The sequence below is a fragment of the Pelodiscus sinensis genome, chromosome 1 (genome assembly GCF_049634645.1).
Source record: "Pelodiscus sinensis isolate JC-2024 chromosome 1, ASM4963464v1, whole genome shotgun sequence".
Classification (NCBI taxonomy): domain Eukaryota; kingdom Metazoa; phylum Chordata; order Testudines; family Trionychidae; genus Pelodiscus; species Pelodiscus sinensis.
The window spans coordinates 81470849-81718672 of NC_134711.1; the positions used below are offsets into that span (position 1 = coordinate 81470849).

General features: G+C 45.3%; 5 protein-coding genes, 1 non-coding gene and 1 pseudogene across 10 annotated transcripts; 3 read left to right on the forward strand and 4 right to left on the reverse strand.

The window, feature by feature from the left end:
* The first annotated feature begins 26972 nt into the window (after positions 1-26972).
* Positions 26973-30381, forward strand: SNRPF (small nuclear ribonucleoprotein polypeptide F). Its single transcript, XM_006118289.4, has 4 exons — positions 26973-27106; positions 27239-27364; positions 28155-28219; positions 30275-30381. The coding sequence occupies exons 1-4, from the start codon at positions 27104-27106 to the stop codon at positions 30339-30341; spliced, it is 261 nt and encodes an 86-aa protein (XP_006118351.1). The 5' UTR covers positions 26973-27103; the 3' UTR covers positions 30342-30381.
* Positions 30382-30821: 440 nt separating this feature from the next.
* Positions 30822-91176, reverse strand: CCDC38 (coiled-coil domain containing 38). Its single transcript, XM_075933675.1, has 18 exons — positions 90908-91176; positions 87500-87572; positions 82231-82327; positions 81820-81914; positions 77771-77945; positions 76823-76890; positions 74712-74875; positions 74532-74612; positions 73456-73718; positions 72359-72442; positions 60127-60333; positions 59743-59851; positions 58173-58236; positions 57634-57785; positions 54536-54671; positions 43000-43205; positions 34530-34623; positions 30822-31214 (listed from the first exon to the last, which is right to left on the reverse strand). The coding sequence occupies exons 3-18, from the start codon at positions 82295-82297 to the stop codon at positions 31107-31109; spliced, it is 2073 nt and encodes a 690-aa protein (XP_075789790.1). The 5' UTR covers positions 82298-82327; positions 87500-87572; positions 90908-91176; the 3' UTR covers positions 30822-31106.
* A 144-nt stretch (positions 91177-91320) lies between these two features.
* AMDHD1 (amidohydrolase domain containing 1) lies at positions 91321-108220 on the forward strand. Its single transcript, XM_075933688.1, has 9 exons — positions 91321-91553; positions 95353-95459; positions 96105-96169; positions 99728-100005; positions 102835-103060; positions 104026-104150; positions 106886-106979; positions 107387-107547; positions 107944-108220. The coding sequence occupies exons 1-9, from the start codon at positions 91417-91419 to the stop codon at positions 108047-108049; spliced, it is 1299 nt and encodes a 432-aa protein (XP_075789803.1). The 5' UTR covers positions 91321-91416; the 3' UTR covers positions 108050-108220.
* Positions 108221-117598: 9378 nt separating this feature from the next.
* HAL (histidine ammonia-lyase) lies at positions 117599-135089 on the reverse strand. 5 transcript variants are annotated; one of them, XM_006118285.3, is made up of 20 exons: positions 134798-135088; positions 134335-134395; positions 134137-134164; positions 133507-133581; positions 133346-133418; positions 133186-133252; positions 132942-132979; positions 132741-132866; positions 131320-131459; positions 130847-130894; positions 128047-128194; positions 127865-127960; positions 127688-127746; positions 126945-127025; positions 126070-126135; positions 125806-125971; positions 120855-120989; positions 119253-119361; positions 119081-119150; positions 117602-118549 (listed from the first exon to the last, which is right to left on the reverse strand). In XM_006118285.3, exons 1-20 carry the CDS (start codon positions 135042-135044, stop codon positions 118406-118408), a joined length of 1977 nt encoding a protein of 658 aa, XP_006118347.1. In that variant the 5' UTR covers positions 135045-135088; the 3' UTR covers positions 117602-118405. The 5 variants fall into 5 exon arrangements, with proteins under 5 accessions (XP_014426574.1, XP_075789828.1, XP_006118347.1 ...); XM_014571088.3 differs by lacking the exon at positions 134335-134395 and having other exon boundaries at positions 117599-118549; positions 134137-134237; XM_014571089.3 differs by lacking the exons at positions 134137-134164; positions 134335-134395 and having other exon boundaries at positions 117603-118549; positions 134798-134962.
* A 1638-nt stretch (positions 135090-136727) lies between these two features.
* Positions 136728-150266, reverse strand: LOC142829072 (leukotriene A-4 hydrolase-like; annotated as a pseudogene).
* A 2674-nt stretch (positions 150267-152940) lies between these two features.
* On the reverse strand, positions 152941-183703 carry LOC102462584 (leukotriene A-4 hydrolase). The gene is made up of 19 exons (XM_075933721.1): positions 183493-183703; positions 177861-177991; positions 174916-175036; positions 172690-172758; positions 169616-169720; positions 166783-166835; positions 165843-165915; positions 164800-164940; positions 164551-164574; positions 163422-163492; positions 163202-163313; positions 161475-161619; positions 161282-161385; positions 160820-160890; positions 159625-159679; positions 156690-156785; positions 155626-155708; positions 154427-154531; positions 152941-153555 (listed from the first exon to the last, which is right to left on the reverse strand). Exons 1-19 carry the CDS (start codon positions 183643-183645, stop codon positions 153432-153434), a joined length of 1836 nt encoding a protein of 611 aa, XP_075789836.1. The 5' UTR covers positions 183646-183703; the 3' UTR covers positions 152941-153431.
* A 241-nt stretch (positions 183704-183944) lies between these two features.
* Positions 183945-184016, forward strand: TRNAD-GUC (transfer RNA aspartic acid (anticodon GUC)). Its single transcript has one exon. It is a non-coding gene; the product is annotated as a tRNA-Asp (tRNA).
* The last annotated feature ends 63808 nt before the right edge of the window (positions 184017-247824 follow it).

Genomic DNA, 247824 nt, shown 5'->3' on the forward strand with positions numbered 1-247824 from the left:
ACGGCCTGGTGGGCCGTTCACGCATGCGCAGCAGTGTTGTGGTGTGCTGCGGCGCTGGGCGCCAAGTGCTGTGGCCGGCACTGGGAGGGGGCGTGGTGAGGACGCCCCATGACACTGTGTTACAATAGACAGCAACTTCTGTAGCTCCTGATGATGCAGAGGTGCCCAGGTAAATTTGAATGAATGATGCTGTGGCCTGGTGAATGGGGTTGCCGCAGCATCACTCACTCAGATTTGGCCTGGGCACCTCTTCTACCATCATGACGGAGCAACAGCCAAGCCAAACCTGAGCAGTCTGTGACCCTGTGTGCCAGGTTGCAATGCTCAGTGCAGGGAGCTGGGCCTGGCCTGGCGGGACAGAAGCTATAGAAGCTGCTGCTGTGGGATGAGGTTTTAGTTTTTCAATTTATTTCATGTTATTTCACATTTGCAGAAAACACACTGAATTCTAGCAATGATCCATTGTTTGCCAAGGCCCCTTCTAACCTCATACATCGGATACAAGGTGAATGGTCCATCCTCATGGTCATATGGTTCAAAATTAAAGATTCAGTCTAAAGTGTTGCACCGCTGCTATGTTTTATGTTTCACCCCAGACTTGCTCTACATTCCCCCAGGACCTTCCTACCTCAGACCCCCAAGGTCTCCCACACCCTTTGGGTGAAAGACCTGACTATACAATGAAATACCAAGATACCCTCCTTCCCCAAAAAAACAAAGTAAAAATATAAACAATAAAAAGAATTTCAGGGGCTGTAGTCATTGGCAGGATTTTTCACACCCCTGATTGATGCAGCTCTGTTGCCCTTAAATATTAAGCATAGGTGAGGCCTGTGACTTGGACTCCATGACTGCATGTTGTCACATAAAAAGTCATAGATGGGGCCTGCATCTCAGCAGGCTAGGATGGAAGTTTCCGTCGTACCTCTACACAGCCTAGTAACCTTTACTCTGCAAGCACAAACAGCAGCTGGGCTTTATCAGCTTTAACTCATGCCTTGAGCTGGGAAACTACAAGTTTGACCTCGGTCTCAGCTCATAAGAGTGATGAGAATGGTATTGGGCCAGTATGCTCACACCCGTGAACAACTGTAGTATAACTAGTGTAGGGAGTCCCATGTCCAGTGAGTCTCACCAGGGACCTAGACCTCGGAGGGTGCCCTGGATTCCTCCAGCTGGAGCCACATCCATTGCAGCCTGGTGCAAAGTGACAGGAATGGGACTCCCCACAGACTGAAGGGGTGTAAGCATTTCTAAGTGCCTGTTACTCTTTTATACATTGCTCTGCCTATGCTTATTGATGTGTCACTTTGCAGTAGCTGTGTAACCATTTGGCAGTATTAACTCTGTAATAGTAGTGACATAGTGAGATTAATAAAAGCAACTATCCCTAATCAATTCTGTTATGAAGCAAATCCATAATCCTGTTTGTGAATTGACACGTGTGAGCATAAGACCCCTCCCTACATGAGTGGAGATTGGGGAGATATAGAAAGGTGTTGCCCGCAAAGTGGATAAATCACAGAGGCAATGCATGGGGGGAGGCAACCAAATTTCTCCCTCTATTTGGCCCTGCTTCTTCCCCATGAAGGAATGTTTGGTGGGGAGAACAGTGACTCAGCATGCTCTGTGTCTCCAGAGCATGGGCTGTGGAAGGGGAGGGCAAAAGAGCAGCTCCTAACATCTCATGGCCCAGACCAAGTGGAGAAGCTGACCAGGACACAAGGGGCATCTAGTGTTGCTGCTCCCAGCCCCTTAGAGGAGCACAAGGGAATATGCGGGGGTAGGAGACGAGCAGCAACTCCAGATGTTCTGTGCCTCCTGGTCAGGTTCCCCACCTGGGCTGCCTACAGGACTGGCAGGAAAGCAGCTCTGAGCCTCCCAGCAGAGCTTCAGCTTGGAGCTGTGTCAGTTTTACTGGCTTATAAAATAAGAGACTTGCCCCCGAGATACTGGCATCCAGACACAGGGGCACATTCTATCAGCACCAATAACACTGTAAGAAGCTCTGAGCAGCTTCCAAAGTGCCTGCGCAGTTACTGCAAGGACAGGCTCAGTGAGTGACAGTCACCAGGGAAGGATTAATGTGAGCGGAAAGTGCTTAGGCAGACGGGCAAAGGGGACAGGTCTTAGCGATGGATTTGATTGATGTGAACATTGTAGGTTTCTGTATCTCTACAGCCAGGGCGACGTGATTCAGAGCTACTGGGAAGTGCTAGGTTCTGTTTGTGCAAGAATTTGCTTTTATGCTAATGTTGATTTTTAAGTGGTAGCTGGTAAACATGACAAATAATTAAATTAGAACAAAAAAAATTTAAGGATGATTAATGAACGTAAACTGTATTTGTGATTTCAAGTACACTGTAATTTAAGTAACACAAACAATGGATAAATGGAGAAGGTAGACTTCTAACTATGATCAATTATCCCCCCCAATATAGAAGTCAAACTACATCTATGCCTGCACACCTTTCTGTGAGCCACCTAAACCTTCCATCTGGGAGCAAAGAATTGAGCACATGTTGGGTGCGTCTAGACTGGCAAGATTTTGCGCAAAAGCAGGTGCTTTTGCACAAAAACGTGCCAGCTGTCTACACTGGCCGCTTGAATTTGCGCAAGAGCACTGACGTTCTAACGTAAGAATTCAGTGCTTCTTGCGCAAATACTTCTTGCGCAAATACTCAGAGATAAGCCCTCTCGTGCAAGAATATTTGCTCAAGAGGTCCAGTGTAGACAGGCACCTTAATTTTTTACACAAGAAAGCCCGATGGCTAAAATGGCCATCGGAGCTTTCTTGCGCAAAAGCGCATCTATACTGGGCATGGAAGCTTTTGTACGAAAGCACTTTTTGTGCAAAAGCATCCGTGCCAATCTAGACACTCTTTTGCGGAAATACTTTTAACGGAAAAACTTCTCCGTTAGAAGTATTTCTGCAAAATCATGCCAGTCTAGACACAGCCATTGTGTTCCTAGTTAGACACAGAAGAGGTGGTGGAGAGTGCATGAGGAGAGCAAAAAATGAGAGAAGCCCTGACTCCACATTCCCTAGTTGCTTGCCAGTGCAGCCATAAATGGCAGTTGCTATAGGCCAGCTGAAAATTATTACCTCAGCGCTTGGAGACAAGGAGGGAAGCAGAGAAAAGGCTGGGACTCAGAGGAGGCTAGTCTGGTGCCTGGCATCATTCCCAAAGAGGTGGGCTTAAAAGCCTCCTCACCCACTGCTCTGGGCTGGCCTGAAATCACAATCTGGCCCATTGCAATATTTATTTTAAAAGATAAAACATGGCCTGTAAGACTAGGCAAATGCCTCTATTATCATCCCTGGGATACCAGCTGAGGCCTTGTTTTTATTTCTTTTACAAACTAAAGTTCTGACCTTGTTTTTCTGATCAAGCAACAAAAAGCGGGAGAGAGTGAGAGAGAAAAAACACAATAAAAGTTGACCCAGAACCTTATATGTGTGTGTGTGTGTGTGTGTGTGTGTGTGTGTGTAAGCACACACTGTCCTTACATCCTATTGAATAACTATGATTTCATTACAATATCATACAACCCAGAACTGGCCTCATTTTTTTCTCTGGTGCATTTCTTAGAATGGGAGTATCTATCCATATCAAACTCAATATGCTTTGCTGGGGCATTGTGTTCAATAGCACTCCAAGGGAAAAGGAGAGTTTCATTACCCAGCACTGGTTCTCTGTACTGTTCTGCCATTCATCCCACCGCAGCATCAAATCCTGTTGTCCTATATTATTTTAAGTCACATTAAAATCACAATGGTGACATTTATCAGGAATTGACTATATGCCAGTCTAATGAGTTGTCAGAATTTCTGCAATGTCATTCGCCTTCCAGGCAGGTTATTATTATGAAGGCTGTCAGAGGATGGGGTGAATAGTACATTCTCCAGTCAGCGGGGAGCTGAGACTCTGTTCACATGGGAGCAGCAGGGAGCTGTGGGAACATACCTACCATGCAAGCATCCACCAGAACTACCATTTAAGAGAGCTTTGTGGGTTCATGGAAAGCTCAGGGAGGTTTCCTCGAATGTATGCCCTAATGAGCCTTAGGAGGGTGTTCTGCCTGCCTGTATGCCTTAGTGTGGTAAAGCAGAGTGGACATTCTCATACAATAGTAGGCTTAAATTCAGCTTCTCACCAAGGCCTAATTCATGGGTGGAACAGCTTTTCTAATACCTATAGAACTGATGTACAGTAGATCATTTCTATAACTAATTGGAGTTGACAGTTGTATATCTATCCATCTCTCAAACCAACTGACACATTTTGACTCATGGGGGCCTCTGTGTGCCCCACTTACACTCAGCCACTTATGGAAGAAGATTTTGAATTTACATGGGCTTAGATCCTCAAAGGATTGTGGGAGTTGGGAGCCAGAATACCTTTGTGGATCTGGGCCAGGGTGTTTCACCTGTTCAAAGAGTTTTATAGGCATATAAGCAAATTAATCTTCACCACAGCCCTGGAAGGCAGGTAAATCAGTGAGTATTGTTATCCCTCTGTGTGGCCGTTTCCCATCTGTAAAATGGGGATTATAATGCTCTCTTTCTCCCACCTTTTGTTTTATAGTCTCTTCAGGGTAGACACTGTCTCTTGCTATGTGTTTGAACAGAGCTTACCACAATGGAGCCCTAAGCTGATTTGAGGTCCTTAGACACAACAAACAACAACAACAATAATAATAAATGCTATTTTACAGATAAAGTTGCTAAAACTGGAGATTATCAGATTTGCCAGAAGCCACCTACCAAGCCAGTGCACCAATGAAACTAGAAACCAAGCCTCTCAATTCCCAATCCCATGTTTAATATACTAGATTATAGTGTAAACAATTATGGGTTCTTATTCTGCATTGATTGATTCTATGTTGGGTAACAGTTCAGCCATCCTTTATCATAAAACAGCTTTTCTGCCTGCTAGCTCAGACACAGATAGTGCTGCTGGAGCATGCATAAACTCAGTGTTGTTGACTTATATTTGAAAACAGGCATGTATTGCCCAGATAAAATAGTTAACATCCAGAATTCCTCAGTGAAGAACCTCATAACTACTTTGGAATGCAATTCTAATTACACATTGAGCTGTCAGTCTTCATTGTCAATATGACGACATCAACAATATTAACAACAAAATCAAGCTCAATCACTTTACAAGTGGAATGAAACAATCATCCCTCCAGGATTGGTTTGTGCTACCTATGGGGACTTTTCACTTTGGGTTTACTTAGGTCTACTTTTCATGCTATTGCCCTTGAAGCTCTTTCAATAAATTGCTCATTTCAAAGAGCTGATATCATAAAATCATTTCGTTACATTTTACGCTTCTTCAAAGCCTTCTTCATCTCCCATTAGGTTAATTCCACACCAGATAAGAAATGTAGAGTATGCCAGGTTGGGCTGGCTAGCACTTTGTTCTGGGACCAAAGGCAATCATATGAAATATAATGCTGCTTGCCTTCATGCAGCAAAACAGTGGCATGTCCTTTTCTTATCCACAAAGGAGTATTTTAATTGCTTTTGATTTTACATAGAATGCCCTCAGATATTACAATGATAGGCAGCGATATGAGAGCCTAAAACAGATAAAACAGGGACCAGGTAAGATGATCTATGATTTCTCCAAAATATTTTGAATACAAAAATATGCCAGATTAATTATTTTAAAAAGTCCCCATCGATAGTGTGGGAAATACATTTTAAAAAACGAAGTGAATGCACCACACATTGGTAAAGAGCACTCGATTTTTTCATGGCGGTGTGATCACAGAAGCTTTTGCTACCATGCAACTTTTAATTAGTCCTTCAAAAAATTATTCTGCTTCACTTATGCAGAGTACAGTAAACAGTGACATAAATGCAAGAGGAATTAAATAAACAGACTTTCTTCATCTGTGTTGCTCATTAGAAGACAAAGATGATAAGAAAATGGCATTTCTGTTTCCCCTTTATTTATCATGTAGCAAGTCAGTGTTCCCTCGTGAAATATACAGTGATTATGATAAATAAACTCAAGTGAAATTCTTCGCTTCACACTTCAACAATCTTCCAGCCGTACAAATGCATTCATGCATGTATAGCTGTCATTTCCAATCCAGACAATTTTTAATAGCTTTAGTTATTCTGAGGTGCTGCCAGTTTGAGTGACAACCCTGATACCTGTAACTAAATGGTTAATCTGTTCACCATTGTGAATGTAATCAGTGGTCTGAGACAATAGAATTCCAGATTTGTTGGTATCTGAAATGAAATGGTTTTAGTAACATACACACATTACGAAAGTATGTTTTAAGAGAGAAAAAGAAAATATATTTTAAAGAGGACCATACATTGATTTTCTTTTTTGCCACAAGAGAAATCAATAACTGGTGCTTTTCATGTGGCAACAAAACGATATGTTATATGTAAGATTTAAGGCTTTGGTCTGATGTCACTGTTTCATTATAGATTTTTTAGTATAAATTGTCACATTGCAGCTCCTTTATTCCAACCGCGGTGCATGAATTTAGTGGTATTCTTGCCTTGAAAATGCTGTGACCCTTCCAGGAATCTTACCAAGTGTAACAAGACATGACGTGCTTTCCCAAAAGGGAGAGAAGAAAAAACAGTAACCATGGAGGTACATTTGGTGCATACGCTACAGCTCTGCTTGGGCATCTTTAATTTGCTGAGCTGGCACCTCTGAAGGACATCATTTGAGGTCTTATGCAATTTGGCTCCTTACAAAGGTTACATTTTTCACTTGGATGAGTTATTTTATTCAAGGACATTCTTCTGCCACATCAAGCATTCAGGTCTTCCCTATTTTCCACTCAAATATACTAATTTTGACCATTATAAGAACCCCCCAATCTCAGTCAATAATTGAATTTTCCATTTTTCTGACAGTACAGGTTGGACCTCTCTGGTCTGGCACCACTGGGGCCTGAGCGGTTCCGAACCAGGGAGTTTGCCTGACCAGGGGAAGTCAGTGCTTCCCTGCCAGCTGTCCCACTCCCAGGCTTCCAAGGCTGGGCTCCTGCTCGCTGCTGCTGGGGGTTCCTTGGGGTCCCCTGCCAGGGCTACCCAGATGCCACCAGCCCTGCTCGGACACTGACGACCTGTTGCTGCTAGGTATTCCCTGGGGCTCCCCAGACAAGACTCACCTACTGCTACCTGGCCCTGCTGCCACCAGGGGTTCTCTGGCCAGGCCACCTGGTCCCCTGAGCCCCACTGCCACCAGGGATTCCATGGGATCCCCAGCCAGTGCTGTCTGGCCACCCAGCCAAATGCTGCTGGGGATTTTCCGGGGGTTCCTTGCCTTGGGCCACCCAGCCAGCATGAGCCCCATTGCCGGGACCAGTCCTGCTCCTGCCAGGGCTTCCCTGGGGCTGCCTGGCCACCGCCTGGCCCTGCTGCTACAAGGGGTTCCCCAGGCAGGGGAGGGATGCCCATTTGCAGCTGGTTCTCCCTGCTGGCTCCTGCTCTCCCCTTCCGGGGCTCTTTGGTCCAGCAACATCTGTGGCCCTGACAGACCACGATGTTACTAGACCAGAGAGTCCTGGATCTGGGAGGTTCAACCTGTATTTCGTAACCATAAGAATATCAGAATAGCAATACTGGGTCAGATTAATGCTCTATCTAGCCCAGTATCCTGTTTTCCAATGGTGGCTAGTTACAGATGCTTCAGGATGGAGCAGTGCAATTTATGGAGGCAGTCATGGACCAGAAATTCGTTGCAACTCTAGGGGAAAGAGTTACAACAGCTCCTACAAACACCAGATGATTAACTATTTAATAGCTGAACGTCTGAGCAGAGACATCCAGCTAATGTGCTTATCCCACAATCTCAGCCTGCTTCCCACACCTGTCCAGTTTCCAAAAGCCTTGGCTGTCTACCATCCCAATACCAAAACATCCTGCTCCCCTCCTGCAGGAACAACTTATGCGCTGTTGCTACCAAAATAAATACCAGTGGCATATTAAAACAGCGGCACTGTGAGACAGCATATAGCAAAATAAACAACACAGGGCTAATGGACCAAAGTATTACATGAAGCTGTCACAGAATTCCCAGTCTGTCATGCCAGATAGGGAGGGACCTGGTCACAGCCAGCTTGCTACAGAGAGTCTTGGGCTAAAGGACCTAAAGTGCCTACATTTGTGGTTTTATGCTCCAGAATTATGGGGTCTCTCAGAACGCATGCACAGTAAATGCTGACAGACTATAAGAACACTAGGGTATGTTTTCAACTAGATAAAATCTTCTGCGTTTGCAAAATGCAAACACATTGTGCTTTAGCTCAGCAGTGCACAAACTGTAGGGGTTGAGGCTGTGTTCCTGGGGGGTCGCAGCACTGGGCTAGCTGCCATTTTGTTTTCCCAGCTCGGTGCTCGATGTACACGTGGTGGGGGAGTGGCAGGGGAGCAGACCGGCGCTTTAAATGAAAGGGACCGCAAGGAAATGTTCCCAGTTTTGTTTTATTTTTATTTGTTTTGCTCAACAAAAAATTTCCCGGCTCTGGGAGTTGTGAATTAAAAAAGGTTGAGCACCACTGCGTTAGCTTAATCTCTAGCACTGCTCCTACATTGTAGCTTCTTGTTTCCCCTGGTACCTTATGTCCCCAGATGCCTGGTACTGAAAAGTTAAAATAGCTTAAATAGCCACTAGAGGGCACAATACTAAAAGCAAACAGATAGGAACAACAAAGAGTATGTGAAGAGGTTCTCTTTGATTTAGATTGAAGTAGGTCCTACATTTAAATAGTGATTAGTAATTTTGGGAAGCTACTTGACAAACTTGATAGACCTTTATTAGGACTTACTCAGCCACTTTAGGATGGCTATACAGGCAGTCCCCGGGTTATGTACAAGATAGGGACTGTAGGTTTGTTCTTAAGTTGAATCTGTATGTAAGTCGGAACTGGCGTCCAGATTCAGCCGCTGCAGAAACTGATCAGTTTCAACAGCGGCTGAATCTGGATGCCAGTTCTGACTTACATACAGATTCAACTTAAGAACCCCAGGCATCCCCAAGTCAGCTGCTGCTGAAACTGATCAGCGGCTGATTCCAGGAAGCCCGGGGCAGGGGCTTCCTGTAGTCAGCCACTGGTCAGTTTCAGCAGCGGCTGACTTGGGGACGCCTGGGGCAGAGCAGCTGGGGTGCTGCTGGGTTGGTCTAGTAGCGCCGCGCTCCTCGGCGCTACTGGACCAACCCAGCAGCACCCAAGCTGCTCTGCCTCAGGCGTCCTGATTCAGCCGCTGCTGAAACTGACCAGCAGTGGCTGAATCAGGACGCCTGGGGCAGAGCAGCTGGGGTGCTGCCCGGTTGGTCCAGTAGCACCCAGAGCGGCGCTACGGGACCAACGGGCAGTGCCCCAGCTGCTGTACCACAGGTGGCCGGAGCAAAGCCACGGAGCACGGGGGCAGCGGGACAGCCCAGACGCGCCGTGGCTGTCCTGCTGCCCTCGGGCTCCGTGGCTTTGCTCTGCTTTGCTCCCTGTCCCCCTGGTCTGCAGACCAGAGGGGGGGGGGGGGGGCAAAGCAGAGCAAAGCAGAGCCAAGCCGCGGAGCGCGTGGGCAGCGGACAGCCCTGTCCGCTGCCCACGTGTTCCGCCGCTTTGCTTCCTCTCCCTGGTCTGCTGGAGACCAGGGAGAGGAAGGGCTCCGTTCGTAACTGCGGATCCGACGTAAGTCGGATCCGCGTAACTCGGGGACTGCCTGTAGTTGATTTTATGAAAAGGGAATGACACATCATATCTTGGGTTATCACCTTATCCTGGATGGAGGCACCACAACTCACTGCTGTTCTTGTAAACGGGACTGACCTTTCCCTCTTTGTTATCTGCATCAGGTGCACTGAAAGATTAGGGTGTCTTAAATATAACAGAAACTGCTCTTGTTCCCAATGTGAGCTGATAAAACCATTTTTTGTCCTGTACTTATAGGGCCTATCACTATTGTAACTGTTATTTTATGGAAAGTTTCCAAACCTGAGAGAGGTACTCTGGGTTGTTTTGGTAGCTGCGGCTGTAGTAATTTTAATCTCGTTTTGGCTAGTTGCAAAAAATCAAGCATTCTCTGACAATGGGTAGGCTGGGACTCATTCTTCTCTGTCCCTCTCCAGCTTTCTAAAGCATCCCTTTGGGCACTGTCAGCTATTTTGTTTCTACGAATCATGGAGAGGAGAGCACCAATGTAACCAAAGTCAACTGACTGAGGATCACACACTTTGCTGCTTCTCTGGGCAGAGCTCTTTGCGCCGCTGGGGCAGCTCCTAATACCATTCCACTACCCCTACAAGCTCCCTGTGTGCCACACTCCTCTAACAATCTTGGGGTTCATTAAACAACAAACCAAAGGAAGGAGAAAGGAATAAAAACGTGTAATAAAGCAAACTGGAGAGTTTCTGTGGTGAACTGCTGAATGCAGCCATGTAGTATTCCCCACCCCTACTTGCAGGTCACAGTGCTAAATTCCTGTCTTCACAATAATGCCCTTTATGAGGGAGAATCTTAAAATTATAATTTTCTCTACACTTCCCATCTTTCTCTATTTAAGGGATTCCCTGTATCCCTCTCACCCCTTCTCTCATGACAGAGATTGTGCATCTCCCATTCTTCCTTCTCTCGTGCAAGGGGCTCTGCAGATCTCTGCCTTCTTCCCTCCATACCCTTGCCTCCGGTCCTCCCCCAACATGAGGGGCATCATATGTCCCCATGTCCATCATTCTCCCCCCACCTCCTTCCCTCATACCAGAGGCCCCCATTCACTGCCAGAGGTTCTGTGACCTCAAATTCTCCCTTCCCCATCATGGCAGAGGTTTTGTGTGCCCCCCTCATTTTTCCATCTCCCCACACTGGAGGGGTTCTCTGGGTTCATCTGTATCTCTTCCCTGCCCTCACAGTACCCATATGTCGTATAAATAGAAAAAGACACAACCACACCATATTGGTGGGGAGTACACGGTAGGGAATATAAAGCCACGTCACCTTACATATTACTTTGAGAGGCACAATCTCTTCCTCAGTTCCCTGGCATGCAAGGGAGGAAGCACCTTGTGCTGTCCTTTAGGATAGTGCACTCTACGGGTATGTCTACACTGCCACCCTAGTTTGAACTAGGGTGGCTAATGTAGGCATTCGAACTTGCAAATGAAGCCTGGGATTAAAATATCCCGGGCTTTATTTGCAAGTTCCCAGGCGCCGCCATTTTTAAATGCCCCGTAGTTCAAACTACCTGCCCGCGGCTACACGTGGCACGGACTAGGTAGTTCGAATTAAAGCTCCTAATTCAAACTACTGTTATTCCTCCTCCGGCATTTAAAAATGGCGACACCCTAGAACATGCAAATAAAGCCCGGGATATATAAATCCTGGGCTTCATTTGCAAGTTCAAATGCCTACATTAGCCACCCTAGTTCTAACTAGGGAGGCAGTGTAGACATACCCTACTTCTTTAAGCATTCTTTAAGCCAGCTCTGTGGGCCAGTTCAGAGAAGACCCAGACAATGACTCAGTGACATTCAGGAGTCAATGCTGTTCTGTTTGAGAGTTGCAAAATTAGACCTTAAAATGTGGCTAGATAAGTGACACGTACTAAGACATGGTGTTAGACATAGAGAGATTAACAATGACTTGTGCATATTTCTGGAACAGGAATAACTTGAGGAAGAAGGAGGAGGATGACTCAGTCTTGATGGATAAGAGAAGAACTCTGCTTTTTAAATGCATGTTAGCTAGTTAACATTGTAGTACAGATAAATGCAGGATTATTCTTTTGACACACCATTTTTTCAATGTTAACTACCATGCTGTTGACTTTATAATGAATTGTCTGTCAGGTTACTTAAAGTGAGATCATTTAGCCATTAAAATTCTTTGGATCTCCACACAATAATACTGATGATTAAAACAGGATTGTTTAGCCTTGGATTTGAAATCTATGATTACCTAAATCTTTAATTATATCACCTAACCATCTCTTCTTTCCCAGAGGAACAACTGATAAGGAGCTCTTCTTTGTACATTTACAGCAAGAATCCTTTCCCCACAAAACCACAACATGAGCTGAGGTGTTTTAAACCCGAGCCATCTATGCATGTAAATCCATAGAGCGTCTCAGGTATGAACTGGCTTTCCCCTCTTCTAATTACACTTCTTAAGCATTCTGTCAAAGCAAGTAGCCACTTGCTGCCTGCAAAGTGATCATATCAAAGTAATATCACAGCGGTTATTTTTATTTTCATTGTAATCCACATTGATCATAAACAACAAATAATACTGATTTCTAAAAGATATATTTTCCTAATATTACTCAGAATTGTGTAAAGATATTATAAATGGCTATTGATCATTTAGTAAATGTGATACAGTGACTAGGGTTGCCAAGTGTCTGGTTTTGAACTGGACAGTCCGGTATTTGAGCTTGCTGTCCGGGAAACAAATTGAGAAAATACTGGACATATAAATGTCCAGTATTTTCTAATTAAGTAAGTTTTATTATTATCATGAGTATCAATACATAGTTGTATACTGCCTGGTGGAAGACACGCTCACGTAGCTACCAGCCAGGCAATATGCAACTGCGCAGTAGAGAGGAGGTGGGTGGGGGCGGGGAGGGGCGGGATGGAATCCCCAGGGCCAGACTTGCCCATCCACCCCACTGGGACTGTGCGTGGAACGGGCAGCGCCCCAGGATCTGTGTGCGCCCAGGCCAATCCCCGCTCCACGGCAGCCGGTTCCCCCCCGGGCAGCCCCGCTCCCCCCAACCTCCTCCCGGCTAGCCCGGCTTCCCACCAGCTGGTTCCCCCTGGCCAACCCTGCTCCCCGCAACCTACTCCTGGCCAGCCCTGCTTCCCAGTGGCTGGTTCCCCCTCCCCCAATCTCCTCTTGCCAACCCTGCTGCCCCCGACCTCCTCCCGGCCAGCCCCGCTCCCCTCCCGGCTGGTCCTCCCCTCCCCCCCAGTCTGAGATCAAGTGAATCTGGTATGTTTTTTAAACCATCTGGTAACCCTAACGGTGACTTTATTCATGTTTATTTATTTATTTAAATATTTTTACCCTGTCTTTCTATTTAAAATATTCAAGGCGGCTTACAAGAACAAAAAAAAAAAAATACAAATATATATAAAAATTTAAAATATGCGAATTTAAAATATGAGACCTCAGAGGGACATAACCAGTTAAAAGCATATAGAGAGGAGGAACATACACATACAGACTCAAACTTTAATAAAAGCATGAGTAAAAAGGGTGGCTTTAGCCTGACGCCAAAACAATGCTAGGGTTGGCGCCATGCAAATATCCCAAGGAAGAAAATTCCACAGCCTGGGAGCAAAAGCTGAGAAGGCCCTGTTCCGCATAGATGTTAATCTTATCTCCCCAAGTGGGGGAACACAAAGCAAAGCCTCCCCAGCTGACCTCAATCCCCAGACAGGTTCATATGGGAGAAGACGGTCCTTCAGATACCCTGAACCCATGGACTTCAGATCCATGAAGATAGATGGATAGATAGAGAGAGCTGATAGCAATGTCTATTATTATGGTTTCCTTACACTTTGCATTTGTCAGAGCTTTAGCTGAGCTCTCTGCTGGACACTGACCAAACTGCTGTGTAACAAGCTGGGCCTGTGTATTTTTAATGTTCCCCATATCTGAGTAGGCCACAACACTGTCTCACATGGCACAGGGCAGGTAGAGTAAGAGCCTGATGTGTCAGGAGACTGGGACTAGGGACTGGCAAGATGTGGAGAAACTTCAGCTGCAAGTCAGGGTGGAGACTGGGACAAGGGACAGGGGTGGGGGGAAAACCCTGAGATTGGCCAAGGAGCCTTTGGAAACAGCAGTAAGAGTCAGTGGGAATGGGGAATATGGAGAGGCAGGGGAATGAAGCAACTGGAGGCCCCAGCAATTCTGCTGTTTCCTAACTTTTGACTGCTTGACTTTGCAACATCAAAGTTCCTTTGACATACTGTGTGTGTGTGTACTGTGGAAGATCCTCAGCGAATGTAAATGGGCATAACTCCACTTGCTTCAGTAGAGATACCATGCTTTAGAGGAGCAAAGGAGCTGGCCCTTTAATTATTTACTATCAGATCCTCCAATTCTGAATTTTTTTCATACAAAGTTACAAAGATCCTCAATTCTAATTGTACTTATATTTTTACAAGTTCTGCAGTTTTGTTCAGCTGCACAAATGTTGGAACCTTGAAAACAACTGATGAAATGATAGATTTGTAATAAATATAGTTAATATTTAAATCTATTAAGATGTGACCCAAATGTACTGTTAAATGTAATCCTGTTTGAACTGCAAACCAAAACACTAACATAAGGCCCCGTTCTGAATTTCTAATGCACTTGATTTACATTAGGAAGGCCTCTGGCTTTGTGAGGAATCTTAAAGGCTTTGTCTACACTTTCAAGTTTAAAGTGCAGCTGGGGCAGTGCTTTAGCCTGGTACTGTGATCATGGCAGGAGCACTGAGAGAGAACTCTTCCAGAGCTCTAGCTAAGCCAACGCTGTGAGGGGAGTAGCTAACTGTGCTGGGAGCTTGGCTCCCAGGGTATGTCTACACTACCCCGCTAGTTCGAACTAGCGGGGTAATGTATGCATACCACACTTGCTACTGAAGCCCGGGATTTGAATTTCCCGGGCTTCATTAGCATAAGCGGGGAGCCGCCATTTTTAAATCCCCGCTGCTTCGAACCCCGTGTAGCGCGGCTACACGGGGCTCGAACTAGGTAGTTCGGACTAGGGTGCCTATTCCGAACTACCGTTACTCCTCGTGAACCCTAGGCACCCTAGTCCGAACTACCTAGTTCGAGCCCCGTGTAGCCGCGCTACACGGGGTTCGAAGCAGCGGGGATTTAAAAATGGCGGCTCCCCGCTTATGCTAATGAAGCCCGGGAAATTCAAATCCCGGGCTTCATTAGCAAGTGCGGTATGCATACATTACCCTCCTAGTTCGAACTAGGAGGGTAGTGTAGACATACCCCCAGTGCTGTAGTACTGTCCACATTGCCACTTTACAGCACTGTACCTTGCTGTGCTCAGGGTGTCTGTGTGTGTTTTCATACCCCGAGTGAGAAAGTTACAGTGCAGTAACTTGTCAGTGTAGGCAAAGGCCTAAGTGTACCAGCAAATCCAGCGCTCCTGAAGATTGGCACTTCTGCACTGATGTAATGCTGGAAATGGCCCATATTTATACTGCTCTAGGGGCAATACATCAGATACAGCCCCCAAAGAAGCACTTGCTATGGAGAAACAGCCAAATCCTGTCCTCATTGATTTTTAGGAAGAGAAAATAACTTCTCTATCTTTTGTTTATCATTGGAATTCACCCCCTTAAACTGAAATAAAAAGTTAGCACTCATCATGGTTAAAAAAATCACAGAAGGCTAAAAATATACTCAAGAACAATTTAAATATTACTTTAGCTAGAAATTAGTAATTAACAGCTGCAGGTACCACACACTTGAATTGTACAATGATTGTCAGTCTTACCAGCAATTGTCTCTTATATTTTAATGGGTACTTTGCCAACCTCATTTCCAGTGATGCAAAAAAGAACAGTGTCTTTAAAAACTATTTAGCCTGCTTTTATAATCTAAACTATCACACCAGTAATGCTTGCAAGATTTGGAATTATCCTAACCTAGATTCCCTAAGAAATACATTTGAGAGCTATGCTAATAAAATCCCATTTGGTGTTCTCTTGGCATGAAGCCAGCTATGAGTTTCTAATGAGAAGGCATTTGTGTGAAAGTACAGCTTCTAAATTCTTTATATACAATGCTTAATTTCTCCCTCTTCTTTGATCGGCACAAGAATTCCATTTTACTTTTAATACAGATGATTTTGTTGTCCCCCTCCTATATAATAACAGGTCCAATTCTTTAATGTTAGAACTTAAAAGAAACAACATCATGTAACACAACAAAACTTTTCCAGAGGCAAAAGACAACAGATGATCATTAAAATAGTCCTATTATAACTTGGCACAGTATCAAGGGTTTTCAGAGGCATTTTAAAGGGCCTTCTTTTAGTGCAGCTGTAGCATTTGTGTGCAGACCATTTGCACATACAAGTGAAGGTTTTAAATATTAAATCAATATTTATGCATATTTAGTGTACAATACTCAGAATTCTGTTCCTTTCCTACTACATATACTCACATATGCTTCTTATGTAGAAACATTACTCCTGGAAGAATTCTGCACCATTGTGCGTGCACAGAATTCATGTCCCCCACAGATTTCTTTGCTTTCTGAAAAATGGCTTTCTGAATGGGGAGCAAAGGAAAGCTGTAAGAACAGCCACACACCATTCCCTTGCAGTGTAGGTACACTGTTTCAGACATCTGGGCTACGTCTAGACTGGCATGATTTTCTGGAAATGCTTTTAACGGAAAAGTTTTCTGTTAAAAGCATTTTCGGAAAAGAGCATCTAGATTGGCACGGACACTTTTCCGCAAAAGCACTTTTTGCGGAAAAGCGTCTGCGCCAATCTAGACGTGCTTTTCCACAAAAAAGCCCCGATCGCCATTTTCGCCATCGGGGCTTTTTTTGCGGAAAACAAATCTGAGCTGTCTACACTGGCCTGAACGGGAGCAGCATACTATTTCCGCAAGAAGCACTGATTTCGTACAGTAGGAAGTCAGTGCTTTTGCAGAAATTCAAGCGGCCAGTGTAGACAGCTGGCAAGTTTTTCCAGAAAAGCGGCTGATTTTCCGGAAAAACTGGCCAGTCTAGACACAGCCCTGGAGCAGCCAGCAGAGGGATAAATCACTGCACGGCTGGGGACACCTCAACCAGGGACTTATACCCTGAGCTGGGATCAGCTGCTAGTTTGTGTCAGACCCAGCCACAGAAACCCCCCTCAGCTGCATGTAGCTTATCATCCCCCTGCTTTCTGCCTCCATTGCTCCTTAGCTGTGAGGGGATAGGTCATTGGATGGGGACTGCTACACCATCCACCCTGCCCCTATGCATCTGGATTCCCATATCCAGACATCCCTGCCAAGCCTCACCTAGTACATCCAGAAATAACTCCACCCTCTGTACCTGAACCCCATACCACAGAACCTCAACCCTGCATCCAGAGCCCCCCTGAACTCAGACCTCCAGCCTCTCGACATCCCCCCCCATATGCTCAAACTACTCTCCAGAGTCTACTGTATACTTTTAGGCATGAGGGAGAACAGTGGGCGACCTTTTTCCCTGAAGTTTTCCAGAGTCTCTCCTGGGAGCTGTAGAGCTAGTGCGCTCTCTCCCAGAACTGCACAGCAACTGTCTGAACTTCCTGCTTTTAACACCTTAGTCCACCCTTGACATGATTGCCAGACCCAGAGGACAGCACCAACCTTGTCCTCAGCAGCTCTTTAACACTTTGTCATGCCTCCACAGCTAAAAATAGCCGTATAGACACAAGAGCATGTGCCCTGCATGGATTGAACAAGTCTGCCTGGAACCCTGTGTATGTACTCATGTTGCTAGCCCACAGGCAGGTCTAACTATGTCACTGCATCTTCACTGGTATTTGTAGCCATGCCGGCTAGATTAAAGCTTGCACAGGCATACATACACAAACTGCAGTCAAACCTTTGATTGCACTGTAGGGCCTACCCTAGGCCTAAAATTTGGTGATGTAGCTTACCTAATGGATGCACAACTTGAGAAACAATTACAAAACAGTACTTTTGCCAATTTAGCTTATATAGATTGAACCTCTCTAGTCCGGCACTTCTCTGGTCCATCAATATCCGTGATCCAGCATGATTCTAGTTAGTTAAATGTATACTAATTATGGGTGTGTCCAAGTTTCCTGCAGTCCCATAAAGTTTGTTTACAGTCACCAGTCTTGGCGCTCAGTGTTCTGTGCTGTTATTTGTCTCTAATTTACCCCCAAATGTCTTCTAAGAGCCCAGTAAGCAGTGGAAGTATAGGTAACACTGCTAGACAATATTGACCTCCCGTGGTCCAGCAAGTTATCTAGTTTGGCACCAGTCAGGTCCGGAGGGTGCTGGATTAGAGAGGTTCAACCCTGTATCAGTTTGGTGAGCAAAATAAGCCATAATGGCAAAAGCACGTATGGTGGCATAACCTTATCTGATGGCTGTTGCAGGTATAGAAATATTGCAAAGGAAAAAAAATCACACTCCTAACTTACACTGCTTGGGTTTTCCTTCATGGAAAGTTCCCTTGTCCAGTATTTTCAAGACCCAGGTTTTGAAACCTGTCAGACTTGCCGGAGGCAGTATTCCCAATTTGTGCCTCACTCTTGAGAAGTCAAAGTTACTTATTTACACTGATGCCCCATGTGAGAAAGGTGCAGGGTTGTTTGAACAATAAAGTTTCAGACCAAGAGTTGAAAAGGAAACTTGGGTGGCACTGAAGTGAGGCCATGGCTGGCAGAATGTGAGTGTTGTTCCTTTCTCAGCAAACACAGTTTCAACCAGGAAATAATACTGGACAGCTCAGCTTTCTCACAGCAGTGAGAGCTGAACAGGAACTAGCCCTCTCTGGCTGAGATTACAGGGTGATGGTGTGTGAGTGATGTCAGTCAGGGGCTTGCACTTGTAGAGATAACACAGTATAATGTATTTCTGCATTGAAGTGTCACTGCCATCGGATGTCCTGCTGCTTCATATGTTTCCTTAGGAACAAAATGTGGGCACTGTGTGTTAGTTTCCCATCCCTGCGCACAGAAATAAAATAGCATCCATCACATACGATTCAAGGGTTTGTATTAATCTAAAACAAAAGTGTGTTCCCAATCATTTCCTGTTGAGTGTTTGCCTAAAATACCATGACCTAAAGGCAGAAAAAAATGCAAGTTTTTACCAAACCAGGGAAAATGCAGGAAAATTCACCCCTTTGCAGAGGGGCTGAGAGAGGCCCACATAAACAAATTGTCCCCAGCTAACAATAATTTTATCCACACAGTAAACAGCAAATTGCTCACTGAGAAAAATGAGTCCAATTCCAGATCAACCAAGCTATCCAGTACTCAGAACAATACAAAGTATGGCATTCTATACAGTGATGCCTTCTATACTTTCGGCCAAACATCTCTTTCCGTCACCTAGGCTATGTCTACACTCGCGGCTTCTTGCGCAAGTACGGCTGTTCTTGCACAAGAATCTGCAGTGTCCACACTGCCCGCTCACTCTTGCGCAAGTAAATTGACAGTACGATGTGGTAAGAGAGGGCTCCTTGCGCAAGAGCTACGCTCTTTTTTAACAGGTGTAAGCCCTCTTGCATAGGAACTCTTGTGCAAGAGGGCAGTGTGGACGTGTGGCAGGGATTTCTTGTGCAAGAAAGCCCTATGGCTAAAATGACCATCAGAGCTTTCTTGTGCAAGAGAGCGTCCACACTGCCATGGGCGCTCTTGTGCAAAAGCACAACTCACACATGGCAGTGTGGACATTTTCTTGCACAGGACTTCTTGCACTAGAACACTTGTTCAAGATGTTCTTGCGCAAGAAGCCGCAAGTGTAGACATAGCCCTAGTGTTTCCATCAACAACACCATCCAAAAAGGCAATAGACTCAAAGTGCAATTAATGAGACTAATGAAATGTATTCTGATTATGAGACTGGGAGCCTACAGACACTGACTTCTATGGCTTGGGCAACTCACATAATTTTTTATCTTTGGTAAAATGGAGCTAACAATAGTTACCTATCTCTCAGAGGCAATGTGAGGCTCAAATGTGAATGTACTTGATCCCGAATTCCTTGCCCTCAAAACTCCTAATGAAATCAATGGGATACATGGGTGCTCAAATGCAGTAAAACCTCAGAGTTCGGCAAATGAGAAATGCTATGTAAGTGTTATTTATTATACTAGTATTAACAGATACATATTTATACTTAGCATTCATATCAGGAAAGAACTAAAGTAGCTTCCACAAAGACAATCTGTCTAAGCAACTGCTCCTGATCTTACAAGTGTTTTGCTACAATGTACTGTGTGGCAAATTCACTGATTTAAGGTAATCTGAAATGTTTGGTTATGTAATATTTTCCCCAATAATGGTCATGTTTACAGAGCTGGCCCAAGGGTTTTTGGTGCCCTGTGTGAACTATGACTTTGGTGCCCTTTCCCACATTCGATATAGAGAACAATTAGAAGTCTAGAATGAAATTTTACTTTTATTTACTTGGCATTAAAAATGAACAATGTAAAAATAAAAATAAATATTTTATTGCTTTTTCTACTTTTCATTAATCCCAACACAATTATACTGTATAGAGTAGACCGCCCAGCAGCTGACACTCATAGTTGTATTTGTTTTGAGTTGTACTTAGTGTTTCTGGTCAGCACTACAAACACGTGCATTTCTGGTTGTGACTGTCTTCCTTTCAAAGGAACTGATTTGTGGGAAGCTATGAAAATCTTTATTCCTTGATACTGAATGAAGCGTGGCGGGGAGAGGAGGGTTACCCTAGGCCCTGGGACAGTGCATGAGGTTGCCACACTCCCCTAGTGACAGCCCTGACTATTGATTACTGTAAACATTTTAAAATTTCCTATTCGTACTTTTGCTTTCACAATTTGGGCAATAAGTTGTTTGAGACAAAGTTTTGAAGCTATTTCATATTCTATCAGGATGGTGGCCAGTCCAACAAGTCTCTCTTTCAGCATGGAAGAATGAAGATATGTCAGTTCTTCATGGATGCAGCATCTTCAGGATCATGGCTCAGGACATGGCAGAACAGCTGTTGGAGGTCGTTGACTGACCTTCACTAAGGGTGTGTCTAGACTACATGGCTCCGTCGACGGAGCCGTGTAGATGAGTTTACTAAACATAGCAAAATGAAGCGGCGATTTAAATAACTGCTGCTTCATTTACATCAAAATGGCCACCGCACTGTGCCGATCAGCTGTTTGTCACCACAGCGCGGTAGTCTAGACAGGGATCAACCGACCCCAGATCCCTTTGTGAAATGAGGCTTACAGGATCTGACAACAAAGGGATCTGGGGTCGGTTGATCCCCATCTAGACTACTGCACTGTGCCGACAAACAGCTGATAGGCATAGTGCGGCGGCCATTTTGATGTAAATGAAGTGGCAATTATTTAAATCGCCGCTTCATTTTGCTATGTCTAGTAAACTCATCTACATGGCTCCGTCGACGGAGCCATGTAGTCTAGACACACCCTAAGTGACAAGCAACACTGACTCACTTGTATAACTGGCCAACACTGGGCTTCTGAGAATGACTGAACGGCCAAATCCCGACCCAGGCAATAAACACACGTGGTGCTCTTTTGAAGTTGTGCCATGAAACATTTTACATACACAGCCATGTTCCACAGCCATGTGAAATAAATATCACTCAACCTCTGAAATAGCAATGAAGCACAGATTTACAAGTACAATATTTGAAATTTTTGTGTTTGAGAGATAACATATTACAGTAGACTTCCGATAATCTGGAACCTATGGGACCGAGGTGGTGCCGGATTATCAGATATGCCGGACTATCAGGAGGTACTATAAGCTGGTTATATATATACTGTATACATTATATACTGTATATAAAGTGTTCCTAGCCCTTTTTATTGTACATACTGTATACAGTATACTGTAATGTTTTAGTTTTTTAAGCCTTTTTTACCCTTTTTGCTCAGTTCAGCTGCTGCTGCTGTTACCTTGTGACTCATTTTTTGCCGAAGCTCACTCACTAGGCTCTTGCCATTTTGATGCCGGACTATCAGGAGTGCCGGACTATTGGATGCCGGACTATTGGAGTTTTACTGTAATACATTTTAAAAAATTCATTTCCATCTAATCTGGAACCCCTTAAAGTCCAGCGACTGCCTATTTTACTTACATGGTTGGGTTGGCCCTCCATGTTCACGTTTTTACTATATAATATTTCTCCTTGTGTTTCCTGCTCTACAATTTATAATCCAATAAGAGTTGCTTTTTCAGTTGCCATGTGTTGAGACTTGTTAATAGAAATGTTAAAAGAATAAACTTGATTTGTCTGATTCTGATATTGCATCTGCTGTTCAATAGACATGGCCCAAGGGGCAATCACGTACATTTTGAGCAGTAACAAAAACAAAGAACTGAGTATGCTTTTGGTAATGCATAAATAAACATAATCAGAATCACACAAATCTTCCATCACCCAAATTCCCAGCAGCTGGGCTTGGCACAGGAGGCGTCCACAGGAGATGGTGGAAGAATACTCAGGGTAGCCATTCCTTGGTCACTACTACAGTCCTTTGAAATTCCAGCAGCCATAGTACACTCCTGTTGCCCCAGACTGTTGGAAGCAATATATAAGGGCATGTCTACACTTGGTAGTTATTTCAAAATAACTCTCTGTATTTCGAAATAACAAGGAGAATATCCACACTGCTGAGCTTGTTTTTTCGAAATAATGGGCTTGTTATTTCGAAATAGTAACTCCTGCTTGTGAAGAAGAATAAGCTTATTTTGAAATAGTTATTTTGGGAGTTATTATTTTGAAATAACTTAATATGAAATAACCTGATAGTGTGGACCTAGCTTCTAAGGCTAGGTCTACCCTACAGCTTTTTCCGATTTTTTTTTCGGAAGAGGCTTTTCTGAAGTTTGGCCCGTCTACACTGGGCCAAATTTTGGAAAATCCCCCTCTTTCGGAAGATCCCTTCTTCCTCATGGAATGAGGAGGACAGGGCTTCTGAAAGTGCGCGTTTGCACTTCAGCAAAAAAAAAAAGAGAAGAGCAAACGTGTTCCTGGACACAGCAGAGTTTTTCTGGGATAACTTCAGTCTCCTGGAAAACCCCCACAGTGTAGTGGGGTACTTAGAGACCCCTCTGTATTCCAGCCACAAACCATTCTATGCGGCATTCCAGAGGAACTGAGCATAGCTGTGCCAAAGGAGTAGAACTGTTGTACACACACTTCCAATCCCAACTGTTCACCTGTACAGTGATGAAGCTTCTGTCTCACTGTATGTAGAGATGTCTGTGGTCAAAGAGAAAGATATGTGATTTAGCTCAGTAATAATTAAATCAGGATTAGTTGTAGTATTTCTTTGAACAGTATGGAGACAGAATGAATTTGCCAATGATTTGAGGGGATATGATGCATAGGGGAATGGACGCTACTTGGAACTATAATTGTTTTCTGAATATACTCATTTTGCACACAAAAAGCTGAATATATTGAATATTAAGTGGAAGAAAATCATACTTACTGTGTACAGTAGCCTCAGTCTCAAAATAACTTATTTATATATTGGGGGAAGTACTTGTCTGATCAAATCCCGCTATGAGACTGCTGTGCTAACACATGGATTACTTAAATGTTACAAACTCAATATTCATTAGGGATGAAAGGAGTTAGGAGTTATAACTGCAGCAATACAGGCAGTCCCTGGGTTACGTACAAGATAGGGACTATAGGTTTGTTCTTAAGTTGAATTTGTATGTAAGTCGGAACTGGCTCCAGATTCAGCTGCTGCCACTGAAACTGACCAGGGGCTGACTACAGGAAGCCGGAGGCAGAGTTGCTCTGCCCCCAGCTTCCTGGAATCAGCCTGATCAGTTTCAACAGCTGCTGAATCTGGAGCCTGGAACAGAACAGCTGGGGCGCCGCCCGGTAGGTTCCCACAGGACCAACCCGGCAGCACCCCAGCTGCTCTACCCGAGGCGTCCCGCAACAAAAGCCTGGTCTGCTGGGGGGGGGGGGCACACTAGCTGCGCCCCCTCCCCCCCCAGCAGACCAGGGAGACCCGAGCAAAGCCGCACAGGCGGAGGGACCCAGGCGGCGGCTTTGCTCAGGTGTCCCTGGTCTGCTGGGGGGATCCAGCGGCTTTGCTGGACCCCCCCCAGCAGACCAGGGGGACAGAAGCAAAGCCGCCCAGGCAGCGGGGGTCCCGCCGCCTGGGCGGCTTTGCGCCCGGGCAAACAAGCAAAGCCGCCCAGGCAGCGGCTTTGCTTGGGTGTCCCTGGTCTGCTGGGGGGGTCCAGCGGCTTTGCTGGACCCCCCCCCAGCAGACCAGGGAGACCGGGAGAAGCTTTTCTCACCCCGGAGGACACGGGTGGCGACTCGCCGCCCGTGAGCTCCGGGGCGAGAAAAGCCCCATTCGTAAGTGCGGATCCGACATAAGTCGGATCCGCGTAAGTCGGGGACTGCCTGTATACCTAAAGTTCATTAAGTGTAACCAAGTTAGGAAAGGCATTCTATGAATTCTATTGCCAAGAGAAGTAGTAGTAGTTCTACTGTCTGAGAATTAAAACTTTACTGCAGCTTCTAATCATGCACCAGCACGGACACAGATTAGATGGCTTTTTCCCCAGTTTTAGTTTTTATAATGGTATGCTCATATTAATTAAAACATCCTGCCCTATCAATTACTCTGTTATACAGAAATCCAGGCCACTGTGCTTTGCTGGCTTTATATGAAGAATATAAAAGAGTTTTGTACCAGAAGGCTACCCCGTACATCTCCAGACAGTCCTTGTGCAAGATAAGCAATGCCACCTTGTGGATAAATATATACACTCACACTACATTCACTTCTAGGGGTATGTCTACACTGCAATGCTATTTGGGGGAAATAGCTATCCCCGGGTCTTTTGAATGTGTCCGCTATTGCGAAATATAGCAGACATACTATTTCAGCATCCCTGTAAACCTGTTTGCATGAGAGATAAGGAATGTCTTGAAATAGTGTTTTATTTAGAAATTTGGCACCTGTAGATGTGCCAAATTTTGAAATAGCCTATTTTGAAAAAAAGACTAAATAAGAATCTAAATACGATACGCAAATTGCGTAGCGCAAATTGCATTGCACAAATTGCACATCTTATTTTGAGCTAAGGGTGTAGACGCATCCTAGGATGAGGCTGAATCTGGTTTGCAGATTTGTAACCCTGTGAGTTCCCAGGTTATTACAGACAAGGAGAGTGGGGGGTGGAGGAATATCTTTTAATGTCTGGATCAGTTTCAGTGGACGAATTTCATGTCATCCAGAAATATAAAAAATGAAGTTCTAAGTTGGGGGCAATGACCACTTTACCCCCAATCCTGCAATGACCTTTCATTAAAAAAAATAATTTTTTTTTGCTCAAATGTAACAGGCTCATTCTCAGCTCAGTAATGAATTTATTATTTATTTGGAAATATTTGTAGGCAAAATAGTTCAGTAGTTTTCAAAACCAAAAAGAACAAAATAAATTTAGTACTGTTTGGGAGGCACTTGCCTGCTCTGGCCAGAACTGGAAAAATAATGGGGCATGAAAAAGTCTATGAATAAATCATCAAAGTCACAGGACTGCGTGGAGCAGCTCTGTGCACTGGGTCAGGATGACACTAGGGCTATGTCTACACTGGTGGGTTCTTGCGTAAGAAATATGCAAATGAGGCTAAGCATGGAATATCGCTGAGCCTCATTTGCATACCTAATGAGCCGCCTTTTTTGCGGAAGAGGCTCTTGCGCCAGAAGGAGCTGTCTACACTGCCCCTTCTTGCGCAAGAAAAACCCTCACTCCATCCCTAGCAGCATGGATGCAGCCAGGTGAATGCATTACAGAGGATGACTTCTGAGGTGTCATTAGGCTGCAGTAATGGGGGTCACTGTAAGTACATTAAAGCAGTGGTTCCCAACCACCAGTCCGTGGACCAGTGCCAGGCCATGAACCGTTGGCTGCCAGGCTGTGGCACACTGCCAGGCCATCCCCATGCCTTGACAGGCAGGGGCTACCTGGGGAGAAGAGAACAGGAGGCTGGCTTGCAATACCTCGCCTGCCCCACAGAGCATTAGCTGCCATGGCTCTGCCCCCGCAGCCGAGTGTTTACTTCAGCTCCTCTCCTCTAGTATGGAGCAGCGGCATGGCCAGGGTGGGACGGACCAAACTGTTGCTGGGGAAGCTGCGGAGGGATGGTCAGAGGGCCTTGGCTACTGACAGAGGCTCGCTGTGGGGATGTGAGACCTTCCCACCTGTCCCATGTGCGTCCCCTGGTCCTAGAGGCAGGTGGGAGCATCCTGGCTTCTCATGCTGCAGCAGCTTCTACCTTCTCCAGGGGTCCCAGGTAGGCTGCAGTTGCTCTGCCCAGTTCACATGTGGGACATGGAGACTGGGGGGGGGGGGCCTATGTGACTCCCTCTTTCTAGAGGTGGGGACTAGTTCAGTGTGGTGGGGATAGGAGAGAGTTTAGGGTGTCTAACTTCTTTCCCTCTGGGCAGCAGGCAAAACAAAAGGCCTACCTCATGACATTTGCATGTCCAAAAGTTTCAGAGGGGCAGCCAAGTTACACTGTAATAGAAAAAAACTTAAAAAACAACAAATAGTCCTGCAGCACTTTAGAGACTAACAAAAAGTGTAAGTGGTATCATGAGATTTCCTGGGCATAATTACATTTCAAAGAAAGTTTACATAGGTGTTAATCACTCAAGATAAGAAAGGATTCTTTTAGAGAATTTTTAGTGTTGTAGATAACTGCAAACTCTGATCTCTTCCAATGACGTGTATTGTGTGCATGCTTATGCGATGTAAAATAACACATGACCTCTTAAATTAATTAGCATAATAAATATGCAAATAGGCCAATAAAATATTACCAACCCACCAAAAGTTTGTGAACAGGTTTGTGGGTCCGCAGCATTAAAAAGATTGGGAACCACTACACCGGCCCCTGACTCTGCAATGGGCGCCACGTGCTTGGCTCCTCCCTGGGCCCTAGAAGACACTCTGGCTCCCTCCTCTGCTCCCCCATCATAAAGTCCCTAAAAAAGCGCAAATCGAACTCCAGCCCGCGCACACAGAGGATTACGGTAGGGAAAACCAGCTGCTACAAGAAGCCCCTATGCAAGGGAAGGGGCGTGGCCTTCTAGCTCCGCGAGGGTTGCGTCACTAGCCACGCCCCGTCGTTCGGTCTAGCCACTCAGCACCCGACTTTTCCGTTCGCGCGCTAGCCCCCGGGCCCAACGGGATTCAGGCTTTCGTGGGCGGGCAAAAGGCGGGAGGTCAGCGCGCACTCCCGGAAGCGAAGGAGCGGACGTCACTTCCTGGCTTTCTCTCGGACTCCGGCGGGCGCACGTGCGGCCCAGCGAGTAATTTTTGTTTTCAGCGCTGCCTTGTGCCAGGCCGCGTTGCCATGGTGAGGGGGGCCGCGCCGCGAGGCGGGTGGGATTGCCGGGGGGGGGGGCGCCCTGGGGTGGGTGAGGGGCGGCAGGTGCCGGGGGAGCCCTGGCCGCGCTCGCGCTGACCCCGCTGTTGTGGTGACTCGCAGAGCTTGCCCCTGAACCCCAAGCCCTTCCTGAACGGGCTGACGGGGAAGCCGGTGATGGTGAAGCTGAAGTGGGGGATGGAGTACAAGGGCTACCTGGTGTCCGTCGATGGCTACATGAACATGCAGGTCAGTTGGAGCCGGGACGCGCCCCCCCTCCCCCGTTGGCCCCAAGGGCTCCGGGAGACCCGCCCCCTCGCGCAGCCTGGGCTTGCGGAAGGAGTTCGGGGGGAGACGGGGGCGGCTCAAACGTGGGCGTGTGGGGTTGCCAGCTCTCCCGGACCGGATGCCATTGCCGCAAATGGTGTCCGGTCCTACCTTTCGGGAGAGTTGGCAACTCCGTTCCGTGGGGAGTCGGGGGGTGCCTATGACAAGGTTGTTCAAAAGGGGACACGGGGTCCCCTTTGCGGCGTGAGGGTTGTTCAGGGGCCTCATAGCGGGGTCGAGGGCATCAGAGGTGAGTGACTTGCCTGCTATCAAAGAAGACCTGGCAGAAGTAGACCCAGATCTTACTGCTTCTGCACTGCCTAGTTCTATGTGGAGCCACCTACACCCTTGCTCCTGCAGTGCTCTGTGCAGGGCAGCAGCATCTCCAACATGAAGGTATGATTGGCTTGAGAACTGATGAAAAGGATTTACACAAAGTTTGGTTTGTAGACTAGTTCTAAAGCAACAGACCATATTTTGCTATATATGGCACACTCTTCTGGTCAGATTCTTCAATGAAAAGTGAAATATAATGAGCTACATGCATAATAAAAACAAAGAGTTCTAATGAGGTACAAGTTACTATTAAACAGACCCAGTTTCCCAAAGGGCCCAGTAGTCCTTGTAGAATGTCTTTAGCCTGACAATAGTTTATTGATTGCTGGCTGAGAATTTTCTTCAAACAATTGTGCTAATGTTTTGTTCCTTAAAGCTTGCAAACACAGAAGAATACATAGATGGTGCATTGTCTGGACACCTTGGTGAAGTTTTGATAAGGTAATTATCAAAATAGATTATTTAGTAAGTTATGTAGTGGATGTATTACATTTGTAGATGGACAGAACTCTTCAATTCCTTAATAGTCAGCCTAAAACAGTCTGAAAATTTGCAATATTAAATACTTTAGTTGCAGTTTCTAATTCTGTGCTAAGCAATTTCTGGCAGATCATAATAAAAATCATACTGGTTGCACCTCCCAAAACTGGAATTCTCTGGTCCAGCCAGACCATGGAAGTTCCTTCATCAGAGAACTCTGGTAGCCTAGTGGCAGGAGGGTAATCCAGGAGGAGCAGGGCTGAAGCAATGGGATGGGGCAGAGGTTAGGGCTGGCAGCAGCCCACAGCAGTGGAGCTGGAGCCAGCAGTTTCTGATAGCCTGTGGCACTGGGATTGGTCAGGGTAGCACCTGGCAGCGCAAGACTGGGACAGCAGCAGGCAGTCTGGCCGGGGCAGCAGGGCCAGCAACCCAGCAGGCAGCCCTGTCGGGCTGGAGGTAGTCCTCCATACCCGTTCCCCCCCCCCCCCACCCCCCCCTAAATCCCCAGCTGGCAGAGTCGGCGGCTGGGGGCTATGGTAGGAAACTTTTCTAGTCTGGCAACCTCCCTAGTTCAGGATTGGTTAGGTCCCAAATGTGCTAGATAAGAGATGTTCAACCTGTATTATCAGGGGAGGGAAGAACCAACTACAATACCCATTTCATAATTTCTCCTTTTTGTAACTTCTTTCATATACATAAATAAGATCCCAGATAACCAATGAATCTTTTGTCAATAGTTGAGAAAAATCTTACCAATAATATCAAGAAGTTAATTAGGCACTGAATAGTTTCACAGAAATGATGGGTCTCTAAATGAGGAGAGGTAGCAGAGACTCCAGTGAGTGTATGTGTCTGAGGAGGTAGAGTGGATTTTCAAAAGAGTATCAACAAATTTTTGCATATATATTAAGGTCCAGCTCCTGCAACTTTATGTGCTTGAATAGGGATGTTAGTGAGTAATTTGAATAGTTGTATAACTACATCAAATTCCAGTGGTTGCATGACTATTTGATAGTCCCCAGGGACTATTAGAGGCAGCAGCACTTGGTGGCAGCAGTCAGTGTTCCCTCTAAGCACAGCTTCATAGGTGATTAATAAGCTCTACCCAGGCTCAGGGAGCTGACTGAATGGGTGGGGATGATTAATCACCTGTAAAGATATGCTGCAGAGCAGATTAGAGGGAACACTGACAGCAGCCCCTGTCTGCAGGGGGGCTGAGCTCTCTTTGTTCACAGAGAGCTTGGACCTCCCGCAGATAGGGGCCACTGCTGCAGAGCAGCCTCCATTTGCAGTGAGCCTAGGTCCACTGTGGAGAGGCTGCTTTGTGGTAGCTTCTTCTGTGACACCCGCTCCTCCAGGTGGCTGAGCAGGTGACTCCACAGAGCGCTGTAGGAGGCAGCAAGAGTGGGAAGAGGCAGATGGGTCTGTGGATAGCCAGCCTAACAGCCTGCTCCCCATGCATACTGGCTCCCCTCTGCCCCCTCACCCTCTGTGCAAGGCAGCAGTGTGGGGGTGGGAGGGAGGAGGCGGATCCAGTGCTCATGAGGTGCCTGCTTAAAGCCAGCTCCCGTTCTCCCCCCCCCCCCATATTCCACTGTCTCTAAAGTGGGGGGAATACATGTAGTCAAAAGGATTAACTAATAAGCCCAGGCTTATTACTTAATCATATAGTCATCTGCTCATCGACATCCCTATGCTTGAAGTTAAGCATGGGCATCTGTTTATAGAATATGGGTGTAAACAAATGGATGTAGAGTATAATGATTTGCCATTCTTCATTTCTGTGTTACAGTAGACAGTTGCAAACTGAACTACTTGGAAAGCCTTTGGAGTGTGGGATCACCAGTAATATATGTTAACTGGTTGGACTGATAAAATTGGTGTTTGGAGGGTTTAAGTAAATGGCCCAAGTTCAATTTAAAAAACACACCACTTAGTTTAAAGCTAGTGCTTATGTGGGGAAAGTCAGAACAAAATATACATTTAAAATTAAAAGAACTTCTGATTTATTTACAGATGTAATAATGTCCTGTACATCCGAGGAGTAGAAGAAGAAGAAGAAGATGGGGAAATGAGAGAATAAGTTTGTATATTTCTGGAAAATAAAGATAAATTTTTCACAACTTTTGTTAAGGCATCTTAAGAGTTTTATGGAAATTTGTACAGTAAAACTTAACTCGTTACTATTTAGTGTTTTCTCGCAGAGGGAAACTTAACTATATAAACCTATCTAATTTAAAGTCTAACTTTTTAAATGTTGTTGCAAGATTAATGCTAGAGAGGAAATCTTTTGCTCTGAAACTGAAATAAGATTACATAGATGATATTTTAAAATATTAATGTGTACTATATTCTATCCTTAAAGGTGAATTATTGCATCTAAGTGATTTCCTATGGTACATTTTATAGTTGTGCCACAATCCTGTTGATATGACATTGCTTCACTTTATGTAGCCTATTTCCCTAGTTGTACTGCAGTTATATTATATAGCAGTTCAAAAATGAATCAGGATTTTTTTGTGCACTTGTAAACTACTGTGTTTCTAAGCTGACTACACTGGAGTGTACTGCAGGAATTGCGGGAGTGGTATTTTTGTTAGCTGAATGTAGTAATAGGGTGTTACAGAACAAGCAGTGAAGACATTCTAGGGTTTTTTTTCCACATGTGATGTATTAAGTAGGCTTGCTACATATACTAAGGATCTCTGCATTTTAGTGATAACTCCTTTGTTACTAAGTTGTGTTAACTACAGTACAGAATATTAATCTTTGCTCTAGATGAATTGAATGGGAAGATATAGCTACAACTTGGTATTGCCACCTTTAAGGAAGTATTGCCAGGTTAAACTCAAGTGAAAAATAATATGTCGTCTTGATTTTTTGTGCTGGTCTCCTTCAGGCTTGTCTCCTTTTTGATCTCTGGAGGCTGTGAGCGAAATACCAGTTTTCTTCCCAACTGAAATATTGGAAAAGGGAAATGTTGAACACTGAAAAGTACACATCTATGCAGACTCATAGTTTTATAATAAAGTCTATTAGTAGACTATGAAGGCTGCATTTGAAATACTTCCATAGCTCCATGTTGGGTGTGAAGTTGCATTATTCCACAATAATTCCAGGAGTTGTTTTGCCTTTAATTAGGCAAAGCCTCCTGGATTATGTCTGCTGTGCTACCTATAGGGAAAATACAGTCTATAGATCCCAGTTGCTGAGAATAGTAACACAATAGAGATCATCCTCAGCTGTTGCACCTTTGCATTTTTCCGTGGAAGTCAACAGAGCTATGACACCTTACAGTAGGTGAGGATCTGTTTTAAGGTCTCCTCTTATCCTTAGGTCTGCCATAAGCAGAACTTTAGTTTGGTTTATAGCATCTAGATTGTTGCCTACAAGTAGAGCCTTGTAAATCTGCCAGTGTCTGCAGCTTTTTTTTTTTTTTTTTTTTTTGCTGATATGGATGAGGATACCCATATTTGCATATATTTGTGGCTCATTTTTGTGGATACAGATGTGGATACAAATTTTGCATTGACGTAGGGCTCTACCAGAAGTATAACTAGATCAGTGGTGGGCAATCTGTGGCCCATTGGGGTTCTCTGTGTGGTCCATAAGACATTTTGTTTACTATTGCCCACACAGGGTTGCCAGATTCCACTCGTTTCCATCCACTTTTTTTTTTAACTGGTATTGCTAAAGTGACACGCATGTAAAGCATGGGCATGTGAAGCATGATGATTGCACAAACATTGACTAAGAGCCATGTGCTCCCTCTGCATCAAAGTGCTGCTGTAGTTCAGTTAGCATACTCCACAAACTCTCTGTACACAAGTGCAGTTAGAAAAACTGCCCCTTCCCAGAATGCCATCTTGATTATGAAAATCTTGCGACCTATTGCGATGGCGGGCTACTCATGCATCTCACTCACTAGCCTAGGTTTCCTCTTGCTGAAGTATATTTTAAAATGCAAAATGAATAAAACTGATAGTTGAGGCAGCTTTTTTTAAATCTAATGTTGTCCTCAACCCTTGCCTTCACTTTTTGGCAGAAGTTCACAGCTGCAGAAGACAATGGCCCTTCTGAAACTGTCATGGCACACTACATCCAAGAGTTAACTACTAGAGGAGAAGGATGTGAGAGTGCTCACACTGCCAGAAAGTACAACACATAACAGGCTATAAGCACCAGCTACTTGCACAATTCCCATGGCAGTAACACGAGTATGTAGTACTTATTTCCCCCTTTGTTGTGGTAGCATACTGCCTTTTATTCTGCCATTTACAAATGCCTTAATGAGTAATTTCCTAGCATGGGTCCCAGCTTCAGGCTACAGAAAGGATCCCTTGCCCACTTTGGCAGAAACACCTCCCAATCCTAGTTTGTCAGCAGGCCTGACGATACAGCTATTACTAATATTAAAGGTACAGAACACCGAGAAACTGGGATCTATAGACTGTATTATTAAAGGCACCCAACTTTAACAATATCCTCTGTCTCTGAAAGTTTTACCTGTTTTTGTTATATGTGCCTTGAAACAATTCCTTGACACATTTAGAAACCGTCTGTTCTTCAGTTTACTCTAATAACTTGTACTGCTATTACAATCAGTTAAGACTGGAGCTTGCAAACACATGTACATCATTTTACTTGTAGATGTTACCCTTGTACACAAGCTTTTGCAGGGCCTTAGTTTGTCCCTGTGAAACTCATTTATCAAAATAAAAAAGTGCCTGTTAAATCCCAAAAAGCAGAAGCACTCACAGCTATTACACCTGTGTAATTAAAAAACAATACTTCAAATTATGTCCCTCTGAGGCTGAAATTTAAATCATGCAATTAGGAAACCACATATTTTTATATATTAACAAAGGGTCACAAAGTCTCTCTCAATTGTAGCAATGTGATACAATGTAACTGAAAATTAATTACTTGTATATCATCTTAGATATGTGATTAGTGTTACTGCATTTGCTTCATTATATAATTAAGATATACAGTGAGAGAAGACTAAGGTTGGGATGGTAATGTTCACTCAGTTTTCTGATTTTACACTGGCTTTTGGCAAATTATATACTGTAATTGAACCCTACATTTACAGACCTACTCAGTTTGTGTAGTCCCAGGATACAGAAAATTCTAACCAGATAATATCTATCTGTCCGTCTATTTAGTTTAGAAGTGTGCTTCTGTGAGTCTGTTTGTTCAAGAACTCCTAAACAGTAAGAACTAGGACCACCAAATTTGGCATGCAGCTTCCTCTTATCCTAACATAAAGCAAGGTCAGGACTTTGTTGTGCCAAGAAAACAGGAAGTGCTGGGATGGTACCGTTTTCCATAACATAGAAAAGGAGAGAGGAGAGATGTGAAAGAGAAAGGCATAGAGAGGAGGGCCATGATACTGAGAGTGGCAGCTGATGGCAGGGAGAGCTTTATGCAGTGGTCAGTGGGGACAGCCACATGACCAAGAGTGGCCGGTATGGCTGGGGCTCTGCCATCTTGCCTGCCACCAGACTGGTTAAGCAGCCCCTTCACCCCTCCAGCTTGGAGGAAGAGAGCCCTGCCAGATGGGTTCCCCTGCCTTGAGCTCCCTCCCTCCAATCCTCACTCTCACATACCTCCATGCCTCCTCTGCCCCCTTGCCCTAGCTCTGCTCTGATTCTTCACCTTACCCTGACTCCTGCACTGTCCATACTGCCAGCCCCCTGCCCTGAGGGACCCAGGCAACTCTGGGTTAGTCTTCTACTATAATTTATATTGCAGTTGTGTTTAAAGCCATGCAAACAGTTCAAGTATTAGCCTCTTGCCTTCTGTGCTGATTTCTGACTACTAATGATGTGACCTCTGGATTATATAGTGAATACCTTAAATTCCCCTCAAACACTTGTAAGTACTATTTTACTGAAATACTCAATTAGTTATTGCTCAAAATAAGGGCTAGATATTTTCACTTAATCCACTAATTGCCTTCTTGCATATTTTAGTGTTTAATATTGAGTTTTCTCCAAATAATAGCTCTTATTCAACAAGGTCTGTCATCAAAAAATGATAGTGAATTAACTATTTTTAGTGATTTACTATTACTGCAAATTTTGTAAATTAATGATAAATAGTGTTTTTTGTTTTAGTTGTAATGACATGCAACTTTCTCTTCTGCACAGGAAAAGTAAAGCTAATACCTATGGGTAACTTTAAATGTGCTATAAAGGAACAGGATTTTTTTTTTTAAATACACATGATCTCGGACTTCTCAGAAAAAAATAAACTAAATGCAAACCTTCTTTTTCGGGGCTGCAGTTGCTCTTTCCATAGAACACTTCAGTCGTTCTTCCTGAAGTTTAATTTCTTCTCTCTTTTTTTCTTCACGTAACCTGCAGTGGTGAAAAGTGAATTTTCTGGTGACTCCACAGGTGTTGATAGGAAGGAAAAGGCCTGAACCTTTAACACAAACTTTTTGCTTCCTTAAATTTAATTCCAGAGGCAACAAACAATAGTTTGAAACACTTGAAACTGAAAATTTGCGGAAAAACTTTGGGATGAGATGTAAAGTTTGTAAAAAATTTAAACTGCTCAATCTGAATATCTGTTTATACATCTGAGTCCATTAGTTCAAAAACTCCTAAAAGGTAAGTGCTAGGACAACCAAATTTGGTATGCAGCTTCCTGATAGTATAACAAGGTAAGGGTTTGGTTGTGCCAGGACATTGGGATGTGCCTGGAATTTGATAGTTTCTCTTAAAATGGAAAGGGAGGGGTCTGGTAGGAGGAACAGTTAGGCTATGTCTGCATTGCGCTCTCTTGCACAAGAACATATGCAAATATTGCACCTCATTTGCATACTTGAGCTGCCATTTTTGTGCAAGGGCCTTTCTTATTTTCAGGCAGAATGGCTCTTGCGCAAGACTGGATTTTTGTGCAAAAAGGAGCTGTATAGGTGGCTCCTTTTTGCGCAAAAGGCCCTTGTGCAAAATGGTGGCTCTAAGTATGCAAATGAGGCGTGGTGATAGTCACTGTTTTGCCTCATTTGCATATTTTCTTGCGCAAGAGAGTGCAGTATAGCCCTCATATTATAGAATGATCACAAGGAGGTGGTAAGGGGCCAGAAATGGGGACTAGGACAGCTATAACCTCATTGGGTCGGGAGGAAGCAGCTGTCCCTTTCTCCACCCCTGTCTACTATATATTTCAGAGTTTGTCTATTTGTGTATCTGTCCCCCAATTAGGGAACATGCATCCTTTCCCCAGCTGCTTGTCTTGGCTCCTGACTGGATCCTTGAAGCAGGGTGGCAGGTAGCTGTGCATGCTGCTGCCATCTGCAGACACTGCCCCCACAGCTCCCACTGGCTACAGTTCCCTGTTCCTGGCCAAGGGGAGCTCCGGGAGAGGAGGGGGGACGGTGCCTGCAGGCAAGAGCAACACACAGATTGCAGGCAAGAGCAACACACACAGATTCCCTGTCCTCTCCATTCCCAGGGGTCACAGAGACATTCCAGGAGCAGCATGGGGCCACAGCAGGCAAGGAGCCTGCCTTAGCCCTGCTGTGCTACCAGAATGGTAATCCCACAAACTGGATTAAAAGCTGTGATGGGCTGGATGTGAATCATAGTTTTCCCATTCCCTGCACAGGAGTACATGGGAAATAGGGATGATACAATCAGGAGAGAGGGCTGCATAATTTCATGTACACATGACTTAATTAGCATAATTAATTTCTGGAAGCTGTTAACTGAACTTGAGTGTCATGTCAGTACATGTGAAATAAATTAGCTTATGTTGGGAGCCATACAGCCCAGTAGGTGGCTGCTTTCTGGAGAGGTGGGCTGTGTGCCACAGTGGCCTGGGGATGGTCTAAGGCAGAGGGACTCCACGGCAGGCTAGGGTAGTAGAGGCTGTGCTGCCCGTCCCCGGGGATGGGGTGCTTGCTGCCCCCCTTCATTTGTGAGTATAAATGTCCCTGCTTCCACACCCCTTCCTTTCCACTTTATGCGAAAAATCACATTTCATGCACGTCCTATTGTCCTGGCACAGCCAAACCTTGATTTTGGTTTAATTTATGATACGAGGAAGCCGCATACCAAATGTTGTGGTCCTAATTCTTACCATTTAGGAGGAGTTCTTGAATAAACATACTCACAGATGCACAAACTCTCTAAAATATATAGCAGATGAGCTACGAACTGTATATAAAGGTGACAACTATCAGGCTAAAACCTTGCCTTAGCCAGGGACCTGAAGGAGAGGGAAATGCTGCAGGACACCTGGGAAGGTCCCGAAGCTGTGGCAACCACACCAGTGGAACTCCACTGGGTAAGAAAGCTAGCTACTGCCTAACAGTGGAAGCATAAGTAAGCTACCTATGATCACATGCTCACAATCATCAACAATGCTCACTGGTCTCAGATCTCCATCATTATTGGCCATCACAAGACAGGAAATGTTTTAACAGGATGACACACACCTCTCTCCATCTAAATTAAACTAATGCCACAGTATGGTAATAAGGGATATTTTGCTGCTGGAATTGCTACTTTTGAAGACATAATGCATGATCACAAGTGGTGAGGACCTTAAAGTTCTATTGCACTTTTTGCAAAACAGAAATGTAGTGAAACACTTACCTGTCCAAATCTGACTTTAGATAATTACACTAGGCTTGCCAGATGCTTTCACCAAAAATCCCAAACATGGCAAGAAAAAAACTTGGTTGAGAGCGGGAGGGAGAGACCAAACTTGTTGAGAAAAAAACACCACCACCCGGGAGAATAAAAAAGGTCGATGCACCTTTTGAATCCTCATGCTCTTCGCTTCCCCACACCAGACGCGGCAGGGAACAATGTCCCCACCAGCCTTCCATCCAAGAAAAACAGAAAATATTGAAGATTTTACATGTCTGGTATTTTCTTTTTTTTTTTTTACTGGACAGGGGCCAGAAATAATGGCCGGTCCAGGCAAAACCCAGACATCAGGCAACCCAAAATTACACTGATACTTCAAAAGGCATTTAAGATATGCAGTATTAGTAACCATGTTCCACTCCACAAATGGCTCATTCAGTCTGATTAATTGATAACTCATGTTTAGTTGCGTGTCCCCCTCCTCTTAAGGTGTTTTATCAGGTTTTATGTCAGCCCTTCAGAGTCCTGTATTTTACTTTTACACACACACACACACACAAACGTGTTTTAAAAAATTTCTGTAAATCACTTTGGATATTTTAAATAGAGAGGCAGGGTAAAAATATTGTAAATAAATAAATATACATGTGTATAGATAACAGGCCCAAAATATATTAAATATTTTTTCCACTTCTAGGGTGCAACAGAGTAGCAGTTTCTCAGTGTACAGTGACATTATTTAGATTAGGACAGAAAGCAAACACTAACATATCCTCTTGAAAGGTATATTGGGAGGGGATGAGAAGCAGTAGAAGACAGACAGAATGTAACTACTCAAATTGGGCTTTGATTAGAACAAGTTAAATTGAACTCATATTTTTTTTGAAAGGGCTATAAAATATATATCACATGCTCAGATGTGGGGGTAGTTGGCATATCCACCCAAAAGTACAACCTGTCTCTTCACATAATGCTGAAGTATTAATTAGTAATGACTCAGAATAAAAAATGGGCACCCATCTACATTACCATCCTTGATTTTTTAATGATATTGTTTTGATATGGGTTTTATTTATTCTTTTATGTGGTGGGTGTACAGTAGACTGCAAATTTTAACTTACCAAATGTACAATATTAAGAGAAAACAAAGAGGCTTATCAAAATTCTAGTCAAACTAATGTAGCTAATGAATGAAATGTTTTATATATTAATTAAGTAGCTGATATAATGAACAATTCCATAAGGGGGCAGTACAATACAGCTATTCAAAATATCAGCCATCACACCATAGTGTTAATGCAAAAGTGTCACTTAAACAAGATGGTACTTTGCAACAATGCAGTAGAATTCTTTATCATTGTTAAAAACAGTGAACTCAAGTTTACTCACTTTACAACAGGCTATCATGTAGAGAATCAAAGCTCAAGCTCCGCATTTAAGCACTGGGTTCCTAAACGGGGGGGGGGGGGGGGGCATGAAGAAATTCCAGGGGGTGCATGGGTGAGGCGACCCAACCCCCACTCCAAGTTATGCTGTTATTTTTTTTTCTACACGTTTTACTGCTATTGGGGGTGGGGGAGGGGCGTGAGGGTTTCTCAAAAATCAAAAAGGGAGTGTGATGCCGAAAAGCTTGGGAACCACTGCTTTAAACCCTTATGCATGTCTTATGAAGAAGTTTTTATGTTACCAGATATGAGAATGCAACATATGTGTTCAAAAGGGCAAATCAGCTTTTGAAAAAATGGAAACTGTTTGAAAAAATTACCAAAATAACAAAATGAGCTACTGGAGAAAAACTACTTGCATTACATCAGATATGTTTGTTCTTAACTTTCATACAAAACTCCTTAAATCAGTAATAAATTTTTGATGACTAGACATGATTGTCAAGGCAAGAACATAATATGCCTGCCAGGTCTTTTATCTGTTTTTGTGGGTAATTTAACACAGGGATAAAACATGCTGTAAGTGCTTTGATATTTATATAACTTTGGAATTCAGCTAACATTGATACCAGTTTCTCAGATAGCTATTTCCTTACGGCATCTTATGGTATCACACAATAGTAGTACCTTTATTAACGGATGTATTATCTATATGCCCACAGCCTAAGTCAATGCACTTGCACTGCTGTGGTCACTGCATGAATACTGTGTCTAGTTCTGTTATTCACATTTCAAGAAGGATGTTGAAAAATTGAAGAGGGCTCAGAGAAGAGCCCTGATAATGTTTTAAAGCATTAAAAATCATGCTTTACAGCAATAGACTCAAGGAGCTCAATCAATTTAGTTTAACAAAAAGAAGGTTAAAGCTGATTACAATCTATGTATATCAGAATGGAAAACAAATATTTAATAAATGGGCTCTTCAGTTTAGCAGAGAAAGATATAACATGATCCAATGGCTGGAAATTGAAACTAGACAAATGCAGACTAAAAATGTACATTTTTAACAATGAGAGTAATTTATCATTTGAACAACTTACCAAAGGTCATGGTACAGTATTACATTTTTAAAACCAAAATTCGATGTTTTTCTAAATGATCTGCTCTAAGAATTATTTTGGAGAAGTTTTTATGGCCTGTCACAATGGTCCCTTCTGGACTTGGAATCGATATGACTAGATTCTGAATAAAATGGTACCACTCATATGTGTTTTGGCAGGATCAGCAGGGCCTTAGTCCCTTGGCCCTGGTCTACACTAGGACTTCCATGTTGAAATCATCCCTGCGGAATTCAAAATCTGTACTACTGCTTTTCATCAGGAGTAATGCTAATTTTGAAATAGTTTTTTTGAAATAACAGTAGTGTGGATGCTCTGGTGCTGCTATTTCAAAATAATTACTCCCCAGAGTAATTCGAAGTAAGTACTTCCCAGTGCTTCCTGAGGCTCTATGTCTGTGGCAGCGTGTCCACATTAATGGAGCCTGCCTCATGCTAATTACAAGGCATCTCCTTAGTGTGGACATACCAGTTTGAGTTTGTTAAATCGGGAGTTATTAAGTCGAATCCTAGTGTAGACATGGCCTTGCTTCTGTGAAAGTAGTGCAGAAAAGTCAACATGCTCAGCCCCTCTCATTAGGAAAAGAATTTCTGCCTTATGGAGCCAGTTCCCCTGCTGATTCATAGCAAGGAGCATATCTCCCTCAAATCCCTTCCATCTGGGTAGAAAGTGCTTTAGAGGTCTGACACATGCTAAAGGTAAAAATTGCATTCTTCCTCTGCTAGAAGAAACTTTAGTGCACCAGGGAGCCTTTGGTGCACTAAAGTTTAGAACAAGTGGAAGCACTGGGATTTGAAGGACATTTCCAGCTGCAAAGAAAAATCTGCTGTTATTTTGAAAAGCCAAATTGTGATTTTGTGTGTGATGTTCTGAATGTAGTTGACACACCCTAAATTATATGGGCTGTTGGTGTTCCCAAATAGCCATCCGGCATGCAGCTGGGGAGTAGCCATAGCTCCACTTTGTTGTTTTTGTAATAGATCATCTAAAATCAACTCATCATCCTGAAACATTTAAATGTAACCTTGTTTCAACAGACACACCTGCTACGTCTACATTGGCACCCTTTTCCGGAAATGCTTAAAACGGAACAGTTTTCCGTTATAAGTATTTCCGGAAAAAGCGCATCTACATTGGCAGGATGCTTTTCCGGAAAAGCACTTTTTCCGGAAAAGCATCCGTGGCCAACGTAGATGCGCTTTTCTGCAAAAAAGCCCCGATCATCATTTTCGCGATCATGGCTTTTTTGTGGAAAAGACTACTGTGCTGTCTACACTGGCCCTTTTCTGGAACAGTTTTTCCGAAAAAGGGACTTTTGCCCGAACAGGAGCAGCATAGTTTTTCCGGAAAAACAATGACGATTTTACATTAGATCGTCATTGCTTTTCCGGAAAAGCAAGCGGCCAGTGTAGACAGCTGGCAAGTTATTCCGGAAAAGCAGCTGCTTTCCCGGAATAAATGGCCAGTGTACACACAGCCCTGGTGTATTAACAGAAAAAAAAACCATTTAGCTGTTTGTATTTTTATTGTAATAATAATATGAAAATGTCAACTATGACATGCCAATATATCATAGTTAAATATTTAACCCTTGACTGAACTTCCTTAACACATAAAATAAAGGAAATGCAACATTCCAGAAATGCTTAGAACATAATAATATAATTGGGGACTTTTATGCTATTGGTGTTTTTCTAAAATAAATATTTCTGAAGGGTTTAGTCTATTAACCAGTTTCTTTTACAGTTTTTGAAAAATATGTGTGTGTTCACATTAAATGAACTGTTTTTCTGACCTGTGGTATACTCAGCTTTGGAACATAGTGACATCTAAAAAAGAAGTGTTTGGCGAGATGTTTGCTCCCTTCTGAATTCCAACTCTGTATTATCTCACGGGCACTATTAGCATAAAACATGCTATCCCTAACACTATGGGCTCGTCTACACTGTCCCCTTTTCCGGAAGGGGCATGTTAATTTCAGCTATCGTAGTAGGGAAATCCGCGGGGGATTTAAATATCCCCCGCGGCATTTAAATAAAAATGTCCACCGCTTTTTTCCGGCTTTTAGAAAAGCCGGAAAAGAGCGTCTACACTGGCCCCGATCCTCTGGAAAAAGCGCCCTTTTCCGGAGGCTCTTATTCCTACTTCGAAGTAGGAATAAGAGCCTCCGGAAAAGGGCGCTTTTTCCGGAGGATCGGGGCCAGTGTAGACGCTTTTTTCCGGCTTTTCTAAAAGCCGGAAAAAAGCGGCAGACATTTTTATTTAAATGCCGCGGGGGATATTTAAATCCCCCGCGGATTTCCCTACTACGATAGCTGAAATTAACATGCCCCTTCCGGAAAAGGGGCCAGTGTAGACGTGGCCTATCTGTTTATAAAAAGGAAGTAACAAGAAAAAAATTGCTGCCAGCATAGACCTAACTTCTTCCCATTGAAGTCAATAGAAATTTTAAGACTGATTTCTACACGAACACAGCTATGCCAACACTGAATGTTTTTGAAAATCCCACCTGTGGTTATGAATGCTAGTCTTTTTCTTTATCATTGCTTTTCTGGGTGAAGTGAGAAATCAACCACTGCTAAAATGTATTGATTATAACCAAGCCTAGGGACAATATATTACATTGCAGACAGAAAAACACATTACAGTGCTTGGAGGCATCTCAAAGGCTTTGTTTTCACTGCAAAATAAAGGTGTGTTCTTAACTCCAGTTAAATGCTAGTGAAGACACAGCAGTTTATAGTATTCACATGAGTTAGCAGGTTGAGGTAAAGACAATTGGGAGTCTAATGTTTAAATCAACCTGCTAATGCATGTGAAAACTACCAACTGCTTTGTTTTCACTATGGTTTTACCTCAAGTTAAAAACTCGTTTATTGGGGGCGAAAGGAGTATTGAAAATAAGGCCTTAGGGCTGTGTCTACACTGCACCCCTTTTCCGGAAAAGGGATGCAGATGAGACAAGTCGGAATTGCAAATGAAGCGGGGGATTTAAATTTTCCCCGCTTCATTTGTATAAACATGGCTGCCGCTTTTTTCCGGCTCGGGGTTTGCTGGAAAAAAGCGCCAGTCTAGACGGGGATCTTTCAGAAAATAAAGCCTTTTCCGAAAGGTCCCTTATTCCTGATTTTAAGAGGAATAAGGGATCTTTCGGAAAAGGCTTTATTTTCCGAAAGATCCCCGTCTAGACTGGCGCTTTTTTCCGGCAAAGCCCCGAGCCGGAAAAAAGCGGCAGCCATGTTTATACAAATGAAGTGGGGAAAATTTAAATCCCCCGCTTCATTTGCAATTCCGACTTGTCTCATCTGCATCCCTTTTCCGGAAAAGGGATGCAGTGTAGACACAGCCTAGATGTCTGATGTTGAAAACACAAAAGGTGCACAAGGCATGACCAGTCATTTTACTACGTTAAAAGTACAAAACATGTTGCTCCTATTGTCATGCTATGTAGGTAAACATCTATTTTATGCACAACCAAAATATGTAGAAACATACGTTGTCAGAACTTCCACATTTTGCAGGATTAAGACCAATATTGCTAGTCAAATACTCTGTCTGTACAAAGATTGTTCAGAATACAAATCAGGAAAGACCTTATTCATTTTAAATATACTTGGCATTTACTTTACCTTTGCCTTCTGTCTTTCAACTTAATTTTCTCAATTGCATCAATATTGTCTTTTGGAACTGACTCCAACAATTCACAGAGTTCTTCAATTCGATTCTCTATTCTTCTCAACATCTGAATGGAGTTAATGCTTGATGCGTCTACTTTTCCAACACTAATTCTGTACACTTCTGCAACCTTTTTAGTAAGTGAATGCAGCAGTTTATCCTGAGGTTAAACACAAGCAATTATGTAAGCACCTAAAAAATATTGTATGAGTGAAATCTGAACATAATAGGATTTCTGAAAATTCCTTGAAAGCAACACACAATAAACATGCACATTTATTATCAATGTGGCACTCAAATGTGATCACATCAGTAAGAGGAAGATTATTGTGTGATGCAGAAGCATTTTAAACATATGAAAAACAACGAATATGTAGCCATGGATTTCAAGGAAATCTCACCATAGGATTTTTGTGATAAATACATCTGTCTATCCTTTCCTAAGTTATGGTTCCGATTCAGCAGAGTACAGGCAGTCCCCGAGTTACGCGGATCCGACTTATGTCGGATCCGCAGTTACGAACGGGGCCATTCCTCTCCCTGGTCTCCAGAAGACCAGGGAGAGGAAGCAAAGCAGCGGAACACGTGGGCAGCGGACAGGGTTGTCCGCTGCCCACGCGCTCCGAGGCTTGGCTCTGCTTTGCCCCCCCCCGTCCCCCTGGTCTGCAGACCAGGGGGACGGGGGGGGGCAAAGCAGAGCCAAGCCGCGGAGCGCCCGGCCAGCTGACAGCCCAGACGCGTCTGGGCTGTCAGCTGATCGCGCGCTCCGCGGCTTGGCTCTGTTTGGCTCTGCTTTGCCCCCCCCTTCCCCTGGTCTGCAGACCGGGGGGGGGGGGGGGGGGCAAAGCAGAGCCAAGCCGCGGAGCGCGCGATAAGCTGACAGCCCAGACGCGTCTGGGCTGTCAGCTGGCCGGGCGCTCCGCGGCTTGGCTCTGCTTTGCCCCCCCCCCCCCCATCTCCCTGGTCTGCAGACCAGGGGGACGGGGGGGGGGGGGCAAAGCAGAGCCAAGCCGCGGAGCACACGGGCAGCGGACAGCCCAGACGCGTCTGGGCTGTCCGCTGCCCGTGTGTTCCGCCGCTTCGCTCCCCGTCCCCCTGGTCTGCAGACGGCGCGTCTGGGCTGTCCCGCTGCCCCCGTGCTCCGTGGCTTTGCTCCGGACACCTGTGGTACAGCAGCTGGGGCGCTGCCAGTTGGTCCCGTAGCGCCTCTCTGGGCGCTACTGGACCAACCGGGCAGCACCCCAGCTGTTCTGCCCCAGGCGTCCTGATTCAGCCACTGCTGGTCAGATTCATCAGCGGCTGAATCAGGATGCCTGGGGCAGAGCAGCTTGGGTGCTGCTGGGTTGGTCCAGTAGCACCGAGGAGCAGTGGCGCTACTGGACCAACCCAGCAGCACCCCAGCTGCTCTGCCCCAGGCGTCCCCAAGTCAGCCGCTGCTGAAACTGACCAGTGGCTGACTACAGGAAGCCCCTACCTCGGGCTTCCTGGAATCAGCCGCTGATCAGTTTCAGCAGCAGCTGACTTGGGGATGCCTGGAGTTCTTAAGTTGAATCTGTATGTAAGTCAGAACTGGCGTCCAGATTCAGCCGCTGTTGAAACTGATCAGTTTCAGCAGCGGCTGAATCTGGACGCCAGTTCCGACTTACATACAGATTCAACTTAAGAACAAACCTACAGTCCCTATCTTGTACGTAACCCGGGGACTGCCTGTACTTACACCTATGCATAAGTATTAGGAATGTAAAAGTATAACCACTTAAACAGTCAACCAATACGTATGAGCTTATCAATTACTGTAAAGGTTTTACACAAGCTCCTGGCCCTGCTCCTGGGGAGCTGGCTGCCACCTGGTGCTGTGGGCTCTGCAGTATAAAGCTTGTACTGCAGTGCAGCCAGTTTCCCGTTAGTGGGGTTAGCAGCTGGGAGCTGGCTCCCAGTGTACACTGGCTGTGCTCTAGGAGAGCCAGCTATGTTGTGCGCTCTGCAGTAAAAGCTTTATACTGCAAAGCCCACAGTGTGTGACCACTGAAATTTTCAGTGGTTACACGGTTACCTATTTAACTGCTTTTTAACATCCCTAATATGTATGTATCAGTGGGACTTCTCACATGCTTAAAATTGGGCATGTGTTTAAGTCCCTTGCTGAACTATGGCCCCTAAGGGCAGCCCAGGGGTCACTTGCAGCAGCTACACTGAGGTAAAAACTGTAGTTTATCCCATTTGCATTAGGATTTTATAACGTGTTATCTATCTGTTGAAATCTGCCTCATTATAAATCTTTTTTCTGGTGTAGACATAGCCTGGGACCTAAAATGTGGGTTTCTCTCACAAGAGATCAGTAGCAACAACAGCGACAGCCTCATAGTGGAACACCCCATCTGTTTTCTGTTTAAAGGCGGACGGCAAATGCTCTAAAATGTACAGTTACACAAATTGCCTTGAAATATGATGTGCTTCGTGGGGCATGGGATAGTGATCCAAATTTAGGGTCACTGGATCAACTGATTCCTGAAAATGGAAAATACAGCTTTTCTTAAGGTCAGCATATTTTTACCATACTTTTTTTCACCCTCCAGACCTAGGGATCAAACCAGGGCTCTGAGCCGCACCAAAATGATCTCAATCATTGGACATTTATGTTAGCTGGTGCATGGCATCCATAATCTTTGACAGCAAAACTGAAAGCAGTAGTGTTGAGATAGCTAAGCTTTCAAGTTAGGCACATGCCTAATGCACAGGTGCTAAATGGATTACACAGACTATATATGGACATAGTAACCAACAGGGTTTCTAGCTTGCCTGTTTTTTCTGCATGTGGGGAGCTGAATGGAATATACTGTAGCCACTGAACCTGACTTACCCCCCAGCCAGCTTCAGTTTGAGTCCAAGCATGGGCAAAAATCTAAGCAAGATTTTAGCACTGTGCCATCAGACCTTGCTCTGTTGGTGATGCATGAGAATGCTTGCTAGGAGGGAAGCAGTGGTTGGCCTCTAGAATGGTCTGCCAATGATACTATTAAACGGTCCATCTTCCTAAAGTCCCGCATTCTGTCAATGTAGAATGCCAAGGCTTTTCTTACGTCCAGCGCATGCAGTGTCGCTTCTTGCATTGAGGTATGGGGTTTAGGAAAGAAGCATGGTAGAACCAACGGTTCATTGATGTGAAATTCAGAAGAGACCTTTGGAATAAACGCTGGGTGAGCTCTCAACGTCACTGAGATTTAAAAAAAAAAAAAAACTGTATAAGGAGACGAAGCCATGAAAGCTGCTATCTCACTGACCCTACGAGCTGAGGTAAGGGCTAGGAGAAACAAAAGCTTGATGGTAAGTATGTGTAATGGAACCGTGTCTAGAGGCTCAAAGGGAGGATGAGATAAAGTTTTGGGTATTAGAACCACTGGGGGAAAAGTATACAACAGCGACCTTCCCCAGTGAAGAAGGAAGGTGTCTCCTAGTGAATGATGTCCTATTCCAGCTCTTGAACAATAGGTGGGGCATTTTGTGTTGTTTCCCGTCGCAAACAAGTATATTGTCGGAAACCCCCACCGAGCAAATATACGGCTCAAAACCTCCGTGCAGATTTCCCACTTGTGGTCGTGAGGGAAACGCCTGCTAAGTGAGTCCACTATTAAGTTGTTGACACCCAGGAGATAGGATGCTACTAAAATGGTGTTGTTGTGACTACACCAATTCCATAACCGGACGCTCTCCACGCATAGAGAACGAGATCGGGCGCCTCCCTGCCTGTTGATATAAAACACGGTTGCCATGTTGTCCGTCATGATTCTGGTAGTTGTATCCCGTATGTGGGACTGAAAATGCTTGCAAGCATGTCGTACTGCCCGTAACTCAAGTACATTGATATGTAACATCATTTCTTGAGTTGACCAGCGACCTTGAATTGTCAGGTTGTCCATGTGCGCCCCTCAGCCCACAAGGGAGGCATCTGTGGTTATTTGCCTTGTAGGTTGTGGGCAATGAAATGGGATGCCCGTGAGAAGATTGCTCGGCGTGGCCCACCACTGAAGAGACTCTCATACATGTTGAGGTACCACCACTGATCTGTGAACGCTGTGTTTTGCTAGACTGTAAATCATGGCCAACCAATGCTGGAGGCAGTGAAAACGTAACCTTGCGTTCCGCACCATGATGGGGGAAGCTGCCATGTGGCCCATCAGTTGTAAACAGATGCGTGTAGGAATTGTCGGAGCATGCGTCACAGTATGTACAAGGTCTTGGATTGCCACAAAACGTTCCGTCGGTAAGTATGCCTGTGCCACGGTTGAGTCTAGCCATGCACCTATAAAAACCAGGTCTTGAGATAAAATCAATGATGACTTTTTTACATTTATGAGAAGGCCAAGGGATGCAAACTTGCTGGATACTGCCTGCACCATATGACATGCCTCCATATATGTTGTGCCCCTTACAAGACAATCGTTCCAATAAGGGAATATTGTCACTCCTGTCCTGCGTAAATGGGCCGCCACTACTGCTAGGGTTTTGGTGAAAACCCTGGGGGCACATGCCAGTCCGAACGGTAGAACCCTGTATTGAAAATGTTTGTTCCCCAATTGGAATCGAAGAAAACGCCTGTGAGCCACGTCAATAACGACGTGGAAATAAGCGTCCTGCAGGTTGAGGACTGCAAGCCAGTCTCCTTTGTTTAATGATGGAATGATAGTTGCTATGGTCACCATCTTGAATCGGTGTTTTCGAAGGTGGCACTTTAACTTTCGAAGGTCTTAAATGGGTTTCCAGCCTCCCGACTTCTTTGGTGTGAGAAAATATCGGGAGTAAAAACCTTTTCCCCAAAACTGCTTGGGTACTCTCTCTATTGCCCCGATTGCGTGCAAGCGACGAACTTCTTGTCTCAGCAGCTGCTCGTGAAAGGGGTCCCTGAAAAGGGACAGGGTGCGTGGGGTGGGAGGGGGAATGGAGAGAAAGGGAATAGAGAGGCCGGATTGTACCACCTCTAGTACCCATCTGTATGTGGTGATGTTGGACCACGGATGGTGATATGATTTCAGTCGATGGGGAAAGAGATGAAGAGTTTCGTTTTCCGCATTGACTATGGAAGGCAAGCTTGCATCCTCGACAGAGAAGTCAAATCTGCTGATTGGCTGAAGATTGATTGGCTGAACAATTTTGCTGGGGCTGTTTCCACTGAGGACGTTGTCTAGGGCGCTGATTGTCTGAAATACGTGTCTGTTGTCTGGGAAAATTAAAATCATATTTTCGCTGATAAGGGTAATAGCACCTACGCTTAAAGGAAGGCATGTACATCCCCAGTGTATGTAGGGTGGTGCAAGAATCTTTGCCTGAATAGAGGACTTCGTCGGTGTTTGCTGCGAAAAGCTTAAGCTTTTCAAAAGGCAGATCCTCAACTTTGCTTTGCAGCTCCTTTGGTGCTCCTGCAGACGAAAGCCATGACGATCTCCTCATTGAGATACCCGTAGCTGTTGCCCGTGCCGCTGTGTCAGCCACATCCATTGCAATCTGCAATGCAGTGCTACATGCTGAGTATCATTCCTGTACTATTGCTTTTAGGAGTGGTTTCTTAGTGTCTGGAAGATGATGTAATAATTCCACTAGCTTCGAATAATTATCAAAATTGTGGTTTGATAAATGGGCTGAGTAGTTTGCAATGCATAATAGGAGTGTGGCTGAAGAACAGACCTTCCTACCAAATGTATCTAATTTTTTATTGTATTTATCGGGGAGCACACTTTTGTACTGCGGTGCTTTAGCCCTTCATTGTGCAGCGTCAACCAGTAAAGAATTAGGCTGAGGGTGATTGAATAGAAAATCCAACCCTTTTGCCGGCACAAAGTATTTCCTATCGGCCTTTTTACTCGTAGGAGTAGCCGATGTTGACATCTGCCATATCTCATCCACCATTTCCATGATCACTTCGTCAATTGGTAAGGTGATCCTTGCATGCTGCTGCGGACGGAGATTCTTTAAGAGGCGGTGCTTTTTAACCGGAACATCTGCCAATTGTATTTCCTGCGTCCCTGCTACTCATTTAAACAGGTCTTGGAATTGTTTTAGGTCATCCGGTGGAGATAATTCACCTGGGCATATTGCCTCATCTGGTGATGAAGATGAGCAGTCCGCCAGAGAAGTTTCTGGCTTGGGGTCCTCTGCTTCAGACAGCTGCCCCTCTTCTAGCTCGGACTGGTCTTGTTGGATAGTTGGACTTATCGATGGAAGAGGTGAGTTTAACTGTTGCGGCTGTTAAGGTAAGTATTGCGCAGTTGGTGATCAGCAGTTGCAGGAAGATCCCCTATGCGATGACAATACATGTTCACGGTGGGGACAATTGTCGTACGAGCTATAGTAGTGCCCATAGTAGCGCTCAGAACGTGACGAGGAAGAATGACGTGATGAGCATGCACTACTGTGTTGAATGTAATAGACACATCGTGGAGAGCGTCTAGAGGACCCGTACCTAGATGACCGGACCTGTACCTAGATGACCGTCTGGGTAAGCGAGATCGTGAGCGGGACTGGCACGCTTCTAAATATACCGTGTCTCTGTAATTGTGCCGTCTGTATGTGACGTGGACCAGAGAGACACTATAGTCACGATACCGTGTACGCCTTGGTGGCGATGGAGATGGACCTGGCGAGAAAACTGGGGAGGCAGACCTCTCCCTTACATGAGTTTTTGAAAGTGCTTTCCTAGGCACTGAGGCACTGTCAGTTTCCATGGCAACTGGAGAGCTCTGCACCGAGTGAAAACAGAGCAATGCCTGGGAGATCAGCTGCAGCTGCTCTGCTGTCGGTGCCGGCAGAATGCCTGGTGCCAGCGTTGCTAAAACTGCTGATGGTGCCATGTCAAGGACCTGCACCCGAGTCCGGTGCCGCCAAAGATAGTGGTCCTGAAGCTGGTGCCGTCACAAGCGGTGCCGCTGGAGCCCGCACCGCTGAAGCCAGTGCCACTGAAACCGGCGTTGGCTGGCTTGTCAGTTGCAGTGTTAGCGCTGTACTGCAAGCCGGGGAAGCTGAAGCCGGTGCCGACTCGCTTGTCAGTTGCAGAGCCGGAGCCGATGCCGGCAACGAAGCAGCCCGAGCCCTCGGCATTTGCGATTCCCTGTCTCTGGGGCTAGTAGAGTGTCAGGACACCGCGGGGGTCACTTTGGAGGCTGCCGAAGCCCTGGAGGCTGCCGGGGGGAGGGAGCGTGTCGGGGACGGCTTCGCCCTCTTTGAAGTCGCCGGTCCCGAAGAAGCCGCTCCCCTTTTACAAACGGAGGTTTTTGCAGTAGCTGAAGAGGGCATCGGGTCAGGCTGCAGTGCCTTGCCAAAGGACATCATTCGGACCTTTATCTCCCGCTCTCTGCGGGCCCTGGATGTGAGCTTGCAACAGTGAATGCACTTTTGATGGACGTATGATTCGCCCAGGCACCTTATGCAAGCGTCATGGCCATCAGCTGCCGGCATAGCTTCCCAGCAAACTGAGCATTTTTTAAAACCGGGAGACCCCAGCATTGCTAGGAGCCGGTAAGGGTGGCTGGATGCCGACCATGCTTGATCTCTGTCTTTCACTCTTTGTCAGTTTCAGTTTTTTAGCGCTTAGCCGTAGCGTTTGAAGAAATTGATTTGAAGAGAAAAAAAATTTTTTTTTTAACCGAAGATCAATAGAAACTGTAGAACAGGAACACGACTAACACTAACTTTAACTATTTACAGTGGAAAAAAACTAAGATCGTTACTGAGAGAAGAGATATGAGAACACAGGGAGCTCCGACTGTGACCTGAGGTGGTTGAGAGGAACTGACGGTTGCCAGCCTGCGCGCGGCTGATCAAAGGCGCGAATGGCGCTTTGAAGGAGCCGCGCATGCGCGGGCTGGCAGAGCACGGCTATGAGAATTCTCCGAGCCGCGGCGCCAGGATGGGACCCAACACCTAGAGTGGAGTACCCACGGAGGCTCTCTAACAACAATCGTTACTTCACAGGGTGAGTAACTTATTTTTCCCGGTGCGCACTTTCACTTTCAGAACAGCTGTTCTGAAAGTGAAAGTGCGTTCCGGGAAGCATTAGTTCGAACCAAACCCCTTGGTTCGAACTAACGTTACTCCTCAAAAAATGAGTATGCCATTTGACAGACACCAGAAGAAGTGGACTAAAGGAGTCATGAGGGATGCAATGGGGGCAAGTAATCCAAAGGCACAGGAGGCACTTATTAGTCAGCAGACAACACCCAGAGAGAGCCTACAGAGATCGTTACACAGTGAAGAGACAAAGAACAACCTAGCAGCCAACCCCATGGGGAGGAAGGGGACCCCCCCCTCACCAACACACACAGAAAGATAGCTTACAAGACTCTGTCACAAATGACAGAGACACAGAGATGTTACCAGTTGAGGACACCAATCTATCTCAAAGACTATGTAATCAGCTGAGTCTGCGGTAAAAATGAGACTCTACGTAGGCTACATGCACACCACCTCTGGATAGCAGGGATCTAGGCACCAATTATTTGTTTTTAATGTTTCTATTAAAATATTTGTAAAATAAGAAAGATGCCTGACAATTGGTAGAACCAGAGTCAAAAGGCCCACATTCCCTGGAGGAGCTATTACTGGGGGAACGCAAGGGGAACGGGGAATGTGGGGAGTTAGGCTGGAAGCAACTCTCATGACAAAGAAGTAATCAGGGTTTAACAAAGTTCCAGTTGTTCGACTTAACCTGCATTCAGCTTCCCTCTTTGCTAATGAAACATATCTGGGCTGTGCTCAAACACTTTGCCTTCTCCAGAAAAAGAACACCTCAGCTGCTAAATAGCATAACCCCTTCAACTTCTTGTACAACCACATCACCTTTATGCAGATGATGCCCTCTAACACTACTTTCACTCACCCATGGTAAGGACTGGCAGCAGTAGGACAAGCAGAGCAACAGCCCCAGCTTGCTGCGCTCCTCTGGGCATGTTGCTCAGGGGAGGGATGGGACCAGCCCACACTCAATCACAGGTAGGGGAGCAATGTGGCTGGGGAAGCAAAGCAAGCTAGGGCCACATTGCTTCACTTGACCCACCCCTGCCGGTGAGTGTGTGTGTGGAGCAGCTCCTGCTGCCAGCTCTAGTCCCCTGGCCGCATCACTTAGGAAAGGTAAAGAGGTGGGATGGAGCAAAGCAAAGGTGGGGGAGAAGGCAGAGCGGGAGGCACAGAACAGAGGAATGAAGCAGGGGCAGAGAGGAGCTGGGCTTGAGGTGGAGGGGGGGTGTCCTGGCCCTTCCCTGGGCTGGGGGAGGGGGTGTCACATGACTGGTGGCACCTCTTGCCCTCCTTCACCAATAGCCTCTGTACTTATCCTTCATCAAACCACCTAATTTTTGACAAGCCCCATGGCAAGAAGATTCCTCTTGTGACACAACATACACAGCATTGGGCTGAAATGAGACATACTGATTTCCCAATGTACACATGCATCTCTTTCCTTTGATCACATACATGGGGGTCGCGGAGGAGGGATCCCCCTCACAGACTGGTTTCTTCCAAGCTTCTACACCATTCAATGCAGCTGGAGTGCAGGCAGTTAATTCCTAATGTCTAAGAGGGGCAGAGTAAAGGTTACATAGGCCTATAATTTAATACTTCATTCACTGGTTTTCAGAAGTTTAAATTTTGCTTGATGAACTTTCTGAAAGATTATGCTAGATCATTGGCAGGGCTATCGACAGAACTGCTGGGCCCTGGGCAAGGGGTGTGTGTGTGGGGGGGAGGGAGGGATGTTTTCTGAGTCCTCAGAAGGGGCGGGGCCTCATGCAGAAGTAGTAGGGTTAGGGCCAGCCTCCCACAGTTAGTCTTTCAGTGCTGCCTGGCCCGTGCCACTGAGGCTCCAGCAGCGATTTAAAGGGCCAGGAGCTCTAGTCGCTGCCACTCCTGTTATAGCGGCAGTGGCCAGAAGTCCTGGGTCCTTCTAAATCACTGAGCCCCAGAGCAGCTGTCCACTTTGCCCCCTGTTGGTGGCCCTGATTGCTGGACATCTTTAACTCCGCCTTAAAGTTTTAATTGTTTTTATCAGCCTCTTGTAACTTGAACAATTCACTATCTTTTCTTTCCTTTTTTATCCCCCTTTCCTTCCTCCTCTCCCCCCCTTTTCTTATTTATTCTTGGATCTGTACTTTCTATTCTCCAGTCATCTGAAGAAGTGGGTTGCACCCATGAAAACTCATGATACCATCTACATGTTTTGTTAGACTTTAAGGTGCTACTAGACTATTCGTTGTTTTTTAAGTTTTTTAAATTTTTTGTCAGTTAATTAGCATTATTATCCAAACGTGCATTTATTTACATATGTTCAATTCCTGAAAATAAGCTGTGACCAGAAAGGATTTTGAAAACCAGGTATCACAAATCAGGATTGCACTGAAAATAAAGCTGACATTTCTGTTACTGTGCCTTTTTAATCTCTATGTATATTTCACTACCTATATCATTTTTATTGTACACTCAGACCTCAGTCCAGTAAACATGTCTCATATTTATATGAAGTAATTGCATAATTATATATAATGTATGTTACATTTATCCACATTTGCACTCAAATACTTGAACTACATTGTTTGAATCCCTTTCTCCTGCACAATATCACCTAATCAGATTTACTGTACCACAGCTACAAAGAACTTGCTGACTTCTAAATCAGCAATTTGAATGGTTGCAGGTAGTATAATAAATAAATAAATAATAATTAATAAATGTATTAAACCAGTGGTCCCCAACCATTTGGGGTTGCCGGGCGCCAGGGGGCGTTGCCGTTCGCCCACCGGGCGCCCGGGGGGGGCGGCCCCCCCCCATAGCCGCATTCCGGGGGCCGGCGCTCTCTCCCCATCCCCTCCCCCAAGTGCCGCGCACCCGGGGCCGGCGCTCTCTCCTCAAGCGCCGCGCGCCCGGCGCTCTCTTCCTCCCTCCCTCCCCCAAGCGCCGCGCGCCCCGGCCGGCGCTAGCGCTCTCTCCCCAAGCGCCGCGCGCCCGGGGCCGGCGCTAGCGCTTCCTCCCTCCCTCCCCCAAGCGCCGCGCGCCCCGGCCGGCGCTAGCGCTCTCTCCCCAAGCGCCGCGCGCCCGGGGCCGGCGCTAGCGCTTCCTCCCTCCCGCCCCCAAGCGCCGCGTGCCCGGGGCCGGCGCTAGCGCTCTTCCCTCCCCCCCCATGCGCCGCGGGGGGTGAATCCGCGGCGCCCCCGGGGCCGGCGCTCACCGTGCGCCACGTGCCCGGGGCCGGCTCCGGCACCACGCGGGCACCGTGTTGGGGACCACGGTATTAAACACTCCACAACTGATGTTGTTATTTAACAGCAACAGGTTAGGAAAGAGAGGAGGAAAAATATGGAGCACTTTACAGTACTGTTTATTTCAAGGCATAAGAAAATCTGCATCCCAACAGCTTTTTTTTTCCCTCTGAGACAAGAATAAGCATTTTTTTAAAAGATGTAATTGTAAAATATGTCCTCTTAATATAAAACATATTTTAAAAAGAATTACCTGGATTTCTGGATTAAACTCGCCAAAACAAAACATTTTAGCTCTTAGTACCAGATCTGAGTGTTTTTCCTCTTCACTGATGCAGGCAGCTTTAAGGATTTCTTTATGTCCTACAATAACACTTATTTTTTCATGTCTGTGGGGGGAAAAGAAATATAGATCTTACTTGTTTATTCTGTGGATTTATTTTGTTGTGCATTAACCATCACTCAACAGTTTAATTTTTTTTAAGAGAGCTGCTACCATTTTACAAACTGGCTTTTCTAGGCAAAGGAAGAATTCAGAGCTCCAAAAATTAGAGAAAAAAATCAGTTTACCCTTGGATGGTGAAAGAAAATGCTAAGTATCTTTTATTATATGACTTTACAGTTTGAAAATATGCATAGTCCTGAGGCACCTAAGCCCTGGTTGACACTAGGGAGTTATTTCAAAATAACAAGCAAAGCGTCCATATTACAAGCCCATTATTTTGAAATAACGGGCTGATTGTTTTGGAATAATAACTCCTGCTTTCCATGAGGAATAATGCTTATTTCAAAATCATTATTTCAGAAGTTATTATTTCAAAATCATTTCCTAAAGTAGGCATGCCCTTAAAGACTAACAAAAGTGTATATAGTATCATGAGCTTTCTTGGGCAAAACCCCCTTCCTCAGATGAGCTTGAGTGGGAAAAAAAAGGACCCAAAATTTAAATTAAATTTAAATTTGGAGAGTCTCCCTTTTTTCTCCATTTGAGCTCATCTGAAGAAGTAGGTTTTGCCCACGAAAGCTCATGATACTACATATATTTTTGTAAATTTCTAAGGTGCCACAGGACTACTCATTTTTAAAGTTATAGACTAACATGACAATCCCTCTGAAACAGTTTGAAAATATTCTATGTAACAAGAACAAATTTAGACATTATTTATGACAGTGAGTATCAGCAGCCATCAATTGATACGATTGCAACCAGTCGGACACAGCACCTCCCCTTCCTCTTTACTGGACCAGTAAAGTTGACCAGACATATTCCTCTGCTTTTCCCTTCTTCCTTGACCTTGGCTTTCTTAGTTATAATTTGTTAAGCTTTTTATCATGCCTTTGGTATGTTATCTGTAGTACAATGCAAGATATTGTAGTTTCTTGTACCCAAGACCATGAGGCCTCATTTTGCTTAGAAATCATATTGCTTATGAGTATTTATGCAAACTGTGGAATGTGTGTGTGGTGTGAATAAGAAATATCCAACTAAGGATACTGATTGGATCTGTGACCTTTTAAGGAAGACAAAGACCCTACAAGCAGATAAATTAACTGAGAAGCGGCCAGGAACTTTCTCTTCTCCTTTTAGAAGAGATGTAACAGCATTGTGAAACCTGGGACTGAATCAAAGGCGGTAACCCTCCTGCAGATCCAATGGACTCCAGGGATAGCCATGAGGCTCCTGGTCGGTCTCCGGGAAGCTGATGCCTGGCTAGCTCAAGCTACCTGTGAAATTGGAAGTTTTCTATGCCACGTCTGCAGCCTATCTTCAACTGCCAGTATGAATGTGATGTATGTGTGTGAGTATCATCTTACCCTTAAGAGTCTGTATTAATAAACAAGCTTTAGTGCTGCTCCAGCTCACCCTTTGTCTGAGTTATTTCCTTGGCTGGTCCAGGGACCGGCAACAACTATAAGAGCACTACAGAAATTAGGCAATTAAAAAAATTGAAATTAATTTAAAAATAAAACACGAATAAGCTGTACATTTGTGAAAGGATATTAACAAGGCTCAAGTGTGCCATTTGACAGAAAGCCATAAAGCATCTCTGAAGTAATATCTGCAGGTCAGAGTGTGTCTTTCCTCCCACTTCACCTTGCTATGAGTTGGAACACAATAGCTTTTTAACAGCACTCAGAAATACTGCTCAACCTTGTGGGGCAGGAAGTGAAGAAGAATGTCTTATTCAGCTGAAAATGGGAACGTAAGTACATTAAATTATCCATGTTTAAATTTAGCAAGAATGCCATAATCACTACATTGCCTAAGGGGGATCCTGATTGCAAAATGGGGGCACAGCCCTGATTCCTCCTGCTCTCCTTTTAGGTTGAGATGTATCCCCAGAGACACTTGAATGTGTGTGGCAGGAAAAAAAGCACCTCCTTGTTCCCTTCTGTAAGAATATAGTCCCCTCATTAGATCCGAGCAAACTATAATTTTAAAGTGAGTTGGGATATTAGTATGTACAATAGGCCCAAAGCATGAGTCCAGAAAGAAAGAGATCCTGAAAAAGACTTGTCGTGTTAAACTTGAAGAGAAACATCAAAATATCTGTGTTGTTTTATTTAAGGTTCTGTGCTGAAGTAAGAGAAATAAAACACGGTTAATTGGGTATCAAATTCAAAAATAATTGCCTACATAAGAAACTGTTTCATTTGCCCTTGGCTAAACTCTGAGAATTGACAATGACATCACTTGTTTGTTAAGGGGTATAAAAAAGTAAAATTTGAAGGATTCCTTGCTAATACTTGCCTGACCATGTTGGAGCTGAGAAATGTGTGTCTAAGAACCCATGGGGTCAGCCCAATTATAAGTATCTTGATCAAACACTGGTAAGTGTTCTGATAGCACTTGGATGTAGTAAACTGCTTACTGTTTAGGCTTTTTAGGCATGTTCAGAACAGTTGTATAAATACCATTCTGCCTTTGTATTTCATAAAGGAATTTACGGTCAAATGAGCAATATCCTGGTAATACCCTCCATAAATAATCCCAACACCTTCTCTTCCACTCTACCACATTAGTGCCATGGACTATATAGTCCTTAGTAATTACAAATGGGACATACATATCATGGAGCATATTTTTCTCCTCAGTCTACCTATCAGCAACCCCAAAATGCTAGCATGTGTAGTGAAACTGCTATTTTCTGTTATATTATATATATATGCCTTTTTCAGAAATTGCACTCCTTCAAAATACTTTATGAACCACACTTACAGCATGACTATATTGAAAATGTCTCTATATTGCTGTTCAGGGAATAGGTCAGGTAATCAAAATATCCAGTGGTGAAGAGGTACCAAATGACTTCTGAACAACTTATTGCTTTCTCTAATTCAGTAACTTACAGTTTTGCCCTTATAATTTTTGCCATGTGTTCAATTTCATCCAAAGTTTCATCTAAGTCTTGGTTATTCTGGATCAATACAAGATTTTGTTCCTCTAGCTCTGTGAACATATGTAGTAACTGTTTTGGATCTGTGAAATATATTTCTGGTACCTATGACAGAGAAAAGAAAGATACACTGCATCCACTGGAAGATAAGCTACACATTTTAGGTAACTTCAGTCTTACTGAAAAGATGTCTTTTTAAAATTTAAAACAACAGAAAAATGGTAATGGCATGAAAGGGGAAACCTGAAGGAGCAGATTAAGAAAGATCTATGGCTGATTTGAGCTGTTATTATAGTGATGCAAAGCAGCTGGAGCAGAGCTGAGAACATGGCCAATGGGTTCAATACGTGCAATCAAGCACACACTATTTGGCCCAGAATTTCTGCAGCATTTGTATAAGAAAAATAAAGTCATTAAAGTAAAAAAATCCACCCCAGCAAACCCTCATTTTCCAGAAGACACATGTTCAATATAGATGTATAGTTTTATTACCATATCCATGTCCAAATCTTTCAAGGCATCTTCATGCATTGCACAGTCACTCTCGTTTCCCCACCTGATATAAAAAGGAGAGGAAAAAAGATTAAGCCAGTTCCTCATTCTAAGACTAAAATCAGAATCCTATAGGAACTTTTCAGCGGGTGGAAAGGGAACTCCCATCATTGCAATAGATGTTTTCAGCTCTCTGAAGACTTACACCAGTGGTCTCCAACCTTTTTAAGCAGAAGATCACTTTTCCAATTTAAGTCAAGCCAGAATCTACCTCAAACCCAAATACCCTTGCCCCACCTCTTCTCCAAGACCCTGCTTCACCCTATCACCAAGACCCCACCCTCCTCACTCTGTGAAGATGGGGTACAGGGGTGGGGCACAGAGTGGCATCAATGCCCCCCTACCTCTGTCTCCCTCACTCTGCAGAAGCAGGAGGCTCCCAGGGGGTGGCTATGGCCACAAGCAGCAGGGAAGTGGAGGGGAGGGGCAGGTGAAGTGCAGGCACTTGATAGCCTCCCAGTCAAACCAGTCAGGATCACCTGTCAGGAGCTTCAAGATCTATCAGTAAATTCCAATCTACTGGTTGGTGACCACTGACTTACACATTAGTCTTCTCCACATATGAAAAATAGTATTTTTTTTTTTTTGGTCCACAAGAAAGCATGCAAAGGAGAGAAGGGAGGAACTGAAGCTTTTAACTAACAGGATTAAATTGGATTTTACCCTGTAAGGAAACTATTTCAATGCACTGGCCTGTACTACAGAGTATTCAGGAGTCTATCATACCTTCAAGAATAGTTTCTGCCCTTTTCAATAATAGCTGCTGTGTAAGCAATCATTTTGAGCTCAATAGCTCGCACACTGCCTTGGATACATCTATTTTTTAAAATTGTGACAGCCCTTCAGCAGGCTCCAGCACATAATCAAGAGTAGAAACATGGCATAATGGATTGGCAAAACAGAGATGCTTGTCTGCAAAGAACAACATTAACTAAAAGAAGATGAAAAGGATGGTTAATTGTAAGATACTGAATTACAGTTCTCAATTCCCTCCTACACCACTCTTCTTTGTTTGTCCTCTTGTCTTTCCACTCAACCGCTTGGTGAACTCTTGTGGGAGCCCCAAAGTCAAGCCTAACAGAGAACCTTCAGATACAAGAGTGTTACTTTAGCTGTCCCATCACAGGCACTTTCACCTGATACTCATCTGGTTCCAGATATTCACAGATAAAAGTTTTATTCAGTCATCATACTGCTCCTGGTGTTAATTATCACGTCACAACAAACTCTTGGGCCTTCATCCACAAATCACAAAGTTGTTGGTTTATAGTTGCTCTCCCAATGGATTGTTAAATCTTTCTATCTACCAGATGTTAATGGCTTTGGCCATTTGTATCTCTACCAAATCACTACCATTATGGAAGTGGAAGAATTATTGATAAACTCCCTCACTTTGGTATGTAGGTATCTGTTATAATGGCATTTCTTATTTTAATTTGCTCTCTTACTTGATATATTTCCTAATGGCACATTGGCAGATGGAGAAAGCAGATTTTGTCTGATACTGTACCTTGGTGATGTCTTTTTTTTATCAGTCAAGATGGATTTGCACTCACTTAACCTTTTCACTTCACTCAAGTCTGCTTCTGTTAGCTTTCTAGAAAGTCTGCGTTCATTTTCTTCAACACGTGAAGAGATAAAAAGGATAAATTTGCAAGTAAATTTATAGGGAAATTACAATATTATCCAATTATATGAACATGAACTTACACATTATGGGGTATATTCTTATCCCGATCCTTTGAATGTTTTCAGCAATGGTCTCCAGACATTAAGGACATGTATTTTACCACTTTGTCTAGAACTATCATACAGTTTCTTTCTATATATATTTTAGATAAATACAAGGAAATCTTGTTTTCATAATTTAAAAATGAAAGAGGAACCTACTCACCTTGGTGCAGTAATGACGGTTCTTCAAGATGTGTGTCCCTGTGGATGCTCCACTGTTGGTGTTGGATTTGTCCTGGAGCAGCATATTGGAAATTTGCCAGCAGTAGTCTGCCGGACTGTGCATGTGCGTTATGCACCTCGTGCTGTTCGTGCCATTTCTTTAGGCACACAGTCCACCTCCTGCCAGTTCCTACTGATCGCTGAGTGTCTGAAAAACACAAGAGCAGAAACTCCAAACCGGGGAGGAGGGTGGGTAGTGGAGCACCCACAGGGACACACATCTTGAGGGACCGTCGTTACTGCACCAAAGTGAATAACTTCCTCTTCTTCTTTGAGTAGCGTCCCCGTGGGTGCTCCACTGTTGGTGACTTAGTAGCAGTGGCCAGATAAGATGGAAGGTGGGATTTGGAGTTCCCGTTTCACCGCTGTGGATAGTACTGCGAAGGCAACTGCTGACTCACTAATGAAATTGTTAGGAATAGCATAATGCTTAGTGAATGTGTGATTAGAGGACCATGTAGCAGCTTGGCAAATGTCACATTAGGGGTCCCCCTTGAGGAAGGCCGTAAAAGCTGCCACCTGGTAGAGTGGGCTTTTGGTTTCTGGAAGAGGCTTGTTCTGTATTGAGTAGCATCGGACTATACATGAAACAATGAGTTTTGAGATGCTTTGTACAGAGACAGATTCGCCTTTGGAATGGTCAGCCACAGAAAGCAACAGCTGTGATTTGCAGAAAGGCCAAGTTCTATTGATGTAGAAGTGCGCTGCATACATCCAAGGTGTGGAGCATAGCATCCTGTCAGGAAGAGTGTGGTTTCGGGTAGAAACATGTTGGTGGGTGCAGTCCACCAGACCAAGGACTTTACCACTTTTGGTGGCAGAGTTACATGTCTGTGAATGTAGCATGTGCCGGGAGTATAAACAGAGGCCATCCAGTGCTGGAGGCACCGCAGGTGCAGCCATGTGTGAGCCACTACGTATGTGGTAGCCACCATATGCCCCATGAACTGAAGGCAGGTAAGTATGGGAACCATGGGGCTCATAAAAAGGATCTCTATAAGCTCCTGAATGGTTTGGAATCTGTGTGAGGGTAAGTAGGCCTGGGCAGTAGTTGAGTCCAGATGTGCTCCTATGAATTCTAGGAATTGTTGCGGCGTCATAGAAGATTTTTGGAAATTAATTATAAGACCCAGGGCTTCGAAGACTGCTCTCGTTGTATTGATGGATTGGAGCGTGTCTGCAAAGGAATAGACCTTGATCAAGCAATCGTTGAAATAGGGAAATATGATGATCCTGGCTCAATGCAGATATGCTGTGATGACTGCAAGTGTCTTCGAAAACACCCTGGGTGCCGAAGACAGGCTGAAAGGCAAGACTCAGTTCTGTATGCTGGATGAATTGTGACATGAAAGTAAGCATCCTGCAGGTCAAGGGATGCAAACCAGTCCCCACTGTCATGAGCTGGGATAATAGATGCTAAAGTCACTATCTTAAATTTCTGTTTGCGAAGATGTCAGTTGTGTTGACAGATGTCTAGAATAGGCCTCCATCCCCCCGAACTCTTCCAGGTGAGAAAATAATGGGAATAAAAGCCCTTGCCCCTGAACTTTTTGGGTACTCTCTCTACCACTCCAATGTTGAGGAAATGCAGAACTCTTGTTTCAAAAAGGTCTCGTGAGAGGGGTTCCTGAAGAGAGACAGGGAGGGAAGAGGGAGAAAGGTGAAGGGAATCAAGCAGCCAGATGTTACTAGCTCTAGAACTCAGCTATCGGTCATGATGGCAGCCCACTATCGCTGGTATGGTCTTAGACAGTGATGAAATATATAGGTATCTTTTCAGCGGTGACCAGTAAGTGGGATGGCTTGCAGACCCTCGACCAGCATGTCACATTTGCTGCCGGTTATTCTGCTGATTAGATACTCGGGTGTTTTGGGGGCACCACTTTTGTGGACTCTGTCTGGGATGGTGCTGAGGTGCAGAATATGGGAAGGATACGGGACATAGCGTCCGCGCTAGTAAGGAGGCATGTACATGCCTAGTGTTCTTAACATAGTCCTTGAATCTTTACTGGTATGGAGAACCTCATCAGTTTTTTCAGAAAAAGTTTTTGTCTGTGAAATGGGAGGTCTTCCACCTTGGACTGTAGTTCTTTAGGCACCCTTGCTGACTGAAGCCATGAGGCTCTGCACATCACCACTGATGTTGAGGTAGATCGTGCGGCTGTATCCGCAATATCCAATGAAATCTGGAGGGCCGTATGAGAAGATGAGTAGCCCTCCTGAACCACCGATTTCAGTATTTGCCATTTGTTATCTCGGAGGTGTTCCATGAGCGTAGTTAACTTGGCATAATTGTCAAAGTTATGGTTAGCTAAGAGGGCAGCGTAGCTGGCCATCCTAAACGTCAATGTAGCGAAGCCAATGAGTAAACCTTTCTGCAGAAGAGATCAAGCCTTTTGCTGTTCTTATCATTGACATTGTTTTTGTATTGTGGTGCCTTGGCCCTTTGTTGTGCTGCATTGACTACTGGGGAGCTAGGTTGAGGATGGGTGCAAAGAAAATCCATCCCTCTGGCAGGGACAAAATATTTCTTATCTGCCCTCTTGTTGGTCGCAGGGATGGAGGCTGGAGTTTCCCATATTTTGTCCGCTACCTCCAAAATGACCTCGTTGAGGGGTAAGGTGACCCTAGATTTTTGAGAGGGCTGTACATTTTTTAGCAAGCAGTGCTGTTTCTCCTGCAGCTCTGTGAGCTGAATCTCCTGGCTAGCAGCAACTCATTTGAAGAGGTCCTGAAACTGCCTGAGATCGTCGGCTGGTGATGAATCTCCCGGAATTACTGCTTTGTCGGGTGAAGATGAAGATGGATCCGTCAGAGAAACTCCCTGTGGTTGTTCATGGTCGGACAGTTGGCCTTCTTCAGGGTGGGAGTGCTGTGGCGGCTGGGATGTGATTTGTTCGGGAGTAGGAGGGTGCATGTTGGCTGGGGTAGGAGAAGAAACTATTGTGGCATCGTCTAGACTCTGATTGATGACAGCAAGGCGACCAATGCTGAGAATGGCGTGATGAGATAGAGTGATGTGCTGGGCAATGATGTTCGTAGCAGGTGTGGCTGTGGTGGCAGCCACAATAGTATCTTGAAGGCAAGGAGTGCACGGAGGACAAGGTGCTCCTACAATCATCGTGATAGTAGCATACACTGACAGTATTGGGGATTTGAGTGATCTAGACCTGGGTCTTACTGAAAAAGGAGGAGAGGGTGAAGTGCGGGTGAAGTGCATCAGTACTGATAATAAGGATGAGGTGAGAGAGAACGCTGTGCTGTCGAACTATAGTAAGCAGTGCGGTGCCGCGGAGCGTCAGCAGGTAAGGCTGATCGGCACCAGTGAGGGAGAAGGAGATACCGGAGAGAAGGTGATACGTTCTGGGCTGGGGAAGGGGGTAGTGACTCTGTATGTTTTATGCTGGGATTTAGCCAGAGCCGACGTTGGTACTGGTGGTGCCTTGGTTGAACATTGGGCAGCGGGAACTCTGAACGGTGCTGACTAGTGATGCCAGTGCCAACTGTGGTGCCGGTGCAGAGTGGACTGCCGGTGCTGACAGCGGTGCCCGTGCCAATGGTGGTGCTGACGATGACATGGGTGCTGTTGGCGCCATCAGTGCCGCCCCATAGATCAATGGCGATTTCTGTGCCAGGCGATTTCTGTGCCAGGCTTGTTTCTGGTGCCGGCGTACTGCGGCGTGGCTTGGAAGCTTTGGTAGGTGGAAGCTGTGCCTGAAGTGCCTGGCTTGTCACCAATGCTTACACGACCCAGTGGCAGAGATCGTGCCAGGGAGGCCCTCCTCTTTGTTGAAGAGCGATGGCCTGACGATGCAGCCCGCTATGAATCGACTCTTATAGAGACCGAGAGGGGTGAAGAGGGCTCCGTCTGTGAGGGCTGGAGTGCTTTATCAAATAAAAGCATCTGGAGCCTCATCTCCCTGTCTCTTTCAGCTCGAGCTCTTAGCTTCGCGCAATGGGGGCACTTCTCGGGAATATGCCCTTCGCCCAGACACTGAATGCAATGGGAGCGACCATCTCAGGAGGGCATGGGCTCCCAGCAGGAGTCATATTTTTTAAACCCAGAGGATCCCAGCATGGTCGTCTCTGCTTTTTATCTTCCTGTTACTCTTCTCTCTCTTTCTTTTCTTCTTTTTCTTCTTTTTTTTCTAAATGTGAGGTGTGTCCGGCTCCAACGTCTTTTTTTTTTTTACAGTTAGGAACTATCGAACTACTGCTAAAACTAACTATCAACAACAAACAACTAACAAACAGCTAATTCTGTTCTGACAGGATCTGATGAGAGGGAGCTCACTCTGTCTGCGACGGAGGACGGTTAGGAGGAACTGGCAGGAGCCAGACCGCGTGCTGGCAAATCTCTGATTTGGAGCTCTGGGAGAAGCCCAACGCCAACAGTGGAGCACCATGGGGACACTATTCGAAGAAGAACTAATGTTATTTTAAGGCTTTTGAATAATAATGACTTCTTACCCACTTTATAACAGTAATTAGTGATACGTTTTCCTTGTGTTGGACTCAAGGCACCAAGAAATTGTTCCTTTGTACTGTGGTTCAGATTAGGGATGTAAAATCCTGTATAATTAGTTAACCAATTAAATAGGGGGGTGAGGTAGGGGGCTCGTTATACTTATTTTAAAGATGTCCACAGTGAGGAACAAAGTATTTAAGTGATTTGCCCATGACCACATGGCAAATATCCATAGATTTGTAGAGCTCTAACTATGTAAATATGGGTATCCACATCTATGCATGTGGATGCAGAGATCAGCAGCTCATTTTTACGGATGCAGTTACAAATTCTGTATCTAGAACCCTGGAAATATGCAGATATCCTCTTTATGTCCGCAGGTATCAGCATCCGTGGATGTTGCTGCAGATATCCACATCTCACTTTTGTGGCTACAGATACAGATACAAATTTTGTATCCACACTAGGGATGTTAAAAACTGTTTAATACAGTAACCGTGTAACTGCTAAAAAATCTTAGTTAAGCTTTATACGGCAGAGCCCTCAGCAAAGCCTCCTCCCTGGAAGTGGAGCCAGAAGCCCTTGCCCGCCTCCCCGGGACCCTGAGTTTAACCAATACCATTAACTGATAATCATCAGTTTATCAGTTAAACAGTTAATTGGCTAAACTCTAACATCCCTAATCCACACAGGGCTCTACCCATAGTGAATCAGTAGCAGAGCTATGTAACCTAGAGTTCAAAGTTTCTAAGGCCAGAAGAGACCAGAGGCCAGAGGTGGGCAATAATTTTTGCAGGGGGGCCACTTCATTAATTTTGGTGGTGATCGTGGGTTGGCTCCCTGCCCCCTGGAATAGGTGGAGCCTGAAGAGGTTAGTTCTCTCTAGTCAGAGCCTGGGGGCGGAGGAGTGCGTGAAGTCCTTTGCTGTTCAAAATGGCTGGTGGCTCCCTCTTGGTGCCACGCTCCCCTGGTGGGAGGAGGGAGCTGCCGACTGCTTTGAACAGCGAATGACTTCATGCACTCCCCTGCCCCCGGGTCTCAATTGACTGGGAGCAGAGGGAGCGGCAGGATGACCACGGGCTGGATCAAACGGCTTGGTGGGCCGGATCTGTCCCGCAGGATGTATCTTGCCCATCCCTGATCTAGCCTGACCTTCTGTATGTCACAGGTCATTGAATTACACTCATTTACCCCTGCATTGAGATCAATTACTTGTGTGGGACTAAACCCTATCTTACAAAAAGATGGCTTTATTCACCAGTTGGTTACTTTAGCCACTAGAGAGCATTATCAATGAACTCCTCCATTATAGTACTTTTAACTAACCAGTTCTAAATTTTCTTCATATTAACTTTGTTATACATTTTATAAAACATAAGACCCTTGAAAAACACATCAGAAAAGATATCTCATCCAAGGTTAATTTCATCATGAAACTTAAGCCGTGTCTGCATAACCTAAGGAAATGTTTTCATATTATTATTTTCCATGATGTTTTACATTATTCTTATTTTCTTTCCCAAGATATGGAAAGACACAAAACTAATTTTTCTGTTAACTTATGTCCGATGCCGAGAATGGCTACTCATGTGCCTAATTAACATTCAGCAGTAGTCCCATGTACATCGGATTACAGGCAGTCCCCGAGTTACGTCGGATCCGCAGTTACGAATGGGGCCCTTCCTCTCCCTGGTCTCCAGCAGACCAGGGAGAGGAAGCAAAGCGGCGGAACACGCGGGCAGTGGACAGCCCAGATGCGTCTGGGCTGTCAGCTGGCCGCGTGTTCCGCCGCTTTGCTCTGCTCTGCTCTGCAGACCAGGGGGACGGGGGAGCAGAGCAGAGCAAAGCCACGGAGCATGCGGCCAGCTGACAGCCCAGACGCGTCTGGGCTGTCAGCTGGCCGCGTGTTCCGCCGCTTTGCTCTGCTCTGCTCTGCTCCCCCTCCCCCTGGTCTGCAGACCAGGGGGAGGGGGAGGAGAGCAGAGCAAAGCCGCGGAGCCCGAGGGCAGCAGGACAGCCACGGCGCGTCTGGGCTGTCCCACTGCCCGCGTGTTCCGCCGCTTTGCTCCCCGTCCCCCTGGTCTGCAGACCAGGGGGACGGGGAGCAAAGCAGAGCAAAGCCACGGAGCCCGAGGGCAGCAGGATAGCCACGGCGCGTCTGGGCTGTCCCGCTGCCCCCGTGCTCCGCGGCTTTGCTCCGGACGCCTGTGGTACAGCAGCTGGGGCGCTGCCGGTTGGTCCCGTAGCGCCGCTCTGGGCGCCACTGGACCAACCCAGCAGCACCCCAGCTGCTCTGCCCCAGGTGTCCCCAAGTCAGCAGCTGCTGAAAATGACCAGTGGCTGACTACAGAAAGCCCCTGCCCCGGGCTTCCTGGAATCAGCCGCTGATCAGTTTCAGCAGCAGCTGACTTGGGGATGCCTGGGGTTCTTAAGTTGAATCTGTATGTAAGTCAGAACTGGCGTCCAGATTCAGCCACTGTTGAAACTGATCAGTTTCAGCAGCGGCTGAATCTGGACGCCAGTTCCGACTTACATACAGATTCAACTTAAGAACAAACCTACAGTCCCTATCTTGTACGTAACCCGGGGACTGCCTGTACTTGCAGATATAAAGTTAAGTACATATTCAAGACTTTACAGGTTTGAGGCCATAAGTTTCAAAACAAGGAGTAGAGGCCATAAGCTGCAAAACCAAAACATGGTCTAAAATACACTTATAGAGTTTCTGATTTCCTATTGTTTGTTTGTATAATTAAGCATCTGATACATATACCATCATGTGTTGTCAATGTAATTTAGGCCTATATTTTGTAAAAGTTAGCTCATAAAAGAAAAAGTCCACTGACATCTCGTTCTACTCTGGGAAAAAAACTTTAAAAACTATCCTGGATATAAGAACAGCCATACCTGGTCAAACCAAAGGTCCATCTAGCCCAATATCCTGCCTTCCAACAGTAGCTAATGCCAGATGCTCCAGAGGAAGTGAACAGAACAGGTAATCATCATGTGATCCCTCTCCTGTCATCCATTTCCAGCCTCTGACAAACGGAGGCTAGGGAAACCATTCCTACCCATCCTGGCTAATAGCCATTGATGGACCTAACCTCTATGATTTGTTTTTTAACTCGGCTACCCCCTAAAGCGTCTGAATTTATCTAGTTCTTTTTTGAACTCTCTTAAAGTCCTGGTCTTCACAACAGCCTCTGGCAAGGAGTTTCACAGGTTGACTGTGTGCTGCGTGAAGAAAAACTTTCTTTTGTTTGTTTAAACCTGCTACCTATTAATTCATTTTGTGACCCCTAGTTCTTTTAGAATGGGTCTACACTGCACCGTAACTCAAAATAAGATACCCAATTTGAGCTATGCAAATGGAATATGTTATTTAAATGCTATTTTGAAATAGCTTATTTCATCATTTGGCTCTGCCTACACAGTGCCAAATTTTGAAATAAAGCGCTATTCCAAAATGTCCCTTACTCCTCGTAGAATGAGGTTTACAGGGACATCGGAACAGCGAGCCCGAAATAATGGGCTTGTTGTGAAGATGCGGGATAGCTATTTCGGGATATGCTAGTATCCCAAAATAGCATTGCAGTGTAGACATATCCTTATTATGGGAACAAGTAAATCATTTTTCCTTATTCGGTTTTTCCACACCAGTCATGATTTTATAGACCTCTATCATATCCCCCTTAATCTCCTCTTTTCTAAGCTAAAAAGTCCCAGTCTTTTTAATCTCTCTTCATATTGAACCCACTGCAAACCCCTAATAATTTTTGTTGCCCTTTTCTGAACCTTTCCAATGCCAATATATCTTTTTTGAGATGAGGCGACCACACCTGTATACAGTATTCAAGATGTGGGCATACCATGGTTTTATAGAGGCAATAAGATATTCTCTGTCTTATTCTCTATCCCTTTTTAAATGATTCCTAATATTCCGTTTGCATTTTTGACTGCCACTGTACATTGAGTCGATGTTTTCAGAGAACTAGCCACAAAGACTCCAAGATCTTTTTCTTGAGTAGTTATAGCTAAATTAGTCCCCATCATATTATATGTATAATTGGGATTATTTTGGATATGCATCTTACTTCTTCCTTTCTAGTTTTTGCTAAAGTTTGGAGTAAAAATGTTTACATGTTTTTGGAGAGAATTCAAAGAAGAGCCACAAGAATGATTAAAAGATTGGAAAACATGTCTTATAGTGACAGACTTAGAGTTCAGTCTGTTTAACTTATGGAAAAGCGGTTATGCAGTGACTTGTTTCCAGTCTGTAAGTGTGATGGACTGACGATATCCTGAACAAACCTTACAAAACTTAGATAAAAGTTACTGAATTAAGTTAAACCTTGTTGAAATTAGAGTTAATACTTTTTGAGTTCACTGCATTACAAGTGCAAATGTGTATGTACTATAGTGAGATTGTATGGAACTTCTTTAATGGAAAGACGAGAGTAATGCAGTCCCTAGAAAGTATGAGGAATTTTAAAGATCTTTTTTAACAATACAACCGAAGTGGATTTCCTTAAGAAATAGCTTGAGGTGAAGGGAATTCAAATTCTCCTCCTTCAAAGCCAATCTTTTGAAGACATCCCCTACGGAGAGAGATTCTTTGTACACTATCTAGTTCTGAAAACTCTAGTTCAAAGACTCAAACCATATAAGAGAACTGAACATGTTATGAAGGTGCTTGTTCTGTGCTGAAGCTCTGATGAACCTGTAACCATAGGGATGTCTCTAGGATGAGTATTAAAAGACTACACTTGCCAGAAGCCATGTGAGTTGGGATGAACACTGGTAAGCTTATTAGCAAGCAAACAGATCTTTTGACTGTTTTTTATGTTTTCTCTGTTAGGTTTCTTACCTTATGGAAAAAAATGGGCTTGTATAGAGAACACAATGTGATAACTAATACGTGTAGCAATTACACTGTTATCTGTCTCTGAAAACAAAGCAAGCTAGTGCCTAGGGCATTAGTCTGTGCAGGGAATGACACAGTGAAGGCAGGGAACTGTTTAGTCTTGGAATGCCCTGGTCAGAAGGGAAAGACTTGTGTTTCCATTCAAGAGAGGCAACAAGTGGGGAGCTGAAAGCTGGGAGTGGTTGTCATTGCTGAATTACTGAGAGGAAATACAGGTGCAGCTGGCCTGAACTGTTGGCAGTATGAACTCACAAGGGGAACAGAAATTTGATAACAAGAGGGCTCTTTGACGTAGGGGACATAGTATTACAAGATGCAGTGGCAGAAAGCTGAAACTAAACATAGTCAAACTCAGAAAAAAGTACAAATTTTTAACTCTGAGGGTAATTCACCACTGAAATAACTTACCACGGCTTGCGATGGATTCTCCAACTCAGAAAATTTTAAAAGCAAGGTTGGATGTTTTTTCCAAAAGATGTGCTTTCATTCAAACAGGAATTAATTCAGGAAGTCCTATATTATGCAGGCAGCCAGACTACATGACAACTATGGTTCCTTCTGGCATAGGCACCAATCAAGTGAGTCCCTTAACTACCTTGCTCTTTTGAGTCAGGCTGTTTGAAACTAAGGCCTGGTCTACACTAGAGAGGTAGGTTGCCATAAAGCAGTTGTAAGAGGTAAAATACGCGTTGCTCCTGCTGATGTAAGTCACCCGCTACACCGACTTCATAAGTCCATCTCTGCAAGCAATATAGAACTTAGGGGAAGGTCATCAGGGCAAGGCAGGGCAGTTCTGGCGGAGAGGGGGGTTGCAGGGCCCAGGCCCCCCCTTCCACCTCAGGCCCCTCCCCCAATCCCATCTAACTCCTGCTCCACCCCTGCCAACCCCACTCCTTTTCCCAAGCCCTGCTTATGCTCTACCACAACCCTGCCTCTTCCTGCCCCCTGCTACGCTCCTACCACTCCCATTGCACCCCATCCTCAAAGACCCCTCCTTTGAGCTACGCAACCCTGGAGATTACTGGGGGGCCAGGTGTGGGGTGACAGCAGGAGTCAGGCCACCACACTTACCATGGCAGTAGAAATTACAGAAAGCGGAGGGAACCAACAGCCTGCATAGGCTGGGGCCGGGGCACTCTGCCATGGTGAAGCGGAGCGACCTGGCTGGGAGATGGGTGGCAGAGAGGAGTAGGCTGCTGGGTTGCTCTGCTTCCCATGGCTCCTGCCACTGCAGTGAGTGCATGAGGGAAGGGGGGAACCCCTGCTGCCACCCCACATCAGCACCCCCAGGTAATCCCTCAGGCTGCCCTGGGCTCTGCAGGCTAATCTCAGTATGCGAGACTGTCCCATCCATAGGACAGTTGGGGCAGCTGCCATAGGGCCTCCCAAACAACAAGACCTGGAGTGGCCGCCCCAAAACATCCATGGGTGGGATAGCTCCATATCAGAGTGACGCAGTATCTGTGTAGACACTGCGTTACTTTGCTTCTTTTCCAAAGCCGGCGCCACCTCCACCTCCACCTCCACCTCCATTCACCCTGGGGCTGACAGTCTGAGCTGTCACAGCGCATGAGGCTCACAGCTGCAGCCCCTACATCCACAGTTAAGTTGGTGAAAGCTCTCCTGGGGTGTGTCTAGACTACATGCCTCCTTCGACGGAGGCATGTAGATTAGCCAGATCGGAAGAGGGAAATGAAGCCGCGATTAAAATAATCGCGGCTTCATTTAAATTTAAATGGCTGCCCCGATCTGCCGATCAGCTGTTTGTCGGCAGATCGGGGGAGTCTGGACGCGATGCCCCGACAAAGAAGCCTTTCTTCATCGACACAGGTAAGCCTCGTGAAACCAGGCTTACCTGTGTCGATGAAGAAAGGCTTCTTTGTCGGGGCATCGCGTCCAGACTGCCCCGATCTGCCGACAAACAGCTGATCGGCAGATCGGGGCAGCCATTTAAATTTAAATGAAGCCGCGATTATTTTAATCGCGGCTTCATTTCCCTCTTCCGATCTGGCTAATCTACATGCCTCCGTCGAAGGAGGCATGTAGTCTAGACACACCCCTGGTGAAGACATGCACCACTGTCAGAGGGACTACTAGGCTACGTCTACACTGGCCCCTTTTCCGGAAGGGGCATGTTAATTTCAGAAGCCGTAATAGGGAAATCCGCGGGGGATTTAAATATCCCCCGCGGCATTTAAATAAAAGTGTCCGCCGCTTTTTTCCGGCTTTTAAAAAAGCCGGAAAAGAGCGTCTACACTGGCCCCGATCCTCCAGAAAAAAAGCCCTTTTTCGGAGGATCTTATTCCTACTTTGAATAAGATCCTCCGGAAAAGGGATTTTTTTCTGGAGGATCGGGGCCAGTGTAGACGCTCTTTTCCGGCTTTTTTAAAAGCTGGAAAAAAGCGGCGGACATTTTTATTTAAATGCCGCGGGGGATATTTAAATCCCCCGTGGATTTCCCTATTACGGCTTCTGAAATTAACATGCCCCTTCCGGAAAAGGGGCCAGTGTAGACGTAGCCCTACAGTAATTACTGCATACTGAATTCAACTTAGGTCGACTTGATTTTGTAGTATATACTCACATCTCTGACTGCTTCATCTGTGTACCCTCTGCCCCTGCTCCTCACAGACACAGCTCTACCAAGGAGAAGACTTCATACATATCTGCCAGGACTATGTGAATTTTACCATATGTGAAGAGGAATAGCTTCCCCATCCTATCGCACAGACCTCATGCCTTTGTTATTATGCACCGCTGTTCTCAGGTGAACACTCTCACCTGCAATTGATGTTTTCCTAGTGGATCCAGCACTTTTCTCACTGCTACTGAAGCGCCTGTCTGTATTTGATGCGTAGTTTCTGTCTAAAGATATAAGCAGAACTATAATAGAAGAGCCTTCCTAAAAGAAATGTACCTTGACAGCAGCAGCAAAGTTAACGCTCTGATTTGCTGTAAAAGTGGAGAACATAATGGGATCTAAATAAAGAACAAAGTAAAGGAGCTTTTTAATCTGAAGTACAGCTCAACCAAGAAAGTTATTCCAGTTGCTACACGGAAAAACAAACAGAGATACATAAAATGATCTTTAACAGTAAGGTCTTATCTGCAGAAAAAAACTTGCCCTAGTAAAGCTGAGTTTTCAATTTGATTTAGCTTATCTGGTACAAATCTCTGTGTAGATACCTCTTATACTGATTTAAACCTGATTTATCAGATTCCTTAACAAATTAAGCTACATCAGTGCAAGACAGGTTTAAACTGAGTGTCCACACAGAAGTTTGCACTGCTTTAACTAAATCAATTAATTAAATGTTGAATATAAACAAAGCCTTAGTGAGAGATCTAGAGAAAAATAAATAGTTACTTCAGAAAGCAAGCCTAAATATCAAGCTTCAAAAGACACATCTCACTAATGGGAGCTTATTTGAGCCACGGTAATAACCCTGAATTGCCAACCTTATATGTTCAAAAAATCATGTTAAGACCCCAAAATTATGCAACTGGCTTAAAAATCAAGAGTTCTCAAAAATGAATGTAGGGTACTTTCTATTTGTCTTCTGATTTATGAGTCTTTAAGGTGCATTTAGTTTCATTTGTGTCAAGCTCTTATCTATAACCATGGGGGTCTAGAAATTTAGTTTTAAAAAACTGAAAGCTGAGCTCTCATACAATCTCTGAATTCCGGTGGGGCTTTAAGAAAAATAACACTGATATTGTAAGACTTCTGGTAAAATTATGAGTGATGGCAACATTGTATTGGAGGAAATGAAATCAGCATCTGACCACTTCATTTTTTAAAGTCCTGACTGATGTGTTTAAATTTTCAGTCTTAATCACATTTATATAGATTGCACTTTACATTTCCAAACACATACTTTGCTTTACAAAAATAGAACCATGTCGTGATTGACGTCGAAATGAAGGACTTAGCCTTTCCTTGCGTGCACTTTCTTTTTCTTGTTGCGAAGTTAAAGCACGTGTAATCGTTTCTCTCTGCATGCTTTCTCTCTCTCTGTCTATTTTTGCTTTCAGTTTTTTTGTTCTCTGTTCTTCTTGCCATTCTTTGGGAGAAAGTTTCATCAAAAAATCTTCATAATATAAACTCTGCACAAGAAGGATTTCGGCATTTGCAATTTCACTACAAAAATACATTAAAGCATACAGTTAATATACTAGATATACAAATAAAATGTAAAGTTTAAATTACATCTACTTAAAATGACATTATCTTAGTCACATATTACAATGGCATTTTTCAAAAGGTAGCTTACTAAGAAATCTTCTCATATCTAGGTCAGGAAGTTCCTCCTCACCATATGGGCTCATACTTACTACAGACACTGCGGTGCAGAACTAAAAAAAGGACCAGTTACAATGATAGCCTTTCTATGAAACAATGAACGTAAGTTCTTTCTGTTGATCTCTAAGGAAAGTGAATGAGAAATTTCTTACCTGATAATTTGCTTTCTGCTAGCCAACTCTCTCTACATTTATCCCTAGCAGGAGGAATTTCTCTACATTTATCCCTTGCAGGAGGAATAACGGTAGTTCAAATTAGGAGCTTTAATTCGAACTACCTAGTCCGTGCTGTGTGTAGCTGCAGGCACGTAGTTCGAACTACGGGCATTTAAAAATGGCGCCCGCCCAGAAACATGCAAATGAAGCCCGGGATATTTAAATCCCGGGCTTCATTTGCAAATTCGAATGCCTACTTTAGCCACCCTAGTTTGAACTAGGGTGGCAGTGTAGACATACCCTGACATACTTAACTCACTTCATGGGGGTCAATGGATGTGGGGGACGGACCCAAACTAAGCACCTACACAACAGCTCAATGTGGCAGTGGGTGAACCTCAAAGATGAGTTCCCCCCAGAGTGTTCTTCAGAAGAGGAGAATCGGCACCACTGTTACCATAAAAAGAGGAGTTTATTTGTAACATAAAAGTCTCACCTTTTAATAGCGAAGAGTTCATTAATAGCAGATTTTACATCTGCCACCATTTCCATTTTAGATTTTGTTTCTTGGGCTGCACTAAAAAGTAACATAGAAATATTACAGAGATGTATGTATACAGTTTTTGGTAGAACAAAATATAAACAAACAAACATTAACTATAACAGAAATTCTAACATTTTAAGTGCATCTGTAGAACTCCGGTCATTTTCTTTCAGAAATTCCTCAAATGCAATTGTATCTTCTTCTAGCTTTGCTTCAGCAGAACTGGCCTCTTTCTCTTTTTGCGTTGCTAATTTCTCCAGCTTCTTTATAGTTTGTTTTTTTACTTTTACTGTGTACTAGGAAAACAACAGAGTGGGGAAAAGTTACATACAAAATGCTGTCTGAATTTATTTTGCATCTGTATTTCATTATTTCAGGGAGCAAAGTAAATGCCGTAAGATGTGCTCAGAGAAATAGGAATAGTCATCCAAATTCAGACAAGGAGACACAGCATGAATTCATGTCCAAACTACATTATTTCAATGCTAAGATTTAAACATAATGTTAAGAAATGCAAAATAAAAAATCCCATAATTATATTTTCCACCCCCACTGCATATACCAAGCCTGATTCTCCATTGTTCTAAGATCTTTTTATGCTGTTTTGGCACCAGAACAAGACCTTTGAGGCAGCAGAGCTTTCCCCAGGGACTATCCTCAATGTAAGGAAATTCCTCAGGAAATACAGAGCTGGCAGTGTGACTCTGTACTGGTCCCTAACCCAGGGGGCAGAGCTGAAGTGATACTGGAGGCATGCAGCTAAACATAAGTTAAAAGTGAATGGTATGGAAAAACTTGCACTGTCATAGAATTATAGGACTGGAAGGGACCTCGAGAGGTCATCGAGTCCAGCCCCCCGCCCTCAAGGCAGGACCAAGCTCCGTCTACACCATCCCTGACAGATGTCTATCTAACCTGTTCTTAAATATCTCCAGAGAGGGAGATTCCACCACCTCCCTTAGCAATTTATTCCAATATTTGACCACCCTGACAGTTAGGAATTTTTTCCCAATGTCCAATCTAAACCTCCCTTGCTGCACTTTAAGCCCATTACTCCTTGTCCTGTCCTCAGAAACCAAGAGGAACAAATTTTCTCCTTCCTCCTTGTGACACCCTTTTAGATATTTGAAAACCGCTATCATGTCCCCCCTTAATCTTCTTTTTTCCAAACTAAACAAGCCCAGTTCATGAAGCCTGGCTTCATAGGTCATATTCTCTAGACCTTTAATCATTCTTGTCGCTCTTCTCTGTACCCTTTCCAATTTCTCCACATCTTTCTTGAAATGTGGTGCCCAGAACTGGACACAGTACTCCAGCTGAGGCCTAACTAGTGCAGAGTAGAGCGGCAGAATGACTTCACGAGTTTTGCTTACAACACATCTGTTGATACAACCTAGAATCATATTTGCTTTTTTTGCAACAGCATCACACTGTTGACTCATATTCAACTTGTGGTCCACTATGACCCCTAGATCCTTTTCCGCCATGCTCCTTCCTAGACAGTCGCTTCCCATCTTGTATGTATGGAACTGATTGTTCCTTCCTAAATGAAGCACTTTGCATTTCTCTTTATTAAACTTCATCCTGTTTACCTCTGACCATTTCTCTAACTTGCTAAGGTCATTTTGAATTATGTCCCTATCCTCCAAAGAAGTTGCAACCCCACCCAGTTTGGTATCATCTGCAAACTTAATAAGCGTACTCTCTATCCCAATATCTACATCATTGATGAAGATATTGAACAGTACGGGTCCCAAAACAGACCCTTGCAGAACTCCACTTGTTATCCCTTTCCAGCAGGATTTAGCACCGTTAACAAGCTCTTATCAGCTCTTCAAATGTACTGAAGAATTTATGTCTCTTGTTGGTATCAGTTTGGCAAAATTTAAAAACAGCAACCCACCCAAACACTTTTATGAGGATGAATGTAAGTCTTATTCAACTTTTTCCCAAATTCAGGACCAAGTCCTTTAAATACTTACAAAGATGAGTAAAGTTTTACTCATATAAGTATTTCCAGTGACTGAGATGACACAGAATAATCTTACTGTGTTTGCAGGGTCAGACCTGCAGACTAGTGTGGAACTTCAGGCCCAGGTATAATTTTTAAATTATAAAAAGTCAGACTTAGAGATAAACAAACATTCTAGTCTAATTACGTGGACTATTTTTATTTCACTTTGTGCATTTTTATAACTACATTTTTTTTAAATGCCAGCCTTAAGAACAACATTTTAGGGTACCTGCAGCAGAAACAACTCCTTCTGTTCCTTGATATACTCTGTTAATGACTGTTTGTCACTTTGGCAACCTTTCAAGAAAATGTAAATGCTATTAAAATTAATGTTACTATTACTCCTATACATGTTTGTATCTTTTCAGTTTGATATGCAAAAAATGACACAATAAGTCTTACTGGGATTAGTTTAAAAAAATTAATGGATTGAATTTCCCAAAGTTATGATTTTGAAAACAGCACATCAAATAAAACAACAGTTCTTTGCAGCACAGTACTGTGGTCCCCAAACTGTAGGGCACAAGGAATACAGATGACCATTTCAGGGGGAGCACATGGTGGGGCTTAGGTCAGCCCCCAAAGGGGATAGGGAGGGAGTGCCACCCAGCTTCACCCTGTCCTCGCTCCATCCCAGCCCAGCTCTGCCCTCAATCCCTCTCTGCTCTCAGATCAGTTCCACTGTGAACCTCAGCTCCTGCCCCATGCCCAGTTCTGCCCCTTGCTCTGCCTTCAGCCTAAGCTCCTTTGCTGAGGAAGTAATGGGAAGGAGGCACAAACAGATTCCATTACTGGTAAGGGGGGCACAGTAGGAAAAGTTTGGTGACCAGTATATTAGTAACAGTCCATGGTGGTGGCAAGAAGAGGAGCAAAGCAAAGCGATGGTTTATCACAAACATTTGCACTTTCTTCAAAACATGGATGCAAGTCTAAATCCCTATCCAGAATCCTGAAAACTGCCCAGCAGTCAGATTCTGCGCCTAATCCTTTTCCCTATATGGAGCCCCATGGAAATTCATGTGGTTCTATGCAGGTGCCGGGGTCTAGCTACAGGGATCCAATTACAGAATCTGGTCCTAAATGACAGATTTTAGGGTACAATTAGATGAAAATCTGTGTCACGGTGAGCAACTCTGACACTGTTTAACAAAATGTTAAGCTAAAAAAGTGTACTCACATTTTGCAAAAGTAAGAGCCCAGTTGGGACTAGAAGTAATATACCCTTTATCTATTGTAGCCCTGGTCTCTCTTTCAATGACTGAGTCCATCTTTTTCATAGAGTCTCGAGACTTTGCTCGTGATGAAAATGTGCTTTTCTCATGGACCTTCAAATTCTGTTGAGCTATTTTATCCTGCATGTACAGATTTTCATGTAAGTGTGTTTATTAATGACACTAATTAGCTCTTTGAGTATAGGGACCTGTCTTTCTGTAAAATACCATACATCTATGGCACTGTATAAATAATAACTCAGACAGGGCTCTATTCTGCTAACAGTATTCCATTTATTACCAAGTGCCGTAAAGATCTCTGAGTGCATTAACTTTACAACCCTGAGTAGCTCCTTTGATTTAAATGGAGCCACTTATGGTGGAAATGTCTAGTACATGTGTAAGTCTGCAGGCCTGGGGCTTTAGTCTGCAAGTAATCCCTTTGGTCTTAATGGGACTTCAATATATGTAGAATAAGATATTCATTGTGATCAAGGGTAAAAGAATCTGGCCCTTAGCTTATACACAGTAATGATCATAAAATCAAATATTTGAAATAAGCACTTTGCTGAAGCAGTCCAGAAGAACAGAGTTTCTGTGAATATTCATGTACATTAGAGTTGTATTAGATATACATATTAAGAAACAATGTGAATTGGTCTTTGAAGTACATTGCATTAAAATCGCAAAAAGAATATGCTTTTATACATTTTTATTTATTATTAGAAACATAGACATTAGAGATGAAAAATTAGTAGCTCGTTTCATCAGTGCAAGATTATTCCCTACAATATATTATGTACTATATGCTCCTAACAAATAGGACCTTTGATTTAGAAAGTTATATAGTTAATATCCAGTAAAACATAAGAGTTGTATTTGTGTATTTCTTTGTTTTCTCCTGTTTTCCACCCCCCCCCCACTCCCCCCCGGCATCATTGACAATCTATAACCAATCCTGGAAAACGATTCCTCACTGTCACAGAAAACTGGCTAGTCCTCACCTATAATCAGCCCCCAACCTATATAAATACTTACCAGCAGCCACATCATCTCAGAAACACCTATTCAGGGACCTACCCCTGCAACAAACCCCATTGCCAACTCTGTCCACCTATCTATACAAACAACACCATTACAGGATCTAACCACATAAGCCACATTAGAGGCTCATCTCTCTGCACATCCACTAACATGATATTTGCTATCAAGTGCCAGCAATGCCCCTCTGCCATGTATATTGGCTAATTCAGTCAGCCTCTACACCAAAGGATAAATGGACACAAATCATATATCAGGAATGGTAACACATATAAATCTGGAGAGGTACCCTTTAACCACCCTGGACATTCAGTAATGGATGTGAAAGTATCCATCTGTCTACAAACGAATTTGAAAAACCGGTTATGGGGAAACAGCTGAACTGGAATTAATTTGTAAATTCAATGCTATTAACTCAGGTCCAAGTAAGGATCTCAACTGGTTAACGTATTACAAAGTCAATTTCACCCTCTCTAGATATTCACATCTCCACACCAAATGCTGCGAATGACCCACTTCTAACTTGTTTAGCTTCATTACCCTAACTTGTTTAGCTTCATTAACACAAGCAACTTCTTCCTTATACATACCCTGCTTCTGTAACTTCCACTCCAATTCGTCTGATGAAGTAGGATTTACCCACAAAATCATATGCCCTAATAAATCTATTAGGGTACGTCTACACTGCCACCCTAGTTTGAACTAGGGTGGCTAATGTAGGCATTCAAACTTGCAAATGAAACCCGGGATTTAAATATCCTGGGCTTCATTTGTATGTTCCCGGGTGCCGCCATTTTTTAAATGCCGCTTAGTTCAAACTACCTGCCCATGGCTACACGCGGCACGGACTAGGTAGTTCGAATTAAAGCTCCTAATTCGACCTACTGTTATTCCTCCTGCAAGGAGGTTTAACGGTAGTTCGAATTAGGAGCTTTAATTCGAACTACATTGTCCGTCCCGTGTGTAGCCACGGGCAGGTAGTTCGAACTACGGGGCATTTAAAAATGGCGGCGCCCAGGAACATGCAAATGAAACCCGGGATATTTAAATCCCAGGCTTCATTTGCAAGTTCGAATGCCTACATTAGCCACCCTTGTTCAAACTAGGATGGCAGTGTATACATACCCTTAGTCTCTAAGGTGCCACAGGACTTCCCATTGTTTTTGCAGATACAGACTAATATGGCTCCCCCTTTAAACTCATGTTACATCCCACAGTGTTTAGCAAATTTGCATTTGTTCTCTGGATTGGTTCCAGAAATTTAGAAATCAGTTTAGTTAAGTCAATGCAATTTCTGAATCAAGATCAGCCCAAAAGCTGTGGGCAGCCCTGATGGGTCAGTGACTTACAATACCTTTGCAATTAGGACACTAGATTAAATGTACCATTCGACATAACTCAAAAAAACCCAATTCTCAGTATTCCTATAGTCTCCTCCTCAATAAGCACATTTCAGATCATTTTGCAAATATTATTGCAGTAAGTCCATGGTGTCCATCATGCTAGCCACTGACCACATGTGGCTATTTGTCCAGTTGAGTGTAGCTAGTTGGTTTGAACAATGTGGCTATTTGGCTGGTCGAGTGTGGTTAGTTCACTATAGCAGTAGCCACTATAGAGCTTCAGAACTGGTTGGATATCATGGCAGAAAGCCAAAGAACAAACAGTACAGGAAGTACTATGAACCCCATTTTACAGATGAAGCAACTGAGGCACAAAGCTATTACATGACTTACTCAAAGTCACACAGGAAGCCTATGACACAGACTAATAACACTTGACCCCTTCTCCCCAGTTCTGTGTCTTTCACATTAGAACAGTGTTTCTCAATCTTTTTAAATAAAGTACCCCTTTAAAAAAATTAAAAGTACCCCCAGTACCTACAGTTTCAGACACACACTTTTTTCTCTATCATTCCAACACATTTGTTTAAACAACTTAATTGTAGCTGGGGGGGGGGGGGCAATGACATTTTTGGGTGTAAAAAGTACAAAAATAACAAAGCAAACAAAACAAAAATTCAGTTTTCTCCATATTTCAGTTGTGTTGACGTATCCCCCCCCCCCCCCCAGACATCTCTTGAGTACTCCTACTGGTACTCGTACCACTGGCTGAGAAACACAGCACTAGACCATACTTCACCTCCTAAGATGAACATTGTCTACTGGATGACTATGTCTGGGACAGCCTGATTTTTCCACTCTTTTGAAAGCATGTCCTCCTGAAACTATTGCAGAAATATTATATATACACACCCAGCATCAGCAAAGAAATTTAAAATGTGGCATTTACCATCACAAACGTTTTTAACACATTGTACTAAACTGATTTTCTCTCACATTATCCCTAATTTGGTGGGAAACTATTTATCTGCAGACTTTTCACACTTTCATTGTTTTGTTTGGTGAAATGAGTTCCTTTCCCCCATGGGCAGTGGGTATATTAGGTGGGGGAAGGCACTGCCCTCCCAAATCGCCAGCCTGGCCCCACCCATACCTCGCCTCCAGAACACCTACTGTAGGCATACTGAGGGCAGAGTGTTGCTGTCCCCAAGCACCCGCCCTCCCTGTGCTTCAGGGCCTGGGAGGCTGGGACCACACGTCACCCACCCTCCCCTGTGATTCAGGATCATACAGGCTCAGGCTGTGCGCCCTCCACCCTCCCTGTGCTCTGAGGCACATGCTGCCCACCCTTCCTGTGTTTCAGGACTTCATGTGCCACCTGCCCTACCCATGCTCCAGGACTGGGTAGGCGGGGGTCATGCACCCTCCTCCCTCCCCACGATGCTGGGGATAGCTTGGCCCATTGGGGGCGGGTCTGGGAGTTTGCCTCCCGCAGCCCTACCTTCACCTACCACCCATGCTTTCTTCCTAAACAGATGAACATGACAGTTATAGGTAAAGTACAGTAAATTAATAACATATGTAGACTTAGCATGGGGTCCTTGCTAATTAAACTCCACATAAACACATACCTTTTCTTTGGCCCTACACTCAATGTCTCTGTAAAGAAATGGTTTGCAGTCCACAATTGTAAAGGGAGTCCTCTTTTCATGATCAGGATCATAGACTATAAATATGAAAGGAAAAAAATTATATTCTGATACCTTTTAGAACACCACTGTGTAAAATTCAGTCCAAAAAAGCTGGTTTAGGGGAACAATAAGCTTGTAATTCAAACCCACCAAACTCTGGAAAGTAGAGTGTGCACTCCTTTGGCACCCTTCATGCTATATTCTCATGTATATATAATTCATAAGCGCTGTACAGCAAATATTACTATTAGAGCATAACAAACCCCCTCTCACAGTTGTTAAGCATTACACAAAACTCACAATGGTGTTTTTAAATTTATTTTTTAAATCTTAATCAAAACATTTTTTTACCAAAATTAATGCACTGAGATCTAGGAGTCTGGGACTGGGATGCTGAAAATAAGGCTGCTGATGCCATCCTTACTTTCTGAAATTCTTTCTGGAACTGCTGAAATAGACAAAATTAAAGGGAAAGCATTATTGTTAGACTAGAAAAACTGATAAAAGCTTGAGCCCAGCTTGTCATTTGGTCAATGCAGAGCCAGACTGAGTATATGTTGAACCTCTCTAGTCTGACAGCATCCGTGGATCAGAGAGTCCTGGAAGGGAGCAGCTGGCAGCAGAGCCCTGGGGCTGCAGAGTCCCAGGGCTGGCTGCAGAGCCCTGGTAGTCCCAGGGCTGGCCCCAGAGCCCAGTGGCTGCATAGCTGGATGCCTGGTGGCCAGGAGCAGGGGAGCCTGATGATCTGCTGGCAGACCCTAGAAGAGCTCAGAGTTCATCAGCAGAGGGGTCAACCTCCCCATATCTGGCAAACTCCCTCATTTGGACCAGTCAGGTCCCAAGGGCACAGAACCAGGGAGGTCCAACCTGTACTAAGGCACATAATTAAACACTAACATGCAGAATTACTGCTTTGGGTTTTATGCACATACATGGGTATACATGCAAGTTTTCTGTGAGCACACTATGGAGGCCTGTTTAATGCTGGACCCAAAATATCTGTGGACAAACTGAAGCAGCTTTTACAGTACATATGACTGTGGGGTCTCTCATCAATTTCTATTAGTGTCACTTGAGCCTGCTAGAACACCCAATGAGAAATCCTGGAACAGATCAGGCACATAGGGTGGCATTCACAAAGTTACTCAGCCCTGGTCTACACTGGGGCTTTATTTCAAAATAAACCCCCCTTCAAATTTTTAAGTGGAGCATCCACACTACCAAGCCCATTATTTCGAAATCTGTACTCCTGCTTTTCTCTGGGAATAACACTAATTTCAAAAGAGTTATTTCAAAACAGCAACAGTGTGGACATTCCGGTGCTGCTATTTCGAAATAACTACTCCCCAGAGTAATTTGAACCAATTACTCCCCAGGGCTTCCTAGAGCTCTAAATTGAAGTAGCGCATCCACATTAATGGAACCTGCCTTCGACTAATTTTGAGGCTCCCCTGTAGTGGGGACATGCTATTTTGATTTTGTAAAATCAGGAGTTATTAAGTCAAATTTAGTTATTTTGAATTGGTTTCCTAGTGTAGATATGGCCTCAAGTTCCTAACCCTCAGGTTAGGCTTTACTGTGATTCACAAAATTCAAACTCACCTAACCTCATATGACCCCAACATTCTTGCCTCTGAACATGAGCACTGCTACCTCACACTAAGGCTATGTCTACACAGCAACGTTATTTTGGAATAATTGACATTATTCTGAAATAACAGTGCACATCTACACTACAAGCCTTTATTTTGAAATAATGTCAAGATGGAGGACTTCTTACTCCAACTCCTGTAAGAGGAGTAAGGGAAGTTGAAGGAAGAGTGTTCTTCCTTTGACTTCCTGTTGTGTTGACAGCACCAAAAGCCGAATTAAGCTATTTCCACTGAAGCTACACAATTGACGTAGCTGAAGTTGTGTAGCTTAATTTGAGTTTTGCCCTGCTGTGCAGATGTGCCCTAAGTGCCCAGGTTCTTCTCCCACCAAAGCCCCAGAGTGATTCTAAAATGCATATCCCCACTTGTCTTGTGTGAAGGACCTAACCTGGTAGGTGTGCTTAGATGCTGCCTACTAGCTTGGGTCACATTCAAAATCCAGCCAGAGGAGAAGGTGATGGTCTTGCCACCCACTTTCTAATTTTTGGCTCAGTGGCTAGAGATTCAAGCAGGTTGGGGGAGACCCAGATTCAACTTTCTCCTCTGCCTGAGGGGAAGAAAGGATTTAAAGGGTGGGGACTCACATCTCAGGAAAGAGTTCTAACCACTGACCTATGGCATAATCCCCGATCTCTCCTGAAGAAGCAGTTTCCCTGTGGATAAACAGAGTCACTGGAGCACCGGGACCTTGGGTCTCCCATGGGGGTGCCCTAGCCACTAGGCTACAGAGTGAGTCTCACTCTCTCTTTTCCAATGACTCTTTAATTATTTAATCTACAGTGGATTGAACAGGGGAGATTTAGGGTACCCCCATCAGAATATCCCATACCTTGGTGGTTTGACCCCTCTCCTGAGAAGTTGGAGACCCCCTTTCAAATCCTTTCTCCTCATCAGACAAGGCAATTGAACCTGGGTCACCCTCATTGGAGGTGAGTGCTCTAACCACTGGGCTACAAGTTAGAAAGCAGCAGCAGTACTTCCTCCTCCTGCCATGCATGTGCAGCTAGGGTGTGTCTAGACTACAGAGTTTTGTCAACAAAAGTGGACTTTTGTCGACAAAACTATACCTGCATCTACACTACCGCTGAGTTCTGTCGACATAACGTTGACAGAACTCAGCAGTTTTGTCGACGCTGGTAAACCTCATTTTACGAGGCATAACGCCTTTTGTCGACAGAGTTCTGTCGACAGAAGGTGTTATTGCATGTAGGGTTGTGTCTATACTACAGGGTTTTGTCGACAAAGCAGCTTGCTTTGTCGAAAACTGAATGTGTCTAGACGCTCTTTGTCGATAGAAGTTTTGTTGACAGATAATGTCAACAAAACTTCTGTCGACAAAAGCCTGTAGTCTAGACGTACCCTTAGGTACCTATCTAACCCAGTCTCACAATGACAGCGGCTTAAAAAGCCTCCCGACTCAGGAGAGAGGTTTTGGTATGTGAATTGCTAGCAAAAATAAGTGCTCAAGTCCAGCTGCAGGGAGTTGCCTATCTTTGAGAGAGGGACAGGGCTTTGTCTTGTTGGCATCACTCATTGGCTGGCTTAGACAGCTTCCTCCTAAGTAAGCTGGCTTTTCTGGCTCACAGTCTAAAGCAGCTCTCTCTCCTTGGCTACGTCTACACTGGCATGATTTTCCGGAAATGCTTTTAACGGAAGAGTTTTCCGTTAAAAGCATTTTCGGAAAAGCGCGTCTAGATTGGCAGGATGCTTTTCCGCAAAAGCACTTTTTGCGGAAAAGCGTCCGGGGCCAATCTAGACGTGATTTTCCGCAAAAAAGTCCCGATCGCCATTTTCGCGATCGGGGCTTTTTTGCAGAAAATAAATCTCTGCTGTCTACACTGGCCCTTTTGCACAAAAGTTTTTCAGAAAAAGACTTTTGCCCGAACGGGAGCAGCATAGTATTTCCGCAAAAGCACTGAAAATCTTACATGAGATCATCAGTGCTTTTGCGGAAATTCAAGCGGCCAGTGTAGACAGCTGGCAAGTTTTTCAGGAAAAGCACCTGCTTTTCCAGAAAAAGTGGCCAGTCTAGACACAGCCCTCGTGTATTGATTAGGGAGACTCAGTGCCTCACTAGGCACCTAAAAAGTAGGCCTTATGACCCTGAGCATCATAATGCTAAAGACCCTTTGTGAATCTAATTCACACTTCTTTAATTCTCAACCAACCCAGCAGCTAATCCTCTTCCTGCTTCATGTGGGAAAGTGTTTACAAAATGTTTGCCCTCACCTCACAGCGTGTCTCATCAGAAGTGTGTTGATATTATAATATCTTAATGTTACAAGAAAAAATTGAGAAACTGGAGGAGTTTAGAGACCAGCAACATAAATACTCAGGATAATGGAAAGACCATTGTATAAAAAAAATTAAAAGAACCAAGCAATACCTAAACAGGAGAATGCAATTGTAGTCTACAAACATTTTATGGGCATGCATAAATGATGCAGTGTGATAAATAAGGGTCTCCCTAAAAGTGAAAGGTTGAAATGAAGAAATGGAATATTTAGGATGAATATCAGGAAAATCTTCCGTACAGCAAGATGTGTTGGGCTGTGAAATAGCATATTTGGGACAGTTGTGAAAGCCCAATTGTTCTGCACTTTTAAAAGACTGGACAAAGCACTAGTGTAGGGTTATATAGAACAATCATGCATTAACAGGGAGGTGGGATGGACTATCTAATAAGCCTTGTCCATCGTTTTGAGAATGTTGTAGAATCTTGGAAGATGATTGGCTTGCAAGAAAATATAGTAGACTTCTGATAATCCGGCACCTTTGGGACCTAGGTGGTGCCGGATTATCAGATATGCTGGAGTATCGGAAGGTACTCTGGCGGGGGGCTGTGACAGGTCTGCCGGGGCCCGCACTGCATCCGGGGGGTGGGTGGAGATGTTGCAGCGAGGGGCGAACCCTCCGCCATTTTGCAGGAAGGCGGAGGAAGCCCTGCGCCGCTGCCGAGAGTTTCCGGGAGGGGAGCAGGCTCCCCACGCCCCAGACTGCAGTAGTTATCGCCGAGCAGGGGGGTGAGGGGCGGCCCTGCAGGACCAACCCGGCACCACCCAAGCTGCTCTGCTCCGCCCCGCCGCTTCCCCAAGTCCGCCGCTCATCAGTTTCAGCAGCGGCAGCAGCGGACTTGGGGAAGCGGCGGGGTGGAGCAGAGCAGCTGGGGTGCTGCTGGGTGCCAAGCAGGGGGGTGAGGGGCGGTGCTGCGGGACCAACCCGACAGCACCTCAGCTGCTCTGCTCTTCAGTTTCAGCAGCGGCAGCGGTGCACTTGGGGAAGCAGCTGAAACTGACGAACGGTGGAGAAGCGGTGGAGCAGAGCAGCTGGGGTGCTGCTGGGTTGGTCCCGCAGTGCCGCTCCTCACCCCCCTGCTCAGCTATAACTACTGCAGTCTGGGGCGTGGGGAGCCCGCTCCTCTCCCGGAAACTCTCAGTGGCAGCACGGGGCTTCCCTTGTCTTCCTGCAAAACAACAGAGGGTTCGCTCCTCGCCACGCCGTTCTCCGCCAGCAGCTCCAATTGTCTGGCTGGCCGGAGCACTTCTGGGTTCCAGTTGGTGCTGGACTATCGGGAGTGCCGGACCACTGGATGCTGGACAATTGGAGTTTTACTGTACATTTTTATTGACCTTTTTGCGGATGGCCTTCTATTGTTTGCTGAGTTCCTTGCCATCCCATTCATGTTGCACTGAACAAGATATAATCATAGCTATATGTCACATGGTTGGAGGCAATCATTTAAGGTCTCTGACTACCAATAGTACCAGTAGAACATGTCCAAAGATTTCAAATTTAAGTACCTAAAGATAGGTTTATAAATCCATATTTTGGCACTTAAATAAAAATTGACAGATTTTCAAAGGTGATGAGCACATACAAAGATCAATGGGTGTTCTGTAGGTGCTTAACTCTTCTGGAAATAAGGCCATTTTCATCTAGGTATTTAAGTACGGAATTAGCAATCTAACCTTAGACACCAAGGTTAGAAGATTTTCACCACCACGTTATACTGTTCTCTTTTCTTTGAAGAGAGGAGAAAACCTAAAGTAATTGAGAGTAAAAATTCCTGTTAAAACTCTCCTGTCTCCGACTCTGTGAGGGCAGTACAAGGTAACATCATTTCTCTGACTTCCAGCAGGGCCGGCTCCAGGCACCAGCACACCAAGCAGGTGCTTGGGGCGGCACATTGGCAGGAGCGGCATTTTGGCCTGTAGGAGGAGCAGGGCGGCAGGGAGCCCCGCGGAGTCCACCCTGAGCTGGGAACCCCGTGCCTCGCAGCTCGAAGCCTGCACCTGGTCTCGGGACACGGCGCTGGGAGGGTGGGGTGGGGCACGGCGGGGTGGGGTGCTAGGAGGGCGGGGCGCCTAGCCCTGGTGCAGGGCAGCAGCAGCTGGTGACGCTGAGCCTGGCAGGGCAGGCCGCGGCCATGGTGGCTGCTCCCGGCTGTCAGCTCACTGAACCGTAGTTCAGGTGCTTGGCGGGGGTTGGGGCTCCGCTGCGGCAGGGCCCCATCCCCCAAGTGGGGAGCCCCGTGCCCGGCTGCTCGGACTCTGCGCCTGGCCTCGGAGTGCTGGGAGCGTTGCGTGGGCAGCCCTGGGTACTTCCTGGGAGGAGACTGATGAGGCTGAGCCCCGGGGGCCTCTTTTTCACCTTTCAGAGTGTGCCCCTCCCTCCGGCCGGCAATCCCCTTCGCGTGCGCCCTTACCGCAACTCTCCCTCCTCCCCGCCTGTGTTCTCTCTCCCGCAACTCTCCTGCCTGTGAACCCCCCTTGACAGGCTGTCCCTCTCCCCCTCCCCTCCGGACTGTGTGCCCCTGCCCGCTATCCTGCGACCCCTTCCTCCCCCCGCTACCGCCCTCCTCTCTTTTCCTCCTCCTCGGCTCGGCCTCTGCCCAGCAACCCCACCTCCTGGCCCACTGCAACCCTGCTGCCAGCGGCGGATATAGGGCAAGGCGAGCGAGGTGGCTGCATTGGGTCCCGTGCTTTAATAGGCCCCGCACCAGCACCGGTGTTTTAAACCTCTCATCCACCCTGCTTAGAGCAGGGTCGGCAGCCTGGGGCCCACGAGGGAGCCCGATGTGGCGCTTTGGAAGCTCCCTGCCCCCACCGCAGCAGGCAGCCCACGCAGGTGCTGCAGTGGCCGGAGCAAACCCCGCGCTGGTCGGGTCCGGCCACGAGGCAGCAACAGCCCCACCCCCACGCAGAATAGAGCAGCACGGCAGGGTCCTTTGTGGTGCAGGAGCTGCGAGCCGGCAGGGGAGGGTCCCTTATGGCTGCTTCCGCTCTCCTCTCCCCCGCAAGCCCATTGGCCAGACCTGGACAATGGCAGCCGTGGGAACCCACCAATCACCGCTCCCCTCAGGCTTTTAATACCCGAGCACACGGCCAGGCAGCTCTTGTGGGAGAAACGGGCGAGCAGTGCTTCTAGGTAAGTGTCCGGCCCCCCAGCTACTCCCACTCCGATATCTTCACCCACATAACCCTCCTCCCAGACCATGCACCCCAATCCCCTGCCTTGAGGCACAGTCCAAACCCCTGGCCAGACCCACTCCAGGCCTGCTGGTCCCCAGCCCGCTTGCATGGTCCCCAGCTGATTTTTCTGTAGGGTCAGTGTCCCCTAACCCAAGAGAGGTTTCCCACCCCTACCACAAATACAGGAGGCCCCTGCTTTATAACAGCCCGCTTTAAGACCCTCTTCTCCCCACCATTATGACCTTTTTCCAAAGTGGGTAAAGGGCCAAAATCCCCCGACTTACATCCTTGGCCTATTGTAAATGCAGGCTCGAGTTACGACTAGGGTTGCCAGGTGTCTGGTATTGGCCCTGACAGTCCAGTATTTGTGGCTTCTGTTAGGTAAAAAAAAAAAAAAACCAGAAAATACCAGACCAATAAAATGTCTGGTATTTTCAGTTTTTCTCAGCTGGAAAGCCACTTGGGACATTCTTGCCCTGCCATGAATGGGGATGGGGAGTGTGAGATTTAAAGGTGCCATGATTATTTTTTTTTTGGGGGGGGGGGAGGGAAGGGCACTTTTTCTGCTCAACATTTGGACATCCCTCCCCTTTTCATTACTGCAGAATTTTGTTTAAAAATGAATTACAATATAATTAGAATAAAAATTATCCAACTAAATTAAGTTTCTATCAATTTTACCCAATTCAGATTTAATATGAAAATAGCCTTCAATTTGTGCATTTGATGCCTTTTTTCTATTTTTTTCTTCAAAGGGGGACCCGGAGAAATTGTGCTGTCCTGGGCCCCACAAAACTCTCATCCACCCCTGCTTGCTGGGACTCCGTCTCCTCTTCTCCCCCCTCCTCCCACCTGGATCCCCATGTCTGGCTCTCTAAACAATCCCCCCTCCCCCTACTCTCTGGGCCCTGTACTGTTCCCCCCCCCCCCCACACACACATACCTTCCCAGGAACCCAGCCCCCTTGTGCTGTGTCCTGACATCACCCCTGCCTGGGACAAAGGTGATTCTCCCTCTCCCTTTGTCTAAGCAAGGGGAACTCTGGTGTTCGCAGTGCCCATGTCCCCAAATCCCTCCCTGGACAAAAAGGGGGGGGGGGGCAGCCAAAATATTTTTTGCTTGGGGCAGCAAAAAACCTAGAGCTGGCCCTGACTTCCACCAAGATTTAAAATAAACAATTCCCTAACCAAGTTTGGCAAGGGGCATCAGGGTGGGGATGGATTCCTCTGACCAGTGGGCAGGCCCAGAACTTTATGGATCAACATTCTGAATTAAGAAACAAAACATTCCAGGCACCTCAATCTAACTGTAACATGAAAATAAGCAGATGACATCTGCATTTCCACTCACAGCACCAAGCAGGAGTAACTGGCCACTTGGGAGATTTGCCTAGCAAAGAAAAATCTCCAGCTGGCACAGAGCCTGTTCAGGACTTGTGGTCAGAACTGCACCTGCACTCCAGTAAAACCCAAACATGCAGATTGCGCCCCCCGGGATATAACAAGGCAGCCGCATTTGTAGCAATCCTTCTGGGGGTGCTCTAAATTGCAGCAGGTGAGCCCATCCAAACCCAAGCTTGAGAGAGCACAAAAGGGACCAGACACCGTATGCATCCTGGGCAACACCATTAACAATCATCAAGCTCCCTAGGCCACCCCCATCCCCAGCTGGGCCCGGCCACTCCTGAGGACTGGACCCAAGCTTGTTGATGGCGCTGAGGGTGGATTTTCTCTTGCCCGTGTTTAAGAAGGGACGTGTAGCTACCCCACAGGCTGCTGGGCACCAGCGGCTAAGGCAAAACGGGAGAGTCAGAGGGGGACAGCAAGATCCGCCCATGCCTCCGCACAAGCCGTGTGGGCCCTTTACCCCCAGCCCGGGGACACACTCGCCCCGGCGCGCTCTCACCAGGGGGGAGGAGCCAGACCGGGCGCAGCTCCGGGGCAGCAGCACCACGAGCACTGGGCCGGCCGGGAGACTGTTAAGCTTGGAACAAGCAGCAAGCCCCGCCCCCGCCGCGCGTGCCTCAGCGGCCCTCTCCCCGCGCGCTCGGCCCACGCGCCCTCGCGAACCAGGCGGAGCCCGCGCGCCCTTTAGCCAGCGGCCGCCTTTGCACAACGACCGCGCGCGCGCGCGCGCAGCCCGGAGGCTTGGCACTGCCAGAGGCTGGCCCTCCTGGACGGTTGCCAACTCTCCCGACCCGGACGGACCGAACGCAACTCACGACAGTTGTACTCCGTCCCTCCGGTCCGGGAGAGTTGGCAACTCGTAATTCCGCCCCCTCCGCTCGCAGGATGGCAGCGCTGGGGCTGGGCGGCAAAAGCCCAGTGGACTTTGAGCTGATCTCTGGGCTGTTCCCGGCCTTGCTCGCCTCTGGCTGGGGCTGCAGCTGCAGCTGCCCCTGTCCCTGCTCAGGCATGGCTGGCGAGCACCGGCTCTTGCTGCGCAACGCCCAACAGCTGGTGCTGGTCTGCACCGAGGGCGAGAAGTACCTGCTGCAGGCGGGCATGCACAGCCTGGCCGTGCTCAGTAACGCCAGCCTGGTGATCGGCACGTAAGTGTGCGGCGTGTGCACCTGTCTGCCTGCGCGGCTACAAGTCTCAGAGGGGGGGGGGGGCAGTTAGAGAATTAACAAATCTAAACTAATCTGATCTAATCTTATCTGTCCATCCCCACACACCCCATCCAGCTCTCTCTCTCTCAAGATCAGCTCATCTGAAGAAGTGGGTTTTGCCCATTAAAGCTCATGGTACTATACAATAGATTCTATCTATGTATGTCTCTAAGGCTATGTCTAGACTACAGGGGTTTTCCCCGGGAACGGGAACGCGTCTGCTTTTCCGACTTTTTTTGTGGGAGAAGAGCAGACAAGCTCTTTTGGAAGCCCTGTCTTCCTTGTGCCACGAGGAAAAAGGGTTCTTCTGAAAGAGGAGTTTTTTTCCAAAATTTGACCCAGTATAGACAGGGCAAATTTCAGAAAAGCCTCTTCCAACAAAACTATCGGAAAAAGGTACGCAAATTGCAGAGTGCAATTTACGTACCTTTTTCCAATAAAAAGTGGCAGTGTAGACATAGCCTAAGGTGCCACTGGATTACAGTCTGTCTGCCCCGAGCAGGGCTAAACCCCATACCAGCTCTCTCCTAGCCATGGGGCATCTGCTCTCTTTTCTCCTCAGAGCTTAACAAAATAGAACCTGTTGCATACAGCTGTTCATTCTGTCTTTATAAAAGGCAAATTTTTCAGGTCTGCAGGCTCTCTTTTGGTGTTGTTGGATGCCACCTGTAATTCCTTTGAAAAGTTGTCCATTTTTATTTCAGTCCATAATAAGATATTCCCAAATGCTAATTTATTCATTGCTTGTGGCTAAAGATAAGAAAAAATACACGTGATTCTTCATGTTCCTGGATTAACTCGGGTGCCAAGAAAAGAAGCTGCAGACTGGAATCTATCATTTTTTAATCAGGGTTTCCAGTTGAGAAACAAAGTTACTTTTTTGTTTTAAAAATAGAGCTCTTGGCTTAAGTGTGCCAATAATACACATGCGACTTAGGCTATGTCTACACTACAAAGAAAAGTCAGAAAAAGAGACGCAAATCGCAATTTGCGTATCTTTTTCCACTTTTTTTTTCAGAAGAGGCTTTTCTGAGATTTGGCCCATCTTCACTGAGCCAAATTTTGGGAAAACCTCCTCTTTCAGAACATCCCTTATTCCTCATACAATGAGGAATACAGGGATGCTGGAAGAATGCGTCCACTTTTTCAGAAACTGTTCTGAAAAAGCAGATGTGTTCCTTGGACACAGCAAAGCTTTTCCAGGATACCTCTGGAATCCTGGAAAAGCTCTGCAGTGTAGGCATAACCTTAAGTTGCTGTGCCATAAAACTTCAGTGTCACAGTGCTAATGGTGAGACGTGACACACAAACTCTTTAAATGAGTATTCTGAAAAGTTATTCTGGAATCATTATATTCTTGGTAGTTACAAAATGATTTAGTCTTAGAATCTACAAAAACTTAAACAGGTAGTATCAAAGGCAGTAACGGGGGTGCGAAGAGTAGGCGGGACGCTGGCACAGCATCTGTCTGCAGCAAGGCCGGGCTCGCTGTGGACAGAGGCTGCTCCGTGGGATGCCGGAGCGGCCTCTGTCCGTAGGGAGCTCAGGATTTTTAAACTGGATTTCTTCGCAGACTGGTTCTCCTGCCACTCCATGCTGCTGCTTCTGGTACAGAGGCAGCAGCACACGGTTGCAGGGGGCTCCCAAGGAGTGGGGATGGGGAGCACACTAGCTGCCAGCCCTGCTCCCAGGGAGTATTTTAGTAACCGTGTAACTGCTAAAAATTGTTGCAGCTACACAATTACTAAAATACATGATATCTAACATCCCTATTGGAAACCATAATCCCAACTATAAATACAAAATGGTGGGGTCTTATTTAGCAGTTACCATTCACAAAACAGATTTTGGAGTCATCTTAGATAACTCTCTGAAAACATCAACAGAGTGTACAGCAGCAGTCAAAAACAAAACACAAAACAAAAACAACCACCCCCCAACCTAACAAAATGATAGGAACCATTAGAAAAAGGCTTGATAGTAAGACAGTAAAGTATCATAATGCCACTACATAAATCCATGGTACATTCACCCCTTGAGTACAGCATGCAGTTCTGATCTCCCCATCTTAAAAAAGATATACAGGTTGGACCTTCTTGATCCGGCACCCTTGAGACCCGACCTTTCCTAGATGAGGCATTTTGCTGGAGCAGAGACAGTCATTTCTGGCTCCTCTACCACCAATGCCCCCAGACCTGGCCTGGCTGCTGGCTGGAGTCTGCCACCAGCACTGCTGCCCTGTTGACCCAGACAAGCTTCCTGGCCCCACTCGGCAGCCCTGTTGGGACACACCAGTCTCCCAGCCCCACTGGGTAACCCAGCTGGGATACTCTGGTCTTCCAGTCCCGCTAGCAACTCACTGCCAGCAGCCCGCTGCTCTGCCAGCCCATAGGACTCCCAGCTGCCAGCCCTCCACCAGGACTCTCAGGTTCTGGAATATCACCACAGATGTTGCCAGACCAGAGAGTTCCGGTTTACAGAGGTTGGACCTGCAGTAGAAATGGAAAAGGTACAGAGAATGGCTACTTTTCAGCTTAGAAAGAGACAACTAAGGAGGAATATGATAGAGGTCTATAAAATCAAGAATGATATAGAAAAAAATAATAGAAAAGTGCTATTTATCCCTTCACATAACACAAGAATCAGGAATCACCCAATGAAATTAACAGGAGGCAGGTTTAAAACAAAACATGGAAGTATTTCTTCATACGACACACAGTAAAGCTGTGGAACTTACATGTGTGTCCGGTATGTTAGGCAGGGGAGGGTTTTGCCTTCCCAAACCACCAGACATAGTACTGCTCACACTGCCCCCAGAACTCCTGCTGTAGGTGTTCTGGGGGCAGAGTGTTGCTGCCTCCAGCGCCCACCCTCCCAGTGCTCTGGGTCTGGGGCCACGCCACATCCCCTCCACCCTTCTTGGGGCTGGGCCGAGCCACGCGGTGCGATGTGCCCTCGTCCCTCTCTCGGTGTGCCAGGGTTGGAGAAACTGGGTTGGGCTGGGCCACGTGGCAGGGCACGCCCTCCTATGGGGCTGAGGCCATGCCATGCGCCCTCCGTCCCCCTCAAGGATGAGGCAAGTGCCTGCCTACCCACTCCCCTCTCTGTGGTTGGGAGGGGGAGTACACATGCAACGTGCTGCCCCACCTCCCTGTGAGGAGTGAGGAAGGAGTGGGGCCTCAGCATAAGGGGTGAGGCTGGAGGTGGGGCTGAAGGCTTGCCTCCACCAGCCCTACCTTCACCAACTGCCCATGGGAACTCATTACCAGAGGAGGGTGTGAAGGCCAAGACTATAACAGGGTTAAAAAAAGAACTAGGTAAGTTTGTAGAGGATAGGTCCATCAATGGCTATTAGCCAGAGTGGGCAGGGACACAACCCCAAGATCTGGGTGTCCCTAAACACCTGACTGCTAGAAGCTGGACTAGACAACAGTTCAGTTATTGAGTGAGATTGGGTGGCTCTTATAATAGTTAAAAATAGCATGTTTGAAAATTTGAATAGAAAACAGAAGAAACTTGAATGAAAAGTAAGAAACTTGAAGAAAAATGTATTCCTATGAAAGAGCTATCACATCTCTGAAAAGGTGATAGAAAGAGCTATCACATCTCTGAAAAGGTGATAGAAAGAGCTATCACATCTCTGAAAAGGTGATGCCTCAAGAGCTCCTAAAACAACTTCCTGAGTTTGCTTTTTAAACAAACTCACTGAGGCCTGTTTGTCCATTGCTTATTTTTGCAGAGATGGCTGTGTAAAAGCGGTAGGCCATGCAGATGCTATTCACCAGCAATTTTCAGACGCATCATTTGAAAAAATAATTGACTGTTCTGGGAAATGTGTATTGCCAGGTAGGTGTAGTTTCTTAACGCTAATGGTGTAAAACAGAATGGTTGGACAAGTGTATAGAAAAAGAACAAGTTCCTCAATTACACACACTCCCCAAGTTTCTGTTCTCTTTATAGTGCAAGCCATGAAGAAATTAGGCCCTTGGTATTTAAGCAACTAACCTCCTCCCTTCACATCGTTCCCAATCAGTGGAGACCATTTACAATGTCATAAGACCCAAGATATGCAGCTTGCACTTTTAAAGAGACATCAATATGAAATCTAGTCAGTTGTCTCAAAGTGTGTTGAAAATTTTTCCCGGTACTGCACCTCTTGATAAGAGGCTCTGCCCAATTTCTTGTATTTGAGAAATGTTTTTCTCTCACCTGTTGCTGTGCAAAAGGCCCAGACAAACAACATGGGAGATTCTCTGACACATATTAAAACACCCTGAAAAATATTTTCTTGAATATCTTCATAATAATCATATGTATTTTTTGCAGTAATATAAGGTAAAACATTTTTCAATCAGAAATATCGAGGTCATGAGTTTTTTTCTTCAGTTGACACTGTCCCTTTAATTTGCTTGCACTTTCTCAAGCATTTCCTTTTCCCAAACAATGAAATCTTACAGTGTACATTTATTTTATTGTTGTTGGGTTTTTTAGGTTTGGTAGATGCACATACTCATCCAGTGTGGGCTGGTGACAGGGTTCATGAGTTTGCAATGAAGGTAATTTCACATAATTACAGTTGTTTTTTCTCATGATGTTTGCTTTCATATACAACCATCTCCACTTTCTCTGTACCCTTATTTCTCATCTCTGGAAAGTAATATCAGCTATTTCGTATATAAAATAGCATCAGAAAAGAAACAACAGCTTTTGGAGACTCAGGACAAAGCATGAGAGAGAGGGCTGGAGTCCAAGGAAAAGAGATGGGGAAACAAGGAGAGAGAGAAAGAAGGAAAGAGAGAGGAAGTGAATGGCAGAGAGAAAATGAAACAGGAAAGAGACAGAAGTAAGAGAACAATACTTATAAAAGGGAGGTAAAATGGCAGTGAGGAAAATGAGAATGAAATTGGGAGTTGGAAAAAAGAAAATGAAAGGATTAAAAAAATGAAAACATCACCACATAAAGATAAACATTATTTTATTTACTCATACACCTAGAACTTGTTTCTAATGTAACCCAAATGGGGGAAGGTTTGAAATAAGGGCCTCAGATGGAGAGCCAGAAGAAGGGGAAAGGGTAAGTGTATTGAAGAAAGGATTGAAGAGGATCTGAATTTGAACGATGAGGTTGGAAAGTCCAAATGGACATGGTCGAGCCTGTAAAGGATGGAGGGAAGAGGGAGATGCAAGCACCTGAATGGCTTTGGAATAAAAGGTTTTCACTTCTGCAGTGCTTGTTGTTTCTGTGGCATATTTTTTTTAATATCAGTGTGTGATATCAAGTTGGGTGAGGGAGGAATTAATTTATGACTATATATTGCTGAGATTGTAAGGTCTTCGGGACAGGGACTGTCTCTTATTCTACTTGTATAGCACAATGCAGCTCAAAGCTTTGTTGGCCACAGGCAACAGTGTAATAAACATGATGGCTGTGTCTAGACTGGCCAGTTTTTCTGGAAAATCAGCCGCTTTTCCGGAAAAACTTGCCAGCTGTCTACACTGGCCGCTTGAATTTCCGCAAAAGCACTGACTTCCTACTGTAAGAAATCAGTGCTTCTTGTGGAAATACTATTCTTCTCCCGTTCAGGCAAAAGTCCCTGTTTGCGCGAAAGGGCCAGTATAGACAGCCATTTTCGCGATCGGGGCTTTCTTGCGGAAAAGCGCGTCTAGATTGGCATGGACACTTTTCCGCAAAAAGTGCTTTTGCGGAAAAGCGTCCATGCCAATCTAGAGGCTCTGTTCCGAAAATGCTTTTAACGGAAAACTTTTCCGTTAAAAGCATTTCCGGAAAATCATGCCAATCTAGACGCAGCTGATTAGTAATAATAGGAGTGTTTGCTACGTGATGCTGTTAAAAGAGAGATGAGAATTGCTATGTAATTTATCTAGCGAGAGTGAATGAGAGGGATAATTTTATCAAGATATAGCCTTGCATCAGAACACAGTGAAGGGGCCCTCCTGTGATTTTAACCATATTTGTGTTTCCCTCCAAAATGCTAAAGCTGGTCCTGCTAAAAAATGATAATATTCAGGTAATGCAGCTCCTGCGTAAAACTGTGTCAGTGGTAAAACAGACAACAAAACCAAAAGTAATAACTGCTTTGTGTAAGCGGGGGAATGGTCCCGCTCTTGTGGGGAACTTTCCTGGCTTCTATACACCCCGGTGAAATGAACCAGCGAAAGGATCTGAGTCCCCGCTCCCACTTCCTTTACCCCACGGCTCCCTGATCCTGAGGGCTCCCCCTCCACTCTCCTGAGTAGCAGAGCCCTTGAAACCCCAACAAGGCTGGGCCCAGGTTTCCTGGGGCTTAATCCCTGACCTTGTAGTCACTAGGGGCAGGAGTTAGGGTGTCCCCACTCCGAGGTGCTCTCTTTACACTGCAGGCCTTCTTGGCCCAGTGACCACTTCATAAGGTTCAAAGCAAATACAATTTATTAAACATCAACTGATTAAAGAGAATAGAATAAGAAACAATGAGAATGGTTAAATGAGAACACACAGCCCTGCTCTGTAGCACAGGGACATCAACACAGCAGTCTGCAGAGTGTAAGGACAGTTCACAGTCTCTTCCTTAGAAGCCCTGGATGTGCTGCAAGGGGCTGCAGGCTGGACACGCTTGCACTGGCAGTGACCACACAGCCTCAGTCTCTAAGTGGCCAGACCCCTCTCCCAGTCCAGAGCCTTTCCCCACACTTTGCAGGTCCCAGTAGCTCACCACATCCAGCTGCAGGCTGTGCTGCTTGGCCAGTTCCAGCTCCTTGTGTTGTTTCTCTGTTCCTTTTGGCTTTCTGAGCACTGCCAGTCTGCTGCTCAACACAGGGTCTGCACTGCTTGGCCTGTCTGTGTCTGGTTCTGTTGCTGCAGGACTTCTTCTTGTACTCCTCTTTCAGCTCTCTGTCTTTGCAGGACCTCTTCTGCACACAGCTTGTTTGTTCAGAGACAGAGCCAGAACAATCCCCACTTACAACCTGTCAGTCAGGCTGAGCTGGAGTGTTGACTGCTTTCCATTGTCTCTGGGGTCTGTCGGTCTCATGAACCCTTCCCCTTCTGAAGCTGATAAACCAAAAAACTCCCACAGAGTTTTAGTAAGGGGTAACAGACCCCTTACATTTGGGTAGGACAAAGTCCAGTTCATTGTGTCTTGTTTCTTCCTCCTCCCCTTCCCCATGTCCCCTTTTTTAAATAACACAAGTTACCTGCAGATAGAAATTCCAGATTATGCCTTTAAATCTGTTTTAAGAAAGGGGATTTGATCTTCTAAAGAGGTGTTTCTCAACTTTGTTGATACCTGAGACCAGCTTACTTCCTTCCTAAACTGTATCAGGGAGATCTCAAAGACTGGCCATTGAGAAACACTGTTCTAAAGGACATCACTCCTTTCTGCAAATCTCCCACCTCTGAAGATGGTTCTGTCCAACCAAACCATCAGACACAATGCTGCCCTCCTCAGTAGACACTCTTATTCCATTTTTCTGGCTGGTGGCTTCTACTGGAACATGTTGTGTAAAATCCAACTGAATGCACTGCTGGGAGGAAATACTTCAGCACTAAAAGATTTTTTTGTGGCATGACAGCACTGCTAGAGCCTTTTGAGGGCCAGATTCAGCACTAGTACAGGGAACTTATCTCCCTGTTTAATCCCTTATATGATCTAAGGGAACTCTAGAGTGTCATGCCTCGTGCAATGGCTGTGAGGTAGAATTCCCAGGTCATCAAACCATCCCAGAACCCCAGCTGTTCCAGAGGGTGCAGTGGTTCATAGAGTAGTCTCTGAAGCTCCTACACACAGTCACCTGCCATGCAGGAATTCCTTTGCATTGGTTTGGCTTACATAAATGGGCCATGGCACAGGGATGAATTTTCCTGATACCTTTTCTCATCACCTTCAGCTCCCCTTCACTTTCTTTCATCCTATGGAAATGAATCTGTAAAAGCAGGCCAGATCTAGGGCTAGTGACCTCTTCCAAGGTCAGGAGAAGTTTCCCTTACATAGTTCCATCACTGGGATGGTTTTTTGTCTTCCCTCCCCACTGTGCATTAGGCCAGATACGCCTTGTAGAATCCCTTGAAGAAGATGGATAGTATTCTCTGGTTTAAGAGAGAAATTTGTTTTTAGCTGGCAGGTGATTCCTACATGGACATTCACCAAGCTGGAGGGGGAATACATTTTACTGTGGAACACACCCAAAGAGCCTCAGAAGAGGAGCTGTTCAGTACTTTCAAACACCGATTGCTGCGTATGCTCAGAGCAGGAACCACTTTGGTCGAATGCAAGAGTGGATATGGTTTAAACCTAGAAACCGAGCTTAAAATGCTCAAGGTGATTGAACGGGCTAGACGGTTACTGGATATCAACATTTCCTCTACATACTGCGGAGCTCATTCGGTGCCTAAGTAATGTTTATTTTTTCTTGTTCTTTTAAACAGTCTTACTCTCATATTATTTTGTGAAACATGAATGCAACTGCTATGTGAATAAACTATGAATTGATGACAGATTATTCAGAAATAAATGAAGAGCAGCAGCGCCTGGTGGGGAGCGAAGGAGGCTGGAACAAAATTTGGCTACCTCATCCAGTTTGTTTTGGGGCTCATTTTTTGTTTCCCCAAAATGGCAACAAAGAGTATAGCATTAGAAATTACAGCATACAACAAAGCAATGCTTTCCTATACGGAAAAGAGAAGTGAAGGAGCATAATGGTGCGGTGGCAGTCAGTTATGAAAATATCCAGGCTATTAGTTTTCATACAGAAATTGATTGGATTTAGCTAATGGGGATGTAATCATCATTTGCAATTACTGACTCCATGGAACTCCTTTTCAGAAAGTCTCTCTGCATTTGCTACTGCCATCGGACCGCACAATCTGCCTGTTTTTCATTTTAACTAGTTAACAGAAAACAGTATTATAATACTTAATCATCAGAAGTTTTAATAAAATAACAACTTGATATACTTCCTCTCAATCAGCTAATAACTGCATCCTATGTGTGTGATCCCAGGATTCAGGTACTATTGGCAATAGGAACCACACTCTTGTTATCTAAATAATTGGACTATTAGCGAGCATTCTGGTTGGTCAAGAGGGATCCAACTGTAGTACATTAACAAAACCACCCACGCCTTCTTCTTTCATATTTTTTTAATTTATTTTCATTTCCAATGCAGAAGATAACTGTTTAGGTTTATGAGACTACACTGTATTACAGAGTTCATGTCACAGAGGAGAGTGACAACAGGAGTCCTGGACAAAGGGTGTTGTACGATAAAAGTAGCACATGCTGACAAACTGAGAAATAGGCCTGGTCAAAAACAGGCATGTAACAGAGGAATGCATAACAATGTAGAAATATACAACAGTACCTTAAAATTATATACCTCCAAGTGTCCACTGCACCGCCCCATCTCCCATTACATTCATGCCAGTTTCTCCTGCTTTAATCAATTATTAACCTATTATTCTCCTAGAGCTATAGCTTTTAGATTTTTGTGGGGTTTTTTGACAAAAAAAATTCAGTTTCTTTTTTGTTTGTTTGTTTTTAAACCTGGAGAATTTTGATTAAAATGGTCAAAAAGCCATTTTTTATCAAAAACAATTTTTAAGCAAAAACATTTCAAGCCGTTTTAAAAACTAATCCATTGGCATTCCAGATAGCATTAGTTTACCTCAGAGTACACCAGGTGTTATGCAGATATAAATTCCCATTCTCAACAGGTGCAAAGTTCCAGCCTCAGGGTCTGATTCTGCTTTCTGATGATGTAAATCAGGTCTAACTTCAGAAAAGTCAGTGGAGATAGTCTATAGCAACCCACATTTGGCTTTTTTAAGAGTTTCCTCAGTTCTGTCTACAATTCAGTTGCCACCTCCTGTAGTCTGCAGGTCTTCTCAGGTCCAAATCTCAAAATCTTTACACCATCTATATGCACATAAAAGGATACTATGTGATTTTTAAACTCTTATCTTCTAATACCTCTGTCTCAGTACAAGTCCTGGGTTTTTTTCACTCTTACAGTCCATAAAAAATGGCGTAGTTAAATTACATATAAGTTACAAAAGCTTCACAATGGCTGAATTCACGGCAGAGATGTCATTGCAGATCTTTAGCCTCAGTTGTTTATTATTTTTATCTCTCAAAGATATAAAGAAATAAAAAATCTCTATTTAGCTTTCTTAAAATAGCACTTGCTGACCTCCTATAGGCAATCTTCATGTATCAATGACAGCTCAAAGTGGCTGAGACTATCAAAGCAGTATAGTATCTTGCTAGAATGCCTTGGTAAGACAAAACCAGCTCTCCATGGGTGCATTTACACAGCACCCTAAACTTGAAATAAGATACACAATTTGTGAAATGCAAATTGTGTATCTTATTTCAAATCTATTTTGAAATGGCTTCTTTTGAACTTTGGTGCATCTACACAGCATCACATTTTGAAATAACATGCTATTTTGAGCAATCCCTTAACCCTAGTGCAACAAGGTTTACCAGGATGGTGAAATAGCATGCACATTATTTTGAAAAATATTTAGAAAGAATGGGTGGCTTGTGTAGATGCGGGGTAGCTATTTCAAGATACCAATGGTATTCTGAAATAGCCGTACAGTGTAGATATAACCTGTGACTATGAAAGACTGGGGAAAAATGTGTATGTGAAAGAGAGAGGTAAATTTAAAGTCAATTTTGTGCTGAATGCCCCTATTAGCTTTGATAATTAGGTAGCTACCACCCAAGTTAATGTTTTGGTTTTTTTTTAAGTGTCTGAAAGTCAGTTTTGAGCATAAAATATAAGCAATTCAGAATGTATAAATAGAAAGGTAGAAGAATGCTTTTTAAAAGGCAAAAAATGGTTGACATCTAAAGAAATCTAGTTTACAAATAAGATAGAGATAGCATAATCCTTTTAAAATGACATAATTAAATCATGTTTGTTTTATATGAATTACAATATTGTCCCTTTTGTATTTTGTTTTTAAAATTTAAATAGATTGGGTTTTAAAAAAAGGCAGCAATTGAAGTAAAATCAGTGATTTACAAATGCTCAGAAACATCAACAAAGATAAAAATAATATGGTCAAGTGTGCTTTTGTCATATGCTAAATGTCTGGGAGGGTTGTATATCTACTTTTTAAACTAATACAGTGTATTATATGCATGAATTTAGAGTTCTCCAAGGTTCAAAAATGAAATCATTCTATGTCTTTGTAAAATTTTCTTTACTTTAGAGGGAAAACTGCTACTGAAGCCACAGATGACATTATCATTAACCATCTCCCTAAACTGAAGGAACTGGACCTAAATAAGGAAATACATGTTAATAATATAGATGTGTTCTGTGAGAAAGGTGTCTTTGATCTAAATTGTACCAGAAGAATTCTTCAGGCTGGAAAAAATATGGGGTTACAGATTAATTTCCATGGTGACGAACTCCATCCAATGAAATCTGCAGAGGTACCTCTACATTTCATATGTATTTAAGCCATTTTTGCTTTTGACTTGCCTTTGGGAGAACTGATGCTTTAAGAGACTTACAATATTCCAAATCAATGTATAAAAGAATAAGTAGGTTGTAAAATAAATCAGAAGTGCCACTCATGTGCAAAGTGCATGAGTTACAGTTGTGGAATCTTTGACCTTTATTGGTAACTTTTCTATTGGCTAGTCAATATTGACTTAGCTGATCCTATGAAGTAGCAAGGTAAATAGCAAAGATAAATATCTGTGACCCTCTCATTACTGGTACAAAGTATAGGTTTTGATACAATATTTTAAAAATATTTTGTCCTCAGTCATGCAGTTCATTTCTTTTCAACAGTACTGACATTCCCACTGGCAGCAGCAAATAACAATTCTGTAGGGGGAATCCGAGTCCATATTTCATCATTTGAGAAATGCCTGCTTTAATCCCACTTCATTAATCTGCCAATTTTTGTTGCAGTTGGAGAGGATCAGTCTTGACTAACATAGCATTTTGTACCATGTGTAACTCCAGCATTTCATAGTTTCTCTGTTTGCATAAGAATATCAGCTTCCATCATCTCTCTTCTGCACAAAACCTGTTTATAATTTTATCCTTAATTGTACAGTCATTTATATTCGAGTCATTAAAAAAAAATACTGTTTAAGGCATCAGTCAGCCCAAATTATTTTGATTAAATTTTAGAAACGGTTAATAGCTTTAACTTAATAATTTAATAACTTCATGAAAGTTTTACCTGCAGTAAATTAGCAGATAATTCGTCTTTAAATTACTTATTCTTTACAGATCGCTTTTTTAAAAGTGTTTTGCAAATAGGTCTTAGGTAACATCCTAAAGAGTCGTCTGTCCAGGCAAACTGATAATAAGAACAAAGCTTCAGGGATTCATTGGTATGGTAGTAATTTTTCTGTTAAATCTTTCATTATAATCTGTTTAGCTCGGAGCGGAACTAGGAGCCCAGGCGATAAGTCACTTGGAAGAAATAAGTGATGAAGGTATCTCTGCCATGGCAAGGGCCAAGTGTGCAGCTGTCCTTTTACCAACCACTGCCTACATGCTAAGGTAACGTCATGTTGATGGATTGGAAATTACAGCCCAAACTAACAGCAGGAACATTCTTTTGACTCAAGAATCTCATATTTAAGAAGATTCTTGTCTTCCTTAACTCAGTCTTGGGGACCATGGAAAATCCCCAATCATCTTACAGGCAGTCCCCGACTTACGTGGATCCGACTTACGTCGGATCCCTAGTTACGAACGGGGTGAGGCAACTCCCGCACATGCGCAGCAGCATTCCCAGGGCTCGCTCACCTGGGTCCTAGGATCCTCCTCCTCCTCCTCGGGCCGGCTCCGACTGGGGTCCCGCAGAGCTGCCGGGCAGAGGAAAAGTGCCTCCCCACGCCCGCTGCCCCCCTGCCAGCAACAGGCTGCCCCCTCCCCTGAGCAACAGGCTGCCGAACAGACAAAAGCAGCCTCTCCGCCCCTCCTCCCCTCTATACATGCCAGGCTCCCGGAGCGCAGCAGCGTCCCCGGGGCTCGCTCACCTGGGTCCTAGAATCCACCTCCTCCTCCTCTTCGGCCGGCTCCAACTGGCCTCTGCCTGCAGCAGCTGGCCACAGGGACAGGGATCCCGCAGAGCTGCCGGGCAGAGGAAAAGTGCCTCCCCACGCCCGCTGCCCCCCCCCCCCGCAGCCTCGCATCCTGCACGCTTCCCCCCTCCCCCCCTGCCAGCAACAGGCTGCCCCCTCCCCTGAGCAACAGGCTGCAGAACAGCAGACAAAAGCAGCCTCTCCGCCCCTCCTCCCCCTATACATGCTGGGCTCCCTGGGCAAACAAAGACTCCACCAAAACAAACAAAGTGCTGGCCTCATTGTGTTAGCAAAAAAAGGACCCTCCTCCTAGAACCCTGGGTGGTGTGTGGAAATAAAGCTATTAGCTCAAAGCATGGTGCAGAGCTGTTTGGTATTTGATGAGTTACTCCTTTAGTCCTGAGTTTGTCACAGGGACAGAAATAGATGTGAAATCTTCTGAACAGGGGAACAGACAGCAAAACAAACATTAGAGGGGAGTTAACCTTTCCCTATGCTATCCAAAACTAAAAAAAATGTTTGGCTAGAGTTTCCCCTACAATATGTACCAGTTCCGACTTACATACAAATTCAACTTAAGAACAAACCTACGGTCCCTATCTTGTACGTAACCCGGGGACTGCCTGTATTTCCTAGGGGATCCCATAAAAGTCTAGACAATGCCCTTTTCCTCAGATGCACTCAGATGGGTCCCCAGAAACCCAGTCTGCAATAGGTCTTAGCCTATCTAATGCATTAACTACTGTAAAGCAGCCAGACATTAACTCAAGATGTCACCCTTCAAACTAGATTTGTTTTCACTAACCCAGTTTATAAGTGCATTATGTACATTTGCTTACATGTGAAAGCTTCTCCTAGATCTGATTTTAAGGAAATGAACTGCTTGTTTGCCTAACAAGCTGAAAAAGTTAAATATCAAATGTTAGCAATTTTGTTTAATTTTTACCTAGGCAACATCATGTATTTTCTGAAAAGCTTGAGGTGCATTTGACAGCTAGATCACATACAGATTGATAAACAATTAAATGGGTAACCTCTTTGTGTCCACACTGCAATTGGGAGGTGTGACTGCAGCATGTGTAGGTAAGCACAAGTTAGCTTTTGACTGAGCTAATGCACTAAAAATAATAGCTCAGCATCTTATTGGAGGTACTCGCCACTTCTCAAACCCTTAGTCTAATACAGGGTTACTCAACTTTGGAAGCCCCAGAGGCCACAATGATACTCACAGCACATGCCGAGGGCCGCAACTTAAGTGAGGTTGCATATACATATACATACAAATATATATGCAAATACAGTAAAACTCCATTCGTTTTACTGGACTGTCATTGCTCATTAAAAGTGCTGACATATGGATGGAAATCAGGTATATATTGCATTTTATTAATATCAGCAGAACTGACTTAAATGGCCTGTGTGTTGTGTAGTCTTCCCTTAATTTTTGTATGTGTGCTCGTCAGTGTGAAAAAAGCTACAGTAAACTTCTGAAAATCTGGCACCTTTAGGACCCAGGGGGTGCCAGATTATCAGATATGCTGGACTATCAGAAGGGGGGGCTATGAGGGGTCTGGGGTGGGGTGGAGGGGATGCCACCCCAGGCCCCTCATAGCCCCCCCTTCTGATAGTCCAGCTCTGCCCCAGGTATCCCCAATTCAGCCGCTGCTGGTCAGTTTCAGCAGCGGCTGAATCGGGGACATCTGCGGCAGAGCAGCTGGGGTGCTGCCAGGTTGGTCCGGTAGTGCCACCCCTCGGCGCTGCGAGACCAACCTGGCAGCACCCCTGCTGCTCTTGTGGACGCCTGGGACAGAGGAAAAATCTCAGTATAATAATGGCCAAGGATGATAATGTGTGTAGAATAGGTACTGTTTTCTCATCAATTTACTTAGAAATACAGAGGTCCTATAGGCTGATGTAGAGCAACGAAACAGTGAGACAGCAGGTCTTCATTCTCACTACCCTAGTTTGAGTGGCTGCCACCAAAATTATAGCTGCTGCAAAAGTGCTAGATACTAGATCCCAGCTATAAAATCAATGGAGTTGGAGATGTGTAGCTGAGATCAGAATTTGGTCTCGTTTTCAAAATGGTTAGTGAATCTGATTACATTTGATATAAGTATGTAAGTACAGTAATACATGGACCTTTTCCTGGTGTAATTCAAAGCATAATAGCTAAATGTACCGTACTGACAAATCTATTTTTTCTAGACTGAAGCAACCTCAAGCTAGGAAAATGTTAAAAGAAGGGGTTATAGTTGCTCTTGGCAGTGATTTTAACCCTAATGCATACTGCTATTCAATGGTAAGTCATTTTTAATGTATATGACTGAACACAAGATGGTTAACTCTTCTTACTGTCACAACACAGGGGTAGTGCTTGCTCACTTACAGGAATTTTCTTCATAAGAAAAAGAATCAGACCCTTATTTCCACCAGCTGAATATATGGCTCAGAGTATTTTCTTCAGAAGTGCCTCCAAGGCATAGCGACTCACTTTTTTCACCTTTGCTTTGGGAGGTTTGGCTGGTTACATAGGAGGAGGGGGCTGTGTTCCCAGCTTTTGTTTTGGAATGGGCTAGCTGCAGGAGACCTGTTACCTGTGTCAACCTGCTTAGGGGCTTTTGGCCTGACCTCCCAGCATTACAGAACAGGCAGCTGGCCTGTTTGCATTATTGGTAACTTCAGTTTCCCCCTCTATTTTTGTATTAGCCCATGGTAATGCATTTGGCCTGTGTAAACATGAAAATGTCAATGAAAGAGGCTTTAGTAGCTGCCACCATTAATGCAGCATATGCTCTTGGAAGATCCAATACACATGGCTCCATAGAGATTGGTAAAGAAGGAGATATCATTATCATTAATTCATCAAGGTATGTACTTAAATTGTTGTTTAAACCCTAATTTAACATAAAGGGCCTGATTCTCCACTGCATTGCACCTTGTGGAGTCACGTGCACCTGTACATTAGTAGCATTTTACACTGACTTTGCATTTGTTTTTAGTAGATACAAATAACTCCAATGGAGAATTTGGACCAAGCTTATTAAGACTATATTCTCATAAACCTAGTACCACAACTGTTTGGAAAGCACATTAATGACTTATTACATGAAAACAGTACTAGGAATTCTATACTAATTTGTATATCTGCAGCTTTTACTGTCTTATAATACTGAAAGGATCAGTGCATAAAACTTGCTTCTTGTGATTCAGGCTCACCCATTTGAAAATATTGATATTTTATAAATGTTTTACTGTCTTTTTAGATGGGAGCACCTGATTTATCAGTTTGGGGGACATCAAGAATTGATTGAGTATGTTATTGTGAAAGGAAAAGTTATCTACAAAAATGAAAGGGTTATGGGCTACTAAGCACTTCTTGAAAGAGGATGATTATTTAGAATGATATTAACATCAAAATTATATTGAAATGTTTCAATTACCCAAGAGCAACAGACAACTTGGATTTATATTTACTGCTACATTATTTGTATGCTCAGTGTACTTGCTCTTATGTTGAAATAAACTTTACTAATCATTTCACTCTTGTTCGTATCAAATCCACACCTATTTATACTTCTAACATTAAGCATTCTTGAAACAGAGATGTGACTCAAACAAAACAAAAGAATCTACAAAGGCAATGAGCTAGTGTTCAGATTCTGGTCAGATATATAGACTAGAGTAGAAGCCTAAGGGTTAAAGTCAATGCTGCCAAAATCTTGCGTGCAGTAGTTAACCCCCAAAGGCAGGAGTCTTGTAAGCTCTGCTGAGGTCTGGATATTTGTCATGTTGAAAGTCAGAAAAAGATTTACACAGTATTGGGTCACACTTTCAGAAAAGAGCTGCTCTCTTGTGCTTTAGGCTGGATCTGAGCTGAAAGACACATTTGTGAATGCTGACCTGAGTTTATAAGCCTTTTATGATAGTGGGTTGATCAGGATCATGGGTTGATTCTCTAACTGAGACTAATTTTAGGTGGTTTCAAGATTTAGATTTCGTTTGTGGGGGCATTTTCCCCCTTCTTTGTATTTTTCTGTGGCTTGCATACTCACTTGCAGGTATTTACTAAATATTCTATCCTATCATACCTCCACAAAACCCTTCTGGCATCTCCATATAAAAAATACACATTTTCTATGTTCTGTCCTTCACATCGACGACGTTACAGTATGGAGAGGAAAGGGCAATACAGCTAGCAGTCTAAAGCCATCATATGCATAGCATGTGGTTTTCTTCCTTTCAACACTTGCTATCACTAAGGCGCTACAATTAATTTGACTGATCAAATATTCAGTATCTGCAGACTGAAAAGGTCTGACCTTTGTTAATAAGATAATGTATGAGAATAAGTGAATAGCTTACTAGTCTCTGTTGCTATAGTGCTATTTATAAAGGCAATCATAGCTGGATCAAGGACAGCCTTTCAGAGACTTAGCCCCGTTTTAATGAGGTCAGTCCTATTTGGGCAGCCTGTAAATATTTGAAATGCACAACAAACATGAATACAGTAAAACTCCATTGGTCCAGCATCCAATGCTCCGGCACTCCTGATGGTCTGGTACCATCAAGAACCCGGAAGTGCTCCGGTGTTCCCAAGAGCAGCTGGGGTGCTGCCGGGTTGGTCTTGCAGTGCTGAAGGGCTGCGCTACCGGACCAACCCGACAGCACCCCAGCTGCTCTGCCCCAGGTGTCCCCGATTCAGCCGCTGCTGAAACTGACCAGAAGCGGCTAAATCAGGAACACCTGGGGCAGAGCCGGACTATTGGAAGGGAGGACTATGAGGGGTCTGGGGTGACATCTCCTCCACCCCACCCCAGACCACTCATAGCCCCCCCTTCCAATAGTCCAGCATATTTGATAATCTGGCACCCCATGGGTCCTAAAGGTGCCAGATTATCGGAAGTTTACTGTAGTTAAACCTTATTATGAACCTCTGATCTGTCGGAGCCTTGAACTCATCTATTTACGTCAAAAAATTCATAAGCATGTGTCATATTTCTTTGTCCTAGTTTTAAGCAAGCCAGAAAAGCCAACCAAATGAGCTTGTGTAATAATTTAAAGATGTGCCTGTCACTAGACATTCTTCTTTGCAAGCAGATGTTATATCAGCTGCAGGTATGGATCTAAGTGTGCTTTCCCATAGTCAGTTCTTCCCTAAACATCACTCTGATTGCTCTGCTAATATTTATCCAGGCCGCTGGTGAATGTTGGAGATCCTAGTTCACTTTTTTTTTAAATGCAATTCTGCTCTGAGCGGTGATGCTACTCCAGTATGCTCCAGTCACAAGGTAAAATTGTTTTTCTACCTGTCGTCCCTGAAAAATCAAACTGGAATCTACAAGTCAAGCTGGTGTCTTTTCTCACCTATCACCACCTCCAATAAAGGTCCTAAGAAGCCAAGCTTATGCCCTCAATGGCACTGGTGTAACACTGTCACCTTCACAGGGGTAGTAAAGACATAACTAATTAGTACTTAATAAAAAGATTCTTCTGAAAATGCCGAGGAGGAACAAAATCTGGCTGTGTCAGCTGTTAGAGCCAAAGAAGCGAAGCCCAGTTTAAAAGAATCCCTATTACCACAAGCGGTATATCTGATGACAAACAGGGTGCAGAGCTGATGAGGAGGAGAGTATCATTTTTACACAGCCCCTGGCAGAATTACCATTTTGTTGAAGTTGACACAATAAGCCTGTCAAATATATTTGAATCAGGGCCTGGTACCCTGTGGGGCTGAAGCTCTATGCATCAGGAATGGGGATGAGTGGACAGAGAGGTCCACTCTGCAGCAACATCAGCTCCCCACTCAGGGGTGGAGTAAGAATATTACAGCAGAAGTTAATGTTTACCTTGTCCTATTTATGCGGCTGCCTGCATAGAAGGGTTGTGCTGTCATGGCCACAGGAAGCACTGAAAGCTGAATGTGTGGCAGCACTGAGGCCTGGGTCCACAAAGGGACTTGGGCTTCCCAAAGCCGAGCACAGAAAGCCTAGATGATTACAAGACCACCACTGTGCTGCACAAACCTCGCATTAGGTGCCTCAGCTTCATCCGCAATGAATGCAGGGAGAGAGAGAGAGAGACATCTAAAAATGTGATCCACTAACTAGGGAGGGCCTGCATTGGCCAATGGGAGATGCTGACCAGGGTGTGTGTGTTATAAGCTCTGCCTCCTCATGGAGCTAGGTGCCCCAGTGAGGCATCTTTCTCTGTTCAGTGAGCTCCCTAGTTATTTGTTGCAGGAAGGAGTTAGGTGTCGGCTTCGCTCCTCGCAAAGTGACTAGAGGAGGAGGAGGAGAAGTAGATGCCACCCACCCCTGCCTCACCTGATTAACTTTTAGCCTAAGGTGTAGAAGACTTGCCTTGGATGTGGGAGATTCAGGTTCAATTCCATCTTGACTGGGAGGAGGGAGACCTGCTGCCCCATTCAAATCCCAGAGAGTGATCCAGCAAATGTGCAATAGGACATTCTGACATGGGAATTCCTCACCTTCTCTTGCTGAAGTCAATGGAGCAGAGGGATTTGATCCCAGGTTTAACACCTCTGAGGGGATACCCTACCCACCAAGCTGCAGTCATGTTTACTCTCTCTTTCTCTCGCTTAACGACTATTTATACAGAGTGGTAGAATCAGTCTGGGACTTAAATGCCTAAAGACCTCAGTGGATCAGGGACTGAGTCTCCATGTGGATGTCTGATGAACCATGGAATTTCAGATCTTGGACTTGTAAAGCTATTGATGGCTCAAATCCCTTATTCACACCACCTTCCCTTCCAGATGGACAAACTGTGATCTCTCTCTCACACACACTTAAGAACACAAGAACGGCCATACTGGGTCAGACCAAAGGTCCATCCAGCCCAGTACCGTGTCTGCTGACAGTGGCCAATGTCAGGTGCCCCAGAGGGAGTGAATCGAACAGGTAATGATCAAGCGATCTCTCTCCTGCCATCCATCTCCACCCTCTGACAAACAGAAGCTAGGGACACCATTCCTTACCCATACTGGCTAAAAGCCATTGATGGACTTAACCTCCATGAATGTATCTAGTTCTCTTTTAAACCTGTTATAGTCCTAGCCTTCACAACCTCCTCAGGCAAGGAGTTCCATAGATTGACTATGCGCTGTGTGAAGAACTTCCTTTTATTTGTTTTAAACCTGCTGCCCATTAGTTTCATTTGGTGGCCCCTAGTTTTTATATTATGGGAACAAGTAAATAATTTTTCCTTATTCACTTTCTCCACACCACTCGTGATTTTATAGACCTCTATCATATCCCCCCTTAGTCTCCTCTTTTCCAAGCTAAAAAGTCCTAGTCTCTTTAATTTCTCCTCATATGGGACCCGTTCCAAACCCCTAGAATCATCGAATCATAGAATACTAGGACTGGAAGGGACCTCAAGAGGTCATCGAGTCCAGTCCCCTGCCCCCATGGCAGGACCAAATACTGTCTAGACCATCCCTGATAGACATTTATCTAACCTAATCTCAAATATCTCCACAGATGGAGATTCCACAACCTCCCTGGGCAATTTATTCCAATGTTTGACTACCCTGACCGTTAGGAACTTTTTCCTAATGTCCAACCTAAACCTCCCTTGCTGCAGTTTAAGCCCATTGCTGCAGTTTAAGCCCAACCTCCCCAGAGGCCAAGATGGACAAGTTTTCTCCCTCCTCCTTATGACACCCTTTTAGATATCTGAAAACTGCTATCATGTCCCCCTCAATCTTCTCTTTTCTAAACTAAACAAACCCAGTCCTTCAGCCTTCCCTCATAGGTCATGTTCTCTAGACCTTTAATCATTCTCGTTGCTCTTCTCTGGACCCTCTTCAATTTCTCCACATCTTTCTTGAAATGTGGTGCCCAGAACGTAACACAATACTCGAATTGAGGCCTAACCAGCACAGAGTAGAGCGGAAGAATGACTTCTCGTGTCTCGCACACAACACACCTGTTAATGCATCCCAGAATCATGTTTGCTTTCTTTGCAACAGCATCACACTGACGACTCATATTCAACTTGTGGTCCACTATAACCCTTAGATACCTTTCTGCCGTACTCCTTCCCAGACAGTCACTTCCCATTCTGTATGTATGAAACTGATTGTTCCTTCGTAAGTGGAGCACTTTGCATTTGTCTTTATTAAACTTCATCCTATTTACCTCAGACCATTTCTCCAACTTGTCCAGATCATTTTGAATTATGACCCTATCCTCCTGATTAGTCGCAACCCCTCCCAGCTTGGTATTATCTGCAAACTTAATAAGTACTTTCTACACCAATATCTAAATCGTTGATGAAGATATTGAACAGAGCGGGTCCCAAAACAGACCCCTGCGGAATCCCACTTGTTATGACTTTCCAGCAAGATTGTGAACCATTAATAACTACTCTCTAAGGGTATGTCTACACTACCCTCCTAGTTCGAACTAGGAGGGTAATGTATGCATACCGCACTTGCTAATGAAGCCCGGGATTTGAATTTCCCGGGCTTCATTAGCATAAGCGGGGAGCCGCCATTTTTAAATCCCCGCTGCTTCGAACCCCGTGTAGCGCGGCTACACGGGGCTCGAACTAGGTAGTTCGGACTAGGGTGCCTATTCCGAACTACCGGTACACCTCGTTTCACGAGGAGTAACGGTAGTTCGGAATAGGACCCTAGTCCGAACTACCTAGTTCGAGCCCCGTGTAGCCGCGCTACACGGGGTTCGAAGCAGCGGGGATTTAAAAATGGCGGCTCCCCGCTTATGCTAATGAAGCCCGGGAAATTCAAATCCCGGGCTTCATTAGCAAGTGCGGTATGCATACATTACCCCGCTAGTTCGAACTAGCGGGGTAGTGTAGACATACCCCCAGTACGGATATCCAGCCAGTTATGCACCCACCTTATAGTAGCCCCATCTAAGTTGTATTTACCTAGTTTATTGATAAGAATATCATGTGAGACCGTATCAAACGCCTTACTAAAGTCTAAGTATACCACATCCACCGCTTCTCCCTTATCCACAAGACTCATTATCCTATTAAAGAAAGCTATCAGATTGGTTTGACATGATTTGTTCTTTACAAATCCACGCTGGCTGTTCCCTATCACCTTGCCACTTTCCAAGTGTTTACAGATGATTTCCTTAATTACTTGCTCCATTATCTTCCCTGGTACAGAAGTTAAACTAACTGGTCTGTAGTTTCCTGGGTTGTTCTTATTTCCCTTTTTATAGATGGGCACTATATTTGCCCTTTTCCAGTCCTCTGGAATCTCTCCTGTCTCCCATGATTTTCCAAAGATGATAGCTAGAGGCTCAGATACCTTTGCCTTTCTAATCTTGCCCCTGAATTCCTGTGCTGTTTGCCTATATTCATCCTTTGTAATTTGTCCTACTTTCCATTTTTTATGACTCCTTTTTTTATTTTTAGATCATGCAAGATCTCGTGGTTAAGCCAATGTGGTCTTTTGCCATATTTTCTATCTTTCCAACACATCGGAATGGCTTGCTTTTGGGCCCTCAACAATGTCCCTTTAAAAAACTGCCAACTCTCCTCAGTTGTTTTTCCCCTCAGTCTCGATTCCCATGGGACCTTACTAATCAGCTCTCTGAGCTTACCAAAATCCGCCTTCCTGAAATCCATTGTCTCTATTTTGCTGTTCTCCCTTCTACCATTCCTTAGAATTGTGAACTCTATGATTTCATGATCACACTCACCCAAGCTGCTTTCCACTTTCAAATTTTCAACCATTTCCTCTCTATTTGTTAGGATCAAATCTAGAACAGCTTCCCTTCGGTAGCTTTTTCAACCTTCTGAAATAAAAAGTTGTCTCCAATGCAGTCCAAGAACTTATTGGATAGTCTGTGCCCCGCAGTGTTATTTTCCCTACATATATCTCGATAGTTGAAGTCCCCCATCACCACCAAATCTTGGGCTTTGGATGATTTTGTTAGTTGTTTAAAAAAAAGCCTTATCCACCTGGGTAGGTGGCCTGTAGTAGACTCCTAGCATGATATCTCCTTTGTTTTTAATTATTTTTAGCCTAACCCAGAGACTCTCATCACTTCTGTCTCCTATGTCCATCTTCACCTCACTCCAAGTGTGTTCATTTTTAATGTATAAGGCAACACCTCCTCCCTTTTTTCCCTGTCTGTCCTTCCTGAGCAAGCTGTACCCTTCCATACAAACATTCCAATCATGTAGTATCCCACCAAGTTTCTGTGATGCCAACAATGTCTTAATTGTACTTATTTATTAGCACTTGCAATTCTTCCTGCTTATTTCCCATACTTCTCGCATTTGTATATAGGCATCTAAGATCCTGATTTGACCTTGCCTCCCAGTTTTGCCCTGACCCTCCTTTTTCTCTGCCATTGTCTCCCACGCTCCCTCCCATTTCTGACCCATCTCCCAGGTCTCCATGTTCTCCACTTACCTGTGAGCTTTGCTCACCTGTCCCCGTCGAACCTAGTTTAAAGCCCTCCCCACGAGGTTAGCCAGTCTGTGTCCAAATAGGGTCTTTCCCCTCCTCAAAAGGTGAACGCCATCCCTGCTTAGCAGTCCTTCGTGGAATAGCATCCCGTGGTCGAGGAAGCCAAAGCCCTCCTGGCGACACCATCTTTGCAGCCAGGTATTCACCTCCAGGATGCACCTGTCTCTGCCTGGGCCCCTACCTTCTACAGGAAGGATCGAAGAGAATACCACCTGAGCTCCAAACTCCTTCACCCGTACTCCCAGAGCCCTGTAGTCACTCTTGATCCACTCAGTGTCACACCTTGCAGTATCATTAGTGCCCACATGGATGAGTAGCATGGGCTGGATAATCCTCGACAATGCCTCCATAACATCTCAGATACAGGCCCCGGGCAGACAGCATACCTCCCGAGATGAAATGTCAGGGCAACATATGGGCACCTTCATCCCCCTCAGAAGAGAGTCTCCTAATCATTTTAGTTGTCCTTCTCTGAACCTTTTCTAATGCCAGTATATCTTTTTCGAGATGAGGAGACCACATCTGTACGTAGTATTCAAGATGTGGGCGTACCATGGATTTATATAAGGGCAATAAGATATTCTCCGTCTTATTCTCTATCCCTTTTTTAATGATTCCTAACATCCTGTTTGCTTTTTTGACTGCCGCTGCTCATTGAGTGGACGTTTTCAGAGAACTATCCACGATGATTCCAAGATCTCTTTCCTGATTAGTTGCAGCTAAATTAGCCCCCATCATATTGTATGTATAGTTGGGGTTATTTTTTCCAATTTGCATTACTTTACATTTATCCACATTACATTTCATTTGCCATTGTTGCCCAGTCACTTAGTTTTGTGAGATCTTTTTGAAGTTCTTCACAGTCTGCATTAACCTGAACTACCTTGAGCAGTTTAGTATCGTCTGCAAACTTTGCCACCTCACTGTTTACCCCTTTCTCCAGATCATTTATGAATAAGTTGAATAGGATTGGTCCTAGGACGGATCCTGGGGGGACACCACTAGTTATCCCTCTCCATTCTGAAAATTTACCATTTATTCCTACCCTTTGTTTCCTGTCTTTTAACCAGTTCTCAGTCCATGTAAGGATCTTCCCTCTTATCCCATGACAACTTAATTTACACAGGAGCCTTTGGTGAGGGACCTTGTCAAAGGCTTTCTGGAAATCTAAGTATACTATACTGGATCCTCCTTGTGACCTCTTCAAAGAACTCTAAGGGTATGTCTACACTACCCTCCTAGTTCAAACTACCCTCCTATGTCTACACTAGCCCGCTAGTTCGAACTAGGAGGGTAATGTAGGCATACCGAACTTGCAAATGAAGCCCGGGATTTGAATTTCCCGGGCTTCATTTGCATAAGTGGGGCTCCGCCATTTTTAAAACCCCGCTCGTTTGAACCCTGTGCCGCGCGGCTACACGGAGCACGGACTAGGAGTAACGGTAGTTCAAACTAGGAAGCCTAGTTCGAACTACCTAGTTCGTGCCCCGTGTAGCCGCGTGGCACAGGGTTCGAATGAGCGGGGTTTTAAAAATGGCGGAGCCCCGCTTATACAAATGAAGCCCGGGAAATTCAAATCCCGGGCTTCATTTGCAAGTGCGATATGCCTACATTACCCCACTAGTTCGAACTAGCGGAGTAGTGTAGACATACCCTAATAGATTAGTAAGACATGATTTCCCTTAAGAGAAACTATGTTGACTTTTGCCCAACAAATTATGTTCTTCTATGTGTCTGACAATTTTATTCTTTATTATTGTTTCAACTAATTTGCCCAGTACTGATGTTAGACTTACCAGTCTGTAAGTGCCCTAGAGCCCTTTTAAAATATTGGCATTACATTACACTTCCTCCTCCCTCCGCAAGCTACATTTCTCTCACATACACCCCTGCCTTTCCTCCTCCTTTGCCCCAAGGTAATCTTTTGCTTCAAATTTTGAACAAAAATGTGCAAGGAAGTTGGTTCTGGGCTTGACTGTATTTTATCTTCTATCCCTAGGCCATATTCTCTGGAAAACTGAGTTAGAGATGTTCCATTGGTAATGACACTGCAGGTATGCTCTGGACTCAGAGCTACAATCCATGTACTGCACTGCAATGCAGGGGCATTGGAACAATTTTTATAGTAGAGGTGCTAAAGGCGGAAGCCATGTGTTTGGTTATTGCAGAGGGGTGCTGCCGCCCTCCTACTCCTAGCACCCCTGCTGCAGTGTGCATATAGTGTGCAGTAGCTTTTCTGGTTTCTAAAGAAGCTGTTATTAGAAACTCTCACCACACAGAACTTTTGAATTCACACTTGATGTGTAGAGTGTTTGAGGTGCATGATACACAGATTGAGATAAAACTATCAGACAGTCTAACTATCAAAGGTCTAACTCAAGGAAGACAGAAGGAGGAAATCTAGCTTGATATGTTCCAGCCCTCAATTATTTCAACAGTGACAAAGGGAGAGAGAAATAAATAGCCACCCTTCATATACAAAGGGTGGTACAAAATGAAAACAATGTGTAAATAGAACAGAATCAAATATGGAATCCAATAAATAGCGAGCAGTAAGTTCCCTCTTTAATTTTGGGGTGGGGGGAGGTGGAATTTAGCAGCACTGCCCCCTCCAATGGACATGAATGCAACATTAATCTCGCCAACTACAACATGAGAATGGATTATATATTTATAAACAGCTGGTTTAGTCACACAAACAATTTATATTTTATAGGCATGCCATTGTTTGTTTGCTTTTTAAAATCCAGAAGGAAAAGGTAATCCAGTAATATTCTACCATTGCACTATGGAAAGTGTCCATTCTACATACTTTTAGTAAATAAGAATATTAGGCTAAATCAGACAGTGCTTTGCCTAAACCTTCACTGGATTTAGTGGAAGTTTTGCCTCATTAAGGACTGTATGATTTGATACATTTCTAATGAAACTGGTTATTTCACATTTGATCTCAGTTGGCCAAATTCAGGGCAAGCATTAGCAAGTGCAAATCCACTGATGTCAACGGAGTTGCACCAATACAGGTGTATTTAGACCATTATTTTTAGCCTTTGGTGCGTCAGAAGTTGGTAAATTCAATCTAATCACTCAACAATTTGCCACCATATTTTTAATAGATGAGACAGCTACCCACACATGCTTCCTTTGTATCCCAGGAAGATACCATGTTGTATCATAATAGAACAATCTCCAATGAACACAGCATAGGAAAGAGTTTTCTCTGTACCAGATTTCATAGAACATTCAAGTTACTCCTGGTCACTGTGATCAGTCCCAACACATTTATTCATTCTCAGTGAATCCAGGGAAAAGGCTGTGGGCGAAACGGGCCTCGATTCAGGAATGTGCTCCCTTCTATACTTTTCAATGTAAGGTTCAGCTACTTCCCAAACCTACAAGACAAAAAGAGCAACAGCAGAGTCAGAAGTGAAACCTTCAGGTTTAACGGGTTAACTGGTGGGGCTGGAACAGTCCCTCGCCTGCCAGGCAGGGGGCTGCTCCAGTCCCACAGGGAGTCCGTCATGGACAGGAGCTGCTCCAGTGCAGCCCCTGCCTATGGCAGACATGGGCACCCAACATACAGGGGCTGTTCTGGTGTCCTGCTGAGCAGCCTCTGTTTGTGGTGGGCCCAGGCACCCCACAAGCTGGAGGCCCCTTCCACTTGTCCCCTTTTAATTGATTAACTAGTTAAACAGTATGTTAGCCAATTAAACAGGATTTTACAACCCTATTTTAAATTAAAAGTTTCCTTTCCAAAGACTACAACTAAAATCACCACATATTTTCTTTCCAAGAATTAAATCATGCATGTGAAGGAAGGAGCTGGTTTGCCCCTGAACCCAATAGTCAAGGACCATTTTAAAAGAACAGCAGAGCTCTCCTTAAGGAGTGCACTGCTGCTCCAATGCTAAACCAACACCTGCCTTCTGCTCCACAAGCAGCCTGTGAGCTGCCTCAATGTCTGGGGCCATGAAGCGATCCTTTAGCCAGGGCCTGAAAGGAGATAAATTGATAATGTTAGCCAAACATTAACCAGCATCGTAGTCAGCAGGTCTTCAAAGCTGCAACCTCTGGGACAACGTTATTTGATTTTACCTTACAACAGAGCGCACAAGGTCATAGACTTTCTCCAATGGGGTGGTTGTTCTCAAGGGGCGTAGAAACTCAATGCCCTGGCAAGCTGCAAGAAGTTCAATGGCCAGCACTGGGAAACCAAACAGTGAAAGACAGGCGAGTGGGTTTTAGGGTGTACAACTCATTGTAAGTTTACATCTGGAGAATCTCTGAAGGGAGCTAGTTACACTTAACAATAAAGTGCTATGCAATGCTTAACTGAGGCGGTTGAATAGAAGACCCATTTAATAGATGGGAGAAACAGAGAGAGATTCAGACAGATACTTAAAACCAGTCTCTAATCTTGGGTGCCAAGATGTGCTGAGCCTGACTTTTCAAAGTGCTAAGTTAGTGATGGGCAATGTAGGCTAGTGAATGGCCCTCCTTCATCTCAGTGGGTCGCACGATTGTTGTAACCAAGACAGTCTCCTGGGATAGATTATTTTGCTAACTGCGCATGTGTGAGTAGGATTTGCAGAGGGAGCCAATTGAACCGCAGAAGCACTTTGATTGGATGCAAAGGGAGCGCATGGCTGGCTGTCAATGTTGTATGCATTCAGCACACACCTCACTTCACGTGCCCTGGCTCTCTGTGCGTGCCACGTTAGTAATATTGGTGGGAAAAACCTAGGCAGACAGAAACCAATGGAATCTGGCAACTCTGTGCATGGGCAAGAGTAAACAAAAGGTCTCAGCCACACATAGAACCCCAATGGGCTGCATGCGGCCCACAAGACGCAGGTTGTCCACCACTGTGCTAAGTGCTTAAAGTGCCCATTGTCTTCAACTGGCATGCTGGCTGCTCAGCACCTATGAAAACACCTCTAAAACTATAGCCCAAAACAGAGACATCCTAAATCAAAGCCTTTTTCCAGAACTAAATTAGATGTAGCAATGGGCCTGAGCTGTAGATTTCAGATCCAGTTTTGCAACTCCCCGGTGAACTAGGGTGTATGTCCAGAGCTGGAGTAATTCAGGCCCACCTCTCGTTAGTATAACAACTCTAGCAGAACTAAAAGATCTTGACACATATGTATTGGAAAAGCTTGCACGGTATCTGCCTGATTAGCCAGTGGCATTTATCCCTCACACAAGGGCCAAATTCTCCTAAGGAAAATATTATCTAAGATGCATTGTTTTCTCCAATTATACCTTCACTTTGCAGAATGCACAAAATGATAACACTTAGTATTTTTATAGATCTCCACAGCTTCAGAGAATATATAAACCCAGGTAAGAGCGAATTGTACATATTGGTTTTCATGGTACGTATTCTGTTCTTCCAACAATAGCTGAAATTTGTTATTTTTAAAAGTTCAGCTTTCACCTTTCAAGACAATGAAGAATGGAAGAATTTAGGCTTTGATAAGGGGTTTTGTTTTGGTGGAACACACTAATCTATATTCATCTCAATCATATTTCTGCCAGAAAGAAATTTAAGTAACTACTTAAGACAATATCTTAAAAGACTTCCTTAAAATGACTGAAGGGCCCTTAAAAAAAAGACTTCTAGAAAGAAAGGCATGTCATTTTAATCTAGTTCCAATATTGCAGATTTGTCTAAAATCAATGTCTTAATTTTACCTTGTTCAACATGTTCAATAACTTTCAATGCTTTGCGTGAAGCCCATCCGCCCATGGACACATGGTCCTCTGTAGCAGCACTGGTTGAGAGAGAATCCACAGAAGAAGGGTGGCACAAGGCTTTATTCTCAGAAACTGCAAAAGTCCAGTGTGAATAAATGGCGCACTATATGGACAAACAGACGCTAGAAATATGAGTCACGTCTAAAACCCTGCGATGAAGGAACCCAAACCATCTACAGTGAGTGCATGCCCCTGGGATGTCTTGACTGAGCCATCTGCAGTATCTAACACTGAAGTCATTTTGCCTCTAAAGACAGTAATATACATTGGTCATCAGATGCTGATGATAACCCAACTATATAAAGTTAAACATTACAGTCAAAGAAAAGGATTCATTGAAAAATCAACCAAGGGTCAGATCTTCAGTCCAGCTGCTCTGGGAGTGCAAAGCAGCTGCAAACCCCCCCACTCCTCTGCTCTTGGCATCCTCCTGGGCACTCCCCCCAGTGTCAGAACATTCCCAAGAGAAACAAGGCATGGCCGGGCAACTCTAACACCCCTGAAATCCACAGCTGCTGGAATGGAGTCTTAGAGCAGCCAAGATGCCTTAATTTATGTCAGACCAGCCCCCAGCCTGTGACCAGGAAGTCAGGATGGAGGACAAGGAAGAGAAGCAGTCTCAGGGTATGTCTACACTACAGCGCTAATTCGAACTAAGTTAATTCGAATTAGCACAGCTAGACCTAAAAACTAGTTCGAATTAGCGTTTTGCTAATTCGAACTAGCATGTCCACGTTGAGTGGACCCTGAACAGCGGTTAAGGATGGCCGGAAGCAGTGCCGGCAGGGCATCAGAGTAGGACTTAGAGCGTGGAGCTGCTGTCTCAGGCTAGCCGAGGGCTGTGCTTAAAGGGACCTGACCCCCACCCAGGACAGACAGTTCTCAGGGGTGCCCCACTTGCAAAGCAGTCCTGGCTTGGATTGCCCGGAGTACCCACACTGGGCACATCACAGCACTCGGCCATCAGACCGGCTGCACTGCCGCAGGCTGCCATCTGGGGAGAGGGGGTAATTGGGGGGCTGCAGGAGAGGTTCCACCCCCAGAAGCCCACAAAGCCAGCCCAGTCCTCCCCATCGGGGGCTCGTACCCCATTCCTCCCTCACCTCCTTCCACTTACCCCTCCCTAGCCCCCCTTCCTGATGTACAAAATAAAGGACAATTGTGTTCTAAAATGGAATCTCTCTTTATTGAACAAAACTGAGGGAGACTGGGAAAAGGAGGTGGGAGAGAGGAAGAGAGAGGGTGTGAGGGGAGGGCAACTACAATGATGAGGGGTTTGGAACAGGTCCCATATGAAGAGAGGCTAAAGAGACTGGGACTTTTCAGCTTAGAAAAGAGGAGATGGAGGGGGGATATGATAGAGGTCTCTAAAAGCATGAGTGGGGTGGAGAGGGTGCATACAGAAAAGTTCTTCATTAGTTCCCATAAAGAAGGACTAGAGGACACCAAAGGAAAGGAATGGGTAGCAGGCTTCAAACTAATAACAGAAAGTTCTTCACAAAGCAAATAGTCAACCTGTGGAACTCCTTGCTGCAGGAGGCTGTGAAGGCTAGAACTAGAACAGAGTTTAAAGAGAAGTGAGATCAAGTCATGGAGGTTGGGTCCATGGAGTGGTATTAGCCAGGGGGTAGGAGTGGTGTCCCTGCCCGAAGTTTGTGGAAGGCTGGAGAGGGATGGCACGAGACAAATGGCTTGGTCACTGTCTTTGGTCCATCCCCTCCAGGGCCCCTAGGGTTGGCCGCTGTCGGCAGACAGGCTACTGGGCTAGATGGACCTTTGGTCTGACCCAGTACGGCCATTCTAAGCTCAGGGCTCAGGGTCAGGGGTCTCAGTGGACCACCTTGATTTTCATGCAAACCTGCTCCTGGGTGGCCAGGCTGGCAGCTCTCCTGCCCTAGACGGCTGCTTTCCTGTGCCTAGTGCGGAGGTCGTGGACGAGGTCCACGATGTCTGCACTGGACCAGGCGGGTGCCCGCCTCTTGCGGTCCTGGGCAAGCTCCCGGGAGTTGCCAGCCTGGTCCCGGGAAGAGGGAGAGGGCTGGGGGGCATCGGGTGGCTGGCTCGAGCCGTGCCAGGTGCAGGGTCTGCTGGCTGGGTGCTGGCAGGCTTGCACCTGGCACGGGCACCGTAGCCAGCCCGTGCCCCTTTAAGGGCTCCAGGGCCGGGAGGGGGGCATACGAGTTTCCCTGGTGGTGCCCAGAGTGGCCACCAGGGAAAGCTGGGGAGGGCTAGCCTCCCACTAGTTCGAATTAAGGGGCTACACACCCCTTAATTCGAACTTGTAAGTTCGAACTAGGCTTAGTCCTCGTAGAATGAGGATTACCTAGTTCTAACTAAGCGCTCCGGTAGTTTGAATTAAGTTCGAACTAGCGGAGCGCTAGTGTAGCGCCTATCAAAGTTAATTCGAACTAACGTCCGTTAGTTCGAATTAAATTTGTAGTGTAGACATACCCTCAGAGTTACTCTGTGCAGTAGAAGGGGCGATAACCATTTTGCCTCTCTCAGTCAGATGGCCGACCCAGTATCTCTAGCTCCAAACCAGAGAGTCTGAGGTCCAAGATGAGGCAGCACCATTGAGGACTGAAAGCCACCTGAGCCTGTTAAGGCCTCATCTCCAGCACTGTTAGGCATGCTAAAGTCTCACCAGAAACCAAGCTGTAATCAGCAGTCTCATCTGATACACGCCGCCAGTTGAAACACTAGCCGCTTGCCTAACCTTCTCAGATTTGATCAAGAAGTTCACCTGTCTTTGGGTCACTTTTTGTTTCTGCATTTCTGCAGATGGAATCCTATCTGAAACACGCCTTCAATATACTACCCAACTGAGAAAACTGTTCTAAACTGCACAGCACCAGCCCGCTACTGCTCCACAGAACTATCGGAATAACAAAGCATGCTGTGACCAAAGGGCCAGAGATCAGGAACTGCATGGTAGAAGTCAGAGTTTTCATCAGGACTCTGGGCATTCTTGGGACACACAATATTGAAGATGCGTAGAAGGCTGAGTCCTACCCATAGACAAAGTTTCACGTCTGTCATTCTGCTGATCCAAGCTAGTGAAAGAAGTGGGCTCCTGCCTCTGGGGACTTGCACAGGAATCACATCCTTTTAACAGGACTAGTGGTGAGGTCTGCGAGAACCACCTCACCTCCAGTATACACCATTTGACAGATAAGTGGTCAGCAACAGCCTTCTAGTATCACTCCTTTTCAAAACTTTATCTATTTCTGAGAGGTCAGAAGACCACAATTACCTTACACTGCAGCTCTTTTTGACTTAGGCCTTGTCTGCATTACTGCAGGCCATCAACCTAAGTTATGCAACTTCAGCCACATGAAGTCAATGTACTTGGGCCTGCTTGCCATGGTATCTTCATTGTGCTAAGTTGACAGCTGACGCTGTCCCATCAACTCTGCTTACTCTTCTCATTCTGGTGGAGTACTAGAGTCGATGGGAGAGTGCTTGGCAGTCAATTTATTGTGTCTATATCAGACATGATTAATCTAGCCCTTCTGGATTGATCAGTGCCCCCTGATCCAGCCTACAGTGAAGACATGCCCCCAAAGGGAGAGGGCAACATTGGGGATCTACACCAGCAATTTACTTTTAAAGTATCAAGTCCAAGCTCTCTGAACAGATTGGTTCACACTAGAGTGCAAACAACCAGATTCATATTCCAGACCAAGGTACAGTTGACCAGTTCATGACGCTATCCCTGGTCTACCCATTGGGTCACCCCACAGTTGAGAAGAGACTGTCCAAGCCATTCATGGCGAAGAAGAAATCAATGATTCTGGTTTAGAAGGTGGAGAACATGACACAATGGTCACACCCTCTTCAGAAGAATTATCAAAGCCTCGACAGGTGAAGCCTGCCATAAAGTTATCTTGAGCGTCCCTACAGATGTGGCACATAAATTGATATCACCCCAAAAGGGCTTTCTTATGACTTCTTGGACAGGGCATAAGGTGTGTGATACCTGGTATGCACCAGAAGCAGTCTCATGTATGCACCTCTGTATGAATCAGGGGTCATACAAGTCTGAGATAACAGTGCCCAGAAAAGCATTTACTGTATTTTGGATGTTTGCATCTGGTTTGTTTGCAGGGTATAGATCCCTTGGTAGGCTGGGGACATCAGAGAAACAGCTCCCAGCAGCTCCTACCTAGCAGAGCACAGACTCAGACTGGAACTCCAAAGGAGACTGCCTGTCCTTGGGGAAGGTGGGGGGAAGGACAGCCTGTGGAATCTGTCTGACATGTCTGGGATAGTAAGAGCAGACCGTGGGAAAGCTTGCACATGGGCTGGGCCACGTGAGCTGAGCCAGGCAGGTACCCATGACCAGGATGAGAGCTGGCTGCAGGGAGTCTCCTCCTACCTGAAACAGTCTCACATTTGCTCTGTGCAGCAGAAGGAGAGACAGGCAGCCATGTTGATGCTCCCCAGGAGAAAGACTGAGCCAGACCTGAGTCCTGAGATACTGCTGCCACCGTGAGCAATGAAAGCCAGCTAAGCCCATAGGCCTCTCCTGCACTGGGATCACTGCTGTTGTGGGATTGGTGAAGGCCTCATTCATTTAACATCCTTTATTCCTTTGCTTGCTCTTGACCGCTCTTAATTTACTCCCCTCTCTTCTGTGAGTAAATGGCTGTGTGATGTGTTTGACTTACTGCACCTGCCAATTGTAATAAGCTAGGACTCATAGGGCTTGTTATTGGTTTCTGTACTGAAGGGGAACTTATTTAATGTGGGACTGTGGTGCTTAACCCTTCCCAAACACAGACTCCAATCCTATGAAGATTTCAATAGGATTACTTAAGTGCTTAAATCAGAACATCCTTTGTAATAAGCTCTCTTGTTAGTATTGCTTAGGCCTTCATGTACTCACCCAGGGCCGCTGCTGTGCAGTGCGCAATCATGAAGCCAGAGTTCAGACCGCCCTCTGTTACTAGAAATGCAGGCAGCTCACTGAGAGATGGGTTGCAGAGTCTTTCAATCCTTCTTTCACTAATTGCAGCAAGTTCATGAACACCAATTGCCAGGTAGTCCAGAACCTATGAGAGAATCTCTTGATGGAATCAGCTGTTTGAGGGGGGAGGATGGCTTTTTAGTTTCAGAAAATAAGTTAATATTTCTCCAAATGCTTAGTTACCTTTGCTGGGTATTCACCATGAAAATTTCCTCCAGAAATGGTCTCACCCCTTTCAGCAAAAACCATCTTTAAAGACTTGTTAAGGTGTGAACATGAATGAAGAATTGCTGAAATACCACACGTCTCTGGGTAACCAGAATATCCTATTTGAAAGGAAGAATTGATGCACAACTGCATATGCACATAGATGCAGCTCGCACTTCTGCATGGTCAATTGTCAGAAAATATCGAACAGTGCCCAGCTCTTCCACCATACAGACACAGCTGAATGGTGTATTTTTAAAAAATAGACTGGCCAATCAGCAGGTGAAGCTTGTAATAAATGCAAAGTCCCTCTGAACACAGTTTCTAATATAATTTTCAATTGCTGGTGGAGTTCTCGCCAATGCAGGTGAAATTTTATATATAGTGAGCAAGATGACACTCGGTTATCAGCTAACACAAAGGAGCATCTGTTGCACATATCTTTATGATTAAAGAGTGGAATTCATTGTTGTTCAGAGCACCAATACAAGGTATATACACAGAGCTCCTGGTGCATAGCTCTTGTACTTACCCTTTATAGAATTCAAAATGCGTTCTAGAACACAAGTTTTACTACCCATGAGCCAATCTGGTGTCAACTGACAAGTCACTGTCAACCTTCAAATCCAGCTGCCTGCCAAAGTTTCAAGTTGTCCCTATAAACATGGAAGCCTTAATCCAGCAAAGCACTTAAAATGTGTGCTTAACTTTAAGGAAGAGTAGCCCACTGACTAAGTACAAAGGTAAGCGATTACATGGATCAGGCCCATACTTTCTGCTTTATGAGGTAATAGTTATTTAGGAGGGGGAAAGTGACCAAACAAAATTTTATTAAGAAATCAGAAAGATACAGGATTGTCTGTTGCACTGTTAATTTCAGTTGTGATTATGTCCTTCACAAAAGCTATTGTGTCATTTACCACGCCATGGACCTAAAAGAAACAATAGCAATTAGCCACAAGTCACACATATGCGTAGTTTGCTCTCAAGACACGTATCTAATTCTCCTTTCTGGAAGCATGCTTCTATCTTGTCCGCACTCTCAGACTTTGCACCCTCACAGGGATACAGACCTTGATTTGATGTGATAACCAGGGAAATTGCTGTTGTGGAATGTTGGGAGTACTGCATTCATTAAAGATTTGTCTTACTATGATGATGGCATTATACAAGAATGATGGCAATATAAATGTATATTTCTTTATGTGTTTGGGTTGTGTCCCCTCATGCTTCAGTCATGTGTACAACCTCTACCTGATCCAATTATTCAAAGTTCAGCTAATTGCTCAGTGTACAGTAGGTATTAAGGAATTGTAACTTAGCTTGGGAACCCTAATTCTTTAGTGTGTACACAGGCAAATCTCCCACCAATTTTGCCTGGTTTGCTTGAGTTGATATAAGATTGAATTCCTCAAAAGTTAAAATTACTGCTGTATACAAGATCTAGGAACTACTTATGTCTCTCTCAAGCCTTGTGGAAAAACATAATTGCATTATTTAAAAGGAGACAACTAACACTTAACTGACTGGGATTGGGATACATTTCACTGCTCCCAGTCTATCCCTATATCAGGGAGTGGGAAACTCATTTTACCTGAGGGCAACAGCGTAGCGTATAAGCATCCTGAACTCTGTCACAAAATCTGTGACTCTCTGCAAAAACAAAAGCAAGATTTCTTATAAGAAAAGGCCACATATCACTGGTGTAATTCCCTGTTGGCCTTGGAAATCAAACAGGTGACCTGCAAGGCAGGAAGCAAAGCTGTTTCACCTGCTATTTCTGATGGATGGTGGTCAGAGTCTAAAAGTGACCTAAATCGGAATGCCACTTCAATCTGTCCCCGATGTGCACGTACTTCATGGATATCTATTAAAACAAACCAAAGGGCATTACTCTTGCTTTCCCCTCTCCAAAAGCTAAGAGAAAGCGAACACAGAAAAATCAGCACCAACCCGTGTCAAAGGCTCTAGTTGTGCCCTTCAGGACTTCAAGTGTTAGCGCAGCAACTATGTCAGCCTGCCGAGCAATAGCACTGGCTCTTTCCACTGCTTCACATCCCAGAGAGGAGATCATCTGGGTTCCATTAATAAGAGCCAGACCCTTCAAAGAGACAGCATGTGTTTATTTTAAATGAACCGTCACATGCCATTGTACTTTTCATAATTACATGAGTCAGTTAAAGAAAAGCCTTTCCTAACATGCCTGGATTGCAATTAAATGAATCATTAAAAGGGTCGGAGATGCTTTGGTTTCTGCTATTTGGTTATTTTTCGATACAGTTAAGCCATCAGTTACTTTGAAGCTGTTATGTCCCCATGTCGCCTAACTAGGGGTTGTTTCCCAATAGGTAGTTTCACTAGCAAGCCAGTTACAATGGCTATGACTGTTGCTCACCTAAATGAGTTTCTGGCATAGGTTTGAAAACCTAGAAAAACTAGATATACAGCTAAGGTCTGAAGGACTTTTCTGGCCATCCCAACACGACTCTTTTGAAAGTCATCTGCATGTTGTGAGTAGTAGGACTACAGGAGAAATCACTGGCAATAATACACATTAAGGATTGTCATGTGAAAAAGGACATGGCAAACACTTTCATTTGTCCCCCATGTGGGTCCTAGGACAACTATATATAGGTTAATATAAACATTTACGTTACTGAAGTAAAAGTGGAGGTACTTTTCCTACAATAGAACAGCATGTGACATCATTGCTCTAAGGCAAACATTTACTTTTAACTGTTAGTCACTATATAAGATTCTACCATGTGTGAGGTTTATTTCATGTTAATTCCAACTTTTTTAAGGCTACAGGATAGCTTTCTTTTTTCTTTTTATTTGTCTTTGTAAGAGTAAGCCTTTAGCCTTCTACTGATTTTTGACCAAAGAATTAATTCAGCTCTAGACATGAAGCAGCTGAGGTCAGGAAAAAAACCCCACCAAAGCAAGGAAACTTTAAATAGAAGGTGGAGATTCTGTTTTAACTCCCCTTGTTCTAAAGCTCACTCAAGATATGGAAATCTCCATTGGCTTCAGTAGGCTTTGAATCAGGCATCTTGCTGCATGTACTGTAGATATTACAATTACTATGGTTCAATATTAGTGGTCTCAAGAGCACAGGAATACCTACATACCCACATAAACTCACATGTAGATTCTTAGTAAGATTTTATCAGTGTGGGTTCTTATTTAACAGATTAATACACCTAGGCTGTGTCTACACTGGCCACTTATTCCGGAAAAGCAACCGCTTTTCCGGAATAACTTGCCAGCTGTCTACACTGGCCACTTGCTTTTCCAGAAAATCAATGACGATCTAATGTAAAATCGTCATTGTTTTTCCAGAAAAACTATGCTGCTCCCGTTCGGGCAAAAGTCCTTTTCCAGAAAAACTGTTCCGGAAAAGGGCCAGTGTAGACAGCCCAGTAGTCTTTTCCGCAAAAAAGCCCTGATCGCGAAAATGACGATCGGGGCTTTTTTGCGGGAAAGCACGTCTACGTTAGCACGGACGCTTTTTCGGAAAAAGTGCTTTTCCAGAAAAGCATCCTGCCAATGTAGACGCGCTTTTTCCGGAAATACTTATAACGGAAAACTGTTCCGTTTTAAGCATTTCCGGAAAAGGGTGCCAATGTAGACGTAGCCCTACATAAATAAGCATTTGTACCAAATTGATGCTAGTTACTGCTTATTAAATATCACAAAATGTGTTTCTTTCTGACATCTACCAACACAAGAGCATTCTGATCCCTACAGTGCAGGATAAATCCATTTGAATTACAAAGATTTCACATTAATAAAAAACAACAAAATCCATCTTATGAAATAAGGACTTCTTCGAACACAGTATTTCTGATGACAGCGAGCTGAGATGAGCCTCAAGCAGTATAATGTCAGTTTAATGGAATAGAAAGCAGACAGGTCAGTTCTGTAGACTTTAGAGCAGTGTACTACAGCAGGAGGAGGATTATTTTCACTGGTTTAGTTGCCATGGAAATGGGATGTGTCCATACCGGTTCTACACCAATTTAGTTTCCACTGATGCAGACTTCCCTAATATGGGAATAGGGATAATTTCCATCAATGAATGTTCAGGAAGCCACTGATAGTATAAAGTATCTGAGGATGAATGGCAGTTTCCAGTGGAACTTTCATATATAAGCAAGAACTACATTTTACCCTGGGCTGAAACTTTGTACACAGCATTTCTATAAATTGGCACAGTTGAACTGAATCACATGTAAACAGGAATTGAAACGGAAACGTTAACATACCCTTAGAGACTACAGTAGAGGGTATGTCTACACTACCCCGCTAGTTCGAACTAGCGGGAGTAATGTAGTCTTCCGCAGTTGCAAATGAAGCCCGGGATTTGAATTTCCCGGGCTTCATTTGCATGAAGCCGGCCGGCGCCATTTTTAAATGCCGGCTAGTTCGGACTCCGTGCCGCGTGTAGCCGTGCGGCACGGAGTCTGAACTAGCCGGCATTTAAAAATGGCGCCGGCCGGCTTCATGCAAATGAAGCCCGGGAAATTCAAATTCCGGGCTTCATTTGCAACTGCGGATGACTACATTACCCCCGCTAGTTCGAACTAGCGGGGTAGTGTAGACATACCCTAATGGACTCCCTGTAACCAATCAAGAATTGGATAACCTTCTAGAATTGGAGTTAAAATAATCATTCATTCATCTCACTCTTAAAATACAGGCAACATATGCATTAAGCAACTACTGATTGGCTAGGCTTGGTTTTCATTACCTCCTTTGGTTTCAAGGTAATTGGTTTCAGGCCATGGGCTTGCAGCACCTGTAAAGCAGTTTATTCAACAGGGTGTTACTGAAAAATATCTTTCAATACATTGATTGGACAAGTTTGCTGACTGCATACAACCATCTGTTTGATTTTATGCTAATGAGCATTTTGGAATATTTCATAGTAAAGGGAGAGTGCTATGCACTGACATTTAGAACACTCTTTTGACTTGGCTGCCTGAACTAATGCTTGCTCTGTACTGTCATACAAGATACCCAGCCTTCAAAAGTCCAATGCTGCCAAATATTCGCATCACAAGAAAGAGGCATGCAAAATCCAAAAGGATAAAAAATGTTTTGAATCCATTGCACAGTTCTGATGAAAACATTTCCCTTTGCTCTCATAACACACTTAGCCTACCCAAAGCCAACTGAAAGAGATGGACAAAGAAGTCCAGTAGAGAGACACATTAATCTTACATATTTAGCATCAGCCCAGCCACTCTTTGGGGACCACATCTTTCCTTCTCCTATTAACCCCAAAGCAAGATGAGATAGAGGGGCTAAATCTCCACTGGCTCCAACCGTCCCTTTCTCAGGGATATAGGGCAGGCAGGATGCTGGGAAGAAATCAGATTCTGGTTAGAGCCTCTCCTTGAAACACCAAGACACAAGCATATGAATCTGCCCCACTTGTCTTGAAGTGACATAGTGGAATAGCAATGGGAAAGCATCACCTCCCTCCCCGTTGCAAATGGGCATTTGTCAATAGTTCCTAAATTAGCTGTAGTTTAAAAATAAACCGTTTGTTTCTGGCCAACCAATCAAAACGCAGTAAGCCTGCCATAGGATTAAATGTTTAGTTTGACTTAGTCCCCCAAAGGCTCACAGTTAAGGTTGAAATTCCAGCTTCACTATAGGAATGGGAGAATTTCAGCTGTGGCACTACATCTGACAGCCATTGGTGAGGTCACAAGAATGGCTCCCACTTAGCTCATCTTAGTTAAAATAGAAATGGAAGGCTGGAAGATATTTCAAGAAGTTTCCGGGACTCTCTTGCTATATCATTTCCAAGCCCCTCCCCAGATCTCTAAGAGCCCCTTCCTGTGCCCCCCCCATGTCCCAGAGCCCATCCATGTCCACCCACCTCCCAGGGAGTCCTCCAGCCTCCCAGATCCTCTCTCTTTTTCTTGATCGTCCGAAAGAGAGGTCTCAGTGCAGGGAGGGTTGGGATATTTCAGGGGTCAATTCTTCACTATCGCCACCCATCCTAGCTTCCTCCAGTTTATTGGAGCATTTGCATATTAACCTCCTGCATCCATAACCCACCTTGCCTGGGGCTGGGCAGGGGCACTTGAATATTGGAGATGCTCATTAGTGTGGGGAGAAAGCTACCCTTCTGGAACCCTCATGTCATTGTCTCATTGGTGTAAGGTTGCAGGGGGACAATCTGTATTACTCTAGTCCCCTCTTCTCCTTTCTGAGGCTTTCAGGTCACCATGCTCCCCTGCTACAAGTCCTCCGGTGCCCTCCTGTCACTGCTCCTCTCCCTGGGCTACTAAACCCTTGTGGAGAGCCCAGAGAGGCACTGGGGGCCAGGGAAACAAGCGGGGAGGCTGGGGAGGCTACAAAATGCCCAGGGGCACTAAAATGCAAGTTTGCCCAGGGAGCAATTTTCCCTAAGGCCAGTCATGGCTTTAGCGCCTATGCTACTACAGCTGATATTATTGAATATTTGGAGACTCAAGTATCTCAGATCACTTTAAAGCATGACAAACCATTCCCACCCCTCCAGCCCCAGCCCTTCTTGGCAAACTTTTTGGCTTGGCCACCAAACTGAAACTATTTGTTCAGCAAAGGATAAAGCAATAGCTGTATTAATTTCTAAAATATCCTTTTACCATTAAATGCTTCAATAACTTGCTGGAGAGTTTCCAGTGAAATTCCACTGTATCCTTTGGCTAAGACATTGATCCTGAGAGCTAAAAGCATGCGAGATCTCTCTGGGCTCAAAGGTTTCCCAACACCTGCAGTGACAACAGTTTCAAGGTTACAAATCCTAATTCTAAGAGTTGTGGAAGAGAAATCAGTTTTTTCATTACCTGCAGAATGTGACCGAACTAAATTCACTTGAAGTTCCCTACAAAGAAAGAAAAGTCATTTAAAAACTAAACAATTTGCAGTGTTCAAAAATGGAAAAAGTTTTTTACAAAATTGAGAAAAAACGTCAAAATATTCATCTCCTCTTAATAAGAAAAATGTACTAAAATGTACACTGTGCAAATAATAAAGATCTACGTTGTACACCCATTTTCTAAATTAAAGAAGGAAACAGATACAACATACTTGAGTTTGCTAGTTGGAATAACAGTTCGAGCAAACTTCCCAAAGCCAGTGGTTATTCCATAAACAACTGAAAAAAACAACAAAAAATATTTCAGATAAAGGGGCTAAATAAAGTAATCTAAAACTGACAAAAATGGAGTTAAAAAAGAAAAAAAAATACCAGTCTGTTCTTTTACAATTTTTTCAATCACCTCTCTTGATTGTCTAACTTTATCTTCAGCTTCAGGAGTAAGCTAGAAAAGCAACATTATTAATATTAATTCATTGTGAAAGCCAATTAAATAAAATGTGTTGAGGATTGGATTCTTCCAAAATCTTTACCTTGATTTTGTAGAGTCCCTTTCCTAAATTGACCAAGTCCTTTGTTGTTAAACTGCGCCCATCTAAATAAATATACTACGCAAAAGAACTGCATATTAGTGAATGACATCTATATGTAAGCCGTTTCCAACAATCACATCTAAATAAAAATATAGTGAAAGCTTAATAGTGAATTTTGTTAGAACAGAGTTCAGTCCTGTTCTCTTTCATACAAACAGAACTCTGTCAGAGAAGTATTAACAAAATATAGGTAACAACTAAAAACTAGAGGTAACTACTTAAGCAGTGATTATGGACGTTCCTGCAAACAGTGCAGAGCATAGTACTTATGCCGTAGTTCACTGAGGTTACTCACAGCAATAGGATTTACTACCAAATGTAGTACTTGTTTGCAGGAACTTACTGAATCCTACTGAAAACATAAATAGCATATGTCACAAACAACAATTCCATTTGAAAAGTTCTGTGGGGTCTCCCTCTGTGTGATGGGCAAATAAAAAAAAATAGGTTCTCTCTGGATACTGCCATTTTCCCTGCTCTGACAGGATTTCACTCTACTTGACCTTCTAACATGAAAAGCTACTGAAATTGGAGCACATTTTAATAAGATCATTATTATTGGAGCCATACCTTTTCTGGTTCTTGATATTTGCTATATCTGAAAGGAAAATCAAGGGCATTCAAACCACACACAAATAGCTGCCATTTGATTAGAGTTTGTGAAGGCAACCCTTTGAAGTAGGGGAAAGTTATGAAAGTGATATGTATTTTCAATTTTTGCAAACTTAATTACAAAAAGTAAACAAAATAATGCTTAATAAAGGATACAAATAAATTCCTTCTAGCTTAGATAGAATGAAATCTGGAGACGCTACATCTCCTTCTATAACTAGGAGAAATAATAGGAAAACAAACAGAATGAATTTTTTTCCCCATAGAAATTTCTTCATTAACCTCAAAAATCAGTGACCAGAATTCTAAATTGCTGCCAAATGTATGTAAATGTCTTAAACATACACTAAAATAGTTTGCATACATAAAAATCCTAAAACGTCTTTACAAAAATCCCAAACCTGTAGCCTAACACTTTGTATAATCTCACCCAACAGTATGACACATCATAAAACGTAGAACGCTTTCTTCTAGAATCTGAGTTTTGCAAGTTAGTATTTTTCTTAAGTCTTTTTGATCCATCACAGAAATATAAAATTTCAAGATAATAAACCCACACACTTTGGGTCTCCTGTACAAATGCAGTTACCATATCATTTCTCATTGCACGTTTGCTTACCAACTTCAACAAACTCATTGTCTTCTAATGTATCTTCCAAAGTATCATCATGATCCAGCAAGCCAAGGCCTTTGCACCTTCGAACACAGAATTTCACTTCTTCCACAGAGTTAAAGCCCCCATTATCAGGCTTGTTTTTCATGTAACGTCTCACAGCTTCTTTCCCCAGCCATCTCACTGTGTTAGTGCCTGTTTGGCAAGGCACAGCCAGCCATTCTCCTCGGACATGCACTGTGTACCTTGGCATGCTTCTGTCTACAGTTGTCTCTCCACTGAAGGCAACTATAGCTTGAAAAAGCTTTTTGTTTCTCACATTATAGCCTAAAGAACAGCACCTGACTGGATTCTAACGTCCCAATCAGAAAAAGGCAAAAATTCCCTCCCCCCACCAAAGGTCTGCACTTTTACAAATAAGTTAGTATATTTAACAAGTTTTATCTACTCAAAAGCCAAACCTGGCAGCAAACTTTTTCCTAGACAAGGGATGGAAAACTGCTGGCACAGGAGTTATCTTTCGAGATTATGCAAAGAAAGTAGGCCCGGCTCCTTCAAGGTATCATGGTACCTCTATACAGGCAGTCCCTGAGTTTCGCGGATCCGATTTATGTCGGATCCGCACTTATGAACGGGGCTTTCTCGCCCCGGAGCTCGAAGGCAGCAGGACCGCCCAGAGCGCAGTGGTCCCGCCACCTCGACCTCCAGGGCGAGAAAAGCTGCTCCGGGTGCCCCTGGTCTGCTGGGGACCGTCTCCAGCAGACCAGGGACACCTGGAGCAAAGCCGGGGAGGCGGAGGGGTCCCGCGCCTCTGAGGCTTTGCTCTGGCAAAGCCGGGGAGGCGCGGGACTCTGCCGCCGCTGCGGCTTTGCTCCTGGTGTCCCTGGTCTGCTGGAGACAGTCCCCAGCAGATCAGAGGCACCGGGAGCAAAGCGGCAGCGGCGGCGGAGTCCCGCGCCTCTGAGGCTCTGCCAGAGCAAAGTAGGAATAAGATCCTCCAGAAAAGGGCGCTTTTTCCGGAGGATCGGGGCCAGCGTAGACACTCTTTTCCGGCTTTTCTAAAAGCCGGAAAAAAGCGGCGGACATTTTTATTTAAATGCCACGGGGGATATTTAAATCCCCCGCGGATTTCCCTATTACGATCTCTGAAATTACCATGCCCCTTTCGGAAAAGGGGCCAGTGTAGACGAGCCCATAATGTTTATATGCCATGGTTTCAAGTTCCATGCACAATCAACTTTTCTTCCAGGATTATTCTAAAAACTGAACTATTTGAAGTCAGCAAGAAATAACTATTGTTATTTGTAACACTGTTATTTGTACTTTCTATAAAGAGTGAGTCTACACTGCACCCTTACCTTGAAATAAGCTATGCAATTTGTGAGTTACAGGAATGCCAGAAGAGTATATACAGGCAGTCCCCGGGTTACGTAGAAGATAGGGACTGTAGGTTTGTTCTTAAGTTGAATTTGTATGTAAGTTGGAACTGGTACATATTGTAGGGGAAACTCTAGCCAAACATTTCTCCAGAGCTCAGTTTTATTCTCCCACACCTCACTTCCCTCAGTCCTTTATTCTCAAGCTGAGGTGTCTGCTGAGAAAGGCCGCTCCACGTCTCCCTGGTCTGCTGGGGGGGAGCTAGCTTCGCGTCTCCCTGGTCTGCTGGGGGGAAGCAGCTAGTGCGGGATTGACTTGCCCCGTTTGTAAGTAGGGATCCGATGTAAGTCGGATCCATGTAACCCGGGGACTGCCTGTATTTCAAAATAACAGGCATGTTTAAAGACGCGGAATAGCTATTTTGGGATACTTCTAGTATCCCAAAATATCACCGCTGTCTAGATGTAGCCTAGTTGAGTGTGGAAACCTAGTTAAAAATTAGAACACAGACAAGTTTGTTGTTTTATAAAAAGATTTTATTTAAAAGCTTGTGCCAAAAATAGCTGACTTGATTTCATCCACAATTTCTAAACAAAACCACAAAATGGACAAACAAAATGCATCTCGGAAAAAACATCTTTTTCTTTAAATACTTTATCATTTGTTTGTACTAGAGAAGAAGGCGGTCCAAGCTATGACCGGGATCCACATCCAGCCCATGGGGACCACCTCTCCAGCCACTGAGCTCCTGCCAGGAGAGCCTCGCTGGGAGGAGCCACCCCTACTCCCAGACAGTGTGGTGAGCAGGATCTTGTAGTTGGTGATCTGGCCATCTGTGGAGGTTAGTCCCTGGCCCCTTCTCTTCTGCTCCACCTCCCCTTGCTGCATTAGCTCAGCTTCTCCAGTGCCTGGGTGGTGTGGTTGCCGTGACATCAGCCTGATACTCTGAGTGGCATGGTAAGAGGGTGGGGAGCTCTTCAGGGGCTTACCAGGTAAACCTTACGCTGATTTACCTTCACTGCTTTCCCCAGTATTAGCCTTATAGACTACCCTACCACCATGAATCCCTCTCCTCCACTTCAGTAACATCTGCATTCATGAACTTCCATGCAATATCTTTGCCCACCCTTGTACTAAAGCCATTCATCTCTCAAAGATTTACCAGTTTTCTGAAGTTTCATGCAAGGTACAAGACTGAAGTTTTTTAAGTTCATCTTGAAGATCCATTTAAGCCAAACTGTTGCCACGGTAGCAGAACATGAAGTGAGATAAGTCATGAAGCATGCACATTAGCACAATTTGGGTATGTTTACACTACCACCCTAGTTCGAACTAGCGGGGGTAATGTAGTCATCCGCAGTTGCAAATGAAGCCCGGGATTTGAATTTCCCGGGCTTCATTTGCATAAGCCGGCCGGCGCCATTTTTAAATGCCGGCTTGTTCGAACCCCGTGCCGCGCGGCTACACGCGGCACGGGCTAGATAGTTCGAACTAGCAAGCCATTCCGAACTATCTGTACACCTCGTTCCACCCTTTGAGAGTTATAATTCTGTTTCAGTAGTTTGCCATAGTTTTTTGAAGAGACTAAGCAGTGTGTTCTTGATCCATTTTCAAGTCTTTGGCCACCAGCATTGCAGCCACTGGGTGCATGCATGCTCTCTGCTGCATGAAGTGCTGGTAGCTTGATCATGAGATTTCTCAAAGCTGTAAAGATCCCTGCAAAAAAATTTCATAATATAAGTATGAATCAGAAACTTGTCTGAATATGGATTTTCACCTGAAAATATTTTTCTTGAACTGAAGACTTTATATTAAGATTATCCTTTATATCTGAGAGACAACTTGAAGTTCCTATATTGTATCTTTTTAAAAAAAACATACATGCCAAAAGGAACTTAGATTACAGCATGGAAAGCCATTATACAGAAATATATAGTAGCCCAATGTCCGTGACTCTGTAACACTGAAATGCTGGCTGTTCCCTATGGGCGGCATTGTTGCCTGAGTCATGTCCTTCACCTCCCACCGTGGCACTCGGCTGACTTCTGCGCCGCTCAGCTGGGCCGCCGCAGAGAAGCCCAAGTGGCCGCTTGCGCTGCTTGCTCCCCCACGGCGGCCTGGCTGAGCAGCGCAGAAGTCAGCCGAGCACCACGGCAGGAGGCAAAGAGGGGCAGGGCGGTGACGTACACGGCCAGGGGGCGGGGCCCAGTTGTGTACGTCACTGCCCCACTCCCCTTTGCCTCCCGCCGTGGCACTCGGCTGACTTCTGCACCGCTCAGCCAGGCTACCACAGGGGAGCCCAAATGTCCGCTTGCTCCTGTGCGGTGGCCCGGCTGAGCGGTGCAGAAGTCAGCCGAGCACCAGGGCGGGAGGCGAAGGGGACCGGGGTGGTGATGTGCGGCGTGACAGCGGCTCCAGACCCCACACCCTGGTCGTGAATGTCATCGCCCCACCCCCTTCGCCTCCCGCAGTGGGGCTTGGCTGACTTCTGTGCCACTCAGCTGGGCCGCCGCGTGGTAGCAAGTGGTGCAAGCGACTGTTTGGGCTCTGCGGTCCCCCGAGTGAGAGGCAGGAGGGGGAGGAGAAGAGAAAGAGAGACAGAGAGAGAGGCAGGAGGCAGAGGAGAGCTGAGGGGGGAGGGAGGCAGTAGGAGGGAGGGAGAGAGAGAGAGAGAGAGAGAGAGAGAGAGACACGGAGCGAGCGACTAGAGGCTCAGGAGAGAAGACTGACCTGGAGGAGAGACCTGAAAATCCCATCTTATGACGGGCTAATTGGCTAGTATAGAAATATTCATGTTCAGCATGCTCTGCAAACTCTATGTCACTTAGTTTAGAAGGATGCAGGTTGTATTTTTTTCTAACAGGTCTGCTCTAGTTGAAACAGAAATTAATTCAAAGGAGTCCTATGGGCTATGTTACATAGGAGTGACCACAATTTAAAAAAAAAAAAAACACTCTTTTATAAGTTCTGCAGGTGATTCTTACCTAAACAATGGACAAATAAACTTCAGCCTGCCTTGTTCTATAGCCATTTTTAGAGCCAGCAGAATAGCATCTTCCCACTTGGCTAGGATGCAGAGGCGTAACCATATAAAAAACATAAACATTAATTTCTCCTTCAAGTTGCCTGCCTGTTTCTGTTTGTAGCGATTTCAAATTTATGATCACCCACTACTAGTATCCTTCATGGTGTTTCCTAGCCACCTCATATGAATGACAGGATCATGCTACCATACATGCAACAAGACAGTAAAATACTAAATCCTTTAAATTCATAATGAAGTTCAACTGGGTCTCTGGGTTTCCCCATACTGACTTTTGGAATTATTGCTTTTGTAATGATGTATATATTTGTATTATGATAATAGGCAGAAGCACTGATCAGGGCCTCATTGTTACTCCTAGGAGGATTCTGCGCCACTGTGTGAATGCATATTTCATGTGCTGCACAATCTTAATTTTTTGCTTCTTCAGAAAATAACTTCTGCTGAAAAACTGCTGCAGTTCAGCCTTTTCCACACCACCAGAGGGGGCTGGGGCTCTAGGACAGAACAGAAGCTCCCAGGAGAAAATAACTTCTGCAGTTCCATGTTTTGCCTAGTAGAGTGTGTTGTAGCACTGGAAAACAGCAACCGCTCCTGGACATCCTTAGCTAGGATAGGGAAAAGAAAGAGCCTGCCTCCTTATTAAGATTATCCTTTATATTGAGGGATAAATCAAAGTTCCTACATTGTATTGTAGTGCCTGTCATGCCAGGTCAGGAGACAGACAGTGTGGGGCTGCTGCTGCTGCTGGTGGTGGTGATGGTGGGTGGGAGGGTGTGTGTGTGTGTGTGTCAGTCAAGAGAGGGGCTCAATACCTCTAGTGTGGGAGAATGGACTGGGGCAGGGAATGGGACTGAATGGAATGGAATGGGAATGGAGACACAGGGTCTCCTGGGCAGAGGGGGAAGGGGTGCAGAGCTACAGGGGGAAGATGGATGGCTGAGTGGGGGCACAGACACACAGGGACAGAAGCAGATGTGCCTGACTAAATGGGAAAGGCTGGTGTCAGCTAGGGTCTGCATGAGGACTCCTCCTCCTTCCTCGTTCACCCTGTTCCATCTTTTCCCCACCCATACCCAACAACCCTTCAAGTTCTACCTAGGCTCCTTCCCAGCAATTACTTCCCTTTTTCTCAGCATCTCTGTTACCCCTGACTCCCCCACGCCTTTGCACTGCTTCTGAGGGGGTCGGGAAATACAGTGCTGTACTGAAGTTTAAATGAATTATTACTCAGAATTCTGGATTAATATACCTAGTAAGGAATCTATCGGTATGTCTAGACTGCACCCCTCTGCCAGCAGAGGGATGCAGATTAGGCAGGTCGAAATTGCTAATGAAGCGGAGATTTAAATATCCCGTGCTTCATTAGCATAAAAATGGCCACCGCTTTTTTCAGCACGGAGCTTTGTCGGAGAAAAGCAGTAGTCTAGAGGCTGATCTTTCGCTAAAGAAAGCCTTTTACGATAGATCCTGTATACCTCGTATTTTCATGAAGCAATTTCCATTAAGTAATTTTCATGATGCTATTTCCATACTATTACTAATCTGAATCTTATTTCAGAATTATTTACAGCACTGACGTTATAAACTTCCTGCATTCACTTTACATGTGACACTGGAAGTGGTGCCTAGAAAGAGGTGCAAAGTTAGAAGAATAGTAAGATGTATACTTCAGTTCATGGTGTCTGAAAGGAGGCAAGACCTAGAAAAAAGATTTAGAGAGCAAGGGAGAAAAATGTTCACAAAAAAAATCTTAGTTGCTACTGAGCAACTTAACCCTGGAGCAGCCCAGCCAGTCACAGGCCAGTACTGTGACAGAGCACAATGCCAGGGAAGGCACCTTTGGTGAGTATGCAACTCCAAACAAACTGTAGGGCTTACATGCTCTTGTATATTATGTTCAATATGAAAAAAAACCCGAGACACAGTGAGTATCTGCTTCCCAGGGATCGCTCCTGCCGTGAAGAGGGAGCCCTTGGAAAAGATTGTTTACGTGCACAGCGATAGCCCAGGAACCTTGATGGAGATCTCCAGGAAACTTGGTGGTAAATGGTGAATTGCTGCCAATGGGGAGCCGCAAGCTCCGTGGTTGTGGAGCTGTTAAGTAAATAAACCAGAGTGGCCCATTAGCAGCTCTCTCAAAGTGGGCCCGTAGTCCTCCTTGAGAAACACTGGTATGAGGTTAAATTCCTTCCCTGGTCTTTCAGTTTCTTTATGTTTTTTCAATAAAAATAAAGATTTTTAAAATGAAATACTTGAAATTTACAGGAAAATTGATGCAGCGGGGGGGGGGGGGGGAGAGAGGGGGGAATGGTACAGGAAGACACAAAATACATTTATGCCTCTGCTTGCATTCTGAGGAGGTCACCCTAATCCTAGCCTGCACTTACCTCCAATAGCAACAGTGTCAGGAACTCAATCAACTGATGGGATGACAAATCCTTTAGATCTGCTGAACTGAATGAGCACAAATCGCTGTCTTTGGTCTAAACAAGTGAAGAAAAACAACAGTTTATAGTTGGCTTTATCAAAGACATCATCTGCCTGTTTTTGATTTTGGACACCTGCATTTAAATTCAAGTATCTTTTACACAAAAATATTACTTTTTAGGGTTTCAGTTATGAGGTTGAAGAAAACAAAGAATCCAGAAAGTAGAAAGCCATGGGGTTCGTTTAGTGTGTTTTTGTTTCCACCATTTCATTTCCTATTAAAGATGAGACAAAATGTAAGGTAAATTTAAGAGATTCTTATTAATAAAAACCAAACAGTTAAGTGCAACAATTGCAATGTTGACTTTTTTATAATATGAACCTTTGTCAAGAGGAGATTTAGGTTGTAGTAAATGCACAGTAGGGCCAACGCACGCACGCACGCACGCATGCGCACACACAAAAAAATGGCAAAAATAAGGATGTTACACAGGATACATTACTCATTTTGTGCACTTTCGTGGAAAACTAAAAAGCAAATTATTATAAATATTCTGATTTGTTGTAATTTGCTTTGTTTAGTTTTTACCGAGTGTATGCCGCCTGCTTTACAAAGGAAGGTCAGTATTAGTATGATGATATAATTAGTAATGGAGAATTATTTCCATATCCGTACCCATCAAAAACCCCTGACATTTTGAAATTGCAATCCTTAGGCATAAGGCAAAATATGCACAAGTATATTCTCATTTTGCACATTATCCATATGCACTAGACAGCTGTTTAAGTACTTAGTTTACACATACAATGCAGTTTCTCATTTCAACAAGTTGCAGCATAGTTAAAACATCTGTAAGACCTTTGCAGAGTTCTTTAACAACTCACATTGATCCATTTTTGGCTCAGTGCAACACAAGCATCTGAGAGTGTCGTATCATATCTGATAAAAATGAAAAACAAAAGGATTACGTTTGAGAAATGTGAATAAATCCACGTGTATGTGACAGGCATTGTAGCACAGATTATATAAAAATGGCAACATGGCCTATAATAATTAGGCATGGAAGGATCAGATTTTTATCAGTCAATCTTGGTAAACCATCAATTTCACTATACATGCACAAGTCAATGGAAGACAACAACTGAAATTTACAGATAAGCAACATTTTTCTTACTTTGCCTAAGAACTTAAGAGTCAAAACCTTGTGATTTATATCTTTGAATTAGGCTTGTTAAAAATGAACTAGCAAATTAAACCCAGTATTTGGTGATTTAAGGATATTTATTCTGTGTATTGATATGTGACATTGACAATTTGTGTTTAACATTTTGGAGGCTTGACCTTTTTTGAATCCCAATGTCTGCCACTAAACAACTGCCTCACCAACCACCCCATAATTTCAACCACTGCGGAATTATAGACCAATACAAACTGAACATGCTTAAAACTCAGTTTTTAGTAACTGTGAAAATGTAAAAGTCAGTAACAATCCAAAAACAAATCAATATTATCTGCTGAAGTTTTAAAAAATAAAAATTAAACTCTGTCAAGCCAATCTATAATGTGCGCATCTTGTTGCAATGTGGAGCACCTGCTACAATGAGAGTCAACACAGAAATGCATTTCTATGCTCTCCTTTTTCACAGCAACTCTACTCTTCGTTACATTTGTGACTTCTATTGTCAATATTGCCATTCTGTATTGACTGCAGGTGATCGATATCTTGTAGTCAAACTCAGAACACACATATACTTAGAAATCATACACACTCCACCTGTTTAGAAAGTGGGATTTTTTTTCTTGCAGAGGTTTCCAGTGGCAAAACGCTTTCAATTTTTTTCATTTTCTATGGCAATTTTTCAAACTTCTCTCATTTTGGAAAGTACTAGAATTCATATTTTCCACCACACAGAGAGAAGACATCTACAAAATCTTATTTTCTGAATTAAAAAGTTGGAAAGTTTCTGACCCGCTCTAATAAATGTTTTTTAAAATAGTTAATTGATGTTTGGGAATAAGCACAAACAGGTGAGAAAGACAAGAGAAGAGAGAAAAAATTACATCAGTTTTACTGGTGGCATACCAGGTCTGTGCATCCAGGCACTCCAGTCAACTTTGTTGATAACACCCCCCTACAAACAACACAAATCCTTATTCAGTTTATTAGCTAAGCTTTAGAGAAAAAAAAGTTTGCAATTTGCAACTCTAATCAGTTTAAATCTTGAGTTTTGGATTATATGAATAACTTGATCTAAAGTGATGATTCCTATGTGGTTTACATTTGAATAACTGTACTTTGAACATAGCCCATACCCATGTTTAGAAGATTTTATGCTACATCTTTACATATTCTCCATATAGAAAAGAGGGTGAAGATATATGTACACCAAAAAATTTTAAGAAAGGCAGTGATCTTTTATTTATCAAACCTATTGTACTCTGACCATATGGCACAGCTTCGGGTTCCTGAGATATGCTCAAGTAGAATACACTCTGCTAGTTTCACACAATTGTAGGATTTCAATTAGCCAGAAGCAACATCTAACCTTATCATTGAAGTAGGAATACAAGAACTTCTTCTAATCCTCAGTCACAGCACTCTTATAGGCAAACTACTGAATATAAGCCTTCAAGAAGCCAATGAAGACATCTACATTAAAAAAGTATCCATTAACAAAACCAGTGGTTGAAAGCAAAGCAAGAATCCTTTCTAAAATAGAACTATTAATACTCAACCTGGCCCTCCAAAAATCTGTTCAAGGTAGAAAAGCAAAGCAAAGCCTTTCTCATATGGAACGGAAGACTGTGCAAAATCAGGATCTACTTCATTCATGTTGAGGATCAGTTTAGTGAGAGAGTTTGTGTCTACCACTGTATTTATCCTGCATTCCAAGTAAACAGTGTGTCCCTCCTTTAGCCTAGAGAATTATCAGGAACATTAATTCAAGTGAGAAGGCAAAACATTTCCTCAGAACTTTTGTAAAGGAGAGAAAAGTCAATTTTTCTTAATGTACTCAGTATTACACCTACCAAGAATGCTCCCATGTTTTATTTGTTACCAAGTTTCCTGTCCAGCTGTGAGAGATTTCATGAGCAATAACCTAAAAATATAAAGCCACACCAGAAGTAGATATAAAATCCCAACTGGAGAGAAAGAGAGGAGGGTCTCACAAGTGGGCACAGTAGTTCAGTTGAGTCCTCATTCATGTCAAGCAGAAGAGAATAATTACCTCCTGTGTCTTACATACAAAACTCCTCTTACATCCCAGAATATTAGTCTTTTTCACAAATACACTACATTGTTGATTTCTATTTGATATGTGGTCCACTATAAACCCACATCTTTTCCAGCAGCACTACCACTTAGCCAGTTATTCTAAATTTTATAATTGTGTATTAAATGTTTCCTTCCTATTTGCAGTACTTTGCATTGATCTTTACTGAATTTCATCTGGCTCATTTTAGATCTATTCTCTCATTTGTGTGAAGGTCAGTTTGACTTGTAGTCCTGTCCTCCAAAGTGCTCGTAACCCCTCCAATCTTGGTATCATCTGAAAATTTTATAAGCGTACTATCCATATCTTTAATGAAAATAATTAATATCAGAGCCAGGGCTGACTTCTGTGGAACGCTACTGATTACACCATCCTAGTTTAACAGTAATCCATTGTTAACTAGTCTTTAACTAGAGTCTTTCCACCAGATGTGCCCCCACCTTATAGTTTTATCTAGACCACATTTCCTTAGTTTGCTTATAAGACTGTCACATGGGACTGTCACTAAGCATTTAAAAAAGTTAGATTGGTTTGACATGACATGTTTTTGACATATAGATGCAGTCTATTCCTTATACCAGTGGTCACCAACCAGTAGATCGGGATCTACCAGTAGATCTTGGAGCCTCTGACAGGTGATCCTGACTGGTTTGGCCAGGAAGCTATCAAACACTGGCACTTCAGCTGCGCCTCCACCCACTGTCATGCTGCGTCTGCCCTCTGCCTTGGAGCTACCCTCCTCCCCCTGCAAAACTCTACTTGCTGTGCTGGGTGAGAGAGAGAGAAAAGGAGGGTGCTGATGTCAGCGGGTCACTCCTTTTGCAACTTGTGTATCTTATCTCAACACAGAGAGAAGTGGATGGAGGGAGCTTGGCAATGCAAATCTCCGTCACTCTCACACACTGTGTGTGTCTCTGTCATTCTCACAAACACACAGGCTACGTCTACACTGGCCCCTCTTCCGGAAGGGGCATGTAAATTTCACGAGTCGTCGTAGGGAAATCCGCGGGGGATTTAAATATCCCCCGCGGCATTTAAATAAAAATGTCCGCCGCTTTTTTCCGGCTTTTAAAAAAGCCGGAAAAGAGCGTCTAGACTGGCCCCGATCCTCCGGAAAAAGTGCCCTTTTCCGGAAGGTCTTATTCCTACTTTGAAGTAGGAATAAGAGCCTCCGGAAAAGGGCACTTTTTCCGGAGGATCGGGGCCAGTCTAGACGCTCTTTTCCGGCTTTTTTAAAAGCCGGAAAAAAGCGGCGGACATTTTTATTTAAATGCTGCGGGGGATATTTAAATCCCCCGCGGATTTCCCTACGACGACTCGTGAAATTTACATGCCCCTTCCGGAAGAGGGGCCAGTGTAGACGTAGCCACACTGTGCTTCACTCTAATCTCCTGACCCAACACAGACGTGGCAAGAGGCTGTTGTGACTTCTGTTACTGCTTGCAAAGTGGGTTATTTTTGGTTTTTGACTGGCCTGTGCATTTCATAATTTTCATTTCTATCTTATACTTACAGTTAAGTATTTAGCAGTGAGTTCTAAAATGCCTAACCCATTGTGGCTAGAGTAATTATCCACATAGTAATTGCTGCTCCTGGAAGTGGACCTGGCACATCCCTGCAGCCCTTGAGAAAGGCAGAGCAGGGAGTCTCCACATGCTGTCCTGGCCTGCAGACACCACTCCTGCAGCTCCCATTGATCAGTAATGGGGAACTGTGGCCAGCAGAAGCTGTGGGCTCGGTGCCTATAGATATGGGGCAGTACATGGCAGCATGGAGCCATTGCTGTACATGCCAGCTGCTTTCAGGAGTGGTGCAGGGCCAGGGCAGGAGTAAGCCTGCCTTAATCCCACTGCTCCACCACCCGGAAGCCAGCTCAGTAAAACAGTGCCCAGCCAGAGTCTGAATTGTGAACACCTGTTCCAGCCCTGAGCCTCATCCTGCACCCAACCTCCTGCCTCAGACACCAATCTTCCTGCACCCAAACTCCTTCCCAAACCATGCACCCTTAACCCACTCCTGGACCTCAATCCCCTGCCCTGGGCTAACCCCAGAGACCCTCCCACACTCCACACCCCTTGGCCCAAAAACCAGAGCCTGCACCCAAACCCCCTACCCCAGCCTGGTGAAAGTGAGTGAGGATGGGGTGGGTGGGTGAAGGGGAATGGAGTGAGCAGGGTGAGGCCTCTAAGAAAGGGTAGAGCAGGGGCAGCGCCTTAAAGAAGGGGTGGGAAGGAAGTGGGGCAAGGGTATTGGATTTGAGGTAGATCTTACATTGCACTTAAATTGAAAAAGTGATCTTGTGGTTAAAAAGGTTGGAGACCACTGCCTTATACCCTTATTATCCTCTACATCAGCAACAGGCAACCTAGGCTAGCGAGCGGGCTGCAAGATTGTCGTTACCAAGAAAGTCTCCTGGAATAGGGTAATTTTGCTAATTTCACTTGCGTACTAAGGATATTAATATTCGTTTACACAGGTAAACGTGTACCCGCTGAGAAATTTCAGTGGTTACATGGTTACACGTGGGAGAAGGAAATAGGCATATGACAGTGTAAACTAGGGGTGGGGAACCTAAGGCCCAGAGAAGGGATGCAGCCCCCAGGTTGCCTGAATCTGGCCCCCAAGGCTCTGGACTCCCCCCCAGCTTTGGGGAGTCTGAGCTGGTGCTCTAGCCCTCCCCCCACTCCCTTATGGGGGCTGGAGCACACAAAAATCTTGTAACCTGGCCCCCCTTAGGCTCTGTTGTGCAATGGGAATTTGGGGGGTGTCTTTCTCATTCTCAGTTGACCACATCAGCGAGTGTTTGGGTTTTTTGTTTTTGCTTCTCATTTGTGTGTGGCCCCCGCAACTGACTTTTCTGTGGGTTAGCAGCCCCCAACCCAAAAAAAGTTCCCCATCCCTGGTGTAAACGATTAACCAATGAGCTTGGGCTCATTAGTTAACCTTGAGAGTTACATGCAGTCTCCCCCCCTCCCCCGACTACGCTACTGCCTCTGTAGGCAGCAACATAGGGGGAAAGGAGGCAGGCGAGAGCCAGCGTTCATAGGGAGCCAGCTTTTAAGACAGCTCCTTGCAAGCATGAGCACCACTTCTCGCAGAGCTGCCTGTCTTCTTCCCCACCCCACCCCAACTGCTTCATGGCGGGGGCAAGCAGGCAGCTGCATGGGAGTGGGGGAACAGGCAGCTTAAAAGCTGGCTCCCTGTGTGCACTGGCTCCCACCTGCCCCTTCCTCCCTGCGCTGTTGGCTCTGATACAGAGGCAGCAGCCAGAGGGAGGAGAGCTGCATGTAACTATGAAGGTGTCATGATGAGCCCAGGCTCATAGGTTTACCATTTACACTATCACATGCCTACCCCATAGCTAGAATGTACCACACATAGAAGCCTGATGAGCTGCAGTCGACCCATGGGTTGCTAATTGCCAACTGCTGCTCAACATGCTATAATTCCTTGGGTCCTCTTTGTTTTTCTTTTTAAAGGTATGTTCTATGTTTTCCCTTCTCCAGTCCTCTGGGACCTTACCAGTCCTTATTGAGTTCCCAAAGATCAGTGCTAGCCAAGATTGCTTGAGCTATTTCCTTCAGTAGCCTAGGATGAATTTCATCTGGCCCTGCCAATTTGAATACATATCACTTATCTAAATGTTCTTTACCCCAGTCTTTCCCTAATTTGGCTTGTGTGACTTCCCCCTAATTATTAATATCAAATGTGCTGAATATCTGGCCACCATTAACGTTTTTAGGGAAGTCTAAAACAGGGGCATTAAACACCTCAGTCATTTTGATGTTTTGAGCTCTTCTTCCCTGCTAAGAGGCCCTACATTTACTTTATCTTAAAGTAAATTAAAAATAAGAAAAGGTCTGAAAGAAGCGTATGCCATGGTTGCCATCATACACTAGTTACGGAAAGCTAACCTTCAAGTGTATTGCTCATGTCAATGGCTCTCAACTTTTCCAGATAACTAGTCTGATTTGTCTTTGCATTCCTCCAAGTTTTACCTCACTTAAAAAACTACTTGTTTACAAAATCAGATATAATAATACAGAAGTGTCACAGCACGTTACTACTGAAAATTTGATTACTTAATTTTAGCATATAATTATAAATTAATTTGAATATAAATATTGTATTTACATGTCAGTGTGCAATATACAGACCAGTATAAAAAGTCATTGTTGGTAATAATTTTAGTTTGTACTGACTTCACTAGTGCATTATATGTAGCCTCCTGTAAAATTAGACAAATACCTAGTTGAGCTGATGTACCCCAGAAGACCTCTGTTTATCTCGAGGGAGACACATCCCTGGTTGAGAACCGTTGGCTTGTATCATTTACATGTGCACAAAAGAAGTGTTTCTTGCTGGTGCTGCACAGTTGCTAGGTATCTAGATAGTGTTGATTTCTCAGCATGAGAGTGTGTCAGCCCCAAGGGCCCAAAGTACATGGGTCACAGACACCAGGTGTGTCACAAGAAAAGTCCTGTGCGTAGGAGGGAGCGCACCAGGACCTGTGTGTGCCAAAGTAACATGGAGCCTGTGCTGCATGACACCCTGAGGCAGCCCAGGCTGACAAGAGACCAGGGCAGGGAGCCAGGGGTGGCAAGCTGTACAGGTGCATGGTGCCCAGGCTCCACCAATGTTCAGGACTGGGTCTCTTCCCTAGTCGTGCCTGCCACCCACAGGTGTGTCCCAGGGAGTATTCCTGCCTGCCTGGGCAGCTGCTCTCACCTTGCAGCTCTGTGCTGCAGGTGCTCGCCAGCTGCTGCTTGGGGAGGAGGGCAGAGGGGTGAGCTCTTCCTCCAGAGCTCACCTCTCCTGACAGGGGGAGGTTGAGAGGAGTCCTCCCCCTGCTCCATCCCTCACTCCAAACTCCTCATCTCCAACCCAACCCATGTCCCACACCCCAGCCCTGAACCTGCACCCCAAACACCCGCCCACATCCAAACTCCCTCTCAGAGCCTGAGGCAGGTGTGTGGGGGGGGAGGACAGGGACCTGTTCTGGGCATCACCGAAAATATACAGAGCTCTGCCTGGAGCAGGGAAAAGGGGCACAGCAAGACCCCACAGGGTCAGGGGGCACGGACCCAACCAAATGTGTTTTCCAACTGCTTAGCCCCAGCGCCACCTGGAAATCCCGGGGGTCCCGCCCAGTGCCGGGCCGGGGGGAAAGGCGGCCCCGCAGCAGCCCCCCCTCACCAGGCAGCGCAGCCCGTCCCGCTCGACGCGCACGGTGAGGGCCGCGGTGCCCCGCAGCGAGCGGCTGGCGAAGTCCACGCGGCAGCGCAGGTGCAGGTGCTGCGCGCGGTGCTGGGCGGGCGCGGCGCAGGAGCTCGGGTCCGGCTCGGCCATGGCTGCGGCTCGCACCTGCCTCGCAGCCGGCGGAGAGAGGGAGGGGCGGGGCCGCGCCGAGGGGAGGGGGTCGCGGTTCAGCCCCGCAGCGCTCCCGCCTTGGCGGCCCGAAGCGAACACAAGGGCTCGGGGGCCGGGACGTGGCTGCAGCGGACGGTGGCGCCTGCCAAGCGCAGCGGGCAGCGGGGCAGGAGCGCAGCGCTCAGCCCGCTCCTGGGGTGCTCGGCGCTGCAGGCCCCCGGCCGAGCCCCTTTCGCTTGCAGCTTCTCATGTCCCCTCGGGCCGAAATTCCGCCTGTCGTGCTGTGTCTCTTCAAAGGGGAACTTCTAGATGTTTTTGAAAAGTCTCTCCCCTCCCGCCCCCGTGAAAGCTGAACTTTAAAAACCTCCATGACAGATCACTAGCAGCAAATGTATAAATAACATTTTTGTTACGATACATACAATACTTAAGATACAATTCCAGCTGTGACAATAGTGTAGCTAGAATCCATGCACCTTAAACTGAATTTTTGGGGTGGCCCCACTGTAGGAGGTCTATCGGGGAAAGAAACTCTCCGGTGCAGGTCCCTCACTCCTTGTGACCCTTGGGCTGTGTCTAGACTTGCAAGTTTTTCCTCAAAAGCAGATGCTTTTGCAAAAAAACTTACCAGCTGTCTACACTGGCCACTTGAATTTCCACAAGAACACTGACTATCTCATGTAAGAAATCAGTGCTTCTTGCAGAAACACTATGCTGCTCCTGTTTGGGCAAAAGTCCTTTTGCGCAAAAGGGCCAGTGTAGACAGCTCAGATTTGTTTTGCACAAAAAAGCCCTGATCGTGAAAATGGCGATTGGGGCTTTTTTGTGCAAAAGCGCATCTAGATTGGCCATGGATGCTTTTGCACAGAAGCATCCGTGCCAATCTAGACGCTCTTTTCCGCAAATGCTTTTAACGGAAAAGCTTTTCCATTAAAAGCATTTGTGGAAAATCATGCCAGTCTAGACGTAGCCTTGGAGTAATAGGGTTGAATAAGATACCATCAGCCTTTGATTTAGGGAGTCCTTATCAGACCTGCTAAATCAATTGTCAGAGAATCAATTTCAGCCTAGGTATAGACAAGGCCAAAAAAGTTTTCAAAATACAGGGTTGTGTGTATACACAGAAGAAAACATTAAAATGTAGCTGCCTAATTGAAAATTGATGAGTGATAACTAGAGGTGTGTACAGGTAGTACATTTTGCCGGAATTTATCAAATGCAGCATCTGAACAATAGTAACATAGGAGGAAAGTAGTTTCTTATCCGAATAAGAAACAATGGAATAGACTTTAGATAAACTTTCCAGAAACATTTGCCTCTTGCTTGAAATCAATCTTGGAACACTCAAAAGGAAACTTCTGAAGCAGTTACAAGTTACTGAGAAAAGGAATATGAACTTGGAATTCATCCTTAATAGAGATTATAATTGAAATGATAAAAACTGTTCCCCAAAGTCTCATACTGACCAAATTCTGGAAATAAAAAACTTGTGAGACAACAAATATGGATTCCAACCTCCCAGCCCAGAATGTCCGTACCACCAGGGAAGCTTTTCCAGGAAATGTTTGCTAACATGCCTGGAGATGGAGTGGGGAGCTTCCCTGCCCATTACTACAAAGCTATTAGAGGTACTCCTTAGTCCTTCTCACAGGGTTTCTGTAGAGGCCAGCCTTATTCTGTCCTCTATGGGGGTGCCGGATTATTGGATATGCCGGAGTACCAGAAGGGGGGCTATGAAGAGTCTAGTGGGGAGGGTGTCAGTGGGGGAACTGCACAGCATGGGCAGCACTCCAGCTGCTCTGCCCCACGGCTTTCCCAAGTCCACCACTCATCAGTTTCAGCAGCAGCAGACTTGGGGAAGCCGGGGGGGGGGGGGGGGGGGGGGCAGAGAAGCTGGAGTGCTGCCGGATTGGTCCCGCAGCGCTGCTCAGGTGAGGGGCGGCGCTGCGGGACCAACCTGGCAGCACCCCAGCTGCTCTGCCCCTGGGTTCCCCAAGTCGCTGCTGCTGAAACTGACCAGAGTCGGACTTGGGGAAGCCAGGGGCAGAGCAGCTCCAATTGTCCGGCTGGCCCAGCATTTCTGGGTTCCAGTTGGTGCTGGACTATCGGGAATTCCGGACCACTGGACGCCGAACAACTGGAGTTTTACTGTACAAGATTGGATTGTGTTAATTTGTTCAGCATTCAGCTATTGTGTGCTAGCTTCCATTTTAGAGACATGTATCAGTAAAAATGGTTATTGCTAGGGCTGGTTAAAAATACACTTCAGAAATTGCAAACAACTTTTATTTAAACTGTTCTTCAAATCTTTTGAAGTGTTTCAAAAATACTTCTTAAGAATCAGTTATGAAGCTGGCTGTGAAGCCTAAAGTTTAGTGCTGAAATTTCAGATGGTCAAAATTCAGAGCTTTTTTGACCCCACCTTTCCCACCGCAAAAAAACCCTCAAACCCTACCACTGAATTTTAACATCAGTTCCAGTTGTTATACTGCATACAGCACAACAGGTAATTGGTGTCAATTTGGAAGGAGAAATAAAATTGTTCAGATCCCAAGAAATAGGCCACAAGTACAAACCTAAGTTTAAACATGATTGAAGGTGCTTGGAACTTAAACTTCCAGGTTTAGTCTAGAAATCAAAATATCTGAAGACATCAAGGAAAAGCTATTTATTATGACATTGTTAATTTCAATCCTCGTTGATTGCATAAGACCAGACAGGTTGGCTGTTTTATTAAAAAGATTCATTTTAAACAAATATTTGAAGACTTAGGACTTCAATTATGTGTTGCTGTATGAAAGCCTGTACCAAAAAAATTTTGATTTTGTCCAAAATTTGTAAAAAAAACAGACATGACTGACGAACACAAATGCATCCCAGAAAAGTAATCTTTTCTACTAAGTACTTTTATAATTTGTTTGTATTAAAGCCATTCATTCATCTCCCAAAGATTTACCAGTGTTTAAAAGTTTCATTCAAGGTACAAGACTGAAGCTTTTAAACTTTATCTTGAAGATCCATTTAAGCCAAATTATGGCCACCGTAGCAAAACACAACATCAGATAGGTAATCAAGCATGCATGTTAACACAATTTGCAGAGTTATAGTTCTGTTTCAGTAGTTTGCCATAGCTTTTTAAAGAGTCTATTTCTGATCCACTTTCAAGTCTTTGGCCACCAGCATTGCAGCCACAGGGTGCATGTACGCTTTATGCTTCATGAACGTGCTGACGGTTTGATCACGAGACTTCTCAAAGTTGTAAAGGTCCCTGAAAGAAATTCCATAATTTAAGTATAAACGAGAAACTAATCTGAATATGGATTTTCACCTGAAAATATTATTCTTACGCTGATAATTTTATATGAAATTATCCTTTACATAAATCTTTCTGCTCTAATCTAAGTTTGCTTGATTTTTATGTTAAAAAATTGATACCATAACTTCAATTTGCTCTTCAAATAATTAAATATACGTATGTTCAAAGTTTTATCATCAGTCACTTACTTTAGAAAGATGCAGATATTATGATTTTTCTAAGAAATCTGCTCTAGTTCTAAGAGGAATTAATTCAAAGACGACTTATTGGCTGTGCTGAATAGGAGTAACCACAATACAAAATAAAGCAGACCTTTGTAAGTTCTGCACGTGATTCTTACTTAAACAAGGGACGAGTAAACTTCAGAAAGATGCAGATTTTATGATTTTTCTAAGAAATCTGCTCTAGTTCTAAGAGGAATTACAGGCAGTCCCCGGGTTACATGGATCCGACTTACATCGGATCCCTACTTACAAACGGGGTGAGGCAACCCCGCACTAGCTGCTTCCCCCCAGCAGACCAGTGAGACGCGGAGCGGCTTTTCTCAGCAGACACCTCAGCTTGAGAATAAAGGACTGAGGGAAGTGAGGTGAGGGAGAATAAAACTGAGTTCTGGAGAAATGTTTGGCTAGAGTTTCCCCTACAATATGTACCAGTTCCGACTTACATACAAATTCAACTTAAGAACAAACCTACAGTCCCTATCTTGTACGTAACCCGGGGACTGCCTGTAATTCAAAGACGACTTATTGGCTGTGCTGAATAGGAGTAACCACAATACAAAATAAAGCAGACCTTTGTAAGTTCTGCACGTGATTCTTACCTAAACAAGGGACGAGTAAACTTCAGCCTGCCTTGTTCTGTAGCCATTTTTAGAGCCAGAGGAATAGCTTCCTCCCAGCTGGCTAGGATGCAGAGGCGTAACCATCTGAAAAATGTAGTAAAACATAAATTTTTCCTCTCAGGTGACTGTCCATTTTTGTTTGTAGCAGTTTTCAACCTATCTTCTATTACTAATACCCAATATGATGTTCCCTAAATCCACCCTAAGAATGAAGAGGTCATTCTACTAAATGTGCAACATGACAATCAGATAAATACTTTAAGTTCATGAAACTGAACAGGGTCTCTGGGTTTCCTGATACAAATTCTTGCAATTATTTCATACTGAATTTTGCAATTATTTCTCTTATAATGGACATACACATTCGCAAAGAGGCAATTAGACCAATCAGGGTCCCATTGATCAGGGTGCTGATACTTGGTGAAAATCACTACATAGCGGTAAATGCCTATTTGCAAGCTCATATTTTTATAATAAATTTGCTTTATTTTTATTTTTAAAAATAAAGCAAATGTAATAGAACTTAGTATCAGTATATTAACTGGGAACTACATTCTAAAAACTTAAATGTCAATGGTAAATGGCAAAGGATTACTGTACACCTAGCGAGATACGACACGAAATCACCACCACGAAAACTCTGTGGCAAGTTTGTTACAAGGGAAAACTAGGTAATGTTGCCAGTTCTAAAAAAGTTATAATATAATACCTCACAGTAATATATTTTTAGAGTTCCAGCAACATAATTAGGGGTACAGATATGTTTTAAGCATATATAAGTACAACAGACAAAGAAATGTATAGTGAAAGTTATAAACTAGAATTATTGGGCATATAAGAATTTTTTGTCTGATAAGTAGAAATTTTGGAAAAGTGTTCACTTTAAAGACAGCATGTACTCTATGGAGAAAGTCACATTTAAAAGTGAAGTGGACACAGCATAAGAACAGACTAGATAACTTCTAATTTCTGATGCTCAGACTGGAATATATTTTTCCATTGCATCATTAGTTAGAACACAGGAATATTGCACATGTAAGAGTTACATGTACTAGAAGTCATTACTATTCAAGTGCGCCCGGTTACATTTTAGTATCATAGAACTTCTCACATTGTATGAGGTAGTATTTTTCCTTATCAAATACTTTGCATGTGGCAATTTCCATACTCTTACTAACCTGAACCTTATTTCAGAATTGTTTACATCATTGAAGTTGTAAACTTCCTGCATTCGCTTTACATGTGACACTGGAAGTGGTGCCTAAAAAAAAAAAAGTTGCAAAATTAGCAAGGAATACTTCAACTCATGTTTTCTGAGAGAGGCAAGATTTAGAAGGAAGACTCATTACAAGGGAGAAAATATTTATCAATAGCTATGAGGTTTCTGTTAAGTGCTTGCACATTTTCTCCATTTGCTACAATCCACCTTAGGAAGGAAGGAGCAAGGGATAAATAGGCTTTGTCCACACTAGGGATGTAAACTCTGGTTTAATCAGTTAACCGCTTAACTACTTAAACAGAGAGGGGTGATGCAACGGGGCTGTTCCGGCCAGAATGGGAGCCTGTTGCAGGTAGCGGCTGGGCCCCTTGCACTGCACTGCAAGTGAGGAGCTGCACCAGCCCAGCCAGGCCACGAGTTAACTGACATCCCTAGTCCTCATTAGCACTTTTGTTGGTAAAAAACCTCCCCCCATTGGCCAATGTCAGTTTCACTGACAAAAAGCGCTGGTGTGGACAGTACTATATCAGAGGGGGAAGCTCTCATGCCTACATAGCTACCGCTGCACGCGGGGCATGGTTTAACTATAGAGCAACTACACAGGAGCTGCAGAGGTACAGATGTGCAGCTCTAAGATCCGTGGCGTAGACATAGCTTTAGTCTCTGAAGTATTAGTACAGACCTAGTATTACTGAAACCCTCCAAACTAGGAGCCCTTTGGGTACAGTTTTAATCAAAGCTTAGTCACACAATATACAAAAGCTAAATTCAAACAAATCACTTCTCAAATTTTGTTTATGCCTCCTTGACTGAAAATCTCATGCTGCCCATCAGGTCAAGAATCAAGGAAGATCTGGAGGTCTCTTAGCAACTGTCCCCAAAAAAACAGCAAGAGATTTTAAATAGAATCACTAAGGATTTTCAGAAGCATAAAGCAATGTACATGCTCCCTAGTTTTACAAAACAGATTTATGCCTTTGCTTGCATTCTTAGGAGGTCACCCTACTTCTAGCCTGCACTTACCTCCAATAGCAACAGTCCCAGGAACTCAATCAACTGATGGGATGACAAATCCTTTAGATCTGCTGAACTGAATGAGCACAAATCACTGTCTTTGGCCTAAACAAATGAAGAAAAACCATAGTTAAGAATTGGCTTTATCTACAAAGACATCATCTGTCTGCTTTTGATTTTGGACATCTACATTTAATTTCAAGCAAACATTAAAAGCAATATTTATTATATAAAGTTAAGTTGCAAGGTTACAGAAAATGGACCCAGAAAGGGGAAAGCTGTAGGGCTTGTTCAGACCTGGCAACGAGGGAAGAGGCAAGGGCAGCGCAGGAGGACTGAGGCTGTCCCAGACCAGCCCCTCCCACCCAGACCCCACCCCTTCCAGGAACATGGAGCCAGCCCCACATTGCCCAGAGGCCCGGCAATCCTGTTGGCTCCCCTGGGCTTGTTGAATGGCTTTTTGTTTTCATCGTTGTGTTTCTTATTACAGATAGAGTGCAATGTAAATTTAAGTGATTATTAAAAACACACTAAAAAATGAAGTACAACAATTGCAGTATATACTTCTGCCATAACATGAACTTTTGTCAAGAGGAGAATTAGACTGAAATACTTGTGAAGTAGGACCAAAAGCCACACAAAAATAAGGATATTGCACCAGGTCCATTTCTCATTTTGTGCACCCTTCAGAAAAACTAGAAGTAAACTGCTACAAATGATCAATGATTTTTGTAATTTGCATTGTTCAGTTTTTATCACAGAGTATACAGTGTCTGCTTTACTAAGGAGGGGCAGTGGGCTGCCGTCCATGGCGGCTGTCAGAGCTCAAGTCAGCTGTTCCCAGCAGCCATGGTGGCTCAGGTGGTGACAGCAGGAGGCACCTCCCTACCCACTCCACACTTGGGGAGATGTGCTTGGGGCCAGAGAGGCACGAAGGAGGGAGGCGTGCGTGCCACCAACAGCTGCTTCCCCTGCCCCTATGGCTGCTTTTGTCAGCAAGAGGAGGCGGAGCAGGAAGTGCCTCCCCAGAGCTCAGTGCTCCCCCCACCTGCGCAGCCGCTTTTGCAGGCGACAGCACTGGGGCTGAGGCAGAGCAGGAGGCGGCTCCCTCCCCCCCGGTGTGGCTACTTTTGTGGTGGCAGCCACAAGTGCTGTAGCTGAGGCACTTCCCTTCCTCCTCCCTCCCATAATGGCCAGCTGGGGCTCTGTGCTCTCCCCACCCACCCACAGAGGCGCAAAACGTACTTGGGGACAGAGGAGGTTTGAAGGAGGAGGGCCGCTCTGCTCTCCCTGCCCATACAGCAGTAATGGCCACTCTCCCATTTGAAGGAGAAGCCTCGCTCTGGGGGTGGGGTGGGGGCATATAGGGGGATGAGTAAGGGCACGGTGGGGGTCACAGGCCAAGAGGGTGATGGTGTGGGCAGTAGGGGGTCAGAGCTTAAAGGGTCAAAAGGTATAAAGCAAATATGCATATAAAATTATATTGGTCCACCAATCATTTGTGAATTGGTTTACGAGTCCATGGCATAAAAAAGTTTGGTAACCACTGAGTATAAGAATATAATGGGTTTATGAAGGGGATGGTTTGATGAGATAACATGATCTTGGTAACTAATTGACCATTCATTATCAGTGGGAAATAGGTCAATGGAGGGATGATAGGAATTACTAGAGAGAACTTTCTGGGTGTCTGGCTGGTGAGTCTTGCCCACATGCTCAGGGTTTAGCTGATCGCCGTATTTGGGATCGGGAAGGAATTTTCCTCCAGGGTAGATTGGCAGAGACCCTGGAGGTTTTTCGCCTTCCTCTGTAGCATGGGGTACAGATCACAGCTGGAGGATTCTCTGCATCTTGGGGTCTTCAAAGTACTTGAAGGCTTCAATATCTGAGATATAGGTGAGAGGATTATTCTAGGAGGGGTGGGTGAGATTCTGTGGCCTGCACTGTGCAGGGGGTCAGACTAGATGATCATAATGGTCCCTTCTGACCTTAAAGTCTATGAGTCTATAATCAGTAATGGAGACTTGCTGCCATTTGTGCCTAAGATGCTGCAAGACTATTTGTTATTTTTCAAGTTTTTTCAGTTACAGACTATCCCTCTGAAGCTTTTGCCATGTGTGCAATTTTCAAAAAAAATGTTGATATGCAATTTAGTGCATGTAATGTACAAATTGAGAAATCCTTGATATTTAGCTGTTTAAGTACTCTGTTTACAAGCACAATGCAGTTTCTCATTTCAAGAAGTTGCAGCTCCTTTACAGATGCCTTTTGAAATTTTAGCCTATCAAATAATGTAAATATTCATGAAAGTATTTGCCTCACACACACAATTTCTTTGGCTACCGAGAATAATAAGAAGAATTCACATTCTATAGAGCTAGCAACTAGTTTGTAATAGTTAAAAGATCTAAAACAGGTTTCCAAGCTGGGGGGGGGAGGGGGGTGCAAGACGACCCATCCCTCCCCCACCAACCCTCCCCCCAAGAAAGAGCCCAGTCCGTCCGGGAAAAATTTCAGAAAATACCATGTGAAATGGTATTTTCTGTTTTTCCTGGCTCAGGCATCTGTTGGAACATGCACAGCCTGGGCAGGCCTGGGGTGGAGGGGGGTAAGGATGGAGTAGCCCGGGCAGACTTCAAAATGGCTCCCTTAAAAGGGCACTGCCTGGTCTGCTCTTAAAAGGGCAACCTTTTTGGAGGGGGCGGGGGGAGGAAACAACTTTTCCCCTGGAGTACTGGCACCTTTTCTTTACACTGGTCCCAGGAATTAAAGGGGCCATGACTGATTTTTGGGCCAGATCAGTTCCTTTTTTTTTTTGCTTGACAAGTTTTGATGCTATTTTTGGGGGATGGGGGTTTCTCAAAAATCAAAAAGGGAGCATGATGCTGAAAAGTTTGGGAACCACTGATCTAAACTATCTGTAGAATTTTTTTTAACAACTCACTTTGATCCATTTTTGGCTCAAGGCAACACAAGCATTTGATAGCGTCATATCATATCTGAAAAAGAGGGAAACCAAAGAATTACATTTTAAGAAGAGTGAGTAACTCCATGTGCATTCAATGGGCATTGTAACCCAGCTGTGTAAATGTGGCAAGATTGCCTGCAATTAGGCTTGGAAGGATTTGATTTTTATTGGCAGGTGCTGGTAAATATCAATCTCAATATACACAAATGGATGGAAATACATTTCCATCAACAACTGAAACTTACAGATCGTCAAAGTAGGTAAAATGGCAATTGAAAACTTAAGAGCCAAAACTTAGTAATTTAGATTTTTGAATTAAGTTTCTTACAAATGGATTAGCAATTGAATAGTATGGTATGATTTGTTGATTTAAAATATTTTGTTTGTATATTTTTACAGTAACTCCACTCTTCAGGATATTTGTGACTTCTCTTGTGAATACTGCTATTTTCCATTGGTAGCTACATACTGATCAATAGTGTATCGTATAGTCAACCTCACAATACACACGTATTCAAAAAACATATATACTCCATCTAGTTGGACAATGCAAGGTTTTTTCTTGCAGAGATTTCCACTAGGGAAGTTACACTTTGAATTTTTTTCTATTATCTGTGGGAACCAAACCCCCCCTCCCCCCAAAACCACACCACAGACATGTTTCCTCCAACATTTTTCAAATTTGGAGAAGTATCAATTCATATTTCTCACATGCTCAAAGACCTCTGGAAAACCTTATTTTCTGAAAATATCTGGATGTTTTCTGACTAGCTCTAGTACAGATTTTTTTCAAATACTTAATTGATGTTTGGGGATAACACACAAAATGTGTATCTAGACTAAAGGGTTTTCTCGAAAAAAGTGGCCTTTTTTCGAAAAAACTTCCCCTGCGTCTAGACTGCTCCTGCGTTCTTTTGAAAGTAAATTGAAAGAACGCAGCAGTTTTTTCAACCTTGGAAGACCTCGTTTTACGAGGAAGAATGCCTTTTTTCTAAAGTGCTCTTTCGAAAAAAGGTGCTATGTAATGCAAACTGTGCTTTTTTGAAAGAGAGCATCCAGACTGCCTTTTCGAGTGGCTATAGTCTAGACACTCTTTTTCGAAAGAGGCTTGCAGTCTAGATGTAGCCAAACATTTTAGGTGAGAAAGATAACAGAAGAGAGCAAAAATTACTTTGGTTTCACTGGTGGCATGCCAGGACTGTGCATCCATGTATTCCAGTCAACTTTGTTAAGAACATCCACCTGCAAACAACAAAGATTCTTATTCAGTTTACTATCTAAGTGTTAAGAGAAAAAAGTGCAATTTGCAATTTTAATCAGTTTAAATCTTGAATTTGGGTTTGCATTTGCATGAACAGCTTGATCTAAAACTGATGATTCCTAATGTGGTTTTACTTTTGAGTAAATGCACTGAACCCCAAACCCATATTTTGAAGATTCTGTGTTACAGTTTTACAGATTTGTCAATTTAGGAAACAGGGTGATGAGGTATAAGCCATTAGACTTTTTTTTTTTACGACAGTAGTACTTTATCATATGGAGCATCTTCAACTTGAAGCTATGCCATAAAAGTAGGATATACTCTACCCATGTCATACAATTGTAAGATCTTAGCCTGAAGGAACATCCCAACCTTATCCTTGAAGTAGGAATACAAGAACTTCTTCCAATCCTCAGTCACAGCACTCTTATAGGCAAACTTCTGAATATAAGCCTTCAAGAAGCCAATGAAGACATCTACATTAAAAAAAAAAACTCAATTAACAAAACCAGTGGTTGAAAGCAAAGCAAGAATCTTTTCTAAAAATAGAACTATTAATACGTACCTGGCCCTCCAAGAATCTGTTCAAGGTAGAAAAGCAAAGCAAAGCCTTTCTCATATGGAACAGAAGAATATGCAACATCAGGGTCTACTCCATTCAAATTAGGGATCAGGTTAGTGAAAGGACTTGTGTCTCCAAGTGTATTTATCTGTAACAATATTATACGCAAATACTCATCCAGAATGGCTCCAGAATTAGCACCTTCCTTATACAGCTATCTTTCATCCAAGACCAAGATTACCATGCTTTGACTTGCTGAAGTTCCTGAATTAGTAATAGCCTATATTAATGCTGGTTTGGGCACTATAGCAACTTTTCATCTTAGGGCTGGTCTGTACTACAAATACTTTGCTGGTATAACTACACTGACAAAGCCCCCTAGTGAAGCCTCAGCTTATGCAAGTTTAAAAAGGATCTTTTTCTCAGTACAGCTAAACCTTCCTGAACTGGCTGCATCCACATGCAAGATTTTGCCTGCACAGCTGCATTAGTTAGGGGTGAGATATAATCATTCCTTACTCACATAGCTATGCTAGCCTTTTGATCATGCTCGCGTGCTTTATTTCCATTATTGCCACAGTATCCCTTAAAGGAGGAGTCACTATGGTAACAACCTCTTTCCCCATACTGGAATCACAGTTTATTTACTCCTTCAAAAAAACTGAAGTTACTACTGACAGAATGAAACAAAACTGTTAATCCTAAAGAGGTGAGAGATTTCTCTTGGAGGTGCTGGCATGGGGGAGATGAGGGGGAAATTGGCTTCATTTTATAAAAAATATTCAGAGAGTCAAGTACCATTACCAAAACTGCTTAAATGAATTAGCACGTTATGGGCACTACAGCAAGTCAAATGCATTGCAGTAGGAGTGTCAGTCCTTTGTGCCATGGTCTGAACTCTCAAATGAACAGCGTTTTGTGGGAAATTCCACATTTCAATCAAATCATGTTCCTTGTTCCACTGCAAAATAAATTATTATTCAGATAGGAGGCCATGTTCCCCATAAAATACCTTTTAACACAGGGAAAGATGTCTAAGATGGCAGAGGGGTAATGTGAGTGTGCACGTATGCTATCTGTATTTCTTTAATACTGCGAATAAGGCCTTACACCCAACTCCAGAGGGAAGTGAAGAATTTCCCTGTCACAATATTTTACAAATAAAGTTAACAATCAGCAAAGCTGGAAATAGAAGCCAAGTCTACAGACTACTCTGCTCAGCCATGCTTTTTCAGATTGATTGCCTGAAATATGCTTAGCTACCCCATTGCTAATCACTAGACTGACCCCTCTCAATACAGAACCCAAATATCAGCATTCCAGATCTTCAATACTCAACTGTATAGGACACCTGAGCTTTATTGTATATTTCAGTTATTTTGCAGACATTTCAATTGATACATCACACACTACAATATCTAAAGTTTGAAAAGGGGTGCCATGGCTATGGCTACCACAAAAAGGCAACTTTTAGCTGAACATTGGCACAAAGGGCTGTCGCTCCTACTGCATATACTTTATGCAGTATTGCTTGTATAATAAGGGTTCACAATTATTCTGCTGTAGTTTGGGATGAAATTCAGCTTTTCAGAAGATCCCTAAGACTTAAAGACTTGAGCTGAATTATGCACTTCTGAAAACATTACCGTGATCTGCAAATCAAGCAGTGTCATGTTTATACTGACCAATATATAGATCCATAAACATACACTTCCACTGGAACTAGTTACCGTATTTTGTAATTCTCTCCAACCTCCCAGGGCTTGGAAGTGCCTGAACTCTTCACCGAACAGCCGTCCACCAATCCTGCGTTCCAAGTAAACAGTATGTCCCTCATTTAGCCTAGAGAATTATCAAGAACATTGTCATGTTAGATGGCAAAATATTTCCTCAGAACTTTTATAGATGGTAGATAGAATCAATTTTTAATGCACTCAGTATTACACCTACCAAAAATGCTCCCATGTTTCGTTAGTCACCAAGTTTCCTGTCCAGCTATGAGAGATTTCATGAGCAATAACCTAAAAAAAATCCACAGAAAACAAAAACAAAAACAAAAAACCCCACCCCATGTTAAAAATATAATCTGGTGAGAGGCAGAGGCAGTAAGGGAGGGCAGAATTAATCCATAAACCCAGGCTTATTGGTTAATTGTGTAGTCAACACGTTGGCATCCTTAATGGTAGGCTATTCCTAACTCAAATATGTGGGCTTTATTAGAACTAAAAACTGTCCCTCTAACATTCTTATTATTATCATCTGTAGTCCTTAATTCCTGCACTGGGTCAGAGACAGCCACGTTCAACTCCGCAGCTTCATATCTGATTTAACGGAATCAATAGAAGCATACAGGCTAGTATGGCCCAAAATAAAGACCAACTTACTCAGCTCTGCCAAACTAAAATTAAGCCCTGGATGGGATGCTGGGGAGAGTGGGGGAAGGGAGGAGAGCGGGTTAGAGCCTGAAACTCTGTAACCAGAACCCAAAGCTTCATACCAGAGTCTGCCACCTCTCCCCACCAGGCCTGAAGCCCAAAGTCGGAGCTTACCAGCCCCGTGAAGATGGAGAACTCACCAGCTCCTTGCTCCTCCAGCACTGTCTCTAGAAGGGAGCAGGGCCAGATTTGCTAATAGCCCCAGCAACCAACACCAAGCTGGTTCATCCATGAACAAAAAGAAGGTAGAGGAGCTGCTATTTTGCATGCACACACTCCCATAGCTCAGAAGGCTGTGACTGCAAGAACAACCTCTGCTTGCTGCATTTGAGAAACACCGTTTTAGAGGGCCATTTGTCAGTATAGTTACATGGGAAGCAGGAGATTCCTTCTATAAAGAGGATACCATTCTGCAAAAATGAGGGTCAAGAAAAGAGTTCCCTGCACCTGAATTTTTTCAAATACAGCTTGATATTAAACTGACCTGCTATGTATTTTGTCACTTTGTAACTAACAGAAAATAAGTAGAATGTCTAAATGAAGACTTAAGATTTAGAAATGTATCTCATTTCCATTGCCATGAATGATTTAACTTAAAGTTATACCATATTTGGTTTGAGGACCTGAAAAAAGTTTATACTTACATTTGATAGGGATTTATCACCTGCCTAGAATAGAAAAATAAATCAAATTACTTTGTCGATTCAAGTTAAATTAAAAATTCATGCACTACACACACCTGTTTGATGCAAGTTCTATGGTTCTGGTAGTCTAAGGATCATTTCATGGTTCTTTAAACAATATAAATTCAGAGTTCTATGCAAACCTGGAAAGATTTGTTAATAGGTTCTTATGGAAAGCTAAATAATAAAGCACAATAATTTCCCACTTACCAATAATGTAGGAGTCACAAAAGTAAGGCAAGGGTTCTCCATACCACCATAAGGAAAAGAGGGAGGCAAGACTAACAAGTCATACTGTCCCCACACATAAGGCCCTGCCAGATCTTCTGCTGTTTTCAACATGGCTTCAGTCTGAAACACAAGTTCACACTGATTTTTAATTACAAGTAGTAAATACAGGCTATAAGTGTGTGTGTATCGTTAGGATCACAAGTCTCTCAAACAGTATCTTGTCACTCGCGTAGCAAGATCAGGAGTTATTTGCAGATCCTTTAAAAAAAGAGAACACTTTCTTTGGTGAAAGTGCGGAGGGGAAAAATTATAATGAGAACAATTGTAGTACAGGCAGTCCCCGACTTACGCGGATCCAACTTATGTTGGATCCGCACTTACGAACGGGGCTCTCTCGCCCCGGAGCTCGCAGGCAGCGATCCGCCACCTCGACCTCCGGGGCGAGAAAAGCTGCTCCCAGAGGCGCGGCACCCCGCTGCCGCTGCGGCTTTCCTCCCCGTGTACCTGGTCTGCTGGGGGGGCGCAGCTAGTCCGTCGTCCCCCCCCCCCCCCGCAGACCAGGCTTTTGTTGTGGATCCTGGGGCAGAGCAGCTGGGGCGCTGCCCATTGGTCCTGCAGCACCGCTCTGGGCACTACTGGACCAACCCAGCAGCACCCGAGCTGCTCTGCCCCAGGCGTCCCCAAGTCAGCCGCTGCTGAAACTGACCAGCGCTGACTACAGGAAGCCCGAGGCAGAGTTGCTCTTCCCCAGGCTTCCTGGAATCAGCCGCTGATCAGTTTCAGCAGCAGCTGACTTGGGGACGCTTGGGGTTCTTAAGTTGAATCTGTATGTAAGTCAGAACTGGCGGTCAGTTTCAGCAGCGGCTGAATCTGGACGCCAGTTCCGACTTACATACAGATTCAACTTAAGAACAAACCTACAGTCCCTATCTTGTACGTAACCCCGGGACTGCCTGTACTGTCTGTTTATTTTTAATACTACATAAAATGAGTGAACAGTTAGAAAAATCTTTATCACCGACCTCTGAAAATTCATATGCTGATTTATCCACCAGCTCCTTCTCAGCCCACACCAGCGTCCTTGGGCCAATCTGCCTATAAAAATACAGATTTCAGTTAGACAATGAACTTGAACTGGTGTTCTATGGGAAGCCATTGCAGAGTGGAGAATGGGTTTGATGTATTCACAATAGCCCATACTGCTGAGAAGATGTTCTGGAGAAACCCCTGCTACCCTCATATCACTGCTATTGTGTGTGTTTGAAGGGGAATTAGAGAAACATTGAATCAATGACTAATTTAATTTTAGACACACTTATATGCTTATAGACTTAATGTTCTAGTCCTCCACAGAAAGATAGGTAGGAAAAAGCTACAAGTAAGTACAGTTAAAAAAAATCACAGGTAATGATGATTTTTGTATGGATTATCTAGACAGGATATAAACTGAAGTTCATGCTTTTTAAACTATTACAGTGTTGCAATATTAACACCAACATAACATTCTGAGCCAGATTTAAGCACATCTTTTTGTAAATGAGTGATGAGGTTCTGACTTATGGAGGAGACACATGCTCATGTGGTAGTGAGTAAATTTCTAAATTATTCTCAGAACTAAAAGGTGGGAAAAGAAGAACAAAGACTCAGTGGCTGGATTCTATTCCATTTCTTTCCCTTACAGGGAGAGAGTGGGCTTAATAGTATTCTCTCGTGCTGTGGCTAGATACTTCTTGACATGAGAATAATAAACAAACACTTAAAGACCAGCTAATACACTCAGAAGTGTTCTGAACTGAAGGAGTACATACTTGAATGATACATGAAGGAGCAGCTTAACACTGTTCCACTGATCAAGCGTTTTTTTAAATTTTTAAATTAGGTTCAGGAGTCAAGTAATGTCAAGACTCCCTCACACCTTCTATAACTGCTAAAATTAAGCCAATGTGTAACATGCACTCTTACCTGCTTTCCAAAGCCCCAACCACTAATGCAATCAGGTAGCAGGGTATTGGAACCTAATGGAAGATAAATCATCTATTTAAAATCCTAGTTGTATCTCAGAACTATCACCCACTGAGGTAAACAAAGGAAAACATTATATAAGCGTAGCTGAACATTCACTTTCTTCACAAGCTTCTGCATTGCATTAGCCCCCCAGGACAATTAACTCCCAGGTTCTTGTTTTTCTTTTGCATGATGTGGGTAACATTTACTAGAGATGTCAATGTGTAGTGAACTACAGGATTAACCAATATGCTTTGCCTTATCAGCTGATTCTGTTGACTACATGCACTCCCTCTCCCCCTTGCTGCCTCTATACCAGAAGCAGCAAGGGGGGAGGAAGGGAGAGCAGGAGCCAGTGCCTGTGAGAAGCTGGCTTTAAGCAGGCTCTCCATGAGCACCAGACCCACTTTCCCCACCTCACCCTATGCACTGCTGCCTCTGACAGACAGGCAGCAGTGCAGAGGGCGAGGGGCACAGGCTGGAGCCTATACATCCAGGAAGCCAGCTTCCTAGAAAGGCAGCGAGAGGGGAGAGTCAAAGCCGGTGCTGGGGGGAGCCAGCTTAAAAGCCAGTACCCCACAGCACCAGGTCCATGGTCCCTCCTGCCTATCAGAGGCAGCAGCACAGGAGGGGAGGGGGCAGGAGAGGCTGCCACGAAGCAACCTCTGTCTGCAGTGACCAGCCTCTGTCTACAGGGAGCTTGGACCCCTGCGGACAAGTGCTGCTGCCACTCCGCCACAGGCAGCCAGTATGCGCAGGGAGCTGGTTTTTAAACTGGGTCCCCTTGCAGACCAGCTTCTGCCTACCACCCCGAACTGCTGCCTGATAGATAGGCAGCAGCACTGAGTGGCAGGGGGCTCCTCGGGAATGGAGCCGGAGGGCACTGGCTGCCGGCCCCACCCCTAGGGATTATCGAATAGTTGTGGAACTGCTAAGATTTCATGAGGTTACATGACTATCCAACACCCCTAACATTTACCTGCTGGTGGTAGTAAAAACCAATCCTCACATATAAGCACCACCCCCTCAAGCCTCAGAGCTATCACTTCCACATATATCTTCAGAGGCCCCAGAACTGCAGACCCCACTTTCGGTTAATACTGGAAAATATTTCTATTCATACTACACAAAAGCCATCTGGGCACTATTTTTAGCATGTGTCAAAGGTCACATCTTCCCTCCTAGTCTCCTATACACATCCTAGTTCCATTAGCTTTTATGGGTCACCAAGAGCCTGTTGAGACAAGACACAGTTGTGCCCCAAACTCAAAAGCTAAGGATTGGTTTGTAACAGATGTACTTATAGACTACTTAATTTCCAATCCCAGCCCAAAACAGTAGCCCAAGAGTGTGTCGTCAGTTGTTGGCTGCATGCGTACGTGTTCTTTCTATGTGCTGTGCCAGCTTTGCGAAGGCCTCAATCAAACTGCCCAAAAAGACCACATGCTTGGTTCCATAGTGAAAGCACTCAGCCAGGTTTTTAAACTGGGTCCCCTTGCAGATCAGCTTCTGCCTACCACCCCGAACTACCTAGGAAGCATGGTCCTAAATCTTCCGTGTAATTACACTAGAACAAGTATGGTCGTTGTAATGGACTCAGCTCTGTGATGGTGGGACTTTGTATTACCCTTTGGATGGGCAAAGACACTCCCCCTGCAATCCCTCTTTTAAAGACAGATACAAAGAAGTTATGCATTGCCCCTCTGGCATAGTTTGTTACTACTTATCACCTTATACCCATCCTTAGGATGGGTAAATGTCCTATATTATGTTGAGTTAGTGTGCTTACGTGGTGCTGAAAGCAACAGCATCTCAATTTCAGTTTATACCAAACTGTTTCTTCCTGCCTTGACTCCCCTCCTTTGGACACCTGCACAGGCAATTGAGGAATCCAAATCCTCCCAACCAGTCTCTTGCACATTACTCGTAGGGAATTTCTGCACAATTGCAGTTTAGAGTTACACCAAGATACACTAGGTAGCATCAGTGATGTAATTTGTTCTGCATATGTTATCTTGTACATTAGTGTTGCTCAAAGAGATGTGGCTACACATTGGCTTTCTACCACCATCACATAGACAGGAAGAATATAGAGGACAACCACAAAAAAATTATTTTTGTATTTGGGATCAAAATAAACTGCTGTAATTTTTGTTCCTCTTCTTGTGGAACAACTCCATAGTGAAGTGACTATATCCTTCATTTATTGTCAAATTAATTATAAAATAGTAAATAAAAATGCATTTATGATTCTATGGTTATCTATCGAAAGGATCACATCACCACATGATTTTAGGGGTTGGGTTTTACGTGTTCACTTCAAAGGACTCAAGAACAGAAGCTCAAATCTATTTAGTTGTGTTCCAACAGATCTTTAAATTGCAGGTTGGTAAGTCACCAATAGTTTGAAGTTTCAGATCTCAGTGGATTAACAGACCATGTACTTTTGTTTAGGAAAGCTGTTCCTCATTGCACCACTTACTCTCAAAGCCAAGGAGAAACAAGTGCTATAGAAAAAAATTAGACACGTTTGTCCCAAACAAGTAGGTTTCCTGGCCATCAACCACACAAGACTAATATTTGTGTTATGGAATTTGTTGCTTTAAAAAATAAATCTCATCTTGCTCACATGTGCAGTAAAGTTTCCATGAGCCCGACTATTATAAATTACAGCACATATACAAGCACAGACTTGTGCAGGTTTCATACACACAGTACTTCAAGTCAATACAAAACTGTGCCAGGCTTCATGAAGTTTTCCTAGTTTTGTTTAAAAGACCTATGATTTTACCTTTTGACTAAAACGATATATCCTCCTGTTGCAATCTTCTGGGTCAGGCATCTCTCCATCACGACTGGCACTCATGAGAGCCACCAGTTCTTTAGGAACAGATACCTAAATAATGAGAAAGGAAAAAATCAATTGCGAGCAAGTCGAAATACAACTGAGACTGTATGAGCAATCTTTGGAAAGTATTAGCTGCCCGCCAACATTACAGGCAGTCCCCGGGTTACGTACAAGATAGGGATTGCAGATTTGTTCTTAAGTTGAATCTGTATGTAAGTCGGAACTGGCATCCAGATTCAGCTGCTGCTGAAACTGACCAGCGCTGACTACAAGAAGCCCGAGGCAGAGTTGCTCTGCCCCGGCTTCCTGGAATCAGCCACTGACCAGTTTCAACAGGCTGAATCTGGACGCCAGTTCCGACTTACATACAGATTCAACTTAAGAACCCCAGGCGTCCCCAAGTCAGCTGCTGCTGAAACTGATCAGCGGCTGATTCCAGGAAGCCCGGGGCAGAGCAACTCTGCCTCGGGCTTCCTGTAGTCAGCACTGGTCAGTTTCAGCAGCGGCTGACTTGGGGATGCCTGGGGCAGAGCAGCTGGGGTGCTGCTGGGTTGGTCCAGTAGCGCCCAGAGCGGCACTGCGGGACCAGCCGGCAGCGCCCCAGCTTCTCTACCACAGGCGTCCGGAGAAAAGCCTGGTCTGCTGGGGGGAGGGGGCGTACTAACTACCCCCCCCCCCCCCCAGCAGACCAGGGAGACGCGGGCGGCAGACCGAGACGCACCGCGGTCCCGCCGCCCGGGTCCTCCGCAGCTTTGCTCCGTGTCTCCCTGGTCTGCTGGAGCCAGCAGACCAGGGAGACGGGGAGCAAAGCCTCTGAGGACGCTGGCAGCGGGACAGCCACGGCGCGTCTGGGCTGTCCCGCTGCCGGCGTCCTCAGAGGCTTTGCTCCCCATCTCCCTGGTCTGCTGGTCTCCAGCAGACCAGGGAGACGCGGAGCAAACCCCGTTTGTAACTGCGGATCCGACATAAGTCGGATCCACGTAACTCGGGGACTGCCTGTATATCATATGCTGTGAACTGCTGTAAGTATTTAGGTTACGCTAATATTTTACATTAAACTGTCTCACTTTTGCCATAACTAGATAATTTGCCTTCCCTCTAACACAGGCAACGTTTAACCAACCAGAAGGGCTGTTTTAGACTGATGCATATTTCTTTCCCCTTTTAAGATTCCCAACTCACTTCCTCAATGCACTCCTATGTTTTACTGCCTCAAAAAGAAGAAAAGGTTAAAAAGACCCAATACCACCAACACACCAAGTCCATATATTCTGGTGTTGGATTTTTAAAAAGGGGATTAATACTTTAAGGGACAGCTAACTGAAAATCAAACCCTTCTGTGAATCGAGTTAAATGTCGTTTCCAATATCTCCCCTATGCTATTTTTGTGGTTTTATAATCCTAATTTGAAGTCTCCCTCCTCTTCCTGAGTGAAGATAAAAATATAAATGAACAAAGGGAAATGACTGAGTATACAGGGTAAGACTGCAAAACTGTACACAAAGTGCTATCAAACATAAGGAAACAAGTTGAAAAACAGATGAAAATATTTGTATTTCAACCTTTCGGAAATGATAATCTTAGCAGGTATTTGTAAACAGATTTTTCACACAAATGTGACTAAGTTGACTGTCTTCAAACTTTCCCATATTTTGAAACATTCCACATTTTTAATTTAGACTTGTTGACTCAACAGTCTATACCACAGGCCAAGCCACAACAAACCTTCCTTATTGCACAAGTTTTTTAAGGATGTGAAGACCTCATGATTGCATTTATTTCAAAAAGTCCTTATGATACTACTTTTTTTTTTAAGTTTGACAAGTCATTGAGATATTTTACATGGATTCAATATTTTTGGGACTGAATCACCATTTCCATCATGTATTCAAAATATTTAAGGCCACAGCCATCTGCAGATCTGGCTTCCATATACCAAATGGCCCAACGTTCTGAACCAGACCACATACTGTTCAGCTGTCTACCTAATTCAAGAAACTCTTATGGAAAACCAAAAGAAATTTATCTAGAAAGTGTAAACTAGGTTTCAAGATGGAATGTTTTGTGTAATAGATAAGTGCTCTTTCAACAGGCAAAACCACAGCTTAGAAAAAGACCATCAGGAAGCTGCACAGCCACCTTTACCCAGTAACCTTTTAGAACCTCCTCCAATGTTTCCCTCAAAGTACAATTCTGTTCCACTTTTATCAGCAAGCCACCTCTATTAAGGAGTTAATTTCTCAACCTCCCAGGGAGTAAGCAGGTCTATGACAGGTTTCTGTGTATGAAAGAAACATGTAGCTTGGTCTCCTCCTTCAGAGTTCCCCAGATGGTCTGAGAGCAGAGAGCCCTTTTTGCAACATCTCTCAGGAAATGAAATCTCTGCTGAGGCAGCATTCTTCCCTTCCCCGCTTCCAACTCAAGCTTGGGTAAAATAACTGATGAACTGTGGTCTCTGAAAGACTATCCTCTCTCATTCCAGCCTCAACAGATAACACTGCACACTAACCAGGCCCTTCTCTGACCTGGACAATAGGATTTACTTTTCACATGAGGGAGGTTCAGCACAAAGGTGCTCATAACTCAGGAAGGACATTCCTTTGCCTTACTAGTTAAAGAAATGCCACAAGGCAGACTGGCAGTTTTGATGTATAATAAGGAGTCCCCTATTAAATGGTTTCATAATGGGCCATATTCTGCAGTTTGAATATTAAATACCCCCCAAAAGAAATCTCTGCCTGCCAATATACCTACAGATGGATGCTATTTCTACAGCCCTTGTTAGAGGCTGACCATCAGGTGATTAAAACAGTCCATTTAAAAAGCTTTTTTATATTTTAGTTTCAGGGTGGAGTTAAAGTTTACATTAGCAAGTTGCTATCTGGCAGTGAAATCTGAAAACACTAATAAATTCCTTGCAATGGAGCCTTATCCACAGAAAAGCCTGCCAGCTAGCACAGACTTCCCCATTCTAGTTGTGCTCTTCATTCAGCTATGTATGATTTGTATTCCTCTACCTCTGCATAGTAGGTTAGTTTCACAGAAGGTGTGTCCTGGCAAGGAAGGATGGCTCTGCAGTGGATAGCCTGGAAAAAGACAGACAAATTACAGCTATTTCTTATGTACAGCTTTTGCAACAGATCACACAAATATATGGCATACTGCGACAGAAGAGTATGAGCCAACAGAAGGGCAACATAGTATAACCAGCAAAAGTTGCATATCAGATTATGTCAAAGTCCTGACAGCCCAGTTCCTTCCTCAAGGGCCAGTTCTGTCTCTCCCCCATACAGGAAAGAAGGTTTTTCTAGCAAATATTTCTAGGTATAAGGCAACTTTCACTGCAACTGTAGAAGCATCAATATGGGAGGACATACAGGGGAATTAGTATGTTTTGAACTGTGTGTCCTATTAATGCATCTTCAGCGTTACAGAAAAATCCAGTGACAAAAGAAGTGAAGCACAATTTCTCAAATGCATATAATTTAAGGCCAAAAGAGACTACCACCAAATCAGCCAATCTGACCTCCAGCCCTACCATGACCCAACAACCAAAATTAGACTAACGTATTACAGCCCAGAAGGGACTAGACTATTTCATGCAATTAGCAGAAAAGACAAGTAATAGAGACTCCCCAGTGCAGCCACAAAAGGTAAGGGAGATATTTAATAAGATCTATTCAGGCAATCTTGATAAGTGACCACACTCATATACTGAGAGGAAAGTGGAAACATTCCAAGGTCATTGCTCCATTATCTTGCCTGGCACAGAAGTTCAACTATCTGGTCTGTAGTTTCCTGTGTTGTTTTTATTTCCCTTTTTATAGATGGGCACTATATTTGCCCTTTTCCAATCTTCTGGAATCTCTCCTGTCTTCCATGATTTTCCAAAGATGATAGCTAAAGGCTCAGATACCTCCTCTATCAGCTCCTTGAGTATTCTAGGATGCATTTCATCAGGCCCTGGTGACTTGCAGACATCTAATTTTTCTAAGTGATTTTTAACTTGTTCTTTTTTTATTTTATCTTCTAAACCTACCCCCTTCCCACTAGCATTCACTATGTTAGGCATTCCTTCATCAGACATCTCAGCGAAGACCGAAAGTTTCCCTAGACTTTAATTCCCTGTACAAGAGGGTTTGACTCCCCGCTCCCTCAAATATTTGTAGCACACTTCTTCCACCATTCACATTCTTCAGAGTTAGCTTATTTAACAGTAATAGGAATTAATACTGCCTACTTTCTGATGGCCTATACTAGTTTTCATAATTGATGACTTTCTAAAAGAAATATTGCTATGGAAAAAATTTAAGTGTCATATATATCTCTTGCAAGAACTGAATTATGAAGGCAATTCAGAAACATTACCGTCAGTGTGCAATTACTAAGTATTACAACTTCAGCACTAATAATGCCTTCACCAATGTTGTGTTTTACCCTTGGCCTTGGGTAATAACTAAACTGTGGACTGCTGTACTTTCACTTACTACCCTTAAGAAATCAAATGTCATTTAGGTACGAAATTGACATGACCCATATAGGGTTCAGAGGGGCAGCCGTGTTAGTCTGTTTCAGGAGTACTTAGTCTCTATTTGTGCTTTCCTTTGTTGCCTTTTTTAAAAAACTATGAAGGACTAAAAGATTTACCCAGCCTTGCTTGGGTCCTCAACTCAAATAATTTTTTATTTTTCTTCATTTAAATCATTGCTCTGGGATGGGGTTAGGGATGAGGAGTTCAGTATGCAGACTGACATGGGAGAGAAGCCAACCCCAGCTCTCTCTCTCACCGTAGGAGCTTGGATTCTGGTGAGAAGTTTCTGTCCATGGGCACTACAGCAGACAGATGGGCACAAAGACAAACTCTCTGAAATATATAGTAGACAGCTGTCCCTTCCACTACCCCTGCCCTCTGCTGCCCCAATGGGATTACAGTTGATCCGGTCTCCAGCTCTAGCCCCCTTACGGTCATTATATGGTATAGATGTCCCTGATAACAGAGCTCTGTGTATCTGTGTTATGAGAAACAGTTGCATTCCAGGCTCATCCCATTGTCTTGGCACAATCAAACCATGCTTTAAGTTATGGTTAGAGGAAGTTGCATATCAAATTTGGTTGTCCTAGCTCTTAGCGTTTAGGAGGAGTTCTTAGACAAACACACTTGCTCACTGACAAGCTCTCTCAAATATTCAGTATATTATTAAGGCACATAGAAAACTTCTAATTTCAAAAGGTCCTCCCCTGACCTGACATTGGCTGAAGAGAAATGGGTGTTTCTTCCCTGAAGTCTGTTCTGGAGTAAGCCACTGGAGAGCTGAGGATTTTGGAGAGGTTTCAAAAGAAGTTTCCACAATCACATCTTGTCCCCTGCACAAATGAAACAAGGAAGCATTTTCTATCATGCTCCAAACGTCAGAAAGGTGAATTCTAACACAAAGTCTTTCAGAAGATACTGTAATACCAGGTTTTGCAGTAATGTTTCAGTTGAAGTGAAGATATCAACAAGTTGTGTACTGAAACCAGTTTTTGCTTGTGACTAGGATGCAAATGTACCAACAATTACCCATTATGTTACAAATGTCAATACCCTCCCAGGAGTTTTTATCCTCTGAGAAATTCCTCCTCTTCCAAAGGAGAACTAGGATTTTCCTGCAAGAAGCCTCACAAAGCTTTCCCATGACTGTTCAATTACTTACTATTGAAAGATACTTACCATTTCAGTGTAGAAAGTGAATTGTAAAGCCAAGCAGAAGTTAATAACGCCCTATGTTAAGTACAGACACACATTCAAGTAGTATGTGCCTGGTATTAGATTGAATATTCTATTAACTGAATACAAGCAAATAAATGGTTGTTTAAAAAAAAAAAAAAAAAAAAAAAAAAAAAAAGAGAGTGGCACATGATCAATCATAATTAATGTCATTAAAGAGAAAATATGATATACCTCAATTGTATTCAGAACTCATGATTCAACAGTTCATAATCAATGAAGGCAAAGAGCAATGGATAAGACAAATACTGATAAATTAACAAGACATCTGCGATACAAAGGACAATTTCTGCTTGCCAGTTTAAAATAAAAGTCACTACTGTTGGTGGTTATATTGAAATATTTGATCATGTTATGATCTTTAGAATAAATTTTATTAAAATAAAAGCCATGGCAGTTAAAACTCAAAAGTGGAAACAACTAGCCAAACATTTTAGATAGACCAGCCAAGTAGTTTTCAGTAGTACAGACTGCCCCCGACTTGTGATGCAATTGGCTCTGGGGATAGCATCACAAGCTGGGGGCGTCATAACTCGAGCCGCATTTACGACAGGCACCGTACACCATCATAAATAGGGGGCTGATGACATAAGTCGGGGGATTTCAGTCCTTTCTGCACTTACGGAAAAGGTCGTAAGTGTGGGGGGTCATAAATTGGGCAGTCATAAAGCAGGGGGCCCTGTATTAAGACACACCAATTATTACTATTTAACAACCTAAAAATTATTTTCAATCATTATGTTTATTACTAAATGCTTATAGCTATCGCTCATTTCTCCAAATCATTGTTTGGCTACTATTGCATTTCCTTCCTACACAGATGCACTTGTTAGGTTTAGGGATGTAAACGACTGGACAACTATCTGATAAGCATAAACTTGTCAAATAGTCAACTAATGATGCAACTAGTCGCTTCCCCCACCCCCTTGCTGCCTCTATCAGAGAGAGGCAGCAAGCGGGGGGGGGGGGGGGGGGAGTAGGAGCTGGTTCCCCCCAGCACCGTCTCCTTGGGGGGTAGGGAAGGTCGAGGCACAGCGAGAAACGGAGCGGGCGGTGACTGAAGCAGTCTCCACTTGGGCCATTTCTGTAATTCTGCTTTTGAAATGTACAAGAGCCCTAGTGGAGCTCTTGTACATTTCAAAGGCTGAGGCGCTGCAGGGAGCACAGGGCCAGTGGGAGTTCCCTGCTGGCCCTGTGCAGCTTCCGCTTTTGAACTGGACTCTTGCTACAGTACAAAGCAGAGGTGTCCTTATAGACTAAACGAATAGTCAATGGAAATCCCATTGACTATTTCATTAGTTAATTCATCTAAATTTAACATTCCTAGTTGCGTTGCATCTAAAACCAATTCCTCTCTACAGGGGTTGTAAAGTGCACAGCTGGGGTGAGGCAGTTCCTTGTTTTGCTTATAAAAGTCGACTCAAAGCCAGTGCTAGCACCAGTTTTCCAACAAGAGCCAGAGAAGACTTTCTTCAAAGCCTACCAGTATTGTTTATGTTTAGCCAAAGGAATCACTGCTATGCAACTCTCCTGTTTTACCCACACACATAAAAAATGATCCCATTACTTCCACAATCCTCCCTGTAGCCACTGGCTCAGGGAGTAAGAAGTGATTACCATGCTCCAAACTTTTGTTTCCAGAAGTAGTAACCAGATAATGTTAGAAAAAAACTTAAAAACAACGAACAGTACTGCAGTACTTTAGAGACTAACAAAACACGTAGATGGTATCATGAGCTTTCATGGGCAGAACCCATTTCTTCAGATGAACAGAGTTTAAGGGGGTCCCGGTCCCAAATAAATGACAGAGAAAGAGAGATGAGGAGGGAAAAGAAAAAAAACGGGAAAAGACTAGTCAGTAGTTAATTAGCATGGAAACACTATCCTGCAGCAGAAACACAGACAACTCAGGGCTAGAATTCAGTCCTTGAAAGATCAAAATACTTTTCATTCTACTCAACTATAAAAATCCCTTAAGCACAATTCTGAGCAACAGCAAACTTGCACACAGAGACGTAACAAGGGTGGGGCAAGTGGGGCACTCACCCTATGTGCAGGCACAAAATTAAAAATTAGAAAGTTAAAATATTATTTCATTTATATCTTTACTATCATCTATTTGCAATCTCAATATATGTGCAATTAATAACATGTGCAATGAATAAAATTAATACAAAAATTAAAAACTGTATCCTTTCTTTGGATGGGAGGGGCGCAGTTCAGTAGCTTGCCCCAGGTGCAAAAAACCTTAGTTTTGGCTCTGCTTGCACAAGCCAGGAAACATACAAATATAACAACTTACGGGAAGTGGTAGAATGTGAAATCCTTGACACACTTTCAGTAAATACTTTAGCATACCACTCACGTACACTATATTTTGCAGGTCTCTATCATTAGAGGATGAGAAACAGGTAGGTTTACCTTCTGAGTTCAAAAGGAAGAGTGATTTCCAATGGTGTCCCTTTGAAACCTTGTCTTTGTCCAAGAGCAAATTTTGTTTCCTGTCCATTAACTGCCACTTTAGATACTTGAAGGTCCTTTGTATCCAAAACCTGTAACCAAACAAATGTTAGGTGCTCACTGCAAAATACCAAAGAAACCCTTTAGGATCATAAATAAAAATATATGTTTGAACAAGTCAGAGCTTCCATGGAAAGTGTCTCAGTTTCTTAGCTCTACATTTAACACTGTTCCTACTGTTCCTGGATTTTTCAATGCATTAATTTAATTTCACTGCATCCATGACTGAGACACTATTGATATGGATAAGGATGTTAATGGTTAACTGGTACCCAGGGAGTAGCCCTCCACCTGTGGCACCAGCATAGGGCTGCCAGCTGCCAGCACCCCCTGCCCTGCTCATGCTGGCAGCCAAATGCAGGGCCAGAAGTAGCCGGGCTGGAGCAGCTCCTGCCCATAGCAGGGTGGGGGATGCTCCAGACTAGGGATGTGAAGGACTAGTTGACTATCTGATAAGCAAATGTTTATCAGATAGTCAACAAGCTTGTCGACTAATCGTTCCTTCCCCCCCTTTGCTGCCTCTATCAGAAAGAGGCAACAAGGGGGGAGAGGGGAAGAAGGCGGGTACTTCAAAGTGGCAGCACCGTGTGGAACTTGGGGCCAGACCCCAGGCTACGTGTGGCGCTGCCACTTTGAAACACCACCATGGAGCCTGGCATCAGGCTCCTCTCGGCGTTTCAAAGAGGCAGCACCACGTGGAGCCTCAGGTCAGCTGGGGACTCCCCTGATGGCCTCAGGCTCCATGCGGTGCTGCCACTTTGAAATGCCGCGAGGAGCCCAGTATCAGGTGTTGTGTCTAAACAAGGCAATTTCCATACTACCTTAATGCGAATTAGGTTGGAACAGAATTCCTAATTAACGCTTTGTGCAGACACTTATTCCAGAATAAGAATCTCATTCCAAAATTATTTGAATCCCCTTTTGGATTAAGCTAATTTGGAACAAAGCATATTGGACCTACAGTTAGGACACTTGTGGACTGTGACCTGCATTACCGAATAGTCTGTTACAAACCAGCACTTCTGGGTAAAACGCATTACATTTTGCTTATGGTTACCAACAAGATTTTTCAAAAGCTGACTTCTAATCACTAGAGGGATTATTTCAACATATTTTTCAGTGTCAATAGACCAAACCTGAATAGATGTTTGCTTTCTATTTGTTTTAAACTAGCAGAGCAGGAAGTTAGCTTGAACAATTGAAAGGTTCTCTATTTAGGCAACTGTGGTTTTTAAAATAAGGTTATGGTCACTGGTATTAACTTATTTGGAGCAGATTCATTTTAAAGAAAAACTAAAAATGTATGTTTTACTTTACTACTACCAGTGCAGTTGGGGAAAAAGTCAGTTTAGCCTGTTACTAGTGGTAAGTGGAAAACTTCCTTGGCAAGTGGTGGCAGGGTGGTCAAAATCAAATTTCTGTAGACAACTTCTAAAGGAAAACTTTTTCTAGCTGTTTTCCATTGAAAAGAGCCTTCAAAATTAGAATCTATATACCGCTGAATCTGTAGGCAAGCCACTCTAGTGTCCCTGTTGCTGTTCATATATTTCTCAACAGCAGCAAAGTTACATTTATGAGCCTGGCCAGTTTCACTCTTGCTGTTTGGGAAGGCTCTGAAGAGGCAAACATTCAGACTATCTGCAAGGGAAGCAAACTTGAGCAACAGAGATTAGTTTGCAAGTATACTGAAGACTCACATCTCTAATCATGCACAACAGCAGCCCAGAGACTAATAAAGAGTAACAAAATGCACATCACAACAAGGAGACTCGAGGTGCCAGGAAGAGAAATGAGCCCATTCTCTTTAAAGTGGCCAGTGAGGACCTCTTATTTATGAAAACCAGGAGTCCTGTGGCACCTTAGAGACTAAAAGATGTATTGGGGCATAAACTTAGAAACTGATAGATTTAGGGCATAAGCTTTTGTAAGTGCCACAGGACTCATTTTTGCAGATACAGACTAACACCATTACCTTTTAGACTTATTTATGAGACATCATGATGAGGCTGACACAAACAGCCAGAGCAGAGACTAACGATGCCCTGGTATAAAGTCCAACATATTTTCTTTTGCAAGGAGAGGGTGAAAAGAAGATAGTTCTGTGCTCCTCCAGAGAGGTTCACTGGCTTTAGCTCTGATATCCCCAACTAAATTTTGCAAGGGGTGTTTCCAAGCATGGCTACAACTCCATGAAACTGAACCATACAAAAGTCAAATAAGTGACAAAGGAAACTAACAGAAATACAGGTTAGAAGAAACCTGGAGATGTCAACGAGCCCAGCTCCTTGCACCAATACAGAACTAAGGAGGGAAAGGGGCACGTATCTGGCTAATCGTGTAGTCAATACAATTTGTATCAACTACTACACAATTAGTCAATAAGGGGAGGCACTCTGCAGAGCCATAGTGCGGGTGGCTCCCAGAGCTGGCGTGAGCCAGAACTGAGCAGTCCCAGCTCACTGCGGGACCACTGAGGCTCTGCCTTTTAAATGTAGTAATAGCTGTTCGGCTCTTACTACATTTACAAGACAGAGCCGCATTAGGGGTAGGTCTGGGAATTGGCACAAGCCAGGACTGAACAGCCCTGGCTCACACTTGGTCTCATATCGCTGTGACTCTTTCTCCACTGACCCTACACCCACACTGCGGAGATGGTGCTGGCTCTCCCCAGGACCAGCTCCTGCTTCCCTCCCCCTGCTCCTGCCTTTGATAAGCCTAGGCTTTTCAGAGGCTGTATCGGGTAGTCAGCTAACCAACTACTCTTTTATATTCCTACGCAGGACCCAATAAACCTATACCTGTAGCGTACAACCAGTTCTGAAACTATCCGCACACAACCATCCAAACAGCCACATTGTTCAAGCCAACTAACCACACACAACCAGCCAAACAGCCATCTGTTGCTAGTGTGTTGGACACCATGAACCCAGACCATCTCTGACAGGTGTTTGTCCAACTTATTTTTTAAAACCTCCAGTGATGGTGATTTAACTTTCCTTGAAAACCTGTTACAGTATTTAAATAGCCTAATATCTAATTAAAATCTACGTTTACAATGAGAACAACTGGGCTTTTTAATAGCCTTTAATATATTTGAAGACTTGAGGAATTTCTTTGTTCTTCTTTTCAAGACTAAACATGACCAGTTTTTTAACCTTTCCTCACAAATCAGGTTTCCCAAGACTCTTAATTTTGTTACTTTCCTGTGGACTCGCTCCACTTTGTCTACATCCTTCTTTAAGTGCTGTGACCACACCTTGACAAAGTACTGCAGCAGAGGACCCATCAGTACCAAGCAGAACAGAATTACCTCCACATTTGATATATAACACTCCTCTTAATACAGCCTGGAATATTAGTCTTTTTCACATATGCATCACATTGTTGATCACAGGCTCCTTTCCTGCTGTTCTACGTGATAGCCAGTTATTCCCCATTTTGTAGTTGTGCGTTTGATTTTTCCACCCTTAAAGAGTAATATTTTGCACTTATCAACCAGATTACATTCTGTAAAGATATGAGACCAGTTATCTAATTTGCCAAGCTCATTTTGAATCAGGTATGTAAACTCCTGGTTAAGGTGATGTTTAACTGATTGAAGGGGGCACATGAGGCTGGTGACAACACCCCCTGTAGCCTTGCAGTGGGCTCAGTGAGACTGGAGCAGCTCTCTGCTTGCAGCCTGCTGCAGGCGGGAGGCTGCTCCCAAGTGCCGGTTAACTGGTTACCGTAAGCATCTAAGGATGACGCTTACCAGGTAACCTGTTACCCATTCACATCCACTTTATCTGAACAGTCTATAGCCTGTTATTTCCCTATTATGGCTTGCATTCTTCTCCCTTTATTGAGTACATACAGGTTGGACCTCCCTTTTCCGGCACCCTTGGGACCTAAGTGCAACAGAGTTTGCCAAACGAGGGGAGGTTAAGGCTCCCTACCCAGCTGTGGGCTCTGCACTCCCTGCTGCCTCTAGCCCCACATTCCTGGCTGGGATTGTGTCCTTCACCACACCCGCCCTGGACAGGGGCTAGCCCCACTGCCTCCAGCCCCAGCAAAGGAATGCGCCTCTCCCCCCCCCCCCCCCCCCGCCCTCAGCGGCGGCCCAGGCTGCAAATCTGTCTGACTCCTGCACTGTGCCAGCCACGACTCATGCTGTGCTTCCCACTGCACCAGCCCCTGCTGGGATTGCACTCCCCACTGCACCAGCGCCGACTGGGGCTGCACTCCTGGCCCCCAGCCCTGATACCTCCAGCCTTGCCTGAGGCTGCACATTCCACCGTGCTGGCCCCGTTGGGGATGGACTCCCCACTGCCAGCCCAGCCCAGGCTGTGCTGTGCTGAGCCTGGCCAGCTGGGGCTCTCTGGTCCAACAATATTTGTAGTCCTGCCAGACCATGGATGTTGCTGGACTAGAGTCTCACGGATTTTAGAGGATCAACCTATGCTATTAACCTCTTTAGGGAAGACTGAAACAAAAAAGGGATAAAACACCTCAGACATATTGAGGCCATCAGTTCATCTTCCCTACTAAGATGCCCTATATTCTTCTTTACCTTGCTCTTAGTGTACTTCAGGATGACATCTAAAACCACCATGGTCATGGGATGTTAGCCTACCAGCGTACTGCTTGTACTGCGCAAAACACACGCACCATGTATCTCGAGTAAGGATGTGAGCGGTGAACCGCACCACCATTAACGGGTGATGTTTACCGTTACGTTTAACCTGTGGGGGATAGAGCAGCCCTCTTCCTGCCACGGGCAGGCAGTTGCTTCAGTCCCACGGCCCCTGACCAACTTTAATTGGTTAACAAGTTAAACTTTAAGTTTAACCAGTTAACTAATTAAACAGGATTTCACATCCCTATTTTGGAGGCATATTCACTCCATCTCATCTTGCTATGCAGAACCCAACCCAGCTAGTGTTGATGCCTCCGCTTGAGATAGCGTATCAGCCCCAAGGGCCCAAAGTACATGGATCACGGAGGACAGCAGGCGTGGCACATACAAGAAAAGACGTGTGCATGGGAGCGAGGGCACCAGGATCTGAGCATGCCAACGACACCCCCCTTGGCGGACGGCAGCCAGGGCGCTGGAAGCAAGCTCTGTCCTGGGCTGGGCAATACAGGGGTGACGGGTGCCTGTGGGAAGGGGGTGCAGGGTGGGCCACGCAGAGGTGCAGGGTGAGAGCATGTGGGGGCACCCCACGTGCCAACTGAAGACCTGGCAGGGGCGATGCACCCCCAGAGGGCTGCCACGAGGCCGCCCAGACGCCGTGGCATCCAGCCCGCGCGCCCCAGCCCCACGGGCGAGAGCGCAAAGCCCGGCGGGGCGGGGGCTGGCCTCCCCCGGCTCCCAATGGAGTGGGGAGGGGGCTAAGTGAGCGGGGGGGGGGGGGGCTGGGGAGGAACCGACCCGGCCGCCTCCAGCCCTCGCTGCTTTCCTCCCCCGCCGCGCAGCCCCCAGGCCAGGGCCGGTGCAAGGAGCGACGCCCCCAATCCCGGGGGTCCCGGCCCCGCAGCAGCCCCCCCTCACCAGGCAGCGCAGCCCGTCCCGCTCGACCCGCACGGTGAGGGCCGCGGTGCCCCGCAGCGAGCGGCTGGCGAAGTCCACGCGGCAGCGCAGGTGCAGGTGCTGCGCGCGGTGCTGGGCGGGCGCGGCGAAGGAGCTCGGGTCCGGCTCGGCCATGGCTGCGGCTCGCACTAGCTCAGGTTGCCGGTCTCGCAGCCGGCGCAGAGAGGGAGGGGCGGGGCCGCGCCGAGGGGCGGGGAGAGCCGCGCGGGGCGCTGTGGGAAGGGTAGTTCCGCAGGGTTGTGCCGACGGGCTGCAGCTGGGGCAGGAGAACAACAACGCCCATGGTGCATTGCGAGAAGCCGCGTACCGCCCCCGAGTCGGGAAAGGGCTGGGACACCGCTTGCGAATGAACGAGTCACTTAACAGGGTCAGAAAGATCTAAGGGGTTGGAGGCGCAAAGTGTGCCAAGCAGCTCCTCGTTAGTATAGTGGTAAGTATCCCCGCCTGTCACGCGGGAGACCGGGGTTCGATTCCCCGACGGGGAGATGTGAAAACATTTTTTTTCCCTTTATCCACCTCAGGAAGCCCGATCCCCAGCGCGCGCTACGGTCTCTGGCGCTGCTGAGACCCTGCAGCTGCCTAGGGTCGCGAATCCAGCCCGCAGCGCTCCCGCCTTGGCGGCCCGAAGCGAACACGCGGGCTCGGGGGCCGGGACGTGGCTGCAGCGGACGGTGGCGCCTGCCAAGCGCAGCGGGCGGCGGGGCAGGGGCGCAGCGCTCAGCCCGCTCCTGGGGTGCTCGGCGCTGCACCTCGCCCGCCCGCTGCGCCCCCTCTGCAGGCTCCCGGCCCGAGCCCCCTTCGCTTGCAGCTTCTCATGTCCCCTGGGGCCGAAATTCCGCCTGCCGTGCTGTGCCCCTTCAAAGGGGGATTTTTAGATGGTTTTTGAAAGGTCACCCTTGTTCTTTCTTAAAACCGTTCTTGATCCTCCCCCCTCCCGCACCCCAGCGGGTACCTCAAAAAGGCTGAACTTAAAAACCTTTAATATGACAGATCATCACTAGCTGTAAATGTCTGCACAGAGGGGAAAAACTTATAAAACAAGGAATGGTCCTGCAGCACTTTAGAGACTAACACAACATGTAGCTCAGTGGTTTCCAACCTTTTTAAGCACAAAATCATTTTTGGAGTTTAAGCGCAATGTAAGATCTACCTCAAACCCAAATACCCTTGCTGGGCCGCCTTTGTACCCCTTCTCCAAGGTGCTGCCCCTGCTCACTTTGTCCTCCCTTCCCCTCCCTTTCACCAGTCAGGGGCAAAGGCACAGGTTCTGGTCCTGGGCTGAGGAATTTGGAGTGTCTGAGCTGAGCCTAGGGCAGGGGTCGGGGTGCAGGAGGGGGGTACAGTCTTTATAAGGCAGTTTAGGTCCAGGGAGCTCAGGGCTAGGGCAGGGCCTTGGGGTGCAGGAAGGGATCCATGACTGGGGCAGGGGTTCAGAGCTGGCACTTGCTGGACACTGCTTACCATAGGTGGCTCCTGAGTGATGGTGCAATAGGGCTAAGGCAGGTTCACCCCTGCCCTGGCCCTACACCACTCAAAAGCTAATCAAAAGCAGCCAGCAAACTCCCTCCAACCCAAGCACTGTTGTGCCCCCCCCTTCTTCGGAGATAGAATACAGGGTGACAGCAGGGCCCTCCTGTCCCTCCCCTGCCCTGTACAGCAAGAAGCAGACCCTCAGGGTAAGGGGCAGCTCCAAGGCAAAGGGCAAGAGGTGCGATGCAGTAGTGGGAGGGGCAGCTGAACTGCTGCTCTTGATAATAGCCTCTTGCCCAAACTAGTCAAGATTATCTGTCAGAGGCTCCAAGATCTAGCAGTAGATCCTGATCTACTGGTTGGTGACCACTGATGTAGATGGCATCATGAGCTTTCGTTGGCAGAACCCACTTCTTCAGATGAATGGAGTTAAGGGGTCCAGGGTACAAATAAATAGCAGACCAGGGAGACGCGGAGCAGCTTTTCTCGCCCCGGAGTACACGGGCGGCGGGACCGTGAGGTCCCGCAGTCCGTGTCCTCCGGGGCGAGAAAAGCCCCGTTCGTAACTGCGGATCCGACGTAAGTTGGATCCACGTAAGTCGGGGACTGCCTGTATTCTAAACCTAAAATGACATTAACATGCTATTATGGTTTCAAAATTCAGCATTCAAGTGAGGAAATACCACAATAAGATTGCACATATCTCTGAGCCCTAAATGTGGAATGCTTCAAGGATGAAAATTATTCCATCCTGTGCAGTGGTCTAGTATAAGATTTACACACCATGTTTCAGTTCTCAAAATGGAACTTACGTGCTGCCTCTATCTTGTTCTGGCTTTCTGCCCAGGAGCAAATTCCATCCACTGCACACAGGAACGGTAGTCCCTGCAGCAAGTCTCTTATTTTGTCTACAGAACGAACACTTGTACAAGTTTCACTGCTCATACAGTCTGGAGAATAAACTATGTGACTGGAGCTGGCTGGAAAATGGAAGTCCCCTCCAAAGAACATTTTTGCATTTTTGAAAAAGTTTTCAACCTGAAGTGGGTCAGAGTAGCAGAAAATGAAACTAACTAAACACCACTTGTACCTTCGCTTTCTGGCACTTGGGGTCATTTTCCTCTAAAGTTTATTGCTCACTTGAAGAAGAAGAAGAATATATGGAGATATACCTATCTCATAGACCTGGAAGGGACCTTGAGAGGTCATCGAGTCCAGTCCCCGGCCCTCACGGCAGGACCAAGTACCATTCCTAACAGATTTGCCCCAGTTCCCTAAATGGCCCCTGAATGGCTCTTCATCCCTTATTCTCACAAATTGCTGGGGCTGATAATTGTAGGCAGCCACTCTGAAATTATGATTATTACATTTATTATTGTCCATACAGTTCATTTTCGTTTGATAGTATTGAATAATCTAGTGGATGTATGGGCAACAAACTCAATGTTCAGATTTCTGTAGCAGGCAGAGGTAAAAATAAGGTGGTGCATCATGGTGCACCACTCCAGCAAGAAGGAGCTGCCTGGTTGGGACACTCGGTTGCAGGAGGAGGCGGGGCATGCCTCCAGCTGGGCTCCCAGGGCTCCCTGTGGGCTGTCCTGCTAATCAGCAGGTAGCTGAAAGGATGTCCCCTCCCCCGCTCTAGGACTGCCAAAGGTGCTCCCTCATAGGGCACCATTTAGGGAGGGCGGGGGTGGGGAGGAGGTGTTTGAAGCTTCCTCCCTCCCCCCGCCAAAGATTCATACCAAGATGCTTGCTCTTCCCCTTCTGGTCATGCTCAATTTGCTGCATTCCTCTCACTCTGGCTGGGGAGGGAAGGGGGCATGAGAGCTGTGCACTTTTGCCTTGCTTCCTGATGGGGACAGGAAGGAGAACGGCAAGCAGCATCCTAGTACAAATCTCAGGGGGAGGGGTTCCAGCCCCCACCCTGTTCCCTACAGCCCCCCCTACACACACACACCAACCCTCTGCCCTGATTCCTGCACCCCCCAAAACCTCACCCCCTGCTCAGAGCCTCCCCACTCCCTGACACTCCCCACTCCCCTGCCTGGAGCTCCCCCTTACTCCACTCCATACTTAAATTTCTTACAGGTATTGTCATATCACAACAACCCCCCAACCTCCTGTCCTGAGGACACCCCGAAGGGGAAGTTGCAATATGACAGTTTCTATAAGAAACGTAAATTACTTTCATCCTTGGCAGTAAGCCCAAAGATATGACAGGGCTTCTATTCTGCTTCAAGTTCTTTAACACTGGTATTTGTCAGAATTACAAGAGCATGTAATTCGCTAGCTTTTTTAATGCCTCCAGAAAAGTGCAACATAAGAATGGTGAATGGGCAGCTAGGAAACCAGCTATCTAATCCACTCTTGTCTATTGATTTTGCTACATGCAGTGGTGATGATGTCCCCTGAGCCAATCATGCAAGAAATCAAGACCAGTACTTGACATGGAGGTTAGGGATGTTAAATTGTAATTAATCAGCTATTCGAGTAGTCAATGGAATTTCCATCAGCTACTCAATTAGTCAATAAGGGGGGCAGGAGCTTGCTACCCCCGCTGCAGCTCTGCAGTTTAAATGTAGCAGGAGCCAGGTGCATAGTAGCCCAGCTCCTATTCCATTTAGACTACAGAGCCACAGCGGGGTTAGCTCCAGGGGGCAGTGAGAGCTGGGACTAAGCACCCATCAGGCCATTTAAAAGGCAGACACACAGCATCCTGGAGCGGGTGCCCCCGCGGCACTGGCCCGCCATTTTAAGCCAGCTCCCCCAGAACTGGCTCCTACATCCCCCCTGCCTTGCTGCCTCTGATAGGGTATGTTTACACTACAGCGCTAATTCGAACTAACTTAGGGTATGTCTACACTGCATCCCTAGTTCGAACTAGGGATGCAAATGGAGACAATCGAAGTAGTTACTCATTTTTTGAGGAGTAACATTAGTTCGGACTAAGGGCTTTAGTCCGAACTAACGCGTCCCGGCGTGCACTTCCTGGTTCGAATCAGCTGTGATTCGAACTAGCACGCCGGCGAGATCATATTAATGGAGCGCGGGATATTTAAATCCCCGCTTCATTAACTACTTCGATTGTCTCCATTTGCATCCCTAGTTCGAACTAGGGATGCAGTGTAGACGTACCCTTCTTTCAAATTAGTTAATTCGAAATAAGCTAATTTGAAATAACGCATCTAGACCCAAAACCTAATTCAAATTAGCGTTTTGCTAATTCGAACTAGCGCGTCCACACTGATTGGACACTGGGTCGCATTTAAGGGCAGCTGAATCCGGTTCCGGCAGGGCATCAGTTCAGTAGTTGCTTTGTGTGGCTGCTGTCTGAAGCTATCTGAGGCTCGTGCTTAAAGGGACCCCCTCGGACAGCCAGTTCTCAGCTTTTCTGCTTGCTTGCCTACCTTGCCAAGGGACAGCAAAGCGTTTTCCTCTGCATCTGTCTGTGTTGGTGGTTCCCATTGGGGACGCCACCGCAGTTGGCACCATGGAGCCAGAGCTTGTCCTGGGCATGCTGCTCCAGTTTTTGGACTTGCTGCTGCAAGCCTGCCAGCAATGGGTGGAGGCTGCCTGGCACCACCTGGTGAACGTCAGCCCCCTGCCTCTCCCCCTGGCCTCCCTTGGGGTCGTGGAGGAGCAGCAGCAGCTCCCGGATGCCAGCATGCCCCGCCGCATCTGGTGTCTGGACACCAGCAGCGACTGGTGGGACCACATCATCCTGGAGCGCTGGGGAAACCAACAGTGGACCCAGAACTTCAGGATGAAGAAGGACACCTTCCTGGAGCTCTGCGAGTGGCTCGCCCCTGCTCTGCAGAGACAGGAAACTAGCATGAGGCCCACCATCCCCCTCCAGAAGCATGTGGCCATCGCCCTCTGGAAGCTCTCCACACCGGACAGCTATCGATCCGTCGGGAACCAGTTCGGCGTGGGTAAATCCACTGTCAGAGCAGTGCTCATGCAGGTACGGCACTCACCGGCCACTGGGCTGAGGGAGCGTATGTCTACACTACCACCCTAGTTCGAACTAGAGTGGTTAATGTAGTCATACGAACTTGCAAATGAAGCCCGGGATTTGAATTTGAACTTCAAAGTAGGAATAAGAGATCCTCCGGAAAAGGGCTTTATTCCGGAGGATCGCGCCAGTCTAGACGCTTTTTTCCGGCTTTTCCCCAAGCCGGAAAAAAAGCGGCGGCCATGTTTATTTAAATCCCGCAGGGGATATTTAAATCCCCCGCGGATTTCCCTATTCCCAAGTTCAAAATTAGAATGCCCCTTCCGAAGAAGGGGCCAGTGTAGACATAGCCTAGGGGACAGCACTCACACACACACCCCTTTCAACTCAGCAACTTAGCCACTTGGCTACACAGCCATCAGGGACCTGGCCACATCTCCCAACATCAATTTTGAAAATAATGTAGGTTGGCAGCTGCCAATAGCTGACTAATCCTTAGCCATTGTAGTCTGGAGTCCAGTTTACCCTACGTAAAATAAGGCAAGTGAAAAGGAAGAAAGCACAGATTAATTTCATCTCCATATGAAAAAATGTCAACCTATCATAATTAACATCTGTTCACTGCTTCTTTCTTTTGGTAGCTAGTGATTTTACCACACTGCTACACTGAGTATAGTTGTCAGCACAAAAAACCTACAAGTTCCTCTGTGGTTTAATTAGACATGGGACACACTTCAAAGGTTTCATTAATTTAAAAAAGTACATAATTATCCAAAAGCAGAATCTACTCTCAGACATTTACAATTTATTTCCAACACATTTATTCATCAGGATTACATTTTGAGTTGGTGTAAACTGTCATAAATCCACTACAGTCTCTGGAATTATACTACTTTACACCAGCCAGAGATGTGGCCCACATTGTAAAGAAACAAGCATATTTTTGAAAGTGAGCGTTAGATATTCCAGCAACAGCTTATATTCGAGTTCTACAAAGGCAATCAGCTCTCCACACCAAACTGCTGTCTCTCCATAATAGCTCATGATTAGAGGAGAGCTGAAGTCCACTCATTCCCTGACGGCCTTGATATACCCACTACTTAGAACATTTAAATACCATGTTTGCAGCCAAAGATCAGCTTAATCTCAGTATGTAAACTGTGTAGGCATTGATTTTTCTATATAGATATGGTTGAAATTTATGTTTTTATTAATATCCTATTGATAATGTATTTGTTCTTGGCAGCTCTAGAATATTTGTTTATAGGTTCCTTTTCTCTGAACTGTTTCAGCTTTTTCTTTGTTAACCCATTTGACTTTTATTACAATAGTGCCTGACATTGAGGGCCAGGGCCTCATTAAGGGTACACCTTTACAGCAGCATTATTACTATAAGAGCATATACACAGCTAGCCCGTTATTTCAAAATAATTTTGAAATAATGGGCGGCTTATTTTGGTATTTGTAAATCTCATTTCATGAGGAATAACGACTCTTCTGAAATAGCTATTTCAGAATAGCAGTAATATGGAAGCTCCTATTTTGAAATAGCTCCTCCCCCATGGACATTCAAAGTAATTACTCCCCAGTGCTTCCTGGCACTCTAAATTGAGGTAGCGCATCTACATTAGAGGAGACTTTCCTTGGACTACAGGCAGTCCCCGGGTTACGTACAAGATAGGGACTGTAGGTTTGTTCTTAAGTTGAATCTGTATGTAAGTCGGAACTGGCGTCCAGATTCAGCCGCTGCTGAAACTGACCGCCAGTTCTGACTTACATACAGAATCAACTTAAGAACCCCAAGTGTCCCCAAGTCAGCTGCTGCTGAAACTGATCAGCAGCTGATTCCAGGAAGCCCGGGGCAGAGCAACTCTGCCTCGGGCTTCCTGTAGTCAGCGCTGGTCAGTTTCAGCAGCGGCTAAATCAGGACGCCTGGGGCAGAGCAGCACCCCATCTGCTCTGCCCCAGGCGTCCTGATTCAGCCGCTGCTGAAACTGACCAGCAGCGGCTGAATCAGGACCAGAGCAGCTGGGGTGCTGCTGGGTTGGACCAGTAGCGCCCAGAGCGGCACTGCGGGACCAACCGGCAGCACCCCAGCTGCTCTGCCACAGGCGTCCGGAGAAAAGCCTAGTCTGCTGGGGGGGGGGGCGTACTAGCTGCGCCCCCCCCCCCCACCCCAGCAGACCAGGAAGACACGGGCGGCGGACCGAGACGCACCGCGGTCCCGCCGCCTGGGTCCTCCGCGGCTTTGCTCCCAGTCTCCGTGGTCTGCTGGAGACCAGCAGACCAGGGAGACGGGGAGCAAAGCCTCTGAGGACGCCGGCAGTGGAACAGCCGCGGGGCGTCTGGGCTGTCCCGCTGCGGGCTTCCCCCACGGCTTTGCAAAGCCTCGGGGAAGCCGGCAGCGGAGCAGCCCAGGCACGCCTGGGCTGCCTTGCTGCCCGAGCCCCCCCGCGGCTTTGCAAAGCCACGCGGGGGGGGGCTCGGGGCTGCCCCGCTGCCCGAGCCCCTCCGCGGCTTTGCTCTGCATCTTCCTGGTCTGCAGACCAGGGAGACGCAGAGAAAGCCCCAGAGTACACGGGCGGCAGGACCGCGAGGTCCCGCAGTCCGTGTACTCTGGGGCAGCCCCGTTCGTAACTGCGGATCCAACATAAGTTGGATCCGTGTAAGTCGGGGACTGCCTGTAATTTACAGGCTTCCCTGTAGCATAGACATGTTATTTTGAAATAAGCTATTTTGGAGTATTGTGGAATAGCTTTTTGCAAAATAATCATGCAGTGTAGACAGCCTAAGTGAGGCGTTGTGCAGACAGATAAAGGATGGTCCACACCCATGAAGAAGTTACTTTGTAAGGCTAATTCTCTCCCTATTGTTAATTTCAAACTAAAAATATTCTATTCTGCCATACTTAGCCTACTCAAAATTATGCTTGCTTCATTTTTTTCAGTAAAACCCATGATGCTGTAATATTTCAAATGAGCACTTACTTAGTTCCTCTTTTCTCAATCATACTATTTACATCTGTGGGCAGCGCATGGAAGAAACCCACCTAGTAAGCTCATTTCTTCAGCATGATGCTTGGAGAAAAGTAAAGAGATTGTCAGGCATCTTAAAATTAACTCCAGACAGTACTGTAGCAAAAAATATCTTTGTCTGCACAGGATTTATAGTCATAGTCTTCAATCCAACTAAAATAAGTTTTAAGGACACATTTCTAGAAGGCAATTAACTAAAATGTTCTTTGATGCCTTTCTCCTGCAAATAAAGGTACTTGGATGGTCTCTGAACATGTAAGTCTCTTGGTTCTCAGTACTGGGCTGGATAGAGCGAGGTGCTGAGCTCTCAATCACATGCTTAGCTTATAAATATATGAGAAGCCTCACTGATGTGAGTGGGACTACTTAGGTCCTTAAAGTTAAGCAGGTGCTTTGGTGCTGGGCTGAGGCCAAATTGCTCATCACTTTGCAGGATTACGTTTTTTAATCACTGTGACATTACGTTCCATATTCACTATGAACATGTGCTTATTGTATGAATATGGTATAACTAAGATATGCTTTATGCAAGATAACTCATGTTAGGTACCATTGGAAAGGTTATGGCTCGCTGAATAGGATTATCCTACTTGTATCCACGTATCATTTTCATATGTAAAATTAGGAGTATTGACCATGTATCTGTATTTCACCAAAGCTACTTTGGGTGATACCCACTGCCGACACTCCAGGAACAACAATGGAAAATCCAGAAAGGGCTGATGGCCCCTCAGTGAGGACAATGGACTCAAAGGGAGGTGGGCACCTGCATGCTGTGGCAAGTCTGCTGAGCTTTCCCAGAACTTATATCATTCTGTAGCTGGGTGTGGCCCTACCTGTGTGTTTGCTGGAGGAGGCTTAAGACTCTGTCGTAGCAAGACAGGGTAAAAGGGGCCCCAGCTGGCAGAAAACGTTTGCTCAATGGTATCTCAGCTCATTATGTGACATCCCAAGGAGTCAAAGCCATTATAATCACCATTGTATCTACCACATTTCCTAATATGTGTGCTATATCCCAGGAGTTATGTAAGTTTAGAAGGAATATTGTGTGAAGCCCATTGGTCTTCTAGGATCTGTACAACAGTGGCTATATAGAAATGCATCCATCTCCATAGATGCTTCACATCTGAGGATGAAATAGCAGTTTAGGTTTCAGCTAAGCTCAAGACAATAGTTCAAATCTGTGATATCCTAGGCCTAAAACTTAGGGGTTTTTTTTAGCTGAATTCACCCTTTTTGAGATCTACTTGGTTCATCTTAGTGCTGGCGCAGAGCTGCTACAACAGTAACTGGGCTTTCCCCCTGCTTATCCACACATACTAGATAGTGTAAATGAGAGTAGAAGCTACACATGGAGTGGTTAATCCTGGATATTGTCCTCTGTGCTAAGCAGTAGTCCGATGATGCCTCTTCCACATATGCTCTTATGCAAGAGAGAGGGCACAGAATGAGTGTAGGAGGAAACACTAACTTAAGTGTGATCCTTATGAGGTTTAGCAGAATGTGATTTTTTTATATTTTAATAACAGTAATGGATATCATTGTTTGAAGCTCCTTCACTCCCCTCCCCTCCAATTTTCTCTTAGTTGGGAGTAAAACGCCAGGGCTGTGTCTACATTGGCCCCTATTCCGTAATAGGGATGCTAATGTAGCACTTTGGAATAGGCAAATCCGCGGGGGATTTAAATATCCCCTGCGGCATTTGCATTAACATGGCTGCCGCTTTTTTCCAGCTTGTAGATAAGCCGGAGAAAAGCGCCAGTCTAGATGTGATTCTCCGGAAAATAAGCCCTTTTCCGGAGGATCTCTTATTCCTTGAAAGTAGGAATAAGAGCTCCTCCAGAAAAGGGCTTATTTTCCAGAGAATCACGTCTAGACTGGCGCTTTTCTCCGGCTTATCCCCAAGCCGGAAAAAAGCGGCAGCCATGTAAATGCAAATGCCGTGGGGGATATTTAAATCCCCCGTGGATTTGCAATTGCGATGTGTCTCATTAGCTTCCCTTTTCCGGAAAGGGATGCCAATGTAGACACAGCCCAGGAGAGTCAACCTCAGATGTGTGGTAAATATTGTTATCTAATAGAAATCTTTGTGCATGTGTGTGTGTGTGCGTGCGTGCGTGTGTGTGTGTGTGTGTGTGTGTGTGTGAGAAACAGTTTTGTAGGTAGCTATTCTTTGTCAGTTGTCATGCTTTAGCATGAGTAAGCACTTGATATATAGAAACAGTTTCCCAGTTTGAACCAACTGATTGCACAGACTTTTAACAAGTGTTGTTTTCTGATATGCAGTGAACCCTCGCTACTTCGCGGTTCGACTATCGCGGATTCACGACTTCGCGGACTTTTTTCATTACATTATGAATCCGCGATGGTCGAACCGCGAAGTAGCGGTTACCAAAACTTTAAAAAGCCTCGGGGGAAGCCGGCGGGGGGGCATCCCAGGCGCGCCTGGGCTGCTCCCCCGCCGGAGCCCCTCCGCGGCTTTCAAAGCCTCGGGGGAAGCCGGCGGGGGGGCATCCCAGGCGCGCCTGGGCTGCTCCCCCGCCGGAGCCCCTCCGCGGCTTTCAAAGCCTCGGGGGAAGCCGGCGGGGGGGCATCCCAGGCGCGCCTGGGCTGCTCCCCCGCCGGAGCCCCTCCGCGGCTTTCAAAGCCTCGGGGGAAGCCGGCGGGGGGGCATCCCAGGCGCGCCTGGGCTGCTCCCCCGCCGGAGCCCCTCCGCGGCTTTCAAAGCCTCGGGGGAAGCCGGCGGGGGGGCATCCCAGGCGCGCCTGGGCTGCTCCCCCGCCGGAGCCCCTCCGCGGCTTTCAAAGCCTCGGGGGAAGCCGGCGGGGGGGCATCCCAGGCGCGCCTGGGCTGCTCCCCCGCCGGAGCCCCTCCGCGGCTTTCAAAGCCTCGGGGGAAGCCGGCGGGGGGGCATCCCAGGCGCGCCTGGGCTGCTCCCCCGCCGGAGCCCCTCCGCGGCTTTCAAAGCCTCCGGGGAAGCCGGCGGGGGGGCATCCCAGGCGCGCCTGGGCTGCTCCCCCGCCGGAGCCCCTCCGCGGCTTTCAAAGCCTCCGGGGAAGCCGGCGGGGGGGCATCCCAGGCGCGCCTGGGATGCCCCCCCGCCGGCTTCCCCCGAGGCTTTGAAAGCCGCGGAGGGGCTCCGGCGGGGGAGCAGCCCAGGCGCGCCTGGGATGCCTCCCCCGCCGGCTTCCCCCGAGGCTTTGAAAGCCGCGGAGGGGCTCCGGCGGGGGAGCAGCCCAGGCGCGCCTGGGATGCCCCCCCCGCCGGCTTCCCCCGAGGCTTTGAAAGCCGCGGAGGGGCTCCGGCGGGGGAGCAGCCCAGGCGCGCCTGGGATGCCTCCCCCGCCGGCTTCCCCCGAGGCTTTGAAAGCCGCGGAGGGGCTCCGGCGGGGGAGCAGCCCAGGCGCGCCTGGGATGCCCCCCCCGCCGGCTTCCCCCGAGGCTTTGAAAGCCGCGGAGGGGCTCCGGCGGGGGAGCAGCCCAGGCGCGCCTGGGATGCCTCCCCCGCCGGCTTCCCCCGAGGCTTTGAAAGCCGCGGAGGGGCTCCGGCGGGGGAGCAGCCCAGGCGCGCCTGGGATGCCCCCCCCCCGCCGGCTTCCCCCGAGGCTTTGAGGATCCTACTTCTACTTCGCGGATTTTCATCTATCGCGGTAGGGTTTGGAACCTATCTACCGCGATAAACGAGGGTTCACTGTGTAGTGTTATAGCCTTGGAGAACAGGAGAGCCCTAAGCGGGGAAATAAAAAAATTACATATGGTTGTGAAATCTGTTAAGTGGCAGTCTACAATCTGTGAACTGGCAACTACAATCATTTAACAAAGTAAATATTCTTATACCTGGAAATAAAGCTGTGAGGCTACGTCTAGACTGCAGAGTTAAATCGGAAAAAGATACGCAATTTGCGGTACACAAATTGCATATCTTTTTCCGATTTACTTTCAAAAGAGGCTTTTCTGAAATTTGGCACATCTCTGTGGCACCAAATTTTGGAAAAAAGTGCTCTTTTGACACATCCCTTATGCCTCGTAGAATGAAGTTTATAGGGAAGGTGAAAGAGCTGTCCACTTTATCGAAAAAAAAATTCAGAAAAGTGCCTTGCTTTTCCAGGATATCTCCGATATAGTCCCAGTACCAAAAGAAAGGGGAGGGTCAATGAAAAATCAGGACCCTGATACTGACAATGCCCAGGAACAATAGGAAGACGCCAACACCATACGTGAGCCTAATCACAAAAAGTATATCCTCTTAGATGTTGTAAAATGCTATATGGGGCTGTAAATTAATATGTTTTAGTGATCAGATTTGCACCATTATTTGAAGAAATATGTGAAGTAGTATCAGTGAGAAACTTGATTTAAATCATTGATTTTTTTTTTTTTTTGGTGATTTAAATCTCCTTGATTTAAATCAATCCACACTGCTTAACTACTACAAAACAGTATCAGAGGGGTAGCTGTGTTAGTCTGAATCTGCAAAAGCGACGAGGAGTCCAGTGGCACCTTATTGACTAACTGAAGTGTAGGAGCATAAGATTTTGTGGGCAAAGACCCACTTCGTCAGACATGCATCTGACGAAGTGGGTCTTTGCCCACGAAAGCTTATGCTCCTACACTTCAGTTAGTCTATAAGGTGCCACAGGACTCCTCGTCGCTTTTACAAAACAGTAGTTACCCATTTTGAACTGATGGCATTTAATAACTCTGGGACACAGTCTCTTCTCATTCTGACTAGTGCCTCTTATATACCAAGTAGGAATAGAAAGATGCAATTTTCCCCCATGCAGAGGCCTAACAGAAGGGCTCTGCACCACATAAGCCACTTTAAAGTCATCATATTGGGTTTGAATGAACCAAGAAATTGAATTGGGGAAAATATTCAAAAGGTTGGAACCCAAAATATTGGAAGCACATCAAAACCAATTTGAACTGAAGCAGGTTAATTTCATCTGTTTCCTAATAGCTCAATTTGTAAACTGCAAACTTCCTTTTGCAGAGTTTTCTGTGATAAATCTTGCAAACCCTAGAAAAATTAGATGAATGCATTGTATTAGATTAGCTATTTATTAGAGGCCTGGCTTGATAAGAATAATTGGAACTGGGTAAGGCCTCATTTGTTGGGAGATAAAGAGTAGGGAGTTAAATGAATCAGCAGACTGGAAACAGAATGAGCTAAAATATAGAGGGATAAGATAAAAATGGATAAGATAAGCCTGGAATGTAAGATGAGGTAAAGAGTAAATCATGCATGGACAAATCATGGTGGACTGTGATTGGTTCCTAAAAAGTGACCAAGCCAATACCAAAACATGTGATACAATGTATAATAAATGCAATGTAACATGTAAATGTACATAAAGGAAGATGTTTGCTGTGTAATTTTGGCGCTTTGGTGTGCCCTGTTCCCAACCCGTATGCTTAAGCCAGATCAACTCAAGTGTAGTTTGATTGTCTGCCAGTAAAGAAACCTCAGTATTCAGTCTGAAGTTGAACTGAGTTGTTGGGAACCAAGTGGATTAGTTCTCAGAAACCACCCCTACATAGTTGGAATAAATAAGGTCCCAGAAGGAATCCCTACTTAGAGAACATCTAGCTTTGCTGTGAACTGGTGACACATAATAGTAGAAGTATAAAGAAAAAAGTGTATAGAAGCACAGCAATGATGGCTATAACAAGATAAAGGAAATATATTCCCTGCCATTGATATAAAGCAGTCATTCAGATTGCCAGATCTTGTACAAAAATTGTACAGTTTTGTGGCATTGTATATACACCCCATCTCCTGTCAGCGGTGGAGGGAAAGAGTGGATGTGCGAACATTATGGTGACTCTTTACCCAATTGTCTGGGGCCTTACTATCAGGGTTGCCAACCCGCAGAAATTTCATTTACGGCCAAAATGGGAAAAATTTACAGACAGACACATTTTTTTATGGACATAATTTTTATACAATATTAAGACGACATAAATGGCCAAAAGTGAAAAGTAATCATTGTCATTCATACATCACAAGAGCAATATGCTTTCACTGTCTACACAAATCCAATTTGGTGGGAAAATGTAGATGATAATATCACGTGGATCACATGATTCAAGTTACGTCACCTCAACCATTGAGCTAAATAAACAACTAAAACGTCCAATTTCCATTGCTCCTCAGTAAAATGGCTGAAGCAGCACAGAAGCAATTTAATTGCTATAGAATAATTGCTGGTTTTTGAAATTTTATTGCACTTTTACGAAATTTATGGACACCTGAATTTTTTTATGGACTTTACAGACATTCCAATTTCGGCTAATTTTTTATGGACTGTTCGTAAACTTGCTGACGGTTGGAAACCCTGCTTACTGTGCTGAGGTTCAAAAGTCAGAGTCAATACAGTGGCCTTTGGGGTGGGAGGCTGTGTGCTCTAGCAGCTGGAACCAAGGTAGAGACCTCAGATATGGGTCCAGGTGGCCTAATGACCAGAATCAACATAGCAACCCTCAGATACAGGGCAGTGCGGCTTAGTGGCCAATACCCCAAGGGATCATCATTCAGAGAGAGGCAGCTTCAGTAGTAGGGTCCAGCCAACCTGACTCCATCAGGCTCCTAGTAAAGGTAGCATGATCTGCCTCTGGGTCAGTGGGGAATCCCACTGAAACATGTTGATCCCAAATAAGTGAGTGATGCCGCTTGCTCCCGCATCCTGGGTCACTTCCTACCGTGCTTTCTGAAGCTGCTGTCCATGGGACATTGTCATTTCTAGGATCCCCAGCATAGTAATTCCCTCCTTGGGGCTCCATTGGCCACACATCTCCAGTTCAGATCTCGGGAGGCAATCAGCAGGCAAAGGCCGTGATGGATCCTCAGCTGTAGCCTCCACCAAAGGTCCATGCTCTACAGCAGTGTGCACAGATTGAGCTGAGTTGCTCCCTTTTGTACTATCATAGCACTTGGAGCACCCCTAGTACGAGCTCAGAGGCAGAACATTCTCCACCCATAAAGAGGAGTTATTGCTTTCATGCCCAGTGCGGCATCAAAGGAATTCTATAACATCACCTCATTGATCTCCACTGTTCTTACACAAACAACAGGCAGTCCTGTGGCTCCTTAAAAGACTAACAGATTTATTTGGGCATAAGCTTTTGTGGGTAAAAACCACTTTGTCAGATGCATAGAGTGGAAATCACAGAGGTTGGGATGTATATATATATATATATGTGTGTGTGTGTGTGTATGTATGTATGTGTATGTGTGTGTGTGTGTGTGTACGCTAGCATACCAAAAGAAGGGAGTTACTTATCAAGTGTAGGACCAGTGTTAACGAGGCTAATTCAGTCAGAGTGGTTGTGGCTCACTCCCACAGTTGATGGTGAGGTGTGAATACGGAAAGAGGGAAAACTGGCTTTATAGTGAAATAACCATTCTATATCCTCGTTCAGTCCTAATTTGATCATGTTAAATTTAAAAATCAATTTAATCTCTGCTGTTTCTCTTTGTAGTCTGGTTCTGAAGATTTTTTTTTAAGGGATAGCTACTTTTAAATCTATAATTGAGTGTCCAGGGAGGCCTGGAGAAGTGAAGGATCAGATTGACAGAGCCAGATGAACACTCAGAAGTCACCTATTACAGGACAGGAAAATAACAGAACACCATTGGCTATTAACTACAGCCCTCTGCTTAAGACCTCTCTAGCATATCACTGACAATCTACAACCTTCAGAGGGGTAGCCCAGCTAGTCTGTAACAGGAAAAACTTAAAAAACAACAAATAGTCTAGTAGCACTTTAAAGACTAAAGAGTTACAAGAGGCTGAGAGGAACCATTAGCACCTCCATTGGTTGGTAGGTTAAGTCATAGGATGTGGAAGGTAATGTGTGAGCCAGCTGATGTCCTTGTTCATACCATTTGCATAAAAATTAAGCTTGTAAATGAAGTTAAGTTCCAATCCTTCTCTATGTATTTGGCTTGTGGAATTTGTCTGAAACAAAACGGCGACTTGGAGATCCATTAATGAGTGTCCAGGTAAATTAAAGTGTTCTCCACCAGGTTTTTGTGTATTGCCTTTTTGGATATCTGATTTGTGTCCATTAATTCTTTCCTGTAGAGGCTATCCACTTTGGCCAATATACATGGCAATGGGGCCAGATGACAATAGTAGATGTGCAGTTAAATGAGCCTCTGATTTGGTGGCTGATGTGGTTGGGTCCAGTGATAAATCGCTGGTGTAGATATGTGGGCAGAGTTAGCAGTGGTGCTGATTGCAGGGGTGGGTTCCTGGATAATTATGATGGAGGTGTGTTGCGCGGTTATTGTAAAGAATTTGTTTGAGGTTAGGGGGTTGTCTGTAAGCAAGGATTGGCCTTTCTCCTGAGACTTCTGAGAGTGAGGGGTCATTTTCCAGGATAGGTTGTAGATTGTTGATAATGTGTTGGAGGGGTTTAAGTTGTGGATTATAGGTGATGACAAGTGGAATTCTGTTGTTTTTTCTTTTTGGCCCAACTTGAAGTAATTCATGTCTCGGTACTTTTTTGGCTCTATCGATCTGTTTTTTCACTTGTCCGGGTGGGTATTTCAGTTTTAAGAATGCTCTATATAGACCCTATAGGTGTTTGTCTCTGTCTGTGGAACTGGAGCAAATCCGGTTGTATTTTAGGGCGCAGCTGTATACAATAGATTGAGAAATGAGTCAGGAATGGAAGCTAGAGGCATGAAGGTAAGTGGAGTGATCAGCAGGTTTCCAGTTTAAGGTGGTGAAAATGTGTCCATTATTTAATTGTACTGTAGCGTCAAAGAGGTGGATCTCTCGTGTGGACTGATCCAGACTGAGGTTGATGGTGGGGTGGAAGTTGTTGAAATCCCTGTGAAATTTTTCAAGGGTCTCGTTCCCTTGGGTCCATATGATGAAGGTGTCATCGATGTAGCTTTTACATCCAAGATGACTAGGATAGTGTTTTCGGGAAGATTACTGATGTTTTGTAGTTTCCTCAGGAAGTCAGTGGTGTCTTGAAGATAGCTAGGAGTGCTGGTAGCATAGAGTCTGAGGAGAGAGTCAATATAGTCAGATAATCCTGTTGTAAATGTGCCAGTGTTTGAGATGATGGGTTGTCTGGGATTTCCAGGTTTGTGTATCTTGGGTAGCAGATAGAAAACTCCTGGTCAGGTATGGGAGGGAGGGTGTTAGTGTATATTTTCGTCCTGAGCAGCATCAGAGAGCTTCATGAGTAGTTGTTTCAGGGTTTTTTTGGTATTCTTTAGTGGGTAGCACAGGAGAGAGGCATGTAGAATCCGGTGTTGGTAAGTTGTCTGGTCGCCTACAACCTATCCCGGGAAATGATCCCATATCACACCTCAGAAACAGTAACCCAGGAACCTACCCCTGCAACAACCCCTTTGCCAACTCTGTCCACCCTGCTATACAAGCAACAGTCATGGGACCTAACCACATCAGTCACACTTTCAGGGGCTCATCCACCTGCTCTTCTACTGATGTGATGTATGCTATCATGTGCCAACAATACCCCTTTGCCATGTATGTCTGGTTTGGCCATGAGTCTCTGTGTTAAAGGATAAATGGACACAAATCAGACATCAAGAAAAGTAACATACAAAAACCAGTAGAACACTTTAACCTCCCTGCACACTCAGTGATGGATTTAAAAGTGGTCTTTTTGTTGTGAGAGAGGGAAGCAGAAAATCAGACTACAAAGAGAAATAGCAGAGCTGAAATCGATTTACAAATTTAACACGATCAAATTAGGACTGAGTAAGGGCTTAGAACGGTTCTCACTACATCTCCAAAGCCCTGCTCTGGGTCCTGTAGTCCCCACAACACCAACCTCTTGGTTTGAAGGACCCTGCTAGAATATTTATAATGTATTCATCTGGCCACAGGGCAAGACTTAGCACAAACCCCTCTTGTTGGCATTTCCCTTTGGCAGCTCTCCAGCTAGTGTGCAAGAAGACACTCTAAGGCCCTTATCTTTTCCTATTCATGGTATGGGGAACCTAGGTGTGGATCTCAGAATTGTTCCTGTGATTTTTAGGGACCTGGATGTTAGATGCTGTAATGCTCATATTTATTAATATCTGAGACATTTTGTGAATCTCACCTCTAGATATTACTAGTGTGTCTTAAATTTGCCAAGCCCAGCTGGCCACTGAAAATGTGGTCCTCTTTGCCATGGCAGCCATAGCTAAGCAATGCTTTTGAACAGCCTTGTGGTAAGCAGCTATACAGTAATTACTCATTTAACATGTGCTCACTTAACACGCTTTTGCAATAGCACAATTTTTTTTTAGGGAACGTTTTTTGAATAACACGACTGTCCGTGAAATAACACAAAAATAATCAAGTGGTGGACTACTTTGTGCAGTGGTATAAGTTGGTGAAAACAGTGGTAATACGCATAAGCGGATGAATACGTATGGTCACAGCGCTCCTCCTCTCACTCACATGTTTATCTTTGTGTTTTAACAAACTGCGGCGACTTGTGTTGCTAGTTATCTTGTGTTGCTAGATATCTAATGTTGACGTTTATGACCCAGCACCAACAAAAAATTGACTTTACCACCACCACCTGAAACGCAACCCCCAACTTTTCCATTATTTTTAATGGGAATATTGACCCCGCATAGCACATTTTCGCTTAGCATGAACATTTTCAGAAACGCATCCATAGTGTTAAATGAGAAATTACTGTATAGAGATATAGAAAAGAGACCTGCTTACCTTGGCTATTGTGGATGGTTTGATTTGGTGTCTGAAAGCATTTTAATCTGTAACATGCAATTTATATGCTATAAGAATAGGTACTCAATGAATTAGCACATAAAATAGTCCATAGTTTTAAACAGAAGCAGGGCAGGTTCTACCTTGTTGCATACAAATGGAGAAGTTACCCATGGTGACCTGTAATTATAAACCACTGGGACATGTCTCTATTTTGAAATTCCTCAAATTAAATGCTAGCTATAGTGATTCTTAATTTGGGCTACACAAAACCATGAGATGGGCTACTGATGAGGATAAACACAAAATAAAACCAAACATGCACACAGTGTACGTAGCTGAAAGAAAAGGGATGCATGGGGACCAGATCCACTGCTAATATAAACCATCTTTCAATGGAGTTATGCTGACTTACATGAGCTGGGAATCTCATCAGGTGCTTTTCAGCTCAGCCGCAATCAAGTCTCCCTGATTATAGGTGTAAACATCTGTAGGAGGTCAACTGATGTCATTTCAACGTCTTAATTTCTGACTGTGCCGACATACCAGAGAGTTAGACTTGTGATGTTAATTGCTCATGCACATCAATTCAAGCATGCTTGCAAACTGCTGTAGCCAAAAGGGAGGCCAGGCTTTTAATTCTAGCTAGCTAGCCTGTGGATAAAAGGTGCACAAGAATGTGTAAGGTCAGTTGCTGTATGTCAAAAAGGAGAAGGCTATTCAAGTAGACATTAAATTGGTATTGTGGCACATGCTGACTATTTTTAGCAACACTGCAGCTTCACTGCTTCCAGTGCTTTTCATTCGTACTTATGAAAACTGGGAACTCTAGTTATTTTGACTGGATCCTTTGAAATAGTATATGAGCTCTGCAAATAATTATTGCTAAATAAACTACAGGGCACAAATTACTGCAAATTATCTATGATTTCTCTTTATGGATGCCTGACTATAGAGACTTCCTCCTCAGGCAAGTAGAGTTCAACCCATATTATCATGTATGCTCAAAAACAGTCACATCATAAAGCACATTTCTCATTGTGTTTATCATGTTATTTGCTTTCTAGTCCATAGTCAAAAGTCATGCAACCAATAGCATTTTATATTTTCATGACCTCCTGATGGTGGCAGTAGCAGATTTTACAATATAGTTTGCAGAATACAATGATCTGGTAGCAAACATCTTTCTTATGTCTCCAAGAGAAGCAATTGCATAACATTTTGTAACATTATTTGGTTAGGAACTATCTTTACTGTACATTCCATCTATATCCAACCAAGGTGCCAAATTCTGATTTTAGCACATACCAGGGAAACACATGCTGCTGAAGAAGCATTAAGCAGAAAAAGGCTACCCCAAATCTGGGTCTCTTGAAGACATACAGAAAATCCACTCTTCTTGGTAGGAGTTGTGGAAAAGAATAAGGAGACATTACAAAGGGACAGATTTTTATGCAAGTCAGACACAAATACCCTAGCCACACAATGCCCTGCAGCACATCTTCCTCAAAGAACAGGCTGCATGGCATTACACAATTTGTAGGCACTTATTTTGAAGAAGAATTACGTCTGTTGTTTTTTTTTACTGGCCAGTCATCATTTGGGCCCCAAATCATTCATTAATAAAAGCAGCAGGGCATTAAGATAGTTTAATTGGGGAGCAAAGCAAAACAGCTTCATGGCTGGTAGATGGCAGACACCTCTCAGCCCCCTTGTGGTTAGGAGTAAATGTTCCTTGATCTTCACTAGTTTTTGCTTCAGTTGCTGCTTTATGGTGATCTTGAGATGAGGTTTTTCTTTTTTCACTAGCTTTGCACGTTCAGATTTTTTAATCTTGTTAATATGACGCTCTGCTACAACAGTAACATCTAAAAAGGGAAGCAACTGGGACTTACCGGCTGTGTCTAGACTGCAGGGTTTTTTCGAAAAAAGTAGCCTTTTTTCAAATAAAGTCACCTGCATCTAGACTACAGTGTAGTCGAAAAACTACAGTTCTTTCGAAATTAAATTGAAAGAACGCGGCTTTTCTTTCGATGGCGGTACTCCTCATTTCACGAGGAAGAATGCCTTTTTTCGAAAGTGCTCTTTCGAAAAAAGACGTTCTTGAATGCAAACAGGGCTTTTTCGAAAGAGAGCAGCCAGACTGCTTGGGTGCTCTCTTTCAAAAAAGCGGCTTACTTTTTTGAAAGAAGAGGTTGCAGTTTAAACGCTCTCTTTCAAAAGAGGCTTTTTCGAAAGATTCTTTCGAAAAAGCCTCTTTTGAAAGAGGCTTGTAGTCTAGACGTACCCTCCATGTTTTGTACCACTCCTGGGCAGTGCTCCCCCTCACATTTTTCCTACGCCTGAGCAGAATGTATTTTGTTATGTGCACCAATACGGAGGTGATGTGCAACACGTCACCTTCATATCGGTAGACATAACAAAATTAATGTGACAGGTATGAGGTCAAGGGGTTCTGAGTGTGGGAGGGGGCTCAGGCCTGGGGCTGCGGAAGACTGGGGTTCAGGGGTGTGAGGGCTCTGGCTGGGGCTTCAGGCTCTGGTCTGGGACAGAGGGTTAGGGCGAAAGGGCTCTGGTTGGGGGTACAGACTCTGGGATGGGGTTGGGGATGAAGAGTTTGGAGTACAGGAGGGAACTCTAGGCTGGTAAATGGGACCAAGGGATTCAGAATACAGGAGGGGACAATCGAGGCCAATATTATCACTATTTATTATTCCTTTTAGAGTGGCTGAGGGGGTTGCTAGATACCCCACAGAAACAAAGAGTGGCCCTGCATAAAGATCGTACAAACTAGATTCAGCTATACAACCGTAAAAGTAACAGACAAAAAGACAGGAAGAAAGAGAGTTGGGACAATGGTTGCAGTAAGAACAAGCAGTTATGTGGCAAGGCACTTACACAGTTTGCTAGTTCAGTTAGAGTAGTATTTTTTAAACTCTGTTATTGCAAAGATCTTATTCATACTGTGTTCTAAGAGGGATCTGAATGAGAGGATTTCTTTCCACTGAATTACCAAGGGCTCCTTAAGTGTCATGCTGCAAGCAATGAATGCCTGGACATCAAACAAGAATCGATGTATTCACTGCCAAAGACAGATACTGCTGCAAGTAGTTTTGAGAAGAGAATGCAAGCCATGAATACACACAAACCTCAGTCTGGCTTCATTTAAGCTGGTAGAAATAAGGAGCAACTCCCTTGAAATGTAAAGAATTACATACCACTATAAGACTGGTTTATGAGAGATCAGAATCAAACCCACAGTATGCTGCCAGTGACTGTGGGGACCAGTCAAAAGCAGCTACATAAATGGTACATAAATTCTGGATATTGAGTCTGCTTGGAGGTCACCATCAAAGAAAATGCTTCAGTCAAAAATGAGAGGCTATTGAAAATTAAATAAGGACTAGAATAGATTTCTGGGAAACCGGGAATGTGCAATAGCTATTGTTTCTTTGTCTTAATATGGGTCTATAATCCCAGCCTATCCACACTGAATTTTGAGCATTAAAAATGTATGAAGCTTTTAGATTCCCTGGAAAAATCATTACTAGGCAATATACATTTATATTTCTTGTCAGAATTTCTTTGTGATGATACAAAACACTAAGCCGTATCAATCTGACTGCCTTCCACCTCAGCATTTTAGATGAGTGATCTAGGTGTGGGACTTGAATGGAGCCCCAACTCAATAGGGCAATACCCAAATACAGAAGCTTGCAGAATTGAGGCCTGAAATTATCTAGATAAAATCAGTGTTTTATCTGATTTGTTACCTAAACCCAGTTTAACCGTGACTGTTTCCTTTTAGCAAGAAAAACTTAAGAAAACAACAAATAGACTAGTAGCACCTTATAGACAAATAAAACATGTAGATGGTATCATAAGCTTTCGTGATCCACTGGTCATTGTTAACCCTGAGCTCCCTCCCGGGAACACTTCCAATGGATTTGTTCTCTGAAATTATGTAAACATACAATGGGTTAGCATTTTAGAGTTAAAACTATTAATTCTATGTGACTTCCGTCCCATACTTCCTGCAACTCATCACTGATTTTTTGGACTGTCTTATGGAGAAAACACACAACTGTGGCTCAGGAGATTTGGTTCCACTTAGAACTCTGCCTGTCCTCCCACATGTAATCCTGAGCCTCCCCCCGTTGACGTACATGGCAAAATGATGCAGTTTATGGGTGCAGTGCTCATTATTTCACACCCCCTTTGTATTTTGCCCTGTTTTTTAACTGTTCAAAAAGAACATTCCTCGCCAGAAATTTTGGCCTGAAAGCAGCACCCCATTTAGGCACCATACAGCAAATCACAATGTACATTTGATAATCCTGCACCTGATACAATCCACAAATTTAATTGACATCCTAATAGAGTCTATCCTGATGAAAGTTGGTTGGGACACTACCAACTTAACAGCCATTGAAGGTGCAAACAGCTCAGAAGGATACTATCTATTGACTTTGATTTTTATCTGCTTCTTTTTGACTACCCAATCTTCAGATACTTACTGATTCCCTCTGCTCTCTGACTCCCACCTCCCTTCCTTTTCTTCCCTCCCCGCTCCTCTTCCCCTCTCCTATTTATTTTGGGTGTGCACATCCTAAACTCATAACTCCATTCATCTGAAGAAGTGGGTTGTGCCCATGAAAGCTCATAATACCATCTACATGTTTTGTTTGTCTATAAAGTGCTACCAGACCACTTGCTGGTTTTTTTTATAAATCCAGGGAATCTAAGGTAAGGTCTGGGGTGAAGAAATTGCATGTCCATTCCAGAAACATTCAGTGAGGCAAAGCAGGTAAGATCAGTGAAATTAGTCATAGGCACTGACCTATTCAGATCCTGGGAGGAGACTGACCACTGCTCTGCCCCCGCCCCCCTACTCCATCCCTCCTCTCCCTCCCACCTCGCCTACTTCCCTTCCCCTCCCCTCCCAGTGCCTCCTGCAAGCCATTGAACAGCTAATCATGGGAGGTACTGAGAGGGAACGGGAGGAGCTGATCAGCAAGGCCAGAGAGATGGACGGGAGGTACAGGGGGATGGGAAAGGCTCTGATCCATGGAGCCCACCAGGGGGTGCTGAGTACCTAGTATTTTTTTCCATGGGTGCTGCAGCCTCAGAGCTCCCACAGATTTGAATCAGTTTTTTATCTGCAATTTCATTCTGGACCCTTCTACAAATAAAAGAGAATACTTTTGCACCATATGTAACAACGTATTCAATTGCATTGTAACCTGTTATAGACAGTATCCAAGAATATTTATCCAGTTAAATCATTTAATTAGTAGAACATTCTAACACCTCTTCAACAAAACAAACAAAGCAAGGAAGACTGACTCTTGCAGTGGAACAGCTCATGTACCTTTTCAGTGTCAGTGCTGGAGTGACATTCTGTGAGATTTTAAATATATATATAGATATATATTTCAAAGGAATCGACACACTAAATAATAAATAATAATGAATAAAAGTTAACACCCCCAACACCAGGTATGTACATACCCGGATTTTAAAGTTAGCCATGTCTTTATAAAGGGCTGAACTTATGGTGATCAGATTTTATAGGGACAGTCCCAAGTTTCGGGGGTTTGTCTTATATAAGCTCCCATTACTGCCCAGTATGCTGTACCAGTAAGAAAATGGTCAGCTGGGGGTGCTGCAGGTAGAGACACACCTCCTCCCTCCCCCCAGCTGGACTCCCGCCAGCAGTGTGAGGCTCTGAGCCTGTCTTGCTAGCCCGGCACCAGCTGGAAGCAGCACAGGTACATGCCGTCCCTGCGGCGTGGGGCCACTGGATGGAAGGGAGCGGTAGGGGGTCTTTGCACGACTCCTTCCCTGCAAGTGTCACCCCCACAGCCAGAGCTCCCATTTGGGAACAGTAGAGTGCAGGGCAGGGTAGCTGACTTCAGCAGGAGTGCCCCAGCCCCAAGGCCCTCTCCACACATCCCTCCCCCCCGCCTGAACCCCCCACACTCTCAACACCCTGCCTGACTCCTACAGTTCCCCCACCCCCTATCCTTTGCCCTGAGCCCCCCACATCCTCAACACCCTACCTGACTCCTACAACCTTCCTCACTGCAACCCTCTGCCTGAGCCCCATGATGCAATACAATAGGACATATAAGAATTTGAGGTTACTTTTTTCACCGGGATGGTCAGATGGACAGAAAGTACTGGGGTGTGCTAGCTAATGTATGTGTACTGCTGCCCTCTACTGGGTGGAATCAGAACTACTTATCACTATGCCAGAGATCAGCACTAAGGCCCAGGTCTGTAAAGGCATTCAGGTACTGCAGCGCTCAGCATTGCAATGTCTAACTGACTTAGTCAATGTCTAACTGACTCACACACCAGAGCCTAGGGAAGCCCAGTCAAGTAGATTTTGTGTGCTCCAGTCCCATGAGGAGATGGAGGGAGCTGGAGTGTCAGCGTGAGCTCCCCAATGCTGTGGGGGGAGCCTGAAGACTAGGAGACCAGATTCAGGCAAGCCAGGGGCCACATCCAGCCCCTGGGCATTAGGTTCCCCACCCCTGCTCTAATGGATCCTCAGATGTTAGGTTAGAAAGGAATTTTCCCATAGGTCAGAATTTTCCCACAGGTCTCACACACCTGAGCCTAAGGGGCCCAGCCTAGTAGCTTTTATGTGATCCAGCCCCATAATGGGATGAGGGTGGGGGCTGAATCACCAGTATGGGCTCCCCAATGCTAGGGGTGGGCCTTGAGCCTCAGGGGCCAGATCCAGGCAAGCCAAGGGCTACATCCAGCCCCCAAGCCTTAGCTTCCCAACCCCTGATTTACTGAATTAGTCCAGATTGCATACTGTTATATTACATTACTTCAGAGTTTCCTAAGCCTTGAGTCACAGCCTCTCAGGAGTAGTCACTAGGTCATAGGGAAAATAAAACACTTGGCAAAAAATAATTCAGTACATTAAACATTATTTTTAAGATTGATACTCAAAAGAAGCCCTATAGTACTGTGTCAATTTTAAGACATTTTCTTGTAACCTGAAAACTTTAGCTAGTGGACTGGTATTTCAGAGATTTGGAAGCTAGAAGGGGCCACTGTGATCATCTAGTTTGTCCTCATGTATAACACACAGGCCACAGAATTTCCCCAAAATAATTCCTGTTTGCAGGGTGGGATCTGAGTGTGGGCAATAGACTTCCACAACTTCTGCAAATAAATCAGCACCAAACTGTACTTGGAGTGTGCCAGGATTTACCTTATATATAATAATATATTAAAAAGCATATGTAACCTGTATGCCCCAAAGTGCAAGCTCTCCTGCACACAGACTTTGACCTACATGTCACTGAATTGGAAGATGAACTGTGTTTCCTGTAATTGCAGAGGCCAGAGGGCACTGCTAAGCCTCAAGTGAGCAGGCTGCATATATTATTAAGTATTTGTAGGAGCTCAGTTCTAAGAAGCAATTAAAATAGGCAAGTCATTTGGTGAAAGTGATTGTGTCAAGTGGTTCCAATGAGAGCCTAAGTTAAGAACAGGAGGGCAGTTTGCCTTGACAAAAGCAGTGCTCATCCATTCTGACACCTTTGGTAACCTACCTTGAGCACTTGCTTAGGCCCTTTGGGCACTTTAACAAGTTGAACATGAATGTTTGGTCCATGCATGGCACGGCAAAAGCATTCAGCAGAAAACTCAGCCTTCCTGAGGTCAAGGAGGGCAAGTGGGGTCATTTCCTCTTGTTTCAGACTCAAAGAGGGTGGAGGAGCCAGTTGAGAACTGTCAGAAATTCCTTATTCAGCATGTGAAGGAATTCCAGACCCAGCTGATGACCCCCATAGAGGAAACAGGTAAATTACCAACCTCTTCTTTCAATGTGCTGCTGACATGAGAGCATGGCCTACCTTTCTAGGTATTTATAGGGTCCTCAGCACCATCATATCTGAATGCCCTCCAAGTAATTAATAACTATGCCCTGCACCCCCAAATAAGCTCTCTCTCTCTTCCCCATCTGTAAAACTAAAATATCAGATAGGTAGGAGGATAGTTTTAAGCATTCATTCAATTGGGTCAGATTCACTTTGTGTGTGAAGAACTGTTTTGGGAAGTTCAGTTGAAGAACTTTGGTTCTGGGTGTTGTGGAGCATGTGGTCATTCCTATCTCTTATGGGGGTTAGTTCCACAGTCTAAAGCCAGATCTAGACTGGAGGAGAAATTCGATTTTAAGATATGCAACTCCAGCTATGAGAATAGTGTAGCTGGAGTCGACATACCTTAAAAAGAATTTCAGTGGCAGCCCCAGTGCGGGAGGTCAACAACAGAAATTCTCTCATGGACTTCCCTGACTCCTTGTGGCCCTATGGAGTACCAACATCGATAGGGCTCTATCAGCATTCTATTTAGCTTACTAGACCTGCTAAATCAAATTCCACAAGATTGATCTCTAGAGTGTTGATCTCTGGGTAAGTACAGACAAAGCCTCAGTCCCACACCTGTAAACCTCTTCCTATTGAGCAACAGTTTCATTGTTCCAATAGATCATCACTGGAAAGGGAGGTCTTGGTCCTGAAGGAGCTGTGATCTTAGGTAGATTATGCCAGTCTCATGAAGGGTTTTTAATATTAGACCAGGGACTTTGAATTGGGTGTTTGTATTTATTGGGGATCAGTTCAGAACTGAGGCTATGTCTACACTTTAGCCTTCTTCCCCAAAAGCATATGCAAATGAAGCGTGGAGTGGAATATCGCCACGCTTCATTTGCATAATTAAATAGCAGCCGCTTTTGCACAAGAGGCTTTTGTGCAAAAAGGAGCTATGTAGATAAAAAAATGAGGAAGAACGGCTCTTGCGCAAGAGGGAGTTTTTGTGCAAAAAGGAGCCATCTACACAACTCCTTGTTGCACAAAAGCAGCTGCTAATTAATTATGCCAATGAAGCACGGCGATATTCCACTCTGCGCTTCATTTGCATAAGATTTTACGGAAAAAAGCTACAGTGTAGACGTAGCCTGAGTGATGGCTGGGATGAGTTCCTGCAGCCCTGCTTTACTAAGTAGATGTGCTGCTGCATTTTGCATCAAATGAAATGTATTTCATCATGTATGACTGGATTACTCCTTCGTTCCAAATGAGTTTCAGTAAACCAAGCCTAAAGGTCACGAATGCATGGATCACTGTAGCCAGACAGTGCAGTAATCTGGCCAGTCACAGACAGAAGAGAGTATTTTTAGCTGTCATGTCTATTTGGGTATCTTACATAAAAGTCCAAGGGATAAAAATGTGAAGAAATATTTCTGCAGTAAGAACAAGTAGTAAAAGGGTATATTATGGAAGAGGTGAATTCTTCAGAGCACTTTCCTTTTCTATGGCATTTCCTTCTGAGTTGCCTGGCTCCAGCTTTAGGCATCTGTTCTTCATCTCTCTGGTCGGCCTTGGAAGAGCTGGGAGATTGTGCTGTTTATATCTGTGTGAAAGCAGTGGAGAGCTGGGTGTTAATCTGCGTTTGGCTGGCCTTTCCGCCCGTATTGTCTAACCAGGTCCCCCAGTAGCTTCATATGCATGTAGACTAGAGTGATAGACACAACTCAACATTGACAGGCTCTGGGAAAAGATGAGAAGTTGTCAATTTTGTTTTTCTGAGTTCAGTCTCAGAGGCGCTGCTGTTCATCCATCCTGCTCCTTGGTGGGGGAACAGGCATATTTGCTGATCAAGAGTATCAAATACCATAGGGTATGTCTACACTACAGCGCTAATTCGAACTAACTTAGTTCGAATTAGTTAATTCGAACTAAGCTAATTCGAACTAACGCAGCTAGAACTAAAAACTAGTTCGAATTAGCGTTTTGCTAATTCGAACTAGCGTTTCCACATTAAGTGGACCCTGAAGCGGGGTTAAGGATGGCCGGAAGCAGTGCCGGCAGGGCATCAGAGGAGGACTTAGAGCATGGAGCTGCTGTCTCAGGCTAGCCGAGGGCTGTGCTTAAAGGGTCCTGACCCCCACCCCGGACAGACAGTTCTCAGGGGTGTCCCGCTTGCAAAGCAGTCCTGGCTTGGAGTGCCCTGAGTGCCCACACTGGACACATCACAGCACTCAGCCATCAGCCCGGCTGCACTTGCCGCAGGCTGCCATCTGGGGAGAGGGCGCAGTTGGGGGGCTGCAGGAGAGCTTCCACCTCCAGAAGCCCGCAGAGCCAGCCCAGTCCTCCCCATCGGGGGCTCGTGCCCCATTCCTCCCTCACCTCCTTCCACTTACCCTTCCCTAGCCCCTCTTCTTGATGTACAAAATAAAGATAACGTGTCTTCCAAAATGGAATCTGTCTTTATTGAACAAAACTGGGGGAGACTGGGAAAAGGAGGTGGGAGAGGGGAAGAGAGAGGCTGGGAGAGGGGAGGGCAACTAAAATGATCAGGGGTTTGGAACAGGTGCCATATGAAGAGAGGCCAAAGAGACTGGGACTTTTCAGCGTAGAAAAGAGGAGACAGAGGGGGGACAGGATAGAGGTCTCTAAAAGCAGGAGTTGGGTGGAGACGGTGCATATAGAAAAGTTCTTCATTAGTTCCCATAAAGAAGGACTAGAGGACACCAAAGGAAAGGAATGGGTAGCAGGCTTCAAACTAGTAACAGAAAGTTGTTCTTCACAAAGCAAAGAGTCAACCTGTGGAACTCCTTGCTGCAGGAGGCTGTGAAGGCTAGAACTGGAACAGAGTTTAAAGGGAAGTGAGATCAAGTCATGGAGGTTGGGTCCATGGAGTGGTATTAGCCAGGGGGTAGGAGTGGTGTCCCTGGCCAAGGTTTGTGGAAGGCTGGAGAGGGATGGCAGGAGACAAATGGCTTGGTCACTGTCTTCGGTCCATCCCCTCCAGGGTCTCTAGGGTTGGCCGCTGTCAGCAGACAGGCTACTGGGCTAGATGGACCTTTGGTCTGACCCAGGACGGCCATTGTAAGCTCAGGGCTCAGGGTCGGGGGTCTCAGTGGACCACCTTGATTTTCATGCACACCTGCTCCTGGGTGGCCAGGCTGGCAGCTCTCCTGCCCACGCCAGCCACTTTCCTGTGCCTAGTGCGGAGATCGTGGACGAGGTCCACGATGTCCGCACTAGCCCAGGCGGGTGCCCGCCTCTTGCGGTCCCGGGCAAGCTCCCGGGAGCCGCCAGCCTGGTCCCGGGAAGAGGGGGAGGGCTGGGAGGCATCGGGTGGGTGGCTCGATCCGTGCCAGGTGCAGGGTCTGCTGGCTGGGTGCTGGCAGGCTTGCACCTGGCACGGGCATCGTAGCCAGCCCGTGCCCCTTTAAGGGGTCCGGGGCCGGGAGGGGGGCAGTAGAGTTTCCCTGGTGTTGGCCAGAGTTGCCACCAAGGAAACCTGGGAAGCCTTAGTCTCCCACTAGTTCGAATTAAGGGGCTACACACCCCTTAATTCGAACTAGCTAGTTCGAACTAGGCTTAATCCTCATGGAATGAGGATTACCGAGTTCGAACTAAGCGCTCCGTTAGTTCGAATTAAATTCGAACTAACGGAGCGCTAGTGTAGCGCCTATGAAAGTTAGTTCGAACTAACGTCTGTTAGTTCGAACTAACTTTGTAGTGTAGACATACCCATAGGGTGTGTCTAGACTACATGCCTCCTTCGACGGAGGCATGTAGATTAGCCAGATCGGAAGAGGGAAATGAAGCCGCGATTAAAATAATCGCGGCTTCATTTAAATTTAAATGGCTGCCCCAATCTGCCGATCAGCTGTTTGTTGGCAGATCGGGGCAGTCTGGACGCAATGCGCCGACAAAGAAGCCTTTCTTCATCGGCACGGGTAAACCTGGTTTCACAAGGCTTACCTGTGCCGATGAAGAAAGGCTTCTTTGTCGGCGCATCGCGTCCAGACTGCCCCGATCTGCCGACAAACAGCTGATCGGCAGATCGGGGCAGCCATTTAAATTTAAATGAAGCCGCGATTATTTTAATCGCGGCTTCATTTCCCTCTTCCGATCTGGCTAATCTACATGCCTCCGTCGAAGGAGGCATGTAGTCTAGACACACCCCTACAGAGAAACACCAAGAGGAGGACAGAAGGGGTCATCAGCCTGAACAAGCGCTGTCTTTGGTACCATGCCCCAGCTTGAAGCCTGGCTGGGATGGTTCCAGGATACTGGGAGCTGGGGTTTGCCTCTTACTCAGCTTTCTGGTAGCAAGGATCTGCAACAGACTCTCACTGATGAGAAACCCAGCAAAGTTCATCTATTTCTGAAGGGGAGGACTTTATGGGAATTGCAGAAGCCTTGAAGTTCTCATTCTGCTTAAGTCCTAGTATCTGCACAAATCACATTTCTCTTCAATGGCGGAGAAAAACGAAACATACTTGCCTGTCATTTTATTTGTCCTCCCTTTAAATAACAATTAGACAATAAAAAGGTAAATACTAGCATTTTCTATTGTGTTGTAGGAACAAAATACTCAGAAGCTACGTGAGGAAACGTGTAGAGTAAGTCCACAGTTTGCTGGATGAAAATGGGGGAACTGGAAAAAATAAGAGTTTTAGTGTCCAGACATTTTGAACTATTTGTCAACATTTGTGATTCATTAAAATGGCATATTACTGCAAAGAAAATATCAGATTGAATGCTCTGTCATTCCACAAAGGCCTGTCTTTCTCTCTCCATGCTGAACTGTCATCTGTGAAATCAGTTTCTTTTGTCAATCATGAAGAAGAAATGCTGAATTTCTAAAGGAGCTGAATTAGTGCTGGGAATCAACAGATGAAGAAAAGATACAACAGCCTGTATTTGCAAATAGCAGAAGATGGGTACAAGGAAATTAGTGAACAGTGGCAGAGTTGAATTAAAAGTGGAGACCAAACTACCTTCTCACCTCCACCTATATTCTCTTCGTGTCAGGCTAGGATACTTTGACTGGACAGTGTGGGGAAGTTTACATTGTGTTACCCGTTTTGGACACCGTCTGTGTATGAAGAGATAATTTAGTTTCCTGTGAATGGCTAACCTTTCATAAGCAATAAATTCACACCCACATAATGTGAAATGGAAAAAGTACTTACTTGAAAGAGCATTTATTGGATTTGTTCAGGATAATTGCCTTTCTGATATCATTTAGAGATGAAATCTTTGTATGGTAGATTATTAGTCTCAGTTTTATGAAAGGCCTGAATATTGTTCAGAATAATGAAGGGGCACAGAGATCTACAAAACGTGTCAGTAAATGTACTCCCTGCAGAGCTGAATCTTTTTACAGGCTGAATCTTGTACTTAATCTAAGATAGCTGTCCTGAACTAATATTTTTCTTGAATTTGAAAACAAAATGAATACAACGGAAGCAGAGCAGTCAGAAGAGGGAAGGGGGAGAATAAATGAGAAAATGGACAGTATTGCTAACAAGCTTCTGAAGATATTATTGCTGGTTTTGGCCATAACCTTTGAGAAAGTCACTATAGTAAAATCAGAAAGTCTGAGGTAGTCTCTCATTTCTAAAGCACTTTTCTGTAACAAAGATTTGTAGGGTGAAACAAGTAAGAATGAGCCTCTGTTTTTCTTAATACACACACACACACAAAACAAAGTACTTGTGCTTTAAAGGCCTTATAAAAACCCAATGAAGTCAATGGAAAGACTAATTGACTTGCTGCATGACCCCAACCAAGACATTTAAGTTTTGTGCCTCTGTTTCCCCACCTTCCCAGGAGTTGTTGTCAGGCTTAATACTTTGTAAAGCATTTTGAAATATTTAATTGCAAAGAAATATTTTATTTTAGAAATAAAGATTAATAAAGGGTTAAAGGAAGCTAATGTAATTAATGCACATTAACATTGGTTTATGGAAAATAGACCCTATCAAATTAACTTGTTTTTTTATTAAACTACAAATTTGATCGATTAAGGTAATAGTGTTGGTACTATATACCTAGATTTCTATAAAGTGTTTAGTGTGGTACTGCACAACATTTTGATTTAAAAGCTAAAACTATATAAAATTAACAAGGCATCCACTAAATGGATTAAAACTGATTCACTGGTAGATCTCAAAATATAACTATAAATGGAGAATTCTTATTGAGCAACTGTATTTCTAGTGGAGTCCTGCAGTAACTACTCTTGGTGTATGCTATTTAACATTTTTACTAATGACCTAGAATAAAACACAAAATCATCACTGATTAAGTCTGCAGATGATACAAAAATTGGGGGAGTCATAAATAATGAAGAGGACAGGCCAGTGATACAGAGCATGGTAAACTAGACACAAGCAAACAACGTGTTTTAATATGGCTAAATCTATGGACAAAGAATTTCCAACTGTCCGGAAGCAGATTGTCCGGTAGTAGGACACGAACCACAAACTGGTTGTATGTTTAACATGGAGTCACAGATAGCTCCTTTGGGACGCCGTTCTCCCATGCAAGCCAGTTTTTGTCACAGATGGTCTCTCATAAAAAAAACACAACAATATTCAGGTTATTCCCAGTCCCAAAGAACCAGTCACTTACCCAGGTCAACTGCACTTCAGGTCTCAAACATATGAGCATTATTTTCAAGCTTAAATCAAGTAAGCGTGCCTCCTCCCCTGCCAAACACGCACACACTCTCTGCAGTCTTAGGCTCCAAGGCTGTATCTAGACTAGCAAGTTTTTCCGCAAAAGCAACTGCTTTTGCAGAAAAACTTGCCTGCTGTCTACACTGGCCACTTGAATTTCTGCAAGAACACTGACGATCTCATGTAAGAAATCAGTGCTTCTTGTGGAAATACTATGCTGCTCCCGTTCGGGCAAAAGGACTTTGTAGAGAGCCAATGTAGAGAGCTCAGATTTGTTTTGCGCAAAAAAGCCCCGATCGCGAAAATGGTGATCGGGGCTTTTTTGTGGAAAAGCGCGTCTAGATTGGCATGGACGCTTTTCCGCAAAAAGTGCTTTTGCGGAAAAGCGTCCATGCCAATCTAGATGCTCCTTTCTGCAAATGCTTTTAACGGAAAACTTTTCCGTTAAAAGCATTTGCGGAAAATCATGCCAGTCTAGACGTAGCCCAAAAGTTTAAAGTAATTGAACATAAGAATGGCCATAATGGGTCAGACCAAAGGTCCAGTATCCTGTCTTCCCACAGAGGCCAATGCCAGATACCCTAGAGGTAGTGAACAGAACAGGTTCCATCCCCTGTCATTGATTTCCAGCCTCTGACAAACAGAGGCTAGGGACACCATTCCTACCCATCCAGGCCATTGATGGATCTAATCTCCAGGTATTTATCTAGTTCTTTTTTGAACCCTGTTAAAGTCCTGGTCTTCACAACATCCTCTGGCAAGGAGTTCCACAGGTTGAATATGTGTTGTGTGAAGAAAACTGCCTTTTGTTCATTTTAAACCTGCTATCTATTAATTTCATTTGGTGACCCCTAGGGTATGTCTAGACTACATGCCTCTGCTGACAGAGGCATGTAAATGAGACATACCGACATAGTCAATGAAGCGGGAATTTAAATATCCCCCGCTTCATTAGAATAAAAACGGCCACTGTGTTGTGCTGGCTCAGCTGTTTGTCGGCACGAAGTGGCAGTCAAGACGGGGATCGGTCGGCAAGGGAAGCCGTTGCCAACTGATCCTGTAAACCTAGTGGCCATTTTTATTCTAATGAAGCGGGGGGGTTACAATGTAGACCTTCATTATAACCTTGCACAGGCGACTACAATCATTATTCATTAATTCAATCTATATAGCATTCTACAGGTATTTTATGAGGTCCACACACTAAACACATTCTTATCAGCTTAACATCTATTTTAACAATGCTACCCTGCAGCAGAGATAAATTGGTTTCCAGATATGCATTTCATAGACTCATAGAATACTAGGACTGGAAGGGACCTCAAGAGGTCATCGAGTTCAGCCCTTTCCCCCATGGCAGAACCAAATACTGTTTAGATCATCCCTGATAGACATTTATCTAACCTACTCTTAAATATCTCCAGAGATGGGGATTCCACAACTTCCCCCGGCAATTTATTCCAGTGTTTAACTACCTTGACAGCTAGGAACTTTTTCCTAATGTCCAACCTAAACCTCCATTGCTTCTTGTTTGTCCATATTCAGTGAGGCCAAGAAGCCTTGACATGAGCTGGCACCTGGTCTACCAGTGTCACACTTACACGATTGAGAGCTCTGTCTTGAGAAGTAGGACTCTGAAAAAGATTTGGGGGTCATGGTAGATAATCAGCTGAAGAAGAATTCCCAATGGGGTGCTGTGGCCAAAAGTGCCAATGCAATTGTTGGGGTGTATAAATAGGGGAACCTTGAGTAAGAGGAGAGAGTTTATTTTACCTCTGTATTTGGCACCAGTGCGACCACTGCTAGAATATGGTGTGTCCCCAATTCAAAAGGGATGTCGATAAATTGTGAAAGGTTTAGAGAGGAGCCGCAAGAATGATTCCAGGAAAGACAACTTGGCTTATAGCAATAGGCTCATGGAACTCAGTCTATTTATCTTAACAAAGAGATAGTTAAGGGTTGACTTGATTGCAGTCTATAAATATCTACATGGGGAACAAATACTTAATAGTGGGCTCTTCGGGCTAGCAGAGACAGGTGTAACACAATCCAAAGGCAGGTAGTTGAAAGGAGACATTCAGATTTACCATGGGTCATGGTGGAGTCTCCATCACTGACAATTTTAAATCAAGATGGGATGTTTTCCTAAAAGAATGGCTCTAGGAATTACTCCAGGGAAGTTCTGTGTGTTATAGAGGGGGGCTGAACAGATGATTATAATGGTTTCTTCTGACCTTGGATCTATGTACTGTGGCTGTGGTCATACCTCCTGAGTCCCACACTTCCTGGTGGATTTTTAGTATGCTTCAGAGGCTCATGGGGACCCTCCCCCTGCCTCTGGTTTCACCTAGGGTGTGTCTAGACTACATGCCTCCTTCGACGGAGGCATGTAGATTAGCCAGATCGGAAGAGGGAAATGAAGCCGCGATTAAAATAATCGCGGCTTCATTTAAATTTAAATGGCTGCCCCGATCTGCCGATCAGCTGTTTGTCGGCAGATCGGGGCAGTCTGGACGCGATGCCCCGACAAAGAAGCCTTTCTTCATCGACACAGGTAAGCCTCGTGAAACCAGGCTTACCTGTGTCGATGAAGAAAGGCTTCTTTGTCGGGGCATCGCGTCCAGACTGCCCCGATCTGCCGACAAACAGCTGATCGGCAGATCGGGGCAGCCATTTAAATTTAAATGAAGCCGCGATTATTTTAATCGCGGCTTCATTTCCCTCTTCCGATCTGGCTAATCTACATGCCTCCGTCGAAGGAGGCATGTAGTCTAGACACACCCCTAGAGGCAAGGGTCCCCACTCAACAAGCTAGTCTCATCACAGGCAAGTCACTAGCTTGGGGGAAAGCCCTTCCATGGTCCTAGGCTCCTCTTTTTCCCTGGTGGCAGCCCACCAGACATGAGGAGGGTGGGGAGAACCTGGCCCCCATGTACTCCAGATTCCACTCCAGGACCCTAGGTAGCAGCCACTAGTGGGGCTCTTGCCCTTATCCCTACAGAATATTAGCTTTCCCTGGGCCACTTCCCCAACCACTTCCACAGAACCTTCTCCCTCGCACATTGGTGAGACCTCTCCCACTGGCATCCTTCAGTTCTCCTCCACTCAGCACTTCCTCCTCTCCAGTCCATCACTCTTCTCCTTCCCTCCTCTTACCTGAGGGGAAGCCTTTTATAGTGGCCCAGCAGGCCTGAACTGGCTGGAGGTGTAATTGCTGCAGGCCTGCTCTTACTAAGTCTCAGGTGCCTGCCTGTCTTGGTTGCTGAGCAGCAGTCCCTGGCAGCCTATGCAGGGAACAGAAATCCGCTCACCCACCTCCTGGTGTGTGCCTGCCCTCCACCAAACTCCTGCAGCCCGCTGTCTTTGGTCTGCCACCGCACCTATAAAAAGCGCAACCGGAGTGCAAAATATTATTACTGTCTAGTAAATAAACTCATTTTACAGCATGGATCAAGTCTTTATTTTTAAGAGGTGAATGATTTGGGAACAGTTCCATTAACAAAAGAATCTCACAAATTACATTCGCTCTTACTCTGAACGTCAGTCACATGTTTTTTTAGCTCTGTGTGTGTGTGTCCCCAGATGTATCGCAGGGACAGAAGGACAGAGAGTCCCTCCCTCAGGAAGCTCTAACAGAGGATCTGTGTAAATGTGCTTCCTCTTCCTCTCACTCCCCAAACTTAAGGTCAGAGGATCTGGAAAATCCTCCTCCACCCTGTGGCTTGATCTGATGATTGTAATAGTGCCTCAGTTCCCCTTTTGCCTTCCGCTCCCCACCCTTCCCTGGCCCAGGCTGGTAACACTTTAAAGCCTTGTCTCTGTTGTTGTCTCCAATCCTTGCATTGTGACTAGACAGGCAGAGACTCTAGAGCCTCATGCTTTTATTTGTGTATTTGAGCTAGGGTCAGCTCTAGCTTAGGTACTCAGGGGTTTGGTTGTCTCTCTGAACTTTTTAGCTCTGCAGAGCTCATAACAGTGTCTCAAATGGTATTTTGAATAATTTTCTTCTGCTTCCAGCTATGGGCAGTGTACACACACACATACATGCAATCCTGTGCGCACGTGCACACACACACACTACCGACACAATTTAAAAGAGTTAACTGATATTTTTAACTACAAAAGTTTGGATTTAAATCAGTTTAGCTGACAGTATCTGGTGTAGAGGAACAAGCACAAGCTTAGGCATCGGAAACTCCTGCCTTCTCCTTATCTGCCGCACAGTGGTGTGGGTGGGGCTCCACACTAGTAATTGCACTATTGCCAGCTGAACTGGTGGGCCTATGTCAGTGTTTACATCAGTAGGGCAGTGCAGCTCTTCTGTCACTCTCCTGCTTTTGGGAGAGCTGATGCCCCGGCTCTAGGCTCAGCACTCTAGTGAAATAGTTGCACTACCCTTAGAATTACAGAAATGTAGGCGTGGAAGGGATCTCTGTAGGTCATAGAGCCCCATCCCCTTGCACTGAGGCAGGACAAGGTATCAGACCATCCCTGCCAGGTGTCTGTCTAACCTGCTCTTAAAAACCACCAGTGATGGAGATTCCACACCCTCCCTTGGTAACTTGTTCCAATGCTTAAGTACCCTGACAGGACGTTTCTCCTAATATCCAACCCAAAGACACATGCTTGCTCCCTGCTTGGTGGTGCTCAAAACCCTCCTCACACTCTACCCAAGGTTCGGCCCTTACCTGGCCCTTTTCCCCAAGCCTCTACCCCTGTTCTACCTCTTCCAGCCCGCCCCCACTCGGCATGAGTGGCTTGAATGTGGCCTTCACTGGGTGGAGTGCAGGAGCTATACAATAGACTGGTGAACAGCATGGTGCTGAAGACCTGGGAGAGAGAATAGTGGCTGCAGAAGTTTCAAACAAGGAAAAAGACTGTTCTCTACCTCTGTGAGGAGCTGGTTCTCACGTTGCAGATCCACCATTGGGATGATAGTGATTCTTCATGTGAAAGAAAGCAGTGATCACCTGTGGAACATGATGCCCACTCTGGGTACATTTGTGCAGAATGGCAATACAGTCACAGTAGTCTCAATCCCAAGTGTTCAGACATCACAAATCAGGCCTCAAGCATTCTGAGATTTGTTAAGAAATAATAATAAATTTGGGTTTGTTTTTATTTGCCTTCCTGTTCTGGTGCACTTGCACCACATTTTTGAGCCCTGCCACCACCAGGGCTAGGAATTCACTTTTTGAATGGAGTGAAAGTTGAGATTCTAATGGGGACACTTGACCCTATGAGCTGGGTTCTTAAACTCTCCCCCCGGCCTTGACTCACAATAAAAATCACCAGAGCTGGCAGCGTTGCAATCGAGTGCTGAAGTCTTCTGTTGCCAAGGTGACAAATATGCTCCACATGATACAGGAATCTGAACATGTTTCTTGACCTGAGCTGGAACTACAGGCAGAACCCATCCTATCTGTGCCCCCGCCAAGCTAAAGCCAAATAATACAGCATCAAATATAAAGTAGGTGTATGGTGGAGTACTCTTTGGTGAATCATCATGGACAGTGGGTGAAGGAAACTGAACCAGGAGAGGGTGCCCTTGCCACATCAGCCAAGGCTGAAGGGGCAGCTGGGAAGGGACACCCTAACAAGGAGGAAAGGAAACTCCCCTCTGCTTTGAGCAGAGATGGGAAGGCTGAACTCACTATAATTCTTTCTTTACTTTCATCCCTTCATGACCAGTTCCCAAATGATGACACAGTGTGGCCAAAAGACATGATACCAATGTTTCTCTTTTAAAATCTTTGGGTTTTTCACAGGTGGGCAGAGGAGCACCCAGACCTCACTCTGTAATAGAGTTTCTCTCTGATCAAGCCATAGCTATTCGGAGGAGGGGCTTTTGTAAACTTTCCTTTGCTTGGCCACCATTTTCAGGTCAGCCATGTAGTGTGACTTAGCCAACTGCAGTGCTTAGATTGCTAGTTATGGGAAGAGGTAGGATGGGTCCTACTACTTTTGCTCCAGCAACAGAGCTGGGTCTCGGGGAAGGAGAGGTAGAACAAGAGAGGAATTTTCATTCCCAGAAATGCTGCATCTGGTTTTTCAAAAATAAAAAAATGGCAGTGGCCATCAGTGTTCCCTCTAAGCTGCGCAGGAGCACGGTCCTACAGCTGCTTAATGAGCCCTGTCCAGCAGGGGCTCAAGGTTCACACACGCAGCTGCTTGGCTGGGGGAGGGGCACTTTTGCCTCAGCGACAGCGGCAGCTTATCTTTCCCAGATGGTAGGGAGGGCACGTATGCAAGTCCTGAGTCTTTTGTCTGGAGCTTCATTTGTAGAAACATTACTCCAGAGATAAGACACAAGAATAAAGACAAAATGGAGTTGCTGCCGCCTTTTATATTCTTTTGCCATGCGACCTGTGCTTCCCTTGTCCCACACACAAGCTGCACAGCACAGGGCATGGAGAAGCCTCAGAGTTCTTCTCATAGGCATGCCCCTACATGTCTTGTTGACTCCCAAGTGTTGCCTGAGCTCCTTTCAGTGGGTTCACTGTACAGCTGATGACTGTGTGGGCCATCAACCAGGCAACTCCGTGCTGATGCCATTGTGTCACCCAGCCACACAGCACAAGTTTGGAAATACAGATGTATCATACATAGCTATAACTCACAATACAAAGATGATATAAACTTAGAAACAAGGATATCATGCTTGGCAAATCGTAAGATTTTCACGGATGTCAGATCCGGCCCAATTCCTTGCAATTTTATAAGGTTGGAATCACTGATACGATCTTCCATATTCCACACGGGACATATTGGAAGAGAAAATCCTTAGCTGGTGGGTGGCCTCCTGTGGGTCAATTTTCAACCAGTATTAGAGAAAATAGCCCCAGCATTACAGAACAGTAACTGGTTCCTTTGCAGCTCTCCATTTTAGCTCAAAATTGGAGACTCTGGCCAGTTGTTAGGAAAATGAGGGGAAGGCTGCACTGCTGTTGCACATGTTGTTTCTATTCTGTGACTAGCGAGTCAATCCAGCATCTCTCAGCAGCACTAAATGCATTTTCAGAATATTTTATGATGTCTAAAAGAATCCATGTAAACCTGGGTTATTTCATATTGATTTAATTGACTTATAAAACTAATTCAGAACTCCCAGCTTGCATACTTACGCTGATATTTTCAGTGTTACACGTAGACTGTGCCTTTCTTAGCAGAAGCAAAAGACAACCACCACCACCTCACCACCCCCGACAGTGCAAATTGCATGTGTGCCTCCATTTCTCCATTCTGTCTAGACTGGGCAAACATTTTAGTTTCTATCAGGTTTTGTGGTCTGCAATTAGAAAAGCTAAATAAAGATACAGGTTGGTCTAATTCTTCTGCACAGTGATTTACTGCAGACACATAGACCAGGCACTGAACATAGCACCAGCAAGTCTCACTCACAGAGCAAGTACTTCCTAATATTAGCATTGGCCAATGTGAACAATATAGAGATGCCTACATAATTACACCTTGTTTGAAAAGCCACATAGGAACTATACTGTATATAGTATCTTTCATTTAAGGAACACAAAGTGTTTTGGGCCTTAGTCTCATTTACACTAAGGCCCCTTTTACGCCCCCGACAGTGATTATTAATTTACTAGGGGTCAGGCTGGGCTAAACCACAAATGTTTGTATCCTGGAGTATCTAGATTAGCATATACAGAGGAAATCAATTGACTCAAACTATAACTAGGTACCAAACTGTAATATAAATATACTTTTTGATTGTCAGGTCTTTGGGACAGGGACTATCATTTAATGTTTGTACAGCACCTACAACCCTGGAGCTTTGACTTGGTCTAAGCATTTAGGCATTACTGCAACAAAAATGGTAAATAAATTAACTGTAATAACGATTTTTCCCCCTTTCCTTCTTTGCATTTTGTGTTTGTTTAGCTGTTCTGAATATAAAACCCATGTAGCTGGTACTGAACAAGAAACATTGGCTCAGACCCTTTTACTAGAAGATGCCATATTTTGGGCATACTTGGATGAGAAGTCTTGGGTACTTTGAAAAAAGAATATGTATCAATGTTAATGTCTATGAGAGAAAAAAAAATCTATGCTCTTGATAAAAGTAATGCATTCTATGTACTTACGAAGATCACATAGAACACAGCAGGAAGGCAGGATGCTGGGATAAAAGACTGAGCAGATTGACTTCCTAACTTCGTTTTCCCTTTTTTTTTCTTTTTTACTTTCCCTGGGACTCCACAGAATAAGAACATCTTATGGTTGACAAAAGAAATGAAAGGACATTAAATACAGGTATACTGCAAACATAGTAGTCAAAATAGGTAGGTGTTTCTAGAAAAAAGAAAAACATGGCATGTAAACGTAAGTGAAAATGCACACGTGAAAGCACACAATATTGAAAACTTTCCATTTCACGGACTAGAACAAGAAACAAACATATAGGAAAGATGTTGAGTATGATGGAAGACAGTGATTTGTCAAAATCAGTGAGACGGAATAAAATTGCATAGGAGTTTGTGTGGTTGCATGACTGTTTACGCTAATATCTGAATCTGAAGACAATGTGCTAAATTCATTATTGGTGTAACTTCATTCAAGTCAGTGGACTTAAAATAGGCATAAAATTGGCTCTTGTACAGGCCTGAAAACTGAAGTCCGAACAACTTAGCAGCCAAATAAAATGATGAAGGGGCAGATACTGGCTTGTGAGGGAGAAAGCTCCCTAATTTGGTTTGCCAAATGTAGGGAAATTAGTCACAAAGTCAAACTGTTGAGGCAGGTTAGAAGATGTGTAATTAAAGACAAGTTCAGGTCATAACAGTATCTAATAATTTAATCAGGGCTGCTGACAGCCTCTGGGCAAAATGTATGTGTGGGGGGAAGGAAGGGGGGACAGCTCTTTGCTCCTGGAAAGGGCAGGGCCTCGTGTGGAAGGGGGCGGGTCTTGTGCCTGCCAGCCCTGAGTGCTGCTTGGAGTGGGGCATACCTGCCCCCCAACCCTTAACTCTGCCTGGAGCACATGGCACTCCGGCAGTCATTTAAATGGCCCAGGGCTCCAACTACTACTGCTGCTGCTGCAGTAGCCACCCACAATGGGAGCCCCAGACCCATTTGAATCTCTGAGCCCCAGAGCAATTGCCCCATTTGCCCCTTCCCACCATCAGTGGACCTGGATATAATTATTAGACCAACTGAAAAACTCTGTAGTAAGGAATAAAAGGTTACAACATGGATTTTTAAACATTGTGGACCAAACACATCCCTTTTATTACAGGCTAGATAGTGTGAATTGCATTTAGCTCTGAGCAAAGAGCAGTGCCCACCTGCCCCACCTCAAAGAGAACTGTGGAAAAGCACACAGTGTCTTCCATAAGAACGGCCACACTGGGTCAGACCAAAGGTCCATCTAGCGCAGTATCCTGTCTGCCGACACCGGCCTATGCCAGATGCCCCGGAGGGAGTGAACAGAACAGGTAATCATCACGTGATTCCTCTCCTGTCACTCATTGCCAGCTTCTGACAAACCGAGACTAGGGACACCATTCCTACCCATCCTGGCTAATAGACATTGATGGACCTAACCTCCATGAATTTATCTAGTTCTTTTTGAACCCTGTTAAAGTCCTGGTCTTCATAACATTCTCCGGCAAGCAGTGTTCTCGCTAAGATGCACAGCTTCACAGGTGATTAATCAGCCCCACCCAGTCTCAAGGCTTGGCAGGACAGATTAATCACCTGTAAAGCTGTGCTGCTGCTCAGTTTAGAGGGAACACTGCTAGCAAGGAGTTCCACAGATTGAAAGTGTGTTGTGTGAAGAAAGACTTCCTTTTGTATGTATGAAATCTGATGCCTATTAATTTCATTTGGCGACCTCAAGTTCTTGTGTTATGTTGTGCTTTGCTTATAGGGCAGCTGGAAGGAGTGATTTGTTTCATCCCTACTGATCAGTGCCCTGCCCTCCCAGCCCCACCATGCACACTTGCCTCTGGGAAATATCAGGCACAACCCTAAGATGACCACAGATTTTTATTTATCATTCTCAACCTATGGCAGTTTTCTCTGTGGACGTTCATGAGATCCTGCTTTTAATTCCCTCCAAGCTGATCTTGTATCCACACATCACATGCTGACAGCCTCAGTGGGCCAGGAGGTAGAGCAGTTGCACTGGGTACCCACGCTGACCTCATCTTCTTGTGAGTCTACTTCTGCTTAGGGAGACAAGTTCATAGCAAGGAAGAAGAACCTCTTCCCATGGACAGCTTGTGATCCAGCATTGTGGGCAGCTAGACCCCAGCCCCTACCTTTGTGCCTGAGGCCCCGTGCCTCCCCCAACTCTTCTGTCTCCCCTCCCCCAATGGAGCCAAGAGCACCCCCACTACGACCCCCAGACCTCGCCCAGTGCTGGGTGCCACAGCCACAGTGCCCCCATCCGTGGAGCGTTGGACAGCAGTGACCTCAACCTGGTGTGCCAGGCGGCCAATCCCAAGTGTTGGGAGGTGCAGCTGCAATGCCATAGCTGCAGAGTGCAGGGCAGTATAGTCCAAACACTGGGCAGACAGTGCAGCCCAAGCACTTGCTCCCCCTGGTCTCTGCAGGAAGCAGGCTGGCCAGCTTCAGCCAGTCTGGGTCAGGGTAGAAGCCAGGAACTACAGGAGGGTGCCTAGGAGAGGATCATGGACAGGCCCATGCCAGGATGTTTGGGGAGGCACAGCCTCCACTAGCTTACAGTACCATCTGCCCATGACCTCTCTCCATCCACAGACTCAAGCTTTACCTAGTTCCCATGGGCAGCTTCTCCAGGGCAGGGGAAACAGAAGAATGATGCCATGGAAATAGGACTTCCTCCTTCTACCTCTCTGCTTACATCCCTCCTGTTTCTGTCCTCGCCATTGGCAGAAGGGGGAAGGGATGATTAATCCTCAATGCAGAAGGAGTATCAGGTAGGACAGACAGGAAGTTAAAAGTATAAATATATGTTATTTAAGTTAAGAAACAGAAAAAAAGCAAGAAGGAGAAAAAGAAAAGATGGAAAGTTGGAAAGTACAAATTTAGTGGGAAGAGAGGAACAAATGGGAGGGGAAATATAAAAAGAGAAAGTAGGGAGGAAAAGGGAGGTATAGAAAAGAAAGAATAAAGAACATAATCACGCAAAGGGTCCAGAATTCCCATTTCACTGAGCATCTCACAGGATCAGGCTCAAACAACTGTACAAAGCTTTTTTTGTGCTCTCCTCCCTCCCCCCCCCCCCACTTTTTAAAATAAAGAAGCTTTTGAAGAGGGCCATAGAAACCAGAATCCTATGAAAGCATCATTTTGAAATCTGCTGGAACAGCTTATTATTCCAAGCTACGGACTGGACTCCAGGAGACAGGGAGAAAGATTAAGTGCAACATAGTGAATTGGGCTCACAGTATGCTCTCCTCCCATTCTCTTTTAAATGTCCCTGAAAATATTAGTTCTTCTGCTAATGGGATTCTGAAAAACGTGGGCAGTCTATTTATAACTGGTGCATTCAGATAGCCTCTTCCTTGTGCCTTTTCTTTATCACCTTCCTCCCAACCTTCCTCTTGATTCTCCCATCTACCTCCCAACTTTCCTCTTGGTTTCCAGGTCAAAAGGTCACAACTTCCTGTCTGCCTCTGCAACCGTCTCCTTTATTTTGTTACAAGTACTTGGAACTGAATAGGATTCTGGAGACTGTTTAACATTGGAAAATGTTTTAAATAAATCTGAACAGAATTTGAGCAATTTTATAAAGAAAAAAATTACAAAGTGATCGCTACATAACACTCACAAAAAGGAAACAGATGGAGGAGAGGGAAGCAAATCCCCCACCCCAAATAGCTAAACGTGAATATCAAATACAATCTAGGCCTGTAAAATAGAAAAAAAAATCTGGAGAAGAAAGACAGACTTATTGATAAAATCTCAAAATAAGGAAAACATTTATTTGGAGACAGAGAAGAAAGTCTGATAAGAAACAGAAAATAAGGCACCACATAGCTCTGAAAAATCAACGAGAAGAGCAAAGCAGGGATTTATAGAAACCAAATAAATGTTGATATGACTTAAGAACAAACAACATAATAAAATGTAACAGAAGAAAATGACTGCATCATTGGCAAAAGAAAACCAGAGTGAGTAGTTTACCCTTTCAAAGTCTGCAAATTGATCTTCCTTAAGAATTTTTCTCTCTAAATTCTTACCTTGATGGGGCCATTATATAATATTTCTTTCAAGTGACCATTTTGTTACTGAAATATCTTTTTTCTCACACACACTGGCTACTCTGAAGTTCCTGGATATCTATCTATCTAGCAGAGTGTATAAGCAGAATTAAAATACATGGGGTCCTAAGGATAAGATTTTTTCGAATGGGTTCAATGTTGAAGTCAATTACATTAATTGACCTATTTCCACAAACACCACACAAATAATGTTTTACATTGTTATCAGTGTTTAATGGAAGGATACAATTAAAACAATGCGGCTACGTCTACACTGGCCCCTTTTCCGGAAGGGGCATGTAAATTTCACCAGTCGTAGTAGGGAAATGCGCGGGGGATTTAAATATCCCCCGCGGCATTTAAATAAAAATGTCCGCCGCTTTTTTCCGGCTTTTAAAAAAGCCGGAAAAGAGCGTCTACACTGGCCCCGATCCTCCGGAAAAAGCGCCTTTTTCCGGAGGCTCTTATTCCTACTTTGAAAAGTTTCTCCCGGTCTCCCTGGTCTGCTGGGGGGGTCCAGCAAAGCCGCTGGACCCCCCCAGCAGACCAGGGACACCCGAGCAAAGCCGCCCAGGCGGGGGGGAGTCCTGCTGCCTGGGCGGCTTTGCTCGTTTGCCCCTGAGCAAAGCCGCCCAGGCAGCGTGACTCCCCCTGCCTGGGTGGCTTTGCTCCTGTCCCCCTGGTCTACTGGGGGGGGGGGGTCCAGCAAAGCCACTTTTAATCTTCTTAATTAAAATGAAACAAGCAGAGAAATTATTGCTTTACCTTATCAAATCTTTTTTAAAAAATTTCTTTTATATTTTTTAGTAGTTCACGTTTAACACACAACTGTACTGTATTTGATTCTTTCCTTCTGTATCCACTGTCTGATTGCATATGCCCATTTCCAAATGAGGCATCTGGTTGACCGGTCAGTTTGTAACTCTGGAGTTTGTAACTTTGAGGTTCTACTGTATTTCAGTTAGGGTACGTCTACACTACAGCGCTAGTTCGAACTAACTTAGTTCGAATTAGTTAATTCGAACTAAGCTAGTTCGAACTAACGCATCTAGAACTAAAAACTAGTTCGAATTAGCGTTTTGCTAATTCGAACTAGCAAGTCCACATTGAGTGGACTCTGAACAGGGCTTAAGGATGGCCGGAAGCAGTGCCGACAGGGCATCAGAGGAGGACTTAGAGCGTGGAGATGCTGTCTCAGGCTAGCCGAGGGCTGCGCTTAAAGGGTCCCGACCCCCACCCCGGACAGACAGTTCTCAGGGGTGCCCCGCTTACAAACCAGTCCTGGCTTGGAGTGCCCGAAGTACCCACACTGGGCACATCACACCACTCGGCCATCAGACCGGCTGCACTTGCCGCATGCTGCCATCTGGGGAGAGGGGACAATCGGGGGGCTGCAGGAGAGCTTCCACCCCCAGAAGCCCGCAGAGCCAGCTCAGTCCTCCCCATCGGGGGCTCGTGCCCCATTCCTCCCTCACCTCCTTCCACTTACCCTTCCCTAGCCCCCCTTCTTATTGATGTACAAAATAAAGGACACGTGTTCAAAAATAGAAACTCTGTTTATTTAACAAAACTCGGGGAAACTGGGAAAAGGAGGTGGGAGAGGGGAAGAAAGAGGCTGGGAGAGGGGAGGGGGAAAACTGGGAGGAGGGAGCTGAAAGGGGGAAGCAAGGGAAAGGAGGGGGTGGGGAAACTGAAGGATCAGGGGTGGGGGTCTCGCCGGGCCGACCGCCTCCCAGTACAGCGAGGGAGGGGGCCTCGGCGTCCCCGGGGGGATGGGGTGGAGGGTGCGGAGGTTGAGGTGGGGGGTGTGGACATTGAGGAAGAGGTTGTGGGGGTTGAGGAGGGAGAGGTGGGAGGGGGAGCAGGAGTGGGAGGAGGGACAGCAGTTGGGGGGACAGCTGGTGCGGGATCAGCACGGGGCACCATGCTCTGCAGCAGGAGCTGCAGGTTGGTGCTCAGCCCTCGGAGCTCAGACAGCAGCTCGTGGCGGACCTGCAGGTCTTCCTGCATCCACGACCGTAGTGTGCGGTGCACGGCTTGCAGGGCCCCAAGGTGCTGGTCCCAGTATTCCTGCTCCGTGCTGGCAGTCCGGAGCAGGCCGCGGGTGCGGGAGCATGTCCCGGGCAGGGTGGTGCGCCCGGCACGAGCAGCTGGTGCAGCTGTAGAGAAAGAAGAGAAGGGGTCAGTTCTCCCTGGGGACGCAGAGGATGATGCCCAGCCCCCTCCCCAACTCCGCAACGTGAGGGTGACCATGTCCTGCACCGTCACAGCCGCTGTGCTTGTACAGAGGCCATGGTCAGGATATCTGGCTCTCCCCGGGACTGGAAGCTGCCCCAAGACCGCACCCATGTCCCTGTGCCATGTATAGTGTGGCCGGGGCGGTGGGGGGAAAGGGGAGATGTCCCCTGCCTCCGTGTAGAGGGGACATGTAAAGGGAAATCATCCTGCTGGGTCCTGCCCCGGGGTCGGGAGCATGTCACGTCTCTTTGCACAAGCATGTGCCTATTGGGCAATGGCCCCTGGGTGTCACGCAGCTGGAGCCACCAGCCCAAGGGTGGCATGGCACGTGCTCGCACGTGCACAGGTGTCTGCGTGATCCGTGGAAGACATGGCCCACGCGCGCGGTCCCTGGTCTCCCTGCCACCTCCCCCCCCGAACTACTTAATTCAAACTACTTACCTGGTACAGTCTCCCTGGACGACGCTGCTGGCGGTGACCCTTCCGGTGTGCCCAGGTCAGGGCCCTCTGGTCCCGGCTCAATGTCCCCCGGGCTGGCACGGACCGCCCTGCCCCCCAAGACTTGGTGGAGGGCAGTGAAGTAGGGGCAGGTGGCAGCCCCTGCAGTGGCGCCGCCTCTTGTGGCCCTGGCGTACGCCTGGCGCAGCTTTTTAATTTTAATGCGCACCTGCTCCTGGGTGCGCCTGTGTCCCCTGGTGGCCATGGCGGCCGCTATGCGCCCATAGACGGCCGCATTCCTCCTCCTAGTGCGGAGATCATGGACGTTGGGGGCCTGCCCCCAAACCTCAATGAGGTCCATGACCTCCGCACTAGTCCAGGAGGCCGCGCGCCGTCTACGGCCCCTGGCTGGCCCCTGGGTGCTGGGGGACTGGGCAGGGGACGTGTCACTCGCACTGGCTGCCTGGCTCATGGTGGGGCCACTGGTTCGGGGCAGAGACTCCTGGCAGGGCTGGCTGACTCCAGTGCCGTCTGGCCAGAGTCTACCCCTTTAAGGGCCCGGGGCTGGGGGAGAGGAGAAGAGTTTTCCTGGTTGTGCCCAGAGAGGCCACCAGGGGGAACCTGGGAAGGGCTAGCCTCCCACTAGTTCGAACTAAAGGGCTACACAGCCCTTAGTTCGAACTAGCTAGTTCGAACTAGGCGTTAGTCCTCGTAAAATGAGGTTTACCTAGTTCGAACTAAGCGCTCCACTAGTTCGATTCAAATTCGAACTAGCGGAGCGCTAGTGTAGCACCTATTAAAGTTAGTTCGAACTAACGTCCGTTAGTTCGAACTAACTTTGTAGTGTAGACATACCCTGAGGTATTATCTGAAGGCCCATTTAGAACCATTGAAGCAATTATTATTGTCTAAGAAATAAGCACATATGGCATTAAGAAGTTCAGACATAAAATAAGATCCCTTTGTTTCCTTCTATACAGGTATGTCTACACAGCAAAGTTATTTTGAAATAACAGCCATTATTTCGAAATAACTTTCCTAGTGTCTACACAGCCAAACCGCTATTTTGAAATTAATTCGAAATAGCAGCGCACTTATTTCAAATTTCATAAACCTCATTCCACGAGGAATAACGCCAAATTTGAAATAGCTAAATCAAAATAAGTGCTGTGTAGATGCTTATTTCGAAATAAGGGGCCTCCAGCCCTTCCCAGGGTGCCCTGGTGGCCACTCTGGGCACAAGCAGGAAAACTCTTCTGCTCCTCCCCCCCTAGCTCCGGAGCCCACAGTGCCTGTGCCAGCTGCAAGCCTGCCAGCACAGAGCCGGCAGTCTGTGCACCTTGTCCAGCATAAGCCAGCAACCCAGTGGCACCCAGCCCTCCACCGCTCCCCAGGAGCAGGCTAGTAGCTCCCAGGAGCCTGCCAGGGGCCACAAAAGGTGGGCGACTTCCTGGTCTAGTCTGGAGATCGTGGACCTCATTGAGTTTTTGAGGGGAGGCCTCCAATGTCCATGAGCTCTGCACTAGATGCAGGAACGCGGCTGTCTACAGGCGGATGGTTGACAGCCTGGCCACCAAAGGCCACATGCGCACCCAGGAGCAGGTGCGCATGAAAATAAAAGAGCTGCAGCAGGACCTCAGGGAGCAGCTCCCAACTAGGGACTGACCCGGACTCCTGCCCCTATTATGATGCCCTGGACCACATCCTGGGGGGGGCAGATGGTCTGTGCCCCCCAGGTGGTCATTGATCCTGGGGCAGAGGGCCCTGCCCAGGACACCGAGGAGGAGGAGGAGGACGGTGAGGAACCGCAGGAGCCTGGAGGGAGCATGCCCCGCACCCAGGACTCCTGAGCTGTCCCAGCAAGCCTGTTGCTGGTGTCATCTGAGGCCGAGGAGGCCTTGACATGTGAGTGCCATCACTGTCCCCTTATGCGGGGCGGGGGAGGGGAGGGAGAGGGAACCCAGGGACTGCACATATGGGCCTTGCTGACCATGGAGCAGGCAGCAACCTGTGCATGTGCCGTGCCACCCTGGGCATGTGGCTCCGACTAGCTGCCACACAGGGGCCCTGGCCTCTTACCCACATGCATGTATGTATGAAGGCACATGACATGCTCCTGACCCCGGGGAGGGACACTGCACAATGCCCTCTCTCCAGAAGCCCCCTCTCCACAGAGGCAGGGCACATCTCCCCTCCCCCCTACACCCACACTATATACAGCACAGGGGCCAGATCACACTCCCAGGGATAGCAGGACATGATGGTGCAGAGACCTGCCATCCTCACCTTGCAGAGGGGGGCTGGGCTTCACCCACTGTGTCCCCAGGGATAACTGACCACTTCTCGCATTTCTCCATAGCCGCAGCAGCTGCAAGTGCAGGGAGCACCACCCCACCCAGGACAGCCTCCTGCACCCTGGCCAGCAGGCTCACCCAGAACCAGGAGGAGTACCAGTGGCAGCACCTGGGGTTACTGCGAAGGCAGGTCCGCAGCCAGGAGCACCGGGTGCATGAAGACCAGCAGCTGCAGCAGGAGAGCTTGTGGGAGCTGTTAGACCAAGGCCATGCCATCTGCAACCACCTGCAGACCCTGGTGCAGAGACTGTTGCCTGCTGCTGCTCCAGCCCCTGCAGCCGCCCCAGCTCTTGCTCCTCCTCTCACTATTGCTCCATCTCCCGCTTCTTCCTCCCCCCCCCCACCCTCCATACCGCCTTCCCCCTGGGGATGCCGAGGCCCCCACACCCGCAGTGCTGGGAGACAGGTGGACCAGCAAGACCCCCAACCCTGAGCTTCTCCTCCCTCTTCCTCCCTTTGCCTCCCCCTTCCAGCTCCCTCCTCTCAGGTTTACCCCTCCCCTCTCCCACCCTCCTTCCCCTCCTCACCCCAGTTATGGTCAATAAAGCAAGTTTGTTTTTGACAACACACGTGTTTTTATTTTACATCCGGAAGGGGGGTTAGGGAGGGGAAAGTGGAAGGCTGTGAGGGTGGAATAAGGCACAAGGCCCCAGTGGGGCACACCAGGGAGACTTCACTCCTCCTCTGGGTAGAAGCTCTCCCACAGGGCCTCCTGGATACGGACAGCCCCCCAACATGCCTCCCAGCTGGCAGCTGTGCGAGGCTGCATGTAAAGGCCAGCCAAGTGGTTGGCCTCTGCCATCCAGCCTGGCAGGAAAGCTTCCCCTTTCCTCTCGCACAAATTATGCAGCACACAGAAAGCTGCCACCACGTGCGGAATATTCCACTCAGACAGGTCCAGGCGGGTGAGGAGGAATCTAAAATGGGCCTTGAACCGGCCGAACGCCCCCTCCATGATGATGCGGGCCCTGCTGATCTTGGCATTAAATGCCTGTCGGGAGGGGTTGAGGTGTCCTGTGTAGGGTATCATCAGCCAGGGTTGTAGGGGATAGGCCGCATCCACCACCAGGCACACAGGCATGTCTACGTCCCCAACCCTGATGTGGCAGTCGGGGAAGAAAGTTCCTGCATGCAGCCTTTGGCACACGGAGGAGTTGCGGTATACCTGCACATCGTATGCTTTGCCAGACCAGCCCACGTTGATGTCCACAAACTGGTCCCGGTGGTCAGACATGGCTTGCAGGATAACTGAGAAGTATCCTTTCTCGTTGATGTACAGGGAGGCCTGGTATTCTGGGGCACAGATGGGGATGTCCATCCTGTCGATTGCCTCCCCCGCAGTTGGGGAAGCCCAGGGCACCAAACCCCTCGATGACCGCGTCCAAATCAGTGAGGTGGATGACTCTGTGGAGCAGCACTCTATTGATGGCCTTGACCACCTGAACAGGGACACACAAAACTGAGTCACTGGGGGTATGTCTACACTACCACCCTAGTTCGAACTAGGGTGGTAATGTAGGCAACCAGAGTTGCAAATGAAGCCCGGGATTTGACTTTCCCGGGCTTGATTTGCATAAAGCCGGGCGCCGCCATTTTTAAATGTCCGCTAGTGCAGACTCCGTGCCGCGCGGCTACACGCAGCATGGACTAGGTAGTTCGGACTAGGCTTGCTAGTCCGAACTACTGTTACTCCTCGTGAAACTAGCGGACATTTAAAAATGGCGGCGCCCGGCTTTATGCAAATGAAGCCCGGGAAATTCAAATCCTGGGCTTCATTTGCAACTCCGGTTGCCTACATTACCACCCTAGTTCGAACTCTAAACCAGGAGTCATCTCTAAAATATACCAGATTCCCATCGCGGTCTTTAGTCTCTGAGGATATCATTAAATTTCAGGTGCCAGCAGGCCTGTGAAGCCCTGGAGCTCCAAGATCAGGAAGCACAGATCTGATAGAGCATTGGTACCTTCCACCAGTAAGGAGGGCAAGTACAAGATACCATTAAATTCAGCTTCGACATCAGACGCCAAGTATTTCACTCAGCCATTGGTACATCACATGTCTTAATTTAGCCCCCGATACCAACGCAAGCAGCTCAGCTTGGGTTTTGGGGAAGATGCCCAAGGTTGGTGGGTTGGAGCTGATCTTTCTTGGCAGTATTCCATCAGGCAGTTGTCAGTCTTTATACTCAAGTCAATGAAGATGTCCAGAGTAGATAAGGCTTGAACTCATGCCAGCTCATTCTTGATGTTGTCATGTGGGCCAAAGCAGAAATATCTTGTTATGGCCTTGTTCCATTCAGTATCCACCACTAAGGGTACGTCTAGACTACATGCCTCTGGCAACAGAGGCATGTAGATTAGACTACCCAGCATAGGAAAATGAAGCGGCGATTTAAATAATCGCCGCTTCATTTAAATTGAAATGGCTGCCGCGCTGAGCCGATCAGCTGTTTGTCAACTCAGCGCGGTAGTCTGGACGCTCTGCGGTCGACATGAAAGGCATTTGTCAACCTCCCAGGTATGCCTCATCCCAGGATTATTTAAATCGCTGCTTCATTTTCCTATGCCAGGTAGTCTAATCTACATGCCGCTGTCGCCAGAGGCATGTAGTCTAGACGTACCCTAAGAGGCAGAACTCCATGAAATACTTAGCAACAGGCTAATATCTCTGCTGCAAAGTATGAAGGGCAGCCTCAGCTGTATGCTCAAGACTTGTGTCATCAATGTTCACAGACATAGGCTTGCTGTCTCTAGGCCAGAGTGACCCCAGTCAGCAGGTAGATAATGAGCCTCACCCTGGGTCAACCGGGAATGCCTGCAGACAAAGCAGAAGATGGAGATGCGAGTGGCCATGCCTGCAGATGCTCATGTAAAAAAAGTGTCTGGCAGCCCACCAGGGGCTAACTCTAGTGGACCACATCCAGCCTTCAGGTCACTTATTGCCCATCCCTATCCTAGATCAGTGGTCTCCAACCTTTTTAAGTACAAGATCATTTTTTTGAATATAAGTGCAATTCAGGACCTACCTCACACCCAAATACCCTTGCCCTGCCTCCTTTGTGCCTCTTCTCAAAGGCCCCACCCCTGCTCACTCAGTCCTCCCTCAGTCCCCCATCCTTCCTCCCTTTGGGTATTTCTACACTACCCTGCTAGTTCGAACTAGCGGGGTAATGTAGGCATACCGCACTTGCAAATGAAGCCCGGGATTTGAATTTCCCGGGCTTCATTTGCATAAGCGGGGCGCCGCCATTTTTAAAACCCCGCTCGTTCGAATGGAACGCTCGTGGAATGAGGAGTAACAGTAGTTCGAACTAGGAAGCCTAGTTTGAACTACCTAGTTCGTGCCCCGTGTAGCCGCGCTGCACGGGGTTCGAACGAGCGGGGTTTTAAAAATGGCGGCTCCCCGCTTATGCAAATGAAGCCCAGGAAATTCAAATCCTGGGCTTCATTTGCAAGTGCGGTATGCCTACATTACCCTCCTAGTTCGAACTAGCGGGGTAGTGTAGACATACCCTTTCATCAAGCAGGGGCAGAGGGTTGGAGTGCAGACTCTGGTCTTGGGTTAAGGGATTAGGAGTTGATCTGAGGCAGGGAGTTGAGGTGAAGGAGGAAGTTCAGGGTACAGGCTCTGTAAGGGAGTTTGGGTCTGGGATGGCTCAGGCTAGGGCAGGGGTTTGGGGTGCAGGAGGGGTTTATGACTGGAGCAGGGGTTCAAGATGCAGGCTCCAGCTGGACACTGCTTACCACAGGTGATGCAGTGAGGCTAAGGCAGGCTCACCCCTGCCCTGACCCTGCACCACTCTCAAAAGCAGCCAGCAAACTCCCTCCATCCCAGGCCCAGCAAGTGGGGGAAGGCGGAGGCAGCTCTAAGGCAAAGGGCAGGAGAAGCGCAGAAGTGGGGGGAGAGGCAGTTGAAGTGCCAGCATTTGATAGCCTCTTGGACAAACCAGTTAAGATCACCTGTCAGAGGCTCCAAGATCTACCAGTAGATCCCGATCTACTGGTTGGTGACCACTGCTCTAGATCATCTGCTATATTTGAAGACACCTGGGTCATCCATCAGGACAGGCAACGCACACCTGGCTGCCATAACAGCCTTTCATCCCCCAGCTGAGGGATGCTCCATTTTGCTCACCCTGTATCATCTAGAATTTTAGTAGGGGTCTTCCCAGTCATAGACTCATAGACTTTAAGGTCAGAAGGGACCATTACGATCTTCTAGTCCAGTGGTCCCCAACCTTTTGAGGTTGTCGGGCGCCAGGAGATGTGGCCGTTCGCCCGCCGGGCGCCAAGGGGCGGGCACACTTGCGCGCCCGGGGGCGCCCCCCCCATAGCCACATGCCCGGGGCCGGGGCCCCCCCATAGCCATGAGCCCAGGGCCGCCGCTCCCCCCCCCCCCGCAAGCGCCGCGCGCCCGGGGCCAGCGCTCGCCCCCTCCCCCGCAAGCGCCACGCGCCCGGGGCCGACGCTCCCCGCAAGCGCCGTGCCATGTGCCTGGGGCCAGGCCAGCCCCGAGCACCTGGCGGGCGCATGCAAATGCCCCCGTGGGCGCCATGGTGCCCGCGGGCACCGTGTTGGGGACCACAGATCTAGTCTGACCCCCTGCACAGTGCAGGCCACAGAATCTCACTCACCCACTATCAGTTATCTAGCGAAACTCAGTGGCTGTGTCTACACTGGCCTCCTATTACGGAATAGGCATGCAAATGTAGCACTTTGGAAGAGGCAAATCCGCGGGGGATTTAAATATCCCCCACGGCATTTGTATTTTCATGGCTGCCGCTTTTTTCCGGCTTGGAGATAAGCCGGAGAAAAGCGTCCAGACTGGCGCGATCCTCCGGAATAAAGCCCTATTCCGGAGGATCTCTTATTACTACTTATTCCTCCGGAATAGGGCTTTATTCTGGAGGATCGTGCCAGTCTGGATGCTTTTCTCCGGCTTATCTCCAAGCCGGAAAAAAGCGGCGGCCATGAAAATACAAATGCCGCGGGGGATATTTAAATCCCCCGCGGATTTGCCTCTTCCAAAGTGCTACATTTGCATGCCTATTCCGTAAGAGGGGCCAATGTAGATGTAGCCAGTGTCTGCACGAAGAACAGTTTGATGAAAAATGAATCCAGGCAAGACTGAGGTGAGGCTGAGAGGAGAAAAAAGAAATTCATCTAAGAGCTTGTTTCCTGTATAACATCCCACATTAGCAAAGGCATCTGCCCACAGTTTAATAAATTAGTCTTCAGACCAGGAGTCCTGCTGCCTCTCCACAACCCTAGCCTCCCTTGACAGGTATGTAACTGGATGAATAAATCTTCCAGCTAACAGTGGGTGGCTCATGAGCATGGGAGACAAATTTTATGGAAATGGGATACAGCCATCTGGCCCCTTTGCGGGGTGGGGTGGTGTGGACAGTGCTCAGAGCTGCAGGGGCAGGAGCAGGCAGGTAGACTGCAGGGGTCAGGCCCACTCCTGTACTTACTGAAGGCAGTGGGAAGTGGAGTGACACAGCCCCAGACTGCTCCACTTCCCTAGCTGCCAGCCACATTGCTTGGGGCAGGAGAGTTGAGGGAAGGGATGGGAACCCGCTTCTTCCCCCTGCACTCACTGGCAGTGGCTGGAAACAGAGAGACAAACCTGGGAGCTGGTGGAGTGGAGCAGGCTGGGGCCAGGTTGTTCTGTTTCTCCATCTTGCTGCCAGTGAGTGCAGGAGTAGGCTTGACCCTTGCCACCACAGCCAGCCCCTGCTAATCCCTGGACTGTCTCACTTGGGGGGGTGAGATTTGGAGGAAGGAATGAAAAGGGGCTGGGACAGAGCAGAGGTGGGAAGAGGTGGGTCAGGGGTGGCTTGGGGCAGTGGGGGAGGGCAAGGATTGGGCAGAGTGTGGGGGCAGGGTGTGGGCAGAGTAGGGGCAAGCATGTGTGGGAGTGTCTAAGGCCCTATACCCCACTGAGGACAGCCCTGCGGGGCACAGCTGGCCAGTGAATAGGGCTTGCCACTAGACCCAGCATGGCCTCATACTCAGCACACAGCTGCATAGGGCACCACAAAATTGGGGGCAATTTGGTGCCCCAATTTTTGTAGTGCTGCATGCAACTGCATATTGGTAGGGGCAGCCTTGACCCATGGAGCACTGTTCCACAGGAGATACAGGAACAATGGGGGCCTCACTGCATTTAGAACTAACATTAATCTAGTCTATCTGGGTATGTCTACACTAGCTTGTTAATTCGAGCTAGGTAGGCAAATGAGGTGACCGGAGTTGCAAACAAAGCCCAGTCGCCATTTTGAAATTTCACTAGCCCGAACTCACTGCTGCGCGGCTACACGCGGCAGTGAAACGTTAATTCGAACTAAGTCCTTAGTTCAAATTAACTGTTACTCCTCGTGGAATGAGGTTAAACTAATCTTGCCTTTCAATTCTATTTTCACTCTGTTTTTAATAAATCCTGTTTTTGATTTGATTACTTGTCATATGGATAATTTTATACAGACTTCTGCAACAAGAAAAGAATTATGTAACCTCTATGGAGAGGCACTGAAGAGTGTTCCTGGAACCTACAATCCCCTTTTCAGTCAAAGGATCTGGACTGAGGTGTCCACTCCCTGAGGGCACATCTACTCTACAGGGAAGATTGACACTGCCACAGTTGATCTTCCGGGGTTCGATTTAGCAGGTCTAGTGAAGATGCGCTAATTCGAACCCAGAAGGTGCCCCCATTGGTTGTGGTACTCCTGTTTCTCGCAAGGAGTAAGGGAAGCCAACGGGAGCATTTGCTTTCATCGACATCCCGCTGTGTGGATGGCAATTTAAGATACATCGACTCCAGCTATTTAATTAATGTAGCTGGATTTGCATATCTGAGGTCGACCTTCTGCTCCAGTGTAGAGCAGGCCTGACAGTTGTGTTTCCATTGGGCTACAACTGAAAAACACAGGTGGAAGAAGCTATAAGATCAAAGATGAAACAAGTATAAAAGGAGGGGTGGGTCACCTATTCTATATTATATTAGCTGACAACATTCGAGCCCATATCATTTCACAATCTCGCCTAGCATATAGATCAATCATGAGAGGAGACAGGATCTGTCTCTGTGGAAATCCACAGAACAAAGTACTTTGTATCTCTTCTGTTAGGGATGGTGAGCCAATATTTTACTATTACCACTGTACTTGTAGCATTTATATATAAAGGATCTAATCCTATCCTTAATTATGTATCTTTATGTAAATCCAGAATAATTCCAGGACTTTCAGTGCAGTTTTACACCAATGCGAGGCAGAACAGAATTTGGCCTCAAACCCATTAGCCACAATCAATTGTTCTGATACAATTATAAATGCTTATTTCATGTTCAAAAATCCAGTTCTTTGTTCAGTAGTTATCATCTTGCGATTAACTTTGCAATACAACATCCTAACCAATTTTACAATTTCACAGTATAAAGCTTTCTTCACAATTGAATTGTTTTTAAGAACTAATCTTTGAAACATTGTCTTACTAAATCTTAGTAATATACTCTTTCTACAGCTCATGTATTAAGAGATTCATTTTTCATAAGAAAAATCAAGTAATAAGATGAATGTGAATATAAAAGACTTAAAACTGCAATATATTTATGAATCAGACAAATCATGTTACAAATTCTTAAACAGATTTCTGTTGGCTGCATCATTGTTTTTGTCCTTCATGTTGTTTCATTCTTTATGCATATTTATTTTATTTGCTAAGGTATAAAATATATTTATTAGCCAAAAAAAGTGCAGGGGCAAATCAAAGACTGATGATCTTTACAGGTGTAAAGAGTGAATTAGGAGTCAATAACATTCACTCATTTGCTCATTTGACCCATATTAATTTAAAGCGAGTTTTCAAAACATCTTACTGAGGGTGTGTCTAGACTACATGCCTCCTTCGACGGAGGCATGTAGATTAGCCAGATCGGAAGAGGGAAATGAAGCTGCGATTAAAATAATCGCGGCTTCATTTAAATTTAAATGGCTGCCCCGATCTGCCGATCAGCTGTTTGTCGGCAGATCGGGGCAGTCTGGACGCGACGCGCCGACAAAGAAGCCTTTCTTCATCGGCACAGGTAAACCTGGTTTCACGAGGCTTACCTGTGCCGATGAAGAAAGGCTTCTTTGTCGGCGCGTCGCGTCCAGACTGCCCCGATCTGCCGACAAACAGCTGATCGGCAGATCGGGGCAGCCATTTAAATTTAAATGAAGCCGCGATTATTTTAATCGCGGCTTCATTTCCCTCTTCCGATCTGGCTAATCTACATGCCTCCGTCGAAGGAGGCATGTAGTCTAGACACACCCTGAAAGATTTTGCTATACATTTCAGTGAATCATTTAAAATCTCATTAATATTGTAAAATTGACCTCTTTTAAATAATCTCAACTTGATAGCTCTATAGAGCTATTATTTTGCATATATAAACTTCTTTTTAAATTAATTATTGGTTTGCCTTTTGGTTTCAAACCTCTCTGGAAACAAATGAATACTCTTCAACATGGATTATTTTCATGCTTATTGCTATGGCAGGACAAGTTCTGCTAATGATCTGAATGAGAAACATGTAGCGATCTCAGCAGGACCATAAAATAAAGTTTTTCAACAAATAATGGTACAGTAAAATGATAAAAATATGCACTGAATTTTTAAGAATATGCACATGGAATATTGACTAAGCTCCTAAAAGTTTCTTGCATCTTTAATGACTTTTAAAAATAATTATATTAAAATAAATATTAAGTTTTTAAAATAGTGTAATGCATTGGATCTCAGATTAAAGTTCCTTTCTAACTTTCTTATTTATTACTGGAGTCAAGAAGCTTATCATGTGTGATTGCAACAAGGATGTAGACAGAATCTGGCTTGACCGACAAGGGAAAAGTGGGAGTTAATGAATATTGCTCTTGGGTTAGACAGGTAAAGGACTCCCCCCTTCCTGTTAATTCAATTGAAACAATGAAGAGAAAAACCCAACCCACCCGTGTCTTGTTTGGCTCAGACATGAACTCTTGATAAGACTCTGGTAAACAAGCAACTTTTAATAGGTTTTAGCCACCTTTGACTGAGAAAGTAGTATGTTACCAAAATGTAGAATTGGTGCATAGTTATCAGATCAATGGGTCATTGAAAATGCATCAGTGTAATCTATTGGAGATTACAGAAAATGATTGAAATAAAGAATAATGTAACATTTTCACATGAACATTTTATATTTCTTCATGGAAAGGATATCCCTGCAGGAAGGAGAAAGGTGGAGTACAGCCCATGTAACATTTCTTGTACTGCATTGTACAAACCTTTGTAGGGACACAGGAACAGGATACGGAAGTTTCTACAGGAAAACGGAGAAAAAGTTCAAACATAAACAGTATCCAAAAAATTTACCAACAGTTTATTAGATTTCCGTTTTCTCTTTAAATGTTCTAATGCCTTACACTGCATAGCCATGAAATATATGAGTTTGTGTTGTACATCTCTGTAATCTGTTGTTACATACACAGAAGATATTTTTAAAATAAATTGTATAGATTATGTTATACAATCATTTAATATTAAAGCACTTATCTTTTTGAATAATATTCTCATTTTAATGAAATAACCAAGAGTCAAAACAGCAGATACATAGATTATGCACTAAATATATATTATTATAGTATATTAGAGGAAATTGCTAAATTTCCACAGGACACTAAAATCAAATTATGCCTTTTGAACATTTACACCATAACATTTTAGGGGCCCAATCCCAAACCCCTTGAAGAAATTAGGAATCTTTCCATTAATTTCAGTGGACTTTGTATAAAGTACTAAGGCCTTGATTCAGAAAAGTATTTAAAGCTAGGTCTACACTAAAGGGGAAAGTTGAATTAAGATACGCAACTGCAGCTACATTAATTATGTTGCTAGAGTCGACGTATCTTGATTCACATTTCCCCGCCATCCCCACAGCGACAGTTCCTATCAGCTTCCCTTACTCCTCCCAGGAGCAGGAGCACCCACGCCAAAGGGGGCGCCCTCTGAGTTCGATTTAGCGGGTTTTTACTAGACCTGCTAAATCAAACTCTGGAAGTTCAATTGTGGCAGCGTCGATCTTCCCCATAATGAAGACATGGCCTAAGTGTGTGCTTAAGTCCACCCCTATTCTGCAAAGCAGCCAAGTACATACTCATCTTTTTAAAAAGTATGTTCTTAAGTGCTTTGATGAACACGGATGTACTTAAGATCAAGCTTATGTGTTTTGCGGAATTAGGTCCTAAATGAGCCTTCACAGTATTAAGAAAGTTTCTTGTGTAATATTTTGTTGACTAAATGTGGTCTTTCTTCAGCATATCCGGTTAATGATCAGCAACTAAATGTCAAATAATATTTATGTAGCCATAATTCTTGATGCTTATTATTTATCTAAATACAGCCCCCCAAAACATAGGTATTAGGTTTTCACTTTATATATTTGTAGGGAAGGTGTCTTGAAAGGGTATGCATAGTGATGCTCAATGACTGATACAGGGTGGGGACTTTCTTCTGGAACAAGATCAGGTTCAGGCTGCTACCCTATATCTACTGAATATTTAGACAGATCAAAATAACATTGTGTTTAAATTATTCAGATGTAGGTGCATCTGTACTGCAAGTAAGAAAAATGCTGATAGGGAAAACAATCTCTTGAGTTAAATTTCCCTCCCAGATGGAAGGGAGAGGGTCCAGCGGAGGGTGACCAAAATGATTAGGGGGCTGGAGCACATGACCTATGAGGAGAGACTAAGGGTACGTCTACACTACAGCGCTAATTCGAACTAACTTAGTTCGAATTAGTTAATTCGAACTAAGCTAATTCGAACTAATGCGTCTAGAACTAAAAACTAGTTTGAATTAGCGTTTTGCTAATTCGAACTAGCGCGTCCACACTGACTGGACGCAGGGGGGCATTTAAGGGCAGCTGAAACCGGTTCTGGCAGGGCATCCGGTCAGTAGTTGCGTTGTGTGGCTGCTGTCTGAGGCTATCTGAGGCTCGTGCTTAAAGGGACCCCCCCGGACAGCCGGTTCTCAGCTTTTCCTGCTTGCTTGCCAACCTCACCGAGGGACAGCAAAGCGTTGGTCTCTGTGCCCGTCTGTGTCGGTGTTTCCCTTCGGGGACGCCGCCGCAGGTGGCAACATGGAGCCAGAGCTCGCCCTGCACCTTCTGGTGCACTTTCTGGACTTGCTGCTGCAAGCCTGCCACCAATGGCTCGAGGCTGCCTGGCACCACCTGGTGCACGTCAGCCCCCTGCCTCTCCACCTGGCCGCCCTGGGGGCCGTAGAGGAGCCGCGGCGGCGCCCCGGCACCGGCGTGCCCCGCCGCGTCTGGCGTCTGGACACCAGCAGCGACTGGTGGGACCGCATCGTCCTGGAGCGCTGGGAAGACTGACAGTGGACCCAGAACTTCAGGATGAGGAGGGACACCTTCCTGGAGCTCTGCGAGTGGCTCGCCCCTGCTCTGCTCTGAAGGGGCACTCGCATGAGGCCCGCCATCCCCCTCCAGAAGCGGGTGGCCATCGCCCTCTGGAAGCTCTCCACGCCGGACAGCTACCGATCCGTTGGGAAACAGTTCGGCGTGGGGAGATCCACCGTCGGAGCGGTGCTCATGCAGGTATGGCACTCGTCGGCCACTGCGCCGGGGCGGAGGGGGGCTGCGAGGAGGGGATGGGCCACCCCAGGGACAAAGGGGGGGGGCGGGAGGAGGCGAAAGCGCCCTGCACTGGAGGGGTCGGTCTGTCCCGGCCGTAATACACGCAGCCGGGGGGTTGCTTCCGGGAGTGGGGCGCGGGGCACTGCCAGGGCACGAATGCTCCCAGCCACCCGGGCGCCCCACTGATTGGCGCTTTGCTGTGTCTCTCTCCGCAGGTGGTCAAGGCCATCAACCGGGTGCTGCTCCGCAGGGTGGTCCGCCTCGCCGACCCGGACGCCGTCATCCGGGGATTCGGCGCCCTCGGCTTCCCCAACTGCGGGGGGGCCATCGACGGGACGCACATCCCCATCCGTGCCCCGGAACACCAGGTGTCCCGGTACGTCAACCGCAAGGGGTACTTCTCCATCCTCCTGCAGGCCGTGTGTGACCACCGGGGCCAGTTCACGGACATTAATGTGGGCTGGTCCGGCAAAGCACACGACGCCCGGGTGTACCGCAACTCCTCCGTGTGCCAGCGGCTGCAGGACGGGACCTTCTTCCCCGACCGCCACATCAGGGTCGGGGACGTGGACATGCTCGTGTGCCTGGTGGGGGATGCCGCCTACCCACTGCAGCCGTGGCTGATGAAGCCCTACACGGGGCACCTCAATCCCTCCCGCCAGGCCTTCAATGCCAGGCTGACCATGGCCCGCATCGTGGCGGAGGGGGCCTTTGGGCGACTGAAAGCCCGCTTTCGATGCCTCCTCACCCATCTGGACCTGGCCGAGCACAACATCCCTCCCGTGGTGGCAGCATGTTATGTGCTCCACAATTTATGTGAGCGAAAGGGGGAGGCTTTCCTGCCAGCCTGGATGGCTGAAGCTGACCGCATGGCTGGACACTACGGTCAGCCCCGCACCGCCGCCGTCCGGGAAGCCCAGCGGGGGGCCGTCCGGATCCGGGAAGCCCTGCGGGAGAGCTTCCTGGTGGAGGAGGAGGACTGACCTCTCCCTGCATGCCCCACCTACCCCCTTCCCCTTCCCCCTCCCTACCTACTGTCAAATAAAGACACCTGTTTTTCAAACAAAAATGTCTTTTTATTTAAGATAACTGGGGTGGAGGGTGGGAGGAAGAAGGGTGGGAGAGGGGAGGGGGAAACCTGGGACGAGGGAGCAGGAAGGGGAGGGAAGGGAGGAAGGGAAAGGAAAGCTCAGGGGTGGGAGTCCGGCTGCCTCTCCCGTCTCGCCACATTACGGGTCCGGGGGCATTGGTGGGGAATGGTTGTGGAGGGTGGGGCAGGAGGGACGGGGGGTGTGGAGGAAGCAGGAACGGGAGCAGGAGGGGGAGCTGGGGGAGCAGGGGGAGCCGGAGGGGGAGCAGAGGGAGCAGGAGGAATTGGGAAGCGGTCCAGCAGGCTCTGGAGGTGGCCTCGCAAGGCACGGCCCTGCTCCTCCAGGGCCTCCAAGCTCCTCCGGCGCAGCCTCAGGTCCTCCTGGACCCAGTGGTCCTGGAGACGGAGCTGTTGCTCCAGGAACCGGAGGTGCTGCCTCTGGTACTCCTCCTGGTTCCTGGCTCTCCTGCTTGCCTGGGCACGGGCAGCTGCTGCAGGCGGGGTGGTGCGCCCTGCAGGCCCAGGTGCTGCGGCTGTGGTGAAACAAAACCAGCGGTCAATTACCCCAGGGGCCCAGGTGTGTGAAACCCAGCTCCCCTCTGCAAGG

Excerpts from the sequence above, each read along its gene's own strand:
- SNRPF (XM_006118289.4), top strand. Across the intron at positions 27,365-28,154 it reads ATGGCTACATGAACATGCAG|CTTGCAAACACAGAAGAATA; the intron begins GTCAGTTGGAGC and ends TGTTCCTTAAAG. Across the intron at positions 28,220-30,274 it reads CTTGGTGAAGTTTTGATAAG|ATGTAATAATGTCCTGTACA; the intron begins GTAATTATCAAA and ends ATTTATTTACAG.
- CCDC38 (XM_075933675.1), bottom strand. The coding sequence starts at position 82,297 with ATGGCATCAGCAGCCTTATTTTCAGCATCCCAGTCCCAGACTCCTAGA. Across the intron at positions 73,719-74,531 it reads GAACTCTTCGCTATTAAAAG|TGAAATTGCAAATGCCGAAA; the intron begins GTGAGACTTTTA and ends GTATTTTTGTAG. Across the intron at positions 54,672-57,633 it reads AAAATTATAAGGGCAAAACT|ACATGAAAAAATAAGTGTTA; the intron begins GTAAGTTACTGA and ends TTCCCCCCACAG.
- AMDHD1 (XM_075933688.1), top strand. The coding sequence starts at position 91,417 with ATGGCTGGCGAGCACCGGCTCTTGCTGCGCAACGCCCAACAGCTGGTG. Across the intron at positions 95,460-96,104 it reads TGGGAAATGTGTATTGCCAG|GTTTGGTAGATGCACATACT; the intron begins GTAGGTGTAGTT and ends TGGGTTTTTTAG. Across the intron at positions 106,980-107,386 it reads ATGCATACTGCTATTCAATG|CCCATGGTAATGCATTTGGC; the intron begins GTAAGTCATTTT and ends TTTTTGTATTAG.
- HAL (XM_014571088.3), bottom strand. The coding sequence starts at position 135,044 with ATGCCAAGGTACACAGTGCATGTCCGAGGAGAATGGCTGGCTGTGCCT. Across the intron at positions 133,253-133,345 it reads AATTGTAAAAGAACAGACTG|TTGTTTATGGAATAACCACT; the intron begins GTATTTTTTTTT and ends TGTTTTTTTCAG. Across the intron at positions 120,990-125,805 it reads CTGCACAGCAGCGGCCCTGG|TTTCTGAGAATAAAGCCTTG; the intron begins GTGAGTACATGA and ends GGACTTTTGCAG.
- LOC102462584 (XM_075933721.1), bottom strand. The coding sequence starts at position 183,645 with ATGGCCGAGCCGGACCCGAGCTCCTTCGCCGCGCCCGCCCAGCACCGC. Across the intron at positions 175,037-177,860 it reads CTTCCTTTTGAACTCAGAAG|GGGACAAGATGTGATTGTGG; the intron begins GTAAACCTACCT and ends TCATTTGTGCAG. Across the intron at positions 166,836-169,615 it reads TATATCGTTTTAGTCAAAAG|GTTCCAATACCCTGCTACCT; the intron begins GTAAAATCATAG and ends ATCTTCCATTAG.